Source organism: Bactrocera dorsalis, chromosome 3 (assembly GCF_023373825.1).
Source record: "Bactrocera dorsalis isolate Fly_Bdor chromosome 3, ASM2337382v1, whole genome shotgun sequence".
NCBI classification, from domain to species: Eukaryota; Metazoa; Arthropoda; class Insecta; order Diptera; family Tephritidae; genus Bactrocera; species Bactrocera dorsalis.
The window spans coordinates 91990897-92246019 of NC_064305.1; the positions used below are offsets into that span (position 1 = coordinate 91990897).

The window sequence follows — 255123 nt, forward strand, 5'->3', positions numbered from 1 at the left end:
CCTCTCTAGGAAAGCACGTCTTCAAATATTTGCCAATTGTATCCAACAGAGAAATGTATGTACACTGTGACCTTTGAGTATTCTTCGCAAGTTCGCTGGAACTTTCACGTTTTGTTTTTCGGCCGCCGATTCTTGGTTTTTCTTTGTCAACTTTCTGTTCTCCCGTCATTTTTTTCGTGTCTGAATAAATGTATCGAAAATGTTCTCCAGCTTTTTGTCTTCGATTTCGGAACGTTACAAGCAGCGTATCTATCATGTTTGATGCCTTTGCCCGATCAATGGATTCTTTCTGAGTTAGAGATAGAATATCACATAGGCAAACAATCCGAATTATTAGTTCAAATTTGCACACGGCTGCGATGAGTACCGTTGCTTTTCCCGCTGTTTCTTTATTTTTCCATGTTGGTTATTGTTATTTGCTCAAGATAATTTGTGACAGTCAACAACACGCCGTAAAATGTCAGAATTCTGGTTTTAGTTGTCGGCTGTTGGCTTTTTATGTTGGAAAACTTGAAGTATAAACCACGGAGAATGTATCAATTGACATATGACAGATGTAGCTGAATGCGGCATCTACTTCAATTTCTCTTTCAAGCTGCCTCGCTTCAAATTTAGCACTTTTTGTTATGGATCTGATTGGGTTTATTAACAATTTAATCTGCATATGTTGCTACAATTTGTAACTTCAGTGGTATCTTAGCATTATTTATTATACTCAAAAATAGAGACGGTCTTTTATTTGGTCTCTAAAATTAAATGACAAATTTCTGGATTATATCTTTGTTAATTTATATTTTTGTCTGTTTTAAAAGTCGCGGTATTGAGCATAAGTAAAGAAATACATCTAAAGTAGTTGTAGATTTGTTCAAACAATAAAAGCCGAATTGATTCTAATTTCAGCTTCAAACGTTTTTACAAAGTGATTCCAAGAAACGTTATTTCGGTGTGCGAAAAATGTTTAAAATTCTAAAAATAGTTGAGTTTTTGTTCGAACTTAAACTTCTTTTGTTTGTTTCTCAGGTTTGCTTTAGAAATTCTAGGAAGTAAAAGTTCTGGCAACAACTTTCTTCAAACAATGAAATTCCATTACTAAGAAAGAGCTCGGAGTTTTCCGCCCACAACCAAACATTTTAGCTTTGGTTCTAAATCATAGGAAACGGTCAGCTTGGCAACGTTAACCTCAATTTTTTATTGTTAATAAATTTAAATCATTTGGCGTGTTTGCCTTTTTTTCCAACGAATTTCAACTTTGAATTGGAAATCCGCCCGCTTGCCACTTAAACATTTTCGCTATCGCGTTTCTGCATCTAGCTGCCATGTCAGCCTCTCGAGTTGAAGAGCGAAAATTTTAAATTACTTGCGTACTTGTGTTGTTGTGTTCGCATTTTCCGGAGCATTTGCGAAAATGTATGCAACCGACAGGCGGCAAACGAACCAGCGAAACTTGTGCATATTCATTTAAAAATGTCACCATCACAATTCGTCCCATCAGCGCGTAGGCCGCGCGGAACGCCGCTGAGGCTGTCAAAAAGAAACCGCATCGCCCCCGCTCTCGCATACGTTGAGACTGAAGTACATAGGCAAGTCACAACAATAGAAGAGCGTCCCTTACGCGCCCCAAACAAACACTGGCGCATCTCCAGCCTAAGCACACCCCCTCGCCACTCTCGGACAGCACATTGATCAGTCTATTTACGCACTGTTAGTTGCCGTCGAGTGGGCAGTTCATGTTTTTGTCTTGCATCTATATCCACATACACACACGCACACGTGTGGCGATCGCATTTGCGGTCGCTTTGTTTTTCGCCGCTTTCGATTTTTTATTGCGAATCGTAAATTAGACGGTTTTTATTGCGGAAACGTGACATTTGGCTCGTTTTGACAGACTATTATCGTGGCATCAATTGGCTTTACCGCATTTGCCGCAGACGGGCGAGCGGTTGGGGCACCGGCCGACAACTTGCCTCCCCTCACACGCACGCGAAAGGCATTCGTACAATTTCGTTGTCATCATCCTTATCATTTTCATCTTTTACAGTTTTTTTCACACGCATGCCACATGAACTCATCTTTTATTGCCACGCCTGCCATTCGCACTCTATGATTCGAGTGTCTTTATGAAAGTGGAACATAAGTTTTCGTAAGCACACACGCACACTCGCTATTGCTCTCATTCTGCAATTGCCCTTGCGGCACTGCTGTGGCAGTGGAAGTGCGGAGGGAGGGGTGGTGTGGCAGCACAATTTGCGCTTTCAAACTTTGTTTCGCACTCCATTATTTTCCTCTTCGATCCGCAAATAAAAATGTGCCGTTTTCATTCTCAAATATTTGCTGCCCACTGAAGTGCGAGATGAATTTCGTTGCCGATCAACTTCACTTCGCACTATGGCCATCAAATGGTTGATGGCTTTATGGACCTCCCGACGTGCCGTGCCGTCTGTATTTGTGTTAATATGTGTGTGTCAAAGCAGGACATGTATTATTTTGAGGACTTACAAAAAATGTAATTTTGTTTCTTATCTCTTTGTGTGTATGTGTTGGCCATCAAAGTAATTTCTTCCTTTTTAGCTTGTATTTTACGTGCAAATTACACATGTCAACAAATAAATGGAATTATCATAGTGCCTGGCGTCTGGTCAGCCCCAGTACCGGAATGTAGGATTAACTTTATATTCGTTTTTTTTAATTGTATGTTACAAATACTGTTAAAATATAGTATTTATGATTTTAATTTAAAAAAATATGAATTTAATATATATTTCAGTATCAAATTGAGTTTTTGTAATGAACTGAGCGCAAGGTCATAAATATTATAGAAGATCAATTCTTCTCATTGTGAGTTCAAGTCTCTATTTTATAATTATTTTGGTGAAAGTTTGAGGAAAACATGCTTTAGCTAAGTGAATGCACCAAAAGTGGTCTCCACGATGGAAAAGTGGTGATTTTAGCTTAGAAGACCGTTCTGAGCGCTTAGAAAATTTTTAAGATGAATTATTCGATGAAGACTATTGTCAGATACCAGAAGAACTCGCAGATGCTTTGAAAGTAACTTCCCGGAATTCCAAATTGTTTAAAGACAGCCAAAAATATTCAAAAACACAGAATGATGTATGAATTGAAGACAAGAGGCGTTGTAATATGATTTTGCATGTCAGAAATGATACTTGAACGCTACAAAAAGAAGTCATTTTACATCAGAAACGGAAAAACTCATATCTAAAGCCCAAATCACTAACAAAGTCGAATATCCATGACATAAAGGTAATTTAAAGTATTTGGTGGGAACAGAAGTGTATGACTGAAACCATTAACGGGGAACGCTACCAACTCATGATAATTGAAGCGAGCGGAAGAAGAAAAATGTTCGGAATTTGCGACTAGATATGAGGCAATAATTTTGCATGAAGACCGTGCTCAGCCTCATGATTCAAGGCCTGTTAAAAACTGCTTGAAAAACAGAAGCTGGGAATATTGCCTCACCCGCTTTATTGCCTAGATCTGCTATCTTCCGACTATTATTTATTCCCATCGTTGCAATACGTCGTCGGTTATACTATAGAGCGAATATATATAGTATCCCTAGAAATTGTGTGAAGAACTGAATTAACAGTAAGAATACTGAAAGAGAATTCCCAATTCTTGTTAACCGGTGTAATTGAGAAGCCTTGAAATCATTTGTGTTTGTATGTGTATGAATAAGAATAACGCATCATTTAATAAATATATTGATTCTTCTCGGATGAAAGGCGAAAGTTTGACAGAAATTTTCAGCACCATTTAACGAATCCGAAATATATTGGCGGCTCAATGCTTACTAAATTGCGTAAGTAAGAGATTTTCTTCTTAAAAGTTTTAAAAACTGCCTTATTACAGTTGTGTGTTTGGTCATTTGTTGCTGAAAGTATTCACTTAATAGAGCAATTTGTTATGAAACTCAAGACCACAAGTCTAGGTAACAGATAGCATTATAACGTAACGTATACTTTTTTCTCGGTTTATTTTACCCATTAACGACCAGACCCCAAATTTCAAAGTAGAGATCTATATGTATATTTGTCTTCTGGCTCTGATAAGCATTAATAATTTGTTCCATTCTGTCAACTCCACCGTCATACCAGCGTTGTATCTGGATATTGAATATGGAGGTTGTAAATTAGCTTTCCTGTTCTCATCTCTAGAATTTCTGCCAAGGGCAGTAAGTGCATTTTTGGTGAAAACAATAGTTACTACCGAATTGCCGACCCATTTCTCTTTATATAATATATAAAAAGTGCGTGTCACGTTGTTAGTCCGCAATGTACTCCTAAACTACTGAACCGATTTTAGTAAAATAATAGCACACTGTGTCCAGTTCGAAACAACTTAGAAGATAGTATAGTAAAAATAATCCAAAAATAAAAATACAGTGAAAGCTCTATTAAGCGGACAACTTTATTAACTGGACAGAAAAGCTGGTAACCAGACATTGAGAAAGCAGCCTTAAATCCTTTATTTTTCCAATAAAACTTATTTGTATGAACATATTCAAAATAAAACCTCAAGTTTAATACCTTGGATTCTTATACCGACAGAAACGTTTTCGCCTTTATTTGTAAATACAATTTCACTATATTGAATAGTTTATTATTTGAGTAATGGTATAAAATGTATAACATAGCAACGCGTGGCCGGATTCTCTAGTATATTAATATAGTAATATCAACACCCTCAATTCTTTTATTTGCAATAAAGTCGCGTTATTTCTTTTTCAAAATTGGTTTTTGATAGGTAATGGTCTTGATTTTGGCAACGTGCTTTCCCTAAGAGTTCAGCTAGCATAGTAACCCCGTACTCTCGATCTTAACAACATTCCCATTGAGGTAAATAAGTTGTTAAAGTAAAAAGCAAAAGGCAGTTGCTTTGTACGCGGGCTGTTCCCTTGATACATCAGTCATCAGCGGGATAACTGTCAGCATCAGTTATCTTAAAGGTAGCGAAATATTAGTCGAAATCTATCACGTCTTATCATCTGATACCACAGCGCAGAAAAAGTCTTTTCGTTTGGCCAGTAATCCCTTTTGGTAAGCCGGGACGTATAATTCCTATTTCAACTTTCATTTCAGTTACGATTACATTTGGATTTTGTGCACCATTCAATATGGCATCTTTGTTAGTTTCTTTACAGTTTTATTTGTGTAACATACGTCATTAATGGGTTAAGACAGATGTTAAAATTTAGTCTACGCTTAAAACAGACGGTAGTTCTTTTACAGAAAGTAAAAGAACGACACTTCTTTCCTTAAATCTAATCGTCTGAACTAACCAGCTCTTAGGTTAGTTCTACATATATTTAACTTTTATGTAACATACCGACATTTAACTGAATAAAATTAATTACCGTTAGTCGAATGCAATACCCGACTTGTCTAATTTTCGCCTCGCTTCTTCTGCAATGCTTTGGATGCTTTGCTTGAGAGCTCACTCGCGCACTAGCACACAATTTTCGCCAGCAAAGATGAAGGCAAATGCGTGGCAATAAACATCACTGGTTAGGAAAGCTGACAGCGGATACAATAAAATATTTCACAGCACGTTAGCGGGCTGCCTTATAAACCGGTGGCAGCCAAGCCAATGCAGCGTAGCATTCGGCGGGAGTCACGCGGCAGCCGGGGAAGCGACCGCGACAATGGAGCTGATATGGCATCCCCTTTTGGTAATGAATGCTTCGCTTAGCAGTTACAACTCCGCAGCGGAAGCCACAAACACAAGTGTAATTGAACGTGCACACACACACACGCGCACACATGCAAGCCAGTCAGCGGGTGCATACAAATTTAAGCAGTTGATGGCACAAAGGATGCTCCTCTGTCAGTGCTAACGGTGCGATATGCAGCCCTTGGGAAGCGTGCGAGCACACTGACTCTTATTGCGCAGTTTCTTGGCACATGTAGCGGTAAGTCACTGTATGTGTGAGTGTGTGTAGCTTATATATTGGTGCGTCGTTCATGAGCAACATTGTATTACCGGAACACATCAAAGTAATGACGCTTATTTATTTTATGCTCATGGCCATACAATTCCACTGTTGTATATGTGTCGACCTTTGCCCTCTGCACCACTGCACCGTTGCTCCACTGTATCTAAGGGGCAGCTAACTCAAGGTTGGTATTGGCAACAATGCGTACACATGCCTTCACACGCACACACACACACGCACGGTTGAGCGGTTATAACCACTCGACAAATGTTCTTAACACAAAATGTTTTGTCCGCACCCTAACGCACTTTCTTTTATGCTGGCTCACCACTGCTGCCATGTTGCCGCGTCTGCTGAGTGGCTTGCTTGTATTCTGTTTTATTTCCACGCTGCTATCTCCTGTGATTAAGCTCCATGGGTAGTTTCAATAACATTATTATGCTTTCATATTGAAAATGTTCCCTGTTTTGGTATTAGTGGGAACTTAGCTCGCATAACCCTCTTTGTCTCTTACCATGGCATCTTAGTACTCATTGTTCTTTAAAGTATTGAAAGCAAGCTCTGATTAAGTTCTCGCACAATCAAAATGTGGAACCTGTGAATTAACCGCCATTATGATTACCAAGTCATAGAGCTACTCGCACTTTTCTTTGGCACCGTTCGGTGTCGTTTCAGAATCAGATATGGGAGTATTTTGTGAACTAAAAACGTTCAAACGAAAAAAAGTGTTTTTGAAATCTCATAAGTTTAGTTTTATCATCAGATATTAATACTAAGGCCAAAGAAGCTTCTTTTTTTCTCCCCAAATTTGTATAACACTGTAAAAATTCCAGTGAAGAAATGTGTTAAAACTTTCCCAAGCGACTTTGATTGGCTTCAGGCGAGACAGCGCGGTGCAACGCCACGGCGTGTGAGCAACATTTGAGGCAAGGCAGCCAAACAATAACCCCAAAATGCGATAAAATGCAAGTATATATAAATATACGAGTATAATCTGCTGGCTGTCTCTTTCGGTGATGTGTCACTCAGCAGAGTTGAGTGTTGATGAGCTCGCTTCTTCGCCGAAGCGAACAAATTTTCCCAAATATTGTGCCAAAGTTTTGCAGAACTCACACTAATATTTTGTCTGAAATCAACACCGCCTGCCGCTGCCCCTTCGCGCGTTTCGCCCCCGTTGATGGATATTTATTAAAAGAGAGAGACAAAATAGTGCTAAAGTAAATTTGTGTAGCCGTTGTCTTCACGAATTGCACAAATTTCTAAAGTTTGCTATAAATCACTTCGCAAGAAAGTAAATAAAAAGCCGTGCGAAACTAGACAAGTGAACACAAACGCACACGCTTACATACAAAGGCATGTATGTCACCAAGTCATATGTGGGTGAGTGAAATAAGACATAACTGTGCGCCAAAGCTAGAAAAGTAAATCAAACAAATGAAAGTTGACTTCTTGTTTGGAATAAAAAAGAAGAGAGTCAAGAGAAATGCAGTGGCAAGAAGAAAGTCACCAGTTGGAACGTTGACCAACGCTTGTCCGCTTCGCCAGTTGGCAAGGCCTCAAGGCACAGTGTGTGAGTACGTTATTCGTGCGAGTGAGGAAACGTTGATCCGGTTGAATGCCGAACGAAACTTATGCTGAGCTATCAATACGTAAGTTCGTCAAAGAAAAAGCTTTGGTCGGCAGCTCAAAGCCTCTTTCGATAGGCGTATTGATAATGTGCTCTTTCCAAATGTTCTTAATGTTCTGATGGAAGCGTGTTATATTATAGTTTCTTCGCACACTGTGCAATAACGGTAAGCGTACGCTGAATGCGCGCTAAAGTTTCACCACCATCCGGTCGCTTGAAGAATTTTATATCGTTAAGTGTGAACTTTGCGTTGAGTTGGAGCGAGTTAAGCAAACTTTAGCTTGGCTGCCGCTCTGTTGCTTGGGTTGCCCGCTTTATTGGCGCTGCCACTGCGCGTCGTTTTCGTTGCTCGTTGTAGGAAAGAGGCGAGTGGCACACTGTCGCTCGGGTAATCATATTAACGCCGTAACTTGCTCGATGTGCGTATATGCGTGTGTGTGTGGCAGATGCGCCACACATATGCATAAATGAGTAGTTTGCAAATCGCCCAACCCCCCACCAATACAGGAGCCGTGTTAAGCGCTCGCGCACGCACCAAAGTCATCGAAGTTGCAACAGAAATTAATTACGTTGCCTCGTACGAACCATATGTGTGTGTGTGTGTGCTTGTGTATTAACTATAAACAATTTTTCTAATTTAAAAGCGCAAACAAAGTTTTCAACTTAAGCTTAATTGAATGAAGAAACGCAATGGCGCAGAACAAGCATACAAATGTTGTTGTGTTGTTGTGTTTGTATGCACACGTGATTTAGATTAACTACACTGACAGCAGTGCAAAAGTGTCAAGATTCATGCAAGTTGGAAGGACGAAACGCATGCATATGTCTTTGGACTCGCTTGACGTCGGTTAAATTCTGCATATGAATCCACTAAAGTTCACCAGCGCAGTCACTACTAAAATTGAAGTTAATTAATCTTTATGGTTGCAATGGTTGTCTTAAATTTTGGAAAGATAATGCATTTGAATGGAACTGCGGAGTTTTCTGCTCATTTGGGTTGTCTTATTGAAGAAGAGTTAGAAAAAGCTTCGCTATATATTATTTCGAAATTAGAAGAAAAATTGCCGCTTTAAGAACATTTTACGAATTCAGGGAGAAAGAGTCGCAGACAAGGGCAAGTTGAACCGATGCTAATCTAGCAAATATGAACTATTTCCTAACCCATGCCCACTTCCCATATAACAGACGATAGAATACCACATTACAGTATATAAAACATCAAACAATGAAGTTATTGGAATAATAGGCTAATAGTCCGCTTGAGGTGTGCCATTAAGGGAATTCCCTTGTCGAAAATGAACAAAAACTTTTCAAGCCCGCCAATACGGAAACGTGATTCCAGTGTCTAAGGATAACTTTATATCAAAATATATCGTTTATTCTGTGAGAAGTATTGCTCAAATTCAGAGAACATTTTTTTTCTATAATAATCGGTAAAATCTGATCAATACTTCGCCTAACATCCATATACTTAATACAAAGATTTGAACTTCCAGTGAACTACATATATAATAATGGGGAATGTGTGATTTATTTTAATTAAAGGAAGCTTCATTTCGGATAGAAAGAAGTATTGGTGCCAAAAATTTGTAAAATCAAGTCAAAACTTCTGCTAACATATACCTGATGTACGAATTGTCGGTTTCTTTATAACCTATATATCGGATATTATGAAAAGTCTCTTATCAAAACTAAGTGAACGTATAATCACCGATAGTTTCAAATGGTGAGAGTATAAAATGTTCTGTTACACCCAAACTTTGCCTTTCGCTATTTCTTCGTTATACTGCTGATTTATCCTTTTACAGGAAAGCACACAACTTCTCGAGTTCTCTGTCCACTGCATTCCCAGAAAGATTGTATGTCTTTTAGAAAGTAAATTATAATAATTTCAACATCAAATTTTTATGCGAGAAATTTTATGTGATGGCGTTTGCACTCACACTCAAACTAAAGCTTTGAAGAAGCGCACAACCACGTCTGTTTTACATTTCACATGGCATATCTTGAGATAATTTAATGTGATGCCGAGCTGATTAAATGTCAAAATTGAGGAACGCATTTGAATGCGAATATGTGCACACATACAAGGTACATACAACCACAGAATGTTTTGCTGAGAATACGTAATTCCATTAAGAAGCCGACGACCAGATCAGACGCAAGTCATCCCTAGATAATGCTGAATTTCAATGGTTTCTGTTTGGCAAATTACAAATGGCAAACGGCAGACAACAACAAAGCGACTTGAAAACATGTTTCACCAAAAAAACGTTCTTTATTTAAATTTAACGTGCAACACTTAAAAGTGAAAATGTAAAAGAACACACCAATGTGTGTGTGAGGTAACATACGAGCGAGCGAGCGGCCTGCTCAGGAGGTCGTTCGCACGCAATGAGAATGAAAAATTCACGCATTTAATTGAGTTTTGATTTGCAGCCTAAATTATGCATGCGTCCACATGAATCCAAAATCAAACACACTCCCACACACACACACACATACATGCAACTCCTCGTCCAATCTCTGCGGTATGAGGTAGCCGCGGCACGTGCTTTGCCGTCTAAGCGTTCTGCATTAGCGCAGAGATAAAGCGTTTTTCCTGCTCGCTACACGCAATTACGTGCGCGAATCGAAGCAAATTCTCTTCATACAAAATTAAATTCACTTCATTTGGAAATCTCACGCATCTTCTTCGAGGCTGTAGGTTGCGGTGCTCGCGACGGTGGCAGCGACGGCGATAATGGCGAATAGAACGCTAGTGGGAGTGCAAGAAGACGGTTCGGCGACCTGAACAGCTCGCCGTGGAAAGGCGATGTTAGCGGCGGAAAATAGAAAATAGCAAAAACCGCCACACAAATTGCCAAGCTGCGCCGGGAGTATTTGGCTTAACAAACATATACACATATACAAACAAACATCAAAGGAAACGAATGTATATATGTATGCCGGTTGGGATATGTCCTGATCGAGTACAACATAAAGTGAGTAATTTTGTACATGCAGAAACAGTAGAAATTACACTTAGCAGCAGTAGTTGTATGTAATCCTAATTGTAATTGTAATCGCAATTGTATTTGTATTTGTATTTTTAATTGTAATTGTTATTGCATTTGTTATTAGTATTTGTAATTATATTTGTATTGGAATATGTGATTGTATTTATATTTGTAATTGTATTTGTAATTGTAATTGTAATTACAATTGTAATTGTATTTTTATTTGTATCTGTATCTGTATTTGTACTTGTAATTTTAATTGTATTTCTAATTATAATTGTAATTGTATTTGTTATTAGTATTTGTAATTGTATTTGTAATTGTAATTGTAATTACAATTGTAATTGTATTTTTATTTGTATCTGTATCTGTATTTGTACTTGTAATTTTAATTGTATTTCTAATTATAATTGTAATTGTATTTGTATTTGTACTTGTAATTGTAATTCTAATTGTATTTGTATTTGTTATTAGTATTTTTTATTTGGATTTGTAATTGAAGTTGTAATGGTAATTGTAATTATCATTGTCATTGGTACTGTTATTGTAATGGCCATTATAATTTTTATTTTAATGTAATTGTAAATGTAATTTTAAATCGTTGTCAGTGTAATTTCGATTGTAGTTGTAATAGTCGTGGTAGTTTTAATTCTAATTAATATTAACTGTGGTTGTAATTGTCGTTCTATTTGTAATTAAAATAGTAATAGTAATTGTAATTTTGATTGTCATTGTAAAGTAGTTGTATTTATTTTAAAGATAATCATTACTTTGTAAAAAAAAAGTTGAATGAAAATAGTAATTGTTTAAGTATTTGAGATTGTAATAACACTACCGTTCATTACAGTATTTAAAATAATATAATCACACCAACAATGTCATCTTAAAATACTAACGTAACTTGAGTTGTAATCTATTAGTAATCGTAACGCTAATTGTAATTGTATTTGAAACATTACTTATGTATCCGAAACCGTACCCATAGTAATTGTAATCACAAATACTTAAATTTTTCTCAGTGTCGTTCCAGCTTCCACTTGCTTGACGATTACCACTGTGGCAATCACTTTCTTAGCTAACGGAATCAGCGTTGATTTCTCCCATCTTGCTTCGATAGAGCCGAGACCGAGACCGAACAAAAGCTCAAAGCCAAGGAAATTTTTGCATTCGCATTAACGTTTCATGGTGAATTAAATTTTATATGCGTGCAATATTGCGATAACAATCTTCATATAGACTGCTTGTTGTTGTTGTTGTTGCAAGCGACGTCACCGCATTTACAGTAGCGAGCGCAATTCCCCAAGTATACTATACGAGTATACACGATTAAATATAATAAATTAGTTGTAGTTGAATTTATATTAGCGCGGGGGGAGGGAATTCAATTCACGGCAAATGTAATTAAGATAAACAAAATTAATTTAAACGGCTGTGTTGTTGGCGCCGCCACTGCTCCGCATTCATTTGCTGTTATTTTCGTTATTATTTGGGCGCCTGGGACTAGGACGATTACATCTGTGTGTGTGTGGTGCATGCGTGGGCGTAGGACGTACGCAAATGCAATTTACAATTGACAATTTATGGACGCACTAATTATATTGCGATTGCAGAATGCGCGCGCACGCACTACCACACACACACGGCAGTCACTGGAAGCGCAGTCAAGCCGAGTGGCATGCCGCCTACGGCATTTTGTAGCCGTATTCATTTGTAAATATGAAATTTATTTGTGAATGTTAAACGAGTAAAGGCATGTTTTTAACTTTTATAGCTTTATATGAGGAGTTTGAATTATGAAATTTTTAAATCACAAACAGTTTAGACCACTTCCCCGGAAGAATATTTATGAACGAATCATGAAGGTTTCATAACTTCAGCATTAACTAAAACATATCAAGCGCAGTTTGGTCCTTTTTTTAACTTTATATCTTATTAATAAAAAACGGTGAATTTTTAAAAAAATTTCTACGCTGAGTCACTCCAGAGTCGAAGGACACACACACATTCGCCATACTTTCAAATTAAGTAACTTACTAAATTTATTTAACATGAAAATTAATGTAGTCAACGATTTCGAAAATAGCTGAAAGCATCACAATTTATTCTTGAGCATTTCTGGTCCATTAAAATGCAATCAAAGTAAGGACGTGAATAATCACCATCGCCCCAGCCCCAGCAGACATACAAACATGTAAACACATTACGGACGATTGTTAGACACACTGCCAAACTCTGCTGCCTAGTTTTACCTAACGGCAGTGACGACCATACTTTTTTCGCACATGAATGTGTGTTGTTGTTGCATATGGGATAACCAAAATAGCAGATTTTTACATTTACTTATTTTCTTTGAGGAGTCGCTTGCCAAAGCCGCATCGTCTCTCATCTATAAGTGCAGCTGAATGCAAAGCAAGTACCTGCTGACTTATCCAAGTGGATTTTTTCGAAAGGAGTCAACAGACGCCAGTGCATGCACATGAGCAGAGTGCGCTTAAGTGGCCCTTCATGGCAATAAGCCAAATGCGATTGAGTCAATTATCAGCACTGGCCGAAAGTGAGTACCCTTCAGTCAACTTGGCAATAACAAGCAGAGGATTTGCGGCACTCTGCTCGATACTTAGTAGCTTAGAGTAAAAAGCTTAACAAACAAAAAGCCACTACACACATACATAACTAAGCTAAAAAGCAATCGCCGCTTAATGAACCACTTTAAATGGATGTTTTGAAGTAAATAATAATAATGTTGGCAAAGTTATTCCACGCATTAACAATGTGGCATGAAATTAGAACACACACTCACATGTGCAGTAAGCGTGCAACTGCAGCAGCAGAATCCATTTAGCAGTGCACGAGCAAACAATGCAGGCGTCGGTGCGGTGGGCAGTGGGCGGCGGCACTGATGAAGTCACTCATCATTTATAAGGCTTGGCAGGCACGCACAAGCACACGCACGAGCGTACGCACGGAAGAAGGCACCCGCTCGTGCACGTATCACACGAATGCAACTGTGCGGCGCAAACGAATTGATCTACCGGCTGACCAGCGTCAGCAGCCGTGTGCGTCTTATCGCACGTTCCCAAAAAGCCACACAGCAAATGTACATATTAAAATCCCAAAACCATATACCCGCCACACACATCCACACACACACATTTGGTTGCACGTATTTGCGTGTGTGTGTGTGTGTTTTGTATTCCAGTTGCATTGATGCATTGTGGAGATTTCGAAACACGTTCATGTTGTAATAATGTTTACCATGGATGCAACAAACAATGGGCGAAAAATACAAAAGACAATCTGGAGCAAAGCTTTGATGGGCAATCTATTGTGGCCCGTGTACGGACTGCCCTACGGTGCAGTCCAGCGCCCATGTGCATAACTCATGTACCCGTTACGTGCTGCTGCTGCAATTGCTCCATTACTCATGCGCTCGGCGTTCCAAGAAATGTGTTGCACATTGCAACTGCTTGCAATCTTCGAAGCACACACACACACGTGTCTCTGTCCGTGTGATGGCCTAACGTGGGCAATTTCATTTGAGGCTTTTAAGGACCAACATTACAACTCCTTCAACAAGGGTCGCACATCCGGTTACGATTTTGATTTTTCTTTGGGGACTCAAAGTGAAAGCTGCTACGAAAAACTTTTGTTTATTTCTAGTACTGATGTAGTTCTTCATCTTAAACTGCCAGAATGGCTTGCAGATCTTTGGTGTTAACATTCTTCTTCTTCTTTATTGTCGTAGACACTGCTTATCCTTATAGCCGAGTTTAAAAAGCCAGTCGTTTTCCTTTTCGCAGTTTGACGCCAACTGGAGATTCCAAACGAAGCCAGGTCCTTCTCTACCCAGTCCTTCCAACGGAGTAGAGATCTTCTTGTTCTTCTGCTTCCCCCGGCGGGGAACTATGGCAATGTCGTCCTATAAGTATATCATATAGCTTATGGTTCCATCAAATATAATCGGTGTGGCCATGCGCAAAGGACCATAAATCTTCCGCAAAACCTTTCTCTCGAAAACTCGTAACGTCGACTCATCAGATGTTGTCAAAATGAGTGGTCGTCGAGAGAGGACTTTATTTTTCAATTGTCTACTCAGTCCGAAGTAGCACCTGTTGGAAAGAGTTTTTCTATTTTTCTGTTGAATTTATAGGCTGACATTGGTGTTGCTGTTAATACTGGTTCCAAGATTGATGAAATTATCTACGACCTCCAAGTTATGACTGCAAACAGTGACGTGGGAGCCAAGTCGCGAGTCTCGACTGTTTGTTTGATGATAGGAGATATTTGTCTTGTCTTCATTCACTGCCAAACCCATTTGCTTCGCTTCGTCATCCAGTCTGAAAAAGCAGATCTAACGGATGCGCGGATGTTAAGGCCAATGATATCAATATCATAGGCATACGCCAGCAGCTGTACACTCTTATCGAAGATTGAACCTGGTCGAAAAAAGCGTTTCTTGTACTTATGGCTCAAGCAGCTCACGATTTCCGGTCCTAGACCATGTTTCCTCTGAGGAGCCACAGAACATTCGTGCCACCCCTTTCCAGGAGTGTGCGCTGGGTTTCAGACCGCCGGGTAAAAATTCCCCAATGAAAAGGTTTTGATATTACTGGCTGTTAAAACGCTATCTGTTTGAGTTCCATTCAGATAAGGGATACTGTTCCATTACTTCATTTTCTGTCGAAGCGAAAGAGAGCTGCAACAGATGTGAGCTGCAGTGCGAATTGTAGCGTAGCATTTAAAATTATATTTCATCAAAAACTGTGTTATTAGAATCTGGCCATATGTTGCGAGCTGTACTATACGTGCTCTTGTCTCTCATATATCTTTCATGTCAATTCATGTAAGATTTCTGATTTGAGTTTAAAACTACGACTAACTCAGAGTACTTTGTAGCGTTGCATGTAATCATGAGAGTACGTGATATCGCTGCCATAATGTTATTGCTTGTTCTTCTCGCTGTGGCAACTTTGCTACATATCTGAATAAAATTTTGGACAAAGAACACAGAAGAAGCTTTCAGGAATGACACTGAAAATACTTTAAAATATATATTTTAAGGCGTTTGAATACAATATCGAGTTATCGAGTTACAATCTCACAAACGGCTACATTTTGATTAAATAGTCAATTGGGAACTACAAGTAGCGCATATAAACTGCGCGCTCTACTAAATGTTTGAGGTGTAGTAAGTTTACGAGACACGAGTAACAAGTCAAAAATAAGGAAAGTGCGAGAAAAGAGGCAAGAGAAAAATGTGTGCAACATTTGAAAAGATTTACTCACGACATTTAACGCACACAAACAAACAACCGCATGTAAACACAATTTGGGCGCCCCGAACCAAGTGCGCCTTGAAATCATAAATTTGTGGCTGAGTTTGCAACTTGCTGCCTTTTGAGGTGCAGCCGCACGCCACAGCCTCACGCAAACACACAAGCAAATATTGGCGCAAACTTTTATGTGCCGCAAGCAGTGCAAAGGGTAAAGTTTTTCAGGGTTAGCTGAGGTGCAACTTTTCAGCGAGATTTTATGAGGCCCATTCGCTCACTTTTCGCTCGCGTTTGGCATTTGCTGGCGTGCGCCGTGTACATGTGTGTGTGTTTGTGTGTGTGCGTTCGATGGGCTACTTGTCGGAACGTTGCAACTTGCACTTGCAGTGAAATCCCAAAACGATGTCTTGCGAGTTTATCACGCCACCTCTCACACTGCCATCGCACACACTCATATTAACTAGGTTTATGTATATGTATGGCAGTGGTTGGGCGTGTGTGTATTTCAGCTGTTGCTGCTGCGGCCTTTAACTCAATTTACGACCTCTAACTTGACTACAGTGCAATTGTGGCAGTTTCAAAGGTAATGGGTGTGGAAGCCAATTGCCGTTTACGGCAAATCGAACGTAACTGGGAACAAATTTGCGAAAAGCGATAAAAGCACACGGAGTGAGTGATTCTGTCTTTTGTAACTTGCTGCCATTTGTCTTGTGACATTAAAGAGCCTTGCTTCTTGTTGTATTTGCAGCACTCTACCCATGCCACAGTTGGTTGGGCGATACCCGCTCAGCTTGGTCCTGAAACCACTTTTTCTAGAATTTCCACAAAGTCTGACGTGAAGAATATTAATTCTGCAAACAAATATAAATAAGTATACATTCGGTAACCCACCATTACTCAACACCGCATTTTTTCCCCATTTTTATTATTTTTTATCACGTTATAATTCTTTATCACGAATCATTTGCTCATCGCCTCTTTCCTAGTGGCAAAGCTTAATAAACAACTGCTGAACGCTTGTGGGAAATCACTCTCACATCGCTTAATTACTATTCGTTTATTGAAAGCGATATGTAAATATCTTTCTCAATTGCATGCAAATTAAATGTGGTGCGGCATGTCGTATGAGCAACATTTTATTTAAAATTGCTTTTTATGTTTCATGTCAACATGCAGAAATAAACAGACAAATCGACGATGACTGCCATCATTGCATCGCTGCTTCGTGCGAATGGAGACATTAAGTGCCGTCAAACTTTCGAGGTAAACAGAGTTGCAACAAGTGGCAGAGTGAACAGCGCGCAATTGTTAATGGCATTGATGACAGCGCAACAGACAAGCCGACAATTCATTGCCACTAATGATGCTATATTGTGCTGGTTTATAGCCCCGCTATGCGCAAGTGTCAATGAGATACTTTGATTACTTTCTTAATTGATGAAAAAAATAATTAACTATGTTAAAAGTCTAACAGTTTGGCTTGTTGTTGGAAATTAACTTATTATTATACTTACTATTGAGTTGAGTTGAGTTGAGTTGAGTTGAGTTGAGTTGAGTTGAGTTAAGTTTAGTTGAGTTGAGTTGACTTGAATTGATTTGAGTTGAATTGACTAGAATTGAGTTGTATAGACTTGAGAAGAGAATACATGTCTTCTGCTACAATTTTAAAATAAAAGTCACATTAACAATATAAAACTATAACTAACACTACTCTCACTGGGTGCATACTTTCATTCAAGACTGTATAGTATACTCGCGCAATCAGCAATCCCTTAGCTCGTAAATGTAACTGATTCAATAAGTTCAGCGAAAGTTTTGCCAAAGAATTGAAGTGGCAATTGAAATCAATCTGCGCTTTGAGCTAAACAAACAATCTCTGCAAAAACATTTCACAGAAAGAAATGGAGAAAACTTATTTCTACGCGCACAACTACTCGTCCACATTGAAAAAAAGCTCTAAATAAGGCGTCGGCGTCACGACATGCAAATGAACTGTAGCTGTTGGCTAAACCGGATAAAGCCGAGGCTTGGCATCGGTATTTGGCGAAAACTTTTACGCGAAAAACTTTGTAGATTATTCCGCAAATTTTCTTTTATATACAAGAAGATAATGGAAGAGCGACGTGAAGAGAGAGTGGAAACAAAGCACTTTACGCGATGCGTGAATTAGCGAAAGCGCGCTACGGCTTAAATTCAGGGACGCGCGCTTTGGACGCAACAGCGTTTATTTAATTTCACCAAAGCTGGCGATAAATCAAAGAAGTCAAAGCAAACTTTGCAATGTTTTATGCTCGTGAGCTCCTGTGTGCACTTAAAGGCACAAAAGAGCTCTTAATTCACTTCCCTGAAGCAGAGATTTTCTATTTCCCTTTCATTAATCGGATGAAGCAGCGGTTTTCAACGTTAAATGAGTACCTATTTGAAGGCCACTATAAGAAAGACTATGAGTAAGTCTGTTGATAGAAGTATAAAGCGCGTTAATATTAATTGCGTTGTTTACGAAATCCTCAGCAAGTATTCCATATTTGTTCCTTAGAATAATGTGGTCAAAATATGAAAAAAATTGGAAATCTGATAGAACATAAGTCAGACCACTTGTTAAAACAAGGCAGGTTACATAGTTGGTTGTGGAAGTATCTACTTTATGCCTTTTCAAGCCCACAAAGCTGGAGCCTTCTTAAAACGTTCTGGTTAAAACCTTCTTGAAACCTTCACGACTAAAGATAAGTCACACCTTCCAAAGTAAAGTAAGAAACTTGTAAAGCACTAGAAGACAATAGAACTAGCTAAAACGTGTCGAGTGAGGGTCAGTGAAGATTATGAATTAAAGAAGAACGCAAATGTGTGCAATGTGCGCCTTCCATCATGCAACCACCATTTTATCAGCCTTCCAGATTCTGAGCATCTACTCGCCCATATGACGTTGAAAAATACTTTCCATAAGCACCGTTGTGTTCGTACAAGGGAAATTTGTTGCAAAATGATATCGAAATAGCTGACCTCCAAAGGATTACAATATATATGGCTGAAAAGGGAAATAATAAACAATCTTTTCGACAGAGTTACCAAAGTATTACACTCACACACACACACACACAGGTATGCACGAATGTGTGGCTGTGCCCCGGGCGAAATAACAGAAGCAGTCAGCAGAAGAAGGAAATTAAAATATTGCAAAAATGCCAAAATTAAAATCAAGCAGCAGCACTTCGAACGAAACTACATAACTTTCGTATTTATATTAATTCAGTCCCTTGCCAGGCTGCGTGTACAGACGAGCAGCTTGTAAATTGACGGGGGCGCCTAGAAAATGCATGGCGCATGGAGCAAAGAAGACGAAGAAGAAATCCGCATATTTTACGAATAAATATTCACAAATTTATGAATATTATTTTAGCAACTTTGCCATTCATTTCCTTTGGCTCTGCCATCCATCCACCAGCCACCAGCCATCGCCTCCACACTGCTGCCGGCGCGCCGCCGTCACATACCATTCAAATCAGCAATATGAGGCATTTCCGCTCTTTGCAATGAAAATCGTACACGCCGCGCCTGTCGATTCGGTTCAGCTTGTTTTGGGCTATGCGGATTTTGGTGAATTTGCACACTCGGCTGGTGGGAATTGTGCGGGTGGCCGGCGGACGAGGCAAGCCGGCGCAACGGAAGCGGAAACGGAAGGAGAGCTAGAACGATGACGTTGGCAGTGGCTAAGCGAGCAGCGAGCGGCGCGCAGCGACATCAGTGGTCAGCAGTCGCTGTAGTTTGCTCCCCACTTTCTTGCTGCACTTGTCTTTATTGCAGCTGCTGTTGTTGTTATTGTTGCAAAGTGGATGAGTTGTGAGTAGGCGTTAAGCCGAAAATTTACCGCCAGTGCTGCTGCTAAGCGCTGGGGCGGTTTTCGACTTGATTGAATTTTGATGCCTTTGGCCTTGCAATAATTTCTTCCATCCACTCAATAATTCCTCGAAATAAAATACACAGCTACTTATTATTTTGGGCCAACTGAGGGCACTGTACACGATTTCAATTAAAATTCGGTTAGCGCCATGACATGTGGTGTAAAAACGTAATGTTTGATATGCTTAATGAAAATAAACACGGTGTTTAATAAATTAAACGGAAGAAGAAGTAGTTGTATTGGACACCAAAGTTTTTATACCCTACAAAGGGTACAGGGTTTGTCCGGAAAGTAATAGGACTGGCACCGGCTGGTCAGTTGTCTCCAAGCACTTGGAGAGTCAGGGCAAACATTTTCGCGCGACGTGCTCCGGCTCACACCGCCTTCCTTGTGAACAGCTACTTAACCAAGGACGGCATCCCAACCCTTACGCAGCCGCCCTATAGCTCAGATGTGGCCCTCTCCCGGACGTTTTTGTTTCCTTGTTTGAAAAGTCCGATCAAAGCTCTTGGAAATCGCGCTTACAACGCTGTATCGACACCGAAGGAACCTATTTTGAAAGTTTTTAAAGAATTGTAGCGATTGGTTGAAAAAAAAAAATTTAAATCGACTGCGTGCTATTACTTTTCGAACAAACTCTGTATATTCAGTTTGCCATGATGTTTGTTCCAAAAGGAAGGATCGAAGACCTCATTAAGTATATATATAAATGATCAGCGTGCCGAGCTGAGCCGATTAAGCCATGATCGTCTGTCATTTTATGCGAATTATTCCCTAAAATCTTGAAAGTCGCAACCGTTCTGTTCTCACGAAGAAGATGCTTGTCGAAACTGTCGATTTCGAACCGATATAGCATATAGCTGCCACACAAACTAACCGATCAAAGTTCATGTAAGGGATCTTTTATGTTTGTAAAGAATATTCTTTCTTCGGTGCAACTCAAGTTAACATTTTTTCTTGATCTAAATCTTTTTAGTTGGATTTATTTTACTCCTTTCGGCTTTGCGAAGATCACAAAAACTTTCAAGGCATTAAAGTAGGTTATCCGTGAAGAATTCAGGAGACACTAATGGGAAATTATCAAGGTCTTCTGTTTTTTCCTTCATCTGAGACCAAATCAAACCATGGTTAAATTGGCTCTGAAACAATATGCCTTCCTATCGGACCAAGGATGCTCAGCTATAATATTGAACTAGATTAGGTAGAGTATACAAGCAAATACAACAGTAAAAGCGGCGTGGAGTGTAAAAAACAATTAATTGATTTTATATTTCAGCAATAAAATTGAGAATTTTTACCGCATCCCAAACATTTCTTTTGCAGTCGAGCCATTATTTTTGCACACACACACACACATGCACGTGGAAGCCGTAAACTATACCGAGTGATTTCTTGTTGTTGTCTTTTGGAAAATTCTTTATTTTACTTTAGTAGCTGCATTCGTTTGTGTTTTCTTACCACATTTATTTTAATCACCGACCGAAGTGTTTACCAACTGCAAACAATTAACTCGAACACAAACCAATTTCCACACACACACACACAGTCTCACACACACTCATACAAACATAGAGAACGCAATACAGACACACAGCCAACGGATCGACTTCGTATGCAGACAGTTACTTGACTACCACAGCGGCATATAGATGCCTGGTTTCATGAGCACACAGACACACATACACTTTTTCATTTGTATGTGTGTGCGCTTGTGTACACATAGCAGAAGTACATTTACATATATAAGTGTATTGACTTAAAAATGCACCAGCACACATGCCAGCACGATGTATGCAAGAGTACAAGCACACATCTCCCCCGTTGCGGTGCCCAGGCAAATATATTGAATGCGCTTGGCTTCCTCCACCGCCGCAAACACATACACACGCGCCCTCATGCATATTCCGCATATATTTGTGTACATGTTGGCTGGCATCCATTTTATTTGGGCTTATTTGGAAATATATCGCGAAACGGAACTCCCGGAACCGCTCTTCACGTGAAATATAGTTATGGCTGCGAAGTGCCCGCGTGTGTACGCCAGCGCTGGCAATGTAGTAACATAAATGATCATATTTATTATTGTGCTGCTGCGGGAGGGTGGCGACGCATGCGAGAGCAGGAGTCGTGTCCATTTTCGGCAACATAGTTTCCATGTAATTCAGTTTCTCATAAACACTTACAGGTTCTCACCCAGTTATTGAGGACGCCGCTCACTCACAGATAGTGGCATGTATACAAACAACAACCCGCGTATGCATACAAACACACACATATATGCATAAAAGAGGCGAAGCTGCTGCAATAAATCACGGCTGCATACCGAGCGAGTACACAGTAAGGACACACAGCTCCGAATGCAAACGCACTCAAGCTTTCGAGCCAAGCAGGAAATGAAAAGTACGCCAAAATAAAGCAATTTCCATTTTTTATCATTAAGCAATAATATCTTATTAGCCAATAGTTTACTTTTTATAGTGAATGGATAAACGAAAACTGTTCGTGACAAAATAATGATTAGTGTCTCTTTGGAAGTTTTGAGGACAGTGAAGCTGTTTTCAACTTATTTTAAAGGCGTAACATTCCTAACAAAAACCGTTCATCAAATCATCTCTTACTCGATCAATAACACACTTGAGGCCCTTACATAGTGAGTCGGCCTCTGCGCTTTCTCTCTCCTTCTTTCGTTATTGCTAAGAAAACGGTTTGAGGGTTGCCAAGACGTATCAATTCTCGCCAGACTGGAATGACCGAGGCGCTGCAATAAATAAAAGTAACATTCAAGCCGAAAGAGCAATAAAACTCCTGCTTAGCAAGCATAAACCAGAGAACGTGGGTTACAAATGTAATATTTATTCCCAGACTTCACGCCAACGACACATCATTATACAAATGGTGACCCAGTGCTTGCAAACGTACTTATTGCCCTCAAGCAGTGGCGCTGTAAATTGCAAATATATTATAATCCGATACTTTATTTATGCTCACTCATTGGGAGCTCGACCGCAGGCACATCACCGCGCCGTATAACTGTAAAATACACCGTTTGCATGGAGGGGCAGCTCTCCAAGTAGAATTGGTGATTGGTTTCTTGAGTACGGAGTTTCTTCGCATGGAGTTCTGGTTGAGCACTTATTTATTTGCCACTCCAGCGTTAATCGGCATGAGGCGTGGCACATTTATGCGCTTTGTATGCCAGTGGTGCCTTCTACGGCCAAAAACTCTGCGTTTGATTTTCGCTAGCAGCGTTCGCTTTGCTTCATTACTCTTTTATCTTGTAAGTAAATTTGTTTTGGTTTGGATTGCAGCAAAAAAATAACTTATGGCTCCCCTCGGTGCAATTTCTGTTGTCTACGGCTAAGATTTCCGTGGCTACACGATGTCCGCGTTCAATTTTGGTACCAGTCAGAAAACGGCTAAAGAAGGCGCCACGTTTGTTGCTGAAGCGAATCAAAATGGCATGTGAAAAGAAAGAATTTGCAGAATTTAACCAAACGTGTGTGTATCTTTGATTATTGTGTCCAAGTAATTTTTCATAAATCTAACTCAATCTTGGCTTATTTCGCGCGAAAATCCATTTGTCAAAATATTTTCTTTTCTATGTTGGTATGACTGTCAGTGACATCTTACCAAATGTCACATCCAAATAATCATTAATGTTTAGCATACGTTTAGCTTTCTGAAGTAGTACATAAAGTTAATTCGCCGATCAAATTTCTGGTGCCGAAACGTTCGGAATGTTGCAAAAGGCCTTCGATGTTAATTGTTTGTCGGGAACAAGTATTTTTGATTGGTACAAATTATTCAAAGAGGGTCGAGAACGCGTTGACGACGAACCACGTCGTAAAAAGATCATTTGGGAATATAAAAGTGAAAGCACTATTGGTTCCAAAATCACAAAATTTTTTTCAAAAGGCAGCATCTGTAAAACAACGCTTTCCCACTACCTGGATGTTAAGTAGCGTGTTATTACTGGTGATAAGTCTTAGATCTATGCTTACAGTCAGAAAACAAACGATCAATCGGCCGAAAATCGTTGCAAAGGCGAGCCGAAGCTGAAAAACCCATTGTAAGTTTCAAGAAATATAATTTTGTTTTTGCTTTTGTATCGCGTATACATAAATCTAAGGATATTTTGCAAACATTTCGAGCTCATCGGACAAATAGTTTCCTAGATATGTGCTTATTTGTATGGTAAGAATATTCTAAGTTAAGTCAGTGTAAACGGCTCCCAAAACTTAAGACGCGTCCTTTTTCGAATCGATCGGTTCGATCACATATATCACATGATCGTATTAGATATATTTGTCACATAATTTTTTTTGAAGAAATACGTTTCTTGATCACAAGTTGGAGTTTTTAAGGCAATCTGAAGTGAAATTTTTGTACAATAAAACAAATTTTTTCAGAAAATAAAAATTTGCTAAAAATCTAAATTTTGACTAGTTCGAATATGACAGAAACTGTATTTATCTGATGTAATAACAAGTTTATCTAGTTTTCGGTTTTTTCATTTGGTATAAATACAAGCAGAAAAAGTAAGAAAGGGCTAAGTTTGGGTATAACCGAACATTTTGTAGTCGGGGAAACACAAAACTTTGACAAAACATTGTTTAAACTATAGAAAACAGAAACTATAGAAAACATTTTTGGCAAGAGGTTTTTTGAATTTAATTAAGATTTGTTGATCGATAGATGCGGTATAAAGTCAACCGGAAATTGGAATATTTATATTAAGTGGGGGCTAAAAGACTTCCCTTGACACAATTTTACTCATTTTTGGTAAAAGAAATGTCATCAAAAAAATTTTCCCCCAGAATTTCAGTACTAAGCCTCAACGACAACCACTGAGATCCGCATACTCGTATGTGGTGGGTCCGGGAAAATTTATGGTCCGATTTCTACAATTTTTGGACATAAGATGAAATATCTTGAGGGCATTATTTGTAAAAACCTTTATTCTGATAACTTCCTCGAATGGATGGATAAGCTAATTTCAACTGAAGATGCGCATTTATACAGTGAGTAGCTGCACTTTTTGTTGATTTCAACATAACTGTTATACATATGTATGGGAATAGACGTGGTTACTATCGGATGGCACTTCTTTTCAGCAGGTTTGGTTGCCTTAGCTTAAGCGAAGGTGAAGCCCCGTGTACTTTTGAACATTTGTTGAGCCAACAAGCCCTTTTTTGTTCGTGTTGGTGGTCCAATTACATCCGATAATTAAATCTTGATTAGTTTTAGGGGATACAAACAACTCTCTACAACATTTTACGAGACTATAAAACTATTCCTCACCGCCAGACACCTTTTGTAGGAGGGAAATCGACTACGAGATCAAGGAAAACCAAAATAATGCAAAATCATTCGCTAATAATAATCATAACTAAAGTTTGTAAATAAATATTAATTCTACTGAATTGTTAATTAAGATGAAACTAAAAAAAAATTACAAAATTGAATTTTTTTACTTGATATAATTCCATAAAAACAACTAATTTTGTTTTAATAAACTTAAAAATTACGCCTTGAAAATATTTGCCTTAGTCACGATATCCCATTTAGAAGCATATTCATTAATCATCATTTTCGACGAGCTTCAATGCAGACCTTATTAGCAAAATCGCCTTTCATTTAAATCAAAGCAAACGTTTAACAAAACGTATTTGCTTTTCTCTTTTCCCCCACTTCTGATACATTACGCGGCTCGCAAAAACAACATCAGTGAAAAGTAATAAGTGTGACTAAAAACGATTCAGATATTATTTGCTTACATTTGCTAAAATTGGCCATTCGCTAATATTCGATCATTTATTTACCTGGCTGACTAATTGAGTGGCCGCTTAGTGGGCTGCTTGACTGCCAAGCCAAATAATCGACTAAATTTCCACTCATAAGTGCCAACGAAAATACAAACACCTCCACGCCCAGCCACCAGCGGAAATTCGAAGAAAATAAAGCGTAAAGAGTTTGGCTCACTGCATGTGGCGAAGCAGACCTGACAGTGGTACAAAATTTGGAAAAACGAATAATTTTACTTAAGTCTTGCATTATTTGCTCGCACCCGTTTAAGAAATAACAAAGATCTTAGGTTTTGTTATAAAGTTCACAAAAATTAAGTGTATTTTATATTAATGAATAACTTGCAAAAATGCCTAAAATACTGGGTAAGAGTGAGTGGCAAAGTTGAACGATTTTAAAATGGACTTTTTATGGTCAGTTTTATTTTATCTGTAAGTCTACTCATAGCGATAATAGGAATGAGGGATTGCCTTCAAGATCCTACCTCCGGCACTTCTTAAAAGTATTTATGCTACAAATTTCTTCCAACAATCAATTTGCAATCGCTCTTTGATAACTGTACTTGTATAACAATTCCGCCAATTAGCCTTATTACTACACACTCACATTCACATTTCAACATGCTCATTATATGATCGCTTCGGCCCATGGACTTTGTGTTGACTTTTGCGATTGGTTTTATTTAATTTTCAGTTTTCGATTTTCACGTCTGCTCCGTCGCGGCCAGAATCGGCTCACAGCAGCGATAAACGAAGGCAATTGAAGCAAGCAGTTAATACACAGTTATGAGTAGTTCGGCGCTACGCTTGCGTTTCGCGCTAATTAGTCGCCACTTGAAAATTAAATTCTTCGCTTCATTGCGCTGGCGAACATCTGCGAGTGCAGAGAAGTGTGCACTTCTGCTCAGCGCACGGTATAATTGCACATAAACATTTAATTGCATTGCGCTTTGAAAAGCCAATTCGCAGCACTTTCATATTCGCAATTGTTTAAGTTACTCGGCGCTCGCTGAGTTTACCTCTGCGTTGCTCGTGAATATATTTTTGGAAGAATATGCATTGTGTCTATATATGGTTTATGACCCTAATTCAATGATTAAAGAAGCAGTTGGATGTTTCCCTGTTAGTATTGACTTTCGAAAATTGTAATCATAATAATTCATTTTAGTTTATAGATGCGGGTGGACTTTTTCATTTTGGTTAAATTTACACCTCATATGTCGATCGAATTGGACGTGGCAATATTATGAATAAATTCAGCTATCCGGATAATGGGGTTAAAATTTATTTAAAGTCCAATGTGCGGACATAAAAACCGATTCCGAGAAATTGAGAAAAGGTACGTATTCCAATATTCAGAACGGCATTTTTTTCAATACTCTATAAGTTTTTTTTTTTAATTTAAGCCATTTTTAGAATGAGCAATCAGCAAACTGGCAAAAGAAACGGGGTGGAGGCTAAATAAAACGTTAAATCTTCGTAAAGCAACCAGCATTTATAGAAATCCTAAGTCCACCATTCAAGATCACCTCACCGGATAAGTTTTCCTTCAATTTACGCCCCCAACCATATTTGACAAAGAAAGAAGAAGATATCATTGTTTTCTGGGATATCTTCGTAAAAAGGTAGAAAAACTCCGTTTAAAGGTGGAAGGCCGGGGCAGAAGTGGCTTACGCTATTTCTAAACATAGTCCTGGCTTGATATATAGAAGCTGAAACCATTAACAAGGGCTCTGCAGTTAGCGATCAATTAATTAGAAAAAGGTTTTCCAAAATGCTTAATTTCTTGAAAAGTAATAATATCGAAGACATTTTAGAATTAGCTCTATTAAATTGTTTATATATTGAAAAAACAAAGACATTTTAGTAATTATAGACGCGATGTATTTCCATATCCCGACATTCACACCTTAAGTTGGCTGTGTAAGTATTTATGATTGTGACGTGTAACTTCATTAGCTATATCTATTGTGCGGCATAACGCTGATTAATAGTATGTTGACCTCGTATTCGAAACTTGTTGCTGCACGCCCGTCGCTGGACACGCTTCACTGCCTTCCGACGACAACTCAAAGGGCCTAAGTGCTTTGTGTGAGTGGTAGTTGGTTAAATCAATCAAATGATCTTGTTACATAATGCGCACACAGAGTAGTTGCATGAGTTTTAAGTTATTATGTTAATTAAGCTTACATATGTATGTATGTACAAATCTTCCATAAATTCTTGACATGCTGCGAACTGGCAAGCCCCACGGCCATTTATGTCAACTGTCAAACATTTCTGATTATAATCGCGTTAAGACATTAATTTATATGTAAGTGTAGTAGTAATGCATGAAGCTTTGCTTGAATTAGTAAACGCATGGCATGCAGATAATTAATATAGACAGGCATTTTAGATATGAAAGGGCTTTATTCTCAACATATATCAATACTATTACTTCCACAAATGTGTGAGAGGCAGGGTTCGGAGTTTAGTAAGGTTATTGTGAAACAGTTGTGTAATAGCAGATATGCGTGCCACACTTCACAAGATAAAGATTCCGAGAGAAGTCGCAATAGAAATAAGAATGGATTAATGAACCGCCATAATTATGTGTTACCATACTTCCCAAATTTACAGAAAATAAAAAAACCTTAATTTCGGTTTTATCGCAACCTTCACTCTTCTCAATTAAAATATTCAAGAAAAGAACTTAATTTCGATCGGTCTACTTTTATTGCAACTATACACTATAGTGATCTAATATGAGCCATTTCTTCGGAGATTGCGTCATTGCTTTAGAAAATAGCCTTTGCCGAGTTCTGTGAATATAGCTCTTCAAATGAAAACGTTTCCCACATAAGCACTTTATTCCGATTGTTCAGTTTGTATACCAGCTATATGCTATAAGGGTCTGATATCAAACGTTCCAACAAATGAGGAACTTTTTTCTCTTTTCCCTATCCCTCAAAACTAATGCACATTAAGTAATCGAAATAATTTCTTATAAAGAACCTTAAACATCTAAGAGTTGTGTAAACCGGAGATTTTTGAAATTAACGGTAATTGATAGGAAAACTTCAACTGTGTGGTTGAAAGAGGAAAAGTACACTTAATAATGAAAGAAATGATGCCAAAGCTGGTTAAAACATGAGTACAAGACAAATATGTTGCAGAGTTGTAAATTTCAATGGAAATTGATTGTGATGGCTGAATGCCGAGAAAACAGGCATGTGTGAATACCAAAATAGAGAAAGAGTTGAAGTCTTCTGAGAACATTCGATTTGTCAGTGTAATGAGAATGGAAAAATTCACCGAAAATATGCCAACTGCCGAACAATAACACAACGTAGCGTTTGTGTAGCCAACAACAATGCCGAGCATGCATATTACTTGCGGTGCTGCTGCGTTGCGTTGCGTATACGCCCCGGTGTGTAACAGCGTGGCCAACAAGCGAATGTGCGTGCAGCAATGGCCGGGGAAATCGTGGAGATCATATGAAACACACTCAGCAGATAACAATAAAAAATACTCCGTTGTTCTATGCTAAATGGATAATAAATGTTGCAACAACAACAAGCACAACAATAGCAGAAAACAAGAATTTGCATGCAAAAAATACGCAAATGTGGAAAATATGAAAAATATGAAAAAATATGCAGGAATCAGAGTTGAAAAACGATGCAGCACAAAGCATATTGCGCACACAGAGCAGTTAGTAGCGAAGGGGAAAGAGAAGAGGAGTGTGCGTGCTTACAAAGAGAAGAGAAATGACATGAATGCGAGCTTTTATTACACCGATGTATGCATAAAGAGGTAGAACTCGATGGGGAATGCTGACTTTGATATGCTTGTGCATGCGGCGACGTCTTACCGGTGGGGTTGTCACATATGCGGCCGCGTGAGTGTGTGTGTGCGGTGTGGGCGAGTGGATGTAATTGTGTGCGCGCCCGCTGTGCGCTACGCATAACTGTCTGCGAAACTAATGGCATTCCTAAGATTCATATTGAAATTGAAATTGAAATTTATGAATTGCGCCAGACAATGCACTCAGACGAATGTGAATTAGTGCTGTTGCCGCTGCGAGCACAGTCGATTATTATTATTGTGCTTATTATTACTGCTGCAAAGTGAAAGCAGTAAAATGCATTAAATGACGGATTCTACTTAGCCAAATGCTGCATCAGTGCTCCACCGCGCCACTAACGCACTCACCGACACGGCGGCGACAAAGAGGGCAACAAGCAGAAAACTTTCGCAAGTAATAACCACAAATTCCGTTGATAAACGAAAACGAAAAAAGTGTGACTGTAAATGCCGTCGTCAGACGTCAAAGGAATTAGACTTTGAACATATTGCAAATAACAAAGTTAAATCTACAAAAGTTTCGCAAATATTTGCCTTGACGATTGCAGTGCAGGGGCGAAAACAAAAAGTCCTTTTCTCAAGCACTTTTCTGGCATTCTCAGGCACTGCGTCTGCTATTAGCACTTTGAAGAAGTTCGCATTGTCGCAATTGGCTTTTGTTGTTTCGCCAGCGGCAACAAATTATCTAATTAATCTTTGGGGAAATAAGGCATAAACGTGGAATTAAAATCGTCACGACACTGCAGCGGCAAACAAAAACAAAAGCGGCGCTAAGCGGACACCGCTTGGGAGCTAATAATCGCTGGCAACAGAAAGCAGCGCTGACAAAATGCTGAAGTAAGTGCGGTAAAGTAATACCGCGGGAAACAAAGTAGCTAAGTAGCCGCTTTAAGATAAAAGCTCCGCCTACAACAATCAGCAAATACATTACACTAAAAGCCAAATCGCCAAATCGCGCGGCGAGGGAGCTATAAGCTGCGAAAACAACTCGCGACAAAAGCGAAAATGCACACCGAAAGCGCCTCCAAAGCGAAATGACCAGTAAGCTGGCGGCGCAACGACAAAGCTTCAATTGTACAGTAGAGTTCTTAAGTTCATTACACAAAAGCAAAAGTGGCCGCGCAAGAAATTTATATTGTCCTCACGGTGTAAATGTTAGAATTCTCTAAACAGATTTTTTCTTAATGAGCAAGAACCGAGAGACTAAAATAAAGCACTTCGCATGTTGGGTGAGGAAATGGAAGCGAACCAAAAACGAAGCAGGTAATTAAATTGGAATGATAGAGAACTGGAAGTGTTAGGATCTTATTCAAATCGTGTACCGTAATTGTTGTTACGATTTTTTGATTTTGGAAATATTCTTCAATAAGATCTCAATACAATTTGAACCAATTCTGGAAGTAATTTTGCCACTCCGATTCAATCAATCTCTAAAACATACATTCCGAACGCATGAACCGCCACGTCAGGTGTCGAAAAACGTTGAATTATTAGTTAATTTTTTAAATACGGGAATGAAAAGAAGTCATTCGTTGCCAGGTCGGGATTATCCAGTGGATGTCTCATCACACTGATTTTTTGAGAGCTCAAAAATGCAGTTGTTTCAGTCGTTGTGTGCGAGTTTGCATTGTCTTCGTGAAGAGTGATTCGTTTTCGGCGGTTGGTTTTCTTGATTTTCTGAAAGACTACTGATAACCAAATGATTATAAACCAATCAGAAATTACCGCTCTACGTTGTTCCAGTGATACGAATGTGACAAGTTCAGTTTTTCTACAAAAAACAGGCAACCTTTTGGTTGTAGGTGATCCGTGCGCGGTTTCCGGAACAACCACTGGTTTCGAACGGTCTTCACCAAATTCGTCTTGGAGTAATCTGCGACGTCGATTGAATTCATAATACCACCTATAAACACCGATGCTTGATGGCGCTTCATGACTAAAATTTAATAAAGAAGTTCATGAATACACTGTTGTTGAGTTAACCCACGTCGGAAGTTACAAAATACAATCGCGTGAAAATGTTCACGATTCAATTCCACTTTTTGGTCGATATACATATTTTAAGTTACTGTACACAACACAAATAGCGTATGTCAAAATATAGCACCAAACTAACGGGTGATTTTTTTGAGGTTAGGATTTTCATGCATTAGTATTTGACAGATCACGTGGGATTTCAGACATGGTGTCAAAGAGAAAGATTCTCAGTATGCTTTGACATTTCATCATGAATAGACTTACTAACGAGCAACGCTTGCAAATCATTGAATTTTATTACCAAAATCAGTGTTCGGTTCGAAATGTGTTTTATCGACAAATTTTGTTCAGCGATGAGGCTCATTTCTGGTTGAATGGCTACGTAAATAAGCAAAATTGCCGCATTTGGGGTGAAGAGCAACCAGAAGCCGTTCAAGAACTGCCCATGCATCCCGAAAAATGCACTGTTTGGTGTGGTTTGTACGCTGGTGGAATCATTGGACCGTATTTTTTCAAAGATGCTGTTGGACGCAACGTTACGGTGAATGGCGATCGATATCGTTCGATGCTAACAAACTTTTTGTTGCCAAAAATGGAAGAACTGAACTTGGTTGACATGTGGTTTCAACAAGATGGCGCTACATGCCACACAGCTCGCGATTCTATGGCCATTTTGAGGGAAAACTTCGGACAACAATTCATCTCAAGAAATGGACCCGTAAGTTGGCCACCAAGATCATGCGATTTAACGCCTTTAGACTATTTTTTGTGGGGCTACGTCAAGTCTAAAGTCTACAGAAATAAGCCAGCAACTATTCCAGCTTTGGAAGACAACATTTCCGAAGAAATTCGGGCTATTCCGGCCGAAATGCTCGAAAAAGTTGCCCAAAATTGGACTTTCCGAATGGACCACCTAAGACGCAGCCGCGGTCAACATTTAAATGAAATTATCTTCAAAAAGTAAATGTCATGAACCAATCTAACGTTTCAAATAAAGAACCGATGAGATTTTGCAAATTTTATGCGTTTTTTTTTTTAAAAAAGTTATCAAGCTCTTAAAAATCACCCTTTACTAAATGTTGGGGGACTTCGACAAACACCGACAATGTGACTCGTGTGCGCAAACTTTTGTTCACAGACATCGTCTACCATGAATTTGTTCCTCCTGGGCAAACCATCAACGCCAAGTTTTACAGTTCTCAAAAGACTCAAACGAGGGGTCGATCGGGTCCGACAAGACATCGCAGCCGATTGGAAGTTGCACCACGACAACGTCCCACCTTTCTGGTGAACAGCTACCTAACCAAGGCCGTCATCCCAACGCGTCCGCAGTGCCTTACAGGCCAGATGTGGCCCCCCGGACCTTTTTTGTTTCCTTGCCTGAAAAGGCCGATGAAAGGCAAGAATTTTGAGACGACAGAAGGCAAGCAGCATGCACCTGGGCTCTCAAGGCTTTTCCGGAGAATGCCCTCCGTGATGCCAGCGCAGAAGGAGCCTATTTTTAATTAGCCCTATTGGCATATTGGCTGTAATTAACGATTGCCAGGAAATTGTGCACATTTTTTATGTGTGTTTCTTTGAGCAAAAGCCATTCTAGTTCTGTCGTAGTTGATAAGTTCTAGAGGAAATTCGCTAATATTCTTAATCATTTCAAAATTGTATAATTTAAACACAATGTTAAGCTCTGTCTGTACTTTTTGAACAACATAATTTCGTTGGCATTTTGTAATCGAGCACTATGGAAGAGGTAAGTTTTAACTGATACTTCTTTAGACTCAGTAGTTATTCCTACCTGACGAACACAACCCATTTTTCAATTCATTAATAAAGTGGCAATAGGTATACATTAATTAGCAGCTAATCATAATAATATGAATAAATAAGCTTTATCAGAGTTACTAAGCGGAACAGAGCCAAACACGCATCGGTGCCGTTACAGAGGTGGTGACATATTATCTTCTTTTTGTGGTACTTTCCATTAAAGCAAAACTAAACTCTATGTCGACATAGATGTAGTTTGTGTTAACTCATCGCTGCCAAGCTAACCTCAGCATGTCAGAGGGGTGAGTGATTCACTTCTCTTGCAAACTGTATGCCCCGAAAGCAGCCGCGTCCGTTCCGAAGTAAATTTCATAGCTCGTGTGATTTTTCATTTTTAATTATGGCCCTTCAATCAAAATTAATGACTTTGATTGCTCAACTTAAACTGCGCCATTTCAATGAGAACATAAAATAAACTTTGCCTCTCAAAATGTGTGTGCGAGTGCGGAAAACTCTTAGTTGAAGTGCATAAATAAGAAGAATGCGAGCGCCGTGTGCTGGCGAAAAGCAGGTGTGAAGTCTTTGGATTTTATGAAAGTGAAAGGCGCGCACTTACACTTTCGAGAGAACACCCCAACTGAAGCTGTCTGAGTTGCTCGGCATATTTTATTGCATACTTGAAGGCGTGTTCACACTGCATTAATTTAAATAAACTTTCACTGTTAATGAGGGCGTAGCGCGTAAATTAAGATGTGCAGTTGCCAGCGCTAGCAAAGCGCCAATGCGCGGGTGCGGCGCGGAGGCATACATGAGGCATGAAGTGCGAGTGTAGTTGTTGCTTACTCATGCATGTTTGGCATGTTTGCGTTGTAGCTGTTCATTCGCACTGTCGTCAACTCGTCAACCCATTTATTTACGACGCGAAGTTTTGCTATAAAAATGCAATTAGTTGAATTTATTATTATTGCCACTTTTTCACTGACGTCAGCGGCAGAGGTTTGGCAGCAGCACCCAAACCACGGCTTGAAGCTGTCCGCAAGCGTACTCTGCAGAGAGACTTTGACTCCATTTACGAGCTATAAAAAGTATTTCTTTCCTCAGCACATTTTTTGGTATTCGGAATTGATATATAGCGCAACCATATGCGAGGACTTCGACTGAAGGGCAGACGTTTCCGCTCGAAACGAAAGTCACTCAATAAATTTATACGGATTCATGGAACATATTTCGCATTTTCACAGTTAGAAGCGCTGAAGCGCAAAGTGAGTGGACGAATTCGGCCTTTGAAACACTGCAGTTCTATGTTCTGCTTGCTAATGTTTATTTTCTGTACTGGTCGTCATCTATCAGCCATTCCAATGAGAATTTTAGTTTTCAACGAAGAAATCGCTGGGCTTGGAAAGGTGTTCATAGCCAGCCATCAGCAAAAGTATTAAGCAGTAACTGTATGTAGTCACAGTCGCTCTGTTAAACACATTTTTTCTTTGCTACACGATTTTTTATGAAAATCTTTAAGCTTGCAAGCTTGCAGTACTTTCTTAAGTTCAAACTTTATTTCGCTATGCGCTAGAAAAATTAATACGCAGTACTTAATTAGAATGTTATAAATGTTCAGTAAGTGTGCTTTTCCTCGTCATATTCCACCTCTCTTATCTCTCCTTTAACTCCTCCAAAGTTGACGCATAGCTGTCCCTCAACTTTAGAAGAGCTTGTCAAAAGAATTAGCCCGGTATTTTAAGACACCTGTTAATTATGTGCAGAAAAGTTTTAATTTGCGTGTACGCAGAAGCACCGCCCGCCAGAAGGAGCAAAGAACAGCTGCTGACGTTATTAAAAGCCGGATTGCTTACTTCCAGGTTTCACCATTCGTTTGCGAGAATGTTTTGGTAGCTTTTTAAGTGGCGAATATTTTTCATATATTTTTATTATTGTTGTATTTGGAAAAACTAACTAAACTTTAACTAGAAAAATTATAATTTTAACTAAAATGGTTCTCATTATTTTTCTTTGTCAGTTAAAACTCACATACACATACCCGAGATTTTCTGTGAAAATAGACTATTTCAGAAAGCTTAGACCATTGAAAGAAACACTGTTTAGACCTTGATTGGATTTCTGATAGATTTTCTACAAACCTTTCCAACAATGTATTCTAAGCTCTTTTGAGGAAAAAATATGTAGAGTGCTCCCTCACATAACACGCAGCTGCTTCCAGTATGGCTAGCTACTGTAGATCGCTAACGCCCCCAAACGCGGCATGCCCCAGCCGGCATGCATTATGTATATGAGTTGCATACTAATGGTGCATGCTGATGTGCCTGCCGCATGCTTAGCATCGCATTGTTGCAGTGTATCTTTCTGCCATTCTTCACAGCTGCTGCCATGTTGTCGTTGTTGTTGTGCTTATTGTAATTCTCACTGGTGCACAAAGTTCCAAGTTCCGGTTGCAGCGCTATTATTTGTGCATAAAACTACGCAGCGCCAGCAGTTGTGCACTTCGGCTCACTCGAAGACACTTGGCAGTCACGAAACCAACAACAACTGCAAAGACAGCAACCACAGTGCGCACAATTACAATTTGAATGACTCAGCAGAAGATTTTGACGATGGCCAGACGACAATGGCGCAGGCGATGGAGAAAGCGGTGGCGATGGCGCTGACGTGGTTGAGAGCCAGTACATTTGGTGTCTTGTCCGCTGCCAAAACACTCTCGGAAAAACAATAACAACGGCAGAAAAGCAGCAGCAGCTGACGTGCCTTGACGTGACAACAAACATCGGGGAATTGTATGCTAATACGGTCCGCTGCTGCATCAATAATATCCTCACTGGCTGTTGAGCCCTCGCATGCCGTTATGCTCCTGTCAAAACTACAGCAGCACTTACACGGTGCGGGGAGGGAATGAGAGACGGTAAGTGGCCGCGCGTGAGTGAGTCCGTTTGTGCCTCGTTTCACTTTATGATAATGCCACCGAAAACTACAACATCACGCAGGACACGCCATCGTGGCGCTAATGACCAGCGCAACTACCGGCAACCTCGCGCGCTCCGTGTGGCAGGAGATAAGTGGGTTTATAGAGTAGCTTAAGTGGCACATCGACTTAGCGGACTCAGAGACGTCTACTGCTCCCGTTACGCTGCTGCTTCTTCCTCTTCTCCATTTCCATGTAATAGATCGGACGCGCGTACATAAATCACAGATCACAATTAGAACAACATAATTTGTGTAGCAACAACAAGACAACAACAGCAATTGTGCCACTGCAACTTCGTTGGAATTTCGGTCACAGCCGCGCAGTGCACAGCAGCGAAGTGTGTTGAATTGCTAACTTCGCGCTTTCATTCGGTAATGCTGGTTGGCTTCGATATTCACCGTTATTGCTGCACTCTGGTTGAGTGCTTTGTAAGCATTCGTGACGCGGCCGTTATATTCGCGACTCTTAAACAGGCCGACGAATGGAGTATAAAGCAACCGAAGAGACTGGATGTAATAACTTAGTAAATATGGACCGGGTAGGGCGTAAAGCAATTTCATCAATTTGCAAACAAAATTTGCCTTGTGCCCAACTATATCTCCTCGTTTCAATTCTTTCAATTTAATGTTGAACAAATAATGAGCTTTTGAGTTACGATATTCCATCCAGAGGTAGAAGGTACCTCGACCATGCTGCTATTATTACAGATGGTTTTTGAAATTCGTGTATTGTGGGCGTAATTCCTTGAAGAGTTCTCGCATTTTTTGTCATTTTAGTGTTGCTGGTACCTAGATAAAGCGCCGCCTTGGAGCTAATGCAACACCGTCAATCTACAGCACAATGTCTTCTACTCAATTTAAACTCCTTCCTTCATAAGGCTACTCATTCTACACTTTTTCTGTGACCTGAAAACACATTAGTCCGCTTTTCACTGAACTCTTGTGAAACACTATCATGCAAGATACACTTTCTTTTATTTTCCCTTAGTTTAAGCAGCTGAAGAACCCCTCTTATAAAATACTGAGCTACCGTCCTGGTTCTTAACAATATTATTGTGCTGATGAGTAGTTGCCGCAGCGTTTGTTGTCGTTTTCGCTGACTGCCTGCCACACTACAGTATCTGCTCTTGTTGCTTTGACCTCGGACACGATTGTCATTGTAATTAAATGAATGTCATTAAGTTGATGGTCCGTGGCCAACAAGTGACAATTGGCTGCGAGACATTTACTTGCTCCTTTGTAGCAATTATGGCATGAGATGGCCCCCTTCGTCAGTCTCTCTTTATGCTGCGTTGAAAGTGCGCTTCCCTTGTCTCTCGTCGCTCACTGGATGGTCAACGAGGAGGTGAACAGACGAATATACCAGAACTTTTTGAGATATGATACTCGTTATAATATGATAGTGGATTAAAATACTTACATATATCAAGGATATGCTTTTCTGTAGAGTGCAAGATAGTGAAGATTTTGAAAAGCTATCAAACTTCCAATATCTCAATTCACACGGTTACTTGAAAAAAGCGCTTGTAGACAATATATTTCTAGTCGAAACGAATATTTTGATAGATTTTAGTTTTCCTTGTGGAGTTAGTAGTGAGATTATTTGCCACGAAAGTAAATACAAAAGCGAAAAGAAATCTAAGCCGCTAAATAAAGCGTGCACTCGCTTCGGCTAGCGCCACGACAGCTGTCAAATTTCTATGTAAATATATATGTGTGTGGGAGGGTTGCACGTGACAGCGCAAAAGTAATTTTTAGGGGAGAGCATAGTACATTTCACAACTTTTTTCTTATTTGCACAGCCTTGCATGCAGCGGAAATTAAGCAGTACAAATTCTCGCAATGCGCTCCAGTCATACGTCGTTGTTGTAGTTTATAATGCAACAATATAATAACATACTCAGGCGCATATGAAAATGCATATGTCATATAAGGGGGTGGTGGGAGAGTGAGTGCGCCAACTGCATCCGGCCGTTGAGCGAGCAGTCAGTCAGGCGCTGCGGCAGTTGAGTCTTCGTGCAACAGTTGCGCTGTCAAAAATTTCAATAATCGCCGGCGCAGCGTCTATGAAGCCGTTATGAGCACGCGCCCGCGAGCATGTGCGCCTGCATACTTAAGTGCACATGCCGCTCACTTGACGCCTGCGACACATTCATGCAACGCGAAAATTGCCGCCAGCGAAAGTATGCGAAGGCATTAGTGAAGCAATTTCTAGAATCACGGCGTTCACTTGCCAGCCAACTGTCCCCAACAATGCATATCTGTGTGTCTGTGTGTGTGTGTGTATGAGCTTTCGCAAAAATGGCGGAATTTTAATGAAATTCAGGTTAGAAGTTTCCAAATGCCTGGACGCCAGCAAATTTAATATGCATGAGGCTTCTATATTTAGCTGCCGCTTCTTCACTGCTTATGCATTTTTGCATTTTAATATATTCACACTAACTACAACAACAACTAACACATGTGTATGTACAACATGCATGAGTGTGTGCATGAGTGTTTGCATTTCCTGAGCTGTCAATAGATTTGTTGTTGTAGATTTTAACGCAACAAGCAGAAATTGAATCTTTTCGAGTTAAATCGCATAACTTAAGTCGACTAAGTTGTTGTTGTTTTAGTAAATTCACCTCTCTTGTAACGCTTCGCATTGTTTGTTAATGGAATTTTTTAACTTTGCCTGAGAGCAAAAGCAAATTTTTTTTTCTTCTAATTTTCTATTATTGTTGTTCTAATTTTCTTTGTTTTTATTTTTCTTGCTTTTAAACAGCTGCATAAAGAGGTGAAGCTTGCACCTACGTAATTACGTACGTATGCAACAAAATTGTCTATATCCATCAGCAAATTGACTGCGTTTTACCATCCGCCTACTCGGCCTCTAAATGCCCAGTGTATTGCCTCTAGAGCCTCAGCATGCATACAGCTGAGTGGCTGTATTTCCAGTCAAATCAAAAAGCCTTTTTTTCCCTTACCCCGAAACGCTTCACAGATTTACACACAAACTATGTAGTGCAACGAGCTTGTGGCTTATTGACTGCAGCCTCAGAAACCGACTTGAAAATTTCCATTTGAAATTGTTGCACGAGAACAATAACAACAAACTTTAGATATAAATGATGGTTTAATAGACATTTCAGCTTTTTGGGCTTTCTTCCGAGAATATATACTCAGACAAGTTTGCACCACAAAAATATTTACAGCCATCATTTAAAAATTATCCAGTTGGAGATCTGTTTAAATATAAAAAAACACTAACAAAATTTGAATAATTGACAACACAAGGAGCTGACCATATAAAGCCACTTGGTGACAATTTTTGTGCTTGAGGGTATATACTAATTGTACGGACTTTTCGGTATTGATACCAATGTTCTAGTTAGCCACGATTCTAAAGCAGGAACTGCAGATGCAACAGTTTACGGAAGCAGTATTAAGATTGCTACTTAATGCTAGCAGAGCAGTATCAGCAACATAGGTTGCCTTCGTTGTGTAATCAGAGTTGACTACTGGTAGGTCTGCTGATAAAGAATGTAGAGCAAAGGGGCGAGTATACTGCCTTGGGGAACGCTTTCATAAACAGGCCTCAAATCTGACTCAGCATCACGAGATCTAACGTTGAATGTCCGATTGTGCAAGTAAGACTTTAGCAAATAAAAAGGCAGTGGTAGTTTTCGGGTTACGCTTTAAAAGCAAACACATTAATTCTTTTATAATCTGCTGGGTTTTAGTTTACCAATGCTTTGATCTCCACTTGCACTTCTACAGCATCTATCTCGGCAATCGGAAATTCTATTTGACAAACAACATCCCAAAATTGCTGACTGCCGCATTGCTTGATCTATAGCTAAACTCGTTAGGAGAAAACTTGTTTCGGAAGTGTGTGGCAAACACTTCTTCTTTCTCTGTATTGGTCCTGCACCAATGGCCATTTAAAATTAGTGGGCCTCTAGATATCGGCTTATTGTTTTGTCTATTCGACTTCCAAAAATTGTTCACTGGATCTCCAGGTTTGGCAGCAACCAAAAAGGCCTCTAGTGATTTCCAGAGAATATGCCTCAGCTCCTTGGTGATACAATTGAGTAGTGTTTTGTAATTAAGATTTCAATTGACTTGCCATGTATGCCGAAGACTTCTCTTTCCTCTGAGCTTTGTCATTACGAAAATGAGAGTAAAATGATTTCCAGAATGTGAAAAAGAATGGTTGAATGTGCCGTAAAAATTAACGACTTATGTCTTTAACCAATGGACCTGCTTTAAACTGACTCTAGATATCCATGAACTCCCCCAATCACAATTTGTGTGTATCATGTTGCTCATCGCATGGCGATGAAGTACCTCTGCCACAGTTTGTAGATAATATTCGCCTACTTTTCTCGTTAGTTGTCTGAATATCACCGTTTCAAATTTCGTTTCAATGGTCCAACTTCATGTATGTAAATTGTGGAAGCTTTAAACTTCTCGGCAACAAATTCGTACAAAGGTGACTTTTGCTTTGAACAATTAAAAGCCAAACTTTTCGTGATTGCGATTTATAAAACGTTCGTAGTTGAGCGACTGTAGCAATCAACTCTCGGAATGGCTTCGCACTTGGACGCTTAGTTCGCTCAGTTTCGATGCGGGTCGGAAATATGTTCTCTCATATGTGGTCGCAGGTAAATAGAAGCTCATTCAACATATGTTGCAAGAGTAAGTGACTGTGAAAAGTGCGGAAAGTGCAGCGGGAGTAGTTGAAGTTCAAAATTTAACAGAAATTTAATTGTGCTACGAAACATTTGTGAAGTAACCAGTCAACGCGTTTTCATCTGGACTAGAAAATCCTTGGTTTTTCCAGTTTTGTGCCGCTCTTGACAAGTTAAGAAAGAGAAAAGTGAAGTTTTTCACCAGCTGAAAAAACAGTTCTGACGCTCCGAGGTCTTGGGCCATAACTCCGTAAGTTTAGCTACACTTTTTACTTTCAAGCAAGAATGAAATGATGAAAATATGTATTCTAAAATTTCGTATGTCATCCTTCATACTAATATATTACTTCGAGTTTAATCTGCAACTAGTTATCAACTAGCTAGTAACTGGTTAGTAACCATTTAGCAGTACTAGAGGGAAATTAAGCTGCACAAATTCAAAGTTTCCTCGATAGTGAATACAAAAATGCAACTTAACAACAAATACCCACTTTGGCACACAAGCCAAAACTGACAAGCGTTAATAAAGTAAGTTTAAAACTAATGGGGGTATATGGTAGTTAGACCCGACAGAGCAACAACATGCATCAGCGCAAACCATTTTCATTCACTTGTATGTCTAATAGAAATTTATGCGCTCTCGTGTGCGCAGTTGTACAGCTATATGCGTGCTCAATTTTGAATAACATATTGCGTCTGCCACTGTTTGGTGTAGAGTTGCGGGAGGGGGACGACAGTAACAAAGAGTAATGTGGCATGTAAATATATGCATAGGGAGTCAGCTGTATGACAAAAACTTCGAATTCGCAAAGTGTGATGCAGCATAAGAACATGCACAACAACAACCACTGTGGTACGAACAGCAACCTTCACTCCCATTAGGTAATGCGAGTGGAAAGTTCGTCCGAAGGGGTCAATCAAGTAATTGTTCCGTTTTTGGTACAAGAGCATTAACGACTCCAGCAGGGGCTTATGAGCAATGATAACAGATTAGGCGAACAAATTTGTGAGCTCTGAGAGGTTTAAGTGCAGGATATTGATGAAAGGAGGTCGTCGGGCAACAAGTCACAACTGAGCACGACTGACTAGCCGTTCGACGCTCCAAGCAAGCAATCCAACTTCGTTAGTCTGTTTTCTCTACTCCTGGTACCGGCAAACTCACTAGTGGGCAGGTCTCTTTATTTGGATTGCGAGCACTGAGGCGCACATGCTCCAAATTATTATGTGCGTGCGCCACCCTTTCTGCTTCTTCCATATGCGTGGGTTGGCGGAAGTTTTTGTTGATTTATTAAAAAAGTTTCGCACGCAAAAGAGAAAACTAAATGCAAAAACAAAATAACAAAAAGTTGAAAACTGAAATTCGATTAAAAGTAATGCAAAGCTCCACTGGTGTTGCAGCCAAAATGCTACCAAAAGGAAAGTGAGGAAATTCTCACAAGAACGAAGTGTTAATGACCGAAAATTAGATCATATTTGTAAATAAATCTGTAATTGCAAGCTGTCATAGCAGACTTGTAGCGAATCCTTGCCAAAGAGAATCAGCTGATGTTTGGCTGACTAAAATTTAAGAGAGTGTTTTTCATATTTATGTAAGAATTAGAAGTTGTGTTGTAGTTGGTGGTTCATAGCATTCTTCTTAAAAAACTTCGTATTGGTACTGTGGGCCGGCATTTCAAGCTTCTTATGTACAGCTGCAAACGAAACCATTGGTTTTCGGAAAACGCAAAAGAACAGCTGATACAATGAGAAGTGCCGTATCGCACTGGAGAGAAAGAGGACCGCCTATCACGTAACGTTATAATCGACCACAAAACGATATCTATCGAGAGTTGAAGAGTGAAGCGAAACTGCATTTGCAGAGAAAAAAATAGAGAGGCCAAAATGCGTGCTCGAAAATTCAATGAAAAGCTGCGGCGACTTACAGAAGGTTTCAAGACCGGAGCATACTCTTGTAGAACTCCCAGGAGTGATCTAGTGACGATGCCCGGCGCATACTAAAATTGTGGAACACTTCTCTAGGCTGCTGAATAGCAGTGAAAGCACAACACCAGAAGATTAGCGTTCCATTGCCTGACATGAAGGAGCTCGTATAGCAATAACCCGCCTGAAAACCAACAAAGCGGTGGAGGCCAATCGATTACCCGCCGAGCTATTCTATTACGGCGGCGAAGAACTGATAAGGAGCATGCATCACCTTCTCTGTAAAATATGGTCGAACAAAAGCATGCCCAACGATTGGAATTTAAGTTTGCTCTGCCCAATCCACAAACACGGATACCCCACAATATGCGCCAACCACCGTAGGATAAGCGCACCACCTCTTCGTCGACTTCCAAGCTGCTTTTGACAGCACGCAAAGTAACTGCCTTTATGCCGCCATGTCTGAATTTGGTATCTCCACGAAACTAAAAGCTCCGGATCGGGAAGGAACTCTCCAAACGAGATTTGAGACAAGGCGACTTCCTTTCGTGTGACTTCTTCAATCTGCTTTTGGAGCATAATAATTAAAGTTGCAGAATTAAATAGAGAAGGTAACATCTTCTGAGTGTGTGCTGCTGGCGTACGCCGATGATATTCATATCATTGGCCCGAGCAACCGCGACTTTAGTTCTCTTTCTCTAGGATAAGTAAGGAAGCAAATAGGTCTGGTGGTAAACGAGGGCAAGGCGAAAAATATTTTTCTTAAGAATCATTTGTACCTCCAACTTTCAGCCTAAGTGTTTTTTGTTTATCACATAAACATTGGATGAGCGAAGTCTTGTAGAGAAGGATGTCAAATATTTTCAAGGACGCATATTTGTAATCAAGTAGTAACATTACATTTTTATCACTTTTTAAAGTTTGAAACAAGAAACCAAAAGTAATTTTTATTTTTTTTTTACCGTTGTAATCAAATGGGGAATGGAATATCTATAGCGACTTATCTAGAAAACCGTTTACTGCTGTCTATGGTTTTTGTCAAATATTTGTAAAACACAACGGACCTTTCCCCAACAGGTGTTTACCACGCAAAATGGAAGGAAATCTATTTGGAATTCAGAACCTTGCCAAATTGGCGTCTTTACATGCATTTGTACATATTAATTAGTGATTACTGCTTTGAAAGTTCACCTCCTTGCTGCTTGCTGCATACAGTTTAATATCGAATGTCTGCGAAGCCGTTCGGCACACACACATCACACACATGTGTCTGAGCGCGTTGTTTGTGAATAAGCGAGCGAGACTTCGACAGAGACGAGCACATCGCGTTGTGATAGTTATCAGAGTTGGCATAGCCAGTTACTATTAGTATTGTAAGTATTATTTAGTTGTTGTTCTTGTAGCTATTTTCGCCACTACCGTCACTTCGCGATTCTTCGCTTGACGCGACTGCGATATGTTGCGATGTGTGTTGTTGCGGTACTTGCGCCGTTGTTGTTCATGCTTTAATTAACTTCACGCTGTGCTGCATCCCAAGAGTCTGATTATTAATTAAAATCCTCGGCGCATTTAACTTTCAGGTCCCGTACACGCAATTTGCTCACTGGAGCCCCTCGCATACGCGTTGCCATTATTTGCTTTTTGCACGGCGGCACGCCCCGTCGCTTCAGTCGCGCCCTGTTGGGAAACCCTTCACATGCCAGGCTCTACCGTTCAGCCCAAACTGACTGTTCACTAGAGTTTGATTTTGCCAATCAATGTTTTCCCAGCACGGCAAGTCCGCACGCCTGTAACGGCCCTCACACCCGCAATGTGCGTGGGTGCGCACGAGTAGGCGACTATTTCACTTGGATACCACCTTTGCATATGGAGGTGTGCGGCTCTTTGTCCCGTTCGTGAACGTGCGTGGTTTTTCGCGGCCGTTTTTCTTCATTTCCGAGTTCGCTGCAAAGGTTAAGCTCTGCAAATAACATTTTCATTTTCGAATAATTGGAAACGGGCGTCATTCTAAGCTCAGCCGACACTAAGCGAGCGGGGAGGCAACACTGTCGAGGTGTAGATGTTTTTCATTTCGGTAAAATGTGACTCCCTCAAGACTTCTTTGAAGATGTTCCTTTATTCATGTAAATATTTTGCCTTTTGTATTCGAATTTAGGTTTGGGATTCTCCACGATAGTTTCTTATGTTTTCGCACGCCTATCTGACCCGAACTTTTAGATAAATATTATTGAGATTTCTTACTTCTTTTACGTCATATCCGTTTCCCATTAAACAAAGCTTTTTATGCATATTTCGAGAGCAAGAAATTTCATACTGTTTCTTCGTTTACTTTTAAGGCTTCTTAATGAATTAGAGACCAAAAAACTAAGCGGCTTAACACGTTCCATGTATGCTGCATGGAAGCTTATAAAAATCGAGCAAAATCGAAGCTTCGTTTTAAATTTGCGAAACGTTCCCCACAAGCTCCTATTGACTCAGCGTTCGTTCGGCTGCCTCCTCACTGAAAATTCTCTTCTGCGTATAGACAATATTGTTTTCCTTATTATTTATTCTTTCGTATTATTTGGAGGAATTCGGAATTTTTATAAGATCACGTCAACTCGTAAAAGGCTGAATGTCAGTTTGGGTAACCACAGGTAAACGCGTGATAAAAAGCAGCAACTTCGAGAGTCGACTTAAAAGAGTCTCTGAATGGCGAGTGGAATAAAAATGAAAAGTGCAAGTACTTGTGGAATTTAATATTAAGGAACTCAAGGTAACGACGGTTACTGACTCGACTTATCGCAATACACTTAAAAAGCTATCAAAAGTTCCCTACAAATAAAAGGTAACAAATGAAATAAAATCTTCAAAATTCAATTCCATTCAGCGCTTCTCAATTTATTTACGCCGCCATAAACGAGTTTACTCTTTACAAGTCCCTCACACTCACACACGAGTGGCTATGCGTGTGTATGCTAATACAGTTATGCGCTTTTTGCGAATGTTAAAATTGCGCACGGAGTGAACGAGGCGTGTCGGTAGTTAAGCCCGAGCTCAAGCAGCAGTCAAAAATGCCTATCAATTGAAAATTTCCGACATTAAAAATTTAGCAGCTTCATGCCAATATATTCGTACAATATAACAAGTGATGCCTCACACACACAACCACGCAAATATACGTACATTCATGCCGAGGCGAACACACGTGGAATGGGAGAGAGGAAGACTTGTCGAATACTCCTCCTCCATCTGAGAGAAGACCAGCCACTGATGGCAGCAACCTTAAGGCAGTTCAGCCGACGCAATCGAAGCAGATTGTCTCGCTTAGTGAACTGAGTGCATATGTATGGTATGTATGTATGTCTGCATTTTTCCAAAAAATTGCAGGAGTGAGTCGTCCTCGCGAGGACTTAGCATGTTGGTGCCCGATTGAAGATTAAAATACGAGAATACGAGCTTACGCAGCCTTCTGCTGCGCCTTCGCCTCACCTGCGAATTACACGTACGCGTATTCGCCCAGTTGCCTCGCATGCTCATTTATCTAATGCATGGGGCGGGGCGGGACGTCAGCGGTGTTGAATTAAAAGGCGCTGGCGTCATGAAATGCACTCAGTTAAATTGGAAAATTCATCTTTCACGCTGGACTGCCCAGGAGAAAAATAACAATAATCATATGCGCAGCGCTTAAAGTGTCGATGCGTGACTGCCGAACGTGAACGCGAACGTTTAAGTCTCTACATAAGTGCGTGTGTGAGAATGCGGACATTTCATTCGCAGACTCTATTCAATGCCAAATCAATGCCAACGGCAAAAGCATAATTTTTCAACGCTGAAAATGTAAGCAGTGCATTATTACCGACTGTCAGCTCTTTTCACTTTAATACTAAAAAATGTTAAGCCTTCAGGTTTGTTAGCTTCACTGCAGAAACATGTTGCTTTAAAGAACTATGTGGTCCATATTCTGTGGAACTAAAAGTGAGATTGACAACCTAGATATAATTTCACCAGAATATTTCCGATTCAAAGCATCAATTTCTTTGTAGAATATGGTCGGACGAAAGCATGTCTGATGATTGGAAATTAAGTAAGCTCAGCCCAATCCACAAGATGTTGGACCCCACAAACTTCGCCAACTACCAATACCAAAAGCTTGATCAGGATCGGGAAGGACCTCTCGAAGCCACTCGATACCAAAAGAGGTTTAAGACAAGGCGATTCCCTTTCATGCGTTTTTTTCAATATACTCCTGGAGAAAATAATTCGAGCTGCAAAGCTGAATAGAGAAGTGTATAGGATGACATCAATATCATTAGCTTCAATAACCGCATCGTTAGTTCTGTTTTTTCAGAATGGGTAAGAAAGCGAAGCAAATAGGTCCAATTGTGAAAGACGGCAAGGCGAAATATCACCTGTCATCAAACAAACCGTCGTGGCACTCGCGACTAGGCTCCCATGTCACTGTTCGCAGTCATAGAAAAATTCGTCTATCTTGGAACCAGTATTAACAGCAACAACAATGTCAGCCTCGAAATCCAACGCAGAATAACTCTTAGCAACACGTGCTACTTCGAACTGAGTGGGCAATTGAGAAGTAAACTCTGTAAATCACGCATTATTCCCGTACTGCTATATAGTGCAGAGGCATTGATGATGACAACACCTGATGAGTCGGCGTTACGAGTTTTCGAGAGAAAAGTTCTGCGAAAGATTTGTGGTATTTCTGTGTTGGCCACGACGAATGTCGCATTTGATGGAACGATGAGGTGTATGAGATATTCCCCGATATTGACATACTTCAGCATAGCCGCTACGCCGGCTAGGTCATGTTGTACATATGGACGAAAATACCCCAGCTCTGAAAGTATTCGACGCAGTCCGCCGGGAAAGCAGAGGAAGAGGAAGACCTCCACTCCGTTGGAAGGACCATGGCATGAACGACCTGGCTTCGCTTGGAATCTTCAATCGGCGCCACCTTGCGAAAAGAAGAAACGACTGGCGCGCTGTTGTTAACTCGGCTATAATCCCGTAAGCGGTGTCTACGCCAATTAAGAAGAAGACTTATAACAATACATTATTAGATCAAGTTTCAACATTGCCTAAAATACAAAATTACTTTCTCAAAAACATAAAAACCAACTTTTCTTTGGTCCTTTTGAAATTTAACGTTCTCTTTTGCCATCCTCTGGCATGTACTTTCTGCTTTGGTTTCCCCAGCGACCTTCGCCTTATTAAAGCACACATAAATAAGAGTTTTATGAAATAATTTCGTACGGAATATTTCGTAGTGAATGTGTGCTGGCTGGAAGGAATTCTCATTTCTAAATGTTGCTCCATTACGTTTGCACTTTTCCAACTGATTAATTCTTCCAATTCACAAAATTTCTCTGCAGACGTGTGAGTTTGTATTGGTAAATGCCAACTGTTTCTTCTTTGCGAGTATCATATGTTCTTGTGTATGTTCATGTATGTGTGTGTGTGTGTACACATGTGAGTTTAATTTTCGTTCACACTTTCAACAGCTTGAAATTCTCCAGTTCATTAAGTAAGTTCATAGAAAATCAGAAATGTGTTATTTTTGATAAACAAAAGCAGTGATGCGGCACTCCTTTGCCCCATAATATTGTTAGAGGAAAGACAACGATCGATTTTCGCTTGAAATGTGTTTTAATTTTCACACATTCAGCAATGTCTTCGATATATTTATAGACAATTTTTACCGCCAATGGATCAAACCATAAGTCCCTACGTAATGGTTGGGTTTGAAAGCAAATGGAAAAGCAAAGTTGCAAGTACAGATCACTATGAGGCTGTTTCTACTTTACTTGTTTCATATTTAAACCGCAGGTTTCTCAGGATAAACAGCGGTGCCACTTGCTAAGTTGAGACATGCTTTATGAGTCATTTAGTGGATAAAAATAATTTGCATAGGTAGATGGTGCTATTTCTATATGACAAGTCTCTCACTTAAGGCATAAAGCTATATTGACTACAAGCCAACATTTCTCATTTCTTATATTCCTTTTATCATTTTTTGGTTTTCTCATAATGAGCATCTGAAGTCGTTGCCAATGAAAAGTCAATCCAAGAAGTTTATAAACGCCGCAGCAAGAGCGCCGAACACAAAGCGGGAAACTCGTAAACGCAACAAAGAATGAAGTTGCAAAGAATCGGCAAAATAACGGTGTGAGGAGTAGTCACATGTCGTTCCGTTCTTTCCTCGTAGTTCCGTGGTGTGTTTACTTTCAAATGGCAGTGCGTGCTTTTAGGCGCTTATGTCGACTTGCTGCTCTATTTTCCACACCACACATGTGTGTGCGCAGCAGCGACATAAATTTGAATTTAAATGCAATAAAATATGTGATTTTAATATGTGTAAATCCATTGAGATAGTTCTGTTTTGCTTTTGCTCCGCAACTGCCACAAAACTTGAACCGCCAGGCAAAGCAAGGTGTAATGGGACAGGGCCCCGGCTGCCGCTTCACCCTTTCTATCTATTGTTGTCTACTGCCGGGCCACCAAGCCAAGTATCTTAGGAATTACCGTTTTGGCAAACGCCATAAACAGCTTGCCACGTGATAGCGTACCACGTGGCACAGGCGAACCGCCATTTTTAACCACATGTTTCCAACGCCGCTAACACTTTTTATTACTTTGTTACTTATGCTCTGCAGTAGGTAATCCTACCGTTAGCGCCCTTTCTGTTTGTTGTGTTTCTTCTACTTTTGCGGGGCTTGATGTGTGCTTACCCCCCGCGGCGCTTCGAAAGTTTTGATTTGAAAGTATATGGGAGCCCGATGTGCACAATGTTATGTAATTACATATGCTACGTCTTCTTGCTCGCTGGTTTCCTTTGTGTTCTTCTTCTTCTCCTCTTTCTCCTTTCTTTTTTAATATGTTGATGCGCTCTTATAATCCTGTAAATCTACAAATTTATTGTCAAAACTTTGGCGCTATTTTTCGGAAATTATATCTTTTAGTGTTCGGCAATATAATTCGTGAAATGCCGTTGCTTCATAACTGTGCTATTAACCAGATCTTAGAAACTGAAATATGGCTTGCAGCTGAACCAACGAAAGGCTTTGCATTTCAACTCCCGCCCATGCAGTCTTCCAAATTCCAAAAAGCAGCATGTTTAATATCATCTTCATCTATAGAAAGAAATTTCTTATATTGTAGTTGCAAATTTACTTTTTTACTTTTTGTTTACGATTCGAAAGTTTCTGTAAGCCGGGTATGGAAATGGAAAAAAGTAAAGTAGTCGTAATGCTTACACGAGCCCCAAAAATAGGATTGTTCGCCTTTTGCAGGCAGAGAGCGGGTTGCAGGGCAGACTAAGAATGGGAACGTAAGTTTGTTTTCATTTTAAAATGAATAATTAATATATTGGGTAGTCCAAAAAAGCTTTTCGTATTTGGTCAATATATGTCGTTGCAGTCGTATATCTCCAGTGCTTCTCATCACATTGTGTAATATCAGGTAATATTGCAAAGGTAAGATTTTAGCTTCATTTAAAAAATGCACCTCGTACTGGTCGACCTATCGTTGAAAAAGTCGATGAAATCATGGAAAAGGTTAACCAGGATCATCACATAAGCAGCCATGACATCGCTAAGGAACTTAACATTCATCGTCAAATGGTTCTAAACCATTTAAAAAAGGTCACATGAAATGTCAGTGAAAAATTTAATGGAACGAATTAATATCTGCGATTCTCTGCTAAAAATGAAATGAAATTGAACCATTTCTGAAGCGATTGGTAACAGGAGACGGAGTGTGGATCAAAAACGACAATAATGTGCGAAAAAGATCATGGTCCAGGCGTGGTGAAGCTCAATAAATGGTTGCAAAGCCAGGATTGACGCCTCTAAGGGTTATGCTGACTGTTTGTAGGAATTGGAAAGGAGTCATCCACTATGAGCTGCTCCAGCCTGATCGAACGATTTTTTCTACATTTTACTGACAACAACTGATTAGATTTAAGCAAGCAATGGAAAAAAACGGCCCGACTTGATCAACATAAAGGGCTTCGTCTTCCATCAGGACAACGCTAGACCACACACATCTTTGATGACTCAGGAAAAACTGGGAGACTTTGGTTGGAAAGTTTTGATGCATCCACCATATAGCACTGACCTTACACCATTGGACTACCATTTGTTGCGGGCAATGCAGAACTCCTTTAATGGAGCAAAATTGTGTGAAAATTATTTGTCGCAGTTTTTCGCCGAGAAACTGGAAATGTTTTACACTGATGAAAAAATGTCTCTAGCGGAAAAATGCAAAAAGTGGTCTACCAAAATGGTACATATTTGATTCATTAAAATGGATTATAAATATGAATAAAATAAGTTGAAATTTGATAAGAAATACGAAAAGTCTTTTTTGACTACACAATATAATAAGTATCTGGTGCTTCTGAAATACATAACTACAAATTCCTTATTCATTATTTTGCCCTAAACACATTATTTTGTGCACACATCCTTCTCTCCAAAAGAAGCTGCTCGTTTGTCGGAATTGGACCACTGTAGCAAATAGATGCCATATAAACTGAACGATCGGAGTAAGGGAATGGGATATACATATATATTTTCCAAATTTGAAATGGCTATTTTCCAAGTCAACGGAAAGAAATCGAAGTTCGAAGAAATTGTTCAGATCGAGTCGTTATGGCCATACAAATTGAGCGATCGAAGTTCTTGTGAGGAATCTTTTGTATTTGTCAAGGACATTATAGCTTCAGTGCAGCGTTAGTTAAAGTTTTTTCTTTATTATTATTTTCATATTTTCATATTTATTGAGTGAACTTGTAACAAACACCTGAAGAGTCTTTAAAATGATTTTATTCTTCAAGTTATGGCGGCTCTTTCCAATCATGACAAATATTTTCAATTATGAATTAAGTTAGCAAAGTAACATGAAATCAATTTTTTACAAATAGGAATCATCCCTTTAGAATCGGACTTATAAAACAATACAATGTTTATTTGTGTAAAACACAGTTTCGAATGCCTCTCTATAAGCTGTGGTAGCATGCTTGGAAATACCGAATGCACATACATAGTCACTTACTTATATAATATTTGTATATTCCCATATGCATTTCGAAGAGTTTTGTTGAACTTTTTTCCACATTGTCACTTTCGTTCTGAATGCGAATAGTTATTTTGCTAGTGCTCTTTGCTATTTCACTTAGATTTGGCCATTCTCTGCGCCCAAATGTGTCTGCATAATTTATTGCATGCAATATACTGCCAACAATTGAGGCACCAATTCAAACCGTTCCAACGTTTGCTTATCTTAATTTATGCCCAACAAATGCTAGTGCTGCCACACATATATACACACACACTGTCATATACGAATATACACTCATACGAGCACGACAGAGTGCACGACATCCTGGCCAGCTATTTATTTATATTTGTTGTTTCTTTTTTAACGAAGCAACAATCTCTTCCGCTCTGCCATCACGAGAGCTCACTTGGCGCCCAAAAGTTTCCCATACAATGACTCCTTTCAGTTGCTTTATGCCCGACTTGGCACTTCACGCCCGTCAACAATGCACCCCACTCAACGGAGCACGCCCCAAACCGGCTCCCAGGCCGCCTGGCCCCCTGACTGCCTGGTCCCTGGCTGGGGGTAGGCAGCAATGTGGCAGAAAATTCCTTTGTTGCAAGAGTCAACAGTGGCAATGGCAGCAAGCAACGAGCAACAAGCCGGGGAAATCAAATAACTAATACATCGAGGAGTATAACCGAAAAATATTTACCCGTTTGTAAGCAAGAGTAGATTGGAGGGGAGGGGCAGCCTTTGTTCGGCTCAAAAAGTACAACAACTTTCGTACTGAAGTGTATGTGAAGTGAATTTGTTTTGTCGACATTTGATGTTGCACAAAAGAGAGCCTTATATTACACAAATTTCAGAAACTGTCAAACTTCACGAAGCAAAAGCTAACGTTATATATGAACAACAACAATAGCGATAACAACACATCTAAAATTATTGCGCTTGACTTTATGAGCACGAATGCAAGCATGTGAAAGAACGCATGGAAAATATAAGTGTGTGAATTTTCAAGCTTCAGGCGCATTTGAAGACAGTTAAAAAGATTCCTGACCCTAAAGCCAGGAAGGACTCATTGAGCTGAAAGGCATGGAGGTTGCACGATCGAGCACATCGTAAGAAGGGGTTATGATAAAGAGTGCGCAATTTCTTGCAAGCATAAAAGCCAGACAAATCCGTACTTTAAGGTGTAATTGTCAACCAGAGGATAGGAATCTAACAATTTAATATAATTAAATAAATATCATACACTGACAGATATATTTGGCAAAAGGTTTGTTAGAAAAATGGAAATTATTCTTCTTTTCTGGCGTAAGAACCGCTCATCCGATTATAGCCGAGTTAACAACAGAGCGCCAGTCGTTTCTTTTTTTTTTACAATGTGGCGCCAATCCACGTACTGAAATACCAATCATATGAAGTAAAGTCAGACGAATGTTCGAAAATGCTGATATTATTGTATATAGAGGCTAGGTCAAGTTTTAGCTCAAATTTAGCTGTCTTAGTCACTAAGATACACTGTTACGAGTAAAGTACTCTCTCTCATTTTCATTGAGATAACTCAAACATTGGCCGATATTTGCGGTACAAAGTGGAAGGTGAAAGTATCTAGTGGAATTTAAAATTGTGTTATTTGGCAAGTAAGCGTGGTTGTTGTCCGATGTCGCTCTTGACAACGTGACATATGAATACGAAAAGAATTCCATGTACTAAGTTCTGTCGAAATCGGTTGGTCGAGTCTTGAGATATGGGATTTCACCAAAAAGTGGGCGGTGCTACGCCTTTCGTCCAATTTTCACACCAATCCCATAAAGCCCTCTCATGCCATCTCAATGTAAAATTTAATGTGTCTGGCGTATTAATTAAACTTGTTAGAAGGCCGGCCACGCCCACTTTTCCTAAAGTTCTTGCCCATAGGCGTCAAAATCTAAAATTTAAATTTATTTATTTTTTCTATTCTACATTTTTTACTTTTTTAAGTGTTTACCTCTACTGCTTATTTAGTTAGACCAAAACACTGTGAGGACCAAACATTGGAAAAGCAATTTTGCAATATCGATCTAAAATTGCCAAGCGGTTAGTATAATGGGCATGAGGGCACCAAGCAATCACATGCTTGCGGCACATTTCATCTTAATTTCACTAAGAAAGTTCATAGAGAATAATGCAAACCCACTCAGATTTTATAACATTGAGAACCCGTTTGCTGGCGCTGCGCACGAGTTAGCCAGTGGCGCAATAACTGTTAATTAAAAAGCGTTTCAGGCGTTGTGTCTCGTAATTTTGCTTTGAAGTCAGGCATTTGGCATTTGAAGAGCTTCTAAACATTAAACTCTTAGTTAATTAATGATTACATAACGCCCTTAGCAAATAGTTAGAGAAGCGGTGGGAAAGTAGATAAGTTCCATAACTGCCACACAGTACATACCACAATAGTTATCTTCTAAATTGATTATACAATATTAGTAACAAATTATATTGAAAAAAAAGCAAGTTTAATCAATGTATTTCGGCGAAGAATATAGTTTCGAATTGAAATTGGCGTTGTTTTCAATTCAATTGCGTTTTTAAAGCAAAATTCATCTCAGCGAAAACTTCGGTTTCCGGAATTTCAGCAAAATATGGCTTTATGTGCACTTGTTTCATATTTAAAATCCGCTAATAGGTTTCCAGAGTCACGAAGAATTGTCCTAAGTCACCTGTCGGCATAAAAATAAAAATTAATAAGCGCCAAGACTTCGAAGTACAAAGGAATGAGGTAAATTATATTGACTCAAAGGCTTCCTACAATCGCACGGTTGCGTGCTAAGGACATTGTGCAGCTAAACTCTTCATGGTCTTCAATTCAATTACGCGCATCAACTGGCAAATTGTTAGTGTCCAATACTGTCAGTCAACTTAAATTCACTACTCCTTCGTTATTGCAGTAGAAGCTTATAGTGTGACGTCAACCCAGCAAACATTGCCGGCTGGGTTTCTATAGCTTTTTTGAAGGACTGCTTGAGCCGTCTTTGTACTATTGAATTCCACCTTACTTATCCTGACCTAAGTGACTCTAGAAACCGCTGTGGTTTGCCTGGAGGATCACAAGCTTTCATTCTAGGTATATCGCACAAAAAGGGACTGATAAAAGTGATTGAAAGATAAAGCAATTAGAAGAGGTGCTGCATTAGAAAGGCAACATTTCGAAATCTTGTGGGCCTCACGATATGAATCACTAGAAGAGGTGTCGGTAGTGAAGCCTCCCAACTACTAGCGGCGCTTCCATCACTAAGGAGCAAAACTGGTTCACGTGTGGCTTGAGAGTATATTATATTAACCTAGATGTCCGTTTTGTTCCAAGACACCGAATGATGTGGTATTTACGCGGGAGTTAATCTCTTTAGAAAGGTCAATATGTTAGCTCATGATCAAGTTGGATAAGGATCTCGAAATCGGAAGTGTTCCTATATGAATAAAATCTTTATGTTAGAGTTTAAGAATTGGCGTCCGGTGTGCAACTTACCGCTTTACACGATTTAGATTACATTACCTCTATCAACACTATTTTCATTGCCATTACCATTTTCCTGCTTTTCAAAAGGCACACATTTTTCATTCCCACTGCCTTCGTCAAAAACACGGTCATCACACATACACACACACAATTGCATTTGGTTTATCCCGTTTCACTTCCTTATCATACATATTTATAAAAAGCTCCGCTCCATTGCACAGCGCTTCACTCTAACAATGCACACACACACACGCACACAAGTGACTGCCCTTCTATTCTCTTATTATATCACTTTTTCCTCTTATTTATTTATTTATTTTTGTGTTTTTGTATTCTTTTAAACGATTGCTGATGGCGCAACGGCATCTCAAGGACACACTCCGTACATTCCGATTTACAGATACGCTTCTTTTGCATTATTGAACCACTTTTCTGGTCGTTTCTGCTGCTGATTTTGTCGCTTAGCATTATTATTTTTTATTCCGGCATGCATGTGTGCATTTACAGGACGACGACGACGTGTGTGTGTGATTGTGTGCACCTTGCCTTAACTAAGGCGAGCAATCTAAATGCGCCAGCTCCGTGTTCTTATCAGAGCCCGCTGCCAAGCCATTGCTGCTACAGAGTTGAATATCTGGCGACAGAACAGGAAAAGGCAGCGGCGCGGGAATGGCATGCGAAAAGTCTCTGCGAGAAATGGAAAAAATCCAACCCAATCACTTTTATTGTGTTCATGCAATATTTATAAGTTTTACATCGCCACACTTATCCCTTGTTCAAGCGTCCTTTATCACTGCTCTAAGCTTGCTCATCGTTATCTGCTGAGCGCCGAGCGCCGAGCGCTACATGCCGCACATGATATTGCCACTATCTGCTGCACATCAGCTGAAAGGACAATAAATACACAACTGCGAAATCGCCAACGCCCAGCTCCGGGCCAGCACCGCCGCCCAACCCGCCTGCTCTGCCTGCCTGTCGTGCAGACCCTTCGTTGGCGTTTGTGCCCATTCCTGCTCACATTTACACACACACAGCGCTTACTTTACTTAGTTTCATTGTGCTGAGCTCGATTTTGGTTTCTGTTGTGGCATGTTACGTATACGCCATGACAAGTGCGCAGAAATGTTGTACGCCGGCGCCTTTCTCCGCATTTATTTGCTACCCTTGGTGTGCTTGGTGTGCTGAGCTTGCTTCAGCTGACCTTTGCCCAACTGCCAATGCCGTTCGTTGTGGTTGTCCACCGTCGTTCGCTTCTAAATTGGCAGCGGAAAACTATTTTTCAACAGGTATTTTCCGCTTCGCACACAGCAACCAACGCACGGAGCCCCCAGCAGGTCATGGCATATTTGTTCACTGCCGCTGATGACTGTGTGTGTGTGCTTGTGCTTGTGTGCCCGCGTCAACATTTATGTGTCCAGAAAATACCAAGGATTTGTGAAGGAAATAAATCCATCGTTTGTTTTCAGTTGATTCGCCTGCTTGCCTCGACACCCACACATATCAGTGTGTTTGTGTGCTGATGTTGCCACTCGCCGCGTGTATTTAGCGCTTTCGTCGCTTTGTGTGTGTCTCCACTTGTTGATGCGTCGCTGCTGCGATGAAATGTGGGGAAGGGACTGTCGCAAAGCGACTTTGAAGCAACGACAGTTCACAGACCCACTTCTGACAAGTCACCGATGTGACAGCCTCCGTTTGGTGTAGTAATTTACAATGATATGTTGCCGCTCAACAAATACTTGTATGTTTGTGTAACAGCTGCAAACACAGCCAAATAAAATGCCTTAAAAGTAAGTGGAGAAATTAAGTAATTTGGTCTCTTTTATTTCCCTAAAATCCGGAGTAAGCTTTTTTATCGTTTCCGTTTTTGGTAAATGAAAATTTGGAAAGCTTTATGTTTCGTATCGAGCTTTTGCACTTATGGTTAATAGCAAGTCCGATGAGATCCACGGTTCCAGTGGCGACTTTGAGAGCTTCAAAAAGGACAATCGAGTTCAGTCACTCTCGTCTTGTCCAAAGCTTTTGGAATGTCCTACTATAACGCAAAATGGCTTTTGAGTACTCGACGCAAACTAGCTGTCCCCTTGTACCATTTGCGAGATGTCGAATTGTCAAGTGAGTTCCTCATAATTTTCACTTAATGAGAAATTAGCAATTATGTGTCGTTGAGGTGAGGGGGAGGCCATTATTTATGGCACTAATGCTCATAACATTTCTGATGAAAAAGTCAAGCGGAAACAAATACAGCAGAAAAACAAAAATAAATGACTTCTAATATAGACTATTCTTAGAAGTTATTTATTTATTTATTTTTGTTTTGAAGTCGAGGAGAAGTGGCGAGCTACCCTGCATAATAAAGTTATATTCCACGAAATAAATGTAGATAATTTGTTTGACAATCTCTTTGTTTTGCTCCATAACTTGACACGCGCACTTATTTGTCATACTTAAAGAGTAGAAGGGAAGTCCTAATCCATGCCACATTGCGAAGCATAACAGCAGGAAGGAAGGAAGGTTCGGTTGCAGAGGAAAATGCAAGGGAGGATCTTCTTACCAGGACCATAAAATAAAATGAGCAGATTAAGCCATTGAAATATCTATTAGATACGAGAAAATTATATCTTCTACTTTTTTACTTGCGTCGTTGCAGACATATATCTCCAGCCTAGAGGATCGAACGATTCATTCTACATTTTACTGTCAACAAGAACTTATGGAATAATGTCTCTGGCGAAAAAATTACAAAAAAATTCGGTGGACCAAAATAATACAGATTTGCCACATTAAAGATCATTATAAATATAAAAAAAATAAGTTGAAGTTTAATTAGTAATAGGAAAAGACTTTTTCGACTGTCCAATACAATATATGTACCTTCAATATTCGCAAATACATACCGAACCATATGCATTTACATAAATCGGTGGATATACATATATATCTATAGTTCACCAGTGCGAAGCGTTGACTGCTGATAATATGTTCGGAAGCAATTGCTGAAATATAATATAACCTTTTTGTTCTTCTGACTCTCAAAAAAATTATATTTTTAAAGCAAAGTGGGAAATAATGCAATCCTGGTGATTGAATGGCATTCATTTGCCAAGTTCTCTACTGGAAAAAATCCACACAAAAACGCATGCCTACATATTTACAGCATATAGTACTGGCTTTAAAGTGCTTATGTGTGTGTACGAGTGTGCTTAAACACCTGCTTTAATTTGTGGTTACATTTTTTAAAGCCATAATTTCATTTGCACGTTTCCTTTTGAGTGAAAAGAGCAGTGAGTGAGCATTTCGATGAAAGCACACACGCACACACGTACGCACACTGGCTCAGAAGACCCTTGTGTGTATGTGTGTTTATTTAAAATGTGGCAGTCAAGCGCAAAGCATAATTACTAAATTCCTCGAATGCAAAAGAGCGAAAAAGAGCAATGAGAGAAACCTTCATCATAAATATTTACAATCCATAAAAATTAAAAGCGGACCGAAGCGCAAAAAAGCGAATGCTTAAAATATTTGCGTGCGATAGAAGCGGGTTAAAAGCGATAATTCGTAGATGAGCGCATTTCTGCATGCCAACTCATGCAGCCGCACACACATACATATTCAAGTATGTGTGGAAAGAAATAATTTAAAATACTTTAATGCGTCATTTACTGCAACATACCAGAGCAGGGAGCACATTTCGCAAATAGCTCAGTCCGACCAAAGTAAGCGAAGAGGAAGAGGGGGACATGCTTTATTAACCGAATTTCTTCTGGTCGTTAAAGCTAAAAGACACAGCTGTCTATCAGTTTCAGTGTTTCTGGGGTTCAAGAGTGAAGAAGGGTTTTGTTGATATCCGTGGCATTATTCCTTCATAAAATCCAAGTTTTCTCTAATTGCGGGTGGAGCACCATCGGTTTCCTTATCGTCTAATAAAATATGAACCACGCTTGGAAAAATTTCCTGGACTCATTTTTGTTCCATAGGTTTCTAGAAAAACACGTTTCCGTACGCGCCGATAATTTTGTGAAAATACCAAAAGAATTTTGTCACCGGAAATTGAAGGATTGGCCTTTGATGTTCCCATATATCTTATGAAGGTCTTATATCTCAATTTTTGCCCTAGTTGAGGCACTTTATAAATATTTGCATTACAACAATTCGGGGCATGGCAGTGATGCGATTTCGCCAATCTGCATTATCAACTTTCAATTCCGACTGCGCGTTGATAGAACATTACAGATATATCCGATTCTATTGATATATACCACTCATTTATATACAAAAGTATAGAAGCATAAATCCTCTTGCGTTTGTCTGTACACACATCACCAACCACATACACATACATATGCGCTATATACCATAGATTTGCGGATGTGTCAAGTGCATGCAAGCGGTAAATTTGCTCCACGATTTACGAGCTCCAGCAATGGATGATGACAGCAGCAGCAGGCCCAACCCTTGCCTTGTAACGATTTAGCGGCTTGTTGATTAAATACTCACACATACATATGTATGCATACATACACACATATATAGAATATGCATATAACGGGTGATTTTTTTGAGGTTAGGATTTTCATGCATTAGTATTTGACAGATCACGTGGGATTTCAGACATGGTGTCAAAGAGAAAGATGCTCAGTATGCTTTGACATTTCATCATGAATAGACTTACTAACGAGCAACGCTTGCAAATCATTGAATTTTATTACCAAAATCAGTGTTCGGTTCGAAATGTGTTTCGCGCGCGTGTTTTGTTCAGCGATGAGGCTCATTTCTGGTTGAATGGCTACGTAAATAAGCAAAATTGCCGCATTTGGGGTGAAGAGCAACCAGAAGCCGTTCAAGAACTGCCCATGCATCCCGAAAAATGCACTGTTTGGTGTGGTTTGTACGCTGGTGGAATCATTGGACCGTATTTTTTCAAAGATGCTGTTGGACGCAACGTTACGATGAATGGCGATCGCTATCGTTCGATGCTAACAAACTTTTTGTTGCCAAAAATGGAAGAACTGAACTTGGTTGACATGTGGTTTCAACAAGATGGCGCTACATGCCACACAGCTCGCGATTCTATGGCCATTTTGAGGGAAAACTTCGGACAACAATTCATCTCAAGAAATGGACCCGTAAGTTGGCCACCAAGATCATGCGATTTAACGCCTTTAGACTATTTTTTGTGGGGCTACGTCAAGTCTAAAGTCTACAGAAATAAGCCAGCAACTATTCCAGCTTTGGAAGACAACATTTCCGAAGAAATTCGGGCTATTCCGGCCGAAATGCTCGAAAAAGTTGCCCAAAATTGGACTTTCCGAATGGACCACCTAAGACGCAGCCGCGGTCAACATTTAAATGAAATTATCTTCAAAAAGTAAATGTCATGAACCAATCTAACGTTTCAAATAAAGAACCGATGAGATTTTGCAAATTTTATGCGTTTTTTTTTTAAAAAAAGTTATCAAGCTCTTAAAAAATCACCCTTTATTTGTAGCTTGCGCTTTCTCCACCTGCTTATGCACATTCGACAACTCAATATATGACAAATGTATACTCAAAATTTTAATTAGAAATGTCAAAGCAGTTTAAATTATGACATTGGTCTCTTGGGGAAACAAACCAAATGCGAATGACGCTTGCGCTGCAAATCTCAGAAGTGTCTTATACATGTTTATATAACCATCTGCATACAGAGATGTTGCGCACCTTGTAAGGAAAACTATAGCCGTGGTGAAAACGTTCGCAAAGCTAGTATTGACGTCTCGAAAGGTTATGCTGAGTGTTTGGTGGGATTGGAAAGGAATCGTCCACTATGAGCTGCTCCAGCCTGATCGAACGATTTTTTCTACATTTTACTATCAACAACTGATAAGATAGAAGCAAGCAATCGAAAAAAAACGGCCAGAACTGCTGAACGGAGAGGGCTTCGTCTTCCATCAGGACAACGCTAAATCACACATATCTTTGATGACATGGCAAAAACTGCTTGGCTGGGTAGTTTTGATGCATCCAGCATATAGCCCTGACCTTGCACCATCAGACTACCATTTGTTTCGGTCAATGCAGAACTCCCTTAATGGAGAAAGTTGGCTTCAAGAGAAGCCTGTAAAAATTACTTATCGTCGTTTTTCGCCGAGAAACCAGAATAGTTTTACACTGATGGAATGATGTCTCTAGCGGAAAAACGACAAAAAATGGTCGCCCAAAACGGTATAAATTTGGTTCCTTAAAGTTCATTATAAATATGAAAAAAGACTTCTCCGACTACCCAATATTATTTTCGCTTCTTGGTTCTTTACCTGATTTTTCGACATGCTGCACTTACATATGGCCGCTATTGGCGACTGTCATTACAGCTGAGTACGATGAACTCATTACCTCAACACGATGATTCTGAACGAATGCTTATTTTAATATGTCAAATTTTACAAAAATATTTTAAACAAGTACATTCACACAAAGTTTTACCGAGCGTATCATGGAATCATTGATTTAAAGATAACAAAAATAAATTACATTCAATGAAACTTGTAGAATGTGGAAAGCAACGCTAAAGACGCAAATGTGCCACTCACCACAAAGGCGTCATGCTAATATTGCCACACAAAACAGTTGCACGGATTGGAATGGCAGCAATGAAAGCGGCGTGTGTGAATGCGTGTCAAAAGAAGCAGCAGACTGTCCGATCGCACGGCGCAGTAAGCGGGTTTACCGGTTAAACGACTAGTTGGTTTAGTGTCACTTCGTGAACGCCAACTATTGTTATTGCTGTGATGAAATTGCCATAGCCTTTTATTCACTTCACTATGCCATTCAATTTCATCACACTTTTCTCCTTTCCGTTGATTTCTTTTGCCATTTCTATTCCCTAGCGGTGAAGAAAGCAGAAATGCGGCAGATTTCATTTACAGATTCCGCAATGAAAATTGAATTTGCTTTGAGCCGGCAAAAGAGTACTTTAGAGCATTGGGCGGCCGGTGCGGATGAGTAACCATAAAGCCGCTTAAAGGCGCCTGCCCGCTATTGAAAGGTAAGGTGTTATTAAAACGAGAGCACACACATTTGCCGTGATGCCGTGGACTTTGGTGCATGAAATATTGATGAAATGTATTGTGTGCAAATTGAATACAAATGCGTAGAAGATTTATTGAATTGTGTATGAACACAATCACACACAGTCGACGCGGCTGAATTGGTGTGTGCGTATACACATATTCAAAGGTTGAAAGAGAAAAAGTTTTAAAAACGGAAAGGCACAACCCCACCACATTACTATTAGAAGGGCTATGATTTGCGCTGTTTGTCCAATAAATCGACATCTTTTCCTCGAGAATTATATCGAACCAAGTGACCTAAGCTCTTGGCGTAAAGAAATATTTCCGAAGAACGAAATTAACAATGAAAAAATGTAAATATGATACCATGCAGTCATATGCATATATATATATATTCCATTTTGTTAATAATTAATCGCATTTGCTGTGCATTATTAATTACGCTTTGCGATTTATTTAATCTCGACACTTCATACTCTTAGATTTTTGGTTATGAATAGACACTTTGCACTCATTGATGCCTAAGGCCAGAACTTGGCTGTCACAGCTCGCGGTTCCACTTCAGCGCCGCTCTAAGTGCCCATCGTTGACACGTTCATTCATTAATGTCAACAAAAGTAATGAAATGAAAAGGCAACAACGCACATTCACTAATGACAAGAGGCGTGCGCACAGCATTCACCACACACGCACACACGTACCTATTGGCATTTATACATATAAAAACACACACTTGCGGGTGAAAGCCTACTCTTTCGGCCCACAAAAATACACGCTTTGATGTTTGTTGCGCAAACATGTTGAGTTGTGTCAGATAGGCACTTAATTTAATTGAAATGAGCCACTCATTGATTTCCCATCAATTATGCCGCGAGTCGGAAGAGAGTGCGAAGCGTGTGAATAAAATGTGAAAAAACGAGTAAAGTTTGAAGCAACATGCGTGTTCGCCACAACAGCGACTGCAACGTGCCCCCAAATAAAAAGCTGAGGCGACAAATATGGTGACTTAGAATGACATGCAGAGTACTCCTTAATTAATTACGTGCCGCCTAATGTTAGCTAATTATTAATAACAGCATGCAAAAAACGCCACGTTCATCCTTGAAGTTCATTAACCTCGGCATGATAACCACCATATTTAGCTCAATTATTCTTCAAGAACCACAAGCAGTAAGTCAGCAGCTCAATTGATGTGTTAAATTGTCAGTAAGTTTTCACGGAAATCAGAAATTTTTTAAACCAGCGCCCACAAATGTCTGCTTAGTATAAATATGAATATGCTCTTCTTTCTTCAAAAAGACTAAGTCAGACCTGGGGAATCATAGTCAATGATCAGAAAGGTATTTCTTGCGACTTAGCTTAAAGTCATGGAATACCACTATAACCGCATAAGCGGCGTCTATGCCAGTAAAGAAGAAGAAGAATGGAGAAACATTCCGTTACCAAGGATAACGATCGGCTCTTGCTCATAATTAAGTAAAATAAATTTCAGACAGCGTGGCAATAACTTTCGATTTCAAGAAGACATTTAAGTCCCATGAAGGCCTCAATAAATATTTATAACTTCTGAATACAAAATCAAACAATAAAACCACCGATCGATTATACGAAGTCAGATTCCATAATATCCATTTGAAACTAGTGCCGGTGTAGTCGCAGCCAGACAAGCCAGCTACTAGTAAAGCCAGATTAATATAGAATATACTGCTGGCTTCTTTTACACCCATAGACTTTGTGCAAAGTAGCGTTAAGCCACAAGCTGCCGAATTATGAATGAGCATCAAATGTCGGAGAATAAGTGGAAATTGAAAGTAAGCAACTAATGTGTCTCCATTGATGAAAATCATTAATTTATTGAATATGAGTTGTGCCACCAATACTGCTGAGTTCGTTGCAGCAACAGCAACTGATGTGTTTAGAAGTGTTATTCGAAGCGAAAGAATAGGGAGAGAGATAGAGCGAAAAATGCGGAAATTCCACTTGTAATGGATTGCCATAGATCCATTATTAAGCGAAACATCAACAAATCGCATACAACCAAATGATAAAAGCAGCAACAACTCCATCACTCTTTCCGCACGCTCTGTGCTGTGTGCCTTCCTCGCCCGCATAATGTGTTCCTTTTAGAAAGTGTTCGAGCGCGATAAGCGCTGATATATTAACTGCTCTATTTGTTTATCTGCCACAATGGGAGTCTGTAATGTTGCAATTCAATTAGTTTTGAGCGTTTGTACGCTTCACTGCTATCTGTGCCGCTAACTGTGTCATCTCTGCGCCCATTTTCAGTGTTAACGACGTGTTGCTAACGCGAAGACTTTCCGGAAATTTGAAGAGATGGGCAATGCTTAGGCTGAGCAGGAAGCCATTGTGGCTTGAGGATTTAATAAGAAATTGTTAACAACGCTTTTACGCACGGCTCTAAAATTTTGGATTGAAAATGTAATGCAAATATGTTGTTGTTGTACGAAAGTAAGCAACCTGCTGCATTATATCGCTAATAAAAATGTACCTCCATCTGAACAACTTTAGCATATACTACGACGACTAAGACGCCTATTTCAGAATCAGTCAGATATAAAACGGTGTCGACAATATTGGAGACTGTCCGATACAGTTACGCTGCGTAATATATTCTAACATCTACATTTATATACATATGTTCCAAGACAACAATGAAACAGAAACTTTATGATACAGATTAACCAATTTTGCTGAAATTTCTTGGAATCATCTTTTCACGTTCGCAGAGTGTACCAACTCGCATATGACATGCCAAATAACGGGCGATAAAATTTCAAATTTGGTCTCCTAATTTACTCCAAAGCTCCCAGAAGGGCAATCAATACCACACAACAACACCGCAAATTTGCAGAGTCAATTGCTTCCACACCCACTGGCACACCCACAGCCCATAAATTATAGGTTAAACACAAAGAAAAACAGGTGAGTGTGAGCTGCGTGGAAGGTCGGCATATTTGTTGTGGAGGCTTCGTCTATCCGAAACACAGAAGCAATGAGGTTAGCCACGGCAAAATTTATTTCGATTTTTTTATATTTTTGTCGCGAACTTTGCCAATGCGTTGAAAGGGCACCAAAAGGCAAAACGGTTGATGGCACATTTGTTTGCTATTCGGCTCAATTTGATACTCATCTGGAGCCAACATCACAGTGCACCTCTGTTCACACTTGTAAGCCAAACCGTTACTTTATTTTCATTTTTTTTTTCGTTTCACTCTCCACTGAAGTGCACTTTGTGTGCTTCGTCACTCATACGCCCTGCGTCACCTGTAGACGTAAGTGCCCACGCACACAGGTGTCTCTTGTATGTAGCTGCGCCGGGACACACTACTGATGTGTGTGTGGCAAATTGGATAAAGGATTAAAAAAAACTGGTTTACGCGCAAATTGGATGTCGCGCCAATTCTCTGCGACATTTCGTTCTTTATGCCCTCATGCCAAACACTTTGCCACTTTCATTTTCGAAATACAGTTGGTTTTATGCAATTGCTAGCTAACGCGCTTTCGTTTTAATACACTTTTCTCACTTGGCATGATTCCCAGTGGAATTTTATTGGAATTGGTTTTCATCAAGTCTTCTGCAATTTCATTCTCTCGCTGAATTAGTGTGGCGCTATGATAAATACGCAGTTGTGTGTGCGAAAATGTGGATAATAATTCTATCCCTCCGATGCGCTGGATGCGTTGGCATTCTTTGCATAGGTTGTAGGGCTTCTAAGTCGATAATTGTGACCAAACACATATCCATAAAAGCGTTGAATGCGATTTCTGGTGAACTTAATTGAGAGGAAAGTGACAACTAAAGAATGCGATTCGCACAAGCTTTGGACGATTGGACTCTATTGAGTATGAAGGATTTAATGTTCGAGTTTCCGCTCGGTCAGTTCTTTCGCTGAATTTCCAAATCAATTTCGGGTAGTAAAACAAGTTCTTAAAATGAGAGTGAAAGTAACACCTCGAAAGTGGGAACAATTAGATTGAGGACACGGTAAATTGAATAGTGGTTGCAGGAAGTAATCGCTTTTCACGCTTTTTTAATATAATTGTAATAACTTAAGTGTGAGATTTATGACATAATAATGTGCGGAGGACTAAATAGAAACTTTAGAGTAAGGGAAAAGACAATATCTTTGGTTAACTACTAATCATCTTTTTCTACATAACTTGTCTTGTCAACTGCTGGTTATCTCATAAACATTGTAACGAGTTATTTTAAGAATAAAAGGCTGAATTTTTATACGGACGAAGGCACCAAAAGCTATTCAATCTTGAAAGGAATACCTCAAGACTCATTATCAGGTCCACTTTCATTTATGACTGGGTGCTGCGAAGACTGCCACCAAAAGACGTGGAAACTAATACACGCGGTATACGCGGATGATCTCATGGTGGTAGCAGTGGCAAAACAATTAGTCGACCTATGAAACAAATGCAATGAGTTCTTAAATAGTCTACTCTTCTGTGAGGCCGAAACTGGCTGACCAGAAAAGAAGTCTTACCCATAAGCACCAGGAAGGAGGAAGAATGAATAAAGCTTTCTGCAATTCGAGTAATAAGTGCTTTCCGGACTATATCAACCGACGCGACTAAAGTATTAGCCAGTATACCGCCCATGGACATCCAGGAAGACGAACTCGAGCGATTATACCAGCTATCAGCGCCTAAAACAGTATCAGCAAATACAGAGGAGAAGAACAAGAACACTAAAATATGGCAGAAACGGTGGAATTTCTCATCCAAAGGGCGCTAGACCCACCATCTTATACCGGAACATCCACTCGTGAGTAGACAGACGTCATGGGGACCTGGATTTCCATCTGGCCGAAATACTTGGTGGACATGAGTGTTTTAGAAACTACCTTTTCGGATTCCACAATGACATCAAACCGAACTGTCTAACGTGCACAGAGAACACTCAGAGAAGACTCTGAAAATTTATTATTTTATTGCCCGCGATCTTCATATACAACCCTTGTATTTTCATATAAAAGCTTTACTCTACGGTAGCTTTACGGTCGATAATTTAACAAAATTTATGTGTCAGTCGACTGGTAAATCGAAAGCTGACTTTTTCAACAGATCAGGCGCCCGCCAGTTCGCACAATAGGGGAGACTTAAAAATCCTGTCCTTCCTACGAAGTAATACTCAATCGGTGGTTCCGTGGGATAGTTTTGAGTTGGGAGTAGGTTAGGTTTAGCGGATTAAACTTCCGCACTCCGGCTTTCGACGTTTCCCCCTACCATTAAAAAAAAAAACTGCCCCCGTAAAACATAAGCTCATGGAATTCAATCGCTTGACTATCTTACCAACTGAACAGATCTTTTTCAATAACAACCACTAAGCCTTAAATTGCAAAAATTCATATTTGGTTTTTTTTTAAAAGGACCAAAAACTGTAATTTAATTTATGACATGAACTTAAAATTGTATATAAATTTCGGTTTCTGCAGCAGCAAATATAGAACGCTTGTCACAAATCTCGTATTTCGAAAAACTCTCAAACCTCTTCCGTTTTGGTAAGATTTATGTCAACATTCACGGCTCGTTAAAAGTGATGAACATCAAGGACTACAGGACGTACACTTCGCGTAAGCTACTGCTCAAATGAAGATTTATTTATTCTCAAAGGCTACCATTCTTTTTAAAAAATGTATGGTAAGGGGAAAGCTCCGGATATAGACGTCTTTAAATGAGATAAACTAAGCAGAGGGAATGAAATCATAAAGCCTTTCAGCTAAAGTGAAAGTGTTACTATCTGAATAGCATGCTATTTTGCTCACAGAACAGAAAGCAAATTCATAACGGCATAACGGCACCATGCAATTGTAACTTGTGACCAACAAACGAACTTAAATCCCTCCAATAAACAATCACAGTTAATAGCTTGGCATAAAAAGTTTTCAATGAAGAATGTTAAACCGATATCGTGTGAGTACGCCACTCCCTCACATACACACACATGCACACGTATGTGATGGCCGTACTTGCATTATAGTGTTCACATTACAAGAATGAGTAATGAAAACAAGCGAAAATCTGAAGAGATTGATGATAAATTATGACATCATGATTTTGTCATTTCCATTTTAACGAAGGGTCGCGCATTGACGGCTACCGAAGTGAGCGGGACTGAGGGAGTCGTGAGACACTGGCGACGTGGCAGCAGGAGAGCGCACTAGGCACATGGCCAAGCGGGGATGGGGTGAGTGGCGACAAGTAGGCTGGCGGAGCTGCTGCATTTCATTTCTCACCACTCAAGCTACGAACACAGGCGCCACAAGTGATGCGTGTGTGAGAGAGCAGTGCGTCAACGGCATGTCTCTTTTCTCGTTTTCGATGAATTCTTGATAACGGCAAAGTGAATGCGGCGGAGTGAGCAGTGCTTCTGTCCTCCATGTCTCTTTGATTGTGTGTCGACATTTGATGTATGAAATCTAGAAGATTTATGTATGCATGTACATTTAGCACTTCCTCAAGGCGGGTTACGGAAGCGGAATGGATTTGTCTTTAATAGATAGATGTTGTGGAAAAAATGTCAGCAACAAATTTGCATTACACACTTTTCCTTCACTTTGTTATCGTGAAATTTGCTTGTCATTTTCCATGCATACATTACATTATTATTCAATTAAATTCCTTATTTGGCGCGTTGCAGGTTCTGGAACGAAGGAAGCGTGGATTTAGTTGCGATAGATCCAATACTTGCCTCGTAGTACATATGTGCTTCATGTGTGTTTTGATTAAAGAGTAGAATTCACTTCCGGTAAGGTGTCACCGCTGAGTTGAAGTCCTCTCAAACTCCGAAATAGTTAAAAATAAAGTTAGTTAACAAATTTGTTATGAAACAACTTCAATGAGAAAAGTTATTTAAATTTCTTCAAACTATCACTCTTTTTCTACCAATATGAAATTATGAAAATACAGATAATACCATACATATTTTTCACTATTTTACTGTCCACTACCTAAATCATCGAATCAATCGTTTCAACACATCATTGGAAGTAAATTCTTAAGAGCATATCTATAATAATATTGGTCCACAGCTTCTCTGCCTCGGAATCGTCTAAGTCACCTCATCGGATTTTTAGTTGCCGAAATGTTCCTAAATACCAAATGTCAAACTGACCTTCCAGTAATCTTGAAACCTTCCTTGTTTTGTTTACTACGCTGGAGTTAATCTTTGACGACGATAAGTCTCGTAGTGCTGCCTGACTGTCTGTGTAAATGGTTGTCTTCTGTATCCCCCCTTCAGTTATAGAATAGAACTTCACCGGCCTTCTCTGCTTCCAGCAAGATAAAGAGATATCATGCTCTTCGGAGAATACCCCGTTCCCTACACCGCAGTCCAATTTGGACCCGACGTACAGATTGAGGTAGTATTGTCCTCCTATACTAAACTTCTTCTCCATTATCGTCTCACCTCGAAGTGCCTATTGAAAACCAACAGAGCCTGATTTGTTTAAATTAATTTTGTGCAGATTTAGAATTTCGCTATGTACTAACTCTCCCTATTCCCTATTCATCTTTAAAGCAGAAAGTGTTGCTTTACGTATCAATAAGGGCAGTTGGTGTAGAAGCATGTTTAACGCATCATTCGGACATGAATTAGACGCTCTGGCAACTCATGCACACGCTGCTGCTTTCTGAATTCCATTTAAATTCCTGACATTGTTTGGTTTATTTAATGCTGTTCATCAAACCAGTGCTCCATTCCTACGGATTAGTCTAATGGCGTATACAGCCAACCCTATCTTAGCACTTGTCAAATAAAAGTCTCAGCATTTTCCGTCTTCCAAAACAAATTCAAGCAAGATCTCGTCAAAAATGAAAATTCTCCTTTTACTTTAAATATGAAAGCATATGTGTGCGTGTGCGGCCCGTTTCATATTCACCGATTGGGATTCTTAACCAAAATTGGGCAAACATTCTTGAGGGGCCACAACAAATGCCTAATAATAGCGCGTGTGCCCTTTGTCGGTCCATTATTCTGCAGAGTGCGCCGTCAGCATGACAGAGCGCTTCTCCAGTTACACTCTCAAGACACCATGTGGGTGTGCATGTGTGTAGTGTGCCTCGGCTGTATTCGAGCAGAACCCCCACCCAGCGTCCTGCTAATCTGGCGTTCTTGGCGGGAACTGTTTTTCATGCCGCAGCAATAAAACTTATCTGTTGGGCAATTATGCGCAATATGATCAACAAAGCAGAAGTAGTGGAATACAAAAACAACAAAGTAGCCAAGCAATGACCGCGTTTATCTAAATTACATTCATTTCCGATTTCATTTCTTGCGTCTCTCATTGCCATTCATTCGCACTTTGTGTGCGCGCGCCAGCTGCTTTGCCTAGCTTCCAAGCGAGCGTATGGGGCAATGAGCCGTTTGGGTATGTGTGCAGACATGTTTCTATGTACGTGGCATAATACATTAGGTGGCGCTGCGTGGGGCGGGGCCTTGCTAAGAAGTGATGATAATTTTAATGCGAAATCACTTGCCCTTTTACACCACTGAATATAAATTACATATTCGATTTGTGCCAGCCGTGTGTGTGTGTGTGTAGTGCGGGTGTGAAATGTTTTCTATCTTCGCCACTTTCTTTGTCTCCTCTAATGTTTCGGCTTAGGCTTCGCTGGGCTCAACTGGCAAGGTTTTTGTACATTTCTGCGACTTTGGTCACACTTTCTTCTCAGCATGGGCGCAAGTAGGCTGCCATTGTGTTGTGTGCTTTGTGGCGTGTGCATTCTTTGCATTTGTGTTGTTGTCTTTTCGTGTGTCACTCCGATGCTATTAAGCAAACGGTTATACGCCTCGTCGAATACTAAATCTAAATGGTCTGCGTAGACCGGAAATACGAGTTTGCTGCGCATTTATAAGGCTTAAGTTTAGTCAAGTATGAGGAGACTTATTTTTGTGCGTAAAAGATTTTGGATTGTGTACGTTTTTTTAAGTAGAAACCACAAAGTCCTTAAATTTCAATATCGCTCTTCACATTCCTTGCAGTTTTTGTAGCACAACTAATATTTTAATATTGAAAGCCGATACCAATGATTCAACTAAATAAATGCCTGAATGTGCTTGTCAAGACTAGCGTCAAGTGTGTCCCAAAAACTCAACCGAACTTTATATTGAGTAATCGAAAAAGACTTTTCGTATTTTGTCAATGGATGTCGTGGTAGTCGTATGTCATTTATGGAGACGATGCTATATCAGTTCGTGAAGCGCAACAATGGTTCGCTCGCTTCCGTTCTGGAAATGTCGATGCGAAAGATGGACCTCGTTCTGGTCGACCTATCGTTGAAAAAGTCGATAAAATTATGGAAAAGATTCACCAGAACCATCACATAAGAGCCATGACATAACTAAGGATCTTAACATTTATCATCAAACGGGTTTGAACCAATTAAAACAGGCTGGCTACAAATAGAAGCGACTCCCGATACTTAAGTAAAATAATAATAGAAAAAGAATATTTTATTTTATCATTGGGGCACACGAAGGGCACTATGACAAAATGACTGTTCCCAGGCGCTGCAGAAATGCTCCCAAGTTTACATATAGACAAGTTTCGACATAATACTCGCATAACGGGGAATATTTTCCTTCTTATGTTGGCTTATCACAATTTCTCTCTTTTTGCTTTTAAACATTTTTATTATTACTTTTTTTTTTCAAAGTAAAAATTTAAAGTTATTTGACCAGTAAAATGAGGTCATTCGTTAGCGTAACTCTCCCTTGCACCCAGCTTACACTTCGATGATCTTTATGCAATTACAGACACCTCAGATACAACTCTGTAAGCATATGGAGCCTTTAAGCGATCGAAAATCGTACAAATTCAGTTGCGATGCCAACTGTTTTTGCTTTTGTAAAATGAAGAGCAGCAAATTTAAACTCGCAAAAAGCAATCGCTTATGTTAAGGATAAAGCGCTGTTCGTACATACACACACATACACACACACAGCCGCAGGCCTGAAGTTCTTCTGCTGCACTCCAGTCAGCCATTCATTATTCGATAACAAGAATTTCTTAATAAATTTTTTATGAGAAAATAATCGAATATCCAAAACGAGTTTCGCGGCGCGCGGCGGCTTGCAGTTGAAGTGGCACGCAATCGCCGGCAGCAGGCAGTGCAAAGCCGGCGATGGCGAGTGAAAAGTGTGGCGCTGCCGAGGCAACAACAACGAGCGCTTTGTACGCTTGTGAGGACAGCGAAAATAAACGAATTTATGTAAATTCTCGCGCAACAAAATGAAACTGTCTTAAGCACTTGAACAGCAACTAGCTGACGCAACAGCAACAACAAAACATGAGTACAACGAAGCATGAGTAAGATGAAGTACACTAATGGAAATGAATGGCTACGCGAGCCGGGACTGGAGCCCGTTGAGGGTGGACGGGGAAGGTGGGCTGTTGGGCAGTAAATTGCGTTCTGATTGTGGGAATCCGAATCTGTTGGCGAAGCTGCCTCGAATCGACTGTGGCCAAATTATTTGGAATTAATTTCGTTTCCACGGGCAAAGTACGGGCTTGCTTGACGGCCAGCTGGAGAGGCGACGCGCCGAATGCAACGGGATTTACTTTTAAATCTGCTAAGCCTTGAGGCCAGAGCATTCAATATACTTAAGACGATCTGCTGTGCAATACAAGACCAACGAAAAACACACCAACAACAACTGTTGTCGCTGTCAGTGCCTTCAGCTCCATGGGGCGTAATAATTCAACGCCCCAGGCAGGCGCATACCTCAACCTCCACACACTTGCCGTTGGTTTTTCCTTTTCTTTAGCAGCGGCGTTCTGTGTTTTACACGGAATTTCCCAAATGAAGATGTCCGAATTATAGCTGATGGCCGTGCTTGTGTCGTGGTGGCGAGTAAGCCCAGGCTATAGCGGCGATTGGCCTCTTGTTTGGACGTGGCGGATGCGCCTAATAAATTATAAACAAATACATAACAGTTGGCAAACGAGGCGCTCACTCGAAACGGCACATGAATGACTCTGCTCCGCAAGTCGCTTTTCGCTCTTCAAATTGTTCGCGGGCTTTATTTTTCAGCGCTGCAGTTCAGCCTGGTTGCCGTGAATCCGTTCGAGACATATTTTGTAAAATCGTTTCTTTGAATATGTTTTGTCTTATTTGTAGTCTACTTAGTTTGTGATTATCAACGGTGACTTTCAATATTTTCCATTTAGCCGGAACAAATTGACACATTTGTTGCCAGATTTGGCCCAATATCGAACTCCGCACTGTATTCTCAAGTTATTGCTTTGCTTTCCCGGTTGGACGGCCGAATAGACAAACATCTGGAAATCAACCTGTTCATCCTTATTCTTATGGCATACCTAACTCCAAAGCTAACGGAATTTTTTCTAGATGCAACGACCGATAGATACAACCGTTAGTATGTGAACAAAATTAGTTTATTCTGTGCAACATGCTCCGACAGTACCAATACACACCAACCGAATTAGGAAAATTTTTTACAGCTACAACAACAATAACTTTAGTCACAGCTTTGATATACACGTAAACATTTTGAGTCGCAACTGATGGAAAATTTACGAGAAAACTGAATTTATATTCGAAATGGATGTAAGCATTCTGATGGACAGCCACCGGGAGCCCTTCACGCCATGCACGTGTACATACATATGTATTTATGTAGTATAAACATGGTGCTGCAACACAACAATTTACATACGGAATTGCATTCAAATTTGCTGAAAAGTTGTGCTGTTGCAAACTGCTTGAATATGACAGTGTTGATGGAAGAGAATTCCTCCGCTTGCTACATGCAACACGCTGTGCGCAAGTGGCACTCGATGAAGTGTGTATGAGAAGAAGCCGAAGAAGAACTCGCAAAATGCCAGAAGCATTTCATATTTAGAAATATTATATTTAGCAATAACTAAAGGTTCTGCACAAAAATGAAATTCACGAAAAATCCCCAAGGTGCAAAGGGGGGTGGCCAGGACTAAACTCACTTTTCATTGTGCATTGTTGGGCTGCGAATAAAGCATTGCGGTTAGTTATGTACTTTGCACCGAAATATTCACGGGAAAAAAGCAAAAACTGCCAAGGTTACCAACTCGTGAAGAGTGTAAGCCAGCTTCTGTAATCCAAAGGAGCGTCGGAGCTGAGCTTAGAAATCTGCCAATAGACTACTTGATACAGAATTCGATATTTGCAGAAATCGTGTGGCAAGCAGTTGCAAAGGCCTCAGGGCGGCATCTTTCTGTTGACTTAGCAAGACTCACAAAAGCGCAACCGCACCGAGGCCAACCGACTGAAGCGAAAAGAAATCACCGCCAACTGCCGGGCCCAAAGTGGTAAATGGTAAATTTAAATTAAATTTGTTTAGGGCAATCGGAAGCCGGAGAGATAAGCGAGAATTAATACGCAGCAATGCTTTACGCCAAATAACGGCATTTTTAAATCTTTTCGCAATACAAACTTTCGAAGCCAGTCAGCCTGCAGCGGAATACTAGGCTTTGACTAGTCAATTCCCGGTATTTACAACAACAAAGGGCAAGGCAAACTAAATTAAGTTTTAAAACGCCTGCGGACTTCTGCTCGCATGCCAAGCATGCAGCCATAAAGCAAACATAATTCCGAGAATATCCGAACATCTTACTCACAATCCAATATGCAAAAAGTTTATACAATAAAACAGTGAGCGTCTACAAATCGTCCCACATGCTTGAGAACCGAAAACTGTAAGTTGCACGTGGCAGGCAATTAGCAGCAGAGTCGCTTGAAGCCAACAAATAATTCGTTTAGAGTTAAAAAGAAGTAGACAAGATAAAAACATCAGAAACTGAACACTGAGCATACTCGTTCCCACATATGTGAGAAAATCGGCAAATATCGCTAATACAACAAAAACACACGAGAGTTGAAAACACTTTTTCGACGATAATATGACATTTTTAGTTGTACACAACATCTTTGTAGATACCACGGTTACTACATACCCTCTTTTTGTTGTTGTTGTAGCGGCAGAATTCAATTCCGAGTTGACAATCTTTGGCCGGATAAAAATCCGGGTCCGTTCCGGTTACGTCAACCCGACTGTTGAGGGAACGCACCATCCCCTCTTCGTAGCATACGGTCGGAGAGTCAACTAAAGTCGGCGACTCCTTGGTCCTTCCCTGATTCTGCTTTCCTTTTTTAGCTTCTCTTAGTGGTATAATTTTTGACACTTCGTCCAGCCGTTCAAAACTGCATGCTTACAACCGGTTTCTCGCTTTGGCGGCTTCTGTAACGTTTGTTGCAAGTGCCAAAATCTGGTGGTGATCGCACACACAAGCGCACGCATGCTTCCACTATGTAGCAGTTGCTTCTGTCGCATTTGTTTCCGTTCTTGTTGCTGCTCCAATTGTAGTACCGTTTGGAGCCTCAGCAGTTTCCGTTGTCTTGTTAGAGCTGAGGTCGACCGAACTTACAAGTGTCCGCCCCGTCTGCCACAGGAGCCACGTATGCATGGCCATAATGCAATTGACGGCACAAATATTTGGCTCCGCATGGCAAATGTTTGTTTCGGTTTCTGAGCCTCTCATAGTGCCAAATTGCATTTGAGTGGCAGCATGGCCTGAGCTGTGCTTTTTGACCTTTTCAGGGCGTGTGTTGCAAGAGCAATGCATTTGACAATTTAAATAAAATCATACTAAAAACTACATTATAATAATTGAAATGAGGATAGGTGCAGTATGTATATATAAATATTTGGGTATAATTATTCTCGTGAGAGTGAACTTGCTAACTTCAGATTATGAGCAACCATGCTCAAAACTGACGGACCTTAATCGGCTGCATCGGTTATTTCAACATAGGTTACCTCCAAATACTGAGAACACACGTCTCTGCTGAATGAATAACAGCGATAAAATATTCAAGATAATATTTTAAAGTCGAACTGCTTGAAAAAAGCGGAGTACTGAATCAATTTCTATAGAGAAATCCGTAGTAAATACTGGCTGTCTCAATATTTATCAATTGACCGGTTAAAGCAAAAGTAATTTAAGTTTTTCATTTTATAATTTTCTAGCAATCCGATAAAGATAGAAATTGACGCATTTTTGTCTTCCTTCTAACGGCATCTAAAGCTTCTTCATATCAATTCCTATTCTAAATAGAACACTATCGGACAAACTCTGCTTCTAACTTAATCTCTGAAGTGAAATTAACATTGCAATCTGTTCAAAAAGTCAATTAAAATGTATTTTCAATGAAGTTGTCTTCTATACATGCACACACACAAGGCCAATTGAATATATTCAGCCTATTATTACTAATGCTCTTTAATTGTGCCAACAATTCGTCTGAAAGCGAAGCCATCTGGCATCAAACAGCTTCACTATGATTAACCCAATTAAGTTCCGAAAGCATCGATGTTGATATTCGGCGATATTACGAATGGGTCAGCGTGCCCGTCAAACAGCCATATGATCAATCAATCAACTGTAAAGAGTGCGCTCATAAAACGATTTGAAATGTTTACGAATATGAAAACACAATTAACATCAACGACGCGAGAACACATCGCAGCATATTTTTGAATTTATTGGCACACGTTGAGATTTTCGCAGAAATACCAATAAAAAAAGTGAAAGAATAACAAAGATCTGCAAATGCTAAAACTAAGCAAAGCAACTCGCGGCTCTGAAACTTTTTCAAATTGGCTTACGCACAAGAGTGCGCGTATGGGATTGTAAAGGGTGATCCATTTCGATGTTCGCTCCTTTTTCAAATTTTGGTTCATCCATTGAGTCCAATTTTTGATGTTTCGTTGAAACATTTTGACTGGAAACTGGCGAATGACACGCGTAATGTTTTGCTTCAAGGTCTGAATGGCAACGGGATTGTCCGTATAAGCTTTAGACTTTACACATCCCCACAGGAAAAAGTTTAACGGTGTGATACTAAACGATCTTGTTGGTCAATCGAACGACTCGAAACGGGAAATTAAGCATCTGCTCACCGAGGTAATACAAGTAAATACATTGATGTGCGATGTGTGGGAAATGGCGCCATCTTGCTGAAACCAAATGTCGCCGAGATCACAAACTTCAATTTCAAGATCAAATACTTGGTTATCATAGCGCGATAACGATCGCCATCCACGTTTACGTTCTCTCCGGCAACATTTTTGATGAAATATGGACCGATGATTCCACCGGCCCACAAGCCAAATCAAACCGTTGTTTTTTTTCTGGATGAAAAAAGGCTATTGACTTGGATCACCCGTTATATGTTTTGCTGGAAAACAAAACGCCCACCATGGTCGAGCAAGCCATTCATCACGCTGGCTAACTTTCGACGTGTAATGTCAACAAATACGTTTTTCGGAGATTTCTTTGGCTACAGTGGGAACCATTTTCGGCTGCTCTCATGCAGCAAATATCACATATTCTATCCAAATTAGGCCATTTAATTATAAATATGCCTTAGAAGCATCAACAACTGTTCAGCCCACAAACAATTGATTTTGATTACGTTTTTAAACCGAAATTAACTTAACCTATAAGTTGAGCAAATGTATCAAACAAAAGCACTTAACTTCCTCGCATACAATAATTGCACCCACAACAACAACAAGTGTTTTCAGCAGTGCCACATCGCAAGACTGCTTACTTTTTTTGCGGAACTAACTTGTGCGCCAACCTTTTCCGCGGCTTATCTGCTAACCATTATGTCTGAAATTAAAATGCACTTAGCCACTTCGGGCGGCACAGCGTGGCGTATGAGCAATATTCACAATTCACCAAAGAGCGGAAAGGAAGCGCGCGAATAATAAAACATAGCGCTGGATAATGCGATAATTTTTTGCACGCCACACCAGCCAAAGCGCAAAAGGAAAAAATTAATTGAAGAGCGAAAGCGAAAGCAAAAAATGTCTACCTCTACCCCCCACCCCTCGCTCCATAAAGTGCGAAGCTTCGCTAAAGAGCATTATTGCATTATTATTTACAATGTAAATAATAAACATTAAGTACCTTTTGTGGAGAAAAAAGCATGGAATATGAACAAAGTGCGGCGGAGAAAATGGGCCACCCATAATTGCATTAATGCTTTGCATTTTAATTTGATAAACGCACATGCAACATTTAACATGACATTTGCGCTGTGAATGGCATTGAACGCCAGGCAACCGCAAGGCAGCGCCAGCAGCAGCCCAACCACGGGGCGGGCAAGCGGCGGGGCTGCTGGAGGCCGGCAGCGCTGAGTGAAGCAATGAAAATATGTGGCATAGACGGCCTGTGAATGTGGTAGTAGTTGAAAGGATTTAAGGAACAAATGAGTGGCAAGTAGCTTCGCACAAGCCGAACACAAAAGCACACAAACCCACTTGTGGGGCATACGCACTGCTGCACACAGGCGCTCGACGGCAGACTTGCATACATGCCTGCCACAGCCTCGCACGTGTTGGTGGCAGGGTACCCAGAGATGCTAGATTACAGCGACACGCTTGAGTAACTAAGACTGCCTGCTGCAGTTCCCTGTGCCTTCCAACTCTTACACCCTGCCAACTACACATTCTGGCCACAGATGCTATTTCAGATGCCTAGCAATATCCGTGGCAAGAGAAATGCGGCGTATGTTATGGATTGCACAGCCGTCCACATTCACACACACATACATGTATGTGATAGTATTCGCACAGTAAATCTCTGCTGGTGAGAATCTCACTTAGCCAAGTAGTTCGAATTGCGTTTACTTTTTGCACGCGTTGCCTTTATTAAGATAACATTGCGCCTATGAAACACTTAAAACTTTTGGAGTGACATCCTCTGACTAATATTAAATCATGTGATCACATATTAGAGGATATTGTGAAAAGTTTAAGCATGCGAGCATCGATAGAACGCGAGCACTTTATTTTATGTTAACGCTTCCATAAAAATTTTTGCTTGCTTGCTTGCTTGCTTGGCAGCACCTAGTTTATGGTAAGACAGTAACCTCATTGCCCTCCTCAATAGCATGGATTAGTAATAGACTTATTTTATTTTATTTACATTCAAAGTTGCAGAAGTTGATGAGCAGTTTTATTAATAACATTTTTATCTTCTTTAATTGCCTTACCAACTGATCAATTTTAACCCAGACTCAAAAACTACATTTTCACTTATTTTAATACAAATACTTCGTATCGCCTTCACTTAAACTCTTGATGTAATAAAATCTTTCCAATATACCCTACCATTTCATCTATACACTAGTTCTACGTCACGCCTCAGTGTCTTCAGCGCATTTCGGTGTTTTTAATTTTCGACTGATTATCTCTTCTTTTGCGTCTTCTGCGTCGTCTACTCGCTGCCATTTTTCAACAGTTCCAGGTATGAATCTAGCAGCGACAAATTGTATACCCAAAACCTTAAACAAAATATATTGAACTGACACATAATAGGTGTACAGTTGCTCCGTTATTTAACTGAAGCACTTTTGGGGTAAAAAAGTGGGTAAATAGTTACCTTCAAAAGAAAACTAATTTTTTATAAAGAAAGTGCCAATACCGTCAGGACGAACGGTCTCTTAACTCAAAAGGCTGAGATTTGCTATTTAGCAGGAAATTAATTTACTACAGATGGATACATCCCACCAATACGATAATTACTTACATAATCTGATATAAGAGCCAAGGTCAAATATCAACGAAGAACAATTAGAAACAATTAAAAACTACTTGGTTCATATCAAGTTCACTTTTTTCCCATTTGGAGCGCTCTTTCAAACAGATTTGCGGTGAATGCGTTTCTCATCGCGCCACTTCTCTCTTTGCACACGCATTTTTTGGTTGTTGCGAGCGCGCTGGCTGATGGCTGACAGCCAACAGCTGCTGGCCTTTATATGCCACTAGAAGGCCTAATTGCCTTAAACAGAACTTATTCATAATTAATTAATAAACAAAGTGTGCAAACACGCGCTTTTAGTCGCGCTGAAGTGTTTTTGCAGCGCCGCGTTGCGCGCGTATTTAATTAGTTGCAGCAGTTAATTTGGCGAAAGGCAAATAAAACATTTAGCGGCCACTTAAAACACACTACAACAAACACATACGATTTTTTGTGCGCCTTTATGCACCCGATGACGTGCTTGTTTACGTTTAATTATTAAAATAAAAAGTGACACACACAAATCACAGAAAGGTTTGAGGAACTATATAAAAGAGAATTGACGAATTTAATAGCGGGAAAGAGATGGAGGGTTTAGCTTGCCTTGGCGGTTGAGCACACCTTTTTCACATTTCTTAAACTAAACGCAGCTCCAGCAAAGAATGTCGGAACTGTTGAAACCTTTTGAATGTTCAGTTGATTGATGGTGCTTGCCAGCAAAAGCAAATATCTTGACGAGTTGGCAGCTAATCAGTCCGACTTAAATTCGCAAATAAACCATCAACGTGCCGTTAATGCCGAGCGCACCTGACGTTTTCAAATTACTTAGAACGATAAATTTGGCTTTCGAGCCACTCACTGGTCATTCAAGTGGAACCCTTGACGTAATGTGGCAGAGCCAGCGGCGAGAACTCTTGGCCCGGCCATTGCAATTCTCGTTATTATTATTTCGACTACAAAGGCAACATTAATTACGTGCATTGCCGCACGGCCAAGTATGGCATGCAACATTTAATTTTTCGAATTTTCAATATTGCCCTCCCCTTCGCCTTGCTGGAGGAACAAATCACTTGCGATGATTAAAAGTGGCACAGCACACTTTGAGTATTCCTGCCAATTCGCCTTATTAATGGCATTGGCAGTGTAATTACGCATAGCTGGGCACAGCTCCAACTGCTTGCCCTCGCTTTCGATTGTTGCTTTTGGCGCTCATTTGGGCTATTAATCAATTTCGTGCAGAAGGTTTCATAGGACTTGCAAGCTAACTGTAAATTGTTTTCAAAAGTGCCTTATTATAATATTATTGATTATTATTAATATTACTCCTCAATGAGTTATTAGCGCCCCTTTGCCTTACAACTTCATGCCTCAAAAACCAAGCGCTTGATTACGGCCAAATTTGGAATTAAAATTTTCATAAGAACCTGAGCGCAATTTGTAACTGTCTTGCTTAAAACAAAACCTCTCACATTTGATGTTTCTATTTTAATAGAATTATGGAATAATTTCGGATTAGATTCTAACCTCACTTACTCATTTTCGAACTCAGAACGCAAATTGTCAAAAATTAAAGCAGAACGATTCCAGAAAACTAAACTTCAGAAAATGCAAGTATACACTTATGTACATATGTATATATATGCATGCTGAAACTACACTCATGCGCACACATATATTTGTAGCTGTAAATGTGTCCGAATTCGAATTTCCATTAAATTGTATATTTCGACTATGAAACTAACAACTTATAAAAGAAACTGAATATCTAAATAAGACAAAACTAAGTGGAATAATATTTTAAGAAATCATAACTTTCAGAATCTATTAAAAATTGTATAATTCAAAAATCAACTCTTCGGCAAAGCTCTCGAAGTCGACGGCACTCCGAAAGCACCAAGTCACCAAGATAAATTGCAGCACAATACAAGTCAAATTGAGGGTGAAGCCGCCAAACCATAGCAACACTGGGAGTCTTTCGAACTTTCGAACACGCACAAAGAGCACTTGCCACACGTCCACTCTCTTAACAAATGTGCGAAGAGCGCCACGACGGCCAACTGTTTGCGTCAAAGTCTACAGCATTCGCCTAATAGTATCGAATGGCGAGAGCCGAGCAACGAATGACAGCCGAGTACACATTTGTATTTCGAAGTTACGTATACGCCACCGGATGTAGCAGCACCCAGAGACCGTTGCTGAAATACACAACACACAAACGCGCTGCTGCTGCTGCTGCGCCCATTGAAATGATTAGAAAATTCATTGTCAGCGCCGCAGTCGGTGCAGGCAGCGCTGCGTGCGACATGTCACACAGCTCTGGCGAATTTCTTATCGCCACTAGCTTTCACGCACGCCTTCGCTGCGGTCACTTTGTGCTTTTGGCAGCCCCGTCATGCTGGTGGTCGCCGCCACAAGGCTTGGAGGTGTCAGCATCAGCGCGCGGCTGCCTTCAATGACACTCACCGTTGCTCCTCTCGATGCGCTGCCGCTGCCGCTATCTCTGCCTCTGCCTCGGCCACTGCCGCTGCCGCTGGGCGCTCGTCTTCAGCTCGTGGCTCTGCGTCGTCGCCGTGGCCACGACTTCACGGCTGCAGCTTCGTCTGATAAACATTCTGAATTTATCATCAATTCAGTTTGCCGAATGGACTACGCGAATTTGGACGCGCTTTGCGCTGAAACGGCGGCGTGCGCGCTTTCAACAGTGAATTTCAATTTCATTACAAATAGTTACAGCATTTCTACCGACTTCTTTAAGCAAATACTAATGGAGCAAAAAAATATTTTTCATTTGCGCATTTGAGTTTCGCGACTTTCAATTAACGGTAGTGTTGTTCGGTTGCACATTTTCAGTGAAATTTAAGTGATTCTTAAGGGCGAATTAAGAAATATGAAATAGGTGAGCATCACAAAGAGTGTATAAATAATTAAAACTCAGCAGATTGAAGCGGAAAATTTAAATTTCGTTTCAACGTCAAAATGCGAATGAGTGAAAACAAAGAAAGAAAAGCAATATAGAAACTGCTACTGCGGCGCTTGGATAATAATAACACGCAAGAATGCACAAGCATACATATACTTATATGTGTGTGCTTGTTGGTTTACTATCAGATTTCTTGAAGATTTATCGCTGGTCGAGCGCCAAAATGTGCGTGTGGCGGAAGTAGTCTTGAAAGACTTTGCGATATTGATTGCCTGAAGCAACAGTATTATGACATCAACTAGTAATTTGGCAGCGGCAACTATAGCTTTCGTCTTTATTTCGATTTGGAAAAATTTGCAATTTTGATATTTAATTTATTCATAGCCTGCAGGCGCCAAATCATAAGAAATTTTGATTATTTGAATAAATTCCATACCAAGCTGAATACTTAAATTCAGTTGAAGACCTTCCCGTTTGAGCTGTGGGCTTATTATGACTTGACTCATTGCCATATTTCCAAAATATATCACTTTAGTTGACCTTCTCGTTTTCTCCAATGCACAGTTCGTATTAATTGCTTTATTTATTCTAAAATAAAATCCTGGAAACTGCAAACGAAACCGTGTCTCCAATGTCAGAAAATAATACCGTACAGCTGGCAATATTACCCCGCGAAATTACTAATAATAATGGTTATAAAGCAGAGTAAGACATAAAATATATCGAAAATGATCTGCAAACCCTATATAGTTGAAAAGTAAATCGTTAAAGATAAGGTAAGTCTTTGTTAAAGTGTCTCCTTTTACAATAAAGGCCGGCGGGTGTACTCTCTGAAGCAGTGAAATCATGAAATATGCTCTATTTGAAATAATTACAAAAACACAAATTAGCACCTTTAATATTCTTTAGTATTAAGACCAGTAAAAGCACATGTATCTGTAGTCCTGGAAAACATATATGTATAGTACAAACTGCGTCAACTACTTTCCACAGGCTTCTCTTGAAGCCAACTTGACTCCATTAAGGGAGTTTTGCATTGTCCGAAACAAATAGTAGTCCGATGGTGCAAGGTCAGGGCTATATGGTGGATGCATCAAAATTCTCAACCAAGGTCTCTCTGTTTTTGCCGAGTCATCAGTGATGTGTGTGGTCTAAGGTTGTCCTGATGGAAGACCAAGCTTTCGCATCGAAATTTCCAGAACGGAAGAGACCAAACCATTGTTGTGCTACATGAACAGATATGTACAGCATCGTCTGTGTAAATTTCAAAAATTTTATTGGTGGCTTGCGTGGAATTCTTCACTTTTTCATACAAAAATTTCAAAATATTACGATTTTCTTCATTATTCTCACTCACTTTTGATCAGCTGTAACTTTTCTCTAACTTCCCCGGATTTAATTTGTTTTTGGTGACATGAAGCTTAACAACACTATATAGCATGACACAATGTGAGTGGTAGCAGTGGAGATATACGTCTCCAACGACATCTATTGACAAACTACAAAAAGACTTTTTCGACTACCCTATATTATTAGTTACCTATTACTTGACTTCTTTTAACATTTTTTACAAAGTGAAATTTCGGACAGCGGCGGCCACAATCAGCCAGCAATTACTACAGCTCTATACTCTCATTCACATAGCTGGACATTCTTTTAAAGACTATTTAGAATAGTTACTTTCGGAGAGCATTTGCGGTGGGAGGCCTCATTTTAGCGGCACATTATTCATAATATCGACTTTTAATACCTGAAAGTAATAAATGAACAGCTTATTGTACTTTCCAATATAGTATATCATACGCGTAATATACGTGCTTTGCATATGCTTGAAACCAATACAAATATTAATATTTTTTTTTGCAATCTCTTTCATATATAAATTCTTGCCTAAGGAAGTAAATTTGCTTTGACAGATGAAAATGGCATACTTTAGCAACTGTAAACAGACACTTTTACTTGTGTGTATATTTACGTAATGATGCTCACACAGGCATAATTCTAGCGCTTAGCAACAATGTGTGAGTGCTCATATCACGTTACTGAATACATTTACAATTCGTCAAATACTTTTGACAAAATACACGTTCCCTTCGTCCTTCCTTCCAGCGGGCGAGTTGAGCTTTCTCTGCTTATTTCAACGCGTCACTGAAATTTTAGAAGCAAAAATGTCGGAGTCCCGCAAAAGCAAATAAAGCGGTCTCACGCGCGTTTAAGTGGATTGAAATCCACACACACTTATGAGTAGATTTGAGCAGTTAACTGAGTATGCAAATGATTGGATATTGATTATGACACAAGGGGAAGTGGGGAAAGTAGAAGACGACAAATTGAATACCGACAGCTCCGCTTTCGTATATTTGTAGATATTGGAAATATGCAAGTGAGCTATCTAAATTTAAGTAGCTAGAAAATGCAATGTAATTTTATGAGAATAACAAGGATAATACGTCAAGGTAGATATGCCATTGCATACCACTTTACTAAAACAAACGATTTGGTCTCGAACATTGTCGCTGCGGAAAGGGTTTGTTTTCTATATTACTTCCAGTAATATATATTATTGATTACTGAAATTACTAAAATAGCTACTTCCATCAAAGTAATACGAGTTTCCACAGTCGAAAAAGTGGTCTAAGGCGGAACTCATTTATGCAATGCATTGATGAATAATAGCGAAATTTTTACAAAATTTAATACAAAAACACTTTTATACACTAGTACTCAAACCTCATAGATTAATACGTTTGATTACTAATATGCAAAGACGTTTTCGTATTCAATTTTGCAAACAACGTTAACAAACAATCAAAATTCTTCGAACTCTTCCACAGCAAATAGCTTGAAAATCAATACAACAACAAATACATTTTCAAATCTTCAAGTTCTGTGAAGCAGCGGTCGCAGGCTTTAGAAAGAACTCAGTCGCAAGTACGTGAGAAGCAACAGCTCTCAAGCTTGCCGCCGCCGCAGAAGGCTATTCATAATTCAACGAATTTCAACCCGTTGCTTGGCAAGGCGAAGAATCAACACTGAATATGTAAGACTAAATGCTTGCAAGCTTCACTGATTTCATTACGCCAATATGGCAATATGGCAGCATTTTAAATTATTTGTGAAATTAATAAAAGTTGCTGCGGAATAACTTCAGGCGCTTTGCAAAAAAGCAAAGTAAAATAAAGTTTGCCGCTTGACTGCTTGCCCTGAATCCTTTGCTTTTAAATTTACATCACAAGCCATGAAAATGTGCTCGTACTTTCGTTTACAGTTAGAAATGTTGCATAAAATCACTTAACTTAAATGCCGAGCAACTTTCAGGTATGAAGCGTTTCATGGCAAATTTGTAGAATTTGAAGTTGATTGCTTTACCACCACACACACACATGCCATTGTTTACAATAACATCCTTAAGTTGCGAAACTTCGCTAGTAAGTCAAAACACACCAACATTTTTGCAAAGTCGAGTTAGTAAAGTTCGCCTGAAGACTAAGGCATCAAGCTCGCCGTGCAACATGTAACAAACTTTCCGATTTTCAAACTAAGTTAACCAATCTCTTCCGCAACGAATATTTACAAAACTGCATATGCCACCTGTAATGTTTATGTGTGTGTGCGTGTGTGTATGTGCTAATGAAATAGCATATTTCCACAAATACTTTTAATTGTGTACAACATTTTACCTCAGCAACAGCAAGAACATAAGGTGTAACGATAACTTATGGAAGTTTTTAGAAAACTACTCGCGAAGAAAAATGCATTTGGAAATCTAACGTTCCAATACCACTTGAAACCATCCAGTTAGCTGCTGAGGTATTAATGCACTGCAGAGAGGCGGCCATGTATTGTGCTCCTCAAGTTTAAGTTAGCGCCTTCAAGTTATCAGTTACGCATACGCAGGGGTGGACCAACAGTTAGACTCCACGAAAGCATATTCCATTAAATCTCCTTACATATCCTGACATATTCTGTTAAATAATTTCACATTAAAAAAGGCAAAAAATAATTTAACGCGAACATTCCGTTGCCAACTGAAAGCTCCAGCAGAAGATATCGCAAAAGATGCGAGAACACGTTTTTCGCATTAACTCATAAAAGGTGCATACCACCCGCCTCCTTCCGCAAAAGTAGCGAAGGCATACATTAACGTGACTCCCAGCGGAATACCCGCGAGCACGAGTGAATTCATTAAAAGCCCGTTTAGAAGGGGTGAACCCCTGAGTTGGGCGATCTAAAAATAGACCGCGCCCAGAAAAGGTGTAAGCCTACACATTATTTGGAAAAGAAAAATATGCTGCCACATATTTGATATTATTGCGAAATGGTTTCAGCAATAATATATGAATTTTAAGCACTTTTTATTCCACTTTACCGTATGTTTGTTTCGCAATTTTGGCCAGCATTACAATACTGTTATTCTTATAATAATTAGACTCAGCAGCGTTGTCAAATAAATCCTTGGACCATAAAGGAACGCAATAACCAGCTAAAAGGTTTACGAGGATGAGTATAATGGACGAAGCATCACCAGTGTAGCGAGCTAAACATTCGAACGGCAGTGAACATGCTTATGTATTTGTAGCATGAGTAAGAAAGAACAATGAAAAAGTAACGGAACATCCAACTCATCCTAAACTAGCCACGAAGCGCAGAATACGCACAAATAAGGACAAAAATAAAGGATAATAGAGGCAAGCCACCGATGCGGAAAGACCAACACACAAACACAGAAGACAAACAACAAACCAAGCAACTAACCAACGCGTCAGTCAGCCGGCGGCTGGCGCAACCAGCCACAAGACAGACAGTGAGCGCATAATTTTTTATGAAAATTGCGAAAAGCGTTTTGCAAAATGTTACATTTTTTATGCGCCCACACACATACACACACAGGAGTATAGCGCATGGAAAGTAGACTTGCAGTGCGAGCGTTAGTTCTTCAGTGCATGCAGAGTAAATGTGTGAGTGGTAACCCGTGCGGGAACCAGTGGCCTGCAAGGCAGGTGAGGAAAACTGCGAGTAAGCGGCCATGTTGCTACCTTCGCAAAGAATGGCATGCATGAACGAGTGGACCATCTTAACAAAAAACCAAGAAAATTGGCGAAGTATATTTTAAGATTGTGCTGACAAAGTACAAGCACATACAATATTAGTATTAAAGCAATAACAATAACAACTAAATATATGATATTTTAAAATCGTAACTTAAGTGATTTTATAATGCCGAGAATTATTTTGTTCGGAGCTTCCATTGAAACCTCCCACTTTTGGCGATCTGATACAAAATAGCTTACTGAAAACATGTTTGGAATATCTCAAGTCTCTACATCACTTCGAATAAACTTTAAAGTCCATATAAAGCAACAGCCATACTAATATGGAAAGCCTTTGAATGAAAGATTTTTCGAAATGCATTCAAGTTCTGAAGATTTGACTTCTAAAACCGCCCCTCCTCATCAGCTTTTAACCAGGAAACATTAGTTAGCAACTGTATCTAAACCACTTAGCTATTCACCGTTTCCTACCGGGAACCCATTGTTGCTCCTGCGCTTGTCCTACACAGCCCGCCGTATGCGTGCAGCGGCTATTTGTACGCACATCAAAGTTATACGCTTCGCTTAGTGGAAAAATGCCAGCATTTAGAAATACTCAGCTTTTTACAGTGATGCCAAGAGAACTTGAATGAGAGAAAAAAAGCCGCTGAAACGCAGAAAAATAATAACGCAAAGGTCCAAATGCAGCACAAACTAACTCCGCTCAGACAGCAGTTGGTAGCATAAAACTACCGTTAGCAAAAACAAACCCTTAGAGTCGTAGCTTCGCTGAATGCGTAAAATGCGTGCCCTGGCGTCATTGGCATCATCGGTATAAAAAATTAGTGCCATCAAAAGAGATATGCATTCTGTGTTCTGCAACGATTTTGTTGCCGACAAGGCGAGGGAAATCTGCTGCAGTTGATGCCACACTTTGGATGCACATGCATGTAAGCTAATAAAGGTGCTACCGTGTACTGCGAGTAAATGAAAAGAATTGTGTGATATATTTTACACCAAGCTTTTTTGTTTTTGCATTGCGGTTCAGTGCTTTATTGCCACTTGAACTTCGACGCGATGACTCGAGAGTGCAGTTTTGTTCTCAAAACCATTTGATATTCTAATGAAACAACTCACTGACAGACCCCTTAAGTAGGTACATTTGCTAACAAAATGCTCTCACCCGTGCCGCCGGCTCTAATAGAATCTCTCTTTAAAGACTTCAAGGGTTTCTGGTAATCAAGGGGTTAATTATGGATATACCTTGACACGAGAAGTATCCTTCACATGAAGCGTCCGAATGCTAGCAAAACCAGCACATGACGCGCAAAGAAATTAAACTTCAAGAACATACTTCCCAACCCGATTTCCAGTAAAGATATGCCACAAATATATCCTGCCTTTGCAACATTCTTTTTACCAAACTACACATTATCGAGTTCTCGAACTTCTCAGTTATGCACTTTACATTGATTGAGACTATTTTACTGCAAAATAAAAGAACTCCCTTCTCACGAAATCGTAACAGACAGAATGACATCTTACAGCAGCAGAACACAAATTAAGACACTCGACAACTGTCAGTGCCAATGAACTCAATGGACTCAATTTGGCGTTCGAAAAACCGGCTCGAAACTAAAAGCGAAACAAATTGCATATAAGAACGAGCATGAGATGTCAGTTAGAGTGCAAAGTAAGACACCAACAACCAAAGCATACTTGAAGATTGGGGCAAATGAAGGTCGGCTGCGGGACGTCTGCGGGACTTGATGTGACTGGCAGGCCAATGTGTCGAAGTACTAAAGCAAAAGTGAACTATTTGCACTTGGTATTGCAATTTTGGGCGCTTTCTCCCACGCCAAGCCCCTCAGTAGTTACGCGGACTCTCCGGCGATAGCGAATGGTGAGATCGTTTTGTCGTAACCACAATGGAGGCATCAAAAGCAGACAAAACTAAATTGACTGATGCAGTGACATTCCATTTCGAATAGGCAAAATACCTCGAATATTGACTCCATCGTCATCGACATGCAAATTCGCTTTCGAACTGAGCGCTTTCAACGTCCAGCTTTCACTTTGTTTCTATTGTAGTTTCGCTTGACAAGCGAAATTGATTGCCCAGATAACCGAAATGTGCGTGGGAAAATAAAATATTCCCACAACTTTGCGCTGGCAGTCCGCACGTATCCGTTTTGGCTCACATGCATGGCAGCGAAGCGAGAAGAGCGACGTTTATGGAAAATGCACATGCATGTGTGTGTGTGTGAGCGCAGCTTGGTGTATGAATTGCAACTTGGCAGCGGCGAAATGCGCAAAATGTATTCAAACTGCCACGTCAAAATTACCGCCAGTGAAAAGTTTTCGAAACGGAGGCTTTGACTCTGATGAAAACCGCAGCGCAAAGCATTGTGGCCCCCATGTGTGCAAGTCATATTTACCCCTACCCGCAGCCGCACCCGCACCCGCACGCGTATCGTGTATCGTGCATATAAACTTAGTTTGTAAACAAAGTTGAATTGACTCAACCGCCAGCCAATTTACTCTCACACGCTTTCACACTGTCGTCGAAAAGCGAGAAACAAATGCAGAACTGCACAGCCAAGCGCTGGCACATGTGCATCGCCCACCTATATCGAGAGGCACGTCCCCAATAGAAACAGCTTCACGCACACTCTTCAACGCACCAGGACCAGCAACAGCCACGTGGTGCAGTCGGGAAAACTCCATTAAAAATACTTTCCAAATGCCCTTAAAATTATTACTGAAGGCAAATGCTTGTTGCGGGGCTTGCTGTGGACAGCACTGTGCTTCATATATATACTATATAGAAGTCATTTTGAAGCTGCTACTTAGTAGCTGAAGGCCTGTACGCGTATATGGCAAACAGGCAGGCTTCCGACATCAGCGAAAAAGAGAAAGACCTTTGTCGAAGCTCAACCTTAGCTTCATTTATTTTAGCGGCGTTGTCCATGACATCCATAGTAAAATGGATTCGGTCTGTTCAGAAGACTACTGCTTCAAAACATACCTTACTGTTTCAAGACCAATTATTTCTAAAACAAAGTTACAAAAAACCGAATTCAAACTTTCATTGCTGAATTTTGACATTTCTGAAAAGTTAGAAATGCTTACTCTTCTAGCTCTTAAATATTTAATATCCTCCATCAAACTCTATCAAAAGTGTCAAATAACAGACAGTTTGCGTTCGACAATTGGCGCAGAACTTTTCGTATTTAGTGAATTCCAAGAAAGCATCTTCACCGTTGCCACGGCGTATACGTAACATTTAAATTCCTCAACGCAAACTTGCACGGTGGCAATGCCGCACTGTCGCACAGTTTTCACCGGTTGTATGTCATATTTCAGTAATTTGTTATGGTTTTTGTTTCACCTACTTTGCTTTGTTGTAATTTAGCTCTTTGTTCCGCTGCTCCCATTTTAATATTCTAATTTTCTCTATGGAAAACTCAAGTATAAATAAATGGGTGTTGCTGTGTGTGTGTGCGCGCGTGTTTCAGTCGCCTTTCATAAGCCTCAACTTGCCGTCCATAAGTTCGACGTTCATCTAGAGTAATCCTGTGGCTGCGGCCGTGCTGTGGAGGCGGCTGCGGCTGCGGCAAATGAGCTACGCGAAGGCTGTGTAATTCTTTTTGTTTTTCTGCTTTTCTTTTTTGCCGCGCATTTTTATTTCTGTGTCTGCTCCACAATAGTAAATTCCAAATATTTGCTGGCACTTTTTCTTATATTCATGCATTGCTACACAAGCGCTGGCGCTTTCGCTCCGCTCACCTTGCTTCCCTTGTTGCATTGTCCTGTTATTTTAGTTCTCTGTTTTGTTTATGTTTTTTATGCGCTTTTTGCGAACTTTTTCTCTCGCTAAAATGTACCACACCGCATTCAGCAGCCACAAATCAGCAAGCATCTCCATTGGTTGGCTGCTGAGTAATAGTTTTAGGTCTGTTCTACTTTGTTTTAATTGTGTGAAAACAAAGATGGAAAAGCGAAAGGAAAACAGCGAGCGGAAAATTGCAGCACTAATTTAAAACGCGCTTAATTTCAAATTACTTCAAGCCAATTTGTGCATTTAATACAGTTGGTTGCTGATGAAGCGAAAATTTTGATTTCTGCAACGAACAGCCTTCGTATTCCGTCCAAAATATAATACTTAAGCAGGAGACGCAATGCCCTCTGTGCAGGTATCCACTTGCTAAAAGCAAGAATCGCTGAGGGTAACAGTTATATTGGTTAGTCGAAAAAATATTTTCGTATTTTTCGCCAATAGTTGTCTCTAGTGGAAAAATGGCAAAAAGTGGTTGACCAAAATGGCACATATTTCTTTATTTATTTTTGGTTTAAAAATAAAATACGAAAATACCTTTTCGACTACTCAATATTATAACTAGGTGAAAATATATATCTAAACTAGTTAGATGTTAGAGTCGCACCTTGAGTTTTTATAAATTTAATATCTCGTAATTATCCTACAGTTTGGAAGAGCGTTATTTTAGACTCCACTCTTTGGTTATCTTCACTTCTGTCAGCTTTCCTTTAATGTCCAACGAAGTGTTCACCAAAAACTAAGGCGACAAAACGAAATTAAGCGCCAAAAATCTAATGACAAGAACGAGAGGCGTGGAAGTTATTGAAGATCACACGCACGCTTTTGCATGTGTGTGTCCGAGGCATTGCAGAGCGTAATTCATGCATTGCGTCGCAGCAAAGCTCGCCTGACAATGGCCAATTGTTCGTGTGCACTCGCACTCTTCTACAGGTTTGATTGATTAGAAGTGGCGGAAACATATTTTCTACTTTTGTTTCGGCTTTTTGTTTTTATTTGTTTCTAGTAATGTTATACAGTTGAGTATGTGTGCCAGTTGTTGCTGTTGGTGGGGAGCAAACTGATGGCACGCCAACGATTAGCACGCAATTACGGCTCTACAGGCGGGAACAATTAACCGTTTCACACGCGAGCGTCGCGACGTCCCCAAGGACCGCCTCTATAGTTGAGTGCCAGCGAGATTCTCCTTCCCTTACATATGTGTGTATGTGTGTGTTGTATGTCTTTAATTGCTGGTGCAGCGATATTTGTGCGGAAATATTTTTTCCAACGCAATTTCATGCTCGTATTATTTTAATGACCGAAAAGCGCTGATAACACACACACATGCTATAACGATAGGACATATGTGTATGGAGATGACGGGGCTCCACGTTAACTAACGCCCTCACACCCCGAGACGACTTGCTTGGCTTGTTGCCTTTGCGCTGCTGCTGTCACATTGGGGTGGGCAGCAGCTGCAACTGGCAAACAACAGACCACACTTGTCTACAACAACTGCGCATCTTTGTACATTGTGTTTGACAACGGCAACCACAACAACAACGCCAGTGACAGGGAGTTATTGTCCAACACACTTGTCACTTCACATTTGTCACCAACCGCTATTCTTCTTCTCGGCTTGTATTTTTGAATGTCTGCATGTGTGCGTAAGTGTGTGTGTGTGTATGGTGATAACTGTGACTCGGTTTTATTGCCCTCAGCGCTGTTGATATTTTTATCGCTTCACTCTTTACTTTAATGGCGCTTTTTGCACACTTTGTCGTTTGCTTCCATTCTCGCTTCGTCGTTCGCTGTATGTTTGGCGTTTCTCATGCGTCACTTCTGACAGGGTCATAACAATCTTTTACATTTACCAGTTCTGCTTCTTTTCTAATATTTTATAAGAGTAACAATAGTCAAATAGTCAATAGTCGCAGATGTCATCCCAGTTCAAATCGGGTATGTCAACTCATTACATCCCATGAACCATGGCTCAACAGTCGCCACTCAAACTAACTGATCAAATGAAGACAAACATTTTTTTAGTCTTGTATCCTATAGAAAGTGCACTTGTAAAGGGTATTATAGCCTTGCTGTAGGCGAAGTCTTGTAGAACCCCCCGAGGTGATCTAGTGACTGATGCCCAGAGCATACAAAAATTATGGAGGGTACACTTATCTAGCCTGCTAAATGCCAGGGAAAATATAACGCTGGGACGGCGAACCCGATTTTCCAATCTATGACGATGGAGCAGACGTTCCATTGCCCGACCGTAAAGAATTTCGAATAGCAATTACCCGTCTGAAGAACTCAATTTGGTATCTCCGCAAAACCATGGTAATACGGCTGTGTAAACTGACATTGAGCAACACCAAAAGCTCCGTCGGGTACGGGAAGGACCTCTCCAAGTCGTTCGATACCAAACGAGGTTTCAGACAACTCGGCTATAACCGTAAGCAGTGCCTACGTCAGTAAAGAAGAAGAAGAAGTAGGCGAAGTCAATGTTTTTTCTTCATCCCACGAGTAAACTTCAATTTTGTGCCTCAAACGAGTTCCTCGTTCTCCTCTGCTTCTTCTACGGAAGTAAGTTACTTTTCTTTCACTCTATTACTCACATACAAATCTAGATTAAAATACCGTTTTCGAATAAAACACAATCATTCTTAATAAATAAAAATACCAGCGTGTGTTATTAGTTGTGAATAAGCAAAAAAAGACTCTCTCACCACATTCTTGTAGCCCACACTATCGCTTATAGTTCTGTGGAACACTGTATTTTCACTATTAAATGCTAGAATAAATTTCTTAATAAGCCTTAGAAAGTAATTAAAAGTTCCCCTTTCGCGCAAGCAAATGTCAAAATGGAAATCTTTGCGGCACGCCAACAAAGTCATAGAACATACATATGGACATAGAAGTACGACTACCCGAGCGTATGCAAGGCGACATGCGACGCGGCAAAGAGTTTCTTCAATGCTAATAAATGCCTAATTATGAAACGTTCTAACAAGTTTCACTTTCACATATGACTTTCAGCGCTCTAACCGTCTAGCTGGCATGTCTCTGCAACTCTTTGTTTTGATTTTCGCCACACGGTTTCCTTCCACCACAGCTGACAGTCAGTTGGCGGAGCTTTCAGCTATGAGGAATACATCTTTGCTGAAGTTGAATTGTATCTTTGGATGAGTACGGTTTGCGATTAGTAACTCGACTTAGCTCTTTTATTGTTTTACTTTGGAAATGTAAACATATAAGGACACCCCTGTAAACATTTAAGGAAATACACTGCTTTCAGAAATTATAGCCAAGTGCTATGATTTAAATGTAGATCTTAATCATCCACTGAAGTTATACCTGAGGACTTTGATCTGAAATTGAGATATCTAATTATATACGCTCTCTCTTTAAAAACGCTGAATTAGTAATTATAGAAGGGGATATCAAAATTTTTCGCATCGCACAATACAATAACAAAAAAGAACAGTTGCTGAAAGCACTGTATACCTATTGCAAACACCAGCAGGCATTACTGAAGTGGCGCTGCCTTGGTTTTTCCTTGTTTTTCTGGCTGTCATTGCGACAAAAGGCATAAAGTGCCGACAAAATATTTTGACACACCACGCTCGGCTACATACAAGCTTACTTACATATGTATATGCTTATACACACAGGGCTTTAGTATATATAAATAAACATGCGTGTATGAAGCAAGGCATTCATCCCCGCACCACTTTTCCCACATAATGCATGTGTATGTGTGGTTGAATGTGTGCGTGCCACGTTTGCAATTCATGGCGCTAATGAAGTGTGTATGAGTTGTTGTGCCACAATTAGAGCCACTTCAATGTGTCGTCTAACAAACAAAGGCAGAAGGCGGCGCAACAAAGTGAATGTGGAAATGAAATGAAAAAGGAGCAAAGCTTTTTGCCAGCAAAATATTTTTCACACTCGCTTACACGGCAAAAACATACTCTACTGTGTGCTTTTCTGAATTTGTTGTTGCTTTTCGCAACTTTTACACCTACATATGCTCGCCTGCCGCTAAGCAGCTCAGCAGCTCAATGGCATAACAACTCAGCCTATTACGCCCACACACACACACGCGCTTTTACCTTTTGATGTCCTCTACACGTGTCCTCATAGAGGCCACAAGCCACCGATTTCACCAACTTGTTTGTTGCTTGTTTACCGCTTTTGCTTCAATTTTCACACAAATGATATTACACTAATAAGTTTCACTGTTTGTTTGTGGAATTTTTTAAATGACTTAATTATCAAAGCTAAATGTGTACAGTAAATGAGAAATTTTAAAGTGAAAAACTGAGAGTATATTCTAAAACTAAAATTTAAAACTACAACTATGGCTAGTTTAAAGAGTTGTTAATGGATAGTTGGGGAGGTTCTTTCAAATGTTGGCTGCGGCTGCGTCTCAAATGGTTCAGGTGTTGAGTTCAATTTTCGATGACTCTTTGGAGCATTTCCGCTGCCAACTGACAAATGAACTCGTGATGTTTTGCTCCAATGCCTGAATCGAAGCGGGATTGTCCGCGTGGACTTTAGACTTTACATTTCCCCGCAGGAAAAAGTCTAAGGACGTGATAACACACGATCTTGTTGACCAATCGATCGGTCCTAAACGTGAAATTGTCTAATCACCGGAGTGTTCTCTCAATAAATCCATTGATTGAAGCGTTGTTTGAGAAGTGACGCCACAGTTACGGGCTCACCGAGATCATTTTTGAAGAAATATTCTCTTGAATCTCTTCAGACTGCTTTGTCTCATATGCGGCAGTTTTGCTTTTGTTGTTGTGCTAGAAATGGGACTCAATGCTTCTTGAAACTTTTCAAAAGCTCATATAATGAAACGATGTAACTTGGAAATGTGCGACGGCTTCAGTTCTTGCACAAGCTGTATTTTGACGTTCTTCGGAATAACCTTAAGAGCCGAGGATCCTGCTGCTTGGATCCCCTTTCATCGGCCTTTTTAGGCAAAGAAACAAAGAAAAGTCCGGTAGGCCACATCTGAGCTGTAGGGCAGCGGCGGAAGCGTTGGGATGCCGGCTTTGGTTAGGTAGCTGTTCACCAGAAAGGTGGTGTGAGCCTGGGCTTTGTCGTGGTGACCCTTCGTTTGAGTCTCTTGAGGACCTCCACGTAAAACTTGGTGGTGAGTGTTTGTCCAGGAGTAACATATAGTTTTTGTTGTTTATGGGAAACACAATGTTCTAATTTAGCCTAAATAGCTAATCTCGTCTGCTGATCAAACATTCTTCTCGTCAATTCTCAATCTGTCCAAACTGCGGACATTGCGGCAGAATATGCCGTATTTCGCCAACTTATTTGCCGGTTGTGCACCAAAGTACACACAAGCACACACTCATGCGCACATATGCGGCAGCAAGAGTCTTAATATTTGCCAAACTACAGCCCCACTTCTCCGCAGCGCTGCTGTTTCGTTGTCGCACTCCGTCTCCCCGCGTGAACGTTCTCCCGTCGCTGTAAACTTGGGTTCGACGCTGTCTGTTCCGCCATGCCATCATTCACTCGCTCGTTCAATATTCCGATGCAGAATTTTTAATGAATACGTGATTGTTTTTCGCAATTAGCCTTCATCTTTGCCAAAGACCGTCATAAATTACATTTCAGCAGCGCCTGACGGAGCCCACCCATGTGTGTGTGTGCGTGTGTGCTGTAACCACATACGTGTACGCTCTTGGCTCAGGCACAGCAGCTGCTACCATCTGGGTTCGCTCCTCCTTCGACTTGTGCGGGGCGCTTTTTGAGTGAACATGATTACTGCAGCAGCTAATCAATACGCTTGCCACTCTACATGCCACGTAATTTCGGCCGCCTCTCATGGTCCGGGGTAAGAAATTGGTGAGCGGCAGCAGCACCTGGCGCTACAAAAACTCAGTAATTTATTGATTTTCTCATTAAAGTTAAATTGCATTGAGCTCGCAGCAGCGCGGGTATCATCGCCTGCGTCATCTCCGTCGCCTCCGTCGCTGAGAAGCGTCGATTGCGCCGTTAAGCAGGGAAATTTTAAGCAAATAATGTTAATTTAGAGAAAAGCTTAAATATGATGGAAACGAGATACGTCTCAAGGAGCTAAGTGTTGTGGGTTTGACCTTAAAGAGTTGCGCGGAATTTTTTGGTAAAATTAAATATTCATGAAGGAATTATCGCCATTGCGAAGGTCAAAATGAAAGAATCAGATAATCAGCCTTAATCACTCTTGCGAGAATAAGAACGGTTTTAATAACGAATTTAATTTATTCATCGCCACATTTATTTAAATCAAATATGCACTTAATGCTTCTTCCAAAGTAAAGTGTCTCTTTCATCTCAGCAAGATGTTTGCTTATCGAAACCACTGATTTTGGTCGACTAGAGCATATGGATGTCATGCAAACCGACCATTCAAAATCAATAATATATTTTTATAAGCATAACAATGTACCTGTGTAGGGTATTTTAGCTTCGCTGCAACCGAACATTATTGAACAGTGCGCCAATCGTTTCATATTTTCGCAATTTGGCGCAAATTTAAGATACCAAGTGCAGCCAGGTCTATCTCCATCTGATCTCTCCGCTGGAGTGGAGACCTTCCTCTTCCTCTGCTTCCCCCGGCTGGTACTTTCAGAGTTGTAGCCTTTTCGTCCATGCGGACAACCTGATCTAGCCAGGGTAGCTTCTGTCTCTTAATTGGCTGAACTATGTCAATGTCGTGGTATATCTCGTACAACTCATCGTTCCATCGACTGCGGTATTCGCTGTTACCAATGCGAAAAAGACCACTCGTAATGCCTACTCATCTCATGTGTCATCGTCCATGCCTCTGTACCATACTTGTATAGCAGCACAGGAATATGATATGATGAGTGACTTGTAGAGAGGACTTTACTTCTCAATTGCCTTCTTAGTCCGAAACAGCTCCTGTTGGCAAGAGCTATTTTGCGTTGGATTTCGTGGCTGACATTGTTGTTGGTGTTAATAGATAGGTTCCAAGATATACGAAATTATCTAAGACCTCAAAGTTATGACTGTCTACAGTGACTTAGGCGCCTAGATATGCTTTCTTCCGACCATATTCTACAAAGAACCTGATGCATCCCCCTTATCAGTTTTTCGCCGCCGTGTTTTAATAGCTCGACCGGCAATCCATTGGCCGGTTTGTTGTTTTTCAGACGGATAATTGCTATTCGGACTTCTTTATGGTCGGCCAATGGAACATCTGCTCCATCGCCATCAATTGGGGAATCTGGTTTACCTTCTCTTGGCATTATGCTTCAACTGCCATTCAGCGGGTTGGAGAAGTGTTCCCTCCATAATTTTAGTATGCCCTGGGCATTTGTTACTAGATCACCTTTGGGAGTTCTACAAGAGTATGCTCCGGTCGCCGCATCTTTTCGTAGAGCTTTCGAACATTACCCCTCTCGGCCAGCTTGTCAAGCTTTGCATACTCACGCATCTCTCCGTTTCTGTCTGCAAATGCGTCTCGCTTCCCTCTTCAACTCTGGATATCTATCCCATTACGCACATATTGTGTTCTTTTGTCTTTTCCGACTCTGCCTTAACCCATTTGGGAATATTTCCTCACATACACTGAATTTCCAGACTGTTGTGCCAAAGATACCTTCTTTTCCCACCCTGGCGTTAAAGTCACCAAACACGATTTTGACATCGTTACGGGGGCAGCTCTCATAGGTGTGCTAGATAGCGTCTTTGGTCATTGGATTGTGTATACGTTCTTCCACTGTTCCGTCCATCGCACTTCTTGGACGACGGTGATGTAAGCCTTTATTTTCACGAGGACATTAACCAGCTGGACAGCGGCACCTTCCCAATTAAGAGACCGAACATTCCATTCCGCTTGCCAACTAATACGAAGCTGTTTATGGTTTTCATTCGGGCGTTTTTTACGTGGCGTGTCCCAAACCCAGCGCACAAAGACCGGAAGTTGTGAGCTGCTTTAACCATATGTAAAAGAGTCCTTTCAGGCCACTTCCAAGTAAATGACAATCAGAGCACTTTCCTCACTTTCAGTTCATGTTAATTTAGACTTCAACTCATAATATATACATACATAATCAGAACGCAGGCATTAACGTCACTAACTATTCATAAATATGAATTTATTCAAGCAAAGTTTTTATGAATGACAAAACTCATCAAAATCATTACGAATGAAGTCAATTTAATTGGGTAATCAGCATTCAAACCAAAAAAAAACAAACTAAAAGAAGAAAAAATAATAATAAAAATTGAAAAAACGAAACCATGAAATAGTTTCCTGCATTTCTAAACTAAAATAGCACACACACATATGGCCACAAACATTTTCGTAGAAATATTCGTTTTTTGCCGCACAAATCGAATAGGAAACAAAAAGTTTCACGACGCAATTAAAAACGCTCGAAAGTTGCATTTTGTCAGAATGTTGAAATGTCATTGAAAATTTTTACGCTCGCAGCGGAACGGAATTACATGAATCGAAATAACTCTTGTAATTGTCGCGTAAAAAAGTGCAAACTCAAAATGAGAGCAAAAATGTTCATAAACACAGTGAACGCGTGCGAAGTATGTAAGTGCAAATGTATGCGTGCTTACTGAGGGTCGGTGTGCGCTAAGGTATGCGAAAATGCATGACTGCCACGAATATGCAGTGGCGGGCCGCATCTAATTACAGCGAAATTAATACGATTGTTCAAACAGTTCGTCTTCTGTTGGGTAGAACTTCAGAAAGCGGTAATTATAACGGTGCGCACGACAAAAGTTTTATTAATTTGAAACTACGCTGCATTTCTGTTGAATATGCGTCTTTGTTTCTGCGACAGAGTTGGACTGTGGCTGATATTTAAATACGATTGGACAGAAAGATACTCGAAATAAAAATTAATATGATTTTACCCTTAGAATCGAGGAAATCATAAAAAATATACATGAAACGACTAAATTTTTGCTTTTGAGGTTCTCTGAATAACTGATCTAGCAAAGCACAACATTCTCGCCGCCTTTCGGTATGTTAACCAGGCGTTCTGCTGGAGCTTTTAAAGCAAAAGCGAAGTTTATTTTATCAATTTGTAGGGCCTTGCAAGTGAAGTTGAAGAGCAAAGCAATCAAATTACGACTGACTTACAAACATTTTTGAATTTATTTTTGACCCGCTTCATTTCGAGCGCCTTTGTTTTTCTAATCTACAAGCTTTTCAATTGCTTGAGGCTGCATGAAAGCAATCCAGAACATACTACTTCGTTTGCTACTAAATTTAGATGATTCCTCGTTCATGCTCGCATTGTTCCATATGTTTGTAAACCATTTATGGACCCACTTTTTGCATGCAACGCCACAAGGCTTCAAATTTTCATAAAAGTATTGACACAGAACCGCGTTTTCGTGTGTTTTCGTGTGTGTTGCGGCAAAAACAGCACTACAGCCAAACGAACGGCAACCCTTCTAAACAAATAAGAGCGTACTGCATACGAAATCACACACGCCGCCAGCCATCGTCTTCCTCTTCCTGCACAAGCCTACATGTGCCAGGCAAGCGAGCGAAGCGTTTGAATGCATTATGACTGCTGATGTGTCAAATTGTTATTACTCATACGCCCTGGGGTCGCCTTCGTACGTGTATTTGGTGTATTTGGTGTATATGGGCGACTGTATATTGGAAGTGTGAGGCAGATGTTTTTATTCGCCAACAAAAGGACGGAAGGCAGCCTTTATGACAGCGCCTGTAAGCGTTTGATGAATCTTTGATAGCGTAAAACGAATTTCAAACTGTAATTTCAGTTGTCGCTTGCCTTTACACATGCACACACATGCACATGCTACAACAATTGAGGTAGGCAGTGTGGTAATATGCAGTAAAACGTAATCATTTCACTATTTGAGGAATAAAAATTGTTATTAAATAGGCGGTAGTAGAAGCTAATAAAAATAGTTTAAAGAAGTCTGCGTAAAGTTCACGGCATAAGAAATGGCAATACAACTTCTCAATTTCATTCTTATTTCATTTCTGTCGGAATACAAATGGTTACAATAAATATTGAAGAAAATGAGGATTGTTAGTCTTTATGATCAAGTGACTCATCCCTACATTATATGGCCACACCTCCTAAGAGATGTTTTGTCAAGTTTTTCTATTCCAGAGTTATATGTTCGGATAACTGAAAGCTGATCTGAATATGCACCATGCCGACACTCGCTTATAATGCAATCCCTTGAAAAACCAAGAATCTTTTTCAAATGTTCTTGTATATATTTTCCATATTCAAAGCGCTTAGTCAATGTGTCAAAGCAAACTGCAAGCAGTTTAAGCACAAATGCAGGGTCCTTCTTCATATCGTCTTATTGGCAGGCGTATGTGTTATATAGCTTACATTTTGCAATAAAATTGTCATTCTAAGTTTTCTATCCATATCACCATGCACTGTTGTTGTAAAGCCTACCGAATTCAAACTCATTGAAGCAAGCAATCACTCCATTAATAACCCACCAATTAATTCACTAATTAAAATCGTTACTATGTAATTATAAAGCAACAAACTTTGCCGGCAACAAACCAACTGCACTCGAAGACTCAGAAAATTCCCTCTTGAAGTTCATGTAAATCAACCGCATTCGCGTTGCTGGGAATCAAATAACTCGCATGTCGCTGTGTAATGCGATCTCTGCAAGAGTGCACATCTGCGAATGTTTAACCCCAATTGCTCTACCAGCACACACTCATACCCCCATCCCACACGCACGTCGTCGTTTCGTTCGGATGTGTGTAACACCTCAAACGGTGAAGGAATTTGATACTCATACGCAATACGGACACACGCACACACACACCAAGACATATTCGTACACCACACTCTCGCTTGCAAATGCGGCTGAGTTCAAAGCAAGTGGCTAACGGCAAGGAAGCAGAACCGCCCTCTTATATATGCAAGGGCTTAAAAGTCACTACTCATTAACTCGGCTGCACACAAAGGCGCAGGAAGACGACTAACTAACTGTTCGCAGCTGCTTTACAAACGCTCCGGCGTAAAGGGGGCGGTTGAAAGCAGTTGAGAGAACATTCAACATTTATTGCGTTGCATATCTGCAGGCGTTTATTTTTCCTATTAATGTGCGGTTAACTGTTTTTCAAAGGAATTTTCATTGATTTAACAACAAAAACAACGAGGCCACTTAAGCACAACAGTTATAATTATAATGACTTTAATAGCTATTATGGGAAATTCTGAAGAGCTTTAATTATTTTTAAAATATTATTTTTGAGATTTCCTGAGAATTTCAGTTTCTTTTAATCAAATAAAACTCAGAGTTGCATATGTGTATGCATGAAACGAAACTTATTTGAAAATAGAATAAATTGCATTATATTTTCTTTCCAATTTACCCAACCTCCCTTGAGAACGTCATTCTCCAGTGTGCCACTTTATTGCATTTCCCAGATTTCCATGAATCTCTGCATCAAACGCGCTCCCGTTGGTCAGTTGTAAGCAGCTTGCCTCCTCGATTTGTTTCTTGTTGTTGTTTTTGGCATTTTTTCCCATTTGCATTTCTTCTTTTCCAATACGCTCGCATTGCTTATTGTGTGGCACAAAAGCTTTCATTTGCACACATTTCGCTTTGACAATGAAAGCTTCGTTTATTCAATTACTCCACTTGCAGTATTTAAATGGACAATGTGTGTTGGTATGTGGACGGAAAAATAATTAATTCTAAATCTGTTTTGAGAAAAGCGAATACCAATTAGCCGCTTTGTGAGCCATTGAATATTCTTTTTAACCTCAGAAACATTTTGAATCGGTTTAACTAAAGGACCTCGTTGCATAACATAGAAAGTGAAAAATGTGCTTACAATACGAAGAGGAAAAGGAGATTGAAAACGAAATTCAAGCAGCCTCTGATTATCGATTGAATACTTTACAAAGTAAAGGGGTTGGAGTTCAAACTCATTATATAGGGCAGTCGAAAAAGACTTTTCGTATTTCTAATCAAACTTCAACTTATTATTTTTTTTTATATTTATAATAAAATTTAATGAACCAAAAATGTACCATTTTGGTCGACAACTTTTTGGACCATGACCTTCTTTGCACATTATTGGCGAATTTTACCCAATTTTCCTCCTGTTACCATGCGCTTCAGAAATTGCGTGATTTCATCTCGTTTCAGCGATGTTATTTCGGAGATATTAATTCGGTCCATTAAATTTTTCACAGACAAATCATGTGGTACCAAAACATCGAGCTCTTTTTTGTAGCCAGCCTTTTTTAAATGGCTTAAATCCGTTTGATGACGAATGTTAAGTTCCTGGGCGATGTCATGGCTGGTTATGTGTTCTGGTCAATGTTTTCCATAACTTCATTGAACTCGAAGACTTAATATCTCAAATACAAAACTAAAATGATGGTGAGAAAGTCGTACCCTCAAAGCATTAAATGCCTTTTTGTTCCAATAATCCCTAGATTTCAATAAGCGCATTTGACTGAAATATTTTCCAATTAAATTTGAATGAATTATTTAAGCGTCAAGTTAGTCTGTTAGCCTCCGCTGACTCTGCCAAGTCACTTGATGTTTTCCGCAAAGGCATACGATGAACTGTTGTCTCCGCATTGCTTCATCGTATAATAGACTCAAATGAAATTGCACAACTCCCATATACTTGGCTACCTCCCTCCTGGCTGCTCGCACGCACTACTGACCCACAAAGGCGACAAACAAGCCACACAACACAAACCGTAAGCATGCCGATGGAAACCAACAAATAACTATTCCTCCGGCGCATATAAATATAGAAATGTGTTCTGCCGCTACAACAACAACAACAACATTAAAAATATGTATGTGTGTGTGTTTAGACAGAACCACTGAATAACTAAAAGTCATTTGACATACCAGATTTAACTCGAACAATCAAAATCAGAAGCTCCACCCAATTCGAGAGCAATGAAGCGAAAGCTTTTTATTTGCATAAAAATCATTAAACTTTTGACATTTCCATTTAAATTTGTTACGTTTCTCACATAATGAAGAGATTAGCAATAAAGTTAAATGACGTATGGGGCGGGAAATGTCAGGAGGCGAGCGCTGGAGATGCCGATCGACTTTGTGGTGTGAAAGAAGTGTGCGGATGTGCATGTGTGGCTGTGTGTGTGTACAAATAAGCAAATATTACTCGGAAATAATAGGATTGTCAATAAGGCTCGCACAATTGTGGTAACTGTTCATTTAAACTGAGAAATACAGAACCGTTTTTGAGTTAAAATTAGCAGGAAGCGATTTAAGCTAATTCCGCAACTTGAATAAATTGAATAACACAATAATTTGATCAAAACGCAAAGATTAGGATTGATTATTTGCGAAAAATATAGAAAATATACGTCAGTTGGATATGTTTGGAGAAGTCGCTGAGTTATTTTGGGCATTGAGAGCATTATTTGCAATACAAAACATCGCTCAGCTAATTGGAATAGTGCTCAGGTTATCCCGTAATGTCGCCCAAGGGTGAAGTGAAAAGCAGAGTTGTCTTTATTAAAGACTTGCAGGCTGATTTTCTCGCCACACAACGCACACTCACACCTTTTTCGATGGATTTGTAGGTAAATGTGTGTAATCTTGAAAGGCGCGTGTGGGAAATCACGTCTTACGCAAATGTAAACAAGCAATTACAAATGACAAGCAACCCGCCAACGAACCTCAGCCCACATTGAATATATGCAGCAGATAAGCCGGCCTCTTCTATGCCTTGACTAAGGTGAACAGTTTCTAGTTTGGCCCTCAGAAAAAAAAACACAGTACTTGAACCTCGACTGAAGAGCAGCACAAGTGCGCGGCCTACATGAGAAACACTCCAGCGTGCACTGGCACTCAGATGCGAACAATACGCACATAACGGTGTTAACCCAAAACAGAACGAGTACAGTAGCATACATTTAGGGTGGGCTAAGCACAAATTCTGGTTATCAGCTAAGCTGACATCGATAGAATATGGTCTCACTTTGTTGATTTTGCAGGCGAGTATTAGCAACAACAACGGGGGTGTATTTGAATATGCGTAGTTTTGGATTGTTGTTGCAAATGCCGAAAATTACTAAAGTTTTTCTTTTTTAATAGCATATGTTTCTGTCCCACCCATTACCAGCGCTCTGCCACTCAAGTCAACGCATTGAAAAGAAGCATACGCCTAGGCGCGTGCGAATAAGCTGAAATAAACAAAACGCGGCAACAGTCTTATAGATATCTATATATATATACATACATGTGCGTATTTGGTTGAAATATGGGGGAGAGTGATGTTCCATGTTATGCTCGAGTGCTGTCTTTATCATATTTTCATGAAAATCACACAGTTTTGGAACGTTTTTTGTTGAGGTTGTAGAATTTTTATAAATTTGGTCACAAATACTGAATATTTATCTTAAAATTAACGTTAATAATTAATTAGCACTATATACTCGTAATTTAGGAAACTAATTAATACATATTTAAGAGCAGAGAGGCCTGTCAACATTTTTAAGTGAGAAACGTATTTTTTATGCCCGTATACTCGTATTGCTTTCAAGCCATATTTGGCAGCCTATAAAGCTTCTAAAGCACAAAAATTTCAAATTGAAAATTAAACATTTTGAAACGTCAAAATACTTAATCCATCCAGCGAATCGTTACTATTTCGTTGCCCACCACTGTTCCGCCGCATGGCAAATGTACACACTTTAGCATGTTGAAGCAATTTCATGAAGTGCTCACTGTGCAAATACGTGTCTACGCACTACTAACAACAAAAACAAGAAGAACAACAACAAAAGAAACAAAAACAACAATGAGCGATAATGAAAACAAATAAACGCACTTGTAAAAACACCAGTAATTGCTTTACCAGCAGCAAATAAAAAGCGCGCAGCGGAAGAGATGCATGTGGAGCAAGAACAAGCCGACGGGAATGACACGAAACAACCAACACACACACACACACACACAGCGGAGAAACCATTGCATAACGCACATAATAGGCAAAAGTGCTTGCAATCAGTCTGCAAAGAAATAAGTGAATAATGAAATAAAATAAAATAGGACTGGGCCAAAAGTGCAACAACAAAAACAAAAGCAAAAAATACAAGAAATAAAACCGACGAGAGAGCTCTACAAGCGCTCCGCCACTTAGGCCGTTTAAGTTGAGTGTCCTAACGCCAGCACGCACGCACACACACGAACACCAACGCAAAGCAATTGAGCCGAGCCCAGGCACTCACGCATCTTTGCGGGTCCACATAGAAAAATACAAGTACAGGCACACACCAGCACCCATGTGTGTGTGTGAGTATATAAATAGACGGCAGACGGCAACCACATATAACGGCACACACTGCGTTTGACCTCCTATTTGACGCGCTCTATCTCACAGCTGCCATTCATCACCGTCAACTTCCATCTCACGGACTAACGGTTCGGCGTTTGTGCTTTTCTCTGCCACTCAGCGGACTCATTGTGCCATTGTGTTTGTATTTGTATTCGTATTTGTATTGGCGTGTTTTTCACTCGCAGCTTGTTGGGCTTTATCTCTTTGCGTATGTGAAAAATGCTTCCTTTGAGGATTTGCGCGCAGCCTGAATGACAGTGATTTACGTTGCGCTCGTTCTCGCTTTTTATAAACACAGTGAAATTCATTAAATTATGAGTTTATTGAAGCATACTCACACATATATCGCTTCAAGATTGAACACACCGTTGTCGGTGACTTAATGAAACTTAACGGCGGTGCTCTATAATATTAACTAAATTACTAAGACTAATTTACAAAATAGGAAATCTTCTTTCTGTAAAATGCTTCTCTGAATTAAGAAGGAATGAATATTCACATCGAAGTCTTTTTAAAACGATTGCAGTTATCTTTCCAGAAATTTTATGGTCTGAAACTTCATCAAAAAGCTTGCCTTCCATCGGCCTTTTCAGGCAAGGAAATCCGGAAAAGTCCCCTCTGCACTGTAGAGAGCCTGTGGAAGCGTTAGAATGCAGGCCTTAGTTAGGTAGCTGTTCACAAGAAAAGTGGTGTGAGCCGAGGCATTGTCGTACTGCAACATCCAATCGGCTGCGATGACTTGTCGGACCCGATTGACTCTTCGTTTGAGTCTCTTGAGGACTTCCTCGCAAAACTTGTGTTGACGGTTTGTCCAGGAGGAACAAATTCATTATGAGCGATGCCTTTGATTTCAAAAAATATAATGAGCATCGTTTTCACTTTGGATTGGGCCCTCCAAAAAGGCCTGGTGCCACCAAAACACACAACTTCTTCCTAAAGCAACATCTGGGTAAGACTGCTTGATTATATCAAACGTCTCTGTCGCAGATTTTCCAAGTTTCACACAGTTTTTTCTGCAATATTATAACCATAATAAAGACGTGATAAAATAAACAGACACCATTTTTAAGTTATAAATAGCTTCCACAACTACAAGAAGGGACTCAATAGCAACACACATCAGTTGATAGTAGGTGGCTGATTCCGTTTCCCACTTGCAACCGTTCGCTCAAAGACGCTGAGTAATAACTTGAAAGTAAACTATTACAACAAATACATATTGCATATATATTTTTATGTACATATCTGCACCTGCGCCACTTATTAACACAGTTTTGCTGGCAGCGCGACATGTGTTGGGTATATTATTGTAAGCACTAACTGAAACAAACAGCTTAATCAAAGAAGCCACCGTTCAGTATGGAATTTAATAAAATGCAAATACTTTTTATGTGCCTCTGGCACGCGTTACTACGTGAACACACAAATATATTGTACAAAAGTGCGAATCACGTCTCCCTGGAACTAGCACTTGATGTACACCATGGCGTATGTGTAAGAAGATGAAGTGAAGTGCTTAAATATATTATTGGTTTTGTGTTTAACAGGATTTTTATACCATAAACAGAGTATATTAAGTTTGCCACCCAGAAAAATCGGGCGAAATCTTAAATCTTAAATATATACATATATGGATCTGAAATTGTGCACAAGTCCTATTCTCCCTAAGAAGCTGCTTATTAACCATAAACGGAACACAAAATATTGATTCAAACTAAATGAGTACAATTGAGGCATAACCGAAAGTGCTGAGGGAGCTTCTCTTCTAAACACCAAGTTTATAAGCCATCAACTGGCTAACCAAGCGGCATGTAAGGCTATCAATAGCTCGAATTCATAATGTCACTGTGTTAGATTATGCAAGCAGTCAATAACTAGACTCTCAATAGACACCTCAATTAACATCATCTGGGTACACGATCACATGAGAATAGAAAGAATTGAAAAGTCATACCACAGAGCATTCAGACCCTTCAAAGATTGTTTGATGCAATGTACCTTTGATCTTGGAACACAAGTAACACAGGGCATACCACAAAATTACTTAAGGGTTGCGTTGATGGTGGACAGACCAAAAAGCTCCTACTTCAAAAGGGCAAAAGGGCGCTTAGAAACATTTTATGAGTCATTACAGGAAACCTACCCTTAAAATGCCACCATCAGAAAATGGGTAAAGTGAAGTCGGTAGAGTGCAAAGCATTCGCGGCGAATGATGAGACACTAGGACATTATCAAAGCGAATGCCCAGAAATCAGACGATATGCGACTCCTAATGCTCCAACTTAATAGATATTAGGCAACTGGTATGGAAAAGAATGCGCTTTTTTTTACTAAATCCAATGAGTTTCTGGATAAGACTTAATTTGATTACCACTCGGAAGCATAATGGGCTTAATGATGGCCTCAGTGTGTCGCCTCCCTTTTCAACCAACCAACCGTAGCCGTATAGGATAAAGCTGCCAAAAAAACTGACCAATCAAAATCAAATTCTGATAAGGGTTTTTTTATCAGATCAGAATACCAGCTTCAATAGAAACTGATCAACCGAAATCAAGATAAAGATCTTTTTATACCCTTTTATGCTAAAATAAATGCACATGTGAAGGGTATTAGAAAAGTTTCGGTGCAGTTGGACTTGGTGGTTTTTCATTTTATTGCAATTTCAAACATTTTATTTAAAATACCCACACTGCTTACTCTGCTAAATTTGTCACTAACTGACTTTTTTTTGTTTTTGTATTTCTATTGTCTGCTCATACGCATGAGATTTGCTACAGCAAACATTAACCAGCATAATGAAGCATATTTACACCACTGCAACTCTCATACATTTTCCCTTGAAAACTTTTTGCGGTTGAACTCGTTGTGTGGATTATTTGCTGACAGCTTCTGCTTAGCGATAGAAAATGCGGGCTAAAATTAGTGGCAATTGCGGTTATCAATGCCACTTTTTTACAGAGAAACTCAAATTCTACAGCCGCAGCTAGGAAAGCAACTGACTGGATAGTGCTTTTGTTGTAATTACATGTTTAAGGTTATATTATATTAGTAATTATTATAGGTTACATTACACTAAAATATGTTATGATTACTATTCATTCGTGAAAAGAAGTTCTCATTAGTATACACATTAGAGGGAAACATATAAGTCATAGAAACACGGTATATATGCTTTACCACAGCACTCGGAAGTTATAAAGTGCACTCAAATTAAACGAATAAACTGTGTAATGGCCTTTTCTCGCAAAAACGTAAAAGAGACAAAATCTCGTAGTTCTTTTGAATAATTTACGGGTAAACCAGCCTAAACTCTCGAATGCAAAAAGTCTGGCGAAGAGTAAGAGCTTTCACGGACAAATCTACCTCTTATCACATTCACTCAATTAACTCTTCTACTAGAATTACAACATAAGCGCTCGAAATTGCAGTAATACTTGCCACTTATTTTGCATCAGTTTCCTCAGAAAGATTTTCATATGAATACCTTTCTGCAAAAAATCGTGTCCTCATATCGACATGCACGGTGAATAAAAAACCAAATTCTGCCGGTAATCTTGAAGATAAAATTCCACTGTTTAATCAAGAAAACAAACTTTACAATACTAAAGAGAATTATCCCGGCCCGAACAGAATCACATATGCAATGATTAAAAACGCACCTCTGGTACTGAAAAGCCGATTAATTAATTTATACAATGTAATCCTCACAACTGATTTGTTTCCCCGCCCTTGGAAAAGACGTCTAACGTACTCCAAAAAACGTGCATAATGAAGATTATCATTTTTAAGCAAGTTTAATAAGCAGAAAACAGCCCGCATTTAAACCTAGGTCATGCACGGTAGAGGCTACAATTCATCTAGATCTCTTTCCAGCTAGTACTTTAACAACTCAAAATCCCTGCTCTGTTGTAAGTGTTGATTTTAAAAAAGCCTTCGATCATATAGGCTCCCACTCTATACTCAATCAACTCGATCAGTAACGCATATAAATCAAACTAAAAAAATAGAAAATGAAATACTACAAGGTTCTCCCCCATTGGTGATATTATTTCTAGTCGCATTTGGAAAAATATATGCTCTATTGGAAAGGGTTCTTCTTCTTTACTGGCGTAGACACCGCTTACGCGATGATAGCCGAGTCAACAATAGTGCGCCAGTCGTTTCTTCTCTTTGCTACGTGGCGCCAATTGGATATTCCAAGCGAAGCCAGGTCCTTCTCCACTTGGTCCTTCCACCCGAGTGGAGGTCTTCCTCTTCCTCTGTTTCCCCCCGGCAGGTACTGCGTCGAATACTCTCGGAGCTGGTGTGTTTTCATGCATTCGGACAACATAACCTAGCCAGCGTAGCCGCTGTCTCTGAATTCGCTGAACTATGTCAAGTTCGTCGTACTTCTCGTACAGCTCATCGTTCCATCGAATGCGATATTCGCCGTGGCCAACGCGCAAAGGACCATAAATCTTTCGCAGAACTTTTCTCTCGAAAACTCGCAACGTCGACTCATCGGTTGTTGTCATCGTCCAAGCCTCTGCACCATATAGCAGGACGGGAATTATGAGCGACTTATAGAGTTTGGCTTTTGTTCATCGAGAGAGGACTTTACTTTTCAATTGCCTACTCAGTCCGAAGTAGCACCTGTTGGCAAGAGTAATCCTGCGTTGGATTTCTAGGCTGACATTGTTGGTGGTGTTAATGCTGGTTCCTAAATAGACGAAATTATCTACAACTTCAAAGTTATGACTGTCAACAGTGACGTGAGAGCCAAGTCGCGAGTGCGACGAGTGTTTGTTTGATGACAGGAGATATTTCGTCTTGCCCTCGTTCACTGCCAGACCCATTTGCGTTGCTTCCTTGTTCAGTCTGGAGAAAGCAGAACTAACGGCGCGGGTGTTGAGACCGATGATATCAATATCATCGGCATACGCCAGCAGCTGTACACTCTTATAAAAGATTGTACCTGCTCGAAAAATTTTCTCCAGCAGCAGATTGAAGAAGTCGCACGATAGGGAGTCGCCTTGTCTGAAACCTCGTTTGGTATCGAACGACTCAAAGAGGTCCTTCCCGATTCTGACGGAGCCTTTGTTATTGCTCAACGTCAGTTTACACAGCCGCATTAGTTTTTCGGGGATACTAAATTCAGACATTGTGGCATAAAAGCAGCTCCTTTTCGTGCTGTCGAAAGCAGTTTTGAAATCGACGAATAGGAGGTGAGTGTCGATTCTCCTTTCACGGGTCTTTTCCAAGATTTGGCGCATGGTGGAAAAGGTTACACCATATATATGTATGCTGATGACCTCTATTTTGTTTTGAAGATAAACGATGTTATTGAAATTTTGAAAGGTATAAGCACCTGTCTTAAAATACTAACAAAAGCCTTCGATCAAAAACTCATTTGGAAACACCAAATCGAAGACCTATATGACGATCTTTCAAAACGATTAAATATACTCAAAATCATATGCAGCATGAAAAGTGGCGCACATACAAAGTCTTTATTAAATTTAGAAAAGGCCCGGATACTGGAGAAGATCTGCTATGGCCTTATTATATTTGGCAAAACATCCATACGCTGTCTGCAGAAAATCAAAGAAATACTACCACATGGCGGCCTGCATAATAATTCACGTATTTCTAACTGCAACTCTCCACTATTGAAGACTGCGTTTTTCAAATTAACTGAGACTAAACTAATTTAACTGCACACTAACTGTACACCTACACACCAATTGCCAGGCAACTCGAAAATATACTTAAAAATTAATTTACAATCACAGAACTCCTCAAAATGGCTATGAAGATAGACATTGATTTATCGAGACTAAAAACCTATAAATATTCAGTCCCCTCTGGAAGTTAGCAAAAACTCATTTCATAACCGTGGTTAAGGCAAATACATGCCGAGGAAGTGCAAAAATGGAAGCAAAATATATATCTAATATGTTACTATGATGGTAAAAAAAGTCATAGAATATCATCACCCACATATATGTACTTGAAAAAATATCACATCTTCGAATCTATTCGAAATATCATACATATATTTTTCCCCATACAGTTATTGTGAACAATTTTTAGTTTAGGTAAGGCTATAAAGAGTTTCAAAATTGAATAAACGAAATTTTACTAGCGATTTCCCTTGCTGCTCCCCTATTTTCCAGTAATTAAGACCACAACATTAATAAGCAAATGCAACTGAATATTCGGCGGGGAGTTAAAAGCTGCAGATAATTACCCCAAAACCCCAAAACGTGACGGGCAAAATCCTTTCAACCGCGAGATAGTAAACAATGACGAGTTAATATTAAATTTTCATGCAGAAGAAGAAAGCGACAACGCTCACTGCTGCCATGAGAAATTCGAAAAGGAAAATCAATAAATTTTAGCGGCACACAGAGCGCGGACAGAACGGCACAGCAACAACAAGGGCAGCAATAAATCCGAGTGAATATATTTCGAGCTATGAACAACAGACACATGTCTGTTTGTATGTGTGAGTGAATGTGCGCGAGAGCAGGGAAATGTTGCCAGCAGTCGAGCGCCGAAGTGACAGTACACAGTCGCCCGGAAAAGCGGCGACGGCAGGAAGCAAAGGCGGTGGCAATCTGTGAATTATTAAGCGACACTCATACACACACACATATACACTCATGTATTTACATGCAACACAGTTCGCTGTAGAGACATGTTTACTATAACCACACACACTCACATACATCCTTTTCAAGGACTTCAAATGGCTAGCTGAATGTTGTGTTGACTAACTGACAGTTTGGCCGCCACACTTGTCCCACACCCCTTCACCCTGAGTATTTATGTGCATTGGAATGTACTTGTCTGGCAAACAAAAGTTTAGCGCTGCTCACCACTACAACACCAGCGCCACCACAATCGAACACATCATTTCACATTTACAGCGAGTTGGCTGTAAACACAATTCCCGGCCATTGTGAGTCGTTTCGCGCATTTTACACTTTCTCTTAAATGAACTGCGATTTTTGTAATAAAATAGAAATTAAATGAAAGCACTCATAACATCAATTAAATACTAATTATTGGTTATTAGTCACATATTTGGATAGATGGCTCAGAGAGACAGTTTTGGATGGAGATCTCGAATGAATGAGCCAGAAAAACTTAAATTATTAGAAATTATATTTTCGCTGTTCCGTTCCGTTCCGTTAGGTGTTGAAATTATCGCTAGAAAGAAAATCATTAGAATTTTTGAATCACGAACGCGAGCTTCAAATGAGTGTGCCCCAACTTGTGCTGGGTTCGTCAGAGTCCGCGGATTCCCTGTAGGATGTTCCTTTGTTTCTTGTACATTTATTCGCAACTTCATCAACATTTTATTTGTATTTGTACACATATTTGCTTCTGCTTTTATTCCCCGAACGCCGTCGCTTGCCACAAATTTCTAATTTCACACATCAACACACACATTTACATTAATTTACTTAAACGCTCACACCCGCGACTCTCAACTCTGAGATTTACAGGTCCGTCCAAGACGCAACGCAACGTGTGTGCAATGACATTATGTTCATGTTGATATTTTTGCTGAAAACACATTGCCACAAACTGCCGAAAATGGGCGAGGCGCAGCGAAAAATTTCGAGATAAAAAGGCGGCACAGCGTCACTGGGTCGGCTGGCGCTTGGCTTACCTTGTGACTTTTGATGACGTATTGTTGCTTTTGTTGTTGTATATTTACATTAAAAATCAACTTAAATCAGGCCACGTGTTTGATTTTTGAGTGCGTCGCAAGGGTGACAAGTGGAGCGAGGCAAAGCAGTAAACCGCCGCGCACGCACTCTTGTGTGTGTGTTTTTTGTATGAGGTCGGAAGATTTTTCCTAGCTTGATTTGTGTTTTATCGTCGTGAAAATGACAACCAATATCCGCACGTAGATACGTTTTATGAAGCCGCCTAGTGTAGCTGAAGAGCTCGAGGAACCAGTGAACGCATTTGTGCTGCCACATGAAAGTAATGTGCGCCATAACAACAACAACATGTGCTGGTTCTTCAAATAAAAGATTTTTCACAGAAAATTATCAAAGATTTAAGGCTTGAACTGAATTAGGCATTAAGTAACTTTAGTTTTAACCTCAAGTCTGCTGGTGCTGGTGCTCGGCTAATGGGAACAGTAAGCCCAATTGCTAAGTAATTTGTTAAAAATTTGAGAATTCTGATTACTTTGGCATTTTTCAAAAACCAGAAATAAAATAAACAAATTTTGTTTAAGTTTTTCATAGTCAAAGAAACCGCCATTTAAATTGGCGCACAACTCAAAACGATTAACCTTTGTGGCGAAGTCGTTATAACAACTTGCAAAAGAGATAGCAAACGAAGCATGAAGCACGCGCCTCCTTCTAATACGTCGAAATTAGTTTAAGGAACTAAAAATTGTTCAATAATTCTCAATTTCTTGCGCCCGTTAAACATTTTAATTCTCGATTGGAAGATACCAAAGTTTTAAAGGGATACTGTCAAATTAAATGAAAGAAAAACGAAAGCAACGAAGCAACGTAAGAAAAATTAGCACTGTCACGCTATGTTAAAGAAACCTCTCGTTTACTGCCAGGTGAATTCTAATCAGCCACCGGGTTATTAATGGCCCCACGAAAGGCATAAAATACCTGCAGCTGAGAGAATGCGCGCTCGTATTTCAATGGAGGTTATGTGCTTTACTCAAAATTACATTACTATTAATTAAATCTTGCTGCCAAGCCACCGCCGCTACACATTTGGCCACTTGCTGCGGCTGCCAATTGCCATTAAATGCACTCAGTATTATTTCCCTATTTACACACCCAAATATATCCGCTGTGATGCGTATATAATACTATTTGCCGAATTAACTGCCAGAGCATATTCCCAAAGCTCACTTTGGTCCCTTTTCGTGCGGATACTCAACCGACAATTAGTAGTGGCAATAAAGAAAAGTTTGCATAATATTTATTACACTGTAATGCGTGGCATCCACTTAAAAGCATTTATGCGCATCTATATATACGTGTGTGTGTGTGTGTGTGCGTGTTCGTCGGTGGCTGTGCGGGGCGCACTCCATCAACGAAAATCCCAGCGAGACCAACACAAAGTACTTTTTACGAGCAATTTCAGCTTAAATTTAATGGCTTTTTTACATGCGCGTACACGGAGCGAGCGCCGACCGCCACACGCACACATAGCACTAGTCACACAACTGTGCATGTCTGTGTGTATGTGTGTGGCTGGGCATGCTGCGGAGATCAGAAAAGGAACAATTACAGTGCCAAAACGTTGCTGACATGTCAATTCGCCGGCGAGCGGCAAGCGTGTGTGCGCTGGGGCGTATGAGTGACATTAGAACATTACTGCAGGACGCAAACGAATTTGGTTATACAGCGCCTACATGCGTGTACATGGCTGTGTGCCAAACTACGCATGTACAAGTGTAGCTACAGATATGTAGTCCCCCGAGGAATTTATTTATGCACGTATGGCAGAGCGTTTCGATATACTGAAATTACTATAAGCACGAGGACAGTGAAATCGACTGCGACGGAGAGGAGAACGTTTCTGCCGAAAGTCTTCGCTATTACGGTTTGCTTAAATATTAAATAATACCAAAACACAGGTGAAATTTAAACACATTTCGCACAAATTTCTTGCAAAAATACTAAATTCTCCTTTAAGTTAAAGGCTTTGGCTCGCACATTCGCTCATAAAATGAGCTAAGTTTCAGCCTTGCAAGCAATTTCGCTTTAAGCAGACTTTCTGCATCTATTACACTTTAGTTGCAACAAATATTAGCAGCTGCGAGGCGGCGCCTTTCGCACTGAAAGCAATCTGCAACACTTGCAGCAGCCCAGAAGCCACGTTCCACGCCACTAAAGCATTACTTTTGCCACTCTCTCATCACCACATAGTGGCAGCGCAACGCCGTCGGCGCCATAATATATCATCACGCGTGCCTGCCATTGCATGTGGCATACAACAAATTTACTACATGACACCCGACACATACACACGCACACACGCATCGCAGGCTGAGCACCGTTTAAACTTGCTGAGTGGAACATAGCGCCAAAGCAGCGCAGCGTGACGCAAAGCCACCGAGGCACCGTGGCAGCCCAGAGGCCGCATGGTAGAGCCACCACAAACCGCACCGACCCCAACTCAATATATACGTCTCTATGTAGTAGATGCCATGTACACGGCCGCGTAGTCTCATGTGTATGAGCGTGTGTGTGTAAAGTGGCATAAAGTGACTGTTGGCGTTAAGCAGCAAAAGTGTCACTGCGCCGGCCAGATGATAAATTGAATTGTGCCGCTGTCGCTACCGCAGGCGCTGTTGGAAGGGTATAAAAGGTTTATTGCCATATAATGTGTACACATACACACACGAACTGCACAGTTATATGCAGCCGACGTGCGCTTCTCGGTAGGCAGTATTCTCTACATCAGCAAGCGCAGTGAAATTCAATTTGGCCGAGTCTTCCTTGTCCGTGGCTGCTTCCCAGTTGCCTGTTTTCTTCATTCCTCACCATTCACTCTTTCGTAATTTTTTATGCCATATTCGACATTCAAGGTAAATATTGCAATGTCAATGCCAGGTAAGCTCACAGCTAAGGGAGGACTTTCGCGTCGCCCTGAATTTGTTTTCATGATCGTAGAGGCATATCTCCGCTGCCTACAAAATTATGTGTGGAAAGGCATCATTGTGTGTACTCGTAGTTGATTGTGAGTGCCTGTGAGCAAATGAGCTGCATCCGCCTTCGTTTCGGAATATTTCTTTTGCAAGACCGATTAATACCGACCGATAAATATGACTCGCATTTTTGAGAAATCATTAAAAAACTAAACAGAAGACGACACGCTTATGTCTCTATATAATCCAACTTCGAGCCTCCTCAAGTAGGCTGACAGTCCCTGGCAAGCTGAGCTGTGAAGTGTTCTTCTATCCTGTAAAAGAGAGCAAAGGGTCTGAAAAACTGTATTTCTTGAGAAAAGAAACTGTTCTGAACCTGATACTGGCTTTAAACAAGAAGCGTACTTCATTTCAATAAAAATAATATTCGTTCATTTCTGTGAAAATTTCAAACGAACCAACGTAAGCTTCATGTGCATTGCACTTTTGTTTTTGTTTCTGAAAATTACGTAAATAAATAGCCGAAATGAAAAAAATTAAAAAGTAAAACCTCGAAAAATATTTAAAGTACTGTGGTTAGTTCATGGCAGCGGTTTTGTGGCCGCGCGCTCGAATGCACACCTGTCGAAAGCTTTTTATGAGCTTGCATTAAAATTAAAAGTTCTCTTTAACGCAGTTTGCTCGCTTTGCATATTTGCGTGGAAGATCAACGCAAACAGAAATAATTTAATTAAACAACAATGTTCTCTGTGAAAATATTGCAAATGCTGACTTCAATGTGAGCAACGCCAATTATGACACATGAAGGCTTTGGTTTTGCAGAATTTTCTTTAAAAATTGTCAAAATTGATGTTCATTTAAGAAGAGCTTAAGCTTTCTTCTCGCAAGTTAAGACAACGACAGATTGTATATTTATATTTTATAAATTTATCTCAAGCAAATAATTTGCATACGTTGATATGGTTATGTGTAGCATACCATCAACTGCGGTGTAAGCTATTCTTCGGCAGATGCAGTGAAGGCGAATTTAATTTAGCTCAATGTGGTAAAATGTGTTTGGCGTATAAATATTTATGAACTGCGTTGATACGACCTTCGCAGTGCTGTGGACTTACTCTCTGCACAAATTTGTTTTTTAACGGTACAAAGGTGAGAGATAAGATGGTACCTTTCCAATTGATGAACTAGTTCGAAACTGCGCGCTGTGGTTCCTGATTTGAAGCTCGTGGAAGACAAAGTGCTTTTGAACTAAGGCAAAGGTATGCCAGAACTAATTGTTTCAACTCTCACTCTTTCAAGAAGCAATTATAATTCACAGCGGCTAAATAAATGAGAGAATGGTGTAACGAGAACCAAACAGATTTTTTTGAAATTGTATTCAACCGCAATGGAATCTAAGCAACAAATCGGAACTCGAAAACCTTGAAAAAGCACATCAAATCGGCATTTCTTCAAACCATTAGACAAATGCTTCATGCTGCCAAAGCCAAAGTTTATAACTAGAAGTTAGATGAACATAGCCTGAGAGCAAGTTATCTGCACTAACTTGAATCCAAAAGAGAGAGTACGCCAACATCGAAAATAAACGTTGACATCAGATGACTTATTATCATCAAAATAAGGTCTATTAGATGATTCTTTTCCCACAAGAGCACAATTCGGTAAAATTCGATTTTTGTAAGGCTAGTCACTCTGAGAGTAGTTTCGAAGGAGCAAAAATAGAACTAGTTATATGTGAAAAATATTTCCTTCCATGTTGACACACTTGGTGCTTATACCCATGGATAAGTGAGAACACCAACGCAGTCAGGTGAGTGAGCATTTTATTACACGTCGAACACAAAAGGAGCACAGCACAACGCAAAAAGTGAGGCAGAAGAGAGAAAAATTACTTACAATAGACTGATTAGAAAATCACTTCCATCCACTTTTACTTAACTCACTCGGCGAACGACAAGCGCACCGAAGCCCAGCTGCTGCAGCGTCACCTCCCTACTAAGCGCTGCGAGAAAGGGCACTTAATTTTTCATTCTCATCCGTGGCAGCAGTAGATGAGTGGAGGGTGCTACAACGTTTACACTATCTTAAAATGCTAAAATAGGCGACGTAAGTCAGTTGGCAGCTGCAAGGCCGCGCACAAACACACACGCGCATATTGTGGCTGCACACTCGCTGGCTCATTTTGCACCTCCACGTCCCGTCGAGCCGGTTATAGCTGTGCCAGCATCGATATCCTCCTTCCCAGCAAACATCAATGGAATGAGCGGTGGCGGACCACCAGCAACAACAACAACTGCGGAAGAAAAATGGCAAAACTGGCTAAAGCAATTCATTTATATATATACGAGTATCACAGGTAGATCTGCCTGCACACACTCACACTCACACATATTAATATATTTAGATAAATATGTTTGCACGCTTGAGAAGCTTGACTTCCTCCTGCTTGGCATTGTGGCAAGACCGATGTAACACAAAAATCGGTGTGGCTGCGTTCAAGCGGCAAACAACACTTCCAACCCGCACGCCAGCTGCCCACAAGCTCGTGCGCTGGCACGACAGCCCACGATTGAATGAGTGAGATTGCTTGCATATAAACGTAGATAGGGCGCTAAGACCCCACCTGTTGACTGGAAATACTCACTTGGCGGGTGAGCTGCCGGCGATGTTGCTGCTGGCGTCGCAGCGACGTTGCAAGTGCATTATATCAGTTAGAATTACTAATGCGGGTGCAACAGCGTGCAACAAAGAGTGGCAGGCTTGTCAGTCAAGCTGCGCAAATGGCAGCTGTTGCTTCGAGGCTTGACTCACACGCAACCTAACGGTGAGCCAAGTCAACGCACACCTAAAACACACACGTGCCAACGAATATGGGTGCATAAATTGCGAAAGTATGGTAATTTGCAACGTGCACCTGCAAGCAAGTAAACCCATATCACAGTATAATATTGACTGAACTTCAATAGATGTGAAAATCGAGTTATTCAATCAAACTGAGATCTTTAACTTGCTTGCCACTCACCGACATAATGATGATGAAAATGGACTTGCGAACTTGAACACGCCCATAAAATTCCGGGAACTGCTTTCAATATCTAGTGTCGAATCAAGACCAAATGGTACATACCTAGCTAACGTTTCATAGCAAGGTTTACTAGTCGCTGCACCCTCCTACATCTTCGGTGAGACTACTGCGAGACCAGATTCCTGTAATATCTTCCTCATCAACATCTGAGATCTGACAATAAAAAGTTTAAGAAGGATAATTTAATTCCAAGCCGTTATTCGCATTTAAACGAGCATACTTCAATCGAATAATACAAAATGTTTATTTAATGGCTGGAAGGCAACACACAGACGTAAGACTTTCTCTTATGTCAACTACAGCATCCAATTCTCACTACCCTTTCTGTGTTTCAGGAATTAATATTATATAAGAAGCTTGAACTTACGTTGGGCTAAGCGTGCCTTAGTAAATGAGACCAACGTGGCAGCTTAACCGGAAGCAGATAGTTTTCATTTCCGTTCATTTTGCTCGATCTTTACTCCCTCCGCTGGGCGTACTTACGTAAAGAGCGCGTTGGCTTTCAGGTGTCTTGGCATTTTCTGCAGAATTTCAACACTTTGATAACCGTCGTTTATTTTCTCACCTGTCGCATGTGAAGTGCAGTATTTTTCCTTTAATTGCGTTTGCAGTTGCAACAGTTATTTCGCACCATTGTTGTTGCACTTGTATTTATTACATAAAGTGTTGCTGGGACTTCAAACAAAGCTATACATTGCTTTCGCATTACCTTGCCTCTCCATACCACGCGCTCTTCGCACTCTCACTCAACACGGCGATCTCTGGTCACCACGATTGTGTGCTCCGACGAGGCCACACGACCTTTCGAGGCATTGCACAAGCTCTGCAGCTGAGGGACCGTGGCGGTGGGAGGAGTGGCAATTAAATATGTAATTGATATTGCTTTTGTTTTTGCCTTTGCCTTTGCACTTACAATTCAGTTACCTGACATTATCATCGGCGATGTGTTAACGCTCTCACAATATGGCCGTTTACTGAGGTGCAGGGAATGGGTGAAGATAAAATTAATTTTCCACGTGGCAGTGCCACATTGCTCATTTGTTGTTGTGCCAACGGCCATGCATCTTTGAAGTGCTCACACTTAGCGAAGTCGTACAACTAGACTTTGACTTTTAATTAATTAAGATAATTGTTGATTGACACTCAAGTAGTTGCAGTCATTGACGATGATTTTTATTTAGTTGCAACAAACTGTTGCACGGTGTACAAACGAGGGCTAAGTTGATTCCAAAATGCTTATAAGAATCTTTAACAGAGCTTTTTTATATGTTTAAAACACTTCGTGAGAAAACAAGCAGCAGAATTACCAGAAAACATCAAACAAGCGAAATTATTGATTCCAAAAGGGTGTTTCGCTTACCAGTCTGCCAGAAACTCCTGCATTTCGTTGAACTTCTTTAAAAAGCATTTGATCCGACCACACATACAGACACAAGTAGGGCTGGAAGGCGTCGACATGAGCTTCGAGCTATTTCAAAATCGCTGAGCTACTTATGCACGCAATCACAAACACACACACACATACACACACACACGTTCGGGGAGGGATAAAGGAAAGCGCTTGATGCACTTGAAGTGCACTTAACAAGCCCTAACAAACTCTTTCGTCTGAATCTACATACACACCGACTTACGTACTCAAAGCTAAACAGCTATTTTGAGTGTGTGTGCGCTTGGCGTATTGCTAAGCACATATTTGCTATGCATTTAAATAGCTACAAATAGCTGTACACAAAATGGTTGTGTGTGTGTGTGTGTGTGTGCAGACTTGAGTAAATGTGTGTGAAGTATTGCAACTTTCGCTTGAATAGTCAATTTTATTGATTGCTAAGAGGAGAAGAGATTTTCACTGAGCTTAAATGGAAGACGCTTAACTATCAAGCGAATATTTTCCTCGCAGGCGAAGTATTTAATTTAATTTTGCAAAAACATTTTAAACAAGAGAAAGCGTTAACATTGACTGGAGTGAATACATACAACAATATACACCCCGCTTCACGCTTTATACAAAAATTTCAATATATAGCGAATTTTCTCATTATTTTCACTCATTTTTGAACAGCTGTAACTTTTTTCACCTTCCCCGAATTTATGTTTTTTTCTGATTAAATGAAGCTTAAAATCCCACCTTTCCATTACTATGTGGTATGACACAACGTGATTGGTAGCACTGGAGATATACGACTGCAACGACATCTATTGAAAAAATACGAAAAGACTTTTTCGGGTACCCAATATATAGGTTATATGACGTTTTCTTCAGGATCGTGGCAAACTTCATGTACAAATACTTCAGGGTATCCAAATTTATTACCTTTTAAGGCTGCATTTTATTTATGAAGAAATAGTCCAGAGATAGATCGCGAACCATTAAACTAGAATTTACTAACTGATTTATTCACATTTTTCGTCAATGTTAGAGACATGATTTATTAGTGAATATACTTGTATAAAGAAAATCCTGCAATTATTGATCTCGCACACCCCCATATCCTTTCAGCGTTGTTTTCTGAAGAAATGAGAGGAAAGGCAGGGAAGCTACTATGCAAAAGGCAACGCATGAAGTCCCATCAAGGCCAGGGTCAAAGTAGTAGCAGCGAACAATGCAACTAGTTAGGCGCGCATCGTATCACTCAGTTGTCGAGCAGAGGCAAAAACACGCTATGCATGTACATAAATAGAACCCAGTTTGCCACTGCATGCACATTAGCGCTCACTTGCTTGCCTCTCGCACTGTGCAACGCACTTAATGAAGCCGCCCAAGCGCGAATGGGACGAATGAACCGAGCGCCCAACAGCGAGGTATTACCAAACAGACCACATTTAAGCCTAAAGTAGCGGCAGAATTTGTCCAATGTTACGCATACGCCGTGTTGTGTCAGCTCAGCCGCCGCCTGGGCAGGTGCAAGCGCCTTAATTGCGAATTTATTTGTGTGCGCAAAACTCCGCTGCTGTCACAGAGCTTACGTGGCGGATTAGGAGGAATTTGAAAATTATTTTTACGGCGGTTTCAATGTGAGCCACGAATTTCCGGGAATTGCTTCGTGTTACTATACGATTTTTGTGTTTCAGTATTTTTGTTTAGTGTTTGTTGAAAATCCAAAAAAATGATGTGTTTCCAAGTGCGAGAAGATCGTCGAATGAGTACTAAATAGAAATATCGGAATATATGGTTTACACGAAGCTTGTCCTAGTGCGCTTTGGAGAGGAGCTTTCAATTTAGAAATTGAAAATTCATAGAATTCTTCTCTCGGGCTTAGAAATACGAGTATATTCGATTGCATGCAAAATTAGCCCTTGTTCATGTGCACTCACAAAAAGTTAGAGAATTATTTAAATATGAAGGTAATTATATTTTAAGATCGAAATTTTAAATAATTAATGTTGTTGCAAAAAGTTGTTAGCTTTACAAGTTAGCCTACAATGCAGCTCGCAGCGGACTTTGTAATTTATTTTTAAATATTTTCCATGTCATTGCGAGTCGCTTTGTCGCACAATTACCGCTCGAGCGTACTCAAGTGTACGCCACAAGGCCAGCGGCTACAAAGCATTGTGGTTGCGCACACGCCTCGCTGACCAGATCTACCCCACATCCACACACACACATCCACGCGCCTTTCCTCAATTATGAGTGTGGTGGTGGATAAGTAGGTGGCTTGTGTTGCCACAACATCTCGGTGGCTCGGTGGCTGCGCTGCATTTTCATGCATAAATAGACACCAAAACGCTGAAGTGGCTCTTAAATCGCAGAGAGATACTTTTCGCCACTTTAGAGCGCAGTCTTCCGCCTGCTTTGGCAGCTTAGCTGCTTTGCTGTCGCAGTTTTCTTAGCACTCGGTTGTTCTTTCAGGATTAGCACTTCAGTGTCGGCGGCAAAAAAAAGATGCGAAAACTTAGCACTCGTTTGTACTCACCGCTTTATTTGCTTTTTCGGCAGCAGTTTATTTTTTATGCTGAAAACGCTTTGGGAGCAACCACCATTCACACGCATTTTATATACCAATATGAGCTTGCCATAAAATTGCGTGTGAAAAACTAGCGATAGTGGAAAAATGCTGGTAGATGCTATACATATGCATATACATGCCAATAATTTTTTGTGATTCCTTGCATAAGAATGCTGAGGAAGTGAAAGAAGCGAAGCGCGACTATGCCTGAATAGGTACACGACAGATGGCGCTATCTTTGTTGCTTGCTTTCAGTAAACCCAGTTGGATTACAGCATAATTTACAGCAATATGCAAACGACCATATTTTTCACCGTGCGCAAAATCTTAGATGTGAGCCTTCACTCTAACGAGAACATCAACCAGCTGGGCAGCGGCACCTTCACAATTAAGGCACCGGTCATTCCAGGTGCATGCCCTCAAATCGAAATCCTTGTTTCGTTTGCCATGGTCGTCATCAAGAGAGACCTCCCCCTCTCACCCGAGACCATTGGGGGCGTTTTTTACGTAGCAGGTCCCAAACCCAGCGCAAAACCCTGTGGAGAGGATGTTCCGCCTTCAAATGGATATTCCTTGGCTACGCAGAGAATACATAGTCTAGGGCCGAAAGCCGAAAGACTTGAGCTATATGTAAAAGAATCGTTTCCCCCAAGGGAATGGCAATCAGAGAAATTTCCTCACTTGCCTGAACTTCTACACATGACTCCATCCTCCAAAGCAAAATATCAATTTTCAACTGATGTGTAGCTCAGGTGTAACCTATACATGGATACAGTTTACAGTTTGAAAAAGCTTATTAGTTAAAGAATTCAAGCAATTTGTGGAAAGAAGGTAGATCGTCTTCGGCTTTCCTTCCACTCTTCCCCCACACATCCTTACATAAACACTCACACACATCGAAGTGACGATATACGCTTAATAGTAAAGGAAGCGGAAATGAGCGAAGAGCGTGATGCCGGAAGTGAAAAACAATAACGCCGCCTACGGTGCCGCTGCAGGAGTGGCTGCCGGCGAAGATGGAAAATGTTGTCTGCATGCAGCAGCCCAACTGCCAACTTGCCACGCGAGTGGAGTAGTCACGTCAGCTAGCAAACCAGCTGGCAGGCAGGCAAGCAAGTAGCCGACCAACCGAGCAGCCAACAATACAAACAGCTTTGCCGCGCTAAGTAGTTGCTACTTGTGCCACAAATGCGCACTTGCAGCAAAATGCTGAAAGCAACTTTAATAGTTGTGCCGCTGTAGATTTCGTGCTGAAGGAGATGGAAGTGACTTGCCAGCGCCATCAGCAGTCGCTTTGTTCTTGCCGCATGCCGCACGCTTTGTTAGTCACACGCCGAGCGAATATTTCCGCTTTCCTCCTTATTGCGAACTGCCGCGCTGTAATGTTTTACTTTCTTCCTCAACTTTGTTGTCTTACATTCTGCATTGTTTTGTTTTTTCCCGCTTTCGTTCTTTTCCCGTGTACTTTTCTTTGAGAAAGTCTCAAGTGTCTCCGCGTTTTGCGCGCCTCGCATCCTTTACACGCCCAGCCCGCGGCTGTGGCCCATGTTTCTGCCTTTCTCACTGATGCTTGTTCTCATATGGGAGCCGCACTCTTTTTGTCTTGCCGCCTTGCCATATTGCCGTTCCGCCGTCTTGCCGCTATGCGACAAAAGAAAAAACTGCGGCGACATTTTATGGGCCACCGAAAAATGACAGCAATGGTATGGCTGGTGCGCAGAAAACCATCTCGCTGTAATTCTGCGCTATATTATACAACAACAACAAAAATAATTGCAATAAAGCACCACACGGCAGTAGCAGCAACACTACGCGCGGCACATACACGCAAAATAAAGAAACCCGAGAAGAAGAGCCAGAACATGGGGCACGCACGGAGCAGCAGCTCGTTGGTCGGGCGGTTTATTTATGGTGGAAGTGATTGCGTGTAATTGCAAAAATTGCGTTAAATTATTGAAACGTACGCAACGAGCCAGCAGGCCAAAAGACAGGGAACGAACACTACAAAATTACAACAACGCAGAGAAGAGCAAAGTGAAGAAGGAGAATGGCGGCTGATATACACTTACTTCCCAGCAGTTGGAACTACCATGAAGCCTTTGTGAAGACACTGAAAAAATGAAAAGTTTCAATCTGCCCAAAATATATAGAACTTTATTTAACTGAAATATTTAAGAGAAGTCCTTGAGTAATGAATCAAGCCTGCCAGATTTCAAATGGAATCAGATTCTATTTGGAAAGTTTAGGCATTTCGGCCCTTGTTAGGTTTTTAGAGGATGTTCTAACAAAAATTCTAATTTATTATTGGTAATTTGAAAGTTCCATAAAGCGGCCAATAAAAGTATGGACGTTCGTGTGACTATCTTTCGTAGATACAATGAATCTAGGTCACATTTTCGCTGTTGGAACTTTCTTAGTCTTCCCGGAAATACCAACCGAAGCATCCCCAGAATACTGACGACATTTTCAATTTAACTCTACACATCGAACATTGTAAATCATTTTAATTGGATTTGTTCTGTAGCGAGAAAAAATTGCAAATTGAGGCTATGAAATCCAAATGAAGGGGACCGACCTTCAGGTGTGTGTGGCAAAGAGTTCACGCAACGTCGAAACGAAAGTGGCAAGGTGCCAAAACGGACCACACACGTTATCCAACTTATTTCGGTGGCCACATACACACAACAATACAAAAGTAAATATATTTAATCCGCCATACATATGTGGCTTAATGAATTGCTCCGAAGTGGAGCATACTTCGTTGGTGCGCTTTCGCCCGTCTTTCCGCCATCGCCGAAATTAAAACAATAAACTTTTTGCGCACCAATGAATTTCGGACTCAACCGCTTTCGCAATTAATTTCTGCGACGATAAATGGAAATTGTTTAATAAAATTATAAGCAGTTAAATATTATGCGCATATCAATTTCAAATATTTGGAGTAATCGAAAAAAAATTAATTGAAAATATTTAAATTATGAATGCTATTTTCAGATTTCAACCTCTGTTAAAAAAAAGATAATGGGGAAACAATGTAATACTGTGGGCAAAAAAATAAAACTTTTTAATTTAAATTTTGCGCGATTTTTTTTTTTTTTTGGTAATTACTATCAGTGACATTGGAGCTTATATTTCTGAAGTATATAAATTGCATTCGCCGATTTTTACAATGAGTGAAATTATTCAACAAAGAAGTTCCATTAAATTTTGTGTGTGGGACCAAATTTCTGGTGCCGAAACGTTCATAATGTTGGAAAAGGCTTTCGGTGACAATTGTTTATGGCGAGCAAGTGTTTTTGATTGGTACAAATTATTCAAAGAGAACGCGTTCACGACGAACCACGTCCAGGACGACCATCTACATCAACTGATGACCAACACGTCAATAAAATAAAGGAATTGGTGCTTGAGAATTGATGATCAGCAGTCAGAGAGAGGCATCGTTAGAATATTCCAAGGATCATTGTGAAAGATTATTTGAACCTAAGAACAGTGAAAGCATGATTGGTTCCTCTCGCTCACTCAATTTTTCCGAAAAAATGTGAAATTATGCTTTCAGAATCCCAGAATGTCACGAAACGGATTATTAGTAATAATTTATTACTGGCGATGAGTCTTGGATCTATGCTTACGATCCGTGGCAAAAGTGAGCCAAATACTCAAAAACCACGTCAAAGCAGGTAAAAAATGAGTATTATACGTCCTTTTCGCGAAAGTATTCGTAAAAAGTGGCCAGAGTTAACTCTGTGTTTTTGAACCACGATAATGCACCGTCGCATACCACATTGATTCTTTGTGAGTTTTTCGTCGAAATTTCAACCAATATCGTGTCGCAACCACCGCATTCGTCTCATTTAGCTTCACGTGACTTCTGACTATTCAGCAAATTCAAACGACCGTTCCGAGGAAAGAGTTTTGAATCAACTGCAAACATTAAATGTGAACCGCTGCGCGCACTAAAGGCTATTCCGAAATAACTATTTCGAGGCAGACGTTGGCACCAGTGTATTGGGACCATGGAGGATCATTTTGAATGGGACGGCCCTGACTTTGAAAAAAATAAGAATTTTGAAATTATGAATTTTAGAATCATGAAGCCTTACTATTTTTTACACATTGTAATAGTGTATTCAGGTCAGATTTTTACGATATTAAAATTTGCAATTCGTTTTACTGGTTTAGTCGAAATAGAAAGCTATAACGGTTAACTTGTTTAACTGAAATCTGGCACTGAGATCAAAGCAATGTATTCAACCAATGTCAGTTTCGGTTAAGTCTTTGTCAGCTAGATGTTATTTCAAGTGTGGTTAGATACTCATCGACTAGCTTTGAACTTGACTAGCTTTTGAGCGCAACGCCTCTCTACCGACTTCTGCCATCCACATATCCCTTTTTGGTACGTGAGCAGAGAAAAATTAGCCACAAATAGCCTCCGCGACGCAGTTGTTAAAGTTTTCTGCAAAAAATGTTGACATGTCCTTGTTGAACCCCTTCATATACCCAATTTTGCTGAACCTTTTAGGGCATATTTCATCTACCATCAATGTCCACGGTTGCTATGTTTAAATGGCATTAACTGCTATTATTGGTGCACCGGAGATACCGCTAAGAGTCACTCTTTGAACAAGTTCAAGCTCTCTAGCAAGTGTTAACTTTTCAAGTGCCATCCACATAAATATACACCATAGAATATTTATGGCATGAGTAAGTTTTAGTAGAGCCAAAACACTACCTTTGCTCACATTTTCCCTGTAGCTTCCCTACAACCTTCTTTCCACTCTTCTCAATATTTGTTCTCCATGAAAGCTTTTTATCAAAGAAACATTTTGAAGACGAGAGCCTAAGAATAAGAGGAGAGGAACCTCTGGAATTTTATGCCTCCTGATATATATTATAAAATCATTTCAGGTTTACTTGGCTAAGACGCTTCTATTGGCCCAGTTTGATACCACGCTGACGTACCCTTGTATGAACTTGTAGACTTAATGCATATGCCATACTCTTTCAATATAACCTGCTCTTATTCTACTCCTCTTCAGAGAGCTATTATATTATTTTTAGATGCAAAAAATTTAACTTTTTATGCTTGTACTATAACAACAACAAAATTTTCACAGGCGAAATTCTATTTTATTATTTTTAAAACCGCAATGTGAATTACAAATACAAAAACTTCGTCCAACACGCAATCAAAAATGAATTTTAAAATCATTTATTTGTCGCCTCGTTTTATATGCCAATTCTCGTTTATTCCCTCACTAACCATGGAAGCGCAAATTTAAATATAAAAGGATCAATTCATTTGGCTCATTAAACGGCATAATGTCCCGTTTAAAATTACAATCATTTTTACAAAAGCAAAATTACTTGTGCCACACACAGTTCACGTGGCTACGCTCGCATACAACACCATCTACATTTGCACGAATGTGTGTACGTGAAATAACTGTGTACAGTTAGCACTTCGTCCAATAGAAAATAATGATCAGGCGGATTTATTCATAAAATTTCATCGCATTTTGCAAATTTTATTTTCGCACATAATCAAAATCATTTACAAGCTACATATGTACCATATATTATATAACGGGTGATTCAAGTAGGGGTACTTTTTTCAATATTCTTTTATTATGCGTGATTCGTGTCTAGCTGTCATGTTATTTTTGGATAATATTTGACCGAGTAGACCAGGACCAGCACGCGGTGAAGAAAATACAGCAGCCATAACTGAGACTGTACACAAAGACCGTGGAGAGTCGATTTGACGCAACACCTAAAACTGCTCAACCTTTCAAGTGACATCGATTCGCTCTATGGGCCCTTGAAGGGTTCCAAGAAGATCCGACGTTTTCAGCTATTTCTGGTTCAATGGGTATGTAAACCAGCAAAATTGCCGAATTTAGGACGAAGAGAAACCTGAAGGGATTCAAGAGCTGTCATTTCATCTAGAAAAGACGGTTTGGTGTAGTTTCTGAACCGGTAGAATCCATATTTTTTCAAAATTGAAGCCGTTGAGAATGTAACCGTGGATGACGACGCTATCGCGCCATGATAACCGACTATTTAATAATTGAAATCGAAGCTGGTGATCTCGGCGACATTTGGTTTCAGCAAGTCGGCGCCATTTCCCTCACATCGCATCAACCAATGAATTTATTAAAAGAACACTTCTGTGAGCAGATATTTTCACGTTTTGGGCCAAACCGATTGATCGTGTGATATCACACCGTTAGACTTTTCACTGTGGGGAATAAACTCTAAGGTATATGTGGACAATCCCGCTTCGAATCGAGCCTAGAAGCAAAAAATCATGTTCACATCACGTGTGTCACTCGCAAGTTACCAGCTAGAACAAGTCATCGAAAACTCAACGGATGGACAGTATGAGACTTAGCCGCAGCCAACATTTGAAAGAGATAATTTTCAAAAAAAATAGATGCCATAGAATGTTCTTTTCGAATAATAATAAACATGCCCAATTGAATTTGAAGTTTCTTTGTTTGTTCTTTAAAAAAGTAAGAAGCATCAAAATGGATCACCCTTTATAACATATAATATGTACCAATGCATTAACGAGTAAAGCGTATTTGCTTGTGTGTGCGGTTCGGGCCATACTTTCACTCCAACTTTCATCGAATTACGGGGTGGTTATTGATTGACTGCCTGAAGAGTTTTTAATATCAGATATTTAGCGTTTGAGTCCCGTTACCACAATCAAGTCGCACGCACAAACACTGTGCTCCGGCCGCCGCTCATGAAAACTCAAATTAAATAAAATGAAGGCTCAAAACCGCATGTTTTTCTTCTGCGTTCAATTTTAATGGTGTCGTGTTAACACTTGCCACAGAAATACATACATACACACGCACACCACTTTGTTAGCCTAATAGACTGAGAATACTATTTGTAATCGGACTTGTGAAATTATTTTATTATTTTTTTGTGTGTAACCACGGAAAAAAGGCGTAACTAACACCTGTAACTTCTGAAGTCTCGAAAGTGTCTGTGTAGTTCCTTCGCAGCCTTCATCTCGAACAGTAAAGCATATATAAGCGTTCTTTTCAGTAGGAAATCCAAATAAAGACGCAAAGAGGGTCCATCTAATCTCAGTCCTAACCAGATAACGATACTTGAACATAGTGTTATCAACCCAATCTGTATCTACATCTCCCCATTTTCCATAAAGAACACATTTTTTTTTACCAGGAATGTATCATGTTGCTTAAATGAATGTCAATTACGCCGTTAGAGAAAAAAATGTCTATCAATCCCATATCCCACTAGATATTCTTCGTTAAGACAGCAGACAGCAAATTGGAAGCGTTTAGTGTGATTTCCTCGAGCAGATACAAAATATATCTCACTTAGTTGCCGATACACACCAATAATATCATTGATATTTAATTTAAGAAAGCTTTGATAAACACTTATGGTTTCTTATCCGAAATCGTTAATCAAAAGTGAATGTATTTGTGGGACATAACTCATAGAGTCCATTAGCCCTTCATTCAATTCTCGAACATAATCCTTTTATTCATAATTACAGCTCAGAAATGCCTTCGCATGCTAATACACCCACACAGCGGCACTGAATTGAGCCAGCGAAATCGAACAATCTGCCATTGTTGGCTATGGCATTGTTTGTTGTAGAATGCGACCTGTCGCCAATCGCGTGTTAATTACAATTCCCATTAAACGCAATATAATATAATTGAATTCCGAATATGCGCAAATGTCATGACCCAATTTGGAGGAACAAATATTTATGCCACGAATTAGTCGTGGCTCCGCGGTGTGTGTGTATGAGTGTGCGTGTGCGCCTTTGCGTGGATAAACCAATCGTGCGTAAACCCCAGAACGTTAAATGCGAACATTTACCAACACTTGCCACACATAGTACACACAACCACAGTGCTACTTGCATAGGTAGATATGAATATGGATGCACATACAATATATAAGCGAGCGAATTGCAGAAGATTTCTGCGAGACTTTATTGAATTTCCATTATCTAATTTCGCTTTTCTTTACTTTTTCCAGACACTCGCGCAAATGGCAGCTCTGGCGTATGTGGGTCCCGTAGCCCCACGGCGGCACACACAGAAATACAATGAAGTCGACAACCCTGCACCTACCTTCACCCCCTCATAACGGTATTTGTGGAGAAGCCAAAAGAAAGGTCAAACATTAACCGGATGTCAGATAACGGGATACGAAAAAAGTGGAAAAATAAAATCAGAAAATGAAATTTAAAATGCAAATAATAACAGCGAAGCGATAATACCAAAACGAAATTTGCTATAACTTTAAGTGAAAACAACGTAGGGTATACAACAACAATGGATAACAAATTTTATACAGTGAAAACGAGAAATCGACAGGGAAAATATCATTCTTGTTTACATAGGAACTTAAAAAAACACATTTCCGCCTATAACATCCATTCTCCGGACATGTCTTGTTTTATATGCTCGCTGATTAAGATTAACGTCCCGGTTCTATACACATCGCTTTTAAGGTCGGGTTCGGTCTGACATGAAACAGACCCTTACACAAATCTTCAATAAGTTTATGGCATAACTCTGATGAGCATTCCATTAACAGAAGCACAGTTCTGACACAATTCTTTCAGGTAGTCTAAAAAGTTTTTTCGTATTTCTAATCAAACTGCCAACTTATTCTTTTTTATATTTATTGTATAATGAACCAAATATGTACCATTTGCCTGACCACTTTTTGCCATTTGTCCATTATTCCTTCAGTGTAAAACTGCAACAAGTAATTTTTACAGGGCTTTAAGCCAATTTTGCTCCATTAAGAGAGTTCTGTATTGACCGAAACAAATGATAGTCCGATGGTGATTGGACCAATGACTTTTTTGTAATGTAACTTTTTTTCAACTTCCCCGAATTTATTTTTTTTTTTTTGTTGGTTAAATGAAACTTAAAATCTCATCTTTCCACACTCTATGGTATGACTCAATGTGATTGGTAGCACTGGAGATATACGACTGCAACGACGCTATTGACAAAATACGAAAAGGCTTTTTCGACTACCCAATAAATATAGGTCTCTTTGTTGTATGGTATACAATTCGCTCGAATCTGCAAGAATTTATTAAGCGCCAGAGAATTAATAATCCCACTCTTTGCCATAGGAGCGAACTTTAAGCCAGCGACCAGGGCTAACCCGTCAACAAAGAGCGAAGTAATACAATATTGCCGGGTTAATATTACAAAGGTAACCTAGCGCTACACAGCGGCAGCGAAGCAATCAACGCTGCGAGCAGCGTAACAATAAGCCCGCCGAAACAAACCCTAAAGGAACAACAACAAAATGAAAAGTGCAAAATATAAAAGAAACTTTGCAGAGCGAAAAGGGTTGCGCCGTAAATTCACAAGCGTCAGTTCACGTGACAAAAGCGTTGCGGCGTATTCCTTTTTGCGCGTGTGGTTGTGTGTGTGTGTTTCGTGCGCCAACAGCTGTCTGTCGTCACTCGACCGCTAAGTGGAGCATTTGCTGGCAATTTGCGTAAAGCGCCGCCACGCGCAACAGACCCGCACCAACACATGCACGCAAGGCCTACAGCAAATGCATGTACATATACATGTATATTCATGCTTATGTATGCGTGTATGCGAATACATGTCGCCACAAGCAGTGTTATTGGAGTGCGTTCAATTCAGCACTTTCATCCACTCATTGCAATGATTGGCGTCCACTTGCGAAATGTGGCCAACTCATTGAGTGAGCGATTCACGCACACACAAGCACAGCGCGCTTAAGTCCTTTGTTGGCGCGCCTCCTCAATGTTGCCGCAATTGCTGTGTAACGGTGCATAGCTGCCAATTGTGGCGCTCGTTTGTGATCATTGTCAACACTTTGTTGTTATTGTAGGTATCGGTGCTTTTGATGATATGCGCGAAAAGTAAGCTACCGTCGCTCTGGCAATGCAGGGCGTATACGTAACCAATTCGTTTGAAAAAAAAATCACTTTAAGTGTTACATAGTACATATGTATGTGTATGTATTGTTCGTGTAAAAATGTACGTGTGTGTGTAGGTCATGCCGAAAACTTTAACGCATCTGGTTAACCTCATGAATCCGCTAAAAACGCAATAGATACAAAAGAAATTGAATAAAAAAGTGAGCGAGTGAAGCGAGTGCATAAAGTGGAAAGATAGCAACGGTAACGGTGGTTGTCGCAACAACAACGGCGCGCATCGGCAGTCTCGCAAATATGTCAAAACTTAAAGGTGAGTCACAAAAAATCGAAAAATTTCGAAATCTACTAAGCTGAACTAAAAACCGAAAATTATTTGAAAATAAATTGAAACTGGAATGCCAGGAAGCTCAGAGAACTGTATGAGATTTATTGAACTCAGAAATACGAAGAAAACGATTTTACTAAAGCAGAATGTAAAAAATGGATAGAATAGACCCAAACATTATCCAGAACCATCTTTGAAGAATAAGTAATCAACTATACCAAAGTTTTGACTATGAAGTCACATTGTCAAATCTAGTTTAAAATTTTAGTTTCCGCCTTTAAATAGGTAGGTCATTGTCTTATAGAATATTCAAATGTTTTTTCAATTAGACAACTTTGGTAACTATGAAAAACCGCAACACTTTCGTCATTTCTATTTGGCAGTAGATACTAGAAAACTACTTAATTATTTTTACTTTTTTTGACTTAGTTTTAAAGAACAAAATCATGGACAATCGCCTTGAACGCATGATTTTATTCCCACAAATATTAAAAATATATTTTTTGCCAGCTTTATGCAAGTTCACCCCACAGTGGACCTATTTCCTGCAACTAGCCGGAAACTAAGACCGGAAAAATCCCTTAACGCCAACAAATACATTTAAAAACACAAATTCTAAAATATTCAGTTAGTTTCGACGCACAGCTGCAGACAGGGATGAAATTTCGTCCTTTTTCCATTCAAGGCAGCAGCAACTAGCAGAAACGCCAACACGCTCCGGTGAATTTACAGCATTTGAAAATAATGCATGTGTGCGTGTTGCCCTGTCAATTTGTGGCTGCACAGAAACGCAAACACACACACACACATACATCAGAGCTCAGCCACAAATGAAAGATTAAAGTCAGAAATTTCCTATTTCGGCTGGCATAATTCCCCAAAATGTTGGCAAAATCGAGTTTGTTTTACTTCTGCACATCTTCCGGTCAGTGGCGGCACGCTGGTGCCGAGCCAAAAGTACAAGTTTAACCCGAGCCAATAATTTGTGGTTATAGATATTTTTTGAAATAGAGAAGAATGAAAACTGAAAAGAAAGCTTGTTTGGGAAAGAATAGAAAGTATATCAAAAATGGATAGATGACAATTGAGTGTGTACAGTGCAGCCTATAAAAAGGTGAAATATTGTATTGATTTTATTTCTTTATACTTGGGTCCTTTTTGCTGTTGAGAATCAACAACAGACCAGGCTCCCCCACCAACTGCTTTAGTAAAGGTAACCTTTTCCAAATATTCGCATGACTGTCTCTATCGACTCACTGTGCGAGTTCGAGCAAATAAGCCTCAGCCATGTTTGCAGGTACAACAAACAACCAGCGTTTGTGAAAAGTTGTCGCTTTCATTTCAGTTTAGTTCTATTCTTGTTATGAGAGACGCTGGTAGGAAGTGTAGGCGAAACTCCTACTTCTACTTGCACCAAGTCTATTCAAGTCTCATTATTTGCAGATGCGCACGACTACATTTTCATTGCGGACGGCAGCGGCGGCGGCAGTAGCGCGTACGTCTTCTCCGCCAGCGTCAACGCAGAGCGGCTCAGCACCGCTGGCAGCTACAGCCACAAACGCAGCAATAGCAGACACCGCACCCACAGGCGCACGCCCATCGGCGGCGCGCCTACAAAACGGCCCAAAACATCGCCATCAACACCGCCACCGCCACCACCAACACATAATATGCTTCCATTTAGCTTCCAGCAACAACAATACGAAGAGCAACAAGAAGACAGCCTGCAGCAGCGAATGGTTGCGAAGGCGTTCAACGTCACCACGACCACTGCCACAGCCGTGGCGGCGACGACAGCCGCCATAATAGGATTTGGGCTCAGCACGGTGGGCCACGCCGCCCACAACGCATTAGGGAGCAGCCGCAGCAGCCACGCAGACAGCAGCAATCATAATTTGCAGCAAATGCCGCGACAACAACAACATCTCCATCGACATCAACATAGCATGGCGGCCGCCGCCTCCTTCGCCACGTCACCGCTTAGCGCCACCCTCACCACAACTGCCACCACAGTGCTGACCGCTGCCAAGGCGGCTGCCACAGCGACAGCAACGACGGCTGCGGAGAACCTATTTAGCGGCGTCGCCGTCGGCCTTGGCGCGATGCTAATCAACGACACACTGCTGCTGGACACCAGTGGGAACGGCACGAGCGTGCTCTTCGCCAACGACGACGACGATGACGTCGACAACAACGGAAGTGACCTTATCAATGGTAGCATGGTGAATCTCACCAGCGGCAATGCGACCGTGGGCGACGAGGACTTCGGCGAACTGCTGCGTATGGGCAGCACGTCGGTGGTGCTGGGCCTGCTGATTCTCATCACAATAATTGGTGAGTAGTGCAGCTAACTCTTACAATTCAGAAATTAAAAATTAGAACCGCTAGCGTAGGCACGCGTCTGTGTGTGTGTAGCCTGCCGACTAATAGCCACGTCATTCATATTCGCTTTTGAAGTGAAATTTAATTAATTGCTTTTCGCACTTTTAATGAAGTCAATGCATCGTAAATGCGAAGAGAAGCAAATTAAACTTGAATAAAGGCGCCGAGGCCGCGAGTTGCGACCGCCGCAGTTCAGCCACCAGCATCGCCTCGCATAAGCAGAAAGTTGTTGCTGACAGTTGTCATTTCGACTCGTTTCACTTTCGCATTTATTTGCATTATTGTCGTTGTTGTTGTTCTACGCAAATTAAAAGTTGGCATAAGCCATGCCAACGACAGCACTTCACCTTTGAACTTTCACTTATTCAGTTGGGTATTTTCGCGCAAGCAACAACTGCAACACACAGGGCCGCGGTGGCGCGGCGGAAATATGCAAAATTTATGCAAACTTTGACTGAAAGTGAGAGGGCAAGCAAATAGTTAGCGGCGACTGCTTTTAGGAAATGATATGCCTCTGGGTGACACTTGACAAGCGCCGCCCTGCAAGGCGCCGTCGGAGGTGAAAAGTGTTTTCCCCCACCAATTAAGGCTTTTGAAGTATCTTCAAATGTTTAAGCCACAAAACGAACCGTTTTCTTTTGGGGGAGGCCTCTAAACGTACATATGTGTGCTCTCCTGTATATCTAGTATAAGATTTTATGGAACAAAAGATTAATTAGAACTTAGTTCTCAGCATAAAGTCTCTGCGAAAGAATCAAAATTTAAAAAGTTGTCATTGGAGCTCCAGCTTTGGAATAAGTTTCAAAAGAATGACACACGATTCATGAATTTAATGCTGAAAACCCATTATGAGTTAATGAATTAACTTTCCAGGAAAAATTTATCTAAAATACCATAAGATTTTTGAAGACAGAGTCTGATTTTAAACAGCTTATTTATTCTCTCTCACAATGCCCCAAACTAAATTCTAGAATTCCAACCCTTTCCAATTAATAGGAGATGTTAGAAATCTCACTACATCCGAGCAGCTAAAAAAGCATAGAAAATAAAAAATGCACTCCTTGCAAAATTGTCTCCTATAAATTTTCTCTGAATTCTCAGTCGCTCTATTAAAATGTCTAACAATATGTCAAGCAGATAATAAAAGCACAGCTTCACCAATTTTTCTTATATTTTTTTGAAGAATTCATTTGAACTGTCATCCCATCACAGAATAAATTGACAAGCAAGCAGTGAGCTGAGCAAATATCTAACACACCACAAATTTGCACACACCCTGGAGGAAATCGCACAAGCCACGAACACTTAACACTTTTGCGAATTCCTGCTAAGAATAACTTTAGTATATGAATATAACCTCGGTCTTAACTTATTGATAATTTGGGGGTCCAAAACGTATCTTTTAAAAATCGCGGCAAACGCAGGCATCCGTAAGGATAACCACTCTTCATGGATCTCGTAACTGAATTTCATCTGGCATCGCAAAGGGCCAAAACTGGTCTATGCGTGACACATTAGCCTACCAGACTAACCTAACCTAATTTATAACCTGGAAGTAAACTGCTAATTTTGCTTGTAGTTGAGAACTCTCTTTCTCTCGTACTTGTTAACTATCAAGGCAGCTACCAAGACCTGACACGGACTTAAAAGGGTTATCGCAGACACAAAACTTCGGGATCTCTTCACTTGGGAAAAGTATCAATATTAGTGGTAAAAGTCTTAAACCAACATTCTGAACTCAGCATTTCTCTGCTGGGCATCTATTTAAAGTGTTAACTTACTCATGTGTATACAACCCCGCCTTTATGCACGTCTATCCAATCGTGTATGCATATTCGTTTTTGTGCGTTTTGTTTTTTACTTTAACGAGGCAAAAACAGGGGTTACACTATAAAATTAGAAGCAAGACCTCAAGAATTTAACGGATCTCCAAATCCATTGTCTCATTTGAACAAAATATTTTCTTCAATTTTCTTTGTATCGTTTGTACTGTTAAGTTTTTGTTTAATTATTGCTAAATATTAACAGGCCACACCCCGCATGCATATAACGCATGTTTGTGTCTCTCTAAATAGCCCAATTTATGAAAAATGCTAAATTATATGCTTCAATTGACACGAGAGTACTGCGGCTCAGATGAAGCTGTGGGCAATTCTTAACGCAAATCGCAACTCAAGCGGTGCGGAAAGGGTGTAGGTGTTTACAAACACATAAATGGTGAAAACCAGGCTGGCACAACTACTTGCCAAACAATTTCGAATATTGAAGATTATTCAAAAACGCATACGCACGCTGTTCACACTTACAAGCACATGAGTAAGAATTTGCAAGCAATTCAATTTATGGGCCATTCAAATTTGAAGGAAAGCCTTTGCTCTTTCCGCTTACTACTTCATCGAGTTTCACACTTCAAAGGCCAGCGCAGCTTTAACCTTTTATATATTTTCACTAAATTACTCGATTTAAATTGTTGTGCAATTTATAAAAATTTAACAAGTATGAATATAAGTGAGGTTATAAGCGAACGTTTCATACTCTTGCAACTGGAAAAGATTAGAGCCAGGGAAGTATCGTCAGGTATTTAAGGCCTGTTAGTTATATGGAGCTAGGGTAAGTTTTCACCCGATTTTATTAATTCTAAGCACAGATATTCACGGTTATAAGAAAAACACGCTATCTCACTTAAAAAAAAAAACTCACTGGCTGCAGCATAAAGTCACCCGTAAGTTCGAAATTCTTTATAGTTATTAGTTATATAAAAGTTAAGAGAAGTAATGGCCCGAATCAACCCATTTGTTGTACACAGAGACATGACTACCAGGAAAGGATTATTTTCGAATTTCAATTAAATATTGATATTTTCGGTCAAAAGTCGACTATAAGTACTAGGAGCGGAATTTTTGGTACCTAAGTACCCAACTAAAGTTAAATATACTCAATATTTTAAATTATGAAATTTATTTGCTTCGGAGCACAAATACTAAAATATGTCGAAATTGAGTATCAGCAAAGAAATGAATTGCTGCTGCTTAACTACATTTCAAGTATACGTACTCCTTTGTATGTACATCATTTTACTCATGCTATAAGCGCGCTCTCTTATTTATTAATTCAACAGCCTTAACAGCAGTTAATGTGAATAAGAAAATAAATATGGCAACGTCATGTACAAATTTGTATACTTCGTAGTGCAGTCAAACCTGGATATGTGCCACCTATGCCCTACTTAAGAGAAAAATTGTTTTTCTGGGGTCTTAGCCTTGGACCATCAACTTAGGCGCAAAAAGCGATGAATTCTGAAAGCTTAAGTCAATGATTGAATGTCGTAAAATAGCCATCTTAAAATAAAACAAACGTTTTCTTAAGTGGCAATTTCCCTTATTGTGCAAATTTGTTAGAATTATCCAACTCTACTAGGCACTTTGAAGCATAAGAAATGTTCAAGAACCAGTATGTAGTCGAACAGGAATTGTTTATACAAAGCTTCCTGTTATCAAGGCTTGACTGTATAAAAATTTATATAGCCTTAAAGTATCACAGATCTCCATTAAAACAAGCACCAGTTGCATCCAAGGATATTGATATCAATATTGCCACAAACTCCATCATTCCTCATGCCCAGCTGCAGCTGTGTTGGTGTGAGCGTGCGTGTAAATAACAGTAAATTTATGATGTATAAAAACGGCTTTATTGTGGATTATTGGAAATAATTTCTTTGCATCAGCGAGTGTGTATTTGTCACGTAAGCAGAGTAGATGATTCTTGAACACTTGTTCAACAACAGACACCCAGGCATTGAAACACACACACATACAAATACAATATTTAAGCTTATTCTTTTTGATTTATTTTGTGTTTGGCATTCAATAAATACTTTTTAGGTTTAATTTCTCACTACACCCTTCATGCACACAGCCTCCTATCTGCTGTTTGCTCTTTAGTAGTCGCTTGCGGTTGGGGCATGATAGGTTCCGAGAAGTATGCGCGCCATTTAATTCCCTTCAACAATGCTTTGCAAGCCAACTGAACTGTAAGGGTGACTTTTGCATTCAAGAAAAATAAAATTTGCACAAAATTATAGGAAAGCATTCGAAATAGATGCTTATGATGAAGCATTCACTAAGCTCGAAAATTCTATAATGCGATTGAGGAGAAAGCTGGACTTTTAAATGAAATACTATATATAACATTTAACTCTACTGCGCCAACCATTCTAGATTATTCTTAACTTTTTTTTGAGACATCGCATATGTCTCCTGACTAGAGAGCGAGCTAACTCTATGAATATCGCATGAATTCGCAACATCCAAGCGAAAGAATCTTTGCTGGTATCTGTATATTTATAAACTTTTTCAATATGTCCAAAAGTTCACTTACAGATACATCTAAATGTATGTAAAACTCACTGTCCTTGACACCGCGAATTGAGCAGCCCCATAATGACCACAAAAGCTGGCCAGCAGCTGTTGCCAATGGCCGCAATACAAATCTTTTATGACTTCATCGCAGACAAAACAAAGCACAATAAAGAAAATGTATAATCAGAAGACGAAATCAAAAGCAACAAAAAAGAGCTTTTAAATGTATAAAGTAAATTTCCGTTATTCAGAGTATTTATTAAAATTGAAGGAAAAAATAGCTTCTGCAAACATTTTTGAAATGTTCATGTTATTCCAGGAATAATAAAATACACTAATTTGATCAGAATACAAATTCAAGCTTTACTCGGAATCCAGGTTCCAATCACAAAACTATATCAACTCCACGGTCGAGACATTCTTGGATGTATTTTATATACATAAATGAAGCAGGGCCGTAATAGTTTTGATCTTCCCCCTCATATCTCGCGTCCTAGGCTCATCACATCTTGTCCCGAACTTGGACTTTGTGCAAATTGAACATAAAATACACTCCCCCAATCTGTCAAACTTTCTGAAACGCTTTAAATAATTGGATGAAACTAAGTTCTGTCAAAGCACATCCGGCCACCTGCAGGTATATAAATTATAGTGAAAGTAGATGAGGCTTGCGAAGAAGCCGCACCGAACCACTGATTCCTTCTTAGAAATAACTTCCTTAGAATTCCATTTATTTGAACACTGTAATCCAAATAAAGTTGTGGGTGATAAAATAGCACAAATCCACAAAAGCAAAGAACTGTTCCAACAACAACACACACTGCGCAGAGATGGATTATCTAACTAAAAATGTAGCTGGAAGCGTTCGGACGGAAGAATGGAAAGAAAGAAAACAAGCAGCTTTATGTTTTGCGCTTAGCGTCAAGTAACAGGTAACAACAACAAAAACGTACAATTGATGCCTAGCAGAGAATGCAACAAATTGCAGAAGCCACTGAAAAGAAAATGGAAGAAATAAGACACAGCAACGCCCAGTGAGGCTTGCTCGTTCAAAAGCAAAGCAAAACGAACGAAAAAAGGCAAACAAAACACGGCAGAAGAAGGCAAAACAAGGAGCAAAAAGTGCGACTAACTGGTGACAACAGAATTCAAAGTAGAAAGAAATCAAATTGAAAGGACAACAACGCAAAGATTGTGCGCCAGAAAATGGACAAACTGTAACAAGAGCCGCAGTTGCCAAGAACCAAGAAATGGCGCAATAGTTTCGTTTTGCTTTCACTATTTGCTTTGCCTTATTCCGCCACTTCTCCACTCCAACCGTTTACAGCTAAGCACATGTCCAGCGGTTGTTGCTGGTGAAAACAAGTTTGCGAAATCAAAAGAAAAAATCTAGTCCGACTAAAAACGTTGGGAGAATGGAGAATAGAGAACGCTGAATACATTGAAGCCATGCACAAAGCGACGTGAAGATTCCAAGTGATAAAGTAGAAATGGTAAATTGAAAAATGGCAACGGTATCAGCCACAATGGCACAACAATAGCAACAAAAATGCATTAAACAACAATCAACAATTCACTGCCGGTCTGTTTTCCTCCCAAAAAAAGGTGTTGCACAGGAATTCACAGCGCAAAAACAGAACGACCGAAACGTCGAAGGTAGAAATGCGAGAAGAGCGAGACAAATAAGTAGGGATGGCTGCATTAGGCAAACAATAGAGGAAAATCTCAATAGACACTTTGTGGAAAAACACCTTTTAATTTAAAGTCCTATTTAAAGTAGCACAAAGGAGTATTTTGAGAGATTTCGTTGAAATATCTGCTGTGATGTGATAAATGAGCCAAAATCAGACAGAAAATCATTGTAACACTTCACTGCATTCTAAACATTTGTCTCCAATTGCTCCAATAGTCGAATTCTCTCGTCGCTATGGAGTAAATTTTGTTAAAAGCAACAAAACTCTCTACGCTTATGAGATGGCTTCGTTGGGTATTAAGAGATATTCCCGTATATTTAATAGTCGCAAAAGTCTTTTCGTATTTCTAATCGAACTTTAACTTAATTCTTTTATACTTATAATAAACTTTAATGAACCATTTTGGTCGACCACTTTTTCGGCATTTTTCCGCTAGGGACATTATTCCATAAATCTAAAAGTTTTCTGGTTTCTTGGCGAAAAACTGCGACAAGTGATTTTCACAGGCTTCTCTTGAAGCCAACTTTACTCCATTAAGGGAGTTCGGCATTGACCGAAACAAATGATAGTCTGATAGCATGTACAAGGTCAGTGCTAAATGATGGATGCATCAAAACTTCCCAGCCAAGCTCTCCCAGTTTTTGCAGAGTCATCAAATATGTGTGTGGTCTAACGTTCTCTTGATGGAAGACGAAGCCCTTTCTGTTAATCAGTACTGGCCATTTTATCGATTGTTTGATTCAATCTCATCATTGTTGACAGTAAAATAAAGAATCAATATTTCGATCAGGCTGGAGCAACTCATACTGGATAATTCCTTTCCAATCCCACCAAACACTCACCATAACCTTTCGAGGCGTCAATCCACAATTTCATCAACTTTTTCAACAACAGGTCGACCAGAGCGAGGTGCATCTTTCATATCCCAACTTCCTGAACGGAAGCGAACGAACCATTGTTGTGCTACACGAACCGATACAGCACCGTCTCCGTAAACTTCACAAATTTCATTGGTGGGTTGCATGGAATTCTTCCCTCTTTTATACAAAAATTTCGAAATTTAGCTAATTTCTTCAGTATTTTCACTTATTTTTGAATAGCTGCAACTTTCCCGAATTGAAGCTTAAAATCCCACCTTTCCAATACAATATATACACTGTATCATAATGTGATTGGTAGCACTGAAGATTTACGACTGCAACGACATCTATTGACAAAATACGAAAAAACTTTTTCGACTACCCAATATTTGCAGTTAAATATGTTCATACCGGTTTTTTAAGATATCTCACATATCAACCGCTATCTTGTAAAGTAAAACTGATTTATGATGGCTATGGAATTATATTGAGCACTGAACCCAGTAGACTTACATAAGAGGGTGTTTCATAAAACAGAGTAAAGTTAAGTTGATGCTGGAGCAGATGCTGTAAGGACTTCATAGGAAATCTTAGCAACCCTGGAGTTCAAGCGGTCAACCAAAAACTTTATAGTATTATCTTGGATAGAAAATACTTTCGTAAATACCGATATTACAAATCAATCCATTATTTTAAGGTAAAGTGTCAATTACCATACCACTACCAGTAAGTTGGCGGTCCAAAGTAGTTAAAAGCCAGCGGCCAAATTTAAAAGCCATAAATTCCATTTTAGTAAAACGCATTATGGATGCAACGTGTATTTGTGGTTGCCCTTCGAAGCAGAGTTTTTATATGGAAAGCGTTAAGCGGCAAGGCGAGCCAGTAACGATTTCGCTGTCAACAAATTGTGTGGCATAAAAATATGCACTGAGGAGGCGGAGACTACAAATTGGCGGCAGTTTGCTGAGATACACATTCCAACCCAGATCATTTGTACATGCGATATACATATATACATATGTGTTCCTGTGTAAGAGCGCTTGCACCGACAATTGAACGTGAAATTGAGCATGAGTGACACATGAGCTCGCAGCAGCAAACAAACAGGAGCGCAAAAGCGGAAATCAACCAAAGAAAGTGCATTCTCGCATTTCCAACATATGTATAACACATGCACACATGCACAGCAAACAAATATTGGTATTGACGCATGTATGTGTGTATGTGAAAGTGCATATGCATAAAGTTTGAAAAACTTATTTTTCTTCATTGTTCGCATGTCACGGGCGTTCGCTTGTCATTTCCAGCTGCCACTGAGCGGCACCCAATTTAATATTCACATTCAACGTGCTCGGGCGTGGAAAGGAAACAACAGCAACAAAGTGGTTGACACACATCGCATCCAACACAAAAGATATAAGCAACGCTTCAATTTTCGGCGAGCTGCGTAAGATTGCATTTGTAGAATGCATCAATTCACGTCTCTCCTCTCTTGTGTAACACTTTAGTGTTTTCAAAACTAATGATCCAGTTTAAAACTTCAATCTAATCTAAAAATAGACGGCTAAAGTGAAATGAACGAACTGTCCCCAGAAAACTTTTCTGACCTTTAACGGTTTTCGAAATTCCCAATCACGATGCCTCGCCTATCATTGGTGGTTCGCAGAACTTAAACTCTACAACCACCGAACATTGCCAAAAAAAAATCAGATAGTATACTTAATACACATCTTAAAGCTCAAATGCAATAGTTCTGCTGAGCAATATGTAAGCGTGTACACTATACATATGTGTAGACGAAGCTCAAGTTGTGTAAACAGCTGTGTGGAAGCATACAAGCTACACGAAACAGGTGAAAGTCGTTTATCGGATTCTTTGCAGTCATAAGTGCCAAGGTAAAAGTGACACTGTGCCATAACCTACTCGGCAACCAACACTTGTCGCTTGTCTCCAGCTTACACCAACAAAATGAGATCAAAAGAGAATGCCCGTGTAGTCGGCAGCTACGCATTGGCAGGCGCAACCGTGGCAGGGACGAGCAGCAGACGCACACACCCGCAGAACAGACGTCGCACGCAAGGCGTTGCAATGTGGGTGAGCAAACGGCGAGGAAAGTCTATTCAAAACGAAACCCAAAAAGAAAGTGTGCTTTGAAAATTGCTTGCCACAAATTGTGGCGGAAGTTTAATTTTCGGTAAATCAGCGGAAAGAAGAGTGTACACGAGTAGCGGACTTTTTGGGCGTTTTATTTTTTATTTCTTTTTCGCTTTTATTTTTCTTTCAGTTGCGTGGATGCATGTAAGTGCTACTTTAAAGTGAAAAGGATGCACCACGAAAGGAAGAAAAGCAGAAACCGTTATTAGGTTGTCAGTCTGTTGCACTTTTATACACATTCACGCATTCGCCGCCGAAATTGCCTTGTACCGGCGCATTCGAGTGCCTAAGGACATAAGGACATTACACGCCTGCCTTTGATCAAAGCGACAGACACATCATTACTTACTGCAGCACCCGCTGAATATGATGCAATGCGAGTAGTTTCCAAAAATTCACAAAGGAGTGCACACCTCCATTGTTTGAATGTTACTCATACGGCACGTAGTCCACTAGTGTTACGGCTATTAGCTGACTATTCGTCTCGCTGTTGTTATTTATTAATATCACAGAATATTTGAAATTTCTTTCCCTAAGCGGCAACATTTTCAATTTTCTACGAGTATTATGAAAATTTACATAAACATTTCAAATATCTCTCACTATCATCATAGAAGTGAAAAAATTCTAGTTTTTAATCTAGACTAAGTTTGCCACTTTGCCACAAGAAATACTTCGTAGACCTTATAAAATATATATACAAATGATCAATACGAAGAGCTGAGAATTTGATTTTGAGATATCGATCTGAAATTTTGCACACTTTGTTTTTCCCCAAGAGACTCAATCTTACGATGGAGTAGACATGTGGATCTAACGCTGCCCAAAGCCACCAAGGCGCTCATAATATGCAGATGCAGAACCTGGAAATGCAAGCCAGGTAGATAGATGACTTATGGAGCGATCGCTAGAGCTTCCAAGACAACGCAGTCTTCGGTAATCCTTAAACTATCGAAGCTGCAAAGGCTCGCCTGTGTCTGCGCTTCAGGAGCAATGCACACTTGCCCCACTGCCGCACTTGAAGTCATGTTGAATCTCACATCGCTGCATCTCTTGATTAAATAAGTAGCAGAAGGTGCCGGGAAAGGGAAGATAATGTCGCCGTTTCTCAGAGCCTTTTCAAGCAGAAGTCTTTGTTAACGTATAAGTAAGTCAGTGCGTAGAACTCAATCTCCACCGCAACTATCGCAACCAGCGTATTGCCATACAGTCAGTGACAGTCAAGCGGCATTAAAAGTGATCTCAGCATATGAGGTGAAATCGTTTGTAGTAGAGGAGTGTATAGGAAGCCTCTGGATGCCGGGGCAAGATGACGAACCTAGTACCATGCATCGCGGTGGGCTCCCACACTCTTAAGGAGCTGCTCCACTCGGAGGAGAGAGTGGGGAGAGAATAGCAATGGCAGCAGTCGGCAGAAATACGCCATGCCCAGCGCTGCTTCTACGAGTAGGAGGGTACAACCTTTCAAGGTTTAAAGTTATCAACCTCCCTCGTGACAAATTGCGCTTCCTTGTCGCGCTCTACACAGGGCACTGCAGGCTCAAGAAGCACTTGTCGAACATGGGTATAGTCTCTTGCACAAACTACGGGTTCTGGGACATTGAACAAAAAGGCCCAGAACATTTGATTCTGTATTGCCTAATAATTTGCAGAAGCAGGCTAAAGGCCGTAGATTCCATATACGTGGGCAGGGATCACAACCCCTCCGTAGCCCTCAGCAGGCTCCTGGAACTGTTCAGGATGCTGGATCTTGGTGACCGTTTGTGGTATAGAGGAGGGCACAATAGAGGACGCAGTACAGTTGTTGTTTTCGTTGTTGTTATTGTAACGGGTACCTAATCCCCGTTAGGATGACGGCATCCAGCATATAACTGTCATACAAACTGAAGGATCTTGTATGGAAACTTTTATATTTGTGAAGAATATCGGAGCATCCGAAGTTTACGTTTTCAGCTCGAAATAAGTGTACAACAATATAATTGCTACTTTTGAGGGTCTCTGTGCTGGGAAAGAAGCAACCATGAAGTGGTGGCATAGCTACTCGACGCTGCAACAAATTTGCGTTATCTTCACATTCTCTTCAAGTGGCCCTAACATTCTCGTAAACGCTATTCTTTCCCACCTTTTTTGGAGAGCACTTTCCGTCAGCAGTTATCTTTATTTCTATGGCGCATTTTCTCCGTTTTATTTTCCGCTTACGACTGCCTGTACATATAAACGTATGTGTGCCACTTATGAAGGTACATCACATGTCTTACCACCACTGCAGTGTTGCAGATTTACCCAACTTTATTTTCACTGATTTTTTATGATATCGCAGTACGAGTATTATTTTACTACTCAATTTTTGGTGGGCGGGGGAGGTAGACGATAGCTGGGGCAGAAGTTGAGAAATCTTATTCCATCTCCGCTTTAATTTTATGCTTCCTAATGTACTTATACTGCGTGCGTACAGCGGCGGACACCAGCTTGAAACCGATGCGGAAATTATAAGCGGAATTCACGTGAGAAGTATACACAATTATTCAAGAACAGAGGCAGGGCACAAACACACTATACTTGCAAAAGTAAAATAATAATTTCAAGTGCTAAGGACCGAAAATCAGCACGTGGCAAAGGATTACATTGATTCCTCTCCATACCTAACACCTTTCGCTTATAGCAGTGGATGCTTACGCCTCTATAAATGGCTGCTGAGGGCACTCGCACTCATTCGGACAGCCAGCCGATGCTATGCGCAAGGGAACTGTATATAAAATGGCATACAAATTCCTCTCTGGCCACAATTCGGTGCACAGATACTGTATCCAGCGTAACAGTGAATGTGCAAATTCAAAATTCGCTTCATATCGTGTTTGCTCTTAAGTATGCGTGTGTATGTGTGTGTTTATGTACTCAATTGCATATACACAACAGTTTGTTTTTCTTTCTCTTTCTTGGAAACCACCGAATTTTACGAGCGAAGTCATCACTGTTTAAGGTTATTTAATGCCCTCGCCACCATGATGTGGCACAGCGCTTGCATTGTAAAACGCCACCGCCCATGCCCCGCTCAGCCGCCACTTGGCTATCATTACATGACACATTTTTATTTTGTTGCACTCTCCAAGTGTGCAACTTTAATGTCGAAGCAACGTTCTCTTCATTTGCACTCTTTTGTTTGTGCGTATTTTGTTGCATGCAACGCGCGTAAAGTTTTTAATCATCAACGTCATTATGATTACTTTTTCCCCAGCAATTTTTCAAGGTTTGGCTTTTCTCGCCGTTTTGCTGCTCTTGTTGTTGTTGTTGCTGTTGCGTCCGTGCTGCTTTAATGTCCTCGCTGGCACTGGCTGCACTTTAACATGTAGATAGTGTAAATGGAAAAGTTTGCGAAGTCAATTTGCGCAACACGCTCCGCAGCTACGGATGCTATGGACTCCGCATAAACGAAACTACTTATGGGTGCACAGGCTAAGTTCGCTTTTAAGTTCCGCCTATTACGGGCTTTAAGCCGCGTTAATTGCAATAAAAGAACGGGGCAAACTTAATTTATGATGTGATGGTGTTATAAAGTTTTCCAACTTAAAAGGTGTTATTTATGGACTTTGTCACACCAAAATATGCGCTTGAAGCGCGAAAGGGTAACTGGGCTTGAAAGAAGTGCGAATATTACATAAATGACCTAACTTAATGCTCCTGACTACCGTGGGGACGAAAAGTAGAAGAAAAGCCCTTAGAGGCTCATAAGCAGACTTAAAATAATTTAAAAGCTTTCGTGTCCTAAGCTCAACCAACTCTATTAATTCTAACCGCATAGGTGAACAACCTGCTCGTGTGTTTCCTCCTTCTTCTTGACTTCCTTCAACATTCAGAATGCCATAATATACTCAAAGCTCATAGCTGCGAGCATAAACTTTAAAGTACACGATAGAATGTATGAAATTAAAATTATCTTTAAACTTAAAAAAAAAACAACTTAAAACAAGGATAATTCACATCTGCCTAAATAACTGAAGTAATTTGGCTCATTATCCGCCACATAAATTCATTTGCGATAATTTCCATGGCAAACTATAATGACAGCCAGCTTTGGTGAATGATTTATCGCATGCATTAAGATATAATCCCCGTCGAGCACATACACATGCACACATACCGTTGCAAGTGCTCATTAAGATAATATGGTCGTGCATGCATTATCGCAACTTATCCATTTTAATCTACATTAGCGGCTTGACTGGCTGGCGCAGCGAGAAATGGCTAACGCCTATGAAAAGTCACCGCCGACTCCAGTGTTGTCATTGTCATGTCAGTGCACTGCACGTTGACACATCGACACGTGACTTATTGACAGCGCCATGTCTGCGGAATCGTTTGATTAATTTCGATACACACACCCAGTGCAGCCATGTTTACAGTTATAGGAATGCAGACACGCTAAAATAGACAATGTCAATGTGATTAAAGACTAGTAGTAAAACATTCAAGAAACTTAAAACATTTTTTTTAAACTCTTGCAACCTGTTGTAAGTACGTATCACAAAAAGCTAAGCGAAACTTTTTTTATTTTTGAAGACTTTTCCTTCTTGTTCTGTATTCATAACTGTATATTTATGTCTTCGCTTTTCTCTTTTCATGCCAATAACCACGCCCACACAATATTCGCCGTTTCAATGCTCTTCAACACCGGCGATAATTGCGAACACTGATGTGGCACCACAAAAACATGCCAACTTGCCGCACATTGATTATAATAATGCGCTGTTGAACGCTTTCACCATTACGTACATCGACCAACATGGGACTAATGGCTTGTAAAAACTGAAATGAATTCCTCCGTATTTACGGCATGGACACTGGCTCACATGAAATCATCAAATCGCTGCCACCTTTTTTTTGTATTGTGGACCTCAACAATAAACGAACTCCAACACTGGCTGCGCATTCGTCGACTCCTTTTTGGCCTCACTTTCCGCTCGCTGTTATTGCTCCTGGCGTTCATCAATAGGAAACGTTTTTGTAATTGCTGCCATAATATTGGAACGTAACTTGCAGAATGTTGCCAATTATTTGGTGGCATCATTGGCTGTTGCTGATTTATTCGTTGCCTGTCTGGTGATGCCGTTGGGCGCCGTCTATGAGGTAAGCAAGTGACTGCACAAATAAAAGAGAACAGTGAATAAGATATTAAAACTGAGAAGGCAGAGTAGCTCAGGGTCGCAGTATTGCATAGTACTACTAACCTTTCCTAGTCACTTTTTCAGCAAACATTTGTTGGCAGCTTTCAAAGTCCTCTCAGCTTAATAGATCAGTGTTCTCAAAAGTCGCATGAAAACATTAAGTTTTTCTCGATTATGTTTCCAAAATATAGTGTAGCTAGTAAATTAGTATCTCAGAGATAAATATTGTATTATAATTTTCAAGGCGATCGGCCAAGTAGTTTTCGGGTCTACAAGTACATACCAAGAAACATAATCAATTCGGCAATAGAAGTACTCATAATAGATTTAGGGTTTTAATTAGTGCCTAACTAAAACTAGAACCTGTCGTTACAACTGTTCTCGAATTTTGCCAACAAAACCAAAGCCTCTTTCGAAATATGAGAGGCAAATTCATCAAAAAATGCGCCGAAAATGGCTTGCAAATTAAATTATCGCAGTTATGTTAACCAAGCTTCTCGAAGCATTATGCTTCTTTACAATTTCTTCTTCAGCATTTTTCTATTGGCGCACATCTAACGTATACGAATCTACAGATTCTGTATATATGCAAATGTTAGTTGACTTCACAGCAATATTTACTCTGTAAAACCCATAACATAATAGGACCCTAAGAACCCGAAAACTTTATGGATTATCATCATCCCTGTGCTTTACCGTGTTACTTATTATTTAAAGATTCATAAAGCATTAAAATATTCGTTCTTTTGTTTTTGCAAGAACTCATGTATAAATACATACAAACAGATTTGACTCGCAGATTTCACAAGCCAATATTATGACCTCCTTCCATGATGAACACATGTCCTTAGGCTGTACCTTAAATGGCGCAACTCGTCGCATAGAGTTAAGCGCTCACACCTACACAGGTATGGGTGAGTAAGTACTGCTGTATGGAGTACAAAGTTTATCATATAATAGTTTATACTGAGTGATGCTTACGCAAAAGCTCTCATGCACCCAGAGGAGAAAGCGAACCTTTTAATTTTAACGCCCTCGTTGTGTATCTGTAAAAAACAGCGCTGCTCATACCTTTCTTCTTTCTGAATATTACAAAGAGAGGACAGTTTTAAGAAGTCTGGCTTCCACAATGCTAAATATCAGAATTTAACTATTCACTATGATGAACTTCTAATGCAAGGTCCCTAATTAGTATCGCTGTTATCAATCTAGTTATATAGTAGTATTCAGATTCTCTTGAACATAAACGAAGTATTAGCGAGATTTTTGGAATATATTCATGGTGAACGAAATACGGTTAAATACCCATTTGATTAAACCTTCGTATTGAACTACTTCATTCGAACTAATTAGGAAAGTTAAAAGATATCCCAAAAATTACTACTGGGTAACCCTTTTACTGGGTAGCACGTAAGTTAGCTGGCACTAAGATAGTATGATTTTTACCGTTACATATATGCAATTTGTATTCTACTCATGATCAACGCTTTTAAACATTTCTAACACTGTCACTATTTTCTCTCTTCCCAATTCCTTCGCGTGTTCTCCGTTTTGACGGCAAACATTACCATTTCACAACAAAAATGTTGGCTGTGCAAAAACTACAACACATTCGGTGGAAATGCGCTCGTGCGAACGAACACTCACACACGCACACGGATATGCGAAACTAAACGAAAACTTAATAAACGTGCTGAAAACTTTCGCTCCGAAAAGATAAGCCAAGGCTGGATACTTGGACCGGAGCTGTGCGACATCTGGACGTCGTGCGATGTGCTCTGCTGTACAGCTTCCATATTGCATTTAGTCGCCATCGCACTCGATAGGTGAGTAACGAATGAAGTGCTGTAAGCTTTAATAGACAACTGTTCCACCATAAGATATATGTGTGCGTGAATGTATGTATGTGTGAGATATGAAATATTTAGGTTTGAGCATCCACGTATGACACATATGTGGTTCCAATGTTCTGAGGAGTGAGAGCGTGCTGAGGCGCAGCCATAAAACGCCTGACTCTCGGCATGTCAGTGTTCAAGGCGATTATTTGGCAATAAACGGTATTTGGTGTGTACCGTTATTTAGGATGAATGGCAGAGAATCGATAGCGTATCGTTGTGTCACGCCTCAGTCGCTCCATACACATTGATTCCAGTGATAATGCACGCTTTACGTTGATTGCAAAGCAAATAAATGAAATCGATATCTTGACCGTGTTGACTTCGGACGCCGGACGGCGGAAATACAAAGCGATTGCTCGTTCAAATAAGAAATGAATATTTAATAGTTGTTTTGCAAACAAAAAGCAAACATGCTCACATAATCTATACACACACGCAGCACGCACGTACATATGTACATATGTATATTTAGGCTGGTTTTCTGCCGCGCTAAAGGTCCTTTCAAATTTACAGGGCCTTTAAACGCGCCTCCGATAAAATTTTCGGCTGTCACTCAAATCTCATTGCTCCAAATTTATTTGACTTTCGGTATTTAATCTTTTGTCAAACTCAAATCATGATTAATGAGTTGCTTTCAGGGCTTTGATTGACTTCTCCGGCTTTTGCCGTTCACTTGCAGGACAGACGGCAAATAAAATAGAAGTCAGATATCAATACAACAAAAAAAAAACTTTAAAAAAAATTTTAGACAAATTAAACGTGTGCGAAGTGTGCACTAATCAAGTAAGAGAAAACAAATAAAATAGGGAAAATAACAGAAATAACAAAAATAAAAACAACAAATCGATGAAGGCGTGTGTGCTCGTTTTCAGCAACTCTCATGGCTGAAATTGTCTGTCGCTTGGCGCCTAAATGCCCGAAAGACAAGCAAGGTACGTAGATAGGTATATACCGTAATATACATATAAATATATGGCTGGGTATATGTAAGTAATTGTCGTGCTGTCGTACGAAGCTAATCAATCAAACAGGAATTTCACCAAACAGCGCTCTCTGTGGAATAAAGCGGCAATTTTAAAGAAAACATAGCCAAGTAAATTTATTTAACACATGTTGAAATGAAAAACTCACCGAATATCCGAATAAATAGTGATGGTAAATGGTATACAGTGAACTCGAATGATCGGGTGCGCTTACATATGTATTTATGTAAATAAGGCCTCTTGTAGTTTATAAATTAAAAAACAAAACACATTTGACCGTCACAGAGTAAAGTCAAGTTCGCTTTCGAAGCTTGCTAACGGTAAATTTTCATGAATTGCTCTTTAAGTCTCGAGCCTGCGATATTCCTTATGGGAAAAGTGACCGGCACGGATACTACACCGATGTAATCTCGCCCATTGAGCGTTTAGTTACTTTTTACTTCCTCTTATTTCTCTTTGCGTGTATACATATGTGCTATATATACTTATACACATACATATATATTCTGAAACCTAAGGGAATGAAAAGGCAAGTTCACCTGTTGAACATGGGTGTATTATATGTAAAAGTACAATGAGTTAATATCTTAAGAACTGCCAAAACTCGCGCTCCCACGCAAGCATCTGGGCATCTCTTTGCGTTTCTTCACGCTTTTGCTCAGCTCACCACTTACATGCCGATAAGATTTTAATAACGGTTAACGAGTGTAAAAAGGTCTTCGCATTTGTTGTTGTTACTTACGCTGTTATCAATTTGCAATCATTGATTTCCATTTTGGATTTCACATGCATGCACTTGATGTAGGCGTTTGTAAATATATTTTGAACGACTCTAGTCCACATCATATATTCGTACGCTTTTTTTTGAAAAGTTTGACAGATGTCATCAATCATATTACAAGTACGTCGCGTGGAAAAGATTTTGCTTCGATTGACAGTTGACGTCACCGATTCAAGTGAAGTAGCAATCGCGAAGAGTTGCCACCTGCCTCACATAATATGTGCGGCATATAATGTACTTGTGCAAAGTATTATTTGATCTTAACACGTGTTCCAATAAATGCCTGGAATAATGATTTTATTTTCTAATAAAACCGCTCTGAAGCATGAGTGCGTTTGTGTATGGAATTATTGGTGTATATGGTATGCATTGTCTGAAGCTTTGTATAAAAAACAAAGAAAGGAGTAATATACACAAAAAACAAAAGTCTGTGTTTTTTCTGGCATATATAGGGTAGTCGAAAAAATCTTCTCGTGTTTCTAATACAACTTCAAAATATTTTTTTTTATATTTATAATGAGCTTTAATGAACCAAATACGTACCATTTTAGTCGCCCACTTTTAGCTATTTTTCCGCCAGAGACATTATTCCAAATAGTGTAAAACTTTTCTGGTTTTTTATCGAAAACTGCGACAAATAATTTTCACACAATTTTACTCCATTAAATGAGTTCTGCATTGACCGAAACAAATGGTAGTCCGATGCTGCAAGGTCAGAGCTATATGGTGGATGCATCAAAACTTCCCAGCCAAACTCTCCCAGTTTTTGGCGAGCCATCAAAGATGTGTGTAGTACAGCGTTGCCCTGATGAAAGGCGAAGTCTTTTCTGTTGATCAGTTCTGGCCGTTTTTTTCGATTACTTGCTTCAATATCATCAGTTGTTGATGATTCCTTATATCATAGTGGATATTATAGCGGATGATTCCCTTCCAATTCCGCCAAACAATCAGCTTAACCATTTGTTGAACTTCACCACGCTGGGACCATAATCTTTTTCACACATTATTTTCGTATTTGATCCACTTTTCGTCTGATGTTATCATCCGCTTCAGAAATGGTTGGATTTCATTCTTCCCTTTTTTATTCAAAAAAATCAAAATATACCGAATTTCCTCTTTATTTTCACTCAATTTTGAACTGCTGTAACTTTTTTTTACTTCTCCGAATTTATTTTTTTAAAAATAATGATTAAATGAAGCTTAAGATCTCACCTTTCCAACACTATGTGCTGTAACACAATGTGTTTGGAGATACATATACGACTGCAAGGACATCTATTGACAAAATACGAAAAAATTTTTTATATGAACCATTACAATGATCTACCTCCAGCCACTTTACTCTATTCAGACTATATCGATAAGCATTGAAATATCTTAATGATACCTTTCAATGCCAGTTGCGGAGTTGATCTTCAACTTGCCTTAGTTCCATGTGCCAAAACAAATAATTTCTGCCCCTCCGGTTTACCAAACACCACACATGTTCTTGCGCATTAAGGAGAAAATCTTCGAATGTTTATGTAACTAACTTGGCGTGATAAGTTTTGAGGCTTACTATCTCTGCTTCAAAAGATTGGCGCGATCAGTGTACAACTTTGCTTTAAATTTTACGCTTAGAAATAATTTATACCGTAAATAGCAAATATTTAAAAAACTAAGTAAAATGAGATATTTTTCATAGACTCCAAATCAAAACTGCTATGACTCGAATATAGACTAGAGCGTTAGACCATTAGCTAAAGGCAATAGCTATCAAACCGAATTGAAATTGTTGCAATTGTTGTTGTTTATTCTATTTGTTTTTATTACTGTTCTGCTGTCATTAGAAAAAAAGACTTCTACGAATACACACATAAGCACTTAACTTGCAATTAATCGGAATTTCGCCTGAAAGCATGCTGAGAATAAATGTTTATCTAAAATGGAAATTACGAAAAAAAAGCAAATGGTAATCACTATTTTGTGGCGAAATTCGTTTTCAACAACTTCCGTTAAAATAAATAAATATAACTAATAAATATGTATTCGAAAAAAAAAATTGCAACAAAAAATTGCGTTACATGCAAAAACATATGTCAATTGACAGACATTTATTAGCCGAAGCATTTTGCTCGCTTTCTGAATTCGCGTTATTAATTTCAAATTATTTTATTCACGGCAAATCGACAAAAAATTATTTCGCTGAAATGAAAAATAAATATTAATTAATTCTAAATTGGCGCTTGGTGGACTCGATGGTTTTGGTGGCAACTATTCTACATGCATATTTGCACACAAGTGTACACACGCATCTAAAGCGAAACCACGAAATGTACCTGGTGCAACCGCAGAACTCCACGCCGAAACTCCAGTGGACAATGAGTGCCGAATAGTTTCCGAAAAATATGCCCATAGAAATAAATTAAAATTAAAATTGATTTTCTCGTGGATATTAATAAAGTGAACGTGGAATTTTCGTTGTGGCCAACAAAATTGGTTAGATATGTGGCCAGCGCACAAAATTGCCAACAAAGAAATAAATATTAATAAACAAACAAAGCTGCGGTCATAGGCAGCGAGTGTTCGTTGCATGCCACATTTTTGGATAAAATAATAACTGTAAAGCCGATTGCTATGAGCATATACGAGTTTTGGTTATACAATACAGGGTACTCCAAGAGGTCTATTACAGTATAAAAGTAAATAATTTTCATTCTTCCAATTGAATGATTACGGCTGCAATTGAAGATTATTGATCCCAATTCGACAAACTAAAAGCCACTCGAGATACACCGAAAAGGGTGTGCACATTTTTCGCTTGCCATGAGAAGCTTTTCAAGTCGATATAAATTAGAACGGATCATATCTCTCTATCTAGATAAAATTTTTTTATGTCATAATCACAGTTTTGGAAATTGTTCTCCTCTCTTTTCTTCTTGACAAGCAATATATATTTACTCTGCGTCGTGGGAAGATAGATATTATGCAATATAACTGTTAGTATGCATGTGCAACACCAATTGAATATGCCTTGCCACCTGCTGCAGAGGCAACTGACGAATTCTTTTGCTTTCTCCAACTACCACACGTGTGCGTTACTTTTGCAGCACCCTGTATTAGTTTGTTGTGTATAATGTGGAAATGTGCCACAACATTTTTTTCCAATCTACTTTCTGCCGCACTTATTTTCGGGTACACGGACAATATGCCGGTGCCACGATGTGTTCAACCGCATACACACACATATCTACACATAGTCCACCTTCATTTTGCAAGCGTACACACTCGTGTGAAGCCGCGCTAGAATGGAACCAACAACAACGACAATGATTTCAAGTACAAACACAGAGGCGGGGGGAATAACAACGAAATTTACACAAAAACTTGCCACCAAATTAAGTGATTTGTATCTAACCAGATGCCGGTGGTTGTAGGCCACAGAAATCGCCATCCGCAATGCGGCGAAAGTAGGAGTGTGCGCGCCTGCAAGAGTGGTCTGTGTGTAAAGTATACGCCAGCGCTTCCGCTGCGTTGGAATTCAGTGCGTCACGAGCCGCTACACAATACGCAACGCGCTCGCAAATGTGCGTGTGTGTTGGTGCGTGTTTCGAACGCTTAAATATTTGCATTGCAATGATTGCGTTGTTTGTGTTGTTGCTCTTGCTTCACTATTATTTGTTTTGTAATTGTTGCAAATAAGCCTCACGGGACACATTACTGAAAAATTCACAGCTTTTGCGGTTCATTGGCTTACCCGGCGGTATAGTTTAGACAATGACACATGGAGGGCACACCACCTAGCTAACTGCAAGTACAGAGGCAGGCACATGCTGATGCTAGATTAGCAAATACGAGATTTATTTCGACGTGTTTTGTTTGCAGTTTGGCTTGCCTGGTTGCGGATTGCTACGGTCGCGATGGTCTCGCCTCATATTGTGTTGCGAAATCATTTGAGTCTAAGTGAAATTGAATTCGCAATTAATTATAGCATACACCTGAACGTGCGAGGTGTGCGACACGCTCTGGAAAATAATTTTCCATGAAGCCACGGGTGGGAGAAATTAGACACCTTTCATTGAGGAGGAATTTTTCATTCTAATTTTTATTTCGTTTCTCTTTTCCTTGTGTAAAATTTTTAAATCTTAAACTTATCTAATTAAATGTTTATGTATATGTGCTTGTTTCTTTATATGTATATAATATAGTTTCACAAGACATGGGGTTGTTTTAAATGGTACAACTCAATGCATGATTTTTTTTTTATTTTATTATTTTTTTATTTACATTCGATCTGTTGTAATCTGCCGCTTCGCTGACAACTTTAAACGTTAAATTTTCCACCGTGAGACTAGATCTAAGTGTGGTTCTCAGAGGGCAATGACAGCATACGTCTTCTAAACACTATGTTCAATGTGGACTAATGTCATGACGATATTTGGATGGTAGCTTCTAAATCACCCATAATCACGAAGTATATTGTCCGTCTATCCACGAATATATGTCCGAAATCAGTCTGTGGGTCCACCGTCTTTTGGATGAAATCTGCCATGCTTTTGATTCTCTCCTCTCTTTTTGCTGCAGTAGACGTCTCGGATGAGTTATACATGCACGCGAACTCGTCTTCCTGGATGTCAATCGGTGCCATACTGGCTAATCCTCAGCAGCGTCATTTGATATGGTTCGGAAAGCACTTATCACGCGTATTAGAGAAATCTTATGCACTGCGTTAATTGGTCAAGCATATGATTTATGTCTAGAGCCTGTATCCATACTGTAGCCGCATACAGTATAACAGAACTCATTACCTTAGCTATTAAAAATGGTCAGTTGGAACGCACATAGTCTTCATTTGCCATCATTCTAGATTATTTGCGTTACATGTCATATTTTCCAAGAACCTTGAATTTGAATCTTGAGTGCACTGTTATACCAAGTTACTTCAACTGTGGCTATGAAGTAATCTCACATTCTCCTATGGTGAGCGATATCTTTTCTTCAATTTTTGTACGTCGTTACCCAACTTCACAAAGCTTTTTGAAACAGTATCTTACTCGTAATGGCTGACTTCAGGAGTGTTTTTTGGCATTTAAAGGCTTTTCTGAGACGGATTTCCAAGGTTACGCTGCAGGCGGCGTCTAGCTGACTCAGTGCGTGTGCAGCAAATTCACAAGACCACTCCGAAGACACCGTTTTGACTCAATTGACGATATAAAAGCTGTATGAATGTGGGATCGGAATTCGCTTGATCAAACATGTCCGAGCAAAACATGTTTCAGACCCAAAATATTCACCAAAATCATTCGAACGGACACGTGAGAGATGTCGAGCTCTCTTGCCATATCTTTTGTGTTAATGCAAATAGTAAACTCTCTATATGATAATTAGACGCTTGGACTCTTTTGCTCAACGACGAGTTTGTTTAAAGCAATAATTTTCATATTACCCCAGGCCATCGAATTCTAAAAGTGTATGTTTTAAAGGAAAAACATTAATAAAATACTCGTACTCAAATTGTTTAATTAACTATTTATTATTTCCATTCAATTTAGTTTGTTAAAATTACGAAAAAAACGAGAAATTTATTTAAACTTTTTATGCAAAAGTCAATATTTGAAGTTCGCCGCAATTTTGAGCATTAACTCGTGCAACAGAAGAAAGCAGTTTTATTTTTGTTTGCCTTCATTTTTTCAGGTGTGTAATTAAAAAATGTGCATGTTGGCAATGAACAAATTAAATGTCGTTTATCAGCAAGGCAGCTTCCGCTGGATATCTCTCTATTGACGCTGTCATTCGCAAGCATCAATTTTTCATTAAACTTTTCGCTACATTAATGCAATTTGTTGTTATTTCCACTTTGTTGCTGCTGTTGTTTAAACGTAATTACGCTTAAAAACTGAATTAATTAAATTCGCATCTACAGCGTCCAAAGGTCCTTACTGCCCGAGTTGGGCGTGGGGTTCGGGGGTTGGCAGTGGACTGGAATGCAGGGCAAAACTGTGGCTGGAAGAGTACAAAAAACCATTACTATAGTTGCTATAAATGCAAAGCTGTGTTAAATTTGTTTACTACACTAAATAAAGCACTTACGGTGGGATATAAGGAGCTCTCTATGTGCATTTCAAAGTTTCGACAAAAAAGGTTGAACGCTTACCCAAAATATATGTGGATTAGGAGGACATTACAATTTCTGGATTAGAATTGATTGAGAGTATATTAGACTCTTTGTCTTAGAATATATTGCTCATGATTTCTACGGTAGCACACCCTTCAATCCAGCAACAAGTTCCATTGTTATAAGAACCTTTCGTTGGACAGTTTGGGTGATTTAATCACCATAAGGCCCAGATTTTCAGCATGTATAAATCTAATCTTCGGTATTTCAACTTTTTATTCCAAAAGCACTCCTACATACTATATACCATCAACTCACTCCTACCACAATGCAACCCTGGTAAATATTTTCAGTCATCAATTAAATCGCCACACAAACTTAAGCACATACATAGAAATATTTAAACACGTCCATAAAACTAATGGAGTACAAGATGTAGAATTCCTCAACAACAACACATGCAAACATTCTCACACAAGCGACAACATAGTTGGCGCAACAGTCAATAGTCAACTGACATACATACATACATGCTTGCATACCTTGGGACAACGGCAGGAAGCAACTGGTGAGATGACTGGCTAACCGGCCACGAGCGTACTTACAGTTTGACGAGTGTGTTGTGAAGACGGCAACAAGGCGACTCACGGTCACGAAGCGCAGAGCCGGAGCTGGCTGCGCACGAACGTCAGCAAAGCTTGTAAACTATGAAAGAAATATTGTCCATTTAACACATTGACAGTGAAATAAAGATTAATGGTCGCGCCGCACTTTAACGAACGGACGCAACGGCAAATGACGAAGGACCAGGAAATCAAACAACTGCATGTAACGGGTGATTTTTTTGAGGTTAGGATTTTCATGCATTAGTATTTGACAGATCACGTGGGATTTCAGACATGGTGTCAAAGAGAAAGATGCTCAGTATGCTTTGACATTTCATCATGAATAGACTTACTAACGAGCAACGCTTGCAAATCATTGAATTTTATTACCAAAATCAGTGTTCGGTTCGAAATGTGTGTTCGCGCTTTAATTTTGTTCAGCGATGAGGCTCATTTCTGGTTGAATGGCTACGTAAATAAGCAAAATTGCCGCATTTGGGGTGAAGAGCAACCAGAAGCCGTTCAAGAACTGCCCATGCATCCCGAAAAATGCACTGTTTGGTGTGGTTTGTACGCTGGTGGAATCATTGGACCGTATTTTTTCAAAGATGCTGTTGGACGCAACGTTACGGTGAATGGCGATCGCTATCGTTCGATGCTAACAAACTTTTTGTTGCCAAAAATGGAAGAACTGAACTTGGTTGACATGTGGTTTCAACAAGATGGCGCTACATGCCACACAGCTCGCGATTCTATGGCCATTTTGAGGGAAAACTTCGGACAACAATTCACCTCAAGAAATGGACCCGTAAGTTGGCCACCAAGATCATGCGATTTAACGCCTTTAGACTATTTTTTGTGGGGCTACGTCAAGTCTAAAGTCTACAGAAATAAGCCAGCAACTATTCCAGCTTTGGAAGACAACATTTCCGAAGAAATTCGGGCTATTCCGGCCGAAATGCTCGAAAAAGTTGCCCAAAATTGGACTTTCCGAATGGACCACCTAAGACGCAGCCGCGGTCAACATTTAAATGAAATTATCTTCAAAAAGTAAATGTCATGAACCAATCTAACGTTTCAAATAAAGAACCGATGAGATTTTGCAAATTTTATGCGTTTTTTTTTTTAAAAAAGTTATCAAGCTCTTAAAAAATCACCCTTTACATGCGTATGTGAGTGAAGGCGTTTCTGCAACACAATGACGTCAAAAGCGAATCGTCACGAAGTAGACTCATCCCGCCACGTACTTGATATAGTGAAAAGTTACGAGTCAGCTTCTCGGACCCAATTACATAGAATGCAAGGAAATGTGGACTGCAACTGCTTTGGGTAGAACTTACCCTAGCGTATAAGTCGATGTCGAGATTAGCTCTATTACACTTCTACAGTGGAGATAATTTGAACCAACCATTCGAAAGTGATCTATAGAGAATATATCGAAAACAGGGGTTATCGGTCTTTTGTAAGACCAAATAGTAAGACAGCGAATTAAATATTAGAATCGATTAAGATAAAGATTTGGTATTACAAAGCAAACCTTGTTATATTGGAGCTTTCTTGAAGGAACTATTATTTCTCTAGGCGTAGAAGACAGTCACTAATTCCTAGCATGATTACAAAGCTATTGACGATTTATATTTCCCATTTGTTGCGCAAAATAACGTCATTCCAACAAGGGCACTGCAGAGCAGTCTACTATTGCTAACACAGTACGCTGTGTGCAATCAAGTCTAAGACTAAGTTGTACTTGGCAACAGCGGAGGCGCCGCTGACAAGCAGCAACAATGTGCGACACACGAATTAAGTATTTGTTGAGTCGGCACAATACGAATTTTAGCTTTGGGTCAGCGCTGACATTAGTATTTCCGGCTCAGGGCAGCTTGGTTTGTGTTACCTTTCCTCTCATGCTTCTGGGAGCACCAACGGAACTGCCTTTAACTCACAACTTCGGCATGCGACATTTCCGCTTTCGCTTCGAATTCAATGTTAACAGTTGGTTGAATTTTATTTTCTCCATTTAATCAAGTCCGAGTGTTGCCGCTGTATGTCTGTAGGTATGTATGTGAGTGGGAGCATTTAATTTATTAGTCTTAAAATCTCTGCAGTTCTCCAGCTACCTTCCTCAGGCACTTTCACTTAATTGCTAAAAAATTAGTGACACGGAAATATTCGAATGTACTACGATTACAACTGCAACAACCACGCTCACTTACATTAACGGTGAAGTGAGGAAATTCGTGCTGCACAATCCCTCTCCCGCGCACTGCCAGCAAAACATGGCGACGCTCTACTCCAGCGACCATTAAGCATTATTACCGTTAGTGTTATTAGTGTCGCCACTATTTCTACGAGAATTAAGTGAATTACTCGCGCTGTTTATCATTCCTAACGATCGATATGTAGTGCTGGCAACCGCCTCGCCCACTGCAGGTTCTTGTGTCGTTGCACACACATTTCCTTGTGCCGAATTTCGGCCCGGAAAATGGCAAGCGCTCAGCGCTTGCAAATTTCACCAATCGATGATTGCAAAATATGAGTCGAAATCATTTCACCGCCACATTTTTGCCAGCCGTTCGCTCACATTTTCGACAATTTGCATAATTTAAGACGGCTCTCCATCTGTAGCAAATTATCCACACATAACTGGCATCTAATTTTATTGCATTAGCGTCGGTGGCTCAATTTTAATTCGCTGAGACGGCGGCAATTAGCAACAAAGCGGTGTGATGGAAAGCGAAGTGATTTCATGCGCTCTTATGGCAGGATTCTTAATTCAATGTGACATAAAACTATTTTAAAGGACAAATTTGTTGGATTTATGTTTAGAGTTGACTTTAAGATTGCACGTAATGATATTTGCTTCACAAGAAGTTGTTTTATATCGGGTCTACCAACAAGAACGACGTGATCTTGAAAAGAAAAAACACTAAAATTTGTTCAAAAAGCTAGACTTTAGACGCAATGTAACGCAAATATTTTTGGATGTAAAGCAAAAGGCGTTGCACCGTCTGGTTGGAAAAAGAAATCGTCCACGTCGATTTCATCTAATTCTGGAGAAAAAAACGTCAGTCAACATCATCTCATAAGGCTCGCTGTTGATGGTAATGGGATTTCCTGCCTCATTTCGAAAGAAATTAGCCCCGACGTTGCCGCCGTAACTCAATAATGCACCAAACGATAAATTTTGGGGGATTCAACGAAGCTATTAAGCCAGAAATGGGCGTCTTCTGAGAAGACCGTATTTTGTGCGGAGAACCTTTTATGTATTTTTAAAACTACACATGAATAATAATAATTTATTTTTTAATTTTTGCAAACCGATTTTCAAATGCATAGCCTTGATCCAATTGACGTAAGCATCAGTTTGATCTTTTCATGATATAATTTTTGTCACGAATTTAGTCCATCTCATTGTTGTGAAAACAAAAAGATTTGTCTAAACTAATTTCTGGAGAAATAAGAGCGAAGTTATCACTTTCACAACACAGCTTTTTGGGCCAGACTTCCGTTAATCATATATAAAAACAAACGCTGCATTGAATTATTGATTTCATGTGGACCTTAGACAGCGGGAGACTCCCCCATATAAATGGCTATAAAACCGTTTCCTATTCACTTTAACGGCCCCGCATTTCTTTATACATATTCACCCTAACCCAACTTTTTCCCTTGCTCTACCATTGTATTTCATTAGTGATTTGCGGAGTTCCCAGAGCAACCCTGAATATTAATTTCTATTTCCCCAACGTAACATTAACAATCCTAAATGCAAACGCGCGAGCTTATTAATGCGAACAATAATACTAATTGCCGCTATAACAGCCAAAATAACGGCATTTAACTGCTGTTGCGATATTTGATTTTCTCTCTGCACTCTCACGCGAACCAACTCTCGCACCCAAGCGCCTGACGTCACATGGAAAGTTTTTGTTTAGTGTCTTGAGTGCATTAACTGATAAGGAAGTAAATTGTCTTATTTCCCATACTTAAAATTTTATTTCTTATCCCTCTCCATTTATAGTTTTATTGTTGCTATTTGGCAGAGCATTATTTTTACACTTTATTGAGTTGGGACCGAGCGGAATTGTCGTCGAGATATTTCAGCTCGGCAGTCGAATTGACACTCCATGCTCTACTTTCGAACAATGCACGGCCGCACACACCCACACATACACTCACACGCACACACACACACACACACTGGGGCTGTAATAAAACGTTCGGAAGAGCCAGCCAAAAAGGTTTGAAATGAAATTCCATCAATTTCGATTGCGAGTCCGCATTGTTGTTGTACTTGAGCATGTCTGTCGTTTGTGTGCATGTATTTGTGCGTTTATCATTGAAGTGGAAATAAAGTGTTGCTGATATGTGTCCGTGTGTGTGCATGTGTCTACTCAATGTAATAGTGTGTATCACGGAGCGCATGTGTGTGTGTGTGTGTGTTTTGGAAATGGCTTAGTGAAATCAAATGTGAAAAGGATATTAAGTGTAAACTTAAGTAAGTTTTATACTTTTCAGTAAACGCACACGAGCGTAGTCTCTACAGAATTCACATACACACACACACACACACACATGCTTACCAAGACATAAATATACGAAATTTAGTTGGGAAATCGCAAATAAGTGCATTAGTATTTCCTCTTGGAACATTCACTACCGCACTCAATTATAGACGCCTAGGAATGTGCATGTGTGTGTGTGTCGAGTGCTTTAATTCCGAGAAGCGTGCAAGAAAATCGCATTTATGGTAGCCTTGTAAGTTTGCGGTAATGAAAAATTAACTTATATCACACACACATACACACACACACATAAAGGCATGCATATACGAAATACGATGATTGTGTACGTGTGTGTATGTGCTTTCCTCTAATACATTTTTGTGCTTTGAAATAGAATTTCGAAATTGGATTAAGGTATTTCATGACTCAAGTGTCATTGAAGGCATTCAAATTTGTCGCCCAAGTGCACCGGCATAAGCGATTTCGAACGAATAACACATCTGTACATATGTACATATGTATATGCACATTATGGTGACCCTTTTTGGACATAGGATATCTGCCGACCACCACCACCACCTGTTGTGATTTTCTGTCATCAAAAAATTATTCCCCGAAATGTTTCAATCAAAGCTCTACTTTCCCTTAACTGCCTTATTCACCTAAAGTAGAGTATAAACATGCATCTAGAATGTCTGCCGCAATTTTTTTAAGAACCGTTATGATATAATTAATTTTTAATGAGATCATTATGCAAAAGAGTATTCTGAAGCTTAAAAAAAAGCTGAACGAGCTCATAGAGGCAAAAAAGGAGCCAGAAATTGCAATTAAATTGCACCGGTAAATGGTATTTCAAAAAAAAAATATCGCTATGTTGGTAAGACTGTCCTTAATCCCTATGCCAAATATGAGCGTGATTTGTTAACCAGTTTGTTTACAGCAGTTGCTTAAGTATGTGCCCCTCAGTGGCGCGTTGCGGTTTTCACAATGGCTGAAAATATCGTACAAAGAATTTGACTCAAATTTTGTATTTCTAACCAAATTTCGTATACAGAATCGTTGCGAATGTTGGAAAGGGCTTACGGTAATTCACAAGTCTGAGTGGTGCAAAGCCTTGAAAGACGGTCGAGAGATCGCTGAAGATATGCCTCGTTCTGTACAACCTTCGACCTCTTCAACAGATTAAAACATTAAAAAAGTGAAAAATATGGTGCTGGAAATCGCAAGGCAAGTGTAAGAGAGATGGCAAAAGAGCTCGACATTTCTCGCGAGTTCGCGCGAATGATTTTGGTTCTCGACTCGTGCCAATAAAGCTGAGCTTTTTTTCAAAAAGAGTACGATTGTGACCGAATTTAAACCCAAAAACGCAAAAAATATCAGCGACTGTATTCGCAGATTTGGCTTCGCGTGATTTTTTCTTGTTCCTCCAACTAAAATTGCCGTTCCGTGGAACCCGTTTTCAGTCAATCGAAGAGATAAAGCAAAATTCACTGAAGGAGCTGAAGGCCATCCCAAAAAGTTCTAGCGCTCTAGTCGACCTATAGTTGAAAATGTCGATGAAATTATGGAAAAGATTAATCAGGACCATCACATAAGCAGCCATGACATCGCTAAGGAACTTAAAAAAGGCTGGCTACAAAAAGAAGCTCTATGTTTGGGTACCACATCAATTGTCCGTGAAAAGTTGAATGCACCGAAATGAAATCGCACCATTTCTGAAGCGAATGGTAACAGGAGACGAAAAGTGGATCAAATACCACAATAATGTGCGAAAAAGATCATGGTCCAAACGTGGTGAAGCTCAACAAATAGTTGGAAAGCCAGGTTGCGCTGAATGTTTGGTGAGATTGGAAAAGAAAAAAACGACCAGAACTGATCAACAGAAAGGGCTTCGTCTTCCATCAGAACAGCGTAGACCACACACATCTTTGTTGACTCGGCAAAAACTGAGAGAGCTTGGGTGGGAAGTTTTGATACATCCACCATATAGCCCTGACCTTGCACTATCGGACTACCATTTGTTTCGGTCAATGCCGAAAGCCCTCAATGGAGTAAAGTGGGCTTCAAAAAAAGCCTGAAAAAATTACTTGACGCTATATATGCAAACCAAACCTTGATTTTTTGAAATTCAGATGTGAAGATAACCGCTTAATGGCAACCATGACAAATCGACAAAATTGATTTATGTGAGCATATTCCACCATTTACATATATATATATATATGTGTTATACATAAATTCGTGCAAAGACTCCGAATAATAGATTATACAACTTACGCCGGTGGGCAAATACTTAATTAGAATTGAAGTGCAATGAGAGAGAGAGAGAGAGTTACTTGATTAATTTCTTGCTTGATTTATCTGAGATTAATTTATTACAGTTTCAAAAAGCGTAGCGTTGAATTTCAATATTGCCACCGATATGGCAGCTCCATGCTTTGGTGGGCTCACATTGCATGAAATATTTCACCTGTGCAACAACAAAACCAAAAACAATTTCAGCCAAGCAAGTGTTTCAAATATTGTATTGGAAATTTGAATTCAACCGCAAAGCCGACAGCAACAAGGAGAACAACAACAACAACGGCCGCACCGGCACTTACTTTCTGCCTTGAATTGATTATGCAGATGGCGATGTGAATCAATTTAATGAAAATGTGAATAAAATTTATAGCCTTCTGGACCAACACCCTCTCTTCCCCCTTTGGCCCTACATGCTAAGCAAAGGTAAATGGCAAAAGACGCGGAAAGGGGGTGCGAAACAGGTGAACGTGGTTAAGTTAGCAATGCCAAAAGGCTATAAATGCAAGAAACAAAGAGTGCCACTCACCCACCGGGCCGCCAATATCAAATACACAATTAATCAAATAAATTATTCCATACGAAACAGCAGTGTGCACATTAATTCTCAAACGCTCTGCACCTGCACAGCGACACACCCGCATTCGCTCCTCCCAGCTCTGCTCTAGTGGGTATAAGTCGGTTGGGGAAGTGAACTGTGGCAGGAAGATGCCGTCAGAGGCAGCAGCGAATAAGCCACTAAAGGCAAAATAACTAATGCTTATAAAACACACAGTGCGCGTATATGTGTGTGTGAATGTGTGTGAAATCTGTGACAGTAAAACAAGAGGAGTGCAAAACCGCATAAACACAATGTAATCCACTACAGGTGAGCCTCGCAGCTCGATGCGATGCTTTATTGAAATTATTTACCACTTTTATGTGTACAACAACAACAGTATTAACGCCGGCCACAAAGTAACATGGCTCATAAACGGCCCGGTAAAGCTGCCTGCTTTCGTTGCCGGCTGTCGTGTCGCTGTTTGTGCTGCTCGGTGGCGATAACGCTGCGGCTGCGGAGCTGGTTCATTGGTGATAAGGGCCAGGTGTTCGTCCGTAAAGTAAAGACAGTAAAGGATGTTGCTACAGAGAGAAGGGCTGAAGAATGCTTCCTCATGATTTGTTGTTGCTTTTGTTAGCGTGTGCCACTTATAGTTTGCGCCATTTCAAGTGATTAATGACCAGTTTTGGTTGTGGTGCGCAAACTTTTGCTAACTACTAACTGCTGGAAAGCCGCAGAACATAAACACACACACACACACACACAAATCCCTACAAGCATCACTAATCAGAAAGCATACAGGACGCAACACTATAGAACCCTGGAACCTTGGCGCCTCATTCGCGCTAAAAGGCAGTAATAGTAGGAGCGCTGTAAAGGGACAGGGTGCAAGAGTAGAGGAATAAATCTCCAGCAGGAGCTAGAAATAACATTTGGGAGAATATAACGAATGATTGCTGAGGAGAAATTTTGTTACAAAAACTAGGTTTTTTTTTATAAAGATACATCAACCTAGACTCTTTAAGGCTTCTTTTTCTTCTCTGGTTTAAATAGTCTTCTTTCAAGTCCCAAAGCAGAACTTAAATAAATCTTTTCTCTCTGCGACATAGTTACTTCCTCTTTCCCTCACTTTTTTTTGAAAAGACGATAATTTGTGGCATTCTTCCAAGGCAGAGCTCGTCTAAAGAATCATACATGTATATATATATATATATATATTCAAATTATACACTCCCAGCAATCTTGATTAAATCAGAATTACTTTTTCGTTAACTGTAACTCACCAACATATATTCACCTTGCGGGGTCTGCCACCTTGTGTGGTACATCCATACATAATATGTATGTATGTCTGTAATATAACGGTTCGTATGGCCACCTGCAGCGCAGTGAGCTGTGAGTTAAGTAAGTAAATGGCTTCTAGTGGTTTGGCTTTTGTGGACTGCGCGACTGACGACCGAAAATCATTGACTCAGATCCCCCCAGGACGCGCAGCCATAATATGTATGTCCACAGATATGCATAGGTGTATGTAGTAAGCTCGGGAAGTAGAGCCACTCACAACTGCCACATAGTCGGTCATTTTAGTGGATGCTGCAGATTGCCAGCAAAGCAATAAAACCAACTTTTCATGCATTGTTTGTGTGTATGTGTGGCGGGTTTTATTGTAAGGAAAGCGTTTGACTTTTACGGTATGATTTAAGTATTTTTGAACGTTGGCAAATTGTCGTAAAAGGTGTTTGGTTTTTATGGCTGGAAATTTATGTGCGGATTCAACCGAACCTGTCCCCACTCTATTCGTTCCTGCGTATCCACAAATACCTACACACATACATGTGGAAAGGTGTGGCTCTCACTTGCGAAGCGTTGATTTTTTTCGTATGTATAACGGCAAACACAGCCATATGCGCGCACATAAAACGTAAATTCTATAATCTAGATGTACGGCGTGGTTGCCCCGAATTCGGCCCATATTTTATATGCGTATTAAACGATTTTATTGAAAATTATTGTTATTTTTATTTAACTGTTTGGGGCTTTTATGAAACCCATGGGCTTTCCAATATTATTTATTTGATATTATTAGAAATTTCGTAATTTTTTGCTTACAACAAAGCAGCTTTGCCTGAACACCCTTTCGGGCAAGTATCTAAGCAAATTTAATTGGGAAACCAAGCGTTTCACAACTTCACAAAGCCGTGGCGGCCAGCACCACTAGAATGTGCATACATTGTCTCAATGACACACGGCTACAGGCATAAACGTTTTCCTTGCTACTAATTTCACTAACTGTACACACACACATACACACAGCGGAAAAGCTTTATAAATCGAGTGGTAAGTAGTGCAACTGCTCAACACTGTTAACGACGACATTTTATCAAGGCCATTACTATTGCGAAATACTCTCAATTTCCATTCGCCGTTATGCTCTCTACTATGTCTCACTATGTATTTAGCGAGCACGCGTTAAAGTGCCATTACGGCCAAGCATTTACGAAAATTGAATTTTATTTTTTCACTCCTTGAAAGACTACCGACTGCTTTCCGTTCGTTCGTTCGTTTTGTGAAAATGCGCTCATTAAAAGCGTGGCCGCAATAAGTGGCGTGGAATTAATTGCTGATTCAAACGATATATTAAGATTTATAACCGCGAACAGTTTGAAGGGCACTTGAAATGGTAAATACAAGCAAAGGGGTTGCCAGGGTGTGTACGTTTCAAAGGAAAGCACTTCGGAAGCACCACTACACTTGCCTTTGTCTTTAATGAAACTGTTTAAATCGTCGCCACACAATGGCGTTAAAAAGGTGTAAGCCCTTGAGCCAGCAGGCCCGGAAAGCCAGAGTTTTCCACAAAACGCAATCGGGAAATGTATAAAGGCTTATTTGGTGACACAATTTCATGAAAGAGGTGCCTCTTTCTTCTATATTCTGCTTGCTATGAAAGTGAATAAGTTATAATTAATATCTAATAAATTTTATTAAGAAGTCATGTGCTTTGGTAGTTAAAGAATTTCATAAAATAAACAAAATTAGTATTATAAAATTAATTTATAAAAATATAGAATATTAAATTTTTGGTGTCAAACTTGAACAAAGATAGGCTAGAAAGACTGCTCACGAGCTTTAACGTTCCTCTTGATTTTAACTTGAACGGATCAGAGATCTTAATTAATCCATTACATATTTCCACAGTGTCTCAACATTGCTTTATCTTGGCAAAACCTTGGAGAGCTAATTAAAAATTCGATGCCAAATGAACTTGCAAGTTTTGGTGCTTATACTCTGTGCAAACATTAGAACATATGAGCATTCGGAACAGCTTCCATGAATCCACAATGTCAGGCCACAAGGCGGCCAAAGGACGCTTCCACAAGCATTCAAAATAAATTGAGACATTTTATTTAACGACCAAAACGAAAAAAATCGTTGTAGTAAAAGTGCAATTATCTGCTTAATTATCTACCATATAAAGAGAGAACGAACAAAAAGTAACTAAAACAACCACAGCGACGAGATGGCTAATGGCGTGGGTGTTTATACATGCGCTTGCAGCGAATTCGGTAATGAGCGTGAGCTAATGTTGCCGGATCAACATTGTTTAAGCAAGTTTCGTTAAAATTTAGTTTTATTATTTTAACTGCCTCACTCGCCTATAGAGTGCAGGTTACTACCGACAATTTTGTTAGTTTATACTGTACTATCCCAAAGTAATGCCAAACGAATGTCTTAAACATCGTTTCTTCTTTTCGCAAAGTGGCACCAATTGGAAATACCAAGCAAACCAGGTCTTTCTCCACCTAGTCTTTCCAACGGAGTGTTGGTCTTCCTCTTTCCGTCTTCCGCTGTACTGTTTTTGTCCATACGTACGATATGACCTAGCCAGCGCAGCCGCTGTCTCTTGAGTCCCTGAACTGTGTTATCGTTCCATCGAATGCGATATTCGCCATGGTCAACGCACAAGGGGCCATAATTCCTTCGCAGAACCTTTCTCTCGAAAACTCCTAAGGTCGAGCCTTAGTGCGTTTGCCATGGTCGTCATCAAAAGGGGAGTCTCTCATCCGAAACTGTGTACGCTTTTTCATTGGTCGTGTTTTTTACGTGGCGGGTCCCAAGCCCAGCGCCCAACTCTGTGGAGGGGATATTTCGCCTTCTCCCTGTAGCTCGCCTTCAAACGGATGTTTTCTGGCAACCCAGAGAATTCTTGGCCGAAGACCGGAAATCGTGAGCTACTTGAGCCATAAGTAAAAGAATCGTTTCTGGCCACTCCCAAGTGAATGGCAATCAGAGAACTTTCCTCACTTGGGTGAACTTCTATACATGACTCCATTATCTATATCTTAATTACTTAATTAATAATAATCATAGTATTCATAAACAGAAAAGTAGGCCCTTACAAAGAAGCTGGCTCTCCTCACCATTAGACCTTACAAAATGTTTGGTATTCCGCTCAAATGAGACTTTAGTACCTGATATACCATTAGAAATGAACTTGTTTAGTTTGTAGATTGCCTTTTGGTATTCCTAATCCGAAAGAAGTTTTTATCTTCCATTAAAAGTACTTTTCAGAGAGACTGTTTAATTGACTTTAATTTGTGTACCCTGTATTTTATAGTAACGCGCTCACATCCCAATCCCAAACTGTATACACAAAAATATGCCTCCACAGATCTGCACTGCAAATGCATGCAACGTGGAGTAGAATTAGTACGAAATTGCGTAACAACAACCATTGAAGTGCTGGTTGCGAACACGAAAATCCACTCCCGCAAACAGGCTCCATCTTCTCCCCAGCGTTGCACTTTATGTGCCTCCATCGCCTACAGCGCCATTATCTGGACATTGACTGCACTCTCAGCTACTCAGTTGCTGAACTTTTTTTACTCGCCTGATGGGTGTGGATGTTGAGTGCTTCCACCACTACTGAGCCGGCGAGGACGTTGTGTGAGTGGCTTTCACTGCAAGAACAACTAAGGCATCGAACCGTACGTTTGTGTGCGCCAACGGAGTGCAACACGTAGCGATTAATCGCCGCGAAAAACGCAAAAAACTACATAAATGCCGCGCTGAAATATTCGATAGTAAACTATCTAGAGGAAAGGGATAAAATGAAACCAATACCAGCAAATGGCACGAACGAGTGGCATGAATTTTATGTGCTTGTAAGCATTCGCGTTCGGATGAGATTTTCCGTAATTTTATTGCTGCAACTCAGTTGAGGCATACGAGTATAGTGGCACCAAAACGTGTTCCCTGTGCATTGGCAGTGGCGCCATATGTCCGCTACTCCCCGCTGATAGCCAATCGCGCACGTGCCACAATACAGATTAAAGAGCACAGTAACAACCTCCAGTCCATTGCAGAACAATAAGAGGCGTACAAATGAAGATCAGCTCGCAATGACATCGACAAAGCCACGCCACAGACCTGAAACGATTGTCTTTGTTGCTGTGGAGGCGATGTAATGGAAATGGCCGTCGTGTACGGAAATCGAATTATAACATTGCGTGGCGCAGCTTGATGCATGAATGGTTCTGTGCAACTTCCTCGACTGTGCAAGGAATCATTTCTGCAAAGTGATGCCCTGAAAGTACCACTGATTTCACAATACGACCAGCGCATTGTGCAGGGCAGCGTAACTAGTTTTGGGCTCGAGTTTTATGCGCGTATTTGAGGTAACCTATTTTGTGGGTATCCGAATTGAATCATTATCGATGGTGCTTTAAAAAGGAACGTCATCGCTTCGAACCACATTCGATATTGATTTAACAATAAAATAATCTTTGAATCGTTCTCTGAATTCTGTGTTAGCCGGGTCGCATCTGGACCAGCGAGCAATCTTGATTGGTAAAAGTTGTGGGGAAGTAAAGTATATTCCAATGGATATGTGCCCGTTAGGTAGGGTTATGTTAGGTAGTTGGGCAGATTTCTCGTGAATCCACTTGTACTGTTAGAGCCGCTTGTACATTTTGATGCCTAAAACTCTTAAGTACAGATCAAAAGAATTGTTGCATATCTGCCAAATGTCTAGAGCCAGCCACGAATTTATTGAGGCGACTTTGTCAATTCCAGCTAATTCACCGGATTCTTAAAATGTATGGCAAGCGAGATGCTTCAACCTTAGCCTGACGGAAGCTGGACATTAGAGCAGATAGTGCCTGGATGTTTCCAACTCATTTTCCTCATGGCAACTTTGACCAGTGGCGTCTTCCAACATATGTACAAGTGCTCTTTGCAAGCCAACTCTTGCTGCGCTCATGCCAAGCCCATTGATTTTGGGCCCAAGTACACAACTGGTCGTTCCCATCTTGACGGAATTTGGGTATGGGTGACTTTTCCTACAAGCTCATCGTTTTTACAATTTTTGACGATACCGCAGTGGGCTCAACGCCTGCTCAGCTATCGGAGTGAATGCAAATCTCTTTAGAAGACTCCCTCACCACCCTTCCTCTTGAGCTTTGGTCCATCCGCGAAAAAGCTCACTGCGCCTCTTTTCTAGCGACTCCGCCCTACCCTCATATCTTTCAGAAGTATGGGCTCGGAGAAAATAACGCTGAGAGTAGGTTTCAAGAACTCAGGAATGCAGTCGAGGTGAAAGAGGATTTCATAATGTCTCTCTCTGAGACTCTTCGCATCCAGTTTCCCGGAGCAAACTTCGCTGCAATTGATCTGCAAATTATGACCACGGGTGTTGTAAGTAGAATGGCATTAAGTGCCATCGTTTGTGTTGTGCGTAGTGCACCACAGATGCATTTATACCGTTATCATCATTGAGATGTATACTTAACGTCATGTTGTTCTTGTTGTAGCGGCAGATTCTTCCATGTTGACAGTCCTTGGCCGGATAAAAGTCCGGGTTCGTTCCGGTTGCGTAGAGCTGATTGTTGTTGGAACGGTACTCCTTAACGTTGTCATAACCAACTGTTCTCGTACATATACATATGTTCTAGCATAGGGAAGATAGAATGAGGGAATTCTCACTTTCCTCTTGGATCCAATGCCGCTTTTATGATATTTTCTGTCCGCAAATGTGGATATATGTACTTATATGACCGCATAGCCTGATAAGAGTTGATTATTTGGTGAGCGGAATTTTACGGAAATGTTTCTGATAAATTTATTCATATTCCAAAGTAGAAATCTAATTTCACGTACAAAGGTAAAAACTAATTTAAATAACTCATTTAGTCGGCTCGTATTGGCTACGCACTAGCATAATCCGACTTTGACTTGTGCGTTGTAACAAACGATATAAATAATCCTAATAAACAAAGGCCGCTGATGAATTCCAAGAATAATTTACTAATGCTGAATAGCAATTGATGTGTATTTGTCAGCAGTAACGAAGCTTAGAGCGCGATGTGTGCTCGCTCACAAAGCGTAATGAGAACAAAAGACAGCGATGAAAAATAATGCGCGCATCATTTGTTTTTATTATGAATCTGAGTTTTATTGCCGCTGTCCGTATGGTATGCGAGCCTCACACACACACACACACATGCGCTCGCACATGAGATGAATGTGGCAAATCAGGCGCAAATGTCGGGCATAAACGATGTACGCCTCAAAGTATGCTTCCTCGTTTGCGTTTCGGCGACTGTGAGTTTTATGGGCATATTGTGATGTATGTTCGGATATGTGTATGTGTGTGTGTTCACCTATTGACTTCTGACGACTTTCATATTCTTTTGTGACAGATGCTCTGCTGTGCGCGCGGGCCTTCACTTTCTTCGTAAAAGAACTTATGCACAAGTCATTTATAAAAGTGAGACTTGTGTGTGGCGATATATGTTACATGCTAGGGTGATCCCAGAAAATGCTTTTTACATCAGTTTGGTTTCATTTTCAAAAAATATTATGCATTAGATTCATTTGAAGGTGAGACCAAGCTAGAACAGAAACTATGGCGAAAGAATCAGTGAATTTTAAATGGTTGCGAATAATTTTCTATGGAAGTAACCGATGACTCAAAATATTCAGCTGATTTTAAATCCAATATGCAAACCAGAAGGCATTTAAAATTCATTAAACTGCATAAAAAAAGAAAATCCATAAGAAATAACGGTAAATTACCGATAGAAAACATTTTGCCAACTTGTTTATGAAAACCTAACCACGCACCCTTTACATTCACGGCAAAGCTGTGACCTTGCCTTCATTCGCCAGATTATTTGCACATCACCCCCAAAACATGCCATACAATCATTTACCGTTAAACTAGTACCACTAATGCGTTTCTAATGTAACAACACAGAGGAACTTAAACGAGTCACCAGCCAGTTGACCTGGTATTTTGTCATAAACACATGTGTAGCCACACATTCGCAAACACACACACACATACTCGTACATGCAAATGTCTACGGGCGAATTATTCATTGGCCGCCCCGCCCCGCCCGCACCAACGCGTTTGCTGGCGAGTCAAACTGTGTTGCGTGCACAAAAGAACCAAACTGCGAGAGACAGCGAGTGCGCCAACAAACGAGCAACAATAATATGTTTATGACAGCAAATTATTATTATTTTTTACTTTGCCAATGCCGCTCACAGCACAGAGGAGAAATAGCGGAAAATAGCAAACGACAAACAAATTGTGGCAGAAAGGCAGACGCTTGACAGCGACGAGCAGCTACATGTGTTCGAGCGAGTTTATGGCTGCGAGCTGTCAGTGGCCTATTAAGCAGACAGTCGCGCTCAACCAAAAGCCCATCAGGCAGTCAAGCAACAGCAACCCAGCCAGCCAGCCAGCCAGCCAGCAGCAGAACTAACAATCAAATGACGGTTCATCAGTCTACACACGCGTCGCCACACATACGCACACACCAGCACACAGATAACTGGCGCGGGGCAGACCAACAACTCAGTTCACAAATGAAAGGCAAATTATCAGCATCCTGCGTTCATACAACACACACACAGCGTACTCGCTTTGTCAGCAGCGCCGGTTGTGGCTGCTTTCTGTTCATTCGATCGGCTTATAGTTCGCATTTATATTCTATTTTGCTTTGCGCTTTTTGTTTGTTGTTTTATTAATATTCAGTTCTTTCCTTTGCAGGCTTGCCACTGGCGTCTATTATTGTTTCATTTGGCACAGTCGCTGAGGCACTAAAGCGCACACTGAAGCGCCTCAAAGTTCATATCACCAGCAACGTGTATGATATGTAAATACTGCTGACCCAGTGTTGCGTATACGCCACGCAGCTCCGCGTGCTCTGCTCTGGCTACATATTGCTTACACAATGCTATTACTGTCAACAATGTCATCGATAATAAATAATAATAAATGAATGATATTTAATACTTTGCCATATGCCATCCGCATTCATATGTCATCTTTGTGCTTTTTGCTCATCTCGTTGTGCGAAATATCCATGTAACTGTATATGCGCGACGTTGTTGTGCATTTTTCGCTTCGTTTTTGCTCGCGCCACTCTTTTGAAATTCGAGTTCGATATGTTTCCTCATTTTTCATAATAAGCTTATTTATGCAACACAATTTTGTGCGTGTGTCTGTATATACATATGTACAATGTATGCGAGTATGCATAAATAAAGCATGAATAATACACCGATGCTTATGATATTGATATTGATATTAAATGTGCGTGTGGAAAAAGACTGATTTTGGCAAAGAATCTTATGCGCTTGCATTTAATCCTCGCGTAAGTATCTTAAAGGACATGAAAAGTAATGAGCTCGCATTCATGGTATAGTATGCATAATGCATAATCCTTAGATGATGTCATGGCTGCTTATGTGACCATTCTGGTCAATCTTTTCCTTAATTTCATCGACTTCTTCAACGATAGGTCGACCAGAGCAAGGTGCATCTTTCACAAAATCAAAATTTCCAGAACGAAAGCTAGCGAACCATTGCTTTGCTACACGAAGCATAGTATCCACAAACTTCACAATTTTCAGTAGTGGCTTGGGTGGCATTCTTCCCTTTTTATACAAAAATTTCAAGATACTCGTATTGCGAATTTCTTCATTATTTTCACTAATTTTTGAAGAGCTTTAAGTTTTTTTCATCTTCTTCGCGACTGCAACGACATATATTGACAGAATACGAAAAGACTTTTTGGCTAAATAAATCTTCTTGCCACTCTTTGCAACCGTTGAGTAACGTTTGCTGTTTATGACTATCTACTTATGCTACTATAAGTTCGTGCAGTATTTGGGTTCACTCACCTCACCCTCGCGAGTTATACTTAGAAGCTTGTAAGCAAAACTAACGCCGTCATCTACTTGTGAAAATGCAATAAAAATAAATAACTTTAAGCCTGGGCAGCCCACATCTTTAGTGCGGCATTCATTTCTAACACCTGTCGCCAATGCGTACGTCATCGAAATTGGAAGCAAGTAAACGGTCGTTGAGAAAGAAAAAGGAAAATTGCGACGCAAAAAATCTCCGACAAGTTTTACACATTTCAAAATAGAGAAAACAAATGTGAGCAACTGTAACTATACAAGCGCAAGATATACGTATATATACGAGTACTATAGCCGTATTATTATTATACTTTATATAGGACTGTTACAATATATACCTGAATTGGAAGTGGGCGCCATATTGGCTACCCGCCCAACTATTTTGGCGCACTTGATAGATCCTTAAGCGAGAGCACGTGCAAGTAATGGCACACATTTCGGGCTCGGCTAAAAATAAGTGGCTTTAGATGAGCGCACACGGTTCAGCGCCGGTTAAGCCGGGAAAGACCACGAATAGTTGGCAGCGCAACGGTACACGGGAAGAGCGACTGAATAAATTTAACACAAAGCTACTTCACACTAATGCAATTGTACACATAAGAAATGTTTTGCGCAAGTTTTCCTATAAGTTTTGTTGAGAAAGTTTGTCAGTCGTGCCTTTTTCCATGTGGCCAAATATTTTAAGTCATATCGCGTATACAAAAGATTTGCTTTTGTTATTACGAAATAATAGTAGAAACACATTTGGTTCTATACAATAAGAGTTAAGTTTTCTCAAAAAGGCTGTCGAAGTACGCGAGACAAAAATGACAGAATAGGTAAGAAGAACGTATGGCTGCAATATGTACTCTGGCATTTTAAAGCATTTTTAAAATAAAATTTTGAAAACACCTTTAATTACTATGTTTCCAAATTGGGAGAGTATGTAATCTTCGACTGCAACCGAACTCAGCTCTGGCTTGCTTGTCCATAAACAAGATTATTGTATTGATTTGATGCAATCAAAAGTGCTCAATCAGTGTGCTGATGTTCGATATAAAAATTTCTTATATCGAAGAGACTTTTTCTATGCACAATTGCTTACATACACACGACTTCTTTGTTCGAACTGAAAGGAAAATCGCATTAAAACTGTTTACGTTTAATAAATGCCTTGTAATTCATCATTCACTTTGCGACAATAACGGCCGTTGAACAGCAAACAGTCAGATTGAGCGGCGGCAATATGAAAAGTAAAATAAATAATATAATAAAATATGGCGAAACTGCAAGTGAAAATACAAATATACACTACACGCAATACACAGTACACAGTACCAACTGCTGGGCGGCTACGCGAGATGGCGAAAGGCACGCTCACTTTCCCGCCACCCCCCCCTCAACTTTTTTCGTGTTTTCAAAAGCTTTGCCACTCACTCGGTAATGCCTTCGTTTCTTAGCAAATTTGAGCTAATTTTTTCTCTTTCAACTTCGCCACACCGCTGGCAGCGTTTCGATTTCACTGCCCCTCCCCTTGCGCTTGTCCCTTGTTTTGTTGATGATAAATTGATTGACTTAAATTCAATTTTGGTAATTTTTCATAAAATGAAAACAAGTGTTTAACGCCGGCGGGCGGTTGGCAAGCGAGAACGTGCAAAGCCGGAGCTCAGGCGCTGTGGACAGAGGCGTACAAACCAAATAAATCTGCATTGACATACAGCGAGGCACTTCGTTGGAGTGAAGGAAGAGCAAATACTTAAGGATGCTTTAAAGTAAACAATGAAAGTTAAAGCAAAAAGCGAACGAATCATAATAAAATTAAATATTTAACTGAAATTGCTTGGGATACTTGCACGCGACCGCCGTATTAAGATCACGTTACGTCTGGGTTTTATCTCACTTCCTACTATCTTCAAAATATTTTTATTAACGGCGGTCGCCCGTCAGTCGACAATGCCCAGGAGCAGATTTGTAGCATTAAAACAAAACTTTTCATAAAATCCATTAGCCGTGGGAGCCAGCTTATATTTTGAAGATTCCTGCTGCCCCAAGCAAATTCGAGTTTTCCTGCCGAATTCCAACTTCTTTCCCCACTTCCAATATGTATATGGTTTATTACAGATATTTCTTTAAATATGTTCACGTGCACACTGGTACGGAGTTTATCGAAGCTCTGTACATCCAAGTAGGGCATTTCGGTCCGTCGTCTTTCTCCTTAATTTTAACTCTTAGTGCATCCAGGAGTATAAATTCTATTTTCCTGCAGTTCCTATTCTTCGAATATTCTAGCTGAATTGATTCACCTCAACGCATTGTACCAAAACACACCACCCGCGTCTATCTCCCTCTCTACCTCTCTTAGGCGATGTTGAAGGCATCAAGAAATGCTAATGAATTGTTACACGAAAAATCAAAGTTCATTTGTGTTCAACACATAATTACATTATGCTAATGCTGCCATGTAGGCAACGCAAACTCTAACAACAACAAAGCATAACTGTATATCGCAGCTTGGAAAATAATGTATGTGTTGCAAGTCAACGCAGTGAAAACGCCAACACAAATCAGTGAGCAAATATGAAAATCAACGGTCATTCGGTCGGACGGTGTTAATTCAAACAGCAAACATGACATTAACGGATTGGAGTTATGGATGTTTTAACAGCACGAGAGGCACGGTAAGAGAGGTGGTGTTTTAGGAAGCATTTCAAAATTTATAACAATAACCACAGCTGCGGGCTTTTTGTGATATACAATATTATATATACTATCCTGAATTAGCGAAGTAAGCCACGTGATGACCTCAAAGTCCTTGAAAAATCTTATATTTTCGACAATCTTTTCGTTGGGTATGTATTTATTTGTATTAAAAGTAAGTAGTAAATGAGAGTAAGATGCGTGTGTCATATGTAAGGGTTCAGTAGCTGGGTACTAAGATTTTTAAATACCTTTAAAAATGCAATCAGAAAAGGTCAAGAAACAGAGTATGAGTATTTAAGAAGAAATTTAAGTAGTTCCGGATTGATCTTCCAATGGAGAATCTATTTTTTTTACTGTAGGCAGCTGTACATTTGTGGAACGTTTCAGGAACCAAAAAAATAAAAAAAAGCTCGTCTTGCTTAACCATCCATTAATCCAAGTCACATTTTTTAACTGATGTAGCTTAATTTCACGCATTAATTTTTTTGTACATTTTGTTGTATTATTTTCATAAAATAGCCATAGACCACTGATTTAAACTGATTTCTAATTTCAATTCAATTTCGTGAAAAAAAATTCGACTAGCGTAAAACGCGTTTAGCCAAAGGGGCGCTCAAAGGCAAACGGTTTGAAACTTCGATAAATAAAGGCGCACAATATTAATAGCAACAACAAAACGATGCACTACAAAAGGCTTGAATAACAATGAGCTAAAGTTCGAAATAATCGGCCAGTAGTTAAGTAGAAAAGCTTTGGATAGCGTGCAATCGCACATTAAAATCAATGGAAATATTTTCGAATTAAATGCAAATGGAAATAGTCCTCAAAAAACAAAATGTTTTCATTAGTTGCGAATAAATTGCTGCACAAAGCACACTCGAATACACTCGAAACAAAATAATAGTTTTATCAACAATTGAGACTAAACTATTGTTTATGAATTATTAACAAACAATTGGAGTGGTCCTGACTCGATTCTACTATAGATAAGTTCATGAAGAATGTTAAAGAGTTTGAGTATTGCATTGCCGAGTCGAATCGAGGAAAGAGACTTTAAAATGCACTAATGGATACAGGAGAATATTCATTCGTACTCAATACTAGAGTCATTACAATTTCACTGAATATTATTAGGATTAAGGTTGGGATAGAGATAAAAATAGAGGTAGAGATAGAGATAGAGATAGAGATAGAGATAGAGATAGAGATAGAGATAGAGATAGAGATAGAGATAGAGATAGAGATAGAGATAGAGATAGAGATAGAGATAGAGATAGAGATAGAGATAGAGATAGAGATAGAGATAGAGATAGAGATAGAGATAGAGATAGAGATAGAGATAGAGATAGAGATAGAGATAGAGATAGAGATAGAGATAGAGATAGAGATAGAGATAGAGATAGAGATAGAGATAGAGATAGAGATAGAGATAGAGATAGAGATAGAGATAGAGATAGAGATAGAGATAGAGATAGAGATAGAGATAGAGATAGAGATAGAGATAGAGATAGAGAGATAATAGAGACTGAGATTAAAATTAAAATATAGATTGAGAAAGAAACTGAGACTGAGATTTGGATTGAAATTGAGACTGACGTTGTCATTGACATTAAGCTTGAGATTGAGCTTAAGATTAAGATTGAGACTAAGATTGAGATTGAAATTGAGATTAAGATTATGATTGAGATTGAGACTAAGACTGAGATTGAGTTTAAGATTGAAATTGTGATTAAGATTGAGATGGAAAATGAGACTGAGACTGAGAATGAGAATGAGATTGACATTGACATTGAGATAAAGATTGTATTTGAGATTGAGATTGAGATTAAGATTGAAATTGAGATTAAGATTGAAACTGAGATTAAGATTGTGATTGAGATTGAGATTAAGATTGTGATTGAGATTGAGATTTGGACTGAGATTGAGTTTAAGATTGAAATTAAGATTGAGTTTGAGGTTGAGGTTGAGATTGAGATTGTGATTGCGATTGAAAGCGAAATTAAAATTGCTAATTAAATAGAGATTGAGATAGATGTGCATTTTCATAGGTTCCTCGAATTCACACACAAGCTTACCGCTTTATTTATTTAAATATATTTGTTAATACGCACCGCGAGCTATGAAAATATGGAATGCAATTTTCAATTTCTGCCAATCAAATTTGCGCATCTTCATGCTCTAATAATTAAAATGTAATAATTAATTTTCCAATTAATCGAAGCCAACAGCGACAAAAATAATCCATTTATTGATGTTTGTTTCATTTCGGCGTAAACATATGTATGTATGTATCTATGAACGAGTCCACGAAAAATTAATTTATTTATAAACATGTATGCCTCACCCCACAACTTGCAATATGTTGAAACCCTTGCATGTATTTAAATACATGTGTGTGGGTGTGAGCATAAACAATTATTATAAAATACGTGTTAATCAATAATTGCTATCTAATATTTAGTTGTGGCCTTGTGATATTTTGAAAATCCATAAAAACCCGATGACACGCTCTCACTGCGGTTGAATAATTTCCCAAATTGAATAATACAAAGCGAAAATTACCAGTGTGGTTGGATGCGCGCGACTGTTGACATTTGCATTCAACCGCATTATCGCTGGCATAAAATAATCATAACAAAATTGGTGCAATTGATAAATTAGCCTGCTGTGGAATGTGAATTTTGTTGGTTAAACAAGCTGCTCAAATTCCCACATTTACACATTTTCGAATTCATAAATACATACATACATACATACATATGTATGTATATGTACCTGCACATATATACATGTGGTCCTTTATATAGTATTGGAATATGAGCTTATCAACTTCTGAATGCTGTCGTGTCTCCTCCATTATGCAGATCTACCGACGAAGTGAAGTGTTGTCTAATTCAGCCGATGACGGTCATTTTATATATTTGGCAGACCGCAATCTCTCAATATGCTTATATAATATTCTGAGCCCTTCTTTTTCCAAAATTTCGAAAAGACACAAATTCGACCCTTTTCATAACTAATAACTCAAACTCAACTCTAACTGTTTTCAGAACGTTTTTGAACCTCATTCTTCGCACGATTTTCCATTGCCCACAAATCATTAACTCTAATCTTTAGATGGAATTGACTGGGATTTTTGCAAATTCGAGGCACACTTGTACTCGTACCTATTAATCATTCAAACGGACATACAATAAGTAAATTTAAATGTGAGCTGATATTAAATTGAAGCATAAATGTCTTGATGAATGAACAAGGTCCTTTGTCTACCTTCTACCGCAGTCGCTCTGCCGTTACTGCTGATAAAGCAGCGCAGCGATAGCAGATAACAGTGAACAGAACAACAAACTAAAATGGTGGCAACAACAATTACACGCTCCACCAACATGACATAACCGCACACACAGCTGACGAAGTGGCAAACAATACGCCTGAATGACGGTGTTAACCATGCTGCCACACCTCCTTGCCACACACACTCACACATATGTATGTAAGAACGCTATTTTATTGTAGTCACTTCATGTTTACATGCAAAATAAAATTTCCATAAACAATTTTATATGTGTGTATGTGTTGCACAAGTATTTGCCGTAAATGACAACTTTGCACGCATCCGCGCCATCCACAATCAGCCGAGCGCTTGAAGGAAACGTGCGGCACGCTGACAGGTCGCTTCTTCCGCCTGCCTCCGCTGTTGGCACACTCCAGCTACATAGCTATCATAAAATTGCATAATAGCCAGGTGCAACGCGAGACACCGATGCGATACTGTCACGTGTCACGATCCTTATTAAACAATTATTACAGCTACACACACGCTCACACACACAATCACTCTTTGGTTGAACAAATTTATTCATGCGCGCTCATGTTGACACCTACACTGGCACACACACATACACACATCACCATCACGGAGACACTGATGTCCACGTCAACAGGGCGTTACAGAGGGCGCTGACAACAAATTAACGACGGCAACTAAGTGAGCGCCATTCGATTTATGCTAATTGGTTAGCAAATGACGGCGTTTCAATTAGCAGGCACGAAATTAATTTATGGAATTTCAATATGAGGTTAGTCGAAATTTCCGATATTCCGTGGGCACGTAATTGCTCCCGTGAGTTTAAGCGTTATTGCCTCAGTACAAAACGTTTACTTTGGCTTTAAAGAATATATTGGATAGTTGTAAAGTCTTTTCGTATTTCTAATCAAACTTCATTTATTTTTTATATTTATAATGAACTTTATTGAACCAAATATGCACCATTTTGGTCGACCACTTTTTGCCATTTTTCCGCTAGAGACATTATTCCATCAGTGTAAAACTTTTCTGGTTTTTCGGCAAAAAACTGCAACAACTAATTTTCACAGGCTTCACTTGAAGCCGACTTTACTTCATTAAAGGAGTTCCGCATTGACCGAAACAGTTGTTCACAGTAAAATGTAGAAACAATCGTTGGATCAGGCTGGAGCAGCTCATAGTGGTCCTTTCCAATCCCACCAAACACTCAGCATAACCTTTTGAGGCGTCAATCTTGGCTTTGCGACCATTTATTGAGCTTCACCATGTTTGGACTATGAGTCTTCAGGATTTTTTTTTTTGAATACCAGAATGTTGTTAAATTATTACATTCTTCATTTGTCCGCCTAAAGCAGAACAAAAGGTCCTTGGGTCTTTTATATTGCTTTGGCGAGATCTCTAACCTGCTAAGGATTTTCGATAACACTTTATATCGGATAAATAAAGTGAAAATATTTTATTTTGCATTCATAAACACCAAATACCTAAACTGTATACATATATCCTTGTCACAAAACTCAAATTTAATCTTTAAATCCATAAAATTTGTTGGTTTTTCTGTAGTGAATTTACAATTTTGTGCCTTCATTATTCAAAGGCGACATAAAAAATGAGCGCTTTCCAATTTCCGCGCTCCCACATATACATCAAGTGTCTAGCTAGAGGCTGTGCGAACGATTTTTTTTCTATGCCCACGCACACACACACCAACTAGTACGAGCGTAGCCATTGTGGCACTAATGAAATATCAAAAACTCACAAACAATGTTAAAAAATCGACGAAAAAATAGCGAATCCGCAAAAAACGCCGCCAAAAAACAATAAAAAAAACTATTTAGGCAGCTGGTAACCTTGTAACCGGGAACACATGCGACACTAACTATCGAAAGTAATACCATAGTTGTTGCAATAATTGTTGCAGCATGCGACAAAGAAAACACCAGCGCGAACATACACACACAAGCGAAAAACTGGCAAAAAACGGCTTAAGGCGGAAAATAAAAAAGCTCAGCAATGCTTTCGGGGAAACTGACAACGCGGCTTTTGAAATCGAACAATAAATGTTCAACATAATTCTACCCACGAACATATTCGTACATAAGAACCATGCTTCATTTGGTAGGGATGTCTGACAATCTCAAAATAAAGCTCGAGAATACAAAGAATGTCTCAAATATCTCATCAAAACCCTATAGGTCTACCAATGGTAATCAACCCTTAGCAACACAATTAAATCACATAAAGAGTCTTCGCTTGTTCAGATATTTCTGCGGTTTTCATTTAGTAGTTTGGACAAAATAGCGCCAGCAACAGACAAATGGACAGTTGGCCTTTTTTAGATCTCTGGTGAATATAAGAAAACATGTTCTAAATATCGAAAAATGTACTCTTCTGCAATATTTCGGCACTTTTATGATGGAAGTGCGCTCGAAGGCCTTGCTCTACGGAGGAGCGACCGCTATAAGGAAACAATTTGCGAGTAGAAGAGTGGATCAGATCCAAGTCCTACATATTGCATGCCACGAGGACCAGGTTTATTCAACGTTTGCATAATAGAGCCCTAAACTACATATGTATATAGGATCACACCCTTAACTTAAATTGAAATGAATCAAAGCAAAAGTACGGAGAAAACGGAAAGCCCTGATTGTGTCGAAATGGTGTTAATCTACTTTTATTTCTTGTTGGCGCAAATTTAAATTTTTTACACTCGGACATTGGCTGGGAGTTTATGCATGGCAACGCAAACTTTTCGGAAACAATAGAAAAACGAGAATTTTCAGACCGCCAACGAATCGAAAAATGTAGGAACCGGGGTGGTACCATATTTTTTATAAGCGTAATCTGGGGGTAAGCACGCGTTGTTCGGCTCTGTGCGTGCATACATATGTGTTTTAATGCCGGATATGCTAACGGCATGCCAAAGTGGCAACACTTTGCAACACGGTGCTGCATATCCGCATTTCGGATGCACACAGTTACTACGAACTTCCACGCCATCGCCCCGCGATGTCTGCAGAAGTCTTCCTCGCCATCTATTCCGCCATTTTTTTCCGTTACTACTTATTGTTCCACACACACTTTCTGCCACTATCAGCGTCAGTGGCGGCTGTTTGTGTTGTTGTCGATGCTGCCAACACTTTCGTTATTGTAATAGTTTCGCAACAGTTTTTGCAACGTACGTGCATACAAACGTGTGTGTAAGTCGGTTGGGTTGGGTATGATGTTGCTTTTTCGGTGGTCTTCCACGGTTGAAAGAACGAGATAAAATATTGAAGTCGATATCTAAGTATGTAAAAATGTTTTTTCCACTTTTTTATACATTCGTATGAAGCTCGTATTGTAACGTTATTTATCTCGCCTTAATGATTGTTTTCATGACACTAATGCACTCTGCTTTGTGCTTCTCTTTCAGATATTGGGCGGTGACTAACATCGATTACATTCATTCGCGCACAAGTAAGCGTGTCTTTCTTATGATCTTCTCTGTGTGGTCGGCGGCTGTTATAGTGTCGTTGGCGCCACAATTCGGCTGGAAGGATCCCGATTACTTGCAGCGTATAGAACAACAAAAATGTATGGTTTCACAAGATGTCTCATATCAGGTGAGTTAAGCCCAGATGCGTCGAATACACACACAGTTTGGAAATGTACCTAAGAATATTAAGACAGCAAAATATATTAATCAGAGTGACCATCTTCTCCGGACTTTAAGCTCTAGTCAAGATCTAGCTCACACCAAACGCCAGTACATGCACCTCAAGTACTACAGATAGCAATTTTCACTGAAGTCATCGCTTTAGTTTTTACAATAATGCGACCCTGAGCATACTATGGCCATAACATGTAGTGACCTCCGTAAAATTAACTTGAAAAACTCGGTTGTTTTCGGAACATTTGCAGATGTCTACATACACATTTACAAGTATATTATTGACGACATGAGTACATTGAGCTCTTAATTACCTTCCAGGTCTTCGCCACATGCTGCACGTTCTACGTGCCGCTACTCGTCATTTTGGCGCTTTATTGGAAAATCTACCAGACGGCACGTAAACGCATACACAGGCGGCGGCCACGGCCAATCGATGTGACCGGCAATAATAATCAGGTGAGTGGCAATTAATACAAAACCAACATGTTTCCTGCAACATTGCTTTCAACGTAAACACACGCGCACACCCACACATTCACCACAATTCCACAAACCACAAATAAAACCGGAAGCTGATGGAATAGCTGTAATAAATAAATGCGAGTAAATTTGAGCTTCATCTTAACTCATCAGCTCCACAGCTTCGTGGCAGTGCAGACTTGACTCTCGGTCAATAAACTGCACAAATACAATGCGAATTTCGTTTTTATGAATTAATATCACATCAGACGCACATCGAGGCAGCGGGAAGTGCGGGCGTGCGGAATCTCACTCACTACTTACTTACCGCTGTTTGAATAAAATTTGCGCCAACATTAATGCTTTCATTAGCTTAATTGCTTTGCAGCACTGAACGCAGTGATGCCGACCAGGTTTCCCCACAAATTTCCATTCCGAACACTGGGCAAAGCACACAAACACTGCCGAGGCGGGCGGAGAGGCAGCAAAATAACTAATTGCAATACTTTTTGCAGTTCCCATTGGTATTTTTTGTTGATTGCTCGGTCTATGGGTGACGGAGACGGAGACGGGGGCGGGGGCGGCGGGTCCGACGCAGTTGGTGAAGTGAAGCAGATGCGGCTGAGCTGCGGTGGGTCAGTGACTATAAATGGTCAACCACAAAATTTAATGTCAGGCGTAATGAAGTCCAATTGTGCAACCACAATTGCTGGCATGCCGTTTTGTAGTCTGTCCGTGCGTTAGTGGTGGTGGTGGTAGCTGAGAACACCACCGACACGAGATGGGTTGCGGTTGAGACCAGAAGAAAAATGTTTATGCTCCTCGATTGGTGAGGCGGAGCGGCCGGAGAAGGGTTGGTACGAAGAGTTACTATGCGGAAATTGTGCAATAAATTAAAAACCAAATTCAGGCAAATAACGGCGCAACACAATAACAACAAATGTAACACAACGCAAAAATAAAACGAAAAGTAATTCAAAGTGCAATGTGAAGAGAAAACGGCAAAAAAATGCTGAAAAAATACTCGGCAGCAAAACAATTACCAACTAAGAGAATGAAGATGCACATACACAGAGAAGATGAAAAAACGGGAAGCAAAAGTGCGAAGTAAAACTAGTCGGAAATTAAAGATAAAACTAATAAAAGTGACGCTGAAAGTGAACTTTAATGCAGAAAAAGTTGGGAACCACTGCTAACTTTTCAAAGTAAATAAATTTTCTTGATTGGAAAAATTTCAAAGCGTGTCTAATGTCACCGAAAGAGCTCGCACAAATGCCTTGGACGAAAAATGTGCGCTGTCGCTGTTGAAAAGCATTAGTTAGATAATGAGCCCAAGGACTTGCAAGGATCTTAAAGCATTGGTGAAATCTCAACAGCGCTTAGTACAGTTTCGAAAATAAAACATGATTAAAATAAAAATAGTAAGTCAATTATGATGATTGATTTATGGAGATGGAGTTATCAAAAAAGCTATATTTATTAGAATTCAGATCTTAATATAGAAATTGCATTGAACTAATTGATATGACTTGCGAACAATACACAATTCGGTATCTTTGATAAAATAACGGGGATCATACCTAAAAGTAAGTAAGTTATTCAGTTGAAACAACATAAAACGTATTCTCCTTCTGCAAGTCAACCGGGCTTTTCAAGCGAACGCTGCCGAATTTAAGTCAAATATGCCACAAGGGCAGAAAACCCCGAAATACAGTGCCGTAGCTTTTATTAGTATTTCGATGCTGGTGCTTTCCTTCCTGATTCTGGGCTTCTTAACAAAACTTAACACAGCCACAAGAGGTACCAAAACAAGTACAACTACACATGTTTAACATGATTTACCGACGGATGTTCACAAGCGAATAAACGGACACAAACTGGCCACAAGTGTTCTGTATATCCAAACGAAAATGCGTGAGCCTCAGTGGATACTTGTGCGCGTGCACTTGAGTGAGGCAAGACAGCGAAAAAAATCGAAAGATTATTTAAGTAAAAATGACAGCCTGAAGGGCGGAGCACACTCCTTAAGGTCTGCCAAGTGAATGTCGGCTTTATGCTGCCATAGCTAAGCGTAGGCAACTTCTGAAGCGTCTGATATGAGAGCGAAGTGATGGACAGATAGATTTGTTGTAGCGAAGATGAATGGTTGGGTAGCTGAAGGCTTCGCTCACTGACTTACGTACTGGACGAATGCGAATTGATGAATAGCAGCTGTGTTTTGACGGGCAGTTGAGCTTAGTGGCGCAATAAAAGAGCACTGCACATAAACACTACTTGGGGGAACGGTCGCCTATAATAAATGCTAAGTAAGAAATACCCGCTCAGACACACTCACACACAACTGTGTGCTAGTTTATGAGTATCAGTTGGTTATATGTATGTATTTAATTTTTTATTTTGGTTTTTTTAGTTGTTTATTTTTCGGATTCTCTTCGTTATAATCTTTCGTGCCTTTTGTGTTGCCTAAGATTTTTCCAACTGAAAACTTTTGCTCATCATTTGAACTTAGCGCCCACCAGTGACCCGATATTTAATTCAAACAGATTAAAATAACTTAGAAAAAAGGAAAATGCAAATCAAACACTCAAAAAAAATAGAAAACTTATATTACAATAAAAATGCTTAAGAAGAAACAAAAAATTTTGCTGATATCTAAAAAGACAAGTTTAGCTCTTTAAGCAAACAATTGTGGACAACTGAAGCACAACAAGTTAAAACAACAATGGTGTTACTTACCTCACCTATGACAAGCCTCTTTCATATGCGGAAATCTTGCTTACTCATACTATAAGTCCGCCGATCACTATTTCCTTTGTGATAATGATAGTTTCAAACGATCGGATGCAACACCTCTAGCGCCTGCATGAATTGTTCCCCGTTTTTATCTGACCTCTTTCTTCGACTACTTGAAGGCAAACTCTTGAACTGGCACAATCTTATGCTGAATATTCTTCTTATGCGGTTTCAAGGTAGCCTTTCCTTCATCAGCCTTGAACTTTTGAGGCTCCAGACACTCTGAACACCCGCCACCGTCTGCTTCAACGAAACTATTTGTTATATAGTATTTCACGATAACGGCACCATCTTTTTTATGTGTCAGCTACAACAATACAATTTGAATAAGAAAAGATTTTTACCTCAAATATTAACAAAAGCTTTTCAGAAACGTCTCAGAATCTAGCCCCAAGATATTTGAAGTCTAGAAGTCGTGCTCTTAATAATTAATTTAAAATCTCACTAGTTCATAGACTCTTCTGGAAAATTCTTGAGCTATGTTGAAAGAGACCTTTAAAAAGTGTACGAAAACGGCCTTTATAAAACGAGTATATTTTAGAGACGACCCGCTAAATCGTATGTGTTAAACTGGCCTTTATAAAAACTGTATTCATTGAAGTCGTTAAAGCTAGCGAAGCAGCTATTTTTAAATTGTAGAAAAGTGCAAATAACTTCTCCCTTCACGTCAAATGAAGTCCAAAATCCAAAGAATAAAAGGTTCACAAATTGCGTTTCGCACAGCTCAAAACGTCAACAAACATACCCACAATCGTTATTCTATGTTTTGCATTTTATCATGCCTCATCAATTCTGTTCGGAATTTTAAGTCTTTTGCATTTAGTTATTTTTATCGCAATCAATTTAAGGTTCGTTTTGCTCCGCCTAAAAGGCTTTAAGCCTTTTAATTTTGATTTGTTTATATTTTGCTGAAGCAAGCGCTTTTCTCGCTATTTTATGTTTGCGAATTTTCATTATTTTTCATCACCTTAAAGGAGTATAACCGTAAAAGCCGAAAAATAAACGCAAAACTCAAATTCAACTCTGAATGTCTAAGTTGTGGTTTAACAAAGCAACAAAGAGTAAAAATAACAGAACAGGAGTTAAAAATAACAGATGAAAAAAGAATTAGAAAGTGAATAAGACGCACCTTCATCATCGCTGCCGTAATCCGCTTTTTATTGACCTTTCTTCACTTTCATGAAGTGCAAGCATTATATTCACTGGTAGTCTGACTCACCACCTCTGCTGCACTAAGCATAGGCATCCTCTGCGCTACAACAAATCAGTATATAAAATTTTCCTTGAATATTACTTTTTTGGTTTCTTCATAATTCCGTTGCGCAATTCATTATTCTACAATGTACTTAATAATAGCCAAGCAATATCATTAACCGGCTTCGCTGGTTATTAAACATTAAAAAACTAGAAAGGAGGCACTAAGTTCGAGCGCAATCGGAAACTTAGACTCTCAACTGACAAAGCATAATTTCAATAAAGTGGGAAAAATTATAACTTTTAAAAACAAAAGAGTCTCTCAGATTAATAAGATAAATAATAATTCTCAGAACGTCGGTCGTAGACTCAATTTCCTGACTCTTCAATGCAGCTTTTTGTTTGTAGGATGGCCGAAGCAAAAATTATTTTCTTATATTTTTCCAAACTATTCGAAATTTCTTTAGAATCTCAAAAAATTCTTCCCTGGTATAAAAATTATTTGTTCGTGTTTGTGCCATAAAACCGATGGCCATTTGATGGGGCCATGAACTAGTAGAAGACGGCCAATCGGTATGTGTGCGTGAGGAACGCGCAACAGCTGTTTAATTTTACGGTCGAACGGTGAAGTTAATTGGCTGAATTTAAATTGAAAATCCTCTTAGCAATAGCACATAATTAATGACCACAACGCTGAGCCGTTGAATTTTGCCCCAGCCCATCGCTTGCTATGCGCAATATTTTTTATAATTTATGTGGGAAGTTGGTGTGAAATCCAAATTTTCCAATGATTGTTATTGGCTTCATGTATTCGGCTCACGAAGGCTTTCAAAATTATGCTTCTGGAAGCCTCGTTATCAGTGTACTTTTACCGAGATCTCAAGCTATCGATTCTGACGGATAATCTTATTGAGGGTCACTCAGAAACTGGCATGGTTACAAGGTTTATATAATTTCCTTGGCTCTCACCAACGGTCAATAGCGGGCGAAATGCTCAAATATTTCTGTTCACTTTGCCATAAATTTCTTTCGGGAAAAACAAAACAACCAACTGAGGAAAACGCAAGCATTTAATGTAACTTGATAATGCCAATAAAGTGATTTTCGCTTGCCGTCCCAGCCCTGCTGCTTATGTGCCATATTAGACACCAACTGAGGACTTCTGTTGCCTAAGCTGACCACTTATGTTTGTTGGCATATGATTGCGCTGCTTAAGTGTCCTTCAATACTGCCGCTCAAGCACGTCTCCATGCATGTGCTGCCACGCGTACTCCCTTCTCTTACGTCCCCCTTCTATGTAGATGAGTGCCATATGCTTTTAGGCGATGCGGCATTGTAGGGAATTATGCGATAGTCATTGTGTCATAACTCTACACTCGAGAGTTGGGGCATAATTGCTTGCCGCGCAGTTTGCACACCACATGGACACATATGTATAGGCATATGTACTTATGTTATTATGGTATGTGCGACAAAAACACGCACTTCAACACACGTTAATGGATCTCGAAGTGCGAAAGATGTTGACTTCCTCCAAACGTTTCATATTACAAACAAATTAATTACTCGCTCTTTGGGCATTAAATCGTTGTTCACCAAATGAAATGGAACTCAACCGACCTGTTTGGAGCAAAATTTAAGTCGGTATGCTCTTCAGATTTGGCATGGTTTCATTTCCGCTTGAGTTTTCTCAGCGCGGTTCCCGCTACTTCGGTTTACGCGTGCAGTACATTTTCAAGCTTTTAAAGCTAAAAATTAATTTGTTTGTCTCGCAAGGCCCTTTTGTTTTGGTAGGCAAATAAGAGTGCTGCATGTTGTTCCAATGAAAACATAAAACGAACTTGAAAAAGTTTATTTTTCGGCGCTGTTTATATACCATACACATAAGTACATATGTAAGCACATAAAATCCCGAAATATGTTTGTGGCATTAATTAACGCAGGTGTTGTATTGTTATGTTTTGCACACACATTCACTAACGTGTGGCCATATACAGTTAGGCACACTTGTGTATGTATGTGTGTACAATCGCTAATGTAAACTGAAACCCAATCTCATGCATATGTATGTCTTGTTTTAAGCATTTATTAAAGGCAATAAACATTTTCGGCAAAAAATAATATTTACTGAAAACCAAATATTCTGAAATTAGAATTAGACGCGATTTCGTTTTACCCACTGGAGCTTTAATATAACTGAAAATTGTCTCTTTCCTGATAGTTGGGATGTGAAACCAATTTAAAGAACGTTATCTTAATTTGTGTCGGGTTGAAAAATTAGTTCATGGAATTTGTCCCAGCTCTAATGTGTTTTCATGAGTAGGAGGAGAAGTAGAGAAAATGATGGTCTCATTTTTCTCATGGCTCTCATTTCAAGACTAAAACTGTTCTGGTGCCTCTGCAGACATTATTAATATTTCCACTTCGGTTGCATGCTACTTTTCATTTTCAACCGAATCTAAATCTAAAAGTTCCAATTGAGAATAGATATAGAAAATAAGCATAGGTGCCTCAGTGGATTGCAGAAAGAGGTCACACATTTATTCACACACTTATAAAACATAAAACAGAATTTCAATAGCCTCTTAAAGCCTTTTCAGTGACAATGTATTAAAAAATTTAAAATACTTCGACGCTCCTTTGGATGTGGACTGAGAGCACTCGAATTCCATTAAGCGAGTTACTTGGACTTTCAGGCGGACAACAGCCATAGAAAGCACGTTTCTATTAAATTAAATCTGACGTTTTCTGCAAATTTTAGAAGTAATATACACACACTCCACTTCCTCTCACCTGTGTGCTGCTGTGTGCTGTATGCTGCGAGTAATGAATTTCTAATTCAGGCACACCGAATGCCAAAGGAACCTTTCACAATCATAAAACAATGCGTTTGAAGCAAATCAAGAATAATACATGTGGCGTTTTAACCGAATCTTGCCATTTGTAAACCCTTTCATTTGCGGTTCATTTACTTAGAGCTTGCTGCTTGGAAAATCATTGAGGCCACTAATGCGAAACGGAGCGAATCCTTGATTTTCCAAAAGCGTTGTTGTTGGCCAAAACAAAAGTATACAAAAGCCTCAATTACAAATGAAACATTCTCAACTCTTCTAACCGAGAACAATCAATCCAAGCGAGCCATTTATTCGTCCATTCAAATACGCTGTCATCGACAATTCAACTTCAAGCACTCAACCATTGAAGCGAGCATTTTGCGGCTGTCAGCAAAACAAATCTTTACAGTCAGTCAAAAGCCCGAATTAGCACAGAGCGGGGGCTAGCGTGCTTATGCCACAGAATACACACATGCACACACGCATACATATACACTGTTCAACCCATTTCTTGCATAAATTAATACAGCCGCTACAAATCCGCCTGCATCTGCCGAGTTTTATGCGATAAATCACATGTCGGTACATAAATGAAAGCCAGCAATCATCGAATAAAAGCCGCAAATATATACGCACACACTCATACACACATATATGTAGATATGAGTATATATGGTAGCATGTATGAGAGGCTGAATGAGTGGTTTAGAGTTTAGCAACTATGACAAGCCGTTTTTCAATGGCTTCGAGCTTAGAATAAACACGTTGGCATGTGGGCGGGTGTGTGCACCGGTGCGTGCGCCAGCAGTCGCTCCGCCTACCAACGTCTCATGCAAGCAAGCAACAACAGCGTCAAGCAGCGTCGAATGGCGAACCGAAAATTTTCATGAAATCACGCTGATGCTTTCAAAGCGCTCAAAAGCCGAATGAAGAACCAGCGCGCACAACACAAGGCAAGCGAAAAACTGTTAATGATAAGGCAAGCTAATGAGCTCATTGTAGCTTTTAAGTTTTTGTTGTCGACATGTTTGCTTTGGTCTTTTTAGTCACCGCTCCAGCCGAGCTGTACGCGTTTTTAATTGGGTAAAAAAGTAGCAGCAAATCCCAAATTGTTGTCAAAAGTTGAGGCCAAAAATGTTGTGTGTCTACTTTGAAAATGTCATTGTATGTATAATACTAATTAAACACATCAACTGTCTAATTGCTTAAATTGCTGGATTAAAATGTGGTTGCTCTGTGCTGGCGGCGCCATTTGGGTTGCTCATACGCCGCGTATGCCTAGTTGAGCACTTAAAATGGGACACAGACACACACGCCCACTTCAGCAGTGCTGGTGTAGTCGAGTTGCTGAGCATGTTTGTGCTTTTGTAGCACTTAATTTTTACAATTGTGTTAAGTATCAACAGCAACATTGTTAATGTGCTGAAACATTCATTAAATTTCTAGTGCCGCACACGACATGCTAGTTGTTGCACCGATATCATTACGCAGCTGTGTTAAGCCGAGACGAATTAATGGTAATTAGAAGGCTTTTTGAAGTTTATTGGCGACTATCTTCATAACGATCGATTACTTTAAAGATATTATTAGGAGCATTTTTATGCTTGATCTTCTGCAGTGGTAGTAAGGAAGCGACAGAGTTCGATATCGATAAAAGACGGAGCTTTGACTCCAACAGGTTAATTTTTGTTACTCTTTGCATTGCAATACTTGAAAGTATCTTTCAAACCTTCCTCGTATTCGCCATACATTTTCTTTATTTTAGTTCGACATAGTACCCAACATGCCACGCGCCAACTTAACTGATCCAAAACGTCAAGAGTGAACTTGCGTGCCAACTAATCCCAAGCAAATGAAATTCAACGCCTACTCTGTATCCAATCAAGCAAATCAACTAACACAAGTAACCACTCGTCTGTACCGCATTTTGGTGAGCCACAACTCGAAAAGGGTCAACCAAGCTTACTTTGCTCACTCACTTACCAATTTACTCAATTGCCTGTTTCCCATTTTCAGTGAGCCTTCAGCGAGTAGGTTTACTATCACTGCTTTTTTTCATTTTATTACACATATTCGAAGGAAATATTGTGTTAGAACGAGGCGTTTTGTTGTTTCTTCCAAAAAGAGAAGTAAGAGTGTGGCCAGTGGGCTTTCTTTAGATTTTCCTGTTTTGCGCCCTTTTATTCAAGCTTGGGGCATAACCACATTGAATACTAGCATACATTGGGTCGTTTACTATTTGATTTCTTTAGCCATGTGAATATCATACATGTGCGTGTGTATTCAGAACTTCTGCGTGCAACCAGCAACAACTGCTATTGATTCCTCAACATCACTCTCTTATTTTATCCTCTCATCAAATTCTCAATTTCTTTGAAAGAATTTTACAGAAGCTTGATCTATTCGCTACTGAAACTAGCTGCCAGCCAGTCTTCTGGTTTTTGTTGATTTGGTTTCTCTTCAGAATGTACATATCAAAAAGGTTATAATCGGTCTAAGTTAAGTAGTACCAATCTCACGGCGGTCGCCGGAAAAATAAAACATTAGTCGTTAGCCACGTTTTGAGAAAAATGAACAACTCACAGTTCCACTTGATTGATTTAAACTCTACTATATCGTATAAATCGAAAACCACTTCACTTCCTCGATCACACTAGGGTTATTCGCACTATATTCCACCTAGCACCAGCTACCTTTTAAGTGCCCAGGGAAATCCCTGAAACCAAAATGTATTGTCGACAAATTGTGTGAATTAACACACACACATATACGTACGTACACATGCATATGTGTATTGGCAAGATTGGACACACAAAAAAAAATCAGCTTGCCAATTACTTCCATCGAACCCCATTTTTGCCCACTTTGTGTGTTTAAAATATAAATATTTATATGCACCAAAAAGCATCGTACTCGTGCTTGTAAGTATCTGGGCGTCCACTATCCACTACAATCGGACCGATGCCTTTGTAACTGCTTAACATCGAGCGGATGCATGAGCTTCCACACAGCAGGATTAGCTTCAATTCTCACAACCACTATGTTCATCACTGTAATGTGTATGTGTGTGAGCACGCTGGAGACACACCAACACATACGCAGGCATGTAATGTAAGTCACGTTGGACTTTGGGGAGAGGTATCGAGGTAAACTGGAGTAAAAGGTGGAGGTGGAGCAAGTAACGAAAATGCCAAAATGTGAAATTTCATTTTCTCGCAAATTGCGGATTATTTAGCCATAAAGAGGGCAACTTGAAACCAATTTAAATTTTTAAGCAGCAGCAGCAACGAAGCCAAATGCTAACCGTTTGTGTTTACGAGACCAAAAGCTATGCGGCCAATCGCTTTGGTGGTGGTCTGCCACTTTTCGCCTCAGTGAAGAAGGATGAAGGCACTTACCTGCAGCACAAGTGGACAAGCAATGAAGTGTGGAGCGCCCAAGGGCCCTGAAAGGCAGTGTGGCAGCGCATAAACTTGAGCTCGAATGTGTTGTTGTACTTTTCATCACCATTTGTCCACCGTGTACTGCTGACTGAATTTCTTATCAATTTGTTGCCAGATTGGCTCTCATTTCTTCAACGATTTTACGATCCTTTCTGGACATATTTGCACACACTCACACACACACACACGCATACACGCAGTGCTGTATAAACGAACACATATGTCACATAAAAATGCATATGACCATTGATTGTTGCCTTGAGCTCTCAGTGAGCTTAATGCCCTTTGCTTTCACTTTTCTGTTACTTAACCACTTACCTGATTTTCTGGTTATTGTTTCCTTTCACTATTCTTGATTTTTGTTTTCTTTACATACCGTACATACCTTTGCAGGTTGCTCAGTCTACAATATTTGTGTTTGCCATCTCATTTCAGCCCGACTTGGCTGTGCAGAAGAAGCGCAACCGTCTTCGATTGCGTATCGGTAAATTCGGGGCAGCTCACGCCAGCACCGCTGTTGGCCAAACAACGCTCGGACTGGTCGAAGGCAACTCTACGAACACGGTGAACACCGTAGAGGACACCGAGTTCAGCAGCAGCAATGTGGACAGTAAGAGTCGTGCGGGCGTCGAGTCGACCACGATGTTTAGCAATAATCCCGAAGAGGTGAGTACGAATAACAAATTTAAGGTTATGTTGAACGGTCCCTTTGTGTGCGCCTGAATGTCAGCTCATCCCTGCGTGTGGTAATAAGCCACGCACAAATAAATATTTTCAGCACGAGACAAACGGCCGTATTGGGATAATTGGCATAATGTCAAGCGAATTTCAGTCACAAACAAACATTTAAAGCCAGACCCTGCTTCGCCACTAAATAATAAATTTGCCTAAGGGATTTACGACTGCAATTTGTGAAGCTACGTAAACTTTGCGTGCCAATTAAAAGAAATATAGAAACTGTTTGCAGGCATAAAATGGATTTTGAGACAAACTGAAAAAAAGAAATTAAAAGAAACTCGAAGAAAGCTCAAAAAGCAGTAATAACTTTTGTGTAATTCTATGTTCGACGGACTGCACAACATTGACAAGCATAAGGTCAAAATCTTTTTAGAAAAGTTAATGGAAAATATGAGCCGAAGAAGGGTTGCGATTCTTGACCAGTTCTGATAATACAATCTTTAGCAATTTAAAAAAAGGTTGAGTACTGCATTTGGTAAGAAATAAGCACTTTTTTTTATTTTCCCATTTGCTTACATATACACATATGCCCCGAAATAAAGTAAATGCTGCACTAACTAGATATCTGCTACGTGTAAGCACCAAATTCTTTCACCAAGTCAGCCAACCAGCCCAAACTAATCGCAAATTTAAACACTCATATCACTTTTTGTATTTGTGAAGCACCAAAAGCCAAGTAAATTTGCCGCAAAGTCAATAAATTTGAATGGACGACAGTAAAATTTATTCAAGGCATCAATTTCGAATCCCTTAATTTGTTGTTTACACTTGAACTTTCAAAAGTCGCCTCTATTTTCTTAGTAGTTTAGTGGCTTTGGTAACTCGGCCTGCGTCCCGAGCATTGCATTGCTGAACTTCGTGGTTTGGTTAACTTTTAAGCTTCGCACGCTGTAATTCTTAACTTCATGCAAACTGACCCCGAAGGATCTTAGTTGGTCAGAGAGAACGCATAAAACTCATGAATAAGCAAGCAGAAGATATTTAAGCTGATACGAGTACATGTGTACTATATATTAATTTTGGCATTAGGCGCCATGAGTTCACATAAACTTTATAATCGCTTTACTCGTACAGTAAAAAAATTGCAATTATCACTCGTTAAATATTGTGTCAGTTGGGAATTTTTTTATTACTTGAGGCAGAGCATATTTTTGTGGTTATCAAACCTAAGGCAGTTTTCGACCGAATTCACAGTAGCATAACAGTTATTTTTTTTCTGCAACACTTAAGAAGCCAATTCCCCCCTTCCAGCGATAAATCCTTCTCAGCAATAGAGATTCCGCCTTCTTGCACAATTCAGCGGTTGAAAATGGTGTACAGAGTCTAGCAGAATGAGTAGAAGGGTCTACTGAAAAGTAAGTGCGGGCGAAATCACCAAACCTTACAGCAAATTCTCACACAGTTCTGCACTGAAATGAGTAAAATTTATATAGAGATTGCCTCAAGGTATGTCCAACGGATATTTAGACCTGACAACAACAACTAAACAACAAAGCCTAAAATGCGTCTCTCATTCGCCAAAGGATAAATTAGTCCGCTTTCCATTGACATCTTCATCTGAAGTTATGGTTCTTGCTCAGAGTCATCCTGGATTTGAATTAAGTTATTTTTGTTTTGAACTTATTCTATTAACCGTGACAAAGACTTCGATCCATTAGATAATAATTAAATTATAACCTATAAGCTTTCAGGTGCATTCGAATGAAGGATGATTAATGCTAATAATTATTTAACCAAATTACCTTGAATTGAACAAAGTGTTCTGAACTTATTTTCTTTTGAAGTGAAGCATGTGAAGTTGAGAAGTCTCATTCACGGTGCTTTGAGACCCGTTTCTTAAACCAAATATCTAACGACAGCCTGTTGAGTCCATCTCAATCCCAAAATAATTCCTTCGGTCGCCACTTCTCATTTCATCGAGTTCCGCGTTCCGCGTTAAACACAACCGGGTCTTATTTCGATAATTTGTCTACACCTAAATACGTTGGTCACAATTCGGAAAACAGATAAATGACCTTCAATTGGCTGCCATTGTTTGCGCAAATCTCCATGTGCGGTTTGAAGTAAATATGTATTTATTAGGAAGCCTGCTGTTCAAGCAGCGCACAATTTTTCACAATCAACATTCGACACAGAACAAATATTTGTCTTGGCAAGGTTTCTGCCAACGCAACAGCGCCAGGCAACGGACCAGCGATGGACTCATGGCAAACTGTTGGAAAAACTGCCGCGTTGCTCTGCCCCCACACATCTACATGCTCACTAATTCACTTTAGCATTTTATTTGATATTTTTTATGCGCTGCGGTTTGCCTCACAAATTGGCAGAGGATGGAAAAATAAAGGTATGGGCGGATAAATATATTATGACATTTCAATAAACAAGCGAAATCAAATTGTAAGGCCAAGCATAAAGTTGGGGTCACATTTTGTACACACAGATATATGTATGTATTGAAGCGGTATGGCGCTTGCAGTTAAATTGAGTGAAATATTAAAGCCGGTGAAGCAAAACAAAGGTAGCTGAAACAAAAATCTCATAAAATGGAACTGTCGTCATGTCTCACTTAATATTAAAGCTTCAACTAACATAAAATGCGACTGTGTTGGACCACACCATCGCATTCTGTGTGCTCAAAACCTTCGTTGATCTATCAACATTTCTGCAGTGATTAAACGTCTGTATGTATTGTATAAGAACATGTTCTTGCTCTCTTTTTGTTTAATTTTACAGTAAACTTTAAACACGCGCACGTCATGTTGAAAATCTTGCAAGCAAATGTGCCTTCCACTAAGGGAACGCAGATAAGCATGCATATTAAACTAATTTTACGCCAGACCGCCTCAAATATGTGCCGAAAAAGCGCCCTTGCACTAATTTAAACATACATATGCACACACACATTTACATAAACACTGACAGCAGGCAGCAATCACATATTTACTCGAATTAGTATAAGATTTGCAAGAGTGCATAATCCCCACCTTATTATTATCTTACGTAATGCGCATCGTGTGCTGTATATAATGATAACTCGCGATGCGAAAGACGGACAGTATAAAAACGTAATGAGCGGAGAGTAAGTGAACACCACTGTCTAGGTGCCTGCGTGTGGGTAACGTATACGCCGTGGCATATTTAATATCACCAAGGGAAACGCTGCGCCGCTATTCTGGCAATATATAGCGACAGCAAAAGCAAACAGAGTCAATATTAAAAAACATAAAAACAAAAAAAAACATCGCAAAGTCCCACTGCAGCCTCGTTCCGGGTTATTGATAGCGGACAGCGCGACCCTTCAAACAAAATGTACAATTTATTTCACGAATATACGAATATTTGCGCCACTGAAAAAGTTCACTATTATTTTTTATATTTTTATTTTCGGGCGGCATTAAAATAAAACATTTGTATTTCGGTGCGCCGCTGATCTAGCCAACATCGGTTGGGCATACTCATCGCTCATAATCTCAAACTTTTGTGGTAATCATGTGCCGTTATGCATACAATATTCCTGCGAACCGGGTCGCCCCATAAAAATGTCATTGATGGCCGTGATGAAAATTTATATTAAGAATACTTGTTGTAAAAATCTGCTCCGCTAACTGACGGCGAAGGCGCGCAACGCACACCTCGTAAACCCGCAATAATATCGATAACACTTGAACGGCGATCAACAACAACAACAACAACCAGAAAAATAACAGCGTTGAGAATAACGTAAAAACGGAATAGCGGAATTGGCGCTGAGCTGGTGCCACAGACGTTGCTGGCACGGCAATGCCAATTTCGTCGTCAAATGGCAGCCACAAACACACGCACGAGCACGCACTTGAGTGTGTGTTTGCGAGGGCGCGTATACGTTGGTTTCCGAAAATAAAAATGGAAATAAAATAAAATGAATTTACTGAAATACAACATTAATTTGATTAAATTGAGCGTAAGATACAAAAGCGCAATGTTTGATTGGAAGAGGTGCGCGCGGTGTGGGGGCGCTCCCCTCGGCCACGTTTGCATGGAATTATAAACTTATTTATTCGGGTGCCGTGAATATATGGACTTAGGTGAGGTGAAGCAAACAAATTGCAATCAAAAAAGAGAAACGACGACACATTTCTTGAAAAAAGCAATATTAATAATATAAATATCCCACCTCAGATTTATGTAGATATTATGCTATCGAAAAAGACTTGTCCGCAAGCTTTACATTTGAGATTAGAATTACGAAATTTTTAATTTTTCTTTCGATCTCTGTCTTAGTTTAGGTTATGGAGGGAGCGCCCAAATCCACTAATAATTTCAATTGGTTGACAGTATTTGTTCATTTTGTGTTATTTCTCCACTCTAACATACGCCTACGACCTGCAGTGAAATTGTCCTTCATCTACTTTCTAAACATTAATCACAGAGATTCAAATATTACTCTTTTTGGAAACTCCTCCGCTCCATAGGTTGCATAGCGTTCTTAGCCATTTCAAGAAGACACTCTTGCTGTTTGTGAGTGGAATGCTCTTCATTAATATAAATTTATGAGCAGCTGCGTGTGTGTGCTTCTTACGATGTGGTTTTTATCTGAGGAGTCATAAAATTTTAACCTATAAAGATAAATTCCATAATTCAAGCACGAGGTGATTGAGTTTCTTAAGGTGCACTGATTTCTACAATTTATGAGTGCAGTTTGTTTCATTTGTGCGACCAACTCTGACCGTAAATGTGCGGCAGCACATCGGCTCGCACGCCTTCAAGCGGTACAACAGCCGAGCGCCAACCCAGCACTGGTTTAAACAAAACTTTAAGGAGTCGAGCAAAAGTATTTAAAACTACAAATTTTCCAATTAATTACATGTTTTTACGTGTGTATGTTATGAGAAAGAATAGATGAGTGCTTCGTTAACTGAGGTTAATACCTGTGATATCACATCGGTAGACTTTTTCCTGTGGGGATATATACGAGTAAACTCTTAAGTATATGCGGACAATCCCGCTTCGATTCAGGCCTTGGAGCAAAACATTACGCATGTCATTTACGAGTTCGAAATGCTCGAAGGAGTCACCGAAAATCGGACTCAACGAAAGAATCAATTGAGACGTAGCCGCGGCCAACATTTGAAAGAGATAATCTTTAAAAAATATATACCAAAGAATGTTCTTTCGAATGATAATAAATATTCTCCATTAAATTTGGAGTTTGTGCATTTTCCCTTAAAACAGTAGGGAACCCCAAAATGCATCACCCTTACTTATGGTTGCCATTAATTTGACAAAATGGTAAAGTTACCTATATTACAATGTTATCATACTAAAATTAAGCTTTGTACGAAACTAGACCCCAGAAATAGTTTTCTGGATTGTTTTCAAAATTTATTTTGGAGAATCTCATTGATAATTGAAATTTATTATAAATTTATTAGAATATTATTTTAACTGGAAATTCATTCCCAATTGTAATCCTTACAGTTACCTAGTCACTTGAATGTATATAGGAAATAAATCCATTGTCTAACTTTTTAATCCATTTTGCTCTCGCTCTACTTTAGATTGCGACCACTTCGACAAGCCAAATATCGACTGTATCCCACCTGGTAGCGTTAGCTAATCAACAACATACAGCATCCAAATCAACCTCAACAGTACAACAGCAACAACAACAACAACAACAAAAAGACAGTAGTAGCAATATAAACACAATAACCACGGCGGCAATTTCGGAAGCGGCGATAACGACAACAACTTTAGAAAACAATAAGTTGCCTAGCACAACGGCAACAACAACAACATCAACAACTAAAGTATGTATAGTAGCACCGAACGATAGCAACGGCATAAGCTCCACACATGCTGCGATAAATGGCGGCACACCCACAGCTACGGCTGCCAACGGCGCTGCGGAGGTACTAGAGGATCCTCAGCTCCAGCAACAGTTGCAGCAAGTGCAGCAGCATGCTGACACCACGACACCATCAGTCGGCAGCAAGACAGCACCGCCGGCTGCATGTGCCTCTAACGCCACCACAATCACTTCCATATCGGCGCTGTCGCCACAAACACCAACAACCGCCATCACCGCAAGTAACGGTGGTGACGAGCATCTGCATCCACTGGCGCCCGCAGCGACACCGCTGGCTGCCACATCCTCCTGCCAACTGACGCCCACACCTAAGCTGAAGCATCCGCAGCCATTATCCAGCATAGCCAATCCCGTACATAAGGTGACAAAACGTAAGGAGACGTTGGAAGCTAAACGTGAGCGAAAAGCGGCCAAAACATTGGCTATCATCACCGGTGCCTTCGTTATCTGCTGGCTGCCATTCTTTGTAATGGCGCTGCTGTTGCCGCTGTGTGAGACTTGCGAGATTAACGATGGGCTTGCGTCGGTATTCCTTTGGCTCGGCTACTTCAACTCAACGCTGAACCCCGTTATTTACACGATATTCAGTCCGGAGTTCCGTCAGGCGTTCAAACGCATACTCTTTGGCGGTCATCGTCCGGTACATTATCGCAGTGGAAAGATATAAGCAACAACGGGCGAGCTGGCGTCTGAACAGTTAACACACAGTAAGTCAAAGAACTTAATTATTTTTAATTTTTTTGAAATGATCATTCCATTATATTCTACACAGATTTTCAGGTTAATCCAGAATAATAAACTCAAAGTAATCATATAGTATGAATTGAAAATTTTTAGTAAATAAATAGTACTTTTTGGTAAGAATCAATATGAACATGAATAACCTATAAAATAGTTGTGAAGTTCTTGTTGCTCTTCACTGTCGCCAACTTAAGCAAATATCTCGACTTTTGACAGCTAAAGCTAATCTGTGTGCCACAGTTCAACTACGATGGCTCTTTTCTTAATTGAGTATCCAGCTTTTCAGCTTGCTGAAGCTCGAGGAATGGTTTACAAATATAAGACCAGTTGTTTGTCTCCTACAAACCAAATGATTCGCTATTCCTTTAGATATTTTATGGTTAAATGAAGCTTAAAATCTCACCTTACCAACACTACATAGTATAATACAATCTGATTGGTAGCACTGAAGATATTCGACTGCACGCCAACTACTGACAAAATACGAAAAAACTTTTTCGACTAACCATATATTATATTGGTCACACTTTTATTTCTTATTCAGCCACTATTAAAAATCTATTACAATCTGAACTGGCTATTTCTAGAAAGTACACTGCAATACAAGGGGATTTATTATAAAATGTCGCAGGAAATGTGACTTCCGACATAAGCCAAACCGAAAGGCAAAGCAAGTGCAGTAAAAAGCAAAAAGCTTCTAACATGCTCGAAAACACTGCATTCTGGGTCTGTAATTTGCATTGAACCGCAGCAAATCTTCAAATTCATAACAATTCAAATACATCCAAAAATGTAGTACGCGAAAATCCGCAGTTAGAAGCAATCATTGCAATTCCCGCTTCTGCACATTGATATTTGTTTGCATATTTATATACATATACATGTATATACAAATATTTAGACGCATGTAGCTGTTTAAAAACTCAAAGATAATGCCTGCAAATATTCATACCCACAAACAAGAATAGTGTACGGTATAAATGTGCACACTCATTTAGAACCAACATTGCGTATACGCAACATCTTGCCAGACCCCACCAAACATAAACAAAGACAAATGACGAAAACTTAGCAAAAAACGAAAACAAAACACAAAAATGCAGAAAAATAAGAGGCGAAGCAAGCCGAAAAGCACTGCTTGCCACAGAGAACTTTACGTAATTGTTGTTGCCAGAATCACTGGAGCAAATTGATTGCATTTGCGTATCCTCAGCTACACTCCTTAAACAGTTCTTTTTCATGTCCCTTTTGTCAACAACTATTTTACGAAAGCAATTGCGGAAGCATTGTTAACAAAAAAGTGATATCGCTTGGGACAGTTACGGCAGGCCGTCTTGCTATTGCCTGGAGAAGTGTTGACTACTGTTGGCTGATTGTGTGGCGCAAAGCTCGCCTTACACTAATCTGGTTACGAATTGGCCAGCATGAACGAAAGCTCACAAATTGGAAATCGAAATAACATGAAAAACTGACAATGAAAGAGGAAACCGATTTTGGTTGCAGATAGACTTAAACACCAAAGCAAAAACTGTTCGAAATAATTTAAAGTAAAGAGATATTAGAAGACCTGAAGACATTTTAAATTGTCTTCTTTAAAAATGTGTTCTTTCTTTCTAATTGGCTTCCACGAATGAATACTGCACCCTGTCTATGATCAATGGACAGCCAAATTATTTGGAAAATTTTGAAGATCTTATTTTTGTTTTAATCTTTTCGGCTCTCAATTTGAAGATGAAAAAGTAACACTGAATAAAGTGCGCATACCAGATATATTTCAATGAACCCAGCAATTTCGAACATACTTATATCTTCCTTACGTTATGCCTTTGTGCACGCTGTGGAACTCAGTGCGCGCCTCCCATTGCTAACAACAACAAAAGCCGCTAATGACAGTCAATCAATCAATTTGCATACGTCAAACTGTCGCTGTCGCTGCCGCAGCCAAGCAATCCATTTCGGCGCCTAACATGCCTATTATTAGGATTCAAAACTCGACGAACTGCCGAGGGGTGCATTTTTCGAAACTTCCGGCTCTGAAGTACTCTGCTAAGTGAGGCGGAAATCCAGTTTACTTGCATCATTCAACGCCAATGGGCGCATAAAATGAATAAAATTTCAGGTCTGCACACAAAAATGCCTTTGCAATTGAAATGTGGCAAGAATGCAGAGATGAAAAGTAACTGTGTGCGTTTCTTGAGCGACAATCAGCTTTGGTGACAGTTGTTTTTCAATTTTGGATAACTTGTTTTCTTCTTTTCGAACTAAAAAAGTCTTTGTAGTTTCAGAATGTAGGGCAGAAGAAAGTATTTGAAACTACAACCAATATCAATGGAATATTCTACATAACTTTAACTGAAACTCACAGCATCAAAGAAGCCTCAAGTCCTTTTTTCGAAAGAGTAAAAAATTATCGGTAAAATTTTTAAACTATGAGGGTCTATAGTCACTTTTCTCAGAAATGTTTACTTTTCCCCCTTTATAATAAGAAGTTTCTTGACCATTAAATTTTGAGAGATCTTGCATGAGTTGGTTATTTGATTCGATCACATGTGCCGTGATCTGGACCCTCTTGAAATAAAAAAAATTACTCCACTTACTTTACTCATCATAGCGCTTTTGGCGGTTATACTTTTCGAGCTGCTTTATTCGGCATTTACTACCGACTTATAATACAAGTCGATATATAAAGTACTATCATCCAGTATTTAGTGTTATCACTTCCCAATGCCGGTGCCGTTTATTTTTCTTTTTTTTTTTTGTTTTATCAATCCAAAAGTTCTAAGCTTCACATCCAACCCACACACATACTTCACATACTTGGGTAGAATGGTGACTACACTCGCTCAATAAGTTTTTAAAGATTTTCTTTCATTTTTTGCGTTTTGCGCCTGCCGAGCCCTCGCTCGTGTGAGTGTGTACACTTCCTTTACTGGCTACCACTACTGCTCATGCTCTCCATATGCCTTTTCTTATGCCTGCGAAAAATGTCAAATACTGTTGGGGAAAGTTAGGTCCGCGGGTCCGCAACGCCGGTGTGGGTTGAGTTCGCAGCAGCAGCAACGACAGCAGCACTAAGCGGGCGAACGAGCGTCTTTATTGGGGATGGCTGCGGGATGAGCGAGGAAAATGCGATGAAATAAAATATAAATGAGAATGGCCATGATAATGAGTAGCCGAGTGAAGATGACAGCGGCAGTGATAAAATGCAGATAAAACTTTGCCTTTTCTCCGCAAATTGATAAGGAAAAAGTACTGGCGTTTGAAGGAGCGAGCACCAATGCAAATTTCTATTATTATTTAATGCGATAAGTGATTTTCATATTTTCTTTCATTTCTTTTATTTGTCTGGATATGTTTACTGTGCGGCAGCCGCATGAATATTTAAATATTATATATGAACGATAACGAGAATTGCCTTTTATGTTAGCAATTCGTTGGGAAAGTGCGTATGTCACTCGGCTAAATAGGGGTTTGTACAAAAGTCTATGGAAAACGGCGTTATTAAGTTCACCACACCAGGTGTAATGTGCCATCCAGTGGACATCTGATACGCCATCTTTATGAATGATTTGATTGCATATATTAATCTCTCCAATGTATCCATTTTGTCTAATGCCATACCTACTATATTTTAACTAACTAACCTTAAATAGGCAAATTCTAAGGCTTTGGTCGAAATGGCTTGCGGTTTCCAAAAATAAGCAGTGCTATTCATCTTTATATAATTTTGATTTCTAAAAAGTCGTTAAAAATCCACATTTTACTAAATTTTTTACTTCTATTTTCAGAAGAACCACCATGAAGCACAGCGGTATTTCTTGGCAGCAAGCAAAATAATTTTTGTAGTAAAGTCAAAAGCCGCTGGACTGAAATGTATAAGATCCAACACCAATCATTGATTATTAGAGATGTAGAATTGTGGGAAAGATAACCATATCGTGCTATTTTAAGCAAAACTAAGCGTTGAGGCGATTCCGGCAACAGAAAATTGCACAGAAACTGAAAGTCGAACATCTCAGCTCAAGAAACGGCTCCCACGGTTGGCACTCTCTCCGCTGTAAGTCCGAGTGCCATGACTAATGGGCAAAGCATGTAGTTAGGCTCCAGCCAAGCTATCCGAAAGCATACATCATTCGTCATCACACTCCTCTAGTTATCTTAATTAATAATAATAGTTATATAATACTTACGAATTGCATCGTAAATAGATTATTGTAAAGAAACTGTTTTTCTAAAATATAAGTGTTGCATACAATTTGTTTAACATTAAGTATGTAAGGCACATACCTACTTTTAAGATAACAACAACAACAACTGAGAACTTGAATAATGGAAATTAAGAACGAAAACAATTAGCTTCTACATATATACATACATACACACCGACACACCCACACATAAACACGCAAATTTGTTCAATACTACTCATAAATAGTTGTATAGTTACTAAGCAGTTACATAGATTTGTATACTCGTACACACATATACATATGTACATATACATATTATGCATGCATAGACATGGCAATACATGTCTGTGTGTAGGTATTTATATCAATTGTTGACTGTAGAATTAAGCTGAAATGTTAGTGTGAAGCAAACACAATAATAAGTGTTGTATCTGTACAGTCCAAGCAAAACTCACTTAGCAAAATAGCATAAATACTAGTAATTATAAGAGTTAAAAATAAATTGTATTAAATAAAAAGCAAATAGCGTTAAAGCCCAAACCTTAATAAATGCGCGAAAAATGGATTTCTTTAAATATTTGCATATGGCTGCAACTCGCAGCATAAATCTGCATAAATGTACACAATAATCTAAAGTTAATGGCATTAATCAAACGTTAGTTAATTACTAAAGTGTAATTTTTCGGGAAAATGGGTAATACTACTGTTAATAAATACCGTGCAGATGTGTTAGACAAATTTAAGAGAAATACTTAACACACACACACATACATATTTGCATACTCTTATTAATCTCTTATGTAGTTAAACTACTTGTAAATGCATACTTAATACAATTGAGGTTAGATATTCCTTAGAGAATGGCTCCAACAACTCCCCTGTACCCCCTGTACATATACACATACATACATATAAGTAATGCGTTGCTGGGCATTCGCAGCAGTGCCAATAATAAATAATGCAGTTTAATCAAAAGCAAAAATACTCATGACAGCGGGCAGACCACAAGCTGCGCTACGAATGCAAAGAAAATTCAGAAAATCAAAATACATTAGCTCAATTTCAAAACCCCCAGAGTTAAAGTTAAGTTCATACATAGCTAGATACCCATTTACCGAGGCGCGATACCGAATGAGAGCGCCTTCAAGAGTGGCGAGTAGAAATGTCTGACAGGGTTATGCGGTATGAAGTAGGATACGGCCGGAACAGCCGGGAACTTATGACCAGGTCTTGCGCCTGCCACGAAGTGTGAAAGGAGTAGCGCTTGATACGGCAATCCGTACGAAGATGCTCCAATTGAGTCCCTTATTTTTTGTGATTTGTGGCAAACAACGGCACCAATTAACGGAACCTTTGTACACTTTGCTCAAATCGTACGAAGTCTTCAACTGTTAGCGGTCAGCTATTGCTCTCAAGTTGGTTCAGTTTTCGAAATAACACACACACAGTCTAGGACTCTTAAATAATTTTCGATGTTCGATATACACTTGATGAGAATCACATTAAGAAGATTAAGAAGACAGTTAAGTGTGTCTTCAGAAAATTTAGTTTTTTCTTATTTTTCCATAATTTTATTTTGTGTTTATTTTTAAGATAACAGTAAATAGATATGATATGCAAACATATTTACGATATACAATTTAATGATTTTGTTGGTTATTTTTAAAACCAAGTTGCCGGTGGCTTCAGCCCCAATAGCCGTCGGCAAGCACCTGATTTTAACAAAAACGACTTTAAGCTTAAGTTACAAGGCGATTTCCATTTTAATTGTGCCAGTACAAAAGTAAAGTTTTAAAAATTAGAGGTTTCATTCACTTATCATTAAGTGATTATCGAACGTTGATGCTTTTTTGTTATTTATACATACATACATATGTACACATGATTCTGTAAAAAAAATTGTAACGCTTCAAAGCCACTAGCAAAATATCTATAGTATATTAGTTGGTTCCAAATCAAAACTCATTCTAACACTAATATTCCTAATCTTAAAGAAATTTAAATCATATACATACATATATGTATGTACATACATACCTACATACATACATATATATGTATACATACATAAGTAAGTAGGTTACTAATAAATATGATTGTTCAACACATGTCGCACAGACTGTAAACCATACTTATACTTAAACATAATTGTAACTAGCATTAATTACAACAAACATAGACGAATGAAATTAAAATACAATATGAAATATGTATAAATTGTACTGTGCTGCAAGAAAACTTCAAAATGGTGAACGCGCCAAAAGCGAGAAAATAAACTATAAAAGAATTATTGTAAAAAATCAAACAACCGTTTTTCACTGATTGCTTTAAAGTTGGAAAGGATTCATTAGTACCGTAGAGTAACCGTCTGTTATTGGTTGTTCCGAAAGGTAAACAATGTCTGCAGAATCTCGTTGCAGTAAAATTTCTCTGCTTTAAAAGTGATGCTCTAAACACATAACGACGACAGACGACAAACGACAAACGACATCTGTCAAATATTACACACGTTCTTATGGACACTTATTTTGACGACGACACGAAAACACGACTGTAGGCCGACAGTTGTCATTCTCGCTAATTCCTATTTGCCAAATACAGTAGAACGACAGTAGAATGGAAGAAGAGAGATGAGGAAGAGTGGTGTTGCCACTAATATGTAAAATGTAAAATTATTCACAGCTCTTCCAAACTTGACGTTATTTTACAAATAAAAGCATAAAATAGCTCTATTATATCATTTGTAATTACAATTGATAAGTTAAAACAAAAATATATATGTAATTTCATTGAAGTGCAAGGTATTAGTATGGCCAAAACGTTGTGTACATGCAAAATGGACAGCTGTGTTGTTTTGTTTTCATTTCACTTTCGTACTCTCGTTTGTCGTTTGTCGACTGTCGTCGTTTTGTGTTCAGTAGGTGAGTAAAATGATAGATTTCTGTATTTTTGGAGTTTAACTACATACATATGTATGTGGGCCTGTTCCACACAGTTTTCCAACTCATAATGATTTTAAAATTCTTGCAGTTTCTTGCAGTCAACTAAGAAATTTTTAGTCAAAGTTAATGTTAGGAATTCATAACAGGCCCTAGGGATAAAAAAAAGAACTAAGTAACATTGGCAATAACATCGGCCGCTTGCATTATTTAAGGTTGTTAAAGTAAGTACTTATATGTAACGCCAGAAATAAAGTATGTATGTTTGGTATGTACAAGCTTACAGACATCATCGTAATTAGCAGCTTTTTTCTAGTCTATCCCTTGCCTTAACTCTGAAAGTCAAATAGAAAAATTGTGAATTTGAAGATCGCAGCACACGGCTAACTATATATCGGTCAATATATGTTTTGTTGAACATGCCTTCGCTTACAAATGTTCTAATCGGTAACAAGAAATTGATGTTGCAAGCTTCGTCATAGATAACGCTTCGTAACAAGAACTATACGTAAGTGGAAAATTAAAAATTGTAGGTACTTATTCAGAGGCAATTTTTATTGACAACCAACTGTCATAATTATTGCCAAATAAAACTATTATATTTGCTAATATTTTTATGTGCACATTAGTATTTAACCATTTTATAGAAAATTCTTTAATTCTTAAATTCTAAAGCATTTAATATACGGTACAAAAATACCGTAATCGTGAGGCAATTACAACTGCACAGTTCAAACACTGTATTGCTCCCCGAACACAGCTGGATGTCCTGAGAGGTATCAGCTGAATTTTGACACTTGAGCAACTTGGAGGAATTTGGCGGCAAAAACAGTAAATAAAAGAAAGCAGTGAAAGAAGAATGTGTCTAAAATATTGAAACTGGAACTTTGTAACTGTTTTGGCTGTTAATTATATTATGTATGAACTAATTGATTCCATATAATAATTTTGGTTATAATTAGTAAATTAGTGCTTGTTGAATGCTTTGAATAATTTTAAGTCGAAATGCTCAATTTAAATTGTGTTATTTGTGCTGAGCTGTTCGTCGCCTCGGATGATGTGCGTGCAACCAACTGCGGCCATATGTTTCACATAACATGCTTAAAACAGTGGATGGAACGGTAAGTACACGTACGACTACAAAATACAGCTATAACGAAATTTCTATTCTTACCACAACAGATCGAAATCATGCCCCCAGTGTCGAACTAAATGTACGGATCGTAATATATTCCGCATTTATTTCAACTTGGCTAATCTGGATGTAAGTACTATCGACGTGGGATCACTGCAAGAGCAAGTGGACAACGCTAGTCTGCAACTAAAAATGAAGGAAAAAGAGATGAATAAAGCGGAACAACAAATTAAAGAGCTTAAGGAATGCCAAATTAAAGCAGCGTAAATAATAGCAACTGTAATATAAAGAAAAATTTCCATTAATCCAATGTCTAATGTTTGTATATTAGGAAAACAATCCAAGCAATGGAACAAAGAATAAAGAAAAATGATTTCGTAATACTTACATATTCGGAACAGGTGCGTGGTACACGTAATTATAAAAATATCACCTGTAATTATCTACATGAAGTGTTTGCTCGTTTTCAGCTAAAAATCTTTAAGACTGAAGCAAAGATGGCCGATGACTTACGCAAAGAGGTGGAACGCCTAAAGCAACAAATCAAAACAATAGAGTCAGTACAATCAGTGCTCGCCGCAACAACGGCAGAAGCTGAAAAAATGCTCAAAATCGAAAAGGATCCTGTGCGACTGTGCACCTGGGTAGCTGCACTGAAGCGGTTAGTATGTAGCCGAACAGCAATATTATTCATGCATCCCAACTCTTAGATGGAATATTTAAGCGATTATCTCTTGTTATTACATTACGCATATTTCAGCGAACTTCGCACATGTGAAACAAAGAAAACTGATTTGCGCCGGGCTATGAAAGTTATGCAGGACAATTTGCGACAAGAAATGGCTACTAAAAAGTAATATAAATATATAATAAAATATTAATTAAACCTAAACTCAAAACAAATTCGCAGGTCTTTTGAGGAGCGCATTTCACAATTGGAAAGTGAAAACTATCAATTACAAGAGAAAGTACGAACTAATAAATATATTAAAAACAAAATCTGATACTAAATTCTTTTTCAGGTAAAAGTACTAGAAAACAAAGGGCCAACAAGTTTCATGCCAGACCATCGCAGGCAAAGCACAGAATCCGCGCCCATTCCGTTGCCGGAAAAACGTCAAACATTATCGCCCACTGTGGTTCGTATATATCCGTACGCATTTGATATATCATTTTTATTATCTCCTTAATTTGCAGAAGGAAAATCTGAAGAAGATTGAAGACTCAAATTCTCCTTATCTCAATATTAAGTCCAGCAGTATAGGCCTGCTGCCGTTGTTCAAACGCAATCAAGACGATCTGCCAGAGCGAACGGGTGTTACAACTACGAAATTGGCGACATTAAAAATATCACCAAGAAAGACAGATAAAGACAGTGCCACTAAAGGAATCAGTAGCAGCTTGGGAATACTACGCAAAGCTCAAAGTGATATCACAGAAAAGGTTCGAAATAAATCTAACAAATATTTTAATATTGTGTGACAATAACACTTTATATTCATATAGTATTCCATCATGAAGAAGCCGCGGCTGGCAATTAGCTCTTCTTTATCAACAGCTAAACATTTTGGCATGAATTTCGAACCGAGCAGTACGCGAGCCGTATCGCCCACAATGCCAAGGCCAATCGGAAGTAATTTAGATAGTCGTCTAAAAGCTGGTGGCTTGCGCAAGTTTAAGTTAAACAAATGATGTCTGCAAGTGGGCATGCATTTAAAGAAACTAATTAGTACCTATCATGTATTTAATTTAGATATTTATTATTAAAGAAAAACTTTGTATATTATCAGATTGCATTTTTTTTGTCTTACGGAGATACTTGGCATGATGCGACCATTTAAAAATGCGCTTGCAACCCTACCGATTTGTTGCATTCCTTGCCATGATCCATATGAGATACTATATATTATAATTCCTACACTTTTTTTTACCTATTTTTTCAAGTTTTTTTTTATAAAAAAACGAATTAAAAAAATTAAAATTATCCAACCAGCTACGTTTGAATAGGTTTCAAGTAAAACTCTCCATTGTCTTATTATCATTTGTGGTAGTTTAATTTTTTTTTTTTTGTTTGTCAGTATGGATATGGTTGTGTAAAAAATATTGAAATGAGTATATGTTGCGATTAAGATTTAAGTGAAATAGTATATTAGTAATGGAATACTGGGCTCAATTTACACAAGGCTCCTTTTAAAGCTGTGAAGATAAAAATAAGAGCAATACCAGTCTTATCGTCAGCATAAGTACGTTTTTAAAAAGCGTTTCACATGCCAATAATTTTCTTTTCAGCAACTCCTGTAAATTCTTCGCGAAGTTCTACTTTACATCCCAAATCGCGAAGTGCCGCCTTTACATCCTGTTGTATTGATGGGTGCGAACTTAGCGCAGTATTTAATAGATCTTCCACGCCAAAAGAAATCCAGCTTTCGCACTGATCGCGTGAACGAGACACCATATTGCGAATGGCCCAAGCACCGTTGCGCTGTTCGAAAGAGAGCTTTTCACAATATTTTGAACTAATATATGAAAGTGTTTTAATTTACTTGAACTATCTTATTTTTAGGATGCATACGGACAGCCTCTACAATGGTTTCTGCAATTCCGGTAGCAAAGAAGGCTGCACTATTGTCTTTAACACGCAAGGTCAATGTTGCAATACAAGCCAATGCCCCAGATACTACATTTTCATTTGACTGTAGAGATAAATGATTTATAAGAATTTGTTCTCTCAAAGCTTTACGAAATGTAGTAGTCACCACATGTGTTTCTAGCGCTTGCTTAATAATCGGAGCTGCACCTTGTTGCACAATATGCGCCTTTACGGTGTCGTTGCCGCCTAATGCACGTAGTAGCTTAAAAGCTTCGCGATTCACACGAACAGATGTTTGATTAGCGGTCTGAAAATATGCTAAAAATATCATAAATGTTGTTAGACATGAAGCTCATATTCACCATGATATCAAAGACGAATTTAATTCCGCCCGCATCCTCAATGGTTGTGCAAAATTCTTGACGCACCGCTAAGGCACCGATTGTCAACAACAAATCTGACAAAATATTGGGATCATTGTATTCACCCAATAACTTTGTCAAATCCACAATGTATTCGCTCGCAATGCGACGCGCATGTTCGTGTGCACATCCGAACTCTACGCGAATATCATCGTCCAGCACAAGATAGCGCAGAACAGCTAGAACTTCTCGAATAAGTTTTAGGCTGCTCTGCTTGGACACAAATGGCTTCAACTTCTTCACTACGCCAGCATTGACAATGTTTTGTCGATTAATTTCATGCATTATACTTGCTTTTTGCAACCATTGCAGCGTAAGTATTATTATATTTTCATCTTCGATGGATAAAAGTTTCAAAATTACTGCCAGGGCTTCTGCATCGAATATATCTGGTTGTTTGTTTGTAAAACTATTAGCGCACTTTAAACAGGCCTCTAAGACGGACAAATTAGGTTTCAAATTTTCAGAAGAGTTTTGGTTCACCAGTTCCTGTTCTAGAAGCGTGACAAGGGCTTCGTGGGCACTGTTCTTTCCTGCGAGTACCCGATGGGAAATAGACTGGCAAAATTCGAATTAATTAAAAGATTGTTGTTGACTATTTTAAAATACCTTTTGGCATTCACTGTCTAAGATAGACAAGTTTTCCAATAGTTTCTTAGTATCGGTGGATTTTTGGCCTATATAAGTTTTTATTTCATCAATTATTTCATTCAGTACCGGCTTGCCAGTGTCTGGATTTATTGTTAAATCCTTAATGATGTTCGCCAAATTAATTCCCTATTAATACCAAAATATTGAGTAAAAATTTATTTGCATACTTTTAATACAATAAAATATTTTTTGTTTAGAATGGCACAGTTGCACATGACAGTTGGTATTAAAATGAAGTTGATGAAATATGCATATACCTGGGCTTCGAATTGCTTGATTGTCTCTTCTTTTGCTTCATCTGGACTCATGGAGAAGTCCACAATATTTTCTTTTACCACATCATCAAAGGTTTCTTGCGAAATAACCTTAGCCATTTTTCACTTAAAATAGAAAAAATATATATTTTGTTGTTGGAATGAAGTCATAAATCCATCCCACTCACCTATTTTTGTGCAACCAATGATTTCTTTGTCCAATGACTACACTTTATTTCACCTAATCAATATATAAAAATGGATATTTCTATTAAATGGAATTAACGTTCGGTGTTGAAGAGTTATATGTACATTTAATTTTTGAATCTTAAATTATCTTATTTTTTATATACTTTAAATTTTGTTTCTAAAAAGTTTATTTTATTTCTATTTACGATTTTACGGTTTGCATGATTCTTCTTTGATTTCTTTTGTAGAAAGACACTCCAGCTGTTTCCAAAAAGAGTTGCTGACTCTAAAAAAAATGTTGAAAATAGTAAATATAAAGAATATAAATATTAACTGTAAAGGAATTTCAAAAGCGATGATTTTTTATTTAAAATTATGTTTTGGCAGTAATTATTTTTGTTTCGTTTGAGCTAAATTCATCGTTCCAGTTTTATTAAAAAATTAGTATTTAAGTACGTAGAAATACAACCCTGAAAAACAGATGCAAAAAGGAAAAAGAGTATTGAATAGAAATGACAAAAGATCTTGCACACGTTTGTTACAGTTTTGATTTGTCTGTCACATTTTTTGCTTTCAATTCAATTCTCTGTCCAAAACAGGGAAATATTAATATATTTCACGATTTCTACACGGACGAACAAAATTATTGAATTCTCAACCCTATCAATATCATCTAAAATTCAGCTTTTCTGCATTGAAAATTTATAATGGCCGATTGGGGTAAGTAGCTGTTCTGGAATGTTGTCGATTCATCAATGGATTGCTGGTACATTTCACTACATTCATATGTGTTTTGTCATTGCCTGACACAAACACTGAAGGCAGTGAAGGTGAATTGACAGCAGCAGTTTTACTTAATAATGCAAGGGCGATGTGAGTTGGCTCGAGCATGAGAAAGTAAAATATATTATGCAAGAAAGATATGTGAACTATATTTGGTAGAATTTTAACAAAGGCATCTATATTTTTCATAATATCCACGTATAACAGAGTCAGCCGCTGATGAGGATGTGGTCATACGTCCTAAAATCACAAATGATGTTAACAAATGGGAGGGAGAGGATGACGACGAGGATGTAAAGGTAAAGTTGTTTTGTTACCTTGCTAATTGATATTTGTAATCATAAAACTCGGTGGTTTCAGATAGCACGAATGTTTCTAACATTTGTCTATACTCATTTTGTGTATGAATTATATCAATTTGCTTTCCTAAGATTTTCTAGTATTCCATTGTTTAAATTCAGGTTGACTATACTTTGTGTACACGTGGTCAATTTATATATTCAATTGCCGTCTTTACCTTGGGTTAAGCTATGGCATGCCAATTATATAGTGCATTGCATATATTAAATAAGTATTTATGTGTATTAAATATGTTTGTATATAATTATAAACATAATAAAATATATATAAATATGTTATTTAAATATTACAAAGTTATTTTTATTAAAGCCTTGCTAATTTAACTTTTAAATGTATAGTACTTTAATGACCAAAATGTTTTATTTTTATTGCCAACAGGACAGTTGGGAAGACGAGGAGGAAAAAAAGGATGAAGAAAAATCCGAGACAAAAACAGAAGTGCCAACAAAAACTAAACCAAACAAAGCATTGAAAGCCAAATTAACGGAACAAGAAGTAAGTTATATTAGTTATAAAGGCGTTTAGATATAAATTTCTTTTAAAAAGAAAACATACTAATGAAGTATTTTTCATTTCAATAGCGCCTAGCTGCAGAAGAGGAAGAAAAACGGCTAGCTAACTTGACGCCTGAAGAAAAGGTGGCTGAAAAATTACGGTTAAAAAAAATTCAAGAAGAATCAGACCTCAAAAGTGCGCTGGAAACATTCGGTGTAACGGAAATCGGTAATGGATTGGATGCATTCAATCCTCAAACGAAAGAGGAGTTCAAAGAATTTGGTGCGACGCTCAGTTGGAAATTGTCACATTACAAAGAATCGCCACACTTCCCACAATTTGTTGAGGACCTAGTTCGTAGCATATGTGTTAACTGTAAGTGTTGTTTACACTTTAATAATGTTAGTTTATAGCTCTTTAATATATTTTTACATTTTACAGTATCTGCAGCGGATATAAAAAAAGTGAAAATGAATGTAGAAAGTTTGCATACGGAGAAGCTAAAAATGGAAAAACAAAATGCGAAAAAACCTGCTAACAAAGGAAAGAATAAAGTATCTTTGCGTACAGAAGCTGATGTTCGTATCTAAAACAATCACAAACTTTCAACCCCATTTTTAATTTTGTTATTTTTTATTTTCATAGGATATTGATGGTTATCAGAAATATGGAAACGACTATGCAGAGGATTACGATGACTTCATGTAAATACGATTGAGATGCGAGTGACATACTTATTGCATATAGAAAATTTCTCTTCGCGTTTAATTTTTTGTTAAAAATTGAAATAGAATACATACATAAAAATAGATCGCTACGAACAATATCTGAAATTGTACACTAAAATTTTTTGAATAAGAAATTTCAAATATGCTTGTGAATTCATTTTATATAATTATACTTTATTAAATATGTAAAGAAAAACATTAAGTTTCAAATATGTGCTAGGATCTATTTGGGATAATATTTTCGCTCGAGGATTCATAAGCCAAATGCCCCAATAAACATTAAATTCACTATCTTCGTTGCATTCGACTAAAGTAAGTAAATTTACTTAGGCTGCAACTGCACAGCCAAAAGTTATTGCCAATCAATTTATTGCCATTGATGTTGGCAATATTTTTATTGCGCATCTGTTTGATTGGCGAAATCATTTCCGAAGTGTCTTCAGGGATGCATGTTCGATATATAAACATCAATTGCTAAACATTAGAAATCTGTCGAGATGCCCTGTTAAGTTGTTATATAAATGAAAACAGTGCTTTTAACACACCAAAATGTCAGTTTATTGCCAATAATTATCATAAAAACACTAGACAATTATTGCAAAACTAAAGCATATAGCAATACTCCAATGGCAACGATTTAATTAAAAAAAAAGATCCTCTGGCATCACCGGTAGTTTCAGCTGTTTTCATGCTACAGTTTTTTCCCAACACACACTTTACAAAATGTTTATTCTATTACATTTTGTGTTGGTTAAGTATCAAAACAAATGAAGAGTAGATTAAATTCTCGAGGTATTAATGCAATATAATTTAGACTTTTAGATTTATATAGTTAATAAATTTAATTATATAGTTAATCAATTTGAGAAACGTATAGGCGGTTACTACCATTCCGTTCCTGGTACTTACGAAGGTGAAACTGGCGAAGACATGCAATTGATTGACGACGGGGACACGTGTGGCGCAGAAGAACTGGAAAGCCTGTTCCAAGTCAAATGCAGAATCGGCAATGAATTGGCTGTATCATTAAATAGTGACTATATACTACATTTAGCCGCTGATAGGTATAATTTATCAGTAGTATAGTATTCTAATAATTTTCTGTGATTTATATAAATATATTACACAGTTGCTTTACCCGGGTTGCAGCTGGCTTATCAAACGCTGTCGTTCACATCTTTGACGTTAACGTTGAACGTGCCTTCCAAATTTCTTCAGTCGCCAGCGTATCAACATCGACACCAGATGAGCGTGTAGGCATATGCGGCGTACGTTTTTTAGATGATACTCCTAATTGCCTGTTAGTTGGCGAAAACAGTGGAATCATACGTTTGTACGACCTACGCACGCAAAGAGAACAAGCACGCTTCGAGGAAAATGTCGAGCACACAGACAATTTTTCTTATAACGGTAGAGGCAGCAGCATGAATATTCGTAAAGCCATAAATTGTTTTGACAGCAATTCAAACGGACGCATTATTTGCACTGGTACAGAACAGTATCAAGGCGACAGTTTCCTATTATTCTATGATGTTCGACAGCGCGAACACCTCGGTGGTTATTTTGAAAGTCATGAAGATGATATTACTTCATTACGTTTCCACGATAAAAATCCTGATATTTTATGCTCCGGATCTACTGATGGTCTAATCAACGTATTCGACATTAAAGAGGAGACTGAGGACGACGCTTTAACAGCAACCATTAATGTGGAATGCAGTATACAAAAACTGAATTGGTATGTAAGAGAAATTGATGCAAAATTTTTTTTTTTTTTTTGATAACTATTTGTATACTCTATATTTTTTTTTTTACTTTAGGCATAAAAATATTTATGAACAAGATGTAATATCTTGTGTCACAGATACAAATGATTTTCATGTGTACTTCGCTGAGGAAGGCGATGTAGTAGCGAAATTCGATCGGTGCCAAATAACAGCAGCGGCCAAGAGGAAAAACGAGGATAATTGCATTGTTGTTGGTGCTCATAGTAACGGGAATGGCGACTTATTGCTTCTAACTGGTACAAACAACAAAGGGTTAGTATTAATGTTAGACATTATTACAACTTTTTTTGTTATAGCAAATGTAATATTTATACACGTATTTAAATATTTCTAATTTTATTTTTTAGTGAAGTGTTGCGTATTCTTCGTTTAAATAACAATTTGCTACCAGTGGCTGATTTCATTGGTAATAGACAAATCGTTAGAACTAGCGTTTTTGACCAGAAGGTAAATTAATATGATATTAGTTATTTTCACTTTTGTGATGTGATTTTTTTGCCTATAGAGCGGAACACTGGTGACAGGCGGAGAGTCAGGTTTTGTTACTCTTTGGACCACGGAGGGTTCGCGGAAGGAAGATGAAGGGTTAACTAGTAGTTCAAGTGAATTTAAATATAAAAATAAAAAGTCTAAAAAGAAAACACCTTATTAAACGAAATTAGGCTATTAAAATCAATTTATTAAAATTGCATTAAATTTGAAAAATTATAGAAATAGGATGCACACTAATTATCATTGTTTTTATAAATTTGCTAATTAAACATTAAGCTTAAGCACTAATTGAATACATTTTTTTATAGTGTTGAGCAAATGATTTACTCAAATGCATAATGTCTCAAAAGGTAACCTTGACTTACACAGTTTACATAGTTTCCATTTGGAATGCCCCTTTGACTTCACAAAATATTTAAAATATCTATTACTTTAGCTTATATAATTATGGATACTTTAGGGTAAATCATGCAAATCATGAGCAGTATAAAGCAGTTCAATGCGATCGTATACCGATTTAGTATGTTGCAGCATTTCAGGGAGCACCTCTATCGCGCGTGACACATTTATACAAACACGTTTCAGCAATTCTCCCTGGGTTGGTAGCGCATACATAGCAACCACAGCTCCTTTTCGTACCACCCAAGGATGATGTTTAGCTAACGTATCATTATATGCACTCTTGCAGCAAGAATGTGTTTTATCACATTCATTTAATTCAGACAACCGTTTTAGAAATTCGTATATGAATTCTGAAAAATAATTACAAAAGGAACAATTGATACATGGTAGAATCAAGTTCAGTTGTTAGATAAATCAGATAAGAGGTACTCTGTTAATAATAGGCAAAAATGATGTGCCATACTACACTAAATGCGCTAAAAAATGTCATAAATAACATTTTGTTTTTGTATAAGCATACGATAAGAATACATTCATATGTATATAAATAAGTTCTATTACTCCTGCATTTACATTTTGCTTACGTGTACGAAATGCTATGATTCGCAATACAAACTCACCCAAGCCCCTATGTAGTCGCAGTAGTGTCCTCGACCCTGAAACGTAACTGTTATCCTTAAGAAGTTCCTCTTCCTTTTCATAGGTTATCATTGTTTTAATTGTCAGGAAACGTTCACCAGTTGATTCCTTTCGCCTGTATTCACAAAGTATATCGATTTTACTACGCACATCACTACTAACAAATCCGAATACAGAACCCATTAAATGGAAAAATCTAAAACAGAAAAATTATTTAACTATGGCCACTAATATTTATTTAACCTGTACATACTTATTGATTTCTTCATATGCCTCTAAATATGAATCCAACAACACATCATCGTTTTCATGCAAACAATCCTGAAATATTTTTGCTACTCTTTCTACATCAAAACGTTCAACAGCAGACATGATTTTAAATTTAAACAAACATTAAGTGTTTCGAAATAATTTAGTTAAACTTTTTGCTGTTATAAAAAGACTATAATCTTTTAGATCTTAAAGATTGAAAATTGCGAATAGGAACAAAACAAAGGAAATTATTATTACCAAAGCTGACGTTTCGTATAGGGTTGCTATTGCGCTCGCCAATATATGTAGTAACAAAGCTTATACAGTGGGTTAGCATAAGGTAAAAACATTTAACTTTTGTATTCATCAATTAATTGTTTTTGTTGTTTTTTAGCTTCACACATACATACATATGTATGTATGCACACCTGATACCAAGTTGCCGGTTCTGGATCAGATACAAATTCTGAGCGTATCTTCGAATGTCGTAAAAATGCCATCAAATTAATTATGCGATTTGATGGTTTTATAAATATTGCTAAACATTAAGCAACAATTGATTTGTTCGTCGTACTCAAAAAAATTATTTGCGTTTGTTAGAGTTGTTCAAAGGAATTTTGTTTTTTGTTTACACACATATCTTTGGAGCTTTATAATTGTATAAAATCAAGATGGATTCAAAATTAATGAATATTTTGTTTATGAGCTTGGCGTTTTTTACAATTTTCTTCGCATTTCAAACAACTGCCAGTCTTCAGGTAAACTTAATGTATTACAAAAAGTCGTTAAAGTAATTATCTATGTGTTTTTAAAAATTGCAGAAAAAAATTCTACGCACAGAGCATCAAAAAGAGCATAGTTTCGAAAACAGCGCTTTTACCAGCTTGGGAATATATTATTTCGTTTTTGCGGCTACTTGTTGGTTCGTACCACCCCTCGTTGCAGTAGTCGGTCCACGATGGTCACTGGTTATTGGAACCATAACCTATTTGTAATGCAACAGATTATATAAATTTAATACTTTGCGATTAATTTTGCCAACCTCTTCCATTATATCCCAGACTATTTATCGTGCATTTCTACCATCCCTTCGAATGGCTGCTGTATTCGTTAAATATAACCCTAGGAGTTGGTTCTGCAATTATATATATTACACAGGGTAATTATATTGCAAGAAATAGTGACGATAGCAGCGTTACGAGGAATTCGGGAATATTCCTTACGTTTCAACAAGCAAGCTACATGATATCGGCCATCTTGTTATATTTCAAGTATGCCAATGTTGAAGAAATCGAAGATATGGACCGTTACATAATTATGTCGGTATTAACATTTATTTGCATAATTGGTCTGGTAATGCTGTTCTTCTTGAGATTGCCGCAAAGCAACCAATCCATAGACAAGGAAACACATAACAGTTGTTCCGCTGTATTTGTAACCATTCGGGATAACATTATGCTTCTGCTCGAAAGAGATATGCTACTGCTGGTAGTTCTCTTCTTTTACACAGGTAAAGGGTAACGGGATTATATGCTATGGACATTGTCCTATTTTGATTCTGTTAATTGACGATGTTTTCAAATAGGATTGGTACAAGCGTTCTATAACGGAGTTTATGGCCCTGCCATGTCGTTTACGCAAAATTTAAATATGCAACCGGATGAACTGTCCTTTACTGGTTACATATTGAAAGGTTGTGGAGGATTTTTGGGATCACTGTTCTTTGCTATTCTGGGCGATATGACCATTCGTTGGGGTCGTGATGTATTTATGTATTTAGCAGGCGTATTCCATTTATTTACATTCATAATCATCTATCTCAATATCCCCAATGAATCGTCCTTTGGCGAAAACCAAGCGGCATCCATCATTGACCCGCCTAATTTTTATTTGGCAATAGCTTGCAGTTTTCTCTATGGTTTGGGAGCAGCGTTTTACACCGTTCATATTTACAGTATGCTGGCTGGTGCTTTTGTTGCCGAATCGACCGCCGGATTCGGAATTTACAAATTCTTTCAGGTAAATTTATGAATTACCAAGGGCTCTTAAAAGCAGAAGATTTAAATTTTTTTGTGTACTTATAGTGTCTTGGGTGTGCACTGGCTTATCTATATTCGAAATATGCCAGTTTATACATCCAAATGGGAATACTCATCGTGCTTCTGATAGCGGCAGTCGTCTGTTTCGCAATTGTTGAACGATCTGTCAGAGCTAAGCAACCGGCTGAACAGCCCTAACTAATTATGTAAAATAGAACATGTTTAGTAATTGACCGCAATAAATTAAATATATTTGTTGTTTTAATATAATAATATATATGTACATATATATCTTAGAAGTGTAAACTTTCTGTTGATCCATAAACCAATAATTCTTCAAATCTGTATTTATAATAAAAGGTGAAAATTTCGGCAACATAAGAACACAGAAGTAGGAACACTAAGATGCAGCCATAAAGAAATTCAAAATGTCCAAAAATACGATAAGGAATAATCAGCTGATATTCTTTTATGCTTGAAGTTGCATTGACAAAGGAAGTTTCTTAAAACTTAGGCGGAAGCGGAAGTCTAGCTAAACTAATAGAAAATTTGTTTTGTAAGCATAACAACATTCCGTTGTCAGGTCTGTATCCAAATTAAATCTCACATGAACACCATGGTCAGTCCTATTCGTTTAACACCAAGCAAAAACAAGAAGACGAAGAAGCCTAATTAAATCACTATAATCGAAAATTTAAAGGAATACGTAAACTTGAAAAAAAAAACTTTAAGAAATAGCATGATTTTTCTTGATGCATTCAGAATTCAGAGTTTTGCTATGATATTAAGACCGAGAAGGGTCTCTTTTTAGTCAAATTGTATCTTAATATATACGCATATCCCATAAAATGTATACGCCAAGATTCAGCTACAACTCTGTGGTGGTTCGCAGTATTACAGTGTACATACATATATATTGATTATGAAACTTTATTATGACCACCGTAATAATGGGTAGCCGTCTTTTGTGGCTTAAATATCCGATTTGTTGGCAGCAAGTCGCGATTACTTTTCTCGCGTACCTACCAAAACGAAACCAACACATTTGAACCTGCACTCCACAGCGAACGGGAAACTCACCAACCATACAAGTGCAATCTCTTACGCTCCGCGCCATCTTTATTGGTGTAATTTTTGAAAAGTTAACGAACAAAAGAACGAGCGCACACCACTACAGCCAGCGAACGAGCGCCAAATTCGTATCTACGGCTGTGTTGTATATCGTTTATGTCGCTCATTCGCTGTGCAACAGTCAAAGCTTGTGGACGTACCTGGCGAGCAGTGAACGGTGTTTTCAAACGGTGTTATGTTCTGAGTTTTAAACTGGGCTTAAACGAACGAGCGTGTGTGAGTGTGTGCTTTTGTGCGTTGCTTTCCTCGCGTCTTTACTTCATAAATAGTAACAAAAGCAACGAAATATCCAACACAAATAGCAAAGTGAGCAATAAACAAACGGCTAAAGAAAATATATTTCTATAGTGTTGTTGTACTTACTTTTGTTGTGTCTAAAAGAACTGTGGTTAAAAGTTAAGGTGAAAATCGTCAGCATCCGAATGTGAAGTAGATGGAATACAGAGAATAAAGAGAGACTATAAGCATAAGCAACCAAATACAACAACAAAGTGTAGGTCTCGCAAGACAATTGCACTGAGTATTATTCATTATACGCTTTAAGTGTGTTCGTACTTCGTGTGTAATTCGAATGGATGCAAAGTGATCGCCAAAGCCAGACTCTGAAATTCACTAAAGCGAAGCAGAGGCAACAGTTAAAAAAGCTACGAGCGCAAAGAAGCAGCAAATAAGCCAATCAGCTAGCCAACGAAAGAGTATTCATCGAAAGTTATTTATTCATATAGTAAACCACTTTGCAATTTATACATATACATATAGTATACACTCACTCGTAAGGTTATTTTAGGGTGTGGTGCGTAAAATTTACCCAGAAATAATTTAATAAATCACGTGAAAATCGTCAGTGTACAACTTATAATAAAAAGAATTGTATTGCAATGAGCCTGTTGTCAAGAAAACAGCGATCGACAGCCAACTTCATGGCCAACACTATGTCCTCATCGTTCACCTTCATAGTCGCCATTGTGGTATGCTTATTGGCGCTACTGGCAGGCAGTGCGCAAGCGCAGCGTACTCCAACAATTTCGTACATCACACAAGAACAAATTAAGGATATCGGTGGCACGGTCGAATTCGATTGCTCGGTACAGTACGCGAGTGACTATCAAGTACTGTGGTCAAAGACGGATGCCGATCCCGTCTTCTTGTCGACCGCCTCAACGTTGGTGATTAAAGATTCACGATTTTCTCTACGTTATGATCCCAATTCCTCCACATATAAACTGCAAATCAAGGACATCCAGGAGACTGATGCAGGCACATACACCTGTCAAGTGGTAATTTCCGTCGTACATAAAGTCAGTGCCAATGTGAAGCTTTCCGTTCGTCGTCCACCCGTCATCTCCGACAATTCAACACAATCGATAGTGGCGAGCGAAGGCAGTGAAGTGCAGATGGAATGCTATGCCAGCGGGTATCCGACGCCATCAATTACTTGGCGTCGTGAGAACAATGCCATTCTACCAACAGGTAAGCTCATTGCTTTGAGAAAATTATGTATAATTTTTCAGGATAACAAGAGACTTTCGTTCCACATTCAAGCACTCGTGTTTTTTATAGTTAAAACTGTACTAGAAAATTTTCTTTCCAATAACAAGTACTAACGTTTGTCCTAATGCTTTTTATGCTTGGATGACCCAAATAAAAATGCCAATTATAAAATCTACAGGAGTTTATTGAACTGTTTATATTCAAATAATATATTGCTAATAAGAACAGTGTGGCTGGTGACTCACTTTTGATTAAATTAAGCAAGTTTAGATGAGAAGGCAAATAGGGGTCAGAGAGACAGTGTTAATTAAACTTCAGGGCGTCTCATTTGTCATACGCGGAGTCTCAAGCGTAACAATGATTATGATAGTAGATAGTCATATGTATGTATGTATGAATGTATACAAAAGCATTAGTTAATGACTCCTTAAATTTTAATTTTAATCTTTTGATTCGCAAAACCTACATTCCCATTGTCCTTCTTGAGGGCTACATAGGGGCTGGGCTGTCCTACTTTGGTGCTGGCTTCGCATGTCCGAGACCATTAAACGCTTCGGGCATATATACATTCATACATACTTATGACAGGAATAGACGTATACAACTTACTAAGCTTAAGAAGCTTTCATTCCCCTGGAATCGCTAACTTTCGTTGAGGGAGTGGGCAGTGGTTTTATCGCAGTGGAAGTTAATTGCGACTTAACTTCTAATCTAGCAATTTTTTAACCAAGCCCGTATCATGCCAAGTATTTCTAAGTGCATGCATATGAGCATATTTAATTACACATTAAATAGTACACAAAATTAACTTTTTAATACATTCTTAAATACACACATAAAGCAGTTGTGCGCACCCGCGCATACACACACACACGCATCAACCACACTCAGGCAAAAGCAGTCTGTTACTTAGCAAGCTCTAACGCCGTTAGCATTCGACTACCAATCGCCGAGTCTGAGAGACCACTTTTCTCAGTTGTAGGTGCGCAAACAGGTTTTCTCACGGATCGCTCAGCGAGTTGCTCTCCCTCATACGAACACTATTCACCGAATGCATGCCACTTGTTTGGCATAAATGTACATACATATGTATGTACATGTACATATTGTATGTGTATTTGTATGTTAGTAGTTTCAGGTGAACGCTTCGTTGGCGTTTACTTGCTGCCACCTTCTGTAAAGTGTCTAAATTTAGTACTTACCACCAAAATCCACTGTAAAACAAGTGTAAAATTTTCATTGTGAGGCACAAGAGTTTTTTGCTTTCATTTTAAATGAAATTTTTAATGACCCTACAGGGATTAGATACGCAATTTTTCATGCTTTATGAATACAAATGCTCTATACCTTTTCGGAATTCCACGTTGGCCAAAGTAAACAAACAAATACTCGGCGGTCATTCTTCGTTAGAACTATGGTACCAACGGAACGGTGTATGTTGTCTGCGTGTATGTATGTATGTGTGCCTGTGAGGTTGTAGTTTGCGAGCACTTCGCCGCACTAATTGCACTTTAAATATATGAAATTGCAATTTTCCGCAGCAGGTGTTTACTGCAGGTGAATGGCAACCAGTCGGAAAGGCAAAGTTCATTGTTTGTGCTGGGCAAACTGGGCAAACAAAGATCCTTCCTGGCAGTGCCATTGTGATGCTGTGCAACGCTTGTGTTTACGCACATCTCTACATAGTAATGACATTAAAATTAATAGGTATTTTAAGGATTCTCGTGTATAATGCTGACTTTGCTCACAGGCTGTCAATTGCTCTTATCGTTGATAGCCTATTCAGAGAAAAAGGTCACAAATTTATAATTTGAAACGAGTGCGAAGTACCAGATTTTCAGCTATGTATATTGGATTTAAATAAAATACTCAGTTATTATTGGAAATGAACAAGTCTCCAATAATTATAGAAAATACTGCTGAGCTTACAATCAGTGGGCGGGTGTAAGTATGGGTTTGTTCCGGTTACGTAAATTCAACTGTCCTGGAAACGGAATGAATAATCGAGTTATTATAAATTGAATAAGAAGTGTACCTCTCTTTTGTATAAAAAGTATTCGTTAAAAAGGAAATTATACAATGCTAGAGCATCTTATATTTGGAAAGAACAATCAGTCGTGCAAAGTCGGTTGAGTATACATACATATATACTAAACCTTGTACATATGAAGGTGATAATTGCATAAATCAGCGATTGCCTTAACCCTAGATTGAAATTTCGGTGACCCCATACGACGTCTGTTGAATATATTGTATTACTGATATTTATTTGCAATTTATTGAGCGCAACAATTGGAAATCATATAATAAAAGGTGAAAGGTTAAAGACGAATATGTACATACATACACAAATGCACAAATAATCAAAGCCAGGCGAGTTAAGGACCGCAAAATATTATCGTTCAAATGCTCGCACAGAAAACTCTTATCAGCCGAGCGGTATTACACTTGCTTCTTTGTCAATTGGCTTTTTTATAAAAAATTAAAAAAATTGCAATTTTTTTAATTTCTAATATCATTATTATAGTCTAATCTGAAACCTTGACTCATTACCGAACCTACTAAACTTGGATAAACCTTCATTAAAATTACTTTTTAGCATACATACGTATACCTGTAGTTTGTACATACAGTCTGTATATTTATATTATATATCTACAAGTTCACATATTTAGCATAGAAGGGACGGTGAAACTCCTCGATATGCCTTACAATAGAGTTGAGCAGTTAATATGTACATAAATTGAAAAAGAGAAAAGGCCACTTGAAACATCGACTAAATGGCTTTGACACGTTTTTTGAATTTACTGAACGTGAAGGCGTGTTTAAACAGGGATTAAAAGTGAGAATTTATTGTGACGTCAGGGGAATAAATATTCTGCGAAGCATGTACCGACTTACAAACAAACACGCATGCTGAAATGGAAATAAAAGAAATGCGAAATCCATTAAAAATACGGCCAACAAGCGGGCTGGGAGGTTGCGCGGCTATTGATGCTGCTGCTGTTGCTGTTGTTGCCTTTGTTGATTCCATTGAAGTTTGCTTAACTTTATCTCACACGGCGACTGGTTGCGCAAAGCCGCTTCACACTTTTTAAATCCTTTGACAAAAGCTCCTTTGAAATGGGCGCAAATATGTACAGTGTGTGTCTGTATGGTAGACGGGAGCGACGCAACGCTGAAATAGTCACTAGCCATTGTACGTGCATATGTACATATGTATGTATGTGAATGGATTGCTGCTGTAAAGCGCTAGCGTCAATGACGACTGCATTGCAAATACATACATATGTATATATGTATGTATGTTTGTGTAGGTGTGTGTGAGAGTGTAAACCCTTTGCGCCTTGCTTACGCTTTGTCGCCCACAACACGAACGTTGACGTTGATGTGGCGATTGTCAGCGCCTGTCGGCTCGGGTCGAATGGAGTCGACGTGGCCAAGTATGCGCTGCTTTGCAATATTTGCTTTGAGTTCAGTTGAGTTCTGGCGAGCCGTGCCTGTCAAGGAATATTCGAAAACTTCAGCACGCGCAATTGCTTCCGCAACTTGAAATGTTCTCATGCGCAAAATGGGCGGTATGGTGGGCATGCGGTTGGGCGGGTAAGTTCGTTCGCTCATATATACACACACACACACGGATTTATGCTCACATGTGCAGAGCGCAGCCAAAACCAACAACTGCTTCAAAAGCATAAATAGCAATGCGCACACACACACATATATACATGGAGGTGCGTGTGTATGTGTGATTGTATATTTGTGTGGAAATGAAAGCCTTCAGCTACATACTTACATATAATAACAAGAAGAACACAAAAAAGTGTGGCGAACAAAAACACAGTTTGTAACTAATGTAAACAAATGCAAATAAACAAGCAACAACAATGCCGGTAATGGACACAAAACCCAACGCATCCCTACATGGCAACGCCGCGGCGACTCCAGCAGCGACACGGCAAAAAGGCGCAACGAATCTATAGCAAAGATGTCGGTCGGTCACAGCCGGTTTGGTTCATTTTTTTTTGTTATTTCTGGCAGAAAAGGCAATACAGGAAGTACAAAAGTAAAAAAATAGTAATTGAGGCGCTGAAATGCAAAAATGAAATCAAAGCATAAATTATTAGGTACAAAAAATGAAACTTGCCGCCGCGCTTCACAATGAAAGCCCGGAGAGTAGGAAGTAAAAACTAGCAGGCTTTGTGCCTCAACATTGCGAGTGCAAACATGCTTACTTACATACATAAAAATATATATAAGATGTATTAAATCCGCGTATTCCGTGTGGCCACATTTTTGGCATCGAGGACAAACGAAACGGTGTATTATTGCAGGATGAATGCTCTTACTCTGAGCCTTTTTGTGTTGTTGCTGGGTCAATGGTCAGAATAAAAATGTACTTATGTATATACAAATAAATTTCGAGCGCTAATTCAAACTTAAATATACATACATATACGAAACCTATAAAGAGCCTAAAAAATTATATTAAAGATAATTTTAATTGCCAAGTCTGTGGCTTAAAAAGTTTTCGTCAATTATTATCTGAGGTTAAATGCTACTGAAAAACCTTAAAGTAATTGTAATTTCAGCTTCTTTAAACTAGGTGGCCCATTCATGACTTCTTACCGAAACTATCTGAGAAAGCAAAATAGGTTATTGACCTTCACTTTAACATAAATGTAAACGTATTCGTGTGTAAGACCAGATTCGACGCTGGGTGGAACTTCCCGATATTTCACTGCGAATCCTTAAGCGGTTCATATGCGTTTTAAGGATGTGCAAACTGTATTTCATATTTAATAACATACATTCATATATATACATATGTATGTGTGCGTATGTAAATATATGTATACCATAACTAAATGAAATTCTGTCGATAAATGCGTATATCCATATGTTTACTCGCCGAAAGGTGAAAAGAAGTTGGTAATAACGGACGGTTGGTAGAGCTGGCAAAACAAATAGGCAGTTCTCACAGTTTGTATGCAAATCGATTCGCTTTTATTTATTGCTGCATTTATGCGGAAACGAATTGCTGAAATGTTTACAGCATTTCGTTTTTATTTATTTTTAATTTTCATACTTTTTATGACTTACCGTACTTCATATTATGCAACCCTTTTGTGTTTGTTTACAAGTGTGCACGTATTTGTTTTCTCGCTTTTGCTTTGCACCATGAAAAATGTAAAGTCATCAAGGTAATTGGCGCATTCTGCAGTCAAATAAATACAAGAAAAAAGTTGAGGGCAACGCGAATATCCAAAAAACGCAGTGACTAACAACGAAGTCATGAATGCAGCTGGCGGACGAAAACCCACCGCAGCCCATTTCCCCGTTTGTTTTTGTTGTGCTGATAGTTGTTTCATTAGTATACCTTTTCTTTTGTATGACGTTTGTTTTCATACAATTTGCACGGTGGTGCTGCGGTGTTTCACGTGCCATATGAACCGTTAAAATTTCCATTTCCATTTATGAGCGCGCAAAAAAGGCCATTATAAGATATTAAGCAGGGGTTTAACAGGACGCAAATCGGTGTATCGTCAAGTAGTCACACACGAAAAACACACTCTAAATACTCAAGTGCTTTATTTGGAAATAACGCACACACTTGTGTATGTACATACATGTGTATGTATAAATGTAAGTTTTCCTATGCGTTTATTCCCATGTGACAATCACTCTAGCAAAATCACAAATCGTACAGCAATCGGCAATCGGCACTAAATAACAGCAACACATGGCAGCCGAACAAAAAAGCACGCGAAACAGTAGAAAATTATTTTGACACTTCTGTTGATAGGGTGGTGAGGTGTCGCCGCTGTCGTCCCTGCCGCCACTGTTGCAATTGTTTATTTGTGCGTTCGAGTGTTTGTGCGCTGCAAACGATACCTCGGGCAGTTGCAATTTCAATCGCACGCTCAATGCTCAAGGGTTTCATATTACAAGGTACAACACTCGTCAGCTCACAACCAAGAGTTCATATGGTACATAAGTATGCCTGTGCGGACGGACAATCGCATCAAAATAGTCGCTTGTTCGCTTCCGAAATCCCCTCCCCACTGATGAATGAGTTTTTTTGTTCAATGGCGTAATAGAAATCCAGATACGTACACATCCTACTGCTTCACGGCGTCTGGTGTGAAATAGAGGTGATTCTGACTGCTGACACCCGTTTGTGTGTTTGGCCTCCCATAGTGTCAGTGTCAACGAGCGCTGCGATAGGCTTTTGTTTGCACGACGCTCCTCGTCTGTATCCTTGGCTAATACGCTCGTTGTTTACATCGCTAGTAAATTGCATGTTTTGGCTTCTAGCTGCTGACAAACAAACAGTTCGCACAATAACAACACAAATTGAGAGTTATAAAGAAATTCGATTGTAGGGAAACACACTACATCCATGCATACATATATGTATGTATGTATGTATTCAATAGTTTCGAAATCACGACTTGAAATTTGAAGTGCAATGCCTTTGATTGCATACCCATGCGCTATTCTGCTCATTTGCAGATATATGATTTTATTACAAAGTCAAATGACTGTAATTTTTTATAAACGAATGACAATCTGAAACAGCGGGCGATATTTTCGATCATAGATAATCTCATTATGAATATGTACGGCTACAATTCTGAGGCAAATGCACATACAAACAAGCGTGTAATACAATATGTATTTATGTCTGAAAATGCGATTCTTCCTTGTATTTCCCCAGGGTAGTTTTAATGAAACTTTGACTCACTATTTATCGCAAATGAGAAATCGGTGTGTGACCCCTTTCATGCATGCTTGTGATTCCTACTGAAGCGGCACAAAAATAATTAAATGGTTTACTTACTATGAATGTAAATCGACTTTCTGCACGAAAACTTCAAAATCGAATTATGCAAAGGTTGAGTTACATTTACTCACTGCGACGATGATGTCAAATAGTTTTTAAGATCATACAAAATTGCCGAAATAGAAACCTATCATTGCACTATAAACTAAGGAATTTTGCTGAGACTTTTTGGACCAAAGATGGTATTAAAAGCTATACAGGATTTGTTTGGAAATAATAAGACTGAGTTGATTCTCTTGAGAACTTCCTCGCAAAACTTGGTGTTGACGGTTTGTCGAGGAGGAAGAAATTCATAGTGGACGATGTTTTTGATGTCAAAAAAGCCAATCTCTTCCCGGCCCTCTAAAAAGGCCTGATGCCACCGAAACACACCACTTCTTACTAAAACTACATCTGGGTAAGCCTGCTTGATCATATCAAGCGTCTCTGTCGCAGATTTATCGAGTTTCACACAGAATTTAATTGCGTACCTCTGCTCTACCGAACTCTGCCTTTTCGGCTTGCACCAGTCAAAGAAACACGTCGCGCGAAAATTTTGTCCCGACTCTCCAGGTGCTCCGAGACAACTGTGAGATTGAAACAACTCTACGCATTATATTAGAGAGATTCTAAGAAAGATTATGTATGTAAATAAGTTGTCCGCCGCTCCAACAACAACAACGCTGAACAGTAAGTCTCTGTGCTGCACAATCATTTGTTTTGAGGCCAAACAAAGAATTTATTTCACAAGAATTCAGGAAAACTAACCATCGAAGACGGATCACTCTTCCTCACAGCAATGCGAGCTCTCATACATCGACTGATATCCATCGTGTATGGCAGTCCTGACTTGGCACCGAATGACTTCTTCAAATCCCCATACGTAGAAATTAACAACGTTTTTCCCCACATAACTAGGCGGTTGATGGGTTCAGAAACCATGTTTAGGAGACAACTCAATGTTGATCATGAGTGGCAAAAGTGCTTCGACAATTGGCTCAAACGCACGCAAATGCGATCTTGGTGTAGAATATTTTAAAATACAAAACGATTTTCGACGTTTAATATTTATTGTTGTTCTTCACTCCCGAAATATACAAGTAAAATGCAACCCCCGATAGTGCACCAATTGTGTAAGAACGCATGTTCCAGCGAAAGCCTGTAAAATTCTAATCGTCCAAGTTGCAGCTTCATTAAAATTTCCATATCACTTAATTAGTGTTGAAGAAGTTTTCGAAAATTAAATTGGTTGTGTGCTATAAGGCGGGGGAATGAAATTGTAATACATGAACAGCCAAATGACATCATTCATTGTAATAATTGGAATCGAAAACAACACCCCACTAAGGGTTAAGTAGCCAGCCACTTACAAACGGGCAATGCATTACAACAAACACATGTGTGTGCATGTTTCGTTTCATGTTTGTATGGATGTTAAAATTGTTCTATTGCGTATGCATTTATAAGCTCAATCGAAATGTCAATTCGCTACTCTGAGCAAAAGACTAGAAAGCTCAGTCATGCATACAAAATTAGGCACTTGAGCCAGAATTAAAAACAGAGCAAATTCTTTTTTGGAAGTGTGCTATAATTTGGTCTATGTCGGCGAATTGAATTACACTCGATTGCTTATTATGAATTGCCTCCATTGACATTGCTCGTGAGTGTGTGAGAATGACTTGAAATTGCAACGAAATTTAGTAGATTTGCGTTCAAATGAGTAAGTTTAAGTCCAGCTATGCTTTGCTAATTAATGTTGGATTCATATGGCAGATCAATACCGAAAATAGTTTCGAAAAGTAGAAGCTATAATTGAAAAGTCGTGGTACCGACACTTTATTGTGTGTGTTGGCCTGTGTACGGAACATGTCAGGACGGGTATGTGTGACAATTTGGCGAGGAAAACACAAGTGGAGACGGGCGAAATTGCAGAAACCGGCATTTCTTACAAAAAAGGAAAATCAAAAGCAATCGCTAGCGAATGCGCGTAGAAACAAAACTGAAACTTGTTTGTTGACATGTTGCGATGGCAATATGACGGCGAAACGTTTAAACAGCAAACCTTTTGCAAAGCCAACAAACCGTAGTTAACTTTACATGACGATGGCGAACACATATATGTACATACATATGTGGTATGTACATATGGGTGTTTGTATGTTAGTATGTAGGGAAATACAAACCAGACCAACGTGCACGAAATGAAGAGTCTAAAGGAGCTTTAACTGCACACTTACCAACAATGGCGCACGCCTAAAAGAAGAGGTACTCAATGGTAAAAACAAACGATAAAAGAAAATGTTGAAGCAAAAATTGCTGGAGAAACGAGTTGTGTATGGAGTATCAACTCGCGCGCTGGTCTAGCCGTTAACTTTCGACTTTTTTGTGGGCTCAAAGGCAGGCCGATGCACTTACATACATATACATACATACATACAGAACTCACCAAGCACGCGAGGTTGGCACACAAGCTGTTGCAACGAAGACAAAGCAGTAAAGTACACCAACGAGTCAGTGGGAGCGTCCAAGTTGCCGATTTACAGTAGTTTGAGAGTGGATGTGCATTGTTTATACAGAAATCATTGAAATCAAATAATCTGAAAATTATGAAAACAATATAAAAACTGCATATTCCAGTAAAAACGATGAGAACCAATGTGTGAGTAAGATTTACAGGGCATTTGCTGTACTGCATATATGTACATACAGCGATGGTTAACGATAAATTGAACGAAGCAAGACGAAATTCTAAATTTTAAATAGAAATTTATTGACAATTCTTACTCTAAGAAACGTCAAAGAAATCAGACATACGGATCATTTATACAAATTACCTTACGAGCTGTGTGGAAACAAGATGCATATATGTACATATAAAATATTCTTACTAATACTATCTGCCTTAAAATTGTCTTTTCATTCAACATGGGGTCAAAAGGAGATTCGACAATTCTTTGCCTACGAACATCAATTACCTCAGAGGAAATTAAAGAAAATGTGTTTTCATCGTTATACATTACGTATCATTACATTTTGTACACACTGTTGAGGAAAAATCCATAACACCTCACCATGCATAAGACGCTAACTATTGAGAAGGTAAAGAAAACTTGGGCAGCGCTTAAGACACATACATATCTAACAATGTTCAACTATTTTATGCTTTTTATAAATACCACGAAAAAAGGAAAAAATAATACATACATATATACATGTGTTTGAGGGATCAGCAATGTTGAACGGCATTGACAGGCAGTGTACCTATGCCGGACTAGGCCGCCACGATGGGCTGTCTAGCCAGTTAAGAAGTCACATGAAAACATGAACACACGCACACAAGCGTACACACATTCTACTTACAAAAGCATCTACTCATATATTACATATTCATACTTATTGTAGCACATGTAGTTAACTAGTTGACTGCTTGAATTTCAGGTTTATCAAGCTTTTCTTTATATATTTTATATACATAGTATGTATGTGTGTAAGCTCATAGGTTCTAGCCCATTCGAGCTGCACCACCGCCGCACAGGGCTCTAATTATAATCTGCGCATCCGTGCACCGACTTGCTCAATACTTCGCTAGTTTTAGTAGATGCGCCTAAGCGCTTGTTTCCACGGTACAGTAGGACAAGTTAAGGCATAAACAAAAACCCGCCTTAATGGTGCTCATCGCTGAGTACTTTTAGGGTTTAACTGGTGCAAATGCGAAGATGACTTGAACGGCCGACCTGAGAGACGGCCGCTTGCAATATCCCATTTACGAAGAAAATATAATAGCCGCACGAATGAGTCGTGGTGGCGGAAGTGTTTTTACGCAGATACTTACGGATAAGCGATGCCATACAACTAAGGAACAAAAGGCCCAGCCAAACGGATGAAACATACTTTTACGATGAAATTAAAGCAACGGTTTACATGTACTGTGCGAAATAACACGAAAGTGGTGCGTTCTGCAACAATGTTGATAACTATTGTTAAAAAAGAACTCAAATGCAAACAAGCCAAATTTTGTAGGGGAAGTTTGGGAATCGTGCGCGGCAATTATATTGAAACAAATTATTCGAGTCTTTGAAAAAGAGAAATGCCGCTTATATTATTTATTTATTTGTGCATACATTCACCTTTTTTTAATTTCTAGTTATTTATGTATGTATTTCTTTGCGACATAACAATTTTTACTTGAATTTCCGTGATTTTCAATATCACCGTTTGTTTGCATACCACAAATATATTCATATGTATGTATGTTCGTTACTCGCATTTTCCCACTTTCTAGTTGTTTTCTCACACAACTCCACAAACCCTCGCCTCTCGGAAACTGGTAAATACCTTATAGTTTATAGTTTCGCTACAATTTGTTTTACTCGGAACGCACCTCTCGCTCAAAGCCGTGTTTTTTGTCGTTTCCCTCACGCAGTTTACGGGTGTAATTTATTTTCATGTTTGCGCCAGGGCTTTCGCAAATATTTATTTAGGATGTTATTTAATCTTTATTACGATACTATCGGGCAGTTCGCTGTTTCACTAAGCCTAATTGCTGTTGCAGTTGCCTAACTTGTGTACAAGTTATGTACATACATATGCACATGTACCATATAGTACATAGTATCCATATATTATTTGTATATTTTCCTATATTTCGAGCAAACAAATAGCTTGAGGGGTAACACGATTGAATTGAACATTCGGCTTTAGACGTGTGAATTATTATCTTGATTTCATGTATGTACATACATACATACATACATATGCAAATGGTTCTCTCTATGCACGTCGCGGAGTCTTATATAACCTCTATTTGCCACAGTTTCTTAATAGAGAAAAACAAAATCAAAACCTGCAACAATTCCTGTGAACTCAGATCCATTACAAATATTCAAATGTAAAATAAAGGCACTCGCTCCGAACGGTCGCATACATATGTACATATGTATGTTCAGAGTAGTTAGAAATTAAAAATCAATTTAATTTTGTTATTTATTTCGCACCCGTGTGAAAATAAAATAGCAAGAGAAATTCTTCGCGTTATTCATAACGGTTTTTTTATATTTGTACAGCTGCGTGGACTCGCCTATTTGTATATTTGAGAATATATTACCATATTTCAGGGGTATTTACTGCAACTCTCATACTTGCGCCCGACTAATGCAGAGACTATACGAGTACCATATAACAACGAAGTATATTTTTGTAGTACGAACTTATTCATATAAAGCTCTTCCTCTTAGACGGAAAAGCTATCTTGAAGTACCTAATATAATTTTGGCATTTTTAACTACATTAGCCGCTATCTCATACATTTCGTATAGCAACACACAAATTTATTATTGCGTTCACAAGAACTCAATAACGGTAATTAGCCTGTTTTCTTAAAATTACGAAACTTTTGGCTTAGACAAAGTCACATAATCTATGTATGTGTGTATATCTGGATGATTTCACCCACTCATAGTGAAATTATAACTGTTATGGTAGTGATCGAAATCGTCGAGATCGGGGATAAGAGTGAAATCATTTAATTAATTTACAATGGCATTCAGAGCAATTGACGGGCATTAAGTGAAGGAAATTTGAAAGAGAAGGAAACATCGCTTAACTGAAGATATGAAAAGCATTTTTAAACCGGCATATGAGCGAATATGTATGTACATATGTATGTATGTATGTATGCTCATCGGTAGATGCGAACAGTTATGTGCGAATATGGATCGGAATTGAGCGTGAGTGTCACTGCCAGTGCCATTGCCAAAGCCAAGGAGAGTGTATAGAAATTTTTTGAAAGCAATGCGTCATTATGTGGCGGCGCGACACATCGCAACGAGTGGGTGGCTGCAGATTGCAGCGCTAGGGCGACACCAACGTTGCCATTACCAGCGTCGCCGTCACTTGGAAACACACAAAAATCAAAGTGGGTGCATTCACATGTCTCAAGTGCTTGTTATATGCTCGATATGCGGCTGCAGCGGCAAGAACAGCCACAATAAGAATAACAATAATAATGACGCTCGACGGGGATGGTGACGGCAATGGCGAGGGTGGGCGAGGGAATAAAAAAATGTGCACAAGTATGCAATTTCCAACAACAAAAAATGCTGTTGCACTTAAACAAAATGCAAATGCCAAATAAGGCCCAGGTTTTCGCCGCACAATTCACACTGATGAATGCATTACCGTCAATATGTAATTTATACATACAGCTGTGTTCACGAAAATAGTAGTGCCGGTGGCTACTAACTATTTAACAGTCAAATCACATGATAAGAAAAATATTTGATTAGAAAGTTATAAAAAACCTAATTTTTAATTAATGTATGATATATTTACAGTTTTATCTACCATAAATTTTTTTTAGTTTACATACAGTTATTAAATTAAAATAAAATTGAAAAATTATGCTGTTCAAGAAAATAGTAGTGGCTATTAAAAAAGACGATAAAACTAAGAATATGAAAGTAACAGTAAATATTTCATATTTAATATGTTTCCTAAGGTCTAATATTTTGTTGTAAATCCGTTGTTGTTTATAACAGCTAGGCATCGGCGTGGCATGGAATCAATAAGGTCCTTACAACGCTTCACAGAGATTTGAGCCCATGCTTCCTTAAACACTTGCCAAAGCTCTGTGTTTTTCGATGGTTTTGCTGTTGCTACACTTCTCTTGACATCGCCTCATAAGTTTTCGATAGGGTTTAGGTGCGAAGATTGTGCTGGCCATGGTATCAAGTAGATGTTTTCAGATGCAGACCACTGATTAGCTAGTTTGCTCGTATGTTTAGGATCATTATCCTGCTGAAATGTCCATTTTAACGACATTTCCCAATTAGCATACGGTAGCATTACATCTTTCAATGTATTAATGTACACTGCTTATTCCATAATGCCACTGATCAAAGAGATTGGACCATCGCCAGCATACGACAAACAAGCCCACACCATAGTCTTTAGCCCACCATATTTAACAGTCTTTGTTATGTACCTTGTGTGGTATTCTGCGTTTGGGGGACAACGAACACACTGCCTGGAGCCTATACCACCAAAAAAAAAAACAAATTTTATCTCATCCGTAAATAAAATGTTGTGCTACTTTTGGACGGGCCAATACATATGGTCTTTCGCAATCTTTTATTCTTGCATTGACGTGCTTCTTCGTCAAAAGGGGTACTATTCTCGGATTCCTTGCATGTAAATTAGCTTCTATTAGCCTTCGGCTAACTGTGACAGCACTGACCAGTGGATTCAATTCATTTTTAATTATTTTTGAAGACGCCTAAGGCTTTGTTTTGCTGTATCGCACAATTCGTCGGTCCTCCAGAAATGTAGTCTTGCGCTTACCACCACGAGTTTCCGGCTTAATAGTATGATGAATAGCATTAAATATCATCGGAGCAGTGTAACCAATAATTTCTTCGATTTCTTTATATGTTTTGCCCTGATCTCTCAAGTTACCAATTAACTCTCGCTTTTTGATTGAGCAATGCTTTTTTCAACCCACTAAATAATAAATAAAGAGCGTTTTCAATAAATTTATATTACACAATTACTATATTATTTTAATACACTTTCTGATGTCAGTTAAAATTAAAAATAAAAAAATGTTTAATTTTTTTCAACTATTCCCGTCAAGCACTACTATTTTAATGAACAAGAGATTTTTGGTGCAAATATTGAAATATATCATAAAGATAGCAAATCAAAATAAAAATAACGGCATTTTGGTGTTTTTTTGTTAACAATATTCTGTTCTACGAAAGTATTGTAGAAATGTTCAATTTGCAAGATAGAACATGTCAGCAATAAGATTGGAGTGTTATATGCTGTCGCACTACTATTTTCGTGAACACAACTGTACATATTATATATAGTATGCACACGCACATATATGTATGTATAAAACATTTGTATTTGAAAATAATTCTAAATTTGCCGCCATGAACGACGTGGCTGTGAAGCGAGGCATAAGAAGCAAAAGTGAAAAAAAAATCAATTAAAATATGCGAAGGTATGAAAAGTGTCCCGTATGCGTATGTCAGCCAACCACATTACCTACCATCTCTAGAAGAGAGGCGTGTGTAAAGTAATGCCAAGTGAATAAAAGTCGGTGGCATTAAGGGATACAAGGCTAAAAAGTGAAAATTCTTTCAGGTCGAAAATCACGTTAAGTGCAACCGGCAACCACTAACTGCCGAGAGCCAAACCAACATTCATAAGTATCTCCCAAACCAAAAGCGGAATTGCGAGAATTTTTAATTGGATTTGCAAATGTGGAAGAGGTAAGAAAAATTTATGTCGCACACACTTCCTACGGCATGACGAAGCGCCAAGCAGCCGCGTAAGGCCTGTCACAGCCCACAGGTATACTCCTACTTGAATTGCATGATTCAACTCACGGTATCGCTCCTGGCCTAAGAAAAACGGGTTCTGTTTATGAGGGCTTGGCTGTCTTGGGGGTGTTACCCGACCATAACAACAGTATATCATTAGGCGGAACACCCGACAGCGGCGAAGCGACAGCATAATAACAACATGAAATGACGCGAGTAACATGCTGCGGCTGCGGCTGCGACAGTTAACGTCGGCTCCAACATGTTTGCCTAGTAACTCGACGTATATTTACTCGTGCATATCGCACGTATGTACATATAATGTGTTTTTGAACGTGAATATGCACCTATCCATGTATGCCAATGCGTGTGTTGCAAATATGATGAGTCATGAATTGGCGACGTCTTCAACCCACTCGGTTAAAAAGCCCACACCAAGCAACGGTGTTTTCTACTTGCTGCATTGAAATTTCAGTTGCATCCAGTGCCAGTAACTTGCAGCATGCAACAAAATTAAATGCAACGCAACGCAATCATCATTAAAAACCGCTACCCGCACGACTGTAGTGGTTCGTGACTTTCCGCACCGTGAAAGGGCGTCGAGAGCAAATTGCGGCCGCGAAGTGTTCTGATACACATTTCTCCCGTGCATTTCCATATATTACTTAGATGTGAATTTGTCATCGGTTAAATTTAAAAAATAAGTAGCAATCGACAGAAGTTTCTGCTTCGACATCGGAACTAAACCAAGTAATATGGAATGGACCTTTAAAACTATTAAACATTTGTTGTCGCTTTAAATCCGACTTCAACTAAAAGTAAAGTTTTTAATCAAAGAATATTTCTGATTCTAAATTTTCGATATCCATCACTGTATTCTTAGGTTTATTTACGAGAGTTCTTCCTTTCTAGATTTTGCAAATATTTCTCTAATTTGCCATACTTCTCTTGGATATCATTTGACTTCAAGGGTGTACGTTCTCCTGCTATGAAAATTCTCGGCCGTTTGACTTGATTTGCAAAGGTGAAAAAGTATGCGAGTAAAATTGCAGGAAATTGAAAAGAAAGCTAAACATGGCCGCCAGGCAAACAGGAAACAAGCACGGAAACATCAAAATTTAAGTTCAGCTGCCACATACGGGTTGGTATTTTTTTCGCCGCCATCCCACTTGCATTCACACGCAACCCTACTCTTTACACGCTCGCGCTTGGACGCTTTCCTGTCGCTCAGGCAAGCTGGCAAGCCGGCAAACAGGCTGGCAGGCAGACATGCGGCAATTGTTGCTGCCTTCCGCTCGCTTTTGATTGGTGGAAATCTCAGGGTGTTGTTGTTGTAAAGGCCGTTGTTTTCAGTTGTTCATGTCAACAAGACTTACATGCAGCGTTTTTCCGCTTTCTTGATTTTAACACAAAATGGCACCCTAATGAAATTGGAAAAAGTCTCTTTCCTCTAACAGCAAATCGTGACTGGGGCGTACGATATCGCCATCGAACGGCAGTAGCACTAACTTTGACATTGACATTGGCCCTGTCAAAGCTGATAGCTTAGTTCGAGGGTTGCATTGAGACACTTCTATCCTCCAATGGATAGAGCTGTTAACATGAATGGTGGGGTCATCCGCATGGCCTAGCAAAGATTAAGCAACAAATAGTTGTCAGCTTTTTGGGGAAACTTTGTGTAGCATTAGCATTACGTGGTTGCCATTTTTACATAACTTTTGTGGAGTCAAAAATCGAGATCTCTGCAATTAGCTTTCAGTTGTGGTTGAAATATGTGATTTGACTTTAAAATGATTTGATGGTGTTAACTGGTGTTTGCGTTTTTAATATTTTTTCCGAATGTAATTATACATTTTACTAGTGGATCCGTTTATGTCTGTATAAGAGTCCAAGGGATTGTACTTGAGATTTAATATTGATTGTGTTCACACAAATAAGTTTCATTGGAAAGAATAATGAAATTTTGTCTGGTTTTGTGTCCTGTTAATAGAGTTTTCCGCTTACTAGAGCATCCATTTAATAGAGCTTTCACTGTATTTTTTATTTATGAATGGTTTTTACTATCCTATCTTCTGAGTTGGTATAAACTGGACAAAGTGTGGTAAATTTTGCTAAAATCGGCTTAGTAGTTAAGGGGTCTATCGCGGACAAACAACGTGACACGTACTTTTTATATATAAAGATAGATATATAAGATATATGTATGTACATATGTACTTTGAATGGCATTTCAGTTTTTATATTAACGCCTTTACTATTTTTGAAGTCAAGTAATTTTTTCTTCAAAACTATCACTCGTAGGACAACTTAAATACATTCCTAACCTATTAGCATCTTCGCTTAAGTTCGGCTTGAGTGTTTAATCATTCCTTTCTTTACGCTAAGAATACCAAACATTGTGACACTGACACAGCGCTAGCTATAACCTTCTCACCCATGATTGTAATGAATGTCAACGTCGTAAAAACTATTTATTATTTCCCCACACGCTGGAAGGTGTGTCGAGAAACGTCCTGTCACCAAGTCAATGAAAACTACACTTGCGATCGGAAAATTAAATCTACGAAAAATGCAAGTTCATTTATCAGTTCGAAGCAATACGAAAAAATACTTAATGTTATTTGTTGGTGTCAATGCTCCATGGCGTTCGCTGAATTGGCCGTCTAGGTAGTGTAACTATCGAAATGTTGGCGTAACCGTAAAGCCGAAAAAAAGACGAAGGTGACTTGCTACTGCGCTACGACTGTTGTAGCTGGCATTATAAACGTAAACAACAACAAAAGAAGTAGCAGCAAACAGAAAAAATAATAGCAATGGGGCCGCTGGCAGCGCGTTATTGTAAACTCATTTATTATTCGTTAACCCCACCTAAAAAGCCAAACCGAAAAAGAAACCAAAAACGACGACCGCAACAAACACCGAGAACCGAACAGCATTTCAACGGCTTAAAACTGAAATTCAGCCAAGCATTTCAGCGGCGGTGTGCCCATCAAATGAGAATCAACAGCCACAGCAAAAACTATGATATCAACCGGTACAGATGCAGCGCTTGGTGCACTTGGTGCGGCAGCTTACACTATTGTGTTTGCTACGAATATCTCTACGCTTTTATTTTCAACATTTGCGCAGGTAACTTGCCACATTTCCCGCCATAACACGGCACAACCGCAGTCTACGGACTTATCCAGCGATAAAAATGCTGATTCCAAAGCAAATGCATTTTCTTAAGGCAGTGTCTTGCCCCGACTTTTCTTGCCGCACCTTAATTTTCCTACATTCTGTTTTACATTGCGTTTTACTTAATATTTCATTTCTACTCCCAGCTAGAGCAGTTGATAAAAAGTGTTCTTTATTTATGCCGAGTTGGTGTAGAATCGAGTGCTCTAAGGCGGCACACATACATACATAATACCCATGGAACCTTTGCCTATCCTTTTATCATTAAGCAAATGCTCATCAACGCGTCAAGTAAAGTGGCATCCTAAGGTGCACAGCAAACGCATCGATGTGGCATGTGGCAGGTTAACAGGCGGCCAGGTATACAATCGCACTCACATGGACACAAAGTTATTTTTACCTACTGGCACAACACATACATAGACATATAGACAATACGTGTCTAGCTTCTTTCCAGGCGAATGCAACTCTAAGACAAAAAATCACATTTAAGCACAATCATTCTGACATACACAGCATGCAACGCAACGCCATAGACGGCATCAAGAAATGCTGCGTCTGCATCCGCCAACAAAGAAAGGCTTGGAAAAAGTTGGAAGACGAATGTAAAACAAATCGAAGAATAAGAATCACTGCAACCAGTGATCGGTTACATGCGAGCTCATCTATGCATACATATCTACGCACAGTGCTCACCAGCGTTTACCTGTCTTATCTTGTAGAGGTGCAACACTTGTGCTTCACCTGTTTGTTCACCCCTTTGCATTCCCCTTGCTCCATGGAATTCTTTTTATGGACTCATTGTCCAACTGTTTGTCTTCTCAAATGGATTTCTGCTCAATCATTTTCAGCACTATGCCTGCAAACAGTGATTCCCTCACCGATGTGTATGTTATGACTATTCGACAAAGATACAAGGTGTTTCCATTACCGAATATCTTGTAAGAAGTATAAGAAGAAACTATGATGCATAGCGGATTTGAAATAATTTCCCATGCGTCATTACGACGCTTTTGTTGAAGTGTTGTATAAAAATATAAGTAAAATTTGAATGTTCTAATATCATAGCATCATAACTCATAATTAGAATAGTCTGTTTTAATTTCCCTTACGCCTGTCTTAGAAACGCACATGCAGTTGTACACACACATACATACATACATGGTCATACATTTGTTATTCATGATATTGGCTCAGTTTTCAAAAATTCCATTTAACCTTCTTAATAAATTTGAACCCAAAAGCCTCATTTCGTATAACTTTTAAAACATTCTATTTTTCTTTACTGCGAAACTCGACTTACTCCTAACGAAATACATAAACACAGTTAATTTGTGTTCTGTCAAGTGTTTGGGGACATATGAATTATGTATGTATATATGTTGGCTGAACTTTAATACATAAACAAGCGTTAGAAATGCCCATTAAGCCCAACATCATTTCTGTATATTTGTATACCCTGAACAGGGCATATTAAGATTGCCACGATATACATATGCATGCAGCTAACACCCAAAAGGAAGCGTCAGAGCTGGGTTTTAGCAAACTGTAGTATATACGCCATAGAAAACAAATTAGAATCAAGTGCTTGTACGATAACCTTTTCGCTTTACGAGATATCTTCACGAAATTTGGCGTAGCTTATTATATACACAAAGTACTTCTAAAATGTCCGAGCTATCTAATTGTTTAGATCGGATCATTGTAGCTTATGGCTATCATCCAAACCGACAAATCAAAATAAAAATCTTGATATACCCCTTTATGCTATAAGAATGAAGCAAAGCAATGAAGGGTATTATAACTTCGATGTAAGCGGTGTAACAAGGCCAGCTGACTGGGACTGTCTTCTGTATAGAGGTTCTTTTTCAGAATACGGATAGAAATATAATTGTACATACTTTCATATTAGCTCTAAATATAGTTGAAAATCATTATAGAAAAGGAATAAAATATATATTTTTTTAACCACTGCGTTTTCATCCAAGAAATTCTCTACCTAAAGTAGTGTTTTTCCGACTAGTTTAATGCTGCCTTGCAGGGCCGAGCCATATGTAAATATATGTATGTATTTATATTTAAGAGCTGTGAAGGCGTTAGGAACTGACGTCTACGTGCTGAATACTTAATTAATTGTTATTTCACTTACATACATAAGTATGTATGTATGTATGGAGTGTGCTTATGTTTGTGAAAGCTTTACACGGACACATCTTTTTGTACTTCACTCACAAATATATGCACATGAACGTAAACAAATTTATTAGCGCATTGATCGTTACCCTAGACAGAGAAATTCTTTATATTCACGTATTTATGAATATATTTTCTGCTCATTGATGTCTCAGGCATAAACAATTCTTCATAAGTACATACATATGTATATTGCCCATGAAGTAGTTCAAGCCTTCTGAAATGGTTTTACTATACCAATGTGCATATGTACATACATACATATGTATCTGTATATGTATAGATACATGACACCTGTACCGATAACATTCAAAGTCACGCTCCAGTACTTCAAAGTTCAGTTCTCTTTCTGGCTTAGGCTGTTCTTTTTTACAACTCACGCATATTTTCCTGCGTTTTCTGGTTTTATCGTCAATTGTTCTCAGCGCATTTACGCCATTCATTTTTATATATTTTTCCATGAAGTTTCGTCATTTGGTTAACGTACAAATCCTCTGGAACAAGCAAGCGGTTGTACATCGCCGTCACTCTAGCAGTGCAATAATAAGTCAGTCATCATACTCTAATCAGCTGAACTATCACACCGATGAGGTGTGGACAAGCACATACATATGTATGTATGTACATGCATACACAAGTTATTTTGCAGCTCAAACCGAGTTCAAACCAAACTTTGTCTTCCAAAACTCGGGTTATTTTCACCCTGACCCACTTATCTACATACCTTTTTTGATTCTCATTACCACTACAGTAAAAACATAGTAAGCAGTGCAAGGCTTTTTAAAGCTTTTTAAATTCGTGCAAGAAGTCTATAGAAGGTTTTTGAAGTGCACCAAATGGCCAATCGACGTTAAATATATGTACATATGTATGTATTATTGAAGCTCGAAGTAACAATAATTTTTCTAACAAAATAACAATACGAGCAAAATACGAGCGATCTCGTCGAAACGAGATGGAAAATATATTCTCGTACGAATGTTGATTTCTGTAGAGCTTATGTTTCCACTGCTTTACTCTACTCAGTATTCACTGTACATTTTTGTAACCCACATACAAACTTATTATGTATATTCATAGTTGCATATATTACACATATATATGTACATTCGTAAGATATATACAGCCAAGTTTAATTGACGTTTGCAACTTGGTTACTTCTCATTCTATTTACTCTTTGCGATCAGGCATTGTGACTCATCATCTTTGTAAGTACTGCTTTTTCCACATTTGTTTATAACTTTTATATAACGGTATGATGTTTTTTATTTTACTTACTCATTCTGGCATTTTCATGTTTGCCACTTGTATGTAAATATATGTGTATGTATGTAAGCCTCACTTATAAAGTCACTTCTACGGCTTTGTAATTAATCATCACACTAAATATTGTTCATCACTACCGTAAATTGTTGTAAGAGAAGTCATACAATGTGTTTTATAACTAATATTTTATAATATATAGTATGAATTGACATACATACATACATACATATGTATGTGTATGTATTATGTGCGGCATGGGTATAATTTCTTCTGCCTTTCTTCTAACAATGTATCAGACATATACTTATGTACATATTTATATTTGTATCGCTTCAATCGCGGAACAAGTTTTTCAAATCGGACCAATATATCATATAGAGAACGTTTTATTTGAAAGGATAAACTGACCGGTTAGAGTTAAGTTCTTATTTGGAAACTTTTATTGTGAATGGGTGTTGTTGTTGTTTTTATAACGGGTACCTAGTGGATTGTCGTTAACGTCATCTAACGGAAGGCCCAAGAAACGTGTCGTTACGAAGGGTTCGGACCAAAGGGAAAGGCGTGTTAGATGAGTGGGGTTAGTAGGGCATGCAAAGAGGTGGTTTGTATCATGCGGAGACTCAAAGCACGCAGGACATATATAGGATATGTTAATAACCTGCTACAATATCCAGAACGAAGCTGCGCAAGGGTCACTCTCGTTTCTCTCGGCAAATCGAGCTCTTCGTCTACTATGGGTGGTGGTTTGACTCCTAATACGCTTTTCACTATGAAGAAGTCAGTGATGGTGTTGATGGCTCCACTGTGAATAGCGGTCACTGCTTGTCGGAAGTTAGTTGCGTTCGAAGTTTGGTCTACGTATTGTCTGATGTCGTCGACGTAGTTAAGGAATTGACCTCTGGACCTATTCCAGCTTCGGTTCAACCGATGTTAACGTTTTTTTTTTTGTTTTTCATTAAGTTATACGAAGCTGACCAAATGCTTGTATGGGAAAAAGACAGTCGCCTGTCTTCTTAAGGTTGTAGCCGATACTAGTAGTAGAGTAGTTTATAACTATTAATTTTTTCTGCAGGGTAAACAAACATGCCTGGGTGCATATGTGTGCAATTTCAAATGCGGCTCCATGATTCTCTTTTGATACACAGTAGCCACGACAATGATAACAACAACCACAGTAATAACAATATAATATCAGTACAGAAAAAATATGATTTTTCCTTTATTGGACAGGCGAGGCTGTGTTTGTGCCGCGCTAGGACGGAATTACACATTGTTGGCGTCCAATGCGCCCGCATGCATAATGCAACTGTCAAATGTAGCGCGAAATCATGGACGAGCGGCGCGCAGCGAGCCCTTCAGTGTTGCTCATTTATAGCGCCGAGGGAGATTTATGTGTCAATACTTAATTTACTTTTGTCCGCCATGGCACTGCTGCTGCGGCTGCGGCTGTGCCCCTCCTGTCGCATGGTAAATGCGGCGTAAAGCATTAACAAGCTGCTGCGTTTCGCATTTGTGTTGCCACAAGCGTGCTGCAGAAGTTATTTTCATTCACGAATATTTTCCAAATTAAAAATGTTCAAATTAAAATGAAATATGTGTGCATCAGTAATTCAAAAGCACATGCATCTGTACAAACATAAGTACATATATATGTATGTACATACACGCGTATTTGGAAGGGGGGAAAATTGTTGGAAAATCAAATTTCAAATGCGAGCGGCCGCACTCCTGCCAATGGCATCCCAATAACAAAATCTCTAATACGAGCACCATCAGCAACAATGAACGTTTAATGAATGCCACAAACGCACAGCAAGTGCATGTGCATACCCAGATACTCTTTCAATTGCATGCTCTGATCTACGTACATACATATGTATGTATGTATGTGTGTTGTGTTCACTCATGTTTCCCAGTAATTTGGCGCTTGAAATTTCAAATTCCAAACCCGATTTCAATTTCGTTTTGTTGTTCGAAATGCGAAATTCGAAATGCAAAATCTGTGCTGCTGGGCCAACTGCCTATTTGGAGTTTATGCAGCTGTTAGTTCGAGTGCGCCATAAAGTGAGTGTGGCAGCTTTTTGGCGCATACACATATTGCACTTTGAACGCACCAACGATTGCTGCTGTGGTTCTGCTGATTACGGGGGCGTGCGTGTAGTCAACTAGTCAAAGCGCAGCAAATACACATGCGTCCACGCATTGCAGCAGCTGCCTATATTATTTAGGTTTTGCTATTGTTTGTGCGTATATGAAGCTCACGTCAACGATCTCAGCAGCACATTTTGCAATTGCTTCAGCTCCAATGGTAATTGCGCGCTCCAATGATGCCGGTGGCGTCGCATCATCAATAGCAATAACAATATGGGCAGAGATAGTAGTAGTTTCAGCGGAATAAAGCGGCAGCAACATCGGCCGCGATTCGCATACTTCACCGCGAGTTCTTCAATCGCGAGCGTTTTCTTACAAAAATTAATTTTTGGTTAATATTAAAGCTAAAGCTATGTTTGAATATTGTGAAGCTCACAGCTGGATTTCATTTCAAATTTATCATTATTTTCTATATGCATACAAAAACGATTCTCCTTAATTGTTTCCAAGATCACAAATCCTTATTAAAGGCCGACCCATACTAATATTATTAATTCCACGTATTTCAACACACACAAAACAACCGTAACGTCGCAACACCGCCGCTGGCTAACCAATGTAAATCGGCGAGTAACTTTCATGGCTACGACTTCCTTCGACTGGAGTACTTCGAGTACATAACCGATGCATTAGAGTGCATTCATTGCATTTACGTCAACGCTGACGCCTGACGGCTGCTGCTGCAGCTGTCATTTATTGTTAGTGTAGTGTGCACACGCTCGGTTGCACTTGCAACGCTTCTACGTCGTTTTGCATGTGTGCGAATTCCATACACACGCACACACATGGGGAGTACCATATATCTGGGCATAAAAGCGTACGAGGACTACTTACTCCGATGCCCTTTTGGCCCCAAGAAGAAAATGCAAAGTATTCAATTTCACAAGCTGCACTTATCGTTATAGCCCAGTATTTAATTACCACTAAATGGATCGAAAATCGCAAACGGATCAAAATCAAAATTATTTTTTTTTTCTAATTGTGAGCACCCTTCCGGACTTAAAACACTCTTTC

General features: G+C 39.2%; 8 protein-coding genes across 14 annotated transcripts; 6 read left to right on the top strand and 2 right to left on the bottom strand.

Annotated features, from left to right (window-relative positions):
* The first annotated feature begins 82570 nt into the window (after window positions 1-82570).
* LOC105230555 (5-hydroxytryptamine receptor 2A) lies at window positions 82571-215141 on the top strand. Of its 2 annotated transcripts, XM_049452188.1 has the most exons (13): window positions 82571-82820; window positions 132749-132887; window positions 134771-134964; window positions 136423-137313; window positions 151418-151551; window positions 153306-153415; window positions 188911-189100; window positions 189469-189606; window positions 200309-200539; window positions 206149-207166; window positions 210989-213831; window positions 214312-214837; window positions 215005-215141. In XM_049452188.1, exons 3-10 carry the CDS (start codon window positions 134949-134951, stop codon window positions 207124-207126), a joined length of 2688 nt encoding a protein of 895 aa, XP_049308145.1. In that variant the 5' UTR covers window positions 82571-82820; window positions 132749-132887; window positions 134771-134948; the 3' UTR covers window positions 207127-207166; window positions 210989-213831; window positions 214312-214837; window positions 215005-215141. The 2 variants fall into 2 exon arrangements, with proteins under 2 accessions (XP_049308145.1, XP_011209676.4); XM_011211374.4 differs by lacking the exon at window positions 215005-215141 and having other exon boundaries at window positions 132749-132861; window positions 214312-214524.
* A 23-nt stretch (window positions 215142-215164) lies between these two features.
* LOC105230556 (E3 ubiquitin-protein ligase TRAIP) lies at window positions 215165-217250 on the top strand. The gene is made up of 9 exons (XM_011211375.4): window positions 215165-215450; window positions 215512-215727; window positions 215796-215865; window positions 215935-216125; window positions 216225-216317; window positions 216375-216432; window positions 216487-216603; window positions 216662-216907; window positions 216971-217250. Exons 1-9 carry the CDS (start codon window positions 215335-215337, stop codon window positions 217154-217156), a joined length of 1293 nt encoding a protein of 430 aa, XP_011209677.2. The 5' UTR covers window positions 215165-215334; the 3' UTR covers window positions 217157-217250.
* Window positions 217251-217491: 241 nt separating this feature from the next.
* On the bottom strand, window positions 217492-219882 carry LOC105230558 (armadillo repeat-containing protein 6 homolog). 5 transcript variants are annotated; one of them, XM_011211377.4, is made up of 8 exons: window positions 219777-219882; window positions 219570-219622; window positions 219385-219507; window positions 219086-219253; window positions 218417-219034; window positions 218221-218361; window positions 218008-218157; window positions 217492-217946 (listed from the first exon to the last, which is right to left on the bottom strand). In XM_011211377.4, exons 3-8 carry the CDS (start codon window positions 219499-219501, stop codon window positions 217728-217730), a joined length of 1413 nt encoding a protein of 470 aa, XP_011209679.2. In that variant the 5' UTR covers window positions 219502-219507; window positions 219570-219622; window positions 219777-219882; the 3' UTR covers window positions 217492-217727. The 5 variants fall into 5 exon arrangements, with proteins under 5 accessions (XP_011209679.2, XP_011209681.2, XP_011209683.2 ...); XM_011211379.4 differs by having other exon boundaries at window positions 219785-219858; XM_011211381.4 differs by having other exon boundaries at window positions 219735-219832.
* A 196-nt stretch (window positions 219883-220078) lies between these two features.
* LOC105230559 (eukaryotic translation initiation factor 3 subunit J) lies at window positions 220079-222134 on the top strand. Its single transcript, XM_011211382.4, has 6 exons — window positions 220079-220290; window positions 220561-220652; window positions 221092-221208; window positions 221295-221583; window positions 221650-221786; window positions 221854-222134. The coding sequence occupies exons 1-6, from the start codon at window positions 220278-220280 to the stop codon at window positions 221914-221916; spliced, it is 711 nt and encodes a 236-aa protein (XP_011209684.1). The 5' UTR covers window positions 220079-220277; the 3' UTR covers window positions 221917-222134.
* A 442-nt stretch (window positions 222135-222576) lies between these two features.
* LOC105230560 (WD repeat-containing protein 89) lies at window positions 222577-224503 on the top strand. 2 transcript variants are annotated; one of them, XM_011211383.4, is made up of 6 exons: window positions 222577-222728; window positions 222790-223000; window positions 223066-223674; window positions 223757-223975; window positions 224071-224170; window positions 224229-224503. In XM_011211383.4, the coding sequence occupies exons 1-6, from the start codon at window positions 222704-222706 to the stop codon at window positions 224373-224375; spliced, it is 1311 nt and encodes a 436-aa protein (XP_011209685.2). In that variant the 5' UTR covers window positions 222577-222703; the 3' UTR covers window positions 224376-224503. The 2 variants fall into 2 exon arrangements, with proteins under 2 accessions (XP_011209685.2, XP_049308152.1); XM_049452195.1 differs by having other exon boundaries at window positions 222649-222728; window positions 222814-223000.
* On the bottom strand, window positions 224382-225771 carry LOC105230561 (ceramide-1-phosphate transfer protein). Its single transcript, XM_011211384.4, has 3 exons — window positions 225510-225771; window positions 225238-225452; window positions 224382-224967 (listed from the first exon to the last, which is right to left on the bottom strand). Exons 1-3 carry the CDS (start codon window positions 225626-225628, stop codon window positions 224672-224674), a joined length of 630 nt encoding a protein of 209 aa, XP_011209686.1. The 5' UTR covers window positions 225629-225771; the 3' UTR covers window positions 224382-224671.
* On the top strand, window positions 225715-228174 carry LOC105230562 (UNC93-like protein MFSD11). Its single transcript, XM_011211385.4, has 6 exons — window positions 225715-225848; window positions 225903-226266; window positions 226330-226499; window positions 226570-227018; window positions 227094-227527; window positions 227593-228174. The coding sequence occupies exons 2-6, from the start codon at window positions 226180-226182 to the stop codon at window positions 227743-227745; spliced, it is 1293 nt and encodes a 430-aa protein (XP_011209687.1). The 5' UTR covers window positions 225715-225848; window positions 225903-226179; the 3' UTR covers window positions 227746-228174.
* Window positions 228175-228769: 595 nt separating this feature from the next.
* LOC125777421 (lachesin-like) lies at window positions 228770-230344 on the top strand. Its single transcript, XM_049452196.1, has one exon. The coding sequence runs from the start codon at window positions 229557-229559 to the stop codon at window positions 230280-230282; it is 726 nt and encodes a 241-aa protein (XP_049308153.1). The 5' UTR covers window positions 228770-229556; the 3' UTR covers window positions 230283-230344.
* The last annotated feature ends 24779 nt before the right edge of the window (window positions 230345-255123 follow it).

Bases quoted from the DNA above. Each gene is read 5' to 3' on its own strand.
- LOC105230555 (XM_049452188.1), top strand. The intron at 151,552-153,305 runs GTAAGCAAGTGA...CGCTCCGAAAAG, and splicing joins CGTTGGGCGCCGTCTATGAG to ATAAGCCAAGGCTGGATACT. The intron at 189,607-200,308 runs GTGAGTGGCAAT...ATCTCATTTCAG, and splicing joins TGACCGGCAATAATAATCAG to CCCGACTTGGCTGTGCAGAA.
- LOC105230556 (XM_011211375.4), top strand. From the start codon at position 215,335: ATGCTCAATTTAAATTGTGTTATTTGTGCTGAGCTGTTCGTCGCCTCG. The intron at 216,433-216,486 runs GTACGAACTAAT...ATTCTTTTTCAG, and splicing joins ACTATCAATTACAAGAGAAA to GTAAAAGTACTAGAAAACAA. The intron at 216,604-216,661 runs GTTCGTATATAT...CTTAATTTGCAG, and splicing joins AAACATTATCGCCCACTGTG to AAGGAAAATCTGAAGAAGAT.
- LOC105230558 (XM_011211377.4), bottom strand. From the start codon at position 219,501: ATGGCTAAGGTTATTTCGCAAGAAACCTTTGATGATGTGGTAAAAGAA. The intron at 219,254-219,384 runs GTATATGCATAT...TGGTATTAATAG, and splicing joins TCAAGCAATTCGAAGCCCAG to GGAATTAATTTGGCGAACAT. The intron at 218,362-218,416 runs GTGAATATGAGC...GCATATTTTCAG, and splicing joins AATTCGTCTTTGATATCATG to ACCGCTAATCAAACATCTGT.
- LOC105230559 (XM_011211382.4), top strand. The intron at 221,584-221,649 runs GTAAGTGTTGTT...TACATTTTACAG, and splicing joins TCGTAGCATATGTGTTAACT to TATCTGCAGCGGATATAAAA. The intron at 221,787-221,853 runs GTTCGTATCTAA...TTATTTTCATAG, and splicing joins CTTTGCGTACAGAAGCTGAT to GATATTGATGGTTATCAGAA.
- LOC105230560 (XM_011211383.4), top strand. From the start codon at position 222,704: ATGAAGAGTAGATTAAATTCTCGAG. The intron at 223,976-224,070 runs GTTAGTATTAAT...TTTATTTTTTAG, and splicing joins ACTGGTACAAACAACAAAGG to TGAAGTGTTGCGTATTCTTC. The intron at 224,171-224,228 runs GTAAATTAATAT...TTTTGCCTATAG, and splicing joins CTAGCGTTTTTGACCAGAAG to AGCGGAACACTGGTGACAGG.
- LOC105230561 (XM_011211384.4), bottom strand. From the start codon at position 225,628: ATGTCTGCTGTTGAACGTTTTGATGTAGAAAGAGTAGCAAAAATATTT. The intron at 225,453-225,509 runs GTATGTACAGGT...TTTCTGTTTTAG, and splicing joins GCATATGAAGAAATCAATAA to ATTTTTCCATTTAATGGGTT. The intron at 224,968-225,237 runs GTGAGTTTGTAT...ATTATTTTTCAG, and splicing joins GCGACTACATAGGGGCTTGG to AATTCATATACGAATTTCTA.
- LOC105230562 (XM_011211385.4), top strand. From the start codon at position 226,180: ATGGATTCAAAATTAATGAATATTTTGTTTATGAGCTTGGCGTTTTTT. The intron at 226,500-226,569 runs GTAATGCAACAG...ATTATATCCCAG, and splicing joins ATTGGAACCATAACCTATTT to ACTATTTATCGTGCATTTCT. The intron at 227,019-227,093 runs GTAAAGGGTAAC...GTTTTCAAATAG, and splicing joins AGTTCTCTTCTTTTACACAG to GATTGGTACAAGCGTTCTAT.
- LOC125777421 (XM_049452196.1), top strand. From the start codon at position 229,557: ATGAGCCTGTTGTCAAGAAAACAGCGATCGACAGCCAACTTCATGGCC.